Source organism: Bos mutus, chromosome 22 (genome assembly GCF_027580195.1).
Source record: "Bos mutus isolate GX-2022 chromosome 22, NWIPB_WYAK_1.1, whole genome shotgun sequence".
Taxonomy (NCBI): Eukaryota; Metazoa; Chordata; class Mammalia; order Artiodactyla; family Bovidae; genus Bos; species Bos mutus.
In genome coordinates this window covers 26,232,473-26,520,830 of record NC_091638.1, presented here as the reverse complement: position 1 = coordinate 26,520,830, position 288,358 = coordinate 26,232,473, and the positions used below count along the sequence as shown (strand labels likewise).

At 38.6% G+C, this 288,358-nt stretch overlaps 1 protein-coding gene across 3 annotated transcripts; it reads left to right on the top strand.

The window, feature by feature from the left end:
* Positions 1 to 58,847: 58,847 nt before the first annotated feature.
* On the top strand, positions 58,848 to 285,505 carry CHL1 (cell adhesion molecule L1 like). 3 transcript variants are annotated; one of them, XM_070359418.1, is made up of 28 exons: positions 59,200 to 59,347; positions 99,784 to 99,857; positions 188,321 to 188,501; positions 193,536 to 193,641; positions 196,784 to 196,971; positions 212,164 to 212,286; positions 213,301 to 213,471; positions 214,437 to 214,484; positions 216,591 to 216,711; positions 221,714 to 221,898; positions 230,284 to 230,415; positions 239,043 to 239,183; positions 239,802 to 239,913; positions 241,704 to 241,870; positions 246,216 to 246,381; positions 252,960 to 253,084; positions 256,694 to 256,795; positions 256,974 to 257,171; positions 259,076 to 259,146; positions 264,087 to 264,309; positions 265,988 to 266,103; positions 266,342 to 266,546; positions 266,756 to 266,878; positions 271,902 to 272,081; positions 275,288 to 275,449; positions 276,064 to 276,195; positions 278,186 to 278,258; positions 281,890 to 285,505. In XM_070359418.1, the coding sequence occupies exons 3-28, from the start codon at positions 188,411 to 188,413 to the stop codon at positions 282,104 to 282,106; spliced, it is 3,678 nt and encodes a 1,225-aa protein (XP_070215519.1). In that variant the 5' UTR covers positions 59,200 to 59,347; positions 99,784 to 99,857; positions 188,321 to 188,410; the 3' UTR covers positions 282,107 to 285,505. The 3 variants fall into 3 exon arrangements, with proteins under 3 accessions (XP_070215521.1, XP_070215519.1, XP_070215520.1); XM_070359419.1 differs by having other exon boundaries at positions 59,200 to 59,351; XM_070359420.1 differs by lacking the exons at positions 59,200 to 59,347; positions 275,288 to 275,449 and adding an exon at positions 58,848 to 58,970.
* The last annotated feature ends 2,853 nt before the right edge of the window (positions 285,506 to 288,358 follow it).

Here is a 288,358-nt window from a genome sequence, read left to right as displayed (position 1 = left end):
GGCAACCCACTCCAGTACTCTTGCCTGAAAAATTCCATGGATAGAGAAGCCCGGTACGCTCCACTCCATGGGGGTCGCAAAGAGTCAGACACGACTGAGCGTGTATAGGTCTGTGTGTATAATGTATATATATTATACACACACATATATATTTTCACATTTTCATCTATACTTATTTACATGTGCATCATTATATATATACATATATATATATTGAAAACAAATTCATGGCAATACTGCCAATTTCAATCTAAAACTATATATTTTAACCTAATTCTCTTCCTTATTTGAGAATAATCAGCCTTTCTCTGACATTGAGAAACCTGGCTTCTGTTAATTTTTTTTTCTTTTTTTTTTTCTGTTCATTTTATATACTTATTTGATCAGTCCTTCTGTATCTAATAGCCTGTGTTGGCCAGCACACCCTGTTCCATAAAATTCCCTCCTCAACCCACTTGTACTGAGATACCTCCCACTTGGCATCCCTTTAGGTGAGGTCCTCAGATCTCCGCCAGGCCACTCCTCTGCATGGATATCTGTCTCACCCCAGTCAATCTGCAACATGTGTTACAGAGTAGCCCTGCTACATAGACATGCAATTTGCCTTGACACCCTCCACTCACCTCCCCTCCCACTTATGGTGCACATACTTACTTTGTTCTACTCTGTTGAAGTCTTTAAGATGGTTCTAGCAGAGAAAGAAAGAAAACAGGAGTGAAGGAGAGAAATAGAAAAGAAACAGAAAAGAGAAACAGAAAAGAAAAAGTTAAGACATCTTTTAAAGTTCCAACTTATCTCCATTGTTATATATTTTCAAAATACAGTGTCATATTGTATTCACACACCAAACTCATTATGTATAAAATTTCTATAACATTGACTATTTCCATATTTTCCTAAAAAAACGAATATGTATTTTTCTTGAATTTGGGGTATTAATGAATATTCAGCTTGCTCACATTGCTCTTGTTTTGCCAGCTCGTTGTCAAGAAGTCAGTCAGATGGTGGAGATTAAGGTGCATTTTACTAATGTCACGAAAATATATTGAAGGGCACCAGAGTAAGACTAAGCAATTATTCACAGACATGCCAATTTCCACAATTTGTGTTGATATCTATCTTACAAATTTAGGAAAGAAGTCTTCATTTTTCAACATTGGTTTGTAGTCATATGTAAAAATAATAAAGTAATAATAATAATGGACAGATAAAGCCATGATTTACAGCAGTCTGACTTACTTTCAATGCACACTAGCATATTATAAAGCAATTTATCATGTCAAACAAAGCTATAATATTACGGAATGGGTCATTTAATATATTACAGCATTTTTTTATTAGAGCTTTGAAACCATTAAGATACCTTTTTGGCAAGCATTTTTAACTTTTGAAAGAATCTTTGTTTTCCCTTTTTTGCGTTTTCAGTGAAGTAAATCTGTTTCAATAATTAACTTACTAAACATGTAATTGAAAGACAAAAGCTCAAATCCATAACCCTTTTTACTACAGTAATGTTTTCATTCCAATTTAAATTAAGCTACCAAAACATCTATATGTTTTCATAAACAAGGGGAAATAATGACCTCGGATAAGTCTATTGAAAATGTATTTGTAGAACTAAAATACTGACAAGTTTGTCCTCCTTCTCAATCCATGTCTGGGAAGTGTAAAGATTTACCCCTATCATTGAGCGCATTCAGTTATTTATGGCCCTCTTCTGTCCCCTTCACCGCTACCTGGATTACTTTTGGATTCATTAGCCGTATTTCATCATATCCCCCAATAGACCAGCATGTCACTAATGAAGTGGTAAAAAACGCTGGGCAAATGTCAATGTTTCTCTCCAACCCCTGGAACAATAGAGTCTGTATCTGTGCATATGTTTTCTGTACAGTTTCTTGTTATTGTTCCATTTAAAAGTGTTGTCATTTTAAAACTAAAGACTCGTGGGATTTACTGAGTGGTCCGGTGGTTAAGACTTTGTACTTCTATGGCAGGGGAAGTGGATTCTCTCCCCAGATTGATCTGGGAACTAGGATGCCACAAGCTGTGTGGTGTGGCCAAAAAGAGAAAAACAAAAAATTAAAGACTTACAAGACTTACCACCCTCTCCTTCTCTTCAAACCGTCTAAATTCATGCAGAAATTTTAGGCACACCACATATTTCATTTGTGTTTGTGTTATTGGTAGTGTTGGTGCACAAAACATAAAGTACTACCTGAGAAAGTATTTTGTAAAACAGTAGGGCTTTGCTAATCCATAGAAGTGAGTGAGGATTTGAGGTGAGTAAGATTGTGGTGTTCTGTATTCAGTTGACTTAAACTGTTACCACTTCCTGCTGGAACATCCCTAGTCCTGATGCTTCTAGGTTCCCTAGCTACTTTCCCTTCTTCCTATTTCACTGTCCTCACTTAGGACCTAGTAAGGAATTGAAACTTATTTTCCATCTTTCTTGTTTCTTCTGTCATGAACTTGTTGAAATTTACTGGTACCATGACCCATTTTCTTGGAACTCTCTTTTCTAAAGTTACAGTCAGGTATTCCTGATGGTGTTTTAATGGATGGAGGGATGGATGGTACTCTATTGTACGGTGCACAGTGACTCTACCTTAAATATGAAGAGGAACACTAATAGTGATCATTACTGAACACCAGATGGGCTAGAAGGCAAGCATTTATAGAAGGAGATACTTCTGGTAGACTCAAGTTCTCTACTAGTAATGAGAGCCAGGCCAAGTAGAAAATGCTTTTTTTTAAAAAAAAATTTTTTTTAAAGATTTCTTTCTTTTATAATAAAATATACATAACATAAAATTTACTATTTTAACCACTTTACAGTTCATTGGTATTAAGCACATTCTTATTGTGCAAACATGAGCACCATCCATCTTCAGAATCCTTTTCATCTTGCAAATCTGAAACTCAAAACTAAAAATTTTCTTTTTCAACAGCACCTGTGGTTGTGTCTCCAGCTGAGGCAGTAGAGCCAGGATACAAATCCTGGCTCCCCACTTTTGCTAGCTGAATGACTTTGAACAAATTGGTTAATCCTTTTGTTTCTCAATTTCCACACTCACAAGGTGCAGAATCAACAAATAGGAAAAGGAGGTATAAGGATAATGGTAGGAAATATTATTTTTTAGTGGTTCAACTTGTATTTGTTTAACAGTTAAAGGAGGGCATGATGGAGACACTGGAGCAGGACTGCCTAGATCCTAATCCTGGTCCGTCTACTACAGCAGGTGTCCCCAACCTCCAGGATCTAATACCTGATGGAGCTGATGTAATAATATTAGAAATAAAGTGCACAATAAATGTAATATACTTGAATCATCCCAAAACCACCCCCCCACCCGCAGTCCACTGAAAAATTATCTTCCACAGAACTGGTCCCTGATGTCAAAAAGGCTGGGGACTGCTGCTCTACTACATGTAAGGTGTTATTAAAGTTACTTACCTCTTCAGTACTTCAGATTCCTCATTCTTCATCAGTAAAGCTTAGTAGAAGTTAGCAAGAAGGCTGGTGGGCTGTAGTCCATGGGGTCGCTGAGGGTCGGACACGACTGGGCGACTTCACTTTCACTTTTCACTTTCTTGCATTGGAGAAGGAAATGGTAACCCACTCCAGTGTTCTTGCCTGGAGAATCCCAGGGACGGGGGAGCCTGGTAGGCTGCCATCTATGGGGTCGCACAGAGTCGGACACGACTGAAGCGGCTTAGCAGCAGCAGCAGCAGCAAGAAGATTAAGGAAACACCTGAGAACACTTTAACATTATTTGTCCCATTGTGGGCATTCAATAAACATTAGCTAAAACATTAGAAACTCTTATATTCAAATAATAGTAGCATATGCTACAATAATCAATGTATTCAAATCTATATAACAGAGAATGATAATAAATATTTCTACTTAATGCTTTACATATTATCCTTTAGACATACTTTCTACTTTTTAAAATTTTTCTAAAGCAAAGATGAGTCATGTATATAGCTCTTTTTAATGTAAAAGGCATTTACAACAACAGCAATATTGACGAGGAAAAACAAATGTGAATTTGTTCAAAATGCATTAATTTCAGAACTGGTTCTGAGAGGGCTAATGGTAAGTCTTTTTACACATATGTTGTGTTCACAGGTGGGAAATGTGGCTTCAATCAGAAAAGACCACATGCAAAGCACTATGGATTCTCTGCCAGAATGAGTTTGTATAGCCCTAGTAATAGCTACAGCATTACGTTCTGTTAAAGTATTTAAACAAGGAGGCCATTAAGTTGAGGTTGCTCTAATGCCTTGGTAGCCTCTGAAAGCAAACCAAAACCTAAGCCAGAGTCAATGCACTTGAATCTTAGAAAGCAAAACTTAAGAACAACCAATCGCAGTCAACTAGGATTCCCAAATAAGGCAACCACTTAAACTATAACTATAACCAATTCAACACTTCTGTTGCTTTGCTTTGGGGTCTTTTCTATAAAAACTGTGTCCCTAGAACTGAAGCACTGAATACCTCGCCCAAAGGTCCCATGATAGAAAATCAGACAGTCTGTCTTCAGAGCATTCTTCTGTTATTATTACTTGTCTATGTTAAAGTTGGTAAATTTTGAGAAAAGACATTGTCCTTAAGGATTTTTTTTTCCTGCTTCTACCTGGACAAACACACTATACCTTCAAGAGTTATGTGTGTGTGTGTATGAGTAAAATTTATATCTTGAAACAATCATGTTGTCCATTTGCTATTCAATGGTACGTGAAGTCAGCCGACGGTCTTGGTCTAGTAGCTGAGACGTGGGTGCTCATATTACAAATATATAGTGGTACAGACTTAATGGGCATTTAAGTTAGCAGGCAATAGGAAGAAGGGAAGAGAGGTAAATAAAAAACCTTCACCCTTAGCAGAGGTCGCTGTTGTCCGGAGTTATGGGTTAGTGGAATAAGGCTGCTATTCTTTTCGATGTAGAGAGATTGTGTCTGTATTTTTCTTTTTTTTCTTTCTTAACCTTTATTTTTCACAGCATTTTTAGGTTTAAATATAAATTGAGAGGAAGGTACAGAAATCCCCCATATGCCCCCTGGTCCCATACATGCATAGCCTCCTCCATTATCAACATCACTTACGAGAACGGTGCATTCTTTTCTTGCCAGGGATAAATGTACACGGACACATCATGGCGATGGTGGTGGTTTAGTAGCTAAGTCATGTCCGACTCTTGTGACCCCATGGACTGTAGCCCACCAGGCTCCTCTCTCCATGAGATTCTCCAGGCGAGAATACTGGAGTGGGTGGCCATTTCCTTCTCCAGGGGATCTTCCCAACCCAGGAATGGAACTTGGGTCTCCTGCATTGCAGGCAGATTCTTTCCCAACTGACCTATAAGGGAACATCATAATCATTCAAAATCTATAGATTACTTTATGGTTAACTCTTAATGTTTATATTCTATAGATTTGGGTAAATTTATAATGGCATTCAGTTCAGTTCAGTTCAGTCGCTCAGTCGTATCCGACTCTTTGCCACCCCATGAATCACAGCACGCCAGGCCTCCCTGTCCATCACCAACTGCGGGAGTTCACTCAGACTCACGTCCATCGAGTCAGTGATGCCATCCAGCCATCTCATCCTCTGGCGTCCCCTTCTCCTCCTGCCCCCAATCCCTCCCAGCATCAGTCTTTTCCAATGAGTCAACTCTTCGCATGAGGTGGCCAAAGTACTGGAGTCTCAGCTTTAGCATCATTCCTTCCAAAGAAATCCCAGGGCTGATCTCCTTCAGAGTGGACTGGTTGGATCTCCTTGCAGTCCAAGGGACTCTCAAGAGTCTTCTCCAGCACCACAGTTCAAAAGCATCAATTCTTTGGCGCTCAGCCTTCTTCACAGTCCAACTCTCACATCCATACATGACCACAGGAAAAACCATAGCCTTGACTAGATGAACCTTTGTTGGCAAAGTAATGTCTCTGCTTTTGAATATGCTATCTAGGTTGGACATAACTTTCCTTCGAAGGAGTAAGCGTCTTTTAATTTCATGGCTGCATTCACCATCTGCAGTTATTTTGGAGCCCAGAAAAATAAAGTCTGACACTATTTCAACTGTTTCCCCATCTATTTCCCATGAAGTGATGGGACCAGATGCCATGATCTTCGTTTTCTGAATGTTGAGCTTTAAGCCAACTTTTTCACTCTCCACTTTCACTTTCATCAAGAGGCTTTTTAGTTCCTCTTCACTTTCTGCCATAAGGGTGGTGTCATCTGCATATCTGAGGTTATTGATATTTCTCCCAGCAATCTTAATTCCAGCTTGTGTTTCTTCCAGTCCAGTGTTTCTCATGATGTACTCTGCATATAAGTTAAATAAGCAGGGTGACAATATACAGCCTTGATGTACTCCTTTTCCTATTTGGAACCAGTCTGTTGTTCCATGTCCAGTTCTAACTGTTGCTTCCTGATCTGCATACAGATTTCTCAAGAGGCAGGTCAGGTGGTCTGGTATTCCCATCTCTTTCAGAATTTTCCACAGTTTATTGTGATCCACACAGTCAAAGGCTTTGGCATAGTCAATAAAGCAGAAATAGATGTTTTTCTGGAACTCTCTTGCTTTTTGCATGATCAAGCAGATGTTGGCAATTTGATCTCTGGTTCTGCTGCCTTTTCTAAAACCAGCTTGAACATCAGGAAGTTCACGGTTCACGTATTGCTGAAGCCTGGCTTGGAGAATTTTGAGCATTACTTTACTAGCATGTGAGATGAGTGCCATTGTGTGGTAGTTTGAAAATTCTTTGGCATTGCCTTTCTTTGGGATTGGAATGAAAACTGACCTTTAATGGCATTAGCTATTATTATAATGTCATACAAAGTATTTCCACTACCCTAAAAATCTGTGCTCTGCCTATTCACTCTCTCTCCCCAACCCCTCAACTCCTGGCAACCACTGATCATTTTGTTGTCTCCATACTTTTGCTTTTCCAGAATGTCATATAGGTGAAACTGTACATGTGGCCTTTCAAATTGCCTTCTTTCACTTAGCAATATGTATTTAAAGTTCCCCAATGTCGCTAAGAGTCGGACACGACTGAGCGACTTCACTTTCACTTTTCACCTTCATGCATTGGAGAAGAAAATGGCAACCCACTCCAGTATTCTTGCCTGGAGAATCCCAGGGACAGAGGAGCCTGTTGGGCTGCCATCTATGGGGTCACACAGAGTCGGACATGACTGAAGCGACTTAGCAGCAGTAGCAATAGCATGTCCTTTCATGGCTTAGAGATCATTTCTTTTTAGTGCTGTATAATATTCCATCATCTGGATATACCACAGTTTATTTTTCCATTTACCTACTGAAGAGCATCTTGGTTGCTTCCAAGCTTTGGCAATTATGAAAAGGGTGCTATAAATATTCATGTGCAGGCTTTTGAGTGCACATAAGTTTTCAACTCCTTTTGAGTAAATACTAAGGATTATAATTGATCATATGGTAAGAGAATGTTTAATTTTATAAAGAAACATTCAAACTGTCTTCCAATCTCTATTTTTCTTAATATATTTTTAATTGTGCAAAAATATGTGAAACAATTCAGCCAAAAAGTAAACAATCTAGACTGGAAAGAGGGCAGGCGATCTGGACAGATATTTTCTCCAAAGAAGATAAAAAGATGGCCAAAAGGTATATGAAAAGGTCCTCAATGTAAATAATCATCGAGGAAACACAAATCAAAACCAAAATGAGATGTTATTTCACACTTGTTAGAATGGTTATTTTCAAAAAGACAGGAAATAACAAGTGTTGGCAAGGATGTAGAACAAGAAAATTTTGTTGCACTGTTACTGGGAATGTAAATTGTAAATACCAAATGGCATGTTAAAAAGCAGAGACATTACTTTGCCAAAAAAGGTCCATCTAGTCAAGGTTATGGTTTTTGCAGTAGTCATGTATGGATGTGAGAGTTGGTCTATAAAGAAAGCTGAGTGCAGAAGAATTGATGCTTTTGAACTGTGGTGTTGGGAGAGACTCTTGAGAGTCCCTTGGACTGCAAGGAGATCCAACCAGTCCATCCTAAAGGAGATCAGTCCTGAGTGTTCTTCGGAAGGACTGATGTTGAAGCTGAAACTCCAATACTTTGACCACCTGATGCAAAGAACTGACTCATTGGAAAAGACCCTGATGCTGGGAAAGATTGCAGGCGGGAGAAGAAGGGAATGACAGAGGATGAAATGGTTGGATGGCATCACTGACTCAATGAACATAAGTGTAAACTCCAGGAGTTGGTGATGGACAGGGAAGCCTAGCATGCTGCAGTCCATGGGGTCGCAAAGAGTTGGACATGACTGAGCTCCTGAACTGAGCTGAACTGATGGAAAACAGTATGGAGGTTCCTCAAAAAATTAAAAACAGAACCAGCAATTCCACTTTTGAGTGTTTATCTGAAGAAAACAAAAACACTAATTCTAAAAGATATATGTACCCCTACCCATGTTCACTGCAGTGTTATTTATGATAGCTAAATGGAAATAAGTGTCCATCAATGAATGGACAGAAGATTGATATATATACATATGACATATGTATTACAATAAATGTCAAACAGAGAAATCCAAATATTGTATGATCTCATTTACATATGGAATCTAAAGAGCAAACAAACGGAAAATAAGTTCATAGATACAGAGAACATACTGGTAGTTGTGGAACGATGAGGGTAGGGAGTAGGCAAAAGGATTAAGAGTGTTAAAGGTACAAACTTCCTGATATAAACTAAATAAATCATGGGGATATAGCATGCAGCATGGTGACTATATTTAATAGAACTGTTTTGAATATTTGAAAGTTGCTAAGAGAGTAGATCTTAAAAGTCCTTATCAGAAGAAAGAAATGGAAGAAAAAAATTGTGACTACATATGGTGACAGATGTTAACTACACTTATCATGGTGATCATTTCATGATGTACACAAATTATTATTTTGTACACTTGAAACTAATATTACTTGTCGATTGTATCTCACTTAAAATAACAATTGACATAAAGGTATATATTAGGAAACTATGAAATTTTATTAAGGGAGTTAAGTAAGAAAGCACTTTTGTTTTCTTGACTGTGAATTCAAGTATTTGTTTACTTAAAATAATATATGAGTTTAACATATGAAAAATCCCAAATCATTTTTAGTTGAATAAAATTAAAGATATTTAAAGTACAAAAATTTGTCCCTATCTCACAAATTAAAACAAGAGCAAGGTAAAGATGAAGGATAAAATAGTGTCTCTTAGAAACTAGTGTCTAATTAGTCCTTAGCAGAAATATTTGTGAGGTCCACCCCATTGGCGCCTATGCACTTATGGCAATTGGCATGGCTTTGGTGGGTTAAAGAAAACTATTTCTGGGTGACCAGGAAACTGAAGTTGGTGAAGATATACTGGCAAGCTACACTATTTCAACGTGTGGGTTAATTGTAAAACTCTCTCACCATCAATGTAAAATATTTCTTCAATAAATTCCCACATACAAAGAAACAGGAAAGAGAAGGAAACAGCCTTTTTCAGTCAAAGCAATTTGTTAGCATTGCTCAAGTCTGTGTAAGAATGCAAACTAGCACTTTTGTGAAATGTCTTCTCTTATATTCAGATCAGTTCTTCTAAATCCTTATGTTCCCTCTGAGCTCATTTAGTTGCACATTGCTCCTGGGAAAAAATCAGGAGGGTTTGTGAACCACATACATTTCTAATCTGAATGACAGCAATTTAGTGTGAAATGTTTGACAAATATTGGCAGGCTGATTATTTACCAAAAGTTAATACTGCTGTTGGATCAAAAGGGGACAATTTATTAATTAAATTGGAAGACAAAGGCTTCATCACCCTGCTATTATTAAAATATGAGTAACCACCTGTTTTCTTGCATTTTAACCTAATCCAAGATTCTCATTAAGAATAAAAAAAACATTGTAATCAAGCTGCAACAAAATGGGAACCTGGATAGTTCTATACGTGCCCTATTAGTTATCAAATATTTGACTTGATAAAAAGGTGAAAGCTTACTTTGTGATGGCTATTTGCATACTTAAATGTGAGAATTATTAGCTAAAAATATGTAATTTCTTTTTTTTTATTTTATTTCCAAACTTTACATAATTGTATTAGTTTTGCCAAATATCAAAATGAATCCACCACAGGTATACATGTGCTCCCCATCCCGTACCCTCCTCCCTCCTCCCTCCCCATACCATCCCTCTGGGTCGTCCCAGTGCACTAGCCCCAAGCATTCAGTATCGTACATCGAACCTGGACTGGCAACTCGTTTCTTACATGATATTTTACATGTTTCAATGTCATTCTCCCAAATCTTCCCACCCTCTCCCTCTCCCACAGAGTCCATAAGACTGTTCTATACATCAGTGTCTCTTTTGCTGTCTCATACACCGGGTTATTGTTACCATCTTTCTAAATTCCATATATATGCGTTAGTATACTGTATTTATGTTTTTCCTTCTGGCTTACTTCACTCTGTATAATAGGCTCCAGTTTCATCCACCTCATTAGAACTGATTCAAATGTATTCTTTTTAATGGCTGAGTAATACTCCATTGTGTATATGTACCACTGCTTTCTTATCCATTCATCTGCTGATGGACATCTAGGTTGCTTCCATGTCCTGGCTATTATAAACAGTGCTGCGATGAACATTGGGGTACACGTGTCTCTTTCCCTTCTGGTTTCCTCAGTGTGTATGCCCAGCAGTGGGATTGCTGGATCATAAGGCAGTTCTATTTCCAGTTTTTAAGGAATCTCCACACTGTTCTCCATAGTGGCTGTACTAGTTTGCATTCCACCAACAGTGTAAGAGGGTTCCCTTTTCTCCACACCCTCTCCAGCATTTATTATTTGTAGACTTTTGGATCGCAGCCATTCTGACTGGTGTGAAATGGTACCTCATAGTGGTTTTGATTTGCATTTCTCTGATAATGAGTGATGTTGAGCATCTTTTCATGTGTTTGTTAGCCATCTGTATGTCTTCTTTGGAGAAATGTCTATTTAGTTCTTTGGCCCATTTTTTGATTGGGTCATTTATTTTTCTGGAGTTGAGCTGTAGGAGTTGCTTGTATATTTTTGAGATTAGTTGTTTGTCAGTTGCTTCATTTGCTATTATTTTCTCCCATTCTGAAGGCTGTCTTTTCACCTTGCTAATAGTTTCCTTTGATGTGCAGAAGCTTTTAAGTTTAATTAGGTCCCATTTGTTTATTTTTGATTTTATTTCCAATATTCTGGGAGGTGGGTCATAGAGGATCCTGCTGTGATGTATGTCAGAGAGTGGTACTGGCACAAAGACAGAAATATAGATCAATGGAATAAAATAGAAAGCCCAGAGATAAATCCACGCACATATGGACACCTTATCTTTGACAAAGGAGGCAAGAATATACAATGGATTAAAGACAGTCTCTTTAACAAGTGGTGCTGGGAAACCTGGTCAACCACTTGTAAAAGAATGAGACTAGACCATTTTCTAACACCATACACAAAAATAAACTCAAAATGGATTAAAGATCTAAAATAAGACCAGAAACTATAAAACTCCTAGAGAACATAGGTAAAAATATGTAATTTCTAAAAGCCACTATCTGTCCTTACTTTTAATCCATTTTGACTAAATAGTATAATAAAAATAGCTAATATTTATTCCATACATAGGATAGTCATGTTAAAAACTTGGCAGGAATAAATGTATTTAATCTTCAAAACAATTCTATAAGGAGCAGTATTATTATCCTCAGTTTTGCAGATGATGAAACTTAGGCAGTGGTAATTAAGTAAGGTCCCAGGTCACACAGAAGTAATTATCAGAGAAAAAGTTAGAAACATTGCCCATCTAATTCAAAGATTTCACTCTTGACTTCAAATAAAATTTCATTATGCATTTAACAAATATTTAAAGAGTTCAGCTGCTATTTTCTAAACAAGGCGTTGAAAATAAAAGTCGCTCAGTCATGTCCAACTCTTTGCGATCCCATGAACTGTAGCCCACCAGACTCCTCTGTCCATGGGGATTCTTCAGGCAAGAATACTAGAGTGGGTAGCCATTCCCATCTCCAGGAGATCTTTCCAACCCAGGGATGGAACCCAGGTCTCCCACATTGCACGTGGATCCTTTACCATCTGAGCCACCAGAGAAGCCTAAATAGGTATTGCTTCAGGCCAGAATTCTCCATGCCAGAATACTAGAGTGGGTAGCCTATCCCTTCTCCAGCAGATCTTCTTGACCTAAGAATCGAACCCGGGTCTTCTGCATTGCAGGTCTATTCTTTACTGTGTGAGCCAGCAAGGGAACCCATTTTTCAAATATTTTAAAGTACTTCTTAAATGATGCCAAACAGCCCTCTTTCCAGTTTCTACCTGTGGTGAGGATACTCTACTAAGATGGTCTCCATTTTCCTTTCCTCCTAGTATACATATCCTCATGTAATCTCCTCCAGTCAGCATCAGTGGTACCTATAGCTTTACCCAAAAGAAGTCAGATAAAACGTGATGAAACGTCTCTCTGTGGTTCTGTTATGTAGGATTGTAATGTTTGTCTTGTTGTAAGACTTTCTTCCTTACAGGCTTTGAGGAAGCATCCTGCCGGGTTGTGGGTAACCCTATGGCGAAGGCCACACTGTAGCCTTGACCAACAGTTCATGAAATCAGGGTCCTTAGTCCAGCAAGCTAAAAGAAACTGATTTTGCCAACAAACATGATCTTGAAAGCAGATCCTTCCCCTTTGAGCCTTGACTTAAGACCCCAGTCCTGTTCAGTACTTTCATTAGAGTTTGTGAGAGACCCTAAAGCAGAGAGTCCTGTTAAGCTGTGCCCAGATTGCTGACTTACAAAAACTGTGAGATAATAAATGTCTGTTGGTTCAAGCCACTAAATTGGTGGTATAATTGTTATGCAGCAATAGATAACTAATGAACTACCCATCGTGGTTTGAATGTTAATTCCCCTTTTAGAAGCTTCATGAATAATAATTAAATTATATTAGTATTGTTGGTTTTACTACAATAACAATAGAGACTGCCCTTTATAGACCACCTACATGTCCCACATGCTTTCACTTCACTATGTTATTTACACAAATTATCTCATTCATCTTTATAACAACCTTATTAGAAAGGTTTTATTATTTTCAGTTTAAGACTCTCAGGCTCAGAGGATGTAAGTAACTGGCTCAAGGTCACACAGCTAGTGTGTAAGGAAAACACAGTCAAAGCCAAGGTGCACTGCATTTTTCACTGTGCCATCCTGCTTCCTATTTCATGTGGTTTAAAAAGGTAGTTTAATGTTTATTAAATTTATTTATCTATGGCCAAACATGGTTCTAGGAGTCAGATGGCTACTAGCATATCACATCCATGTGACAGCATGATGGATTTGGTTTTGGATGGTTTACTTCACCAGCTTCCCAAGTAGCTCAATGGTAAAGAATCTGCCTGCCAATGCAGGAGATGTAGGTTTGATCTCTGGGTCAGGACAATCCCCTGCAGAAGGAAATGGCCACCCACTCCAGTACTCTTGCCTGGAAAATCCCATGGAAGAAGAGGTGATGGGCTACAGTTTGGGGCATCTCTGAGAGTTGGACGAGACTGAACATGAACAGTTTATTTCTCACGTCTTCCATCCCCTCACCAAGTCTTATCTATTATAGACCAGAATTTTCTGGACTACAACCACTTTTACCATTTCACATATGATGTATTTTTAAGTCATTTCATTTTCTTTTGGCTTCTTCTTAGCATTTTCAAGTTTTTAGAAAAAAATTTTATATCAAAAATATTTATATCCCACTGACAATGTGGTGTCTTTGCAAACACATAAAATTGAAATACTCTCTGTAATGCTAATAGAAATAAAAGAACATTCCCTAATCACAAAGAAAGTCATTTTCCTTTTAAAAATTGACATCCAGCTGACATTGAGTAAAAAACATGAACATGAATAATATAATCAATAAATTTTATAGGATTAATAGGTATATCTAGATATTTTTAAATTTTAAAAGATACATGACACATATTTTTAAACACATGAACCAAAAAATGCTGTGTATTAAGTCAAAAATAAAAACCACAATAGAGTCTCCAAAGCAGAAAATATATAGCTTAAAAAATTGAATCAAGAGATAATGAAGTTAGATGGGTAGGAATTAAAGAAGAGCCAAGCATCACTCCTTCAAAGATTGTAAGAAGCCACACTGGTAAATACGCCTTGAAAAGAGAATATGAAATACAGATATAGATATATCTTCCTCGACTTACAGTGTGGTTCCATCCTGATACACCCCTGGTAAGTCAAAACTAGGCAAATCAAAAGTGTATTTAAATACATTCAACCTGTTGAACATCATACTAACAGCTTAGCCTAACTTAGATTGTTGTTATTATTTAGAAGCTAAGTCATGTTTGACTCTTTTGTGACCCCGTGGACTGTAGCCCGTTAGGCTCCTTTGTCCATGGAATTTTCCGGGCAAGAATACTGGAGTGGGTTGCCATTTCCCTCTTCAGGGGGTTTTCTCAACCCAGGAATTGAACCAGCATCTCCTGCACTGGCAGGATTCTTTACCACTAAGCCAACAGGAAGCCCAGCCTACGGTTCAGATAAAATCATCTAAAATAGAGCCTATTTTATAACAAATTGTTGAATATCTCATGGAATTTGTTAAACGATGTACTGAAAGTGAAAAACTAGAATGGTTGTAAATGAGTGGGTTGTTTCCCCTGGTGATCATATGTCTGACTGGGAAATATGGCTCCCTGCCTCTGTCCAGCATCAAGAGGGAGTCTCATATTGCATATTACTAGCCAGGGAAAGGAGCAAAATTCCAAATACAATTTCTACTGAATTTGTATTGGTTTGCAAGGAGATCCAGCCAGTCCATTCTGAAGGAGATCAGCCCTGGGATTTCTTTGGAAGGAATGATGCTAAAGCTGAAACTCCAGTACTTTGGCCACCTCATGCGAAGAGTTGACTCATTGGAAAAGACGCTGATGCTGGGAGGGATTGGGGGCAGGAGGAGAAGGGGACGCCTGAGGATGAGATGGCTGGATGGCATCACTGACTCGATGGACGTGAGTCTGAGTGAACTCCGGGAGTTGGTGATGGACAGGGAGGCCTGGCGTGCTGTGATTCATGGGTTTGCAAAGAGTCGGACGACAACTGAGTGACTGAACTGAACTGAACTGAAAGTCAAAAAATTGGAAGTTGAACCATTGTAAGCTGGAGACTTCCTTATATTGCAAATGGTTTAGAAATGTGAAGATTTTCTAAAAACTTTATTTTATATTGAAATATAGCTGATGAATGATGCTGTGATAACTTAAGCTTGACAGCAAAGGTACTCAGTCATGCATATACATGTATCCATTTTCCCCCAAATCCCCCTCCCATGTAAGGTGCCACAAAATACTGAACAGAGTTCCCTGTGTGACACAGTAGGTCCTTGTTGGCTATCCATTTTAAATACAAGTCAATCCCAAACTCTGTCTCTTTCCCCCCATGGTTTCCCCTGGCAACCATAAGTTTGTTCTCCAAGTCTGTGAGTCTATTTCTCTTTTGTAAATAAATTAATTTGTATCATTTCTTTTTTGATTCTGCACATAAGGGATGTCATATGATATTTCTCCTTCTCTGTCTGACTTCACTCAGCATGTTGCTGCAAATGGCATTAAGAAATGTGAAGTTTTAAGAACATCACATTGGGCCCTGAAGATTGAAGCCATGGTGACATCAAGAGAAACACTTAAAAACCTAAGAGCAAACACAAATAATAGAAAAAAAATTTAAATAAATGAAGCAAGCATGCAGTTCAAAAAGGTAAAAGAACAACATAGGAAAATCAAATAAATGGGTGTATGTGTTTGCTAAGTCACTTCAGTCGTGTCTGACCCTGTGATCCTATGGACTGTAGCCCTCCAGGCTCCTCTGTCCATGGGATTCTCCAGGCAAGAATACTGGAGTAGATTACCATGCCATGGGATCTTCCTGATCCGGGGATCCAGCTCACATCTCTTATGTTTCCAGCATTGGTAGGTGGGTTCTTTACCACTAGTAGAAGCCCTAAATAAATAGGGGAATGTATTAATAAGCATAAAAGCAGAAATTAATTACACTATGTAAAATGGGTATTTCACAAAGCATCTGCACATTGACAAGGAAAAGATATCAAGTGCCTTCATCCAGCTACTGAATTTGTTGGTGCCATTGGTCAAATTTTCATGAGATTTCAGGATATTGCCGTCTTGTATCTTCTACACAAAAGCAAATATGGTAACCCCTCAACTGATATTTTTTGTCATGTTTTAATATCAGCATATGAGAAAAGCCTAGAAAGCAACTGTTCTGTGTATTAATGACTTTTAAGCCCTGGGGATTTCTGTTGTTAAAGCTCTTTCTTCATTATCAGCCATGAAAATCAGCATTCCAAAAGAAATTTGAAAACCAATTATTAAACTTGATAATTATAAATTGGAAAATGAATTTTTAAAAAATCGTTGATTCAAAGATGCTTCTGTAAAATACACTGGTGATAGTAAATGCTTTTGTGGGTCTATTTCCTTTCTCAAAATATCTTTCTTTGAGCCTTTTTTCCTCTGGAGACATTTCACTTTCATATGGAAGTCTTATTGTATCTCATCTAGAATATTCGCAGATGATTGTCTTCATTTATCAAGAAGCACATATTTAAATAGTTTGCAGCATTTCGGCTTTCTTCGTGAAGCAGAAGTATTCATCATACTAGTTAAGGTTTATATTACCCTGTAGCAAAGCAATTTATCATATCCCTACATCAGCAAATTCTTTGATTATTAAAATTCTCTTGCAGAGGTACACGTAGGAGCATACCAAGCTTCTGTCTAATGAATTTTCTTTATTATTTGACCTGAAGTGCAGGGAAACTAGATATTAAGACGTGTGATTTGAAAACAGTGATAGAAGATTCAAAGCCAGATTTATTTTGTTAGTATCAGGGAATACCTTACCAGAATTTAACACAATGCATATGACATGCAAACAACCCTTAAGAAGCACCAGCATGAATCGTTTTTTCTCCTTTAGAAATGGTGTTTATTTCCCCAATTTAGGCTTCTCTAACATGGTACTTTTGTGAAGCTCTAAAATCATCAGTTCAATCTTCAATAGTAATTATACATTAAATCAGTCAGTTCAGTTGCTCAGTCATGTCCGACTCTTTGCGATCCCATGGACTGCAGCACACCAGGCTTCATCACCAACTCCTGGAGCTTGCTCAAACTCATGTCCATCAAGTCAGTGATCCCTTCCAACCATTTCATCCTCTGTCATCGCCTTCTCCTCCTGCCTTCAATCTTTCTTGAATTATACATTAAGGGGACATGTAATTGACTCAAGTTACTAATGACCACTCTCTTCCAAGTTGTTCAACTATATTTCAGCAAGTATTTATTAAGTATTTGTCTATCTATTTAACACTGTACTGGTTTCCTTTATGGATGTGAAAGAAGTTTATATAGTGCTTCTGGCTTCAAGGAGTTTGCTGTTTAGTTGGAGAGTGAAGACTTCTGTCTAGTTGAATAGCAAAGATTTTCCCATGTAACCTAGGAGATAACCACATAAGGAAGAAAGTAACTGAATGGCAAAATGTAATCTAATGGGAAGTTAAGGAAAGAATGATCCGAGAATGCAAAATATCCATTGCCCACAGGGACATTGGCAAATAACCTAAACAATAAAGCAGAGGCAGTCCTTGGGCATGGAGGGTAGGGCAGGAGAGGGGATGAAGGCCTGAGCTGGGAGGAGGAGAACAGCTATAAACTGAAGACCACAATATCCATCTGAAGGAAATGTCTACAAGTAAGTGATTCTGCTTCATTCAGTTTATTGCCTTTTGAGAATGAGAATCGATGTTGCCATGACTGGGATGTTTCAAGACCCACAGGATCTCCTGATTTTTATAGAAAGTTCTCAATTTTAGTCAGTCAACAAAAAGTGAGTCTATAGACAATAAAAATTGAATAATTTTTTATTTATATGATAACCATGCTGCTGCTAAGTCGCTTCAGTCGTGTCCAACTCTGTTTATTCCAGAAGGGTCAGGATCTATAGATCTATATATAACACTTGTGTAAAAGGGGTGTAAATGTGGTGTGTAGAGGGTTACTTCTTGGCTTAATAGAGCTTTATCTCCTTTTTTGCTATCCTTTGCACTCACAGTGCCTCTAGAATTTATTGTTGTTGTTTAGTCACTAAGTCATGTCCAACTCTTTGCGACCCCATGGATTGCAACATACCAGGCTTCTCTGTCCTTCAAACTCATGTCCATTGAGTCAGTGATGCTATCCAACCAACTCATTCTCTGTCACCCTCTTCTCCTCTTGCCTTCAACCTTTCCCAGTATCAGAGTCTTTCCCAATGAGTCTTTCTCTTTGCATCATGTGGCCAAAATATTGCAGCTTCAGCATCAGTCCTTCTGGTGACTATTCAGGGTTGATTTCCTTTAGGACTGACTAGTTTGATCTCCTTGCTGTCCAAGGAACTCTTAAGAGTCTTCTCCAGCACCACAGTTCAAAAGCATCAATTCTTTGGCGCTTAGTCTTTTTTATGGTCCATCTAACATCTGTACATGACTACTGGAAAAACCATAGCTTTGACTGTATAGAACTTTTTTGGCAAAGTGATGTCTATGGTTTTTGATATGTTCTCTAGGATATCCCACGTCCAAGGTAAGAGAAACCCAAGTAAGACAGTAGGTGTTGCGAGAGGGCATCAAAGGGCAGACACACTGAAACCATAACCACAGAAAACTAGTCAATCTAATCACACGGACCACAGCCTTGTCTAACTCAGTGAAACTAAGCCATGCCATGTGGGGCCACCCAAGAAGGGTGGGTCATGGTGGAAAGGTCTGACAGAATGTGGTCCACTGGAGAAGGGAATGGCAAACCACTTCAGTATTCTTGCCTTGAGAACCCCATGAACAGTATGAAAAGGCAAAATGATAGGATACTGAAAGAGGAACTCCCCAGGTCGGTAGGTGCCCAATATGCTACTGGAGAAGATGGCTGGATGGCATCACCAACTCGATGGACATGGGTTTGAGTGAACTCTGGGAGTTGGTGATGGACAAGGAGGCCTGGCGTGCTGCAATTCATGGGGTCGCAAAGAGTCAGACATGACTGAGCGACTGAATTGAACTGAACTGAACTAGGTCTTTTACAGCTTTTCTTCCAAGGAGCAAGCATCTTTTAATTTTGTGGCTGTAGTCACTGTCCGCAGTGATTTTGGAGCCCATTGAAATAAAATTTGCAAGTTTCCACTTTTTCCCCCATCTATTTGCCCTGAAGTTATGGGACTAGATGTCATGATCTTAGTTTTTTGATTGTTGAGTTTTAAGCCAGATTTTTCATTGTCCTCTTTCACCCTCATCAAGAGGCTCTTTATTTTCTCTTTGCTTTTGGCCATTAGAGTGGTATCATCTGTATATCTAAGGTTGTTGATATTTCTCCTGGCAATTTTGATTCCAACTTGTGGTTCATCCAGCCCGAAATTTCACATGACATACTGTACATAGAAGTTAAACAGGGTGACAATATACAGCCTTTTTATACTCCTTTCCCAATTTGGAACCAGCCCATTGTTCTGTGTCTGGTTCTAACTCTTGCTTATTTATCTTCATACAGGTTTCTCAGGAGACAGGTAAGGTGATCTGGTATTTCCATCTCTAAGAATTTTCCACAGTTTGTTGTGATTCACACAATCAAAGGCTTTAGCATAGTCAGTGAAGCAGAAGAATATGATTTTCTGGAATCCCCTTGCTTTTTCTATGATCCAGGGGATGTTGGCAATTTGATCTCTGGTTCCTCTGCCTTTTCTAAACCCAAATAGATGGTTGCATAAGTGATTCTACGTATCCACATCAACAAAAATATAAGGGCAGTGATCATCAACTTCTGCTGAAAACTAGAATCACCTGGGAAGTTCTAAAAAATGCTGATGACTTGGATATACCTCCAATCAGTTATATCAGACTTTTTTGGGGTGAAGCCCAGCCATGAATATTAAAAGCTTTCCAGATGATTCCAATTACAATAATGTAGAAGAACAGGTGATTTAATATCAGCCACTGCACATAAAAATCATCATTTTAAAACCTCACACCGTGTATCAGCACTAATTGCTACATAACAAATAACCCATCCTCCTGTAGCTTAGCGTCTTAAAAACCATACTTGTTTGCCATTTAAGCTGGGCCCAACCAGCTGGTTCTTCTGCTCTTCTCACCTCTGGTCACTGGTGTAGTCCTCTGGCTGAGTGACTAAATATGCACTCATTGGCATATCTGGCGGTTGGCAAATCATCAGACAAGGGTGCTCATTTCCCTTTCGGCATGCCTAATAGACTCATTTGGGTTTATTCACAATATGATCTCAGGTTTCCAAAAACAGCCAAAAAGAGTAGGCCCTAATGTACATGTCTTTTTAACTCACCTCTTGTGAGTTAAGGGGATGAGTTAACTCATTCTCCTATTAACTGACTGGAAAAACAAGCTACATCATGAAGCCTGGATTTTATGGGTGAAGAAATAAACTCCACCCCGTGATAGGTGGAGTGGTAAGTAGTGTGCACAGGGGCATGGGAGATTAATAAAGCTGTCTTTTAGAACAATCTACGATACCTCTCATTCCAACTTAACCAGATTTTCTGGAGGTAGAACACAGACAGTGACATTTTAAAGAAACACATTAGGTAACTCTGAGGAGCAACCAGGTTGAGGACCAGTGATTTTGACTTGCTAAACTACAGATTTGTGAACCCCACCCCAGAGATATTGATTCAATACCTCTGTTGTGGGGAGGCTGATACTTCGCAGTTTTAACATCCTCCTAGGTGAGGTTGATGCTACAATTTTTGCCTCTACATTTAGAGTATGTTAATATAAGCCACAGTACAAATTTATATTATTAAAATGGTTTCTAATCACTTATTTGGATGTCTCTTCCTAGTTTATCAGTTCCACTACAGATTGGAACAGTTGGACCCTCCCTACTCTACACTCTTACCCAGAGGTGTGGGAAAGAATAAGTTCAAGTTAGTTACTCTAAGCTGAGCATCCTGGAATCCTTGATTCCATTCCTATTATAAGCTCTTGCTTTGTTGCTTATAACTCACTGCACAACCCCGTCCTCTATATCTTACCATGAGGTTCTTTTATTCTTGGTAGAGCTGATCCTTACTCCTTTTTCCAGTGTAGGAGCTGGGATCTTGCCTTGTTCCCCAAGTTCAGTCAAAGAACTAAGCCTTCCATTTACTCTTGAATATTTTTTTAAATTTTATTTTATTTAACTTTACAATATTGTATTGGTTTTGCCATATATCAAAATGAATCTGCCACAGGTATACATGTATTCCCCATCCTGAACCCTCCTCCCTCCTCCCTCCCCATACCATCTTCCTGCTGTCTACTGCACAATTCATGGACACATCCCACCCACTTTATATTGTTCTTGCCCTCTAGGTTTCTTCCCTGCATGTTGATGGTCCCTCCCTATGCTGGCTATTTCCCATTTCCATCCTTAGACTCATACTCCCTCCTTCTCTGCTCTCTGCCTGTTCAGGGAGCGTGATGGCTTGTGCATGGCATTTCCTGGGCTTTCTTGCTAGCTGGCTTCTTGTACGTCTGTGCTTCTCAGAGTAGGGGCCTTATACCAGCCACATCACCATCATGAAAGAAGCGGTGCCACAGGGTTTGGCTGGTGGCAAGCACTGGCTCCCCTGATAGCTCAGTTGATAAAGAATCCACTTGCAACGCAGGAAACCCTGGTTTGATTCCTGGGTTGGGAAGATCTGCTGGAGAAGGGATAGGCTACCCACTCCCATATTACCCACTCCCATATTCTTGTGCTGCCCTTGTTGCACAGCTGATAAAGAATCTGCCTGCAATGCAGGAGACCTGGGTTTGATCCCTGGGTTTGGAAGATCCCCTGGAGAAGGGAAAGGCTACTTACTCCAGTATTCTGGCCTGAAGAATTCCATGGACTGTATAGTCCATGGGGTTGCAAAGAGTTGGACACGCCTGAGCGACTTTCACTTTCAGGCACTGGCAGGAGACCAATACACAGACAGAAAGAGTAGCAGGTTTCTTTTTTCAGTGGTTGCTTCTTCGTCTAGGCTGCATTTTCTGCTAGAGGCTGCATACTGCCATAATTACAGCTCATATACTACTGCATGGTTGTACCTCACTTTTGTCTCCAGCGACATTATTTCCTCCTCCCCTCACCTGGAGCTCAAGTGTGCTAATGGTGTCCTACTGTTGCTAGACTCTAGGCCTGAGCCACCACTGTCATTTCCTTTAACCTGTCTACACATCTGCAGATACTTCCTTACATGATTGGACTCTGCTTCCTACTGGAATCTTTATATAATGTCACCTGTAGATTTCTATTTCCTAGCCATAAAATTAAACGATGCTTACTCCTTGGAAGGAAAGTTATGACCAACCTAGATAGCATATTCAAAAGCAGAGACATTACTTTGCCAACAAAGGTTCGTCTAGTCAAGGCTATGGTTTTTCCTGTGGTCATGTATGGATGTAAGAGTTGGACTGTGAAGAAGGCTGAGCCCCGAAGAATTGATGCTTTTGAACTGTGGTGTTGGAGAAGACTCTTGAGAGTACCTTGGACTGCAAGGAGGTCCAACCAGTCCATTCTGAAGGAGATCAGCCCTGGGATTACTTTGGAAGGAATGATGCTAAAGCTGCAACTCCAGTACTTTGGCCACCTCATGCGAAGAGTTGACTCATTGGAAAAGACTCTGATGCTGGGAGGGATTGGAGGCAGGAGGAGAAGGGGACGCCAGAGGATGAGATGGCTGGATGGCATCACTGATTCGATGGACGTGAATCTGGGTGAACTCCAGAAGTTGGTGATGGACAGGGAGGCCTGGCATGCTGCGATTCATGGGGTCGCAAAGAGTCGGACACAACTGAGCGACTGAACTGAACTGAGCCTTCCTTACCTTGAGCCACTTTACCAAAGACATAGGCCAGACCATGAGGAATAATGGAGTTGGAAGAAATGTGATTTACTTAAATGTATGGGTTCTTACAAAGGCCGTATCAAGAGTAGGAAGGCATTTCAGGTCATGACACCAGGAGGTCAGGGCCCTTCTTGCAATTCTTGAAATCTCAATGTATAGACAACTTCTCTCATAGTGAACACACACTATGTGTATACAAGAGCACCTATATGTATTTGTGAGTGCATGATACATAAGCAGTGGATTGGTGTGTGTGCCAAAAAAAAAAAAAGCAAATGAATAAAAAAGCTCTTTTGGCAAAATGAGAAATGAAACCTTGAAAATTTCTTGGCATCTGCTTTGGATGTCAGAATATATTTGTCAGAGAAACAATAGAATCTGGTTTGAAGAGCTCTTCTGTTTAGGGGGAAAAGTGAGATGAAGCAAGAATGGGAACCAGTTCATTAAACCCAACTGGATGTTAACGCAGATGGTTTGCTTCCAAGTTTAGTGGTCTTGCCTATTCAGCAACATCGTTTGCTAGCTTATTGTTTATGTTTTGGTCCATCTGGGCTGCTGATAGTTTATAAACAATAGCAATTTATGTCTTACAGTCCTGGAGGCTGGAAAGAGTAGATCAGGTGACAGCATGCCAGGTAAGGGCCCTCTTTCAGGTCTCAGACTTATCGTGGTCTAATGTGGTGGAAGGAGGCAGGGAGCTTTCTGGGGCCTCTTTTAAGGGCAGTAATCCCATTCGTGGGGTTTCCCTGGTGGCTCAGCCAGTAAAGAATCCTCTGCCTGCAAAGCCGGAAACCCAGGTTTGATCCCTGCTTCGAGAAGATCCCCTGGAGTAGGAAATGGCTACCCATTCCAGTACTCTTGCCTGGATGATTCCAGGGACAGAGGAGCCTGGCAGGCTACAGTCCATGGCATTGCAAAGAGTTGGAAGCAACTGAGTGACTAAGCAGGCGCACAATCCCATTCATGAGGGCTCCACCTTCAAGACCTAGGCTCCCACTATTACTACCATTGCCCTGGGCATTATGCTTGCAACATACAAGTTTTAGGAGAACACAAACATTACATCTGTAGCAGTTTGTTTCATTTTTAATCTTTTCTGAATGAAACAACACTTACACAGCAAGGTATTTCTCCCAGAGCAGGTCATCAGTGGCGAAAAATGTCCTTGGCACCACGTATAGAGGATAGTCTTGAACATACCCAAATTAACCATTATGTGTGTGTGCTCAGTCATGTCCAATTCTTTGTGACCCCATGGACTGTAGCCCACCAGACTCCTCTGTCCATGGAATTTTCCAGGCAAAAGTACTGGAATGGATTGCCGTTTCCTTCTCTAGGGGATCTTCCTGACTCAGGGATTGAACCTGTGTCTCTTGTGTTGCCTGCGTTAGCATGACTTTAGTTTATGGTCTAAGTAAGGAAGAGCTGTAGGTGCAGGAACATGGTCTTGTAAAGATTCTACAATTAAACAGACAAGACAGTTGTTTTTTTTTTTTTTTTTTTCTAAAAGCATCACAAATACTTACAGTGATAAAGAGCTTTTCTCCTAAGAATATTGGACAAAGTTTTTGCAAGTATAGATCACATTTCATAGATGGAGGATCTGACAGTAGGCAAGGGAAATTCTAGCAGCAAATATGTAGCAGGAAATGAGGAGCAAAAGAAATTACTATTAGCATATCAAGGAATCATAACTCTTATAGCCTTGCATATGTTTTTTTCTAAACAATCTATATGTTTTTGTTTTAATTTACCCGGGTCTTTTGGAGAAGGAAATGGCAAACCACTCCAGTATTCTTGCCTGGAAAATCCAATGGATGGAGGAGCCTGGCAGGCTATAGTCCATGGGGTCGCAAAGAGTCAGACACAACTGAGTAACTTCACTCACTCACCAGGGTCTTTATTTTAGTTTTACTCTGCAAATGTTCTTTATTACAAATTTTTTTTAAGGCTTGTAATTGTTCTAAAAAAGAAAATTTACCATCTTAACCATCTTTAAGTGTACAGTTCAGTAATGATAAGGATATTCACACTGTTGTGCAACCAATCCTTTTAGAACCAATTCATCTTACAAAACTGAAATTCCATACCCACTAAAAAACTATCTCCTCTCTTGGTGTGTTTTTTAAGTGTACATGTTGCACACCTTTTTTATTCACATTTTATGTTATTGAGTGTTTAACTTTATCATGTATTATAAATAACCCATCAGAATTAATGTGAATTTAAAGTAAATATTTCTCTCAACTAAGATACACTTATTTTACAAATATTTTTTAAACTTGAACTCTGTGAGACACTGTGTCTGCAGTGTCGAGCAAAGCAGATGCATTCCTTCTCATGGTAGGGCAGAATCTGTGATGGAGTGAGGATCAAAACATCCAGAATAATGATAATAATTATCCTGACTGACATAACTGTATAAATAATAATAAGAATAACAGCACCATATACCCCAGGGTTTGTTTTCTCAAGGGATGTTAAAATTGTGTCTCTTAAATGCACCCCTAAAATTTATACTGGAACAGATCAAGGATAAACTTTGGCCGTATATTTTAATAGTAGTCCCACCTGTTCTAGAGAGCTGGCCCTACATAACCCCCTGATCCTCCCAGTCATTGGCTTCCTTTGGCAGCTCTGCTTTGCAGAGCTATAGCTACAGAATTTAAATTCTGTCTTGGGCCAGGAGGGGTTGAATTTGCAGACAGACATCAGCTCTGCACAGGCATCTAAAGGAGCCCAAGGATGTCGACACAATCCTGAAATGACTCACCCCTCGAGTGCCCCTGATATCACCAGAGATTGTTATTACATTACTTGTTCAGACCACATTTTATCTGTTGTTGTTGTTGTTCACTCGCTCAGTCATATCAGACTCTTTGTGACCCCGTGGACTGCAGCACGCCAGGCCTCCCTGTCCTTCACCATTTCCTGGAGCTTATCTACCTAATTAGAAAGAAAAACAAACACAATGCAATCAACAACAAAACCTGTCCTTCGAGATGCTTAAGAACATAGATGCTGCAGTGAGGCCTCTGTTTTCCCATTCTGGCTCTCACCATTACTAGTTGTGTGACCTTGGGCAAGTTATTTAACCCCAGTTTACCTCCTCAGCTTAAGCTAGTTAACATACATGAAGATTTTGGAATAATTCTTGGTGCACTGTAAGTCACTGGTACTCTTGTAAGAGTAGCACAAGTATGTGCTACTGGAAGCTCCGTGACTTGATGGACTATATAGCAATTTGTGCTTCCCCAGTGGCTCACATGGTAAAGAGTCTGCCTGCAATGTGGGAGACCCAGTTTTGATCTCTGGGTCCAGAAGATTCCCTGGAGAAGGAAATGGCAACCCACTCCAGTATTCTTGCCTGGGAAATCTCATGGACAGAGGAGCATGGCGGGCTACAGTCCATAGCATCTCAAAGAGTTGGACATGATTGGCCGACGAACACTTTTACTTTCAAGCTTTCATAGCAGTTTGTAGCGGGCGCCAAGATATAAATCATCATATTCCCTAAGTCCATGTCATGCGCATCTACACATCATTCTGGTGTCTAAGTTTATATAGATTTTCATACCACCTAGACAAAACTTCAATGAGTTGAAAGACAAAGCTCTTAGCCAGTAATAATATTCTTGCAACCAAAGAGTTTGAAAGAGACCAGCTGCTATCATAAAGTCAGACTACTGTCATAGGAAGGGCTTTGGAGGAACAACCTCGTTACCAAGTTCACAGACAATGTCTTCCTACAATGGTTTCTAGTTACCCTAGGGGCTGAGCAAGAGGATTCTTGGGCTTTGCCACTCTAAGTCACTTTCTATAACTATGTTCACAGCATGAACACTGTCATCAGACAATTTCATCTGAGTCCAGACATGATTCTCATCTACAAGTGATAATATCCACTATTTCTTCCAATCAAAGTGCCTTTTATTTTAGTAATCCTTCATATAGCAAAAGGCGGTTATGACACCTGTGACTTTCATATGTACATATTACTACTATTCCTGTCTTTAGATCTAAATTTAAAGCTCATTCTTCAGAAAGCCTATGCTAATGCCCCACCCTGATTAGGTCTGGTTAATATCTGTCCCTGTAGCCAGCACCCCATGCCTCTTCACAGTTACAATGAACACATTTGTGTTATTCATTTCACTTATACCTTCTCATTAGACTCTAAGCTTCATGAGGGTATTAAGTTGGCTGCTTTTACTGATCTTTGCTGTGCGCAGGATAATCCTAGTTTTGGTCATATTTGCCAATATCTAAAGCCTATTTTTAACCCCATAAAATGTCAGTATTTTCAAATTTCTTTCAATTAGTTCTTCCTTTGATTTTTATGACTACCTAATGTTCATAACCCTTATTTATAGATTCATTATGATTGTGACTAATTTCATGATGCAATATGAACTGAACAGGAAACTCATAGATTGTTGCCTGAATTGTTGCCTCCAGTGGTTTTGCTATTACTTTGTAATCTAACATCTTACTCTCTATGATGGGAATCTTGCTTTGTCAGGATCCAAACAGAGTGAACATAAATCCTAATACAATGTATTCATGGGACTCATTAGACTCATTAGTCCAGCTCCCTTGCTTCGCTTAAATATATTACACCTGTTAATTCCTACTAGGTCCTTTCAAGCTTTAAAGTACCCATGAATTCTCACCTAAAACTATATATATTGGTTATATACCACCTCCAAAATTCTTCAAGGTTTATGCCCTAGAACATTTTTACAGGGTAATAATTTCTACAGACATGAATTTTAAAAACATTTTATCCTCTCTTTTATGTACTTTCCAGAAACTTAGATATAGAGTTATTATTATTGTTTTCCTTGGAGAGCTAACCATGACATTATATTTTATGTAACTGTTCTTTCGTTTATTAAAAACAAAGATATCAACAATAGCAATAGCAAATAGCATTTACCAAACACTGTTTCGAGTGTTTTTGAGATGTATATTTTTATGTGTAAATTTCATAATAATTCTATAAAGTATTTATTATTACTCTTATTTATACATGAAGAAATTGAACAGCATATAAGCAGATTTATTTAACATGAATAAGTTGGTAAATGAATAAGCATTCAAAACTGTTTCTTTCTGGGTCCACAGTTCACATACTTTCAGTAAGGGCTACATCAAGTATGTAAAAATTATTTAAAGTTAAACAAATCAACTTTGCCTGAATCCTTTGTAAAAATTGATAAACCACAAAACAGTGACTTGTTTACTGAAGACAAAAGTGGGGCCAAGTATCAGTGTGACTTCTGTGGTGTCTTTTCACAGAGTAGAAGGTAAAGGCAGGGTTTTTAAAGCTGTTTTAAGTAGTGCTTGGTATAATCCTATTATATGACATTTATTTCTGTATCTATTTTGAAAGTAGAAGGATAAGAACATTAGCTATGGTTGTTAGGAGAAGGCAATAGGTTTCCTCTTCCTCCCCAAGTTGACATGTTAAAATTAATAATAGGTAAAGAAAATTGATACACTTGTAATGATATATGGCAACAACCAAGATTAAATTCAGCATTTTGCTAAATGCAATGAGAAAAACCAGAATTAGGTTAAGAAATCATGGGTAACAAAATATTTATACAGTTGACATTAGAAGTCATAACAGGAGTCTGTCTGTTCAGCTGAAAGATGCAGAGAAACCAACCAGAAATAGCTTGAAGCAGTTATTCTAAAGTATGGCTGGAATCACCCAGACATTATTTAAAATGATGGCTTCCTGGGCCCCAGCCCTCTCTGTTTCTGATGAAATTGTTCTCTTTCAGGGCCATTGCATAGGGGTATTTTTTAAAAAGCTCCCTCAGGCATTCTAATGGCTGCTTCTGTGTTTTTCTCTAACGCTACATAGTAACTTCAAAATTTAGCAACTAAGAACAACACATGTTTATTATCTCACAGGTAAGGGGAAGGCCTCTAGGTGTAGCTGAGCTGGGACTCTTAGGCATAGGTTCTCTCCCAAGACTAATCAGGTTGTCAGCTGAGATTGCAGTCATCTCGAGCCTCAACTGGGGGAAGATCTGCTCTTGAGCCCACTCATGTGTTGGGTAGTCTCATCCTCTAGCCAGAGACACCACTGTTTTTCCCATGTAAGTCTCTCTAAAGAGCACCCCACATTATGACAGCTGGTTTCTCTTAGAGTAAAGTGATCAAGAGAGCAAGAGAGAGAGCTAAATAGACCTTACGTTGTGTGTAAACTAATCTTGGAAGCAACATTCGGTCACTTATGATGTAGTCTATTCTTGAGAAGCAAGTACTTAGGTCTCCCACATCCTTAAGAGGAGGAGATTACACAAGGAATACCAGGAAGGAGGATCATTGAGGGTCTTCTTAGAGGTAGCCTAAGACAACCAGGAATGAGAACTGGTTTAAAGAAAGAGAGTTTTATCCTCTCACAAAACAAGCAGCCAGAAAGGGGTTCAGTAGTGAAAATGTTCAGGGCTGGCAAGAGAGGAGCAGAATGGTAGTTAGCTGTTGGCATCTGATAGGAAGAGGAGAGAAAAAAAGATATAAGATCTTTGCCAGACCGGCCTTTCCCTTTCATTATTTCATTTCCCATTCATCTTAAGTACCGCTGGAAGATTCTGTTTCGGTATCTTGAACCATAATGGGTCACTTGGTCTATCCTAATTGGAAGTGCAGGTGGGTGGTAGGTGTTTAGCTGCAACTTCAGCATAGGAGCAGCAGGGGAGCTTGGGGCTGACTGTGGAACTGGAGTTCATGTCACTAGTGTGTGTACACAGTGCATACAGTTCTTTGTATCTTACTCTTCACTGTATCTTAATTTACATTTATAAATCACATTATGAGTTCTGCTAGTACGATCAATTTAATATAAAAACTAGATCTCCTCTGGAGAAGGCAATGGCACACCACTCCAGTACTCTTGCCTGGAAAATCCCATGGATGCAGGAGCCTGGTAGGCTGTAGTCCATGGGGTTGCTAGAGTCGGACATGACTGAGCGACTTCACTTTCACTTTTCACTTTCATGCATTGGAGAAGGAAATGGCAACCCACTCCAGTGTTCTTCCCTGGAAAATCCCAGGGACGGAGGAGCCTGGTGGGCTGCCGTCTATGGGGTCGCACAGAGTCTAACACAATTGAAGCGACTTAGCAGCAGCAGCCCGGAGAAGGCAATGGCACCCCACTCCAGTACTCTTGCCTGGAAAATCCCATGGATGGAGGAGCCTGGTGGGCTGTAGTCCATGGGGTCGCTAAGAGTCAGATACGACTGAGCGATTTCACTTTCACTTTTCACTTTCATGCATTGGAGAAGGAAATGGCAACCCACTCCAGTGTTCTTGCCTGGAGAATCCCAGGGACGGAGGAGCCTGGTGGGCTGCTGTCTATGGGGTCGCACAGAGTCGGACACGACTGAAGAGACTTAGCAGCAGCAGCAGCAGCAGATCTCCTCTGGAGACCCTATTTCCCATAACTTCAAACTTATCACAACATACTCATAGACTGAAAAGTAGCAAACAGCTTTGAGTCACTGAAAGAGTTACATTCAAGTTCATGGAGCTAAACTTACAGAAATTCCTCAGATCTTCATTTTCAATTTTATTTATTTCTTTTAAATTCATAGCCATAACAGGATTAATGAATAATTCATTCAACAGCTTGAAAAACACATTTGCCTCAGTTTTTATCCATAGGGTAATCTCAATATTTTAGCATTTCATAAAAGAACTTTTATAATCTGGCCACAGATTGTGGCCTTTGGCCTTGCTCCCCTTTGCTGCTTCTACAAGCTTTTCTCTCCAGCAACTCACATCCTCTTCTCTACATCCCTGCTTCCTCTGCCTGAAATGCCCTTCTCGACTCATCTTTCAAGGTCTACATCATACAATTTCAGATGCCTACAGGGACCAGGGAAATAATGTAAATGAGGGGAAAATGTGCTGGTAGTTGCATATTAAACACATAGAAATAACGCTTGCAACAAGAGATGTGCTTTATTCCATTTTTCTCAACATTTTCTCTATTGTTGATCATTTTTGGTCTTATTTTGATAAAAAATGGAATGATCAGCCTAGGCTCATCACTGCCATGTGGGATATAAATCTAGTATTATCGTATCCTCTATTTCCTTAAAATATTTTTTCCTAGAGTAATTAGAGATCTAGATTTTAATATGAAGTGTGCTATGGTGTGTGTGTATGCTAAGTCGCTTCAGTCGTGTCTGACTCTTTGCGACCCTATGGGCTATAGCCCTCCAGGCTTCTCTGTCCATGGGATTCTCCAGGCAAGAATACTAGAGTGGGTAGTCATGCCCTCCTACAGGGGATCTTCCCATCCCAGAGATCAAATCCCCTGCATCGTCTGCATCACAGACAGATGCTTTATCGCTGAGCCACCCGGGAAGCCCATACTCCTCTGTACTGTGGCCTATATGTAAGTTCTCATCTCTACTGGGATATTTGAGGGTCAAATACATATATTTTGATTATATTCCCAGCATAGCATGTGGAGTACATCTCATAGTTGAAACTCTAAATACTAGTTGCATTAATACATCTTGAATGGAGAAACAAATTTTTTTAAACAGTAGCTGATATGGAGAGGACACGATCTAATTAGAGAATAAATATGCTTTGACTTAGAAACAAAATGCTTGAAAGAGAAATTTCCTGGTTGGACAGCTTGGATAGAAGATTGGATAGTTGAGGTCATGGGAGTAAAGAGACTGATAGAGATCTTGGTTTCCAACCTCTTTTGGTTTCTAAAATGAGATCATGCTTGGCAGAGTCACTGGATCAGAATCTCACCCATCAGCTCAGTCCAAGTACATCTTCTCTACCATCCTTCTAATTTCAGTTCAGCCAATGTGGGAATGGAATTGCCTCACCAAGTGTTTGCACTGCAGACCATGAAACATACTGGGGACTTTCTGATTTTCCCTTATAATCTATTCTCCACTTTGAAGCCAGGGCGATCCTTTCATAATGCAAATCTGATTCTGCCTCTCCTATTTAAAACAGTTTAGTACTTTTCCATTTTATACAGCATAAAACAAAACTCCATGTTATGGCCCAGAGGACTCTTTTGAATCTGGATTCTTCCTGTGATGCTAAAATCTTCTCAATCTGTGCTCCAACAAAGCTGTCCTTTTAGTTCTTTTTATTCAGCAAGCTCCCCTCACATCAGAGGTTTAACCATTCCATTCCTTCTGCCTGGGCTGATTTCTTGCCTTCTTCACCTTGCTAATTTACTCCCTTGTTTCATATTATCACAGTGCTGTGTTACTCCCTCTGGGACAATTTCTCTAGGATCTTTGACCATGGTATATAATCTCCTCTTATGGGCTCTGGCAGCACCTGTTCTCTCCCTCACTGCCTATGTCATTCATGTATTTGTGTGATGTTTTGATTAATGTCTCCTTTTCCAACCCCGCTCCCCGCTAGATTATAAGCTCCTTGCAGGTAGAGACTGTCTGCTTTTCTTCACCATTTAGTCACAGCATTTAGCACAATGTCTAGTGTGTATATTGTGTGTGTGAATGAGTAAATGAACACATAATCTGATTGATTTAAAACATACGTTTTACTCATCTTGTTATTTCTCCTCGTTCAGCAATTTGTATTCTTAGAGGCATGAATAGAGAACAATTGCAAGTGTTGATTGCTGCAAATGTGCTGCTATAGAGTGGGCTACAAAGACAGCCATTTTGTCCTGTCTGGGGATAAACAGGCATAGTTTGAGTAATGGCAATTAGAGCCAGAATTCAGCTAGTGAATCACACTGACCACCATTTGAATAAACCCTTGGGTTGAAATCATGTCTGTTCCTCCTTTGGAAGCCTGGGGCCTAATGCTTTTGTTTGCCTGTGTTTTCTCCCTGGCACAGTCTGTGAGCTCAGAATGAAAAGATTATTATCTTTAACCAGCATCTCATATTCTTTGATTTTTATCAAGCTTTTCACATTTTCGTGTCAAGAAAGCTGAAAATGATTTATATCTAAGATTGACTCGACGATATTTTTGCAATCAGTTGACTTTTAAAAAATTATACACCAGAGCTTAAAGAGAAAGTAAAGTCTTGTGATAATTTCATAACGCATCCATTCTTTCTCTTCCAAAACAAATTGATGCTGTTATGCATATTTTGACTAAACTGATTTTACACACAGTAAGATAAAATATGTTGCCTATAAGAGCTAAAACAAGATTCCACCATAAATCTTAAAACTAAAAATTCTGTCAAAATTTGATTATCCAGTTGAAGAAAGATGTCTTATTTTTAGGCATTCCTCATAAATTCTACCTCTTAATTTTCCTATAAGCAGGCTGGTATATTTCTCTATCAAGCAACTTAAACATATATTTTTATAGGCTCTTGGGTCATTATTCAAACCAGACTAATAAATAGTAGAGGTAGTTGATGCTAACAAACCTTACAGGAATAAATATAAGAACAAAGGGAAAAGAAAGTAATGTGCTTCTGCTGGAAGGAAAGATAGTGGCGAATACTGATTAGGAAAGTGGTCTGGGAGTTGTTGCAGAAAACCTCTAAAGCATGCAGCTTAATGTGCAACCGCAGTGAAAGGGCACAGAGAATGCTAGATCATATGGCTGAGGAAAGACAATATAAATCAGATTTGGCATCATTAATCTAAGCTCGAGTGTTAGTGTCATCTAAACAATTGTTCTCTACTTTGCTCCTGGTCAAGAGAGGCAGAAGAGGAATGCATTTGATGCTGAAATGGCTTAGTAACGAGGCAGCCATAGGAATTTAGTGGTCTGAGGTTGGCAAGTAGGAAAAAAAAGAAGATTCACAGCCCTGCTGGTAAATGGAGACTAAGATGGGTGTCACTGCCCTTTCTTTTCCAATGGGCCTCTGCGAGTTAAATAAACAAGAGATATCATCGAGTTCACATTAAACTGAACCCCAGGCCACTTGGGCCAGACTTGATGAGGCGTCTTCATTTCATAACACCCTCAGATTTCTACCCTATCAGTTTAGCCTATCTTTTCTGAGAAAGATGCCTTTCTTTGCTGCCTCCCTTGACAAGTATTTCTGTAGGTTTGTTGTTAATTCTTTTTTGTCCACCTCTTGAGTTACTGGTTTGCTATGAGACCTAAACAAGGTAATAAATGTAAAATAACCAACACAATTCCTCATCCATATTAAGTTCTCTATTATGTTTTATTACCCAAACGACTACCCATTCTTGATTTTTCCTTTGTTTCATTCTAGTCCATTTTACTCTGACCATTCTTCCAGTGTACTATATTGTAGAAGCGTAGGTTTCTGAGCTGAGAAAAAGCATCTACTGATAACCTTATTTGCAGATGTGGAAATTGAGTCTCAAGGGAAACATAATGAGCCTAGGATTACACAGTTGTGTTTATACAAAGACTTTTCTCTCATTTTCCCCAATGCCCAGATTGAATCCTTAGTTCAGGTTTTGTGTATGGGAGGTAAAGACACGAGGTTCTCCCTGTCCTGTCTTTGAAGCGCCATCCCCATCCCATCGTTCCCATCTGGCCGTCTTATCACAGTCATGCTTGCCTCATTGCCATATCTTCCTAGCTTACTTCCCAGCTTGTCTCTCGGTTCTAATCCATCCTACTCTCTACTGAAGGTCACATTTCTGGAACCATACCATTTCGGCTGTTGCTCAAAGCCTTCATGGATTCCCACTTCTAAATACAAATAAATCTAAACTCCTTGGCCTCTCTTTGAATACTCATTGTTGACTGCCTCTCTTCCTGCTACCACTCTTCAATACATTCCTTAAGTCCAAATGGCACACTGTTCTCAATGTATAATAAACAAACTACCATTGTGGCCATCTACATGGATTTGCTTAAGTGTTCCCACCACTGGATTGTATGTTATATTATATTAATATATTTCTTTCTTATCTAAATTTTGTTCACCATCAATCCAAGATAATTTGGAATTAAAAAACTGTGAAAATGCCAGCAATCTCCAGGAAGTTATATGCATCCATATATACAAGTATCTATATATTAATACTTGTATACAAGCATATAAGCACGTGTGTTGTTTCTTTGAGTTATTCTTGTTCTAAAATTAACCCCTTTCACAATTTTATAGATTAAAAACAATGTGAGTATAGGTTCAAAACAAAAGAAAAATTAAAGCAATTCTTATTTCTAAAATTTTCTTACTTGCAGGGTCAGTTCTTTGATATTAAAACATTGTATTTATTTAGCTTGATTTCTTTTTGATAAATCAGAGTTGGCTGTTCCCAATACCTTGATATCCTATCTCTGCTTGCAAATTGATTTTTTAATGAATTGGTGCAAAGCTCCTTTGAATCCTTCTGATGGCATTACCCTTTTACCTTTGCAAATCTGAGTTGACAGTGCTACAGGATGTGATGTAAAAGATTCCCATATTGGACTGGTTGTCTTGTCCATACACAGACAAATCCATCAACAAGTCAACGTAAATCTTTTTTTCGGGTACTTTTAGCACATAAGCTTTTCCTAGAATCTTCATAACTGTTTATGGTTCACAGATGTTATGCAAAATATCACTATGAAGGATGCATTTGATGTAGTGCATCTAACGTATGTGCTTAGCTGCTCAGTCATATCCGACTCTGCAAGCCTATGGACTGTAGCCTACCATGCTCCTGTGACCGTGGGATTTTCCAGGTGAGAATACCAAAGTGGGTTGCCATTTGCTACTCCATCTAACATGTATAGACAAATCTAAAATTGTCTTTTAAAGTACTGAAAATATTAAAGTTATTGCTGACAGAGAATTTCACTCCATCTGAAAGCAAATTTTAAAGGTAAAATTTAAGTTTACAAACTCCTCAAGTGTTATAAAGTGCACTCTGGAATGGTGGGCTCACATAGCTGATTATAGAGTCTTCTAACCCGAACCAGAACTGATTCTTCAAGTCTACTGCATGTGATACTCCAAGTGCTAACTTGCCAAGTGAATGGGCTTCAACTGTTCTCAGCTCCAGGCTTGTAGAGCAAAAGCCCTAACTGATAACAAATGAATTCTGAGGTGATAAACTGCAAGACACCTCTTTGAAAATTCAAAGTGTGGTTCTTAACATTTTATCTGACATTAGAGGAGGCGTGCCACAATCTAAATGTAGACCTTTTGGTCTTCAAAGAGTAGGTTTGAAATAAGGTATACATTTCATTCCTACCAACTTAGCAAAATGTATTTTTATTTTGATATATGACCACACTCTCTGGGGTTGTATTTCACACTGGACTGTAGCAATATCACTAGGATTTTATTAATGTGTTCATTAATTTGATTTATAGCTAATATTGTTCTGGGCTTATTGCTTTAATTTAAGGTGAAATACTGAAGAAATTCCTTTTCCTTATGGATATAACTTTGCATGGCTCTGTACATTTTCTGGAATTGGAATTCCATATTACAAGTTTGGATTACAAATTTTTAGGACATTATTAAAGAATTATTTAAATATGTAAGATATAAATAATCTTGATAGTTCAGGATGTATTTTTTCATGAATCAAATGTAGTAAATTTTATCCAATTTTAATTTTATTCAGAGATTAGAGCCATCCATGAGAGAGAGCAGTGTAGACTCTGGAATCCAAGCCCAGTAATTTTGTAGCTTTGTTACCTTGGTTGAGTCATGAATTCTCTTTCAGCCTCAGTTTCTTCTTCTGAAAAGTTTGTGAAATCTAAGTATTTGCTACAGTGATTAATTGTGTGCTGCACATAATAGGTTCTCCAAAAATGTGAATTACTAAAATTGTTGTTATTTTTTGGCATGGAATCTCATTCTTTGTTTATCTTTATCTTTTGTTTTTTCCTGGATTTTTAAAATTCAGTGTGTTTTACTTACTATTCTCCTGTGTACTTGTTTAAATCCTCAAACTTAGAGTAAAAGTTATATTCTTGTATTTTATGCTTTCCTTATGATGTCTAAATTATGATAGTGAATGATTACTAAATTCGAAACTTTGAAGTGTATTAATAGAAGTGGATCATAACCTGAGTGCCATATTCCACATATAAAGGATAGATAATTTTAGCACATTTTTTCTCTTCTTTAGAGCATGTCACACACTTTACCTGGTCATAGAGGTAGAATTTGAACAAGGCTGAGCAAACTATTATATAAAAGCTGCCTTAGGTCTAGATTGTAACAGGAAGGGCATTTAGGTGAAACAAATCAATCAGAAATTTCCCAAATTTTCTAATAGAATTAGCAAAAAAAGAGTTTCTCTTCCCTCATCTACAAAATATGAAGAATAATATTTAATAAAATTATGTTGATTGGTAGATGAATACTAAAGAACTTAGAAATGCCCTAGCATAAAGTAAGTTATCAGTGTGTATTATAACTTAATATCAGCTATTATTATTGTTGCTACTATTATCTTCCTTCCAGGATTGCAAAAACAGTTTATAGCTGCAAAGGCCATTTTGCTCGAGGAATATCTAAAGAAAAAATGAAGCAAAAACAAAAAAATTAGGAATGAAGGAAGAGACAGCAGATAAGACATACTGCTTGGATCCATGGATCATCCATGCCTGAAATCCAGTGTATATTATCAGAATTCCCAACACAACAGCTAAATTCCCCTTTAAAAAAAAAAAGGCAAAACAAACAAAAAGCTAAGAGGAGCTTTGTGTTTTCTCTTTTCCATCAAAAGAATACTCAATAATCTTTCCACTATACCATGTAGCAAGCAAGTGAGAAATTTCCTGGCAAATTTAATTAATTAGAAAGATAAACTTGATATTTAAGACTGGATGTCTTTCCCTCTCCCCCTTTCTCCCTCTCTCTCTCTATCTCACACACATGTACACAAACACACACATAAGCATGTGCAAGATTTCTTTTGCCCGATTTATCCATAAAATTTCTTCAGTTAAATAATTGACTCTATCTGTATGGTCATAATGAATTAATAATGGAAATGATGCTGAGATAAAAGAACATTTAGAATCATTACAATTGTTCCATCTAATTAGGAACCCTAGAATGACCAATGAGGAGGGCAGTTACTGTCATCATGACTTGATATAATAGATACCCATACTCAGTGTAAACAAAGCAGAGGAACAGGAGCTTCTTTAAAAAAAAAAATTCAAGCAAACACAATCAAAACAAAACAAAAATCTAAGACTAAGAAACACAGAATTACAAATCTTAATATCTCTGCTTTAAACTTGTGGAAGCAAGTGGTCTTTGGGCATGAAATTGTGATTTGTGTCTTCTGCATATTGCACAGCTTGGATCATTAAACAACTGAAAATAAGCCTTTATTTTCCCTTTTGTTATTTGAAAAGTTCAGAATAAATTAAGCCAAGTAAAGTATGCTCAGAAGTTTCCTACATGAACAATGTTCTTAATAATTTCTACATGAATGTTACTTTATTCTAATCTGAATCTGTGTTGGATTTATGGCCACTCACAGGGTTAAAAAAGGAGAGAGAAATGACTTGCTGTTAAGTAATTTCCATGTTAACAATGCACATTGTTTTGACTGGTATTCATACACTCAATGAATTGTTAATTAGAAGGTAATTTTACTAGTTAAGGAAGGTCCTTAAATAGTAATATTTCTATTCTGTGTTATTTCTCAATAATAATAGTATCTTACTCAACATACATGTAATACCAAAAATTTCTTGTCCAAACACCTCTCTTTATCATACTTGGACAGAGTGTATAATAGCCAATATTTAATATAATCTGCAACAATAATATTCTGTAATAGCCAATACTGTAAAAACCTAATACTTCTCAGAATTTATCAGCTAAATTTTCTCCAAAATTACAAAAAATTTGAAGTTAATATTATAAAATATTAAAAAGTAAGTCTCATGAAGTAAATAAATGAATACCTATTTTCTCCCCAATGATTCTCATTTTATTACCCAAATAGGCATCAGAGCAGCTTGAAAGGTGTTATAAAATACCACCTTGAATTAATTCTTTCACATAACAAATCAACATGAAGAATGTTTCAGATTATTTGTGAAGAACAAGCTTGCATTTAGCTTGCAGATGCCAGGATAGATAGTGTATTTCCTGCAACATGTTGGAGCTTTAGATTTTCCCTGCTTTCTTCCACTGATTCTCCTTTTCAGCTATTTCTTCTCATTGCTGCTTTATTTCCTCTCTCTTTTCCTCTCCTTCTCTATATCATTTTCTCTTAAGACAGTTGGTGGCATTTGAAGATGAGATTTAACTATTAGCACAATCTTGCCTTTGCGTGGCTGTCTTTCCCCCAAGGAACTGGCTTTCCTTTGAAATTGGCTTTAGATCTGACAGGGCCTCGGCAGTTTCACATTACTGCTAGCCCAATAGAGAAAATGAAGCCAAGAAATTTGATCAGGTTATCCTAGGGCAAAGGAAAAGGTTGGTTTGGGGAAATGCCTAATTTCCATGATTCATCAGGGATTTGCAAGCTTGATTCTCCTGAGAAAATCAGAGTCTGGTTTTCCATTTATCCATCCGGCTTTTCCGAATTACCAGCTCTAGGTGGTTTTAAAGATAAGGCATTGGAATGGATTCTGAATGTTGAATTTAATTCCTGATATGAGGTTATCTTAAAACATAGGTCAGAGTAGCAAGCCCCCATGTCCTGTGGCTCCCTCCAACCACCACCACCAAACAATCTGTATCTTTCTGGGGTCTTCACTAGATTTCCTGTTGGAAAAACTTGGAAGAAATTTAAATCTCAGTGAGGGATATTTAACCAAAATTCAGGAGTCAGGCACCTAGTTTAATTAAGGAGGGATTTTCAGAATCTTATATTCTTTTAATTTTTCTGGTTTCAGAGAGGGGGATATTGAACAACAGGCTGTTTCTTTAAGGAATAAGGAACAAATAAATCTGGAAATAAATAAGGAACAAACAAATTCTTTCCTTCATCATTAAATATAGGATGAACTACTGTGCATAGACTCTTGAGGGTTTGTATTGCACAAAGCCTTTGAAAATGACCAATATCCACCACCATGGTTTTTCTGCTCTGTGTTTGTTAATGTTATATGAAAAATGAAAAATAAGAGAGTCAAGAATGTATAATTTAATTTTGTACAGGAATTGGATGTGCTATATTGTAACATAGTTCAGCATTCTTATGACTTTGCAATACAAATATGAGATACTTGTGAAAATTCTAGGCAACATCTTTTTCTTCATTTGCACAGTACAGATTTAAATTGGTCATTCTCATGTCCTCAATGCAGAGAAGAGTTCACCTTTTGAAACTTAGCTTTGTATTACTCAGATAATCAAAGCAAACGTGGGGATGTCACACTAAATGCAGGTGAAGAGGAAGATCCTAATTAGGAACCATCATTCAATGTCATTTCTACATTAGATTAAGAAAAAATCCATTAGAACACTCCATCTTATTTTTCTCAAGAGGTCATGATTCAAGCTACTGACCTCATCAGAAAAAAACAGACATAATTACTCTTTATCCATTTCACCCCAGTTCAAGCTAAATTTAGGTCTCATTTGCCTGTAGCCAACATATTTTCTAAATCCATTGTAAGCATATCTTCATTTTGAAGAACTTCCTACAATAGCCCGCATATATCTTTGCCTGTATGTGTTTTTGTCAAACTGAGACAGTGTATTGGAAATGTAAAGATTCTTTGGGCCCAGAGACTAATTGTCCTTCTATAAACTGCCCAGAGTACACCCAAGGAAAAGAAGGTTTATAAATTGATCCTTTGCATTTGCTAACCTACTGAGAACACAATGGAAAAAGTGAATTTCAGTCTGTGTTTATGCAGATGTAGTTTTGTTGCTTCAACTAAATCGATTTGGATGACCATACTGAGATTTTTTTTGGTAACTGCATTAATCATAAAATTAGTCTTTTGATAGAGTCAACCTCTTAAGCCCATGGCCACTGCCTCATGCGTAATTTCCTTCTGAACTCAGAAAATATATTACTACTTAATGATCTAGACTTAATAGTAATATTGATTTAGAAATAATGCTGTTTCTTCACTAGTAAAGTGAAGTTCAGAGTACAAACAATTAATAGATAATTCAAGAAGGAAAATTACTTGACTGTTTTGTACTAAAATTGATTTGGTCTGAATTATTTGGATTACTATCTCAGTTACTGGGTGTAGATATGATTAAGTCATGGTATTAAAGTGAATGGTCATGATTTTTAAAGTTAATGCCCAATGTTACTTAGCTTAGATAACACCAAATTTCTAATTTTTTGAGAAATGTATTTATACATATATTATCAACCAAACAGAAACAGTTTATATAACTAGTGACTTCCCTGGTGGCTCAGATGATAAAGACTCTGCCTGCAATGTGGAAGAGCCAAGTTTGAACCCTGGGTCAGGAACATCCCCGGGAGAAAGGAGTAGCTACCCACTCCAGTATTCTTGTCTAGAGAATTCCATGGATAGAGGAGCCTGGCAGGCCCCAGTTCAGGAGGTTGTAAAGAGTTGGACTCAACTAAATGACTAACACTCACTTTCATAAGTACCATGAGAAAAAAAAAGTGTTTTTTTTTTAAACCAGAATATATTTTGAAAGCTGTATATGTCTGACATCCTAAGTAAGAGGAGAGAAATGATCCAGAGAAAAAATATAACACAAACTTTGATTTTGTATAGTTCTTCCTTTCCTTTCTCTTTTTGAGTGAGTGAAGTAGTCAGTCGTGTCCTACTCTTTGTGACTCCATGGACTGCAGCCTACCAGGCTTTTCCATCCATGGGATTTTCCAGGCGAGAATACTGGAGTGGGTTGCCATTTCCTTCTCCAGGAGCTCTTCCCAACCCAGGTCTCCTGTATTGTAGGCAGATGCTTTACCATCTGAGCCACCAGGGAAGTCCTTTTCTCTTTTTAATAGATGGTTATCCGTCATGCGTGAGAACCGGGTGATCGTCTTGGTTGAAATAGACAGTTTTCATAATCCCATTTGATTTGTGCATCATTGTTGTAGTATATACATATGCAACATGCCCTAGGTAGTAGACCCTGTGTGTTACAAAGGTGACTAAAATATGAATGATTCTAAAGATGGACTGTCTGTAAGCACAGTGGCAGAGATGAAAGTGACCCTATATCACATGCCATCTGTTGACAGCTGACAGAGCTGATATGCTTCTGTTTTGTAAAATGGTTTTGACTACATCCCCGGAAGTACATTAGTGAAATGCTCACAGATAGAAAAACTTCTGTATAAATATGCAGAGGTAATATACTGTATGTTTAAAATCACTGGAATCAGAGCAGGCAGACTCAGATTCAAGTGTGTGCTCTGCCACTTTTCAGCTGTGTAGCCTTAAGGAAGACATTCAGCACTCTAATATTCATGTTTGCATCTGTAAAATGGGTAAATAATTACAGCTATTAAGGATGAATGGGGACATTAATGAAGTAATATATGTCAAGTATTTTGCATAGGATTTAATATAATTATTACATAATTACATAATTACATTAATACATAATAATTAGTGATAATACAAAATGGAGTTCCACTAGTATAAGTGGAATTCCAGTTGCTATGGAAGCTCAGAGGGGAATTTCTATGAAATAACTTTGGAGATCAGAAGCAGTCTATTGGAGAATAAAAAGGTACATTCAGTTAAGATAGATCAAGATGATAGTACAGGAATTCCAGGAGCAAGAAATAGATAAATGCTCAGTATTAAGAAAACAAGATGTGATTTTGGGGAATAAATGTCAAATTTGAATGAAAGCAAGTATTAGGATAGACAGGTAGAAACATAGTTTGACACACAATTTTCCAGGCTCTTGAATGATAGGTCTAAAAGTATGATCTTTTTTTCATAAAGTAGTTGAAAACCCTTGCTGATTTTTGAGCAGATAGTAGGATGGTTTGGAGATGTAGGAAAGTGGATACAGAAGGACAATTTACTGAAGTTCTGACTAAAAGAAATGAGGTCATGGACAAGGTGGCAGCAGAAATGGGGATGAAGGGACAGAAATGAAAGATAAATTCTGGGATAAACTTAATCGGACTTGGCAAATATATGAGGTGATGCAGGGGGAAGGATCAAGGGTCAAATAATGAATGATTCTTGGTGCCTGCTATAGACTGAATTGTGTCTCTTCTAAAATTCATATGTTGAAGATTTAACCTTCAATATCTCAGGATATGATTATATTTAGAGATAAGGCATTTAAGGAAGTCATTAAATTAACATAAGGCCCTCAGATTGAGCCCTCATCCAATCTTACTAGTGTCCTTATAAGAAAAAGAAAATTAAACACACAGAGACTAGGGATGTGCACTCACAGAAGAAAGATCAGGTGCAGACACGGTGAGAAGTCAGCCATCTGCAAGCTAAGGAGAGAGGTCTCAGAAGAAACCAAACTTATTAACACCTTGTTATTGGAATTCTGGCCTCCAGGCCTATGAGACAATATGTTTCTATTGTTTCAGTGACCCAGTCTGTGATATTTTGTTATGGCAACCCTAGCAAACTAATACAGAGCCATTCACAGAAATAGAGAAAGTAGAAACAGCATTTTTAGATCAATGCAGAAAATTAGTATAAGCAAGGGCATGTTACCATGACTCAGGCTTAGTAAAATATCAATAATAATTATTTTGTAATAATCTGATGGTTATGTTGTAAAGGTTAAAAACTAATGCCATTTTGTGGAAAACATATCTTATGAATGTTATTAGAGCAATTGATGTTTGCTGATATGACAAAATTTTTGTCCCTTTTCCAAAATTCTAGTGACTGTACAGAATGAAATCTGTTCCTCATTCATATACCTTCACTGTAAGTATTCTAGGTTGGATGTCTCTTCTCTTAAAGTTAATCCAGAGAGCCTAGTTTCTTCTCTCTTGAAGCACAGATGTTTCCTCCTTTGCTTCCAGCCACATAGATGAAGAGAGGGAAAACTTGAAAGATTGTTTTATAGCCATCCTTGAAAGTGGTGCATATTTCTTCCATCCGTATTCCATTGACCAGAATTCAGTTGAATGATTCCACCCAGATGAAAGAGATCCTGGGAAAACCAATTCAATTGTATGCAAGGAACAAAAGGGGAATAGAGTACTGATTAACCTTTGTAGTCTCTGCCTTGTGGCCTACCAAACTTCTATTTTGCAGTTATATGAAATGGAAAAGGAAGAAAGGAATAGTTTTGTTATATATTACTATCTGGAGCTTTCCTCATGGCTCAGTGGTAAAGAATCCACTTGCCAAGCAGGAGACTTTGTGTTCAATCCCTGGGTTGGGAACCCGCTCCAGTATTCTTGCCTGAGAAATCCCATGGACAGAGGAGCCTGGCAGGTTACAGTCCATGTACTCACAAAGATGTTTGAATAGAGGAATAATTCAATAGTATCAATTTTTAATATTTATTTTTTTTATTATTTGGCTGCACCAGGTCTTAGTTGCAACACGTGGGATCTTTAGTTGTGAAATGTAGGATTTTTTCCCCAGTTTTTGCATGTGGGATCTCGTTCCCTGACCAAGGATTGAACCCGGGCCCCCTGCATAGGGAACGTGGAGTCTTAGCCACCGGACCACTAGGTAAGTCCTGGGAATCAATGTTTTAAAATAATTTAAAATCTTACAATTGTCCCCTATTCCTGTATACAGGACCCTTATAAAGGTCAATTATATAGTTTATCCCCATTGCATTGCCCCATGTGGAATAAGGGATGAACTGCATATTATTTCAAAGTTTTTATTTTTGGTACATAATAAAGGTGAAGTTGCTCAGTCATGTCCGACTCTTTGCAACTCCATGGACTGTAGCCTACCAGGCTTCTCCGTCCATGGGATTCTCCAGGCAAGAATACTGGAGTGGGTTACCATTTCCTTCTCCAGGGGATCTTCCCAACTCAGGGATCAAACCCGGGTCTCCAGCATTGGAGGCAGACGCTTTAACCTCTGAGCCACCAGGGAAGCCCTTGGTACATAATAGGTATTCAGCAAATACTTGATCATTTATTGAAATATAACTTCTTTGAAGAAAATGCTTTGGGAACATTTGAATCATTTTATTTTATGAAGATAGATTAATTTTGTTATTTTGTCCCTTTAATAGCACTTTCAGTGCTATTAAATCAAGACAAATTTACTGTTAAAAAGGCATGTGGTGCTTTGTCACAAGACAAAAAAGATGATGAACACCAGCTAAGTCATCTCCACTGTTGTAAAATTAGAGATAAAAAACCAACTGATTACAATTCTGAGATACAGTCTTCAGGATGATTAAGAATTTTATTATTCTACTGAATTATGCTTATATATGAGCATCTTCCCTGTTTTTCCCATCATGAGAAAATATCGATTTAGATGGAAACATCTTATTTGGCTCTACTTTGGTGGTTCTGTTGTTTTGATCAAATACTGTGATTGTAAACACCGAGGAGCTATTTTAAATTGTTTACCTCTCAGAATAGAATATATTTGTTTTTAAATTTGGCCAGTTACTATGATAAGCCAGTACTTACCAAGGGCCTTAATGAAATGGCTACTTGGACAAATTGGACTGTAACCACAGTGATTCATGAAGGGAAGACAAGTCAGCCTTAGGGAATGCATTTCACCTGGAATGAGTTCTTTGCCCTTCTAATAGGAAAGATCCCTTTGTTTTTGGAGGCTTGGCATTGGCCTGGCAAAGTGGCGAGGCTCCTGCCTGGGCTTTCCAGCTCGTAGCTGGATGCTCCACTTGTATTCACTTCCTGAGTATCCTGCAAGCAGCACTGCCATCAGAGCTACATTTGAGACGAAAGGAATCCCCATTATAGCAGATACTGAAAATCTCCACAGGATATCACTTGGTAAGGATTAGGCTGTTATGAAGGCAGGGAGTGAAGCCCTCCAAATTTAGATACAGAAAGGAACTATTGCCTCTCTAAGATATTCAATTGCTAAGTCGCTTCAGTCGTGTCCGACTCTGTGCAACCCCATAGATGGCAGCCCACCAGGCTCCCTCGTCCCTGGGATTCTCCAGGCAAGAACACTGGAGTGGGTTGCCATTTCCTTCTCCAAGAAGATATTCAAGGTGGTCTGTGAAACATACTGAAGTTCCATTTATTCCAAAGTATTGGAAAATTAGCTGTTTTTCATGTTTACCATATGCAGATTACATATGTATGTGTTGGATGATAATTCAGTAACTTTATAGGCTTTTTATTTTTCCTAAGATAATTTATATGAACAATGGTATCATTAAACAGTTTTACCATATTCTTCACTTGAAGGGCCTCTGAAATGCTCATAAATTATAAGGTTCACAAATGCATCTGGTTGTCAGTTATGAGCCTGTGTCTAATTTCCAATTCCCTTTTAAACTCTGAATGTTCACTTTACTGCTTTGACCCTAGAATACCACATATTTTATTGATAGGGTTATTTATTTCTCAAGAAATATGAAATAAACTTATTAAATGTGTTTTCTAGGTGAAGCACTTTTAGTATTACTATACGATTTACGTTTTCCCCTTTTCTCTCTCTCTGTTACTCCTGCTTACTTAGGGAAGCAATGTTTGCTCATGTTTAAGGCTCGTTATTTTTCTGACCTTATTATGTACTTGTTTTTCTGACTTTAACATGCACCATAGATACCCCATTTAACAACACTTTCTGTATCCTTTTATTAAAGTCCAGTCTCTGGGGAATCAAAAGCACAAACCAAGTCATCCATCTTCAACAAGTATACAAGATTACATCTACTGATGGAAGTAAGCACAAACTTGGTGATGCGCCCCACAACCAGAATTCCATTTAACTACCAATTCCCAAGGAGGCTAATTCATTTTCCAAAGGATATATGAACAAAACCATAGTCACCGTTTCAGAGAACATCTTTTGTTTTCCCTCTTTGAGATAATTCCAACAAGGGCGTTTTTCACCTTACATTTAAGATCACATGATGGTGAGAAAATTCTATAATGTAAAGGATAGGAGTTTATTACGGTAAGGATAAAATAGAACAAAACAGTTGGGCTTCTACAGCGTTTTACGGGAAACCTCTTCTGACCCCTCTATAAACAATTCCTTTGGTAAAGTCCCCATTTTATGTTGGTTTGCTCTGTCATCAGTATGGAGTTATGGCTTGAATAAATTCTTGTTGAGGGTTGAAGGTTGGCATGGGAATGCCTTTCTTTTCTAGATGTTATAATGGATGTGTGTAATTCGTCAAGTCTGGAACATATGCCTTGCTTTATTCACTAACTTTCAGAGAAGTTAATGACCAGCTATCACCTTCAAAATCTGGCAACAGAATTTGACATTTAAATACTCTGAGTAAGAATCAGTCAGAAAGACTTTGCAATTCATCCCTAGTAAACTTGTTAACTTATTATCAAAATAAAAATATTTCAATAGCATTTTAAGTTTTTCAAAAGACTATCATTACGGTTCAGTAGATATCTTGATGAGCATTTTATATTTTCACTATATCTAAATTTTGGAGTGGGTGCATGAGTTAAAGACATAATTAGGCTGCCAGTTAATATCAGTTTATAGAAACTTTATTTGCAATTTATTTCAGTAGCATTTAGTGGAAAATTGCATTTGGATGTACATTAGATTTATGGTATTTTTATTTGTGTTAAAAATGGTATCCTCCAAATATTTACTTTATAAATAAAAAAGTTTGGGAATATAAAACAAACTTTTATTTATTCTATTGTGTCCTCTTCTTTAACTGGAGTCTTAATACTTACCAGTGCCTTGAAAACTCGAAGTTGCATTATATATGATGCTTTTATAATTTCTGATTTTAGATAATTATGAAAAATTAAAAATATCTTCTGCTCATGATATCCAACTCTTGTATGAAAGAAAAAACATGATAAATACTGGATTAAATATTGAGAGAAATACTTTTCTTTTGTTCAGGATAATTGTATCTGATCCTGGAATAAACATCAGTCTAATTTTGAGAAACAAAAACAAAAGTAGCTCCTAAATGTATTTTTCATTGGATGAAGCAAAGAAAACTTGTTTGGTATCGAAGAATTGTTGTTAATTACCTTGTGTGGAAGATTTTTGTCAATTAATCAGCCCTAGCTGTTTCCACCAAAAGCAGGTCTTCTTTAAGCCTATATAGTACAAAAAACACACTATATTGAGCAGAGAAGTGTTTTATACTTCCTCTTAACCAATTCATTCCAATTTAGATAAATTTTAAGCTCTTTTGTCTGAAAGTGGATTATCTATATATATTCCACTTTGTTTCAAATGCAAATGATTAAGTGTTCTGCATTCTAATCAGTAAACAGCTCTGTGACTAAATCATAATTTAATGATCTCTTCCTAGAGAGATAATGATGCAAAATTTAGATCTGAAAAGAAGATTTTCATTTTTATCTAATTGAGCTGATCTTTCTGTAAAATCTCTGTAGGCTTCTGTAGTTGTGCTAATAATAAATTCTGGATGAAATCTACATTATGAAAGATGCTACATTTTTATTCAGGAAATATAAATACTTGAAACATATCTTTATGTTTGTATATACATGTGCTATGTGCATTTCTCTTGTGTGTGTGTGTGTGTGTGTGTGTGTGCACTATGTGCTCAGCTGTGTCCGATTCTTTGCACCCCTATGGACTGTAGCCTGCAGGCTGGAGTGGGTTGCCATTTCCTTCTCCAGGAGATCTTTCTGACTCAGGGATCAAACCTGTGTCTCTTGTGTCTTCCACGTTGACAGGCAGATTCTTTACCACTGGGCCAAATGGGAAGCCCACCATTTTCTCTTTAGTTGGGAGAACTGTCTCAGTTTTATTGGAAGAGCTAGGGCTTTTAATTAACAGTCACATATACTTTAAGTAAATTGAAAGAAAAAAAAATAGTCTTTTACTTTTACTCACATATTTCCCTTTTCAGATTCTTTATTTCTTCCTAAAGATCTTAGTTTCATCTGTTATCATTTCCCTTCAGCCTTAATAACTACTTTTAACACTTCTTGTAAGGCAGTTCTGAGGGTGACAACTCTCTTTAGTTTTCTTCTATCGGGAACTATCTTTATCTTGCCTTCGTACTGGAAGAACATTTTCACTGGATCTAGAATTCTAGTTTTGTTTTGTTTTTTCTTTAGCATTTTTAATTTGCTATTGTATGTAATATGTTGCTTTTCTCTCTGTCTTCTTTTAAGGTTCTCTTTTAATATTTATTTATTTATTCTAGCAGTTTAATTACTGTGTTACCTAGATGGGGCTTTCTTTGTGCTTATTCTGCTATGGGGCTGAATTTCTTGAATCTATACATTTCTGACTTTTATAATATTTGGCAAACTTTTATTACCATTATTTATTTATTATTACACCCCATCTTTCTCTCTTTTGGAGGGACTCCAATTATACACATATTTAGTATTTTGAAGCTGTATTCATTTTTTCCCCCTCCAACTTTTTCTCTGTCTTTGAGGTTGGAAAATTTCTATTGATGAACTTGAAAAGTTTCTATTATAGTTCATTGACTCCTTATTGTTACCTTCAAACTGTTATTAAGCTAAATGAAAATTGTAAATTTCAGCTATTAAATTTTTTTCAAATCAAGAATTTCCTTTTTGTTCTCTTTTACAAGATTCTATTCCTCTGTTTATATTTCCTAGCTTCATATTCATTTTGAGAATATCTTCTTTTATTTCCTTGAGTATAAATATAAATATAATTGGGTTTTAAATCCGTTGTCCACTAAGTCCAGTGTCTATCATCTCAGGATTGATCTCCATTGTCTTTGAGTAGAGTTCACATATGTTTATCAAATATTCAGTAGCTCTGGATTGTTTTTTGAGCATTGTAGAGATTCTGGATTCTGTATGTTCTCCAAATAATATTGATTTCTATTTTTCTTAGAAGGCAGTAAAATGTGGCTGAGATCAAATGAGAGTTCCTTTTGTGGTAGATGGTTGAAATCTCAGTTCAGTTCTGTTAGCCTTAACAGAGCTGTTTGGAGACTGTCCTACTAATGCATATTTCAGAGGACTGCCAGAGGCTATGAAAGTGAAAGAGGAGAGTGAAAAAGTTGACTTAAAGCTCAACATTCAGAAAACGAAGATCATGGCATCCAGTCCCACCACTTCATGGGAAATAGATGGGGAAACAGTGGAAACAGTGTCAGACTTTATTTTTCTGGGCTCCAAAATCACTGCAGATGGTGACTGCAGCCATGAAATTAAAAGACGCTTACTCCTTGGAAGGAAAGTTATGACCAACCTAGATAGCATATTCAAAAGCAGAGACATTACTTTGCCAACAAAGGTTCGTCTAGTTAAGGCTATGGTTTTTCCAGTGGTCATGTATGGATGTGAGAGTTGGACTGTGAAGAAGGCTGAGTGCCAAAGAATTGATGCCTTTGAACTGTGGTGTTGGAGAAGACTCTTGAGAGTCCCTTGGACTGCAAGGAGATCCAACCAGTCCATTCTGAAGGAGATCAGCCCTGGGATTTCTTTGGAAGGAATGATGCTAAAGCTGAAACTCCAGTACTTTGGCCACCTCATGCAAAGAGTTGACTCATTGGAAAAGACTTTTATGCTGGGAGGGATTGGGGGCAGGAGGAAAAGGGGACGCCAGAGGATGAGATGGCTGGATGGCATCACTGACTCGATAGACATGAGTCTGAGTGAACTCTGGGAGTTGGTGATGGACAGGGAGGCCTGGCGTGCTGCAATTCATGGGGTTGCAAAGAGTCGGACACGACTGAGCGACTGATCTGATCTGATCTGGGCAGTGTTTATACACAGAATTTGGGACTCTCTTCCTTTGACTTTCTCCTTGATGGGTTTTTCCCTTTCATTTTCCAGTCAGTCTGGGTATGCAAAATCTGTCCTCCTTCTTTAAGCCAGTAAGTGTGTAATTTTTCTTTCCTTATTTTATCCACTTAGTATGGACAGACTGAGTCCTTCCCTCTGGTGAAAAGTTATAAAACAGGACACTCATCCAGTGCTGTCTCCTCCCTCCAGTGTCTACCCTTTCCAGTATCTGCCTGTTCTGGAAAACTTTCCAATGCTTTCAGGCATTATGTTTACATTCTATCCATACATTATGGCTTTTATTTATAAGAGGGTTGGTCCTGAAAGGAACCCTAACTAGAATTCCACAACTTTACATTGGAAAGAATTTCTTATATTACAAATATTTAAAAACACAATTTTAGAACACTGTTTAATCATCATAGGGTTGCAGAATAATCTATTAGGTTGAACAACCTGAAATCACCATTGTTGCAGGATTGGCATAGGGACAGTTTCATATGATTCAACCTAGTAACTATGTTCTCCTGATTTATAATTAATTTTATCACTGAGTATTTATGGGCATATTGAGTTACCTGTATTTCAAGTTATTTACATGCTATAGAATCATAGAAGCAGAAGTCCTGGGTCCAAGTTTACGGACATCCTTAAACTTGTTGAGTATAATTGCTGATTTTATTATTTATTAATATAATAATGTGTATGCTAAGTTGCTTCAGTTGTGTCTGACTCTTTGCAACCCCATGGACTACAGCCCACCAGGCTCTTCTGTTCATGGGATTTCCCAGGCAAAAATACAGACTGGTTTGCCATTTCTTTCTCCAGGGGATTTGCAGGACCCAGGGAGCAAAACTGCATTTCCTGCATTGGCAGCCATGTTCTTTACCACTAGCACCATCTGAGACGCCCAATGTAATAACACATAATGAACTATATTTTTCTGAAATGGTTGCATGAATTAATGACCTCTAAAATAGCATCTGTCCTAAAATTGGGTAATGCAATTATATTTAAGCTTTACTTTTTTTGTTTTGTATTGTTTTTTCATTAGCAAAAATATTCTCAAGGGTTTTAACTGGAATTGTGCCTTGTGTTTGTTTGTTATTATCTACATTGCATATATTCATTGTACTTGTCAATTCCTATATATTTTCTCTGGATATTAAACCAGAATATTTTAGGGATCCTGGAATATTTCAGACTTTCATCATCAAATGTATATTTCATCCTTCATGTATATTTGAGATATTAAAATCTACTTAATTTTAGGAAAATTTTAAGATGGCTTCTTTATATGAGATAGGAAAAATTTTAAATGTGTTTCACATTTGTATTAGTGTATAGACTAAGCAATAGGAAAAATAAATAGGTCAGTAAATTTTGCTTGTTTGAAGGGAACACAGGCAATATAAGTTATGTAATACTTTTATGTACTACTCATGCCTATAGTTATGTGTCCTTAAGTGTTCTAGTATGAGCTGGCAAAAAACTACCTGAGTGAGAAAGACAGTAAGTATCCTGTGTTTTAAGTTATTCAAATTGTACAGAGTCATTGAAGTGGAAATCCTGGGTCCAAATTTACGGACATCCTTAAACTTACTGAGTATAATTCTGGTATGTAGCAGAAGATAGAAGAACTAATGCCCATACACTAAGGCAAATCTTTCCTGTCAATACTAACAGGGGATTCAGAATCCTTGCTGTGGGCTTACTGTTCTGTGTGAAATAGAGTTTGGAATGTCTTATTGAGTTTGTCTGTTTATCATGTTCTGAAAACAACACGAAAAAATAGACTGATAAGTCTCATTTAACCCGTGAAAGAAAATAAATCCAATGCAATGACTAAATAATTGCATTATGGTTTGTATTAACACAGTAAAACACATGCTATTAATAGCAGTTTGTGCTTTAGACACATCTCTGCTAATTAATTTGTTTATTTTGCAGGAAAAAAGTCAATTGAAAGTATGAGTTATGGCCCCTAAACACTATATGGGAAGACTAATTGGTCTACGGCTCTCTTTTAAAGAGTGAAAAATATGCCCCCAAAGAATGTACTATTATATCATAATTTTTTTTAAAAAGTAAGGCCTCCATACATCTAGATTTATGTCAAATTTTAAGAATGCCTTAAAACAAGGATGACAAATACCTATGGAACATGAGAATCACTTCGTGTACAATATTAATGTCAGGCATCATTAATAGATCACTTTGTTCTTACCTGCTGAATTCAGATATAGGGTGGAATCCTTTAGACAGAGTATTTCAAGGCATCATTGCCAACCAGATAGGTAATGTCATGGAAAGAAGACTTTTTGCCACGCACATCCCTTTTACTAAACAACTCAGTCAGTCAGTTCAGTCGCTCAGTCGTATCCGACTCTTTGCGACCCCATGAACCACAGCACGCCAGGCCTCCCTGTCCATTACCAACTCCCGGAGTCTACCCAAAGCCATGTCCATTGAGTTGGTGATACCATTCAACCATCTCATCGTCTGTCGTCCCCTTCTCCTCCTGCCCTCAATCTTTCCCAGCATCAGGGTCTTTTCAAATGAGTCAGCTCTTTGCATCAGGTGGCCAAAGTATTGGAGTTTCAGCTTCAGCATCATCCTTCCAATGAATATTCAGGGCTAATTTCCTTTAGGATGAACTGGCTGGATCTCCTTGCAGTCCAAGGAACTCTCAAGAGTCTTCTCCAACACCACAGTTCACAAGCATCAATTCTTCGGCACTCAGCTTTCTTTATAGTCCAACTCTCACATCCATACATGACCACTGGAAAAACCATAACCTTGACTAGACAGACCTTTGTTGACAAAGTAATGTCTCTGCTTTTCAATATGCTGTCTAGGTTGGTCATAACTTTCCTTCCAAGGAATAAGTGTCTTTTAATTTCATGACTGCAATCACCATCTGCAGTGATTTTGGAGCCCAGAAAAATAAATTCAGCCACTGTTTCCCCATCTATTTGCCATGAAGTGATGGGACTGGATGCCATGATCTTCGTTTTCTGAATGTTGAACTTTAAGCCAACTTTTTCACTCTCCTCTTTCACTTTCATCAAGAGGCTCTTTAGTTCTTCTTCACTTTCTGCCATAAGGGTGGTGTCATCTGCATATCTGAGGTTACTTATCCCAAGATAATAATCTTACTTTGGCATTTATAGTGAAAAAAATGATTCTGATCACAAGAAACAGGAAACCAATGCAAATTATTTTATGGAAATTTTTTTTTCCATTTACCTAGCTACAAATTGAGATTTATTCCAGTTTTAGCTTTTAATAAACAGTGAACTTTGAGCTTATTTGAAGATCAAGGTCTTCAAATAAGAATATCAAGTATCTGTCTCTCTCCTTTTCTTTCCCCCATGGTGCTTTCATTCTCAGGCATGCTCTAAGTGTTGATAAGAAGCAGCCTCACTTACATCAGATCTGCTGAGCAATCATCACTTTTTATCCCAGTTGTTCAGAGTAAGTCCAAGATACGTCTCTGATTGACTCATTTTGAATCTGCCTGTCATTGCTCTGAGCAGAGGGATGGAAAATATTGGTTGGTCATGACTGTATAACCTGGACCAGAAGTAGAGAGGAAGCATTGGAATGAGCCTCCAATCAGCCAAATAAACATAGAGGGATTTGTTATTCCCTAGTACTGGTTGAGCCATATTAATGCAGATAAATGCAGGGAAATTAAAAAAAATAGCAGTATCCACTGTACCTCCATTCTTATTTTACTTTACTGCTCTGAAATTGCTCTGATGATTGAGGTAACAGTTGTATTACATAGGAGAAAGGCTAAATAAATATAATACAGAGACCTCAGAAGACATTGGCTCAAAGAAGAGATGATTTACAGAGTCATCAGGAGCTCAGGTTCCTAGATGCTCTTTTGTCATCTTCAATGTAAGACTTTAACCATTGCAGGTTAGCTAGAAGGAAAAAGAGCTAAAAGAATCTAGATTATTTTTAAGTCGATGACCTGGAAATTGCCAACTACATTTCTCTTCATGTCCCTTTAGTGAGAATCTAGTCTTCGGTTTACACTTTGTCATGAGGGAAACTGGGAAATACAGTCTTTTAGTAGGTGGCCATGTGCCCAGGAATTAAAAAAAAAAAAACAAGAACAGATTTGAGGGGTGAGACAGGAGGAGAGAGGGGAATAAACCTCCTGCCATACATAATGTCTTATATTAAGAAGACCCACTAGTTCTCTCCTTTTTCTCTAACATGGTTACGTTATACAGACAGCAGTAAGATGTATTGGCCCAAACCAACAGGACAGAATAGATGAAAAAGATAAACTAAGTCCTTTACTTCAGCTGAACTATGTTTTCTGTAATGATCAGTCCTTATTCTTGTGCATCACTCACTGTCTCACTATTTAGCATACATTTTGTTTGCTGTAGCAAAATTGGAATAAATTATCTTCCAGAATGGCAGTGGCTCGTCACGTTCTAAAATGATACAAGATTAAAAATGAGGAGATTTAAAAAAATATTTTCTAGGCCACGAACTAGTTGTACCACCTGGAGAAAATTTCTGAACCTTACCTACCTCAAGTATAAAAAGAAGCTGTAGGAGAATATGTTAGCTGAGGTCCTTACCAGATTGAAAAGATTTTATACTTTGTTTGGAGTACAGATTCAGATGAAATTCTCATCTTCCCCAAATATCAGGCTTTTCCCCCAATAAATGTGAATAAAACTTGGTTGCCTAGGACTTTGGAACGAATCACCAATATGAAAGTAAGCCAGCCATAATTGACAGTTAGGTGTTTCTAATTGGAGGACAGGAAATCTTTCTGATCTCCACAAGAAATCAACAAATGCCTTGAAGCCTGAAATTTGACAAAATATAAGCAATGTTTTAGCTATATAAGTATAGTGTTATTAATGACCATAAAATTCCTTAGTCCTATTAAAATCCAGGGAAAGTATCTGGTTCCATGACCTCCTGAGGGTGAATCACACATATTAATGATCCACAGTGTGAAATATAAGATTTTACCTTTTTATTTGTTCCAGAATTATTGCCCTTTGATTTTTAATACATGTCCTTTTGTTCTCACATTAAAGGACAAGTTAAAGGAGTATCAACTCTGTCATTTTAACTCCTCAGAGTTAATGTGGTCCTCTTTTGCTTTATTAATATCTAAGCTGAAGGTGGCTGCTTTGTACTTCCAAGGTTGCCTTTGAGGGTTTATCCCTCAGTGGAAAGATCCTGCTTTCCTTTATTACAGCAGTTGGCTGGAAAACCTCTGTCGATCTGTGACTATTCTGAACTGCTAGACTGAAATGCCGTTTCCAAAACTATAGCTCTTCTGCTAAACAATTTTTCTAGGAATGATGCCATATCACTAGCTACTAGCCTTTGCCAAGAGCCAATATTCCTTCAATGGCCCTACTCTGGGAATGATACCAAATGATGGTTCAGGCCGAGGGTAGGTAGTAAATCAGCAGTAAAAGCTGAAAAATACCCCAGCTTTTAATATCCTTTCTCTTTTTTTTCCAGATGACCAGCATATCTCTCTCACCTTCTGCTTCTATTCATGAAAGAACTCCTTTTCTCCCTTGCATTTGTGATTTGATAGCTGAAATTTTATTTTCCACGATCTTCCTCAATTGTGAGCAAGAAATTCACACCTTTCAAGGCTAAGGCAATCACATTTTCATGTGACATAAGTATCCAGTCTTTCTCCAGAACCCACATGCAAAGGTGTGACGGCTGATAGATAAGGATTGTTTGTAGAGTGAGAAATGTGCTGAATAGAGTGTCAGACCGGAGAATGGGAGCCAAGAGAGGATTTCAGAGCAGCAGCAGAAGGTATCTTCAGCAAACATCCATTCAGGCTGAAGGCTGCCTTCTGGTGTCAGGTTCCAGTCTTTCTAGAAGCAGAGGCAATAGATCTGTAAGTTTCTTGGGATGGGAAAACCTGAATTGGTTGCCTGTCCTTGACGATGTATTAAAAATATGAAATTATCCTTGGAGGTAATAACTATGAAGTGTTTCTTGGATGTGGAAGTTTAAGTCACTGCCTCCATTTTGAATTCCTTAAAAAACAAACTTCCTTTAGTTGGATAAAATACTTTCTTTCTCTCAAATTCTATTTTCCTTTCTTGGTTAATCATTTGTCTGTCTTCCTTCCTCCCTCCTTTCCTTCCTTTTCCCTAGCCTACCTTTTCCCTCTGTCCCTCGCTTCTTTCTTAAAATGTACTTGCCTGGGGTAAAGTTTTTAGTGTACATGAGGACTTAATGTTTGTCCTTAAGCCATAGGTTTACTCTTGGGCTATTTCCTGATTTACACGCAGAATCATGTTTTTTCCCCTTTCAAGAAAAACTCATGTATAAGAACTGACTTATCATCTTCTTGATTCCGGTATCATGCCTTGCTATTCTCTTATATATCTTTGGGTAGTTAATTTAAAAACAAGTAACTAGCCTTGCCTGTTGAATTTTCCACTGTACCCTGGCTCCTAGAACAATGACTGATAATTAGTAGGTGCTGAACAAACATTTGTTTTTTAAAATAGGGATCCAAATGTCAAGCAAACATACCATAAAGCAAAGAAGAGCAAAAGGTTTCAGTACACTGTTGGTTTGGCCAGGATGGAGTTCTGAGTCTTCTGCTCAGCAGATGCTTACAAGAAGGTGATATACTCAGGAGATCAACTTAGCTTTGTGTCTTCTTGACCTCTGAAATGTTTTCTTACAGATAACAGTACTTTCCCTTTTGGAATTTTATTCAATATTCTATCTTTGTTTCTACTTTAGAAAACATGCCATGTGAATAATGATGCCTCAGGCAAAGAAATTACTCCAGCAGTTCAGTTTAAACTCAGGATATATCCTGCCCTCACTTGCATTCGCAATTTGCCACACAGTCAGTAAGAGCCATGCCCACACATGAACTGACAGAATTGGGGCTCCAAGGTTAGCAATTATTAAAATTTAAAAGTCCATTTGTTCATTTTCAAAATATTTTATTCAGTTGCTTCTGAAGCAGAATCCTGAGTTGCCTTCCCGGTGCTGCTCACTATAGCGGCATCCAACTCTGAGGGGGGCTCACATCTCTAAATGCCCTCATTGTTCAATGGACAAAACCAGACTGTAAGGTCAATCTCACTGCCTTAGTAGAGTAAAACTTAGAAGTCAATGATTCTCTAACCATCAAAGAGAACTTAAATTCAACAAAATTTTTTAAAAAATGGAACTGTGTGAAATTTTTGGAAAATATGATTATGGTGAGGGAAAAAATGAAACGGGTATAAAAATCACTTTATACTGCAAAGATTGTAACTTTCCCAGATTAATTTTGGAATCTTCAAATAAAAATTGCATTTTTGGGGGGAATTGCTAAGGCAACAGAAGTGGCCTTTTGTAGTGGAAATAAGCACCCAAGACTTTTTTCTATTTTATAATTGATTAATTCATTAGTGAATTAATACAGAATAAGTAGGAAAAAATGTTAGGGAACAATATGATAAAATTATTGATCATAAGTCAATAGGACGATTAAAAAATGATAATAGAAGAAGGTGCATACATTCAAATACCAATAATTTGCCAGTTTGCGGAAGTAGCATCATTTGTGAATTAAATAGCAAGCCTCATCACGCCTCTAAATGAGTAATGAGAGCAAAAAGGAAAACAAACAAACAAAAAAATTAAATAGGTCCATGGCACCACACCCCTCCAACATGCAGCTCTGGGAGAAAACCAGACTGGCGACCTGTGTCTGGAATACGTACGGAGTGGAGCTATCAGGAGGCAGACGGACTTTAAAATTTCTCTTTTGTAGATAAAAGGGGCAACGATCCTACCTCTTTTAACCATAGACGTAGAAAATGGCGAACAAAGTTTGGGCTTCGTCCCTTGCTTTTCACCGTGAAATAAAAGTCTTAAGCCTGTAACTCTCGCTGTCCCAAGGGATCGAGGAAAGGGAGGGGGAATAAGCGGCGTGGGTGTGGGGTGGGTGGGCAGAACCACCGCAGAGAGGAGCTGCGCGAGCCTCCCTCTGCGGGGAGGGTGTGGATCCGAGAGCAAGCCAGAACAGGTCCGCGTCCTCGCGGCCACTGCCGGCGGTGGGAGGGGCGCGGCGGCCTCTCCGCGGGCAGACCCGCGTGCAGATCGGCTGGGAGCTGCCGGCGAGAAACTCCCGTGCATCCGCCGGAGCTGCTGGACTTCCACGCCCTTCTCCCGCTCCAAGCCAGCTTGAAGGAGCGGTTTCCTCGAAGGAAGGTACAGAAAGGATCTGGTACTGGGGGCGACTCAGGTGTGCCGGGGGTAGGGGGTGGGGGCAGTGGTTAATGTGCTTATGTCTTGTTAGCCCCGGGGAGTTCCCCAACTCTGAGCGAGACCGAAGGAGGATAATGGGTTTGCTCCAGCGGGGAGGGAGTCAACCCATGGTGGGTCGGTGATGGTGCGTAGTCAGGGCTCCGTCATTGCACAAAGTAGGGTGGTCCGAGGTTCCCTCAGCCTTCGGCCAGTTAGAGACACCCCCTTTCCCAGCCCCGCCCCCTGGTGGCTGAGGCTGGATTCAGGAGGTTCTGGTCGGTCGGACGGAGTAAAGCGGCTCCTCGAATCCTCCAGCTCCCACTTTCTCCTCCTGGTCATGGGTAGGTAGGTTGACTCTGTCTTTTCTCCAGCCTCCCTTACCTGCATCTCTTGCTTCTCTCTGGAGGGGATTCCAGACCCTCCTGGAGATTCCAGCCTCACCCGGGTGGGGGCTGCTAAGTCCAGGTGGGTTTGAAGGTTAGTCCTGGCATGACTCCTTCCTGCCCCCTACCATCTCTTGGGTCGTAGGGCTCAGTTCTCTTTCGCCAACACAGCCGCCCCTCTGTCTTGCTCCCACTCTCAGGGGATGATTACACATGCCAGTGAGGTTTGATACGCGCCGTCAGCTTGAAAAGGGAGATTTTGGACACCTGGGTTGGTGGGGCGGGGGTGGGGGACGAGAAAACCGGGACGTTTAGGGGCTCCACCTCCCCAGACCACCGAGGGGATGAGGGGGCAGGTCGGGGGCGTGGTTGCCATGGCTCCCTGGTAGCGGAGCTGGGGGAGCTAGAGATGCCAGTCACGGATGGTCCCTTCTTCCTCTTTGTGCCTCTCTCCCTCCCTTCTTTTTTTGAGTGAGAGTGTGCGTGGGGGTTGGGGGGAGCAGGGAGAAAGTGATTAATCTGGAGAGCAAGGACTGGAGCCGGGAGGCTGGGGAACGCCAGCCAGCCCCTTCATTCCCACTCCTCTTGCTCACTGCGAGCCTCACTTTCTCATCCGGGAGCAGGACTGAGGAATTCCTGCCAAAAGCCAGGGGCTGAAGAAGCCGCCACCGCGAGGGCTCAGGTACCCACACCCCGAGTCGCATCCTGGGGCGAGCGCGGGGTTGGGTGGTCAGGCTGTCAGCCGAAGGGCGGGCGGCGAAGGGGTAGGAGGTGAGCTCCTGAAGGCAGGTGTGTAGTGACACAGCAGGGCGACAAGGCGCGGAGGAAGACTCAGGTTCAGCCAAACGCGAGTGGCGCCGGAGTTAGCTCCGCCGGGGTGGGTGGGGGGCTCCCAAAGAGCCCCCAGAGCTGGCAAGTGGTGCCAGGGCATGCGCGTGCGCGATGGCGCGCTCACGGAACGCCCGAGGTGGGGGGGCACGTATGCGCGTGCGCGCGGAGGTGGGCAACTGGTGAGCCACCTGGGCTCGTGCAAGGCAGAGTCTCTCGCCGCGCTTACGTGGGTTCATAGGTCTGAGATGTGTGGTTTTGGACGAGTCGTTTACCCCATGCCTCAGTTTCCCCTTTTAAATAATAGGGATAGTATCAATACCTTCCTTTTCTGGTTTTTGAGCAAGTGGAGTAAGATAATTCCAGTAAACAGTTTAGCTCAGCGTCTGCTGTGTAATCAACACTAAAGTTATGGTTGCTGACCCCGTTTCTGTTACTATAAATTAATCCTCAATTTAAGTAGATAGGGCGTCTTCTCTTTTCTCTGCGTTTTTACTGAAGGCAAAATACTGATTTCTAATTTTGGAGACCGTCGATTGACATTAGTATTACTGTCCAGTTCATCTTCTACAAAGCTTTGATTTCCAGAAGATTGGAAGACATAAATTAACCAACCGGGTCGGAGAAAGAAGCTTAGAAAGCTATTTAGGGAAACTTTTAGTAATAAGAGAACAAAAGATTGTTGACTTTACTGCTTTTTGTGTAAAAATGTTTCCTCTCTCATCTGCTAATGTTGCAGTTGGCTTTGTCTTAATTTCATTATTTTTAGGATGGATCACCCTGTGACTTTCAAAATTTAACTTGGTTAATGGAGATTTCTATTTTATGGCCTTAAAAGTACTGCTGTGGATGTCCCTCCAGTAATGGCAGAGCACATAGTGTATAACCATTTCTCACGAACTCTTGAATATTGTCAGTGAATAAATGGAAACAAATAGTTATTTCTGGGCAAGTAAGAATACTGGCTAGGACAGTTCATTAAAATCTCTTTCCAGGCATGTTTCTACTCTTCACTGCAGAAGTTTGGGACTGTGATGATTAATGTATGTTTTCCAGATTGTTCTCTGTTGCACCTTATGGGTCCTTTCCTTTAAAGAAAAGGCTATGGATGTTTATTACTGCTCTTGGTTGTACAGGTGCTCCAACATATCCAGTAATGAGCAAGTTATATATCCCCTTTACCTAATTACAGGTCTGCTAGAATTTGATATTGCGCATAATATATTTATTACCTTAAAGTGAATTCATGTCATTAAATGAACTAGTATTAAATTCATTTAAAAATTACTTGCTTTTTAGAATATTGACATATTTTGATGGCTCTGAAGCAAGTGAAACCAGACAGATGTCACCATCATAAAGCTCCTTATGACATTTACAAAATAGACCTCACCTAGGAAAATATTTGCTGGATTGGAGCTTGGTTTTTATAATTAGCTTCTGAAATCTTTGAAGACTGAAGGTTGTTTGACCCAAATTTGCTTTTCAAAATATTTTAGACAGACTCATTTTTTATGGGGAAATCTAAGTAAAAGTAATGATTTAAGGCAGATTTGAGATTCTACCAATTTTTATCTCATAAAAGAAAATTAAGTAATAGAGGGTGGCTAATGGCATCAGATTTGAAGAAATGAATGTCAGGAAGCCCTGTATCAGTTCATATAGTAGAGTATTGCTTCAAGTTTGACTTTTGCAAGACAACCAATGCCCCCTTCTTCACAGTGAATATGTCATCTTTAAAGGGTACCTTGAGGAATTACTGTGACAGCTTGCCTGAAATTCATGTGATCATTTACATATTCTTTCCCAGGAGCATTGGCATTAAATGTTCCATTTATTGGAAATTATTTTGCCCTTTGATTTATGACAGCCAGCAGTGCCATAGAGTCTAATACGTTTTAGAAACAAAATTTAGCTTTTTACTATTTATATTTTCCCTAAAAAAAAATCTAAAATCTAAAAAGTCAATCTTAGATTTTGCACATGGAAAGCTGAAGTTAGGCTGAAGACAAAGGGTAACAGTAAAAAACCATGACAAATCCAGATTTGGGGAGCTAATTGACATGCTAAGGTATAATCTAGAGAAACAATGTATCTCTATACCAAGGCTATTTTCAGTGATGTACTGTATTATTTGATTCAATCAGTGTTCCTTGTTATTTTTTCAAAACGAGACCAAGAATACTATATTTTCAATTATGAACATTTTGATTACAGCTTCATTCTAACTAACTAATTCAGTCTGAAGAGAATGCAATTATTATGGTGATTTACATACAATATGCTAAGTTAACACAGCTAATGAGTGAAAGCATAATATTCTTTCTATTCATTCCTGGAAAAATATTGTGCTAAGCATTCTTTCAAAGAAAAGATTACATTATTCTCCAGCATTTATGTCTACCTACAGGTAAATTTTGGCACTGAGCCATTTTCTCTGCTTTTAAAATGAAATCTCTCACATTTTGGCGATCCTGTGCCTCTCCCACTTTTGGGGAGGAGATGGGGTAGGGAATGGAAACAATTCTCAGTTTAATTAGCTGTGGTGATTTCTCTTTTCTCTGCATCTTTATTGGGGGAAAGATTCTGTATTTTCTAATTTTGGAGGCTGGTTAACACCTTAAACATTACTAATTACTGCAGTTTATTTTATGTGCATTGCAATAGTGTAGTTGGTTAATTATAGCTTTCTCATTAGCACCATGTAGAGAGTAATGAATTAACACATCCCTTTGATCAAAAGAACATCTAAGTTTATCTTCTGAGAATAAAAGTGTTATTGTGTTACTGAAAGTCACTATAATTTTCCCAAGAAACAAATTGGTTGGAATTCTCTAGCACTGGGATAAGAAGCTTGATGAATGAGGGAGTAGAGCAGCGGTTGCTTGGCAACCTAACATTATTCTGCAATTTCTCCTGGTATATTTATCCAGTAAACTAGAAAATTCTGTTTTGTTAACGAATGTTTTTAGTCAGTGCACAAATAGACCATAACTAATTGAGATTATATGTATTGTGGATAAAAAAATGGTCTTGCTTACATTCCCATTGTGTTTAGATAATACAAGTACAAAGAGAAAGAATATTCTGTTTTCAGTTATTAAAATTTTTCTAAAAATTTTTACTTAATTTTCACATGAGTTTATTACTACCAAAAATTGCAACTTGTTTACCTCTTTGGAAATCACATTAAGAGAGTGTGTGTGTGTGTGTGTGTGTGTGTACATGTGTGTTACAGTTGGGTTTGTGTACAATTTTTCAGTAAGAATCAGAAATAAATTTTGAACTGTGGTGAATTCTTCAAAAGTTGTGGTTTGCTGGTTGAGATGATAATTTGGTAAATTTAGAGAGGCATAAACATTCAATCCAAGTGATACCAGGAGGTGATAATAATAAATGTGCTGAATGGCTAATATATAAATGCAGTCTGTTCTTTGACCAGGTGTTTTTTTTGCCTGGTGGTCTTATTACATTCTCTCTTCGGATGTCTGAGTACATCTCATTTCCTCTATAGTTGTGAAGTAGAAGCTTAGTAAAGCCAGGCATTGCCCATTTTCCAATCCACCTCTCCCTCATTCCAGGGACGATAGTGTACTATTTTCCTGTTTAACCTGTGAAGTTTAGTCTGCATCACAATTCCCCTATCAGATGGCAGAATCTTTTTGAGGCCACATGCTTCATTTCACTTATCTTTTAAACACTACAGGTTCTGTCACAGTGGGAAGCAAACAGGGTGTGGTAGTTATTACATAAATATCATGACTGTAAGAGTCAGGCTGCCAGGGTTCCCAGTCCAGTTCTGTTAATTCCTCAATGCATGGTCCTGAGTAAGTCATTTTAACCTCCGTAAAACTGATTTCGTCTATGGAGATGTGGAGCACTATCCATACCCAAACCAGTCAGTCCTAAAGGAAATCAACTCTGAATATTCATTAAACTCCAATATTTTGGCCACATGATGTGAAGGGCCAACTCATTGGAAAGACCGTGATGCTGGGAAGGCAAAAAGAAAAGGGAGTGGCAGAGAATGAGATGGTAGATGGCATCACTGACTCAGTGGACATGAAACTGAACAAACTCAGGAGATAGTGGAGGACAGAGGAGCCTGGCATGCTGCAGTTCATGAGGTTGCACAGATTTGGACACGGCTTAGTGACTGAGTGTTATATGCAGCAATCTAGGTAGCCAACTTACTAGAATGCATTAAGCACTCAATAAATTCTGGCTTCTTATTATAATAATTTTTATTCCATGCTCAGTGTGTGAATGGATAAAAGATAGACACAAGTGTGTATATGTATATGAATAAGTGTGAACTTATTGGTGGCTCAGCTGATTGGGAAGATGCCCTGGAAGAGGGCATGGCAACCCACTCTAGTATTCTTGCCTGGAGAATCCCCATGGACAGAGGAGCCTGGCGGGCAAAGAAACAGACACAACTGCGCTATCAGCACAGCATGGCACAGCACATTATGTTACTATTAAAATCTTGGAACTTTGTTGATTACATCAATTAGATGTATATATGCAGATAGTGATCGTTTCACGTTTGAAAAATCCTGGGTAGTAGTTTTCAGGCTTGACTGAAATGAGAATCATCTAGAGAACTTTTTAAAAACTGCCAAGCCAGATAAATTCAGTAAGAATTCTTGGAAGTGGTGACCAGGCATGTGGATTTTTGAAAAACTCCGGTGAAATAGTAATGCTGGAGTTGAGAACCACCGCCTTAGATTTGGAGACGTCTTCTGTAACATTGCGCTGGCCTGCGGCGTTGACTTACAGTTACCTTGGCATCATGAAATGTGGTTGGAAAAGAAGAAAAGCTCTGACTAACCTCTGAGGTTTTTCTTAGTAATCCCTTTGGTTTATACAGCACTTTATTCTCTGAAGAGCTTAAATGTGCTTTTCATTTACTATGTATTATTTCATTTTTCAGCCGAATGTCCCTGTGAAGATGGTAGGGAAAAAGTCATTATCCTGATTTTGCAGATGAATGGAGAGAGCCATGCAGAAACTATGTGATTTGATTAGATTCATACATTTAGAACAATCCTAGATATCAAGATTCTTGTCACTTTTGGGTTCCAGATAGTTCTGTTTTTGCTATGAAATTTCAAATGAGGGAGAGAAAGTTATTGTTTTTAGATTAATTAATTGTGTAGGAAAGAGCTGTATAGATGATAATTTCTATGTTTCTTGATATAATTTTGCATTATAACGAAAAGCAGATTTTTTTTTTTTAAGAGGCACCATAGTCTATTTAAGATCCAGCCCTATGTCCCTTGGACTGAACCCAGCCTACATATGTGTTTTCTTTGGCCTAAGACATATTTAGAAAATACTTAAGTCAATATTTTAAAACCAGGGATTTCACATAAAATTCATATTTCTGACTCATCTTGAGAAACGTGACGATCTTGCAGTACTGGACTTGAATGCTCTGGTGGCAGAGTGCCGTCCACAGGAACAGGGTAGCGTGTTCTCTTGGCAGTGTTAAAGGACCCAGAGTTTTTTTAATCTCCTCTGCGTAAAAGTTGGCACTCTCTTGCTTTCACTTGATTTTTTTTCCCCTTGTATGTAAGTGGTACTCATATGGGACAATTGAAGGGAATTTAAAGAAGAAACCAACCACATCTTTTGGGGCAGAGTTGAGGGAAGCCAACAAGGAAAGGCTGCTGAGGCAACCCTGGGCTATTACTGCCCTTAGTCTAGAGGGAAGACAGGAGAAAGAAGTTACTGAAAGATGGGAGCCATAGCTCTGGGGAAGGTTGCAGACAGAACCTGTGGTTTTATAGAAACAGCCATTGTCAAGTTGCAGGACACCGGTCTCCTCCTACCCCAAGATCTCTTGCTTCTTCCTCCCAGTGGCTGTACCCATCAGCAGTCAGAGGACGAAGGAGCCTGGTCCAAGTGATCTGCTGCAGTTGGTTACCTCTGCACAGAGCAGCCTGGAGGAAGGTGGAGAGTAAATATAAATCTGGAGAGCTACTGAGGAATATCCAGCACACCCTGAAGACTTCACAATTATAGAACTTGTATAAGGGGGAAGAAGAAAACCCAAACTGCCAAAAGCTGGACAAAAGGGAGAATCCTGAAATTTGCATTCGAGGCCATCATTTTCCCTTCCCCTTTGTTATTCCTTCCTCTGATCCTCTTTCATTGCCCCAGGTGGGCATGTTCATGGCCAGAAGTGGGTTTCAGTTGAAGCTTCAAACTTCAAAACAAACTTGCCCTTTCCCTTGAATTATCTCTGCCTTCCAAGAGAAAGCTGTAAAGCACAGTGAATAAGGCAAACAATGGATTCTAGCTTCTTTGGTAACAGGTTTGCATTTTTAGCAGAGGTTCCTCCCTAATAGAAGCTTTTGCTGTAAGTGGTGATTTTAACTCTAGGAATTATAGATGTGCCCAAGAAGTGGAGATACCCTCAGATAATACTCTGATAGCCTAAAGTCATTGTGACCTGGATATTTGGATCTCTGAAGGGCTCCCCCTCTGTGATGCAGTGTTATCAGGATAAAGAGGATGAGAAACTAAATCAGGGATATATTGGTAGCATCCTGATACGAGAAATTTGTATTTACCCTGGCTAAGGAACATAGTTTCCAAAGTAATAGAAAGTAAATTGGTGAGAAATTTTTGGAGATTTTTAATGATTTGTTGCTATTAGAGCTGACTGTGAATTTAGTTTGTTACTGTGTTGAAGACCACTAAACAAAGTGATGTGACAGGATATCAGCTTACTATGGGATGTCTTACATATTGATGTGTTCAAAGAAAAATACATCTCCTGTGCAAAGGTTCAAGGGGAAGACAAGTATTGACCTTTTCTGAGACCCTTGACATTCAAAACTTGGAAGGAAAGTTATGACCAACCTAGATAGCATATTCAAAAGCAGAGATCTTACTTTGCCAACAAAGGTCCGTCTAGTCAGGCTATGGTTTTTCCAGTGGTCACGTATAGATGTGAGATTTGGACTGTGAAGAAAGCTGAGCGCTGAAGAATTGATGCTTTTGAACTGTGGTATTGGAGAAGACTCTTGAGAGTCCCTTGGACTGCAAGGAGATCCAACCAGTCCATTCTAAAGGAGATCAGTCCTGGGTGTTCATTGGAAGGACTGATGCTGAGGCTGAAACTCCAGTACTTTGGCCACCTCATGTGAAGAGTTGACTCATTGGAAAAGACTCTGATGCTGGGAGGGACTGGGGGCAGGAGGAGAAGGGGATGACAGAGGATGAGATGGCTGGATGGCATCACCGATTCCATGCACATGAGTTTGGGTGAACTCTGGGAGTTGGTGATGGACAGGGAGGCCTGGCGTGCTGCGATTCATGGGATGCAGAGTCTGACACGACTGAGCGACTGAACTGAACTGAACTGAACTGACATTCAACACAGCATTTACATTCATTTAGAAGATTACTGCTGAATATTTCTGTTTAAAAAAATCATTATTTGAGTACTTTAAGGTTTTTACAGAATTTTCCCATATCTAATTTGACTTTTTCAACAACAGGGCAGACAAAACGGAATAAGTTGTTAGCTTATTTTGTAGAGGAAAAATACTGAAGTAAGGTTGAATAGTGGGCTGGGCAGTGGTGAAGCCAGAAAGAAAGTGCACATACCATCATATGTAACTCAGTTCATAATACACTCTACAGCTTTTAAATTTCCTTCTTTGAAAGAAAAGAGAAATATTGTATAACTTATTTGTTTTAAAAAAGCAAATTAAGAATTAACATATAAGCTGAGGGAATGCAATGAGTCTAGGGGAAATACTGAAAAATTCACCAGTTTCCTGTCCAAGGTTGAATATCAGTTCAGTTCAGTCAGTTCAGTCGCTCAGTTGTGTCCGACTCTTTGCAACCCCACGAATTGCAGCACGCCAGGCCTCCCTGTCCATCACCTACTCCCCCTACTCCCGGAGTTCACTCAGACTCATGTCCATTGAGTCGGTGATGCCATCCAGCCATCTCATCCTCTGTCATCCCCTTCTCCTCCTGCCCCCAATCCCTCCCAGCATCAGAGTCTTTTCCAATGAGTCAACTCTTCGCATGAGGTGGCCAAAGTACTGGAGTTTCAGCCTCAGCATCAGTCCTTCCAATGAACACCCAGGACTGATCTCCTTTAGAATGGTCTGGTTGGATCTCCTTGCAGCCCAAGGGACTCTCAAGAGTCTTCTCCAACACCACAGTTCAAGAACATCAATTCTTTGGCTCTCAGCTTTCTTCACAGTCCAACTCTCACATCCATACATGAGAACTGGACATGAAACAACAGACTGGTTCCAAATAGGAAAAGGAGTACATCAAGGCTGTATATTGTCACCCTGCTTATTTAACTTCTATGCAGAGTACATCATGAGAAATGCTGGGCTGGAAGAAGCACAAGCTGGAATCAAGATTGCCAGGAGAAATATCAATAACCTCAGATATGCAGATGATACCATCCCTTATGCCAGAAAGTGAAGAGGAACTAAAAAGCCTCTTGAGGAGACTGAAAAAGTTGGCTTAATGCTCAACATTCAGAAAACTAAGATCATGGCATCTGGTCCCATCACTTCATGGGAAATAGATGGGGAAGTGTCAGACATTTTTTGGGGCTCCAAAATCACTGCAGATGGTGATTGCAGCCATGAAATTAAAAGACGCTTACTCCTTGGAAAGAAAGTTATGACCAACCTAGATAGCATATTCAAAAGCAGAGACATTACTTTGCCGACAAAGGTCCGTCTAGTCAAGGCTATGGTTTTTCCAGTGGTCATGTATGGATGTGAGAGTTGGACTGTGAAGGTTGAATATAACCCTGTGCAAATATAAGGAGATTCGACTTTTTTTATAGGTTCCTTAATTCCATTATACATTGACTGATTAAATGATTGATTTATTGAATGTGCTATGAGACGGTGACAGTGACTAATCATTAAAGGCTTTTATTGAGTAACTGCTTTGTGCTAGAGACAGAATTGAGGCTATGCCAGGCAAACAGTTAAATTACCTGTCCATTACTAAATGTTAATGATGTATTTTATAATCTCTGCATCAGTGTTTTGAGGAAAGTACTGTTATGCTAATATTCGTTTAATGCGGAGTGTCACAGACAATAGGTGTCCTTGTCCAAGGTCACACAGTATGACTTGGAAGTGGCCAAGCCAGTAGTATTCCAGCTCAAAAGTATCTAATCTCCAGCCTCAAGCTCTTTTACTCTTGACACTGTGCTGCCTTTGAGTCCAGCAGACCCCTAAACACCCCATCTTAGTCAAGACTACTGTAACAAAGTATCACAGAACGGGAGGTTTATAAACAATAGAAATTTGTTTGTCACAGTTCTGGGGACTGGAAGCCTGACATCAGGATTCCAGCATAGTCTGGTTCTTAAGAAAGCCTTCTGATTTGCAGACTGCTGACTTCTCTTTATACCTTTCTGGTGAGAATGACAAAAAGAGTTCAAGAGTTCTCCAGTATTGTTTTATAAGGCTACTGATCACATTCATGAAGGCACCACTCTCATGATCCAATTCCCTTGCAAATGCTACACCTCCAAATAGCTTTTCATTGAGATTAGGGTTTCAACATATGAATTTGGAAGAGACACACATTCAGTTCATTACATACCCATTCTCTTCACTCTTGGACTTCATTCCCCACCTGGGCAATGTCCATAGTACCGGCACCCCGGGATTAGCAGGATTCTCTAACTATGGTCTTTGTCAAGGACCATCCAGATTTGCCTCTTCTATGTATTATTTTGTCATATGGAAAGTAGATATTTAAGGGCTCCTCCTTAAGTATTAAATGATATTGAATGCTAATCCTCGGAGTGGTGGCATTTAAAAAGAGGATTTAAAATTCTTGTTGCAAAGATTTGCTGTGAGACACTCCCATGTGGGTGAGACACTCCCGTGTGGGAGGTACATTGGCAAAGAAAGACATTTGTGTTTTCTGCAAAATCATGTCATAAAAGTGTCTGATGTCTGAGTCCTCCTGAACTCTGTCCTGGGCACCAATATATGTAAAAATCAACCTTCACCCTCACCAAACGTTTTGGTTGCCTTCATTACCATCTTTTATTTCTTGGTGGAAATGTTTCTGATACTCTGTAATCTCAATATGCATAGATTTCCCTCATATCCGGGTATTATATGTAACCAATTGCATTACACGGTTGGCATTTCCACAAAGGTGTATCTGCCACTCCAGATTAAGATAGACATAGTTGGCAACGGCAGATGCCATATCCCAGGCTGGCTGTTTTTGAAAATGACACCCATCATAATGGTGGCACTGTCTTTATTAGCAGCTGTCAATTAAGATAAGGCTTTGGAGGGAAAAATCAACCCTCTTGTAGGCATGGTCAATATATGTGGGAATTTTGAGAGGTATTTGATTTTGGGGGTATGTAGTATTTAGAAAAATGTTAATTTTTTAATATGCAAAATATAAATAGCATTCTCGAACACTGACTCCAGAAGACTTTTTTATGTAATAGATAGTGGCAGAAATGTGTTTGCTTTCTGCTTAGTCTAGACAGTAGATCCCATTTCCTTGGACTATATGGAGTGAATTTGCTATAAGGCTTTTGTTTGATCCATGCCTGCTTCTTTAGAGTATAGCACTTGGCTCCTTAACAAATGCGTTTATTTTTGTATTATAAATTCAGAGAATTTGTAAACTTGTTGTCTACATTGCATCTAATGACACAGTGGGGAAATGATTTATTCAGTTAAAATACTTAAGGCATTGTACAATGGCAAAGAATTGAAAACATCGTCCTTGGTGACAAGTAAAGAAAGAAAACCCATAATAATTTTACCATCTACAGACTACACCAGAAGGGTTAATAGACTGTTTGGGTCGTTCATTATTGTTCACTAATTTAAGACATATAGTATATTCTGGAAAGGAGATCTGAGTGAATGGTTAAAAATAGAAAGCCAGAATAAAGGTGTTTAAATTTGACCTTGAACCTCTTTCACATTGTGATCTCCAGCAACTCTCAGTGGAGCTAAATTTCAAAGGGTCTCAAGAGACCTTTTTCCATGCATACAAGTTTCTGCATGTAATTGATTTGGGCTGAATAGATTCTGAACACAATTGATTTGCTTGAAATAGTGCTAAAGGACCAGGAATGAGCAATTCAGGTGTATCTCATGTGAATCAAGTTCAAATAAATTGGATTTGACCTTAATTACTATCCCCTCAAAAAAGGAATGACAGTCGTCAGAGTGAATACCATTCAATTGTATATAAAAATTGATATGAGTTGTTTGAATTGGAAATTGACCTCCATACACAAAACCTCCTTTTGAAAACTTGGTTTCTACCTTCTATTTTCCTGTCTCACCAGCTGTAAACTGAGGATAAAAACATTAACGCACCCTCCCAGTGGCAGTTAGAGGATTAATGAGCTAATATTTGTAAAGTGCTTTGAAGATAAAAGTGCCAGCTATTATTATTACTAATAAACCATTTTTCTCCAGTGTAACTTTGGACAGCAGCCATTAAAAACCCATTACTGTATTTAACAGTAAGACAGTCTCCTACAGCCTAGTATTTACTGCCCCAATTGAGCATGTGTTCCACTTCCTTTGCCCCTCCAAATTCTGAACTGATGAGGAGGGACAGGAAGGTGTGTGTCGTCATTTCCCAAGTTCATTTCAATAATGGGATTTAACAGACTGGATGCTTCTGGGGTAGACTCCTTTGATTTTCTCCTACAAAAATGAGAATGTGACCTTAATGGGAAGATAATTTGGCTGCACATTTGGTTCTGTGTCCTATGAAAGGAACGGAAGACCTATTCTTGATTTTTATTCAGCTGGATTTGCAATGCTTTTAGTATGTTTGAAGATTGCGTTCCAATTTGTTCTTGGTTATTTAAAACTAGTTCTATAAATGAAACAAGATTATGTGGATGGCTGTAAGTGTATACGTGCATGGGGTGGGCAGAAGGGTGTGCACTGTTCACAACTCAGTCTAAAACTGAGGTGGAAGGAAGACTGAAGTAATTATGCAGCTACTCCAAGTACATACATATTTAAAAGATAAAATTGGAGACCTTGAATTATACAGAGTAATTTATTATTCTGCAATTAATGTATGCTATTAAATCCTTTCAATCCCAGTTTATTTTGACCTGTGTAGATGTCCTAAAATACTGAATGATACATTCAGTATTTAATGATATTAAACACTCATTTTATCCATACTGTTTTACTACTGTAAATAAGACTGAAAATGGAGATCAATGACTATAATGACAGGTATTCATTTGGAGTTTACTCATAGCTACTTCCAGTATTTAAATCCTAGGCTAGTATCTAAGAACTGAAAAAAAAAAAAAAATCATAGCAACCTAAATCTTATCTCTGCAAAAATTCACCAACTGCAAACATTTTATTATGGAAATACCTGCCTCATTCAGTGACTGTTTACTTTTAATTTAGAACCATCTCAATAAGTTCAATTGTGTTATTTTAGTGGATGAGGAAGTGTAAATTGCAGGTTAGAACAGATGAAGGAAATGTTGCAGATTCATTCACAGACAAAAGAATTCACAGCTAACATCTCTTCAGCAGGGGAGAAGGATAGAAAGATTAGAAAACGACAACTCAGAGATCATGGGGATATGGCTGGTCCTGAGTCAGTAAGAAACCACGATACAGTTTAAGATAAAACAAAGAAACATTTTTATGTATCACCTATAGGAGTACAGATCGTTTATCTGAAAATCATCCAAAACCCTCTTAACTAGTGATACAGCTGCTTAAGAATGTTAAATACAAATACAAAACAGCGATGATAAAACCGCCAAACCTTTTACAAGATATCCTTCTAGAAGCAATGCACTGGTAACTATCCAAGGTACTGTTGTTTGCAGATGAGATTTCGTATCACCCTCTGCAAGGGAATCATGGTGCATTTTTGTATACTATTACTATCACTTAGGGAAACTGTGATTTTTAAGTACCATCACCATTCCATTGACTTCTGAAATTCAGTTCATGTTATTTTCATCATTTCTTTTTTGAATTGTGTACGGGGAATTCACCATATGTTTAAGAACTCAGTAGATATGTGTTTTGCATATGAGATTATTGGGGAAATATACAAGCTGCTTATTGTTTGGAAGAAAAATACCTGGAGGCTTATGTGTAGCTAAGAAGGGCAATGATGAAAGGTGATCCAGAAATGTGATCATGTATTAATAACAGTTTGTAAAATGTGAAGGGGCATTGTCCGATTTATCTACTGCTACATAGTAAACTAAGCCATAACTTAAACAAGTTAAAATTCCATTCTATGAAATCTCATTATTTTGTGAGTGATTTCTTCAGCTCTACCGCGTGACAACTGAGGTCACATGGTGATTTTCAGATGGTGGCTAAGCTGGACAGGTGGCCCCAAGATGGCTTCGCTTGCATGTCTCCTGATTTGGCCAGTTGCATTGAGCTCAGCTGGTCTCCTTTTCCTTTTCATGTAGTCACATGGCCTTTTCACCGGTCTCTCCAACAGGTTGTTGGACTTTACATGATGGCTCAGGGCTCCAAGAGCTCAACTTAGAAAACTATCAGTTTTGTTAAAGTCCAGCCCTGGAGCAACGCTTCCACTGTAATCCATTGGTCCAAGCTATCAAAGACCAACCCCTTTTCAAAGGGAAGACTCCTCTAACTACATTGCTGGAGGATTCTAGTAGACAGTTTAGGAAGAAATTTTGTAAAAAGCCATGCTCATAACAGAATTATCAATCCAACTGTGACACTGTTTACTCCATACATGATTGATTTGAAAGTGGAAGAAAATGAGGAACGAACAAGTAGAACCATTCTCTGTCCCAAGTGGACACTCCTTTCTCTTCCCCACTTCCTAAATATCTTGTCTTCCTAAATATCTAAATATCTTCCTAAATATCTTAAGCTCAGGAAGAAACCTGACTTTGAGAAGGGAGTGTGACATGAGGATGAACGTGGGCTCCATGAAAGTACCCACGGTTTTGTCTGGGGAGACAGGCTAGAGCTGAGAGAAAAGAGGTGTGAGTTGGCCAAGAATAGTTTTGGCCAAAGATTCTTTAGTGGGATCTGGTGCTTGTGTCCTCTGATGCGCTTATGTTTATCCTTACCCTTTTCCTTTTACCTTAGAAGTGGTTTGGGCTTGGGAGAACCAGGAGGCTCTTCATCAGAGTCATAAGGGCCAAGGTGAAACTGGAATGCCAGGAATCAAGGAGACTACTTAGATTGTGCAAACCTCCAGACTTGAGGAGGGAAAGAAAAGAGCTGCTCCATTTCCTTCTATTTGTCTATTACAGCCACAGATGGAAAAGGAAGCAGGCTTCTTGGCCTGAAATGATGATTATACATTTGGCTGCAAGCCTCCTTTACCTGTAAATTTCAGAAGCATGACTGTAATGGGAAGATGCTAATGGGTAGCGAGGACCATTATTCTTATGTCTTCTGTGCTCAGAACAAGAAGCAGGTGAAGAAGATACAGCAGGGGAGCTTTCTCGGGATATTTCTTTCTCTTCAGATGTTCACCAAGAGAAGCTAAAGAACAACTACCGCCATGCCTGATGCAGGTTCAATTTGTGTTCTCAATGCTTCTCTATTTTCTCAAAACGTTCCATCATATTCTCCCTTCTATAGCATGGCGTTTTTCTGTAAGTGCTTGGAAACCACGCATGCCATTTTTCTTGTACCTGTGAATCCCACCCTTCTGATAAAAGTGAGTCGATGTGTTTCTCCTGCAGTCTTGCTGAAAGGTATTGCACCATATTTTTCATATTTCAAAAAGTATTTCAACAGGCAATGTGCAGTGTACATAACCCTAAAATGCTGTGCTATGGTGAATTTAATTCTGTCCTGGTAATGCTGTGTATTGTCTTTGAATGAAAGACACTGTATAGGTACATCATTTAATTTGATACTCATAACAGCTAGTTATTTACACAAGGTACGTACTCATCCTGTTCAGAAAGTGAAGGAAACTCTTAAACTCATATGTGTGAATGCAGAACTTGGACTCAGGTCATCTGATTTTGTCTTAAAGGTCTTTTAATGACAAATCATTTGTGACTGATTAAAGGTTTCCTTATTTAAGAAATACAAGTTTTCTGAACAGGTTTCGTTTTTCGATGATATAACCTGAAGCCTTATAAATGTTTAAATTCTGCTCTCTTGGATTTGAGGGAAAAAAATGAAACACATGGCAGAAAGTCGTGGTAGTTTAAGCTGAGGTTTCTATAATGAGTTTCTATTTTAAAAAACGATTGGAACTACTGAAACACAAGCCTCCTAGGTTTCCCTGTGGTTTCTTTTGATATAGCAAAATATATTTTTACTGTAGCTGAGAGCATCTTTTCTCTCATCTCCTTTTAGCAGTTTGCCATTCTCTGTCCTCTGTATTCTTTGTCTGCTTTAAACAACCATAAAACTCGCTTCAGCTTTCTTCTTGACACACTAAGATTTATTTCTCATGAGCCATTCCGGAAAATTCCTTGTTCAGTCTTCTAATCACTAGACCACTGCAACCTTTCTCTCACAGGATTTCTGCCTTTTATTGTCACCATTCTCCACTAAGACCTAAATGTCACAGTTAAAATCCCCTTTCTCGCTTGTCACTTTGACCACTATGTCACTTACTTCCTAAAAACTCCCCCTGGCTCCCCACTGCTTTGACCGCCAAGTAACTGTCACACTTGCTTTCCACAGCCAGCCGGACTCGGCCTTCATGATTCCCTCTACTTTCTTGTATCCTTAGAGACCCTCTCCTGTTACTGAACAGCTCGCTGCTCCTGTCTGTCTGCTCAATACATTTCCTGCTCTCCTTTCTTCTGAAAGTTACAGGTCACTCAATAATCTCCAGCTCTAAGACTGTACTCGCTGAAAGGTAACCATCGTCACAGTTTTTGTCCTATCTTTGTGCCATCTACCATAATTCACGTAAATTTTTAGCTAGCTCATTATAGAGACAATGACTTAAAATGGAAGTTTTATTTCATTGCTATCAATGAAGCACCACCAGGGGAAATAATGAAAGGTGCATACAAACGTGAATACAGTGAAAACAGCCCAAGGTCACTACATTCTAGCAAGATCCTATTGCCTGCTGAAGTCCTCGGGCTTCAGTCCTGTTCCTTCTTTATGAAATAGATTGGTAAGGTTAAAGTGCCGGTAATGATGTATTAGGACCTACTTGAGCCTTTCAGGTTTCTGTAGTCAGAAGGATTAAAAGACAAAGGATGGTCACTTACATCATGCCCAAAGCCACCTTCTAAGATCCTCTCAGTACTGAGAGTACTATTCTAGGACATGCAGCCGAACTCCAAGAGGGTAAAAATATCCCTAAGAAAAATTCATCACAGTCCTATTCTCTCTTCCGTTTCTACATTTAGTGTTTATGTGAAAATTTAGGAAGTTCTTACTGTGTGGAAATTACAACATTGGATAGACAGATTCCAAGATGAGTTAGACACAAGTGGTGGCCTGAAGATGCTTACAGTTTCTACTGAATGCATGCCCATAAAATGTTATTAATATGAGTATATATGCATTTTCTAGTGTCTTGCATTCCTGAAATGATATGAACCTCCAATCCAGTTAAAGAGCTGGGACATGTACATAAATAAGTGCACTGCAAAATAAAGGATCATAAATGCCGATGTATGTATTGGAATGCAATGGACCTATTGCATTGTATTGGAATGTATTGACGATGTGTGGTCGAAACAGAGAAAGATTACTTCCAGCTTCAGTCAGTCAGTTCAGTCGCTCAGTCGTGTCCGACTCTTTGTGACCCCATGAATCGCAGCATGCCAGGCCTCCCTGTCCATCACCAACTCCCAGAGTTTACTCAAACTCATGTCCATCGAGTCGGTGATGCCATCCAGCCATCTCATCCTCTGTTGTCCCCTTCTCCTCCTGCCCCTAATCCCTCCCATCATCAGGGTCTTTTCCAATGAGTCAACTTTTCGCATGAGGTGGCCAAAGTATTGGAGTTTCAGCTTTAGCATCATTCCTTCCAAAGAAATCCCAGGGCTGATCTCTTTCAGAATGGACTGGTTGGATCTCCTTGCACTACTAAAAGATGTCAGAGAAGAGGCAGATCTTGAAAGGTGAAGAAGAAGTTCCATTGCAATTCTAATTTCTCTGAAATAAAAAAATGTTCAAACCCCATTTAATGAGCATTTGATTTTTAGCAGTGTTTATCAGTGTAACATCAAGACATACCTCAGCATAGTGTAATCTAGTGCTGTTTGAGAAAACCTGATGTGATAAAGTACGATTTGCATGCTTTTCTCAAGTTCTGGAAGGCCTTCCCACCCTAATTTGGAGTAGGGTTAGAGCATAGTTGGAAGCATAGTTGGAAGATGGTGACTTCACAGCATCTGTGTTTAGGGAGCCAGCCAGATGCCTTCTTGATTGGCAGAGAGGTCAAGGGTATGGGCATTCTGAGCTATTATAGGGCTATTTGGTGCCAGTGACCTTGTGATGTGGCCAGAGAACCAATAGAAAGACAGCACTGTCATTTTTTTTTCCATTTGGGTTAATATCTTCTCTGTGTTTCAGAGTACTGCTATTTCTAGGACCTCATTCTTAGGCAAGCTCCGATACTGCAGATATGGCCATTCTGTGGTCAGTTTTCTATACATAATATGCATGTGAAATGAAAAAGAGAGGAAAGGAAATTAATGATAATGAATTCCAATATTAGGATCTGACTAGGAACTCTAACGATTCTCTAAATTCTTGTTTATATTTTTGTGTAAACTTACAACTTTAAGGAATTTTACTTTAAGGAAAAATACAAAAGTAAACACCCACAGTATTGGTTCGTAATGATATTCTTCCTTCTGACAGCTCTTTGAATGATACACCCTGTATTAATTGCTATGAGTTTTTCATCCATACCTAGAAATACACAAAACTTCAGAGTTCTATTTGAAGAAGTGCTTCCATTAGTAGAGCTTATAAAGTAATAGTTACAGTGATGTGAAAGATTCTAACTCTTCTGAAGGAACTTCTTATAAAGATTAATTACACGCATCTAATCAGTAACAGTGGCAAGGCATAATTTAAAGACTAAAAGTTGAAAATTTAAACACATTTAAGTACATGCACACACACAAACATATGTGTATATAATTGATTCTTTGTATATCTACAAAACCTCACTTATGTTGCATTCACTCTCTTAGGCTGTGCTTTCTCATAAAGCATTCATCAGCAAAGTGAAAACCTCTTAAAGTTGTCAGTGGATTCGCCTTTGCCACTGCATGTTTATTGAGGGCAAAAAGTGACATCTATTTCTTGGCCACATACTAGGTGATTAATTATAAAACTGTTCTGTGCATTGAAGCATCTCTCAAAAGCTTTACAACTTGACTTTGACAAAGGTGTCATTGACATCTATTGAATGATTCAATGGTGAAATTTACTTCTGAGTTTGCCATTTTATGATTTCTGAATTTGTTTGACTTTCAATGTTTCCATTCATTTTTCATTTATTGACTCCATGAATCAGTCATTTTAATCAAATTTGTCAGCTTCCAGCCTAAACCTTTGAAAATGGGTATAATGCATGTTCTGAGTGGGAATATATGTAGTTGACATATTTTAAACCTAAGAACGTAGGATCTGAGACCTAGTTGCCAGAATATGTGAACAAAATATGAGGTTTAAAAAGCACTGCTGTATTTTAGAGGAACACTACTGATCAAATGATATTTAAAAACTGTGTCGAATGGTACAGCTTTAGACTGAAGTACTGTGAGAGAAATCACATTACTGGTATTTTACGTTTGACCCAATGAGGGTGAAATACATTTTTGCAAGTGTATGGCACAATAATTCAAAATACTGCAGTTTTATTTTTCTTTTTGATGTCCCATAATTTCAGTTTGACTTTCCTATATGGCAGTTGGAAAAGTCTCCTTGCTTTTTGTATTATTTTCAGTGTTGTTAGGAGAAGAGTTTATTCTTGTTCATAAAGTTCATAAGAGTTGTTTATGAAATAATATACTGGAGAATGCTCTTATGAATAAAATAATGACCTCTGAACCCTAGAATAGTCAGTATATGCTGCTGTTTAGTTGCTAAGTAGTGTCTGACTCTTTCTGACCCCAAGGACTATACCCTGCCAGCTCCTCTGTCCATGGGATTTCCCAGGCAAGAACACTGGAGTGTGTTGCCATTTCCTTCTCCAGGGATTGAACCCGTGTCTCCTGCATTGCAGGTGGGTTCTTTACCACTGAGCCACCTAGGAGCTCCAGGTAGTGTATACCAGACTTGTTTATAAAAAACAAAAACAAAACAGAAAACTTTGTGCTTATAGATGCCGTTAGTAAGATGTGACTTTGCCAGAAGAATCTTAACGTTGTATTTATCTTAACAAAACTAATTGTCTATGAGTATTGACAATATATTTGGGAGACTATTTCCTCCACAGACATGTGCCATTGACCACTCAAGAAACATTGCTGGACGTGACTTTGAAACGGACCAAGTGGACTATACATTTTTGGAAAGTTCTTCTAAATATTCATACCCAGATAACTAGCATTTGCCCATTTTCTAGCATTTTCCCAAGTTGGCAGTGGTTTCTGGATGCCACACCCAGACTTCCTTTCTTCAGCAGTGTTGATTAATGGAAATGCCTTGATAGAGGCTCCAAAGCTAACACCGAATTCAGCAGTGCAGAAAGACTCCAAATCATATTCTTCTTCTGTGTCAATATTTTCACTAGGGCAGTGTAAGATATTAAATCACCTGAAATTAGTTATGTGCCATTTCAGCAACACTTTGAGCTCAATCTGCTACAAGCTGCTTGTGCTGATTAGCAGTTTAAAAGTCTGCAGAGGAAGGGAATTTTTAGTAGCTTGATTTTTTTTTCCTTTCATTCCTATGTGTATCGAGGGAGGAATTACCTTCTGTACAACTCCTGAATAATATGATCTGACCAGATTGATGTTGGAAAGTAATAGTATCAGAAAACTTTACCTGTGGGGGTATAGCTATGCTACCAGGTAGAAAACAGAAGAAATGATGTCTTCAAGCAAAGTGTGTGTGTGTGTGTGTGTGTGTAATTTTGATTTCAAGGAGTCATTCATTCATTCATTCATCAAATATTCATCGAGCTGTTTATAAATCGCAGGCACTGCGCTAAGCATTAAGATGAAGACAGATTCCCTGCCTCCCAGAATTTGCCATTACTGAAAATGTCAGCCAGTAAATAAGTAAACAATGAAATCATTACAGGGAAGAAACAAGGACTGTGATAGAGAAAAAACGAGAGGAGGAACCTACTTTAGAAAGGGCTCTCTGAGAAGGTGACTTTCAAACCGAGCCTGAAAGGGAAGAAGGCAAATAGAAGAGCCAGAAGAGCAGAGTTCCAGGCAGAGGGGCAGGGAGCGGAAAGGCAGGGTAGAAGTCATGAATTTGGCGTCATCTGGAACTGACAGAAGGCTGGGATCAGGAGTACAGTGAGCATGGGAGAACTTGGCACAGGTGAGGTTAGGGCAGACCATATAAGGCCTTGTAGGTTGTGTGTGAGCATATGGATTTTAAATGCAATATAGGAACTTCAAAGGAGTCCAGCCAGTTAAGCAAATTAAAATTTTTATTAATTAAAAAAAGTTTATATCATTTTTAAAGGTTAATTTCCATTCCTAGCTATTATGAAATATTAGTTATGTTTCCTGTGTTGTACAAACATTTTTGAGCCTGTTTTATACCGAAGAGCTTGTACCACCCACTCCCCTGTGCCATTCCGCCCCGCCTCCACAAAAACACACACACTGGTAACCACTAGTTTATTCTCTGGATCTGTGAGTCTGCTTCTTTTGTGTTAAATTCGCTAGTTGGTTGTATTTTTTAGATTCCACATGTGAGTGATATCATACAGGATTTGTCTTTTCACGTCTGACTTAACTTCATTTAGCATAATATCCACCAAGACTATCCATGTTGCTGCACATGCAAAACTTTTTTTTTATGGATGAGGAGTATTACGTTGCGTATATATACCACATCTTCTTTATCTACTCATCTGTTGATGAACACTTAGGTTGCTTCCATATCTTGGCGGTTGTAGATAATGCTGCTATGAATATTGGGGTGCATGTATGTTTTGAATTAGTGTTTGTTTTTTTTTTTCAGATATGTACCCAGGAATGGAATTGTAGGGTCAAATGGACTTTCTGTCTGTAGTGTTTTGAGAAACTGTCATACTATTTTCCACAATGGCTGCACCAATTTACACTCCCACCAGCAAGATACGAGGGTTCTATTTTGTCCTCCACCCTTAACCAGCATGTGTTTTTTGTGTCCTTTTTTAATGACAGCCATTCTGATAGGTGTGTGGTGATGCCTCATTGTGGTTTTGATTTGCATTTCCTTGATGATTAGTGATGTTGAAAATCTTTTCATGTACCTATGGGCATCTGCATTTCCTCCTTGGGGAAAAAAATGTCTATTCAGTTTTTCAGGCAGATTAAACAACTTGATCTGATTTATGTTTGTAAAAAGAAATTGCTATTTTGTGAAGAGCAGAAATTGGTCCTCTAAAATGTGAGTTATCTACACATTTGTATATTACACAACCTGTATTAGTTTTCTATTGTTGCTCTAAAGAGTTACTACCAGTTTTGTTGTTGTTGTTCAGTCACCAAGTCATGTCCAACTGTTTGCAACCCCATGGACTGCAGCATGCCAGGCTTCCCTCTCCATCACCAACTCCCAGAGTTTGCTCAAACTCATGTCCTTCGAGTCAATGATGCCATATAACCATCTCATCCTCTGTCATCCCCTTCTTCTCCTGCCTTCAATCTTTCCCAGCATCAAGGTCTTTTCCCGTGAGTCAGCTCTTTGCATCAGGTGGCCAAAGTACTGAAGTTCCAGCTTCAGCATCAGTCCTTCCAATGAATATTCAGGACTGATTTCCTTTAGGATTGACTGGTTTGGTCTCCTTGCAGTCCAAGGGACTCTCAAGAGTCTTTTCCAGCACCACAGTTGGAAAGGATCAGTTTTTCAGTGCTCTACCTTCTTTATGGTCCAAGTCTCACATTCGTACATGACTACTGGAAAAGACCATAGCCTTGACTATATGAACCTTTGTTGACAAAGTGATGTCTTTGCTTTTTAATACACTGTCTAGGTTTGTCATAGCTTTCCTGCCAAGAAGTGATCATCTTCTAATTTCTGGCTGCAGTCACCATCCACAATGATTTTAGAACCGAAAAAGAGGAAATCTGGCACCGCTTCCACCTTTTCCCCCCTGTTTGCCATGAAGTGATGTGACTGGATACCATGATCTTAGTTTGTTTTTTAATACTGAGTTTTAAGCCAGCTTTTTCACTCTCCTGTTTTGCCCTCATCAAGAGGCTCTTTAGTTCCTCTTTGCTTTCTGCCATTAAAGCCACCACTTAAGTGGCTTTAAATTTCTTTTCTCACCGTTCTGGAGGCCTGTTGTTCTTTAGACTACAGGTCCTAAAATCAAAATGTCAGTAATGCTGTGTCCCTCTAGAGCCCCTACAGGAGAATCTGTTTCTTACATTTTTTGTGTTAAGGTTTCTGTGAAGATGGTTTCGATGTTACTAAATGAATTACTCTTTTAAAAACTGTTAGAACAGTGACTGGCATGAAGCATTTGCCAAAAATGTATTTGCTGCAATTGTGAACATTATTAGATTTAGTAAAGAATCAAAACCCATGTTGCTGCTGCTGCTGCTAAGTCATGTCAGTTGTGTCCGACTCTGTGCGACCCCATAGACAGCAGCCCACCAGGCTCCCCCGTCCCTGGGATTCTCCAGGCAAGAGTACTGGAGTGGGTCGCCAATGCCTTCTCCAAACCCATGTTGGCTACATGCAAAGTTCGGTGGAGAGAAAAGTGCAAGAAATCTGTTGAAAAAACTGAAAAGGACTGCGTTAGGTACTAATTGGGGGGTTAAGTTTTTAAACCTTTTATTCATTCTGAATTTAATTTGGGCTCTGAGTGTGTACTAAGTTCTGTGTTAAGTTCAGGAATAATAATGAGCAACTGGATGGGTACTGACAGTCAGAGAGACTGCAGTCTAGCTCAGGAGATACACAATTAATAGATCAATAATAAGTGCTGTGATGGAAGCTGCACAGGGTATCAGACTGTCTCTTATTTGATCTTTAAGTTAAACCAAATTTAATATCTTTGAAGCCTGATAATGAATATAAATTAGAGAACCATCCAGTAAAGTGGAGCCTGAATTGATTCTCAAAGGATTTTTTTTTCTTTTAAGGCAGCACGTAAACCAAAAGTGAAAGCTGGCTCAAACACAAAATGATGGCATTTCATTTGCACCTGCACACATGCTCATACTCACACTCACGAACACATACACACAACACCACAGTCTAAGAACTAAACAATGATTATACTCGTCTAATATCTAAAATCTGGAGAAGGCAATGGCACCCCACTCCAGTACTCTTGCCTGGAGAATCCCATGGACAGAGGAGCCTGGTAGGCTGCAGTCCATGGGGTCGCTAGGAGTCGGACACGACTGAGTGACCTCACTTTGACTTTGCACTTTCATGCATTGGAGAAGGAAATGGCAACCCACTCCAGTGTTCTTGCCTGGAGAATCCCAGGGACGGGGGAGCCTGGTGGGCCGCCGTCTATGGGGTCGCACAGAGTCGGACAGGACTGAAGCGACTTAGCAGCAGCAGCAGCAATATCTAAAATAGAGAGCAATACTTAAGAATGTATAATGAGGGAGTCAGTGCTTTTCTGTCTTCTTTTAAAAATGGAGATATTTCTGTGACTTCTCAGAGAAAATTTTTACCCTGTGGTGCTTATGATTTATGTCTTTCCCTTCATTTTCCACAGTTCTTCTTCCTTTCCCCAGGATTTAACAGAAAATTCAGTAAAGAAAAATAACTTTCTGAGTAGACTTCACATGGGAGAGTTTTGAAAACAGCGTAAGAAGCCTGTCTTAGTCCTTGTCAAAATATTGTCTTGCTGAAAATTAAAAAATTTTTATGAAAACTGGAATGCATATCAGGTTAATTCATGTCTATTATTTCAGGTAAATACTTTCACTAGGAGTCTTCAGAGGTAAAATTAATATTTATATCATACAAGCAAGTAGCAGGTGCAGATATTCCCAGGATCTATAGGGAATATGAATGTTAGCCATCTCCTCTCTACTCCATGTTCATCTTACTTTTTATTCAATAGCCACTTGTGAATGCCCATCTATTAAAACCAACCAGGGAGCTGTCTTGTAAATCCTTTTTAATATTTTCTGCCTGTTTTTAGAAACACTATGTTTTTAGAAAAGCCATATGAGAAGTAACACGAGACAGGAAGTGATATATTAGCCCTAAGAAGCTAGATCTGAGGTTGGGATCTAGAGTAGTGCAGGTATGTGTGCTCCGTTAGTGATGCTGCTGAGCTGTCCGTACTAATTCCTTGGACCAGATAGGAGAGCACTGTGCTTCTGAGCTAAATGAGAATAAAAAGAGCAAACCAAACCTCTGTCTTTTCTCTTACTATTTTTGATTCTCATTGTATGAAAATAAGAGTCCAAAGACTCATATCATCTTGAAAGACAATAGGTGATGCGTGTCATGGTGCTACATGTGTGGGTCCTTGCTGCAGTTTCATGACGCCATGTCACTGCAGAAATGTCATCTGACTTCATTGCCTCGGAGGCTTCCAGCATTTCAGGCAAATGGCTCTCCTTAGCTCACCTACATTCTTTTCTCCTCCTGGATTTCCCTCTTTTTGTCTCTCCCCACTTTTCCCCATCTTTCTACTCCTTAAAATACGCGGTACTCATTGCTCCAGCCTCCTGCTGACAATTTTTGTTGTGATATTTGGACTCTCCTCTGTTTGCTTCCAGCAGTGGAGGCAAAGGGGAGAAAACCAGCTGATACTTGTGAGTTTTCAGGTGGGGCTTTCCGGGATGTCCACATGGGCTCCAGGAAAATGGTTGACAGCATTTCTTTTTTTCTTGCTTTTGCTTATTGCAATTAAGTGCCCTTGTGTATTTATCGATGTGCAGATGAATAGACAGACTGATCCATCCATACATCTGTTTATTTTGGCATGCAGTTAGGGGTAGAGGTGGACAATGCCTAACTGAGTTTCATCTATGATTAGATTGTTGTCAGGATTACAGAATCAAGACTCAGAAGTCAAGACCAAATTTAATGAAGTTATTGGAATATTTAACAACAATACATCTGTGTTGTGTTATGCTTAGTCATGTCCAACTCTGTGACGCCAGGGACTATAGCCCACAGGCTCCTCTGTCCATGGGGATTCTCCAGGCAAGAATACTGGAGTGGGTTGCCATGCCCTCCTCCAGATGATCTTCCCAACCCAGGGATTGAACCTGGGTCTCCGGCATTGCAGGCAGATTCTTTACCATGAGAATTTCAGTTTACCTGAGTATGTAATGGAGGCACGGGGAGAGCTTGAAGAATCACTTTGCCTCTATCTAAGTGGTGGATAAATGGAATTACAGTCAATCCTAAGAGTTGAATAAAGTCCCTAAAAGCCTTACCCCAATCATCAAAAGTTTTTTGAACCATTTTTCTGATTAAACCGTGCAGACTTGTCTATTTATATGTTAAATATTCAGAAGAGTACCCTCACATGAATGTAAGCCTCATTACTTGTACTGTTATGTAAGTGTAAGTACATGTGTAACAGTGGCAATATCTTTAAAACGATTATACCTAAGTGGTTTCTTTATTTCTAGTTGTTTTTGAGGTAAAATAAACCAGATTATAATTTACATAAATTGAATGCCCCACGGGACTACATGTCTCTGTGTGGTATATCTTGTGGTAATACAATTTTGTAATAGCTCATTAGCCCCTGTGAGAGCCCACTGACATAGGATAGCAGTATATTACTATCAAATCTAAGAATATAAGTGACATCTTTTTCATGTAGATTTCTAAATCCTCTTATTACATTGATATCAGCTTAATAGCATATTGTAGACTGAAGATAGGCTGTCCTCTGGTTCCTGGTACTTGATTTAATGGTGGATTTGACCATATGTGTATCAGATATGGAAAGTAATGTCCGTTAAGTGGAGTAAAAATGTTCTTTTAGGGAGGGAAAAAACATGATTTAAATCATTAGGTTCTCATGGGATCTCATTAAAGTTCTCTTTCTTTAATACATTGTGCAGCCTAATAGTTATCAGGAATCCTGCAGAGTGCATTGCTGATAGGTTAGTTTACACAGGATTAATTGTGTAATTTTGCAGGCATCCAGCACAGTGAACATTGATTTTTGTATTAGCCCTGTGTGTTGTTTCTAAGGAGATTCTGCTTTCTGTTTTAGAATGGTGTTACATTTCATTGTTTATTAATTATAATTTCTGCCAACATGGTTTGTGTCTGATACAATTTATTAAAAGTCTGTCCTAATCTTTTTTTCTAATTGTTACTTCCTTCAGAAACTTCATTAATTTTGAGCACTGATGTGTAAAAATGACAGAAAAAAGCATAATTCCCAAAATGTTCACTGACCAGGTCCTTTCCCCTTGTGTCCATTGAAATCTTGCCCTAGAACACAGAAGCAATTCAGTGGCATCCACTCCAGGTATACCCAGTGAGTAATCATGCAAGAAATAACCTGTAAATATTACATTTCTCAAACCAAAAGAAGATGAAGGTCCAAAGTGGAATTGGCTATTCTGAAATTGGTCCATTTTTTAGAATGTATAGGTCTCTAGAGCCTAGTATTTCCTAAAATATTTGTGAATATGGAAGGATTAGAGGAAAGGATGTTTTGCTTGAATTTTCCAGATAGTTAGCTCTCAGCTACTCCTTTCTTCACTCTTTTGGAATTATAAAATGACTCGAGATTTCTGTGGGATCCTTATAGCTGGGTTCAGATTATACCTTGTAATCTTGTATGTGGCTTTGAGAAAACAGAAAATAATGTTGATTGCTGTGATTTTAACCTTAATCTGTTTTGTCTTGAACTTGCCAGTTAGTTACCTGCCTGTGTCCCTCCTCAGTCCACCATCCTTGCTTTCCTTAGATAAAATCTCCTGTCTCCATTTCACCGAGGGCTCACTAAGGGAAGGAGTTGAACCCTTCTTAGTGTTTGCTGCTTCTGTTTTGTTTTGCTTTGAATGGATCCTCCCTCTGCCCCCTACCCCGAATTTCTGCAGTATTATACAGCCCTAATAAGGAGCTATACAAAGTAAGTACTTAAAATGTTTGCTGAGTGACCCACTGGCCCCTCTTGGAGGAGACCTCTTGAACACTATGTTTCCAGGGCTTCAAAAAGAAGCTTGTTTCTGAAGGATCAAAGGGTCTCTTGTATAATAAATTCAGAGCATTTGGTATATAATGAAGAGAATGAAACTTGTCTTTTAAGTTCCTGTATGATGCCTAGATTATGTGAAGAGACTAAGGAAGTGGTGCTTCTCTCGACTTTTGTGTTATCACGTTAAACAGAAATAGATAAAAGCAAACACTTAAAGCTGACAAAATCCCAAGTAGGAAGCTATGGTCCACAGCTTGTTCACTGGTTCATAACAAACCACCAGCTGATGATTTGGAAAAAAAAAAAGAAATAGTTTTCCTTTCACAGGAAAAGATTGAGTTTGTTTTGTGCTATTTTAAACTGTGTAACTTCACAAAGTAAAAACCACTTAAAAAAAAACATATAAACTAGGTTATGACATTGTCGAGAAAGGACTGGAATTGGAATCACAATGTGGTGTTGTACACGACCTTTGTCACTTGCTGTGTGTGACATTAAAGAAGTAACTTAGCTCAATGGATTGTATTTTTCCTGATTTAGAAAGGAACCTAATAAAACTAACACACAGAATTACTTCTAGGATTAGATTAAAAAAATCATATAGTGCTATAAAATAATGTAAGGTGTCATATTGTTAAGATAGGTAATTTGCAATAAAATTTGATTAAATAATTATGACACATTTTAGTTCCCTATTTTAAGGCTGAAAAATCCTCTTTTTATGTTGAACTTTATCTTGAATAGTTTGAATGACCCAGATCAGAGGGGTCATTGAGACTGTTGTGCATATGTGCTAAGTCGCTTTAGTTGTGTCCAACTCTTTGTGACCCCATGGACTGTAGCCCACCAGGCTCCTCTGTCCATGGGACTCTCCAGGCAAGAATACTTGAGAGGGTTGCCATTTCCTCCTCCAGGGGATCTTCCCAATCTAGGGATCTCCTGTGGTTCCTGTGTTGCAGGCAGGTTCTTTACAGCTGAGCCACCAGGGGAGCCCTTGAGACTGTTGTCATTGTGTTCAGTATATTTAATGCATGAATATGTGTCTGTATTTCTAAAGAGTCAGCTTTCTCCAGATTTTCAAATATGTCTGTGATTCTAATGGTGTTAAAAATCTCTTAACTGCATAAAAATCACTAATTTTCATTTCACCTTAATGGTAGTCCTCCTGCTATAGGATTAGATATCTGAAAAGTGATTTTAATATATTAGTTTATATTTTCTCAGAGTTTTTTTCTAACTGAAATTGTGCTTATTATACTATCTCCTTTTTTTTCAGATTCCTGGGGATAAAATCAATGCAGATTGGAGATCCAAATAACTTTCCCCAATATTTATAAAAAGTAAAAAAAAAAAAAAAAAAAAAAAAAACTTACCTTGGAGATTTCCCATAATTAAGGCAAATTTTTTTCTTTCCTTCCTTCTTTCCTTCTCTTCTTTAAAAAAAACACCACCATCACTACCACGATTGCTGTGTTTTCTTCATTTTGCTTTAAATGTCTTATGTCATTGCAGATGCACACTTTCCTAGAGAACTGAAACAGGCCTAACCCTAGGTGAACAAAGCTTGAAATTTTGCAAAAATTTTGCAAAAAATAGGTTTGCATTAAATTTTTTTCTGAATGTTTATTTTTAATATCTTAAAAAGTTAATGTTAATTGAAATTTTCAACCAAAAGTGTATCTTTCGACTTTATTTCTTATTCTCTATCACCCCAAATGTATCTCACCCTCAATGTACTAGACTGATCCTCAACTATACTTTCACCTTACTTAACCCAATATAAATTTTGTTTTAATGAATATTTTTAAAAGAATCACTAATGACTTTCTATCTCTTTATGTCAGAAATCTCTTATATTTCTGATTGATTTGCTGATCAGTTTTTGGCAGGAGTGGAAGTCATGGCAATCATTGCTGGTTGACCAGAAAGTTATATTGAAAATTCACGTATTCATCTCTTTAACTCAGAGATTTTGACATCTCCTGTGTACTGAGCTCAATGTAAAGGGGCACCGGGGAATCAGGGTCTAGGTCTGCATACTGGTGTGGTTGTTACAAATTATTAATTTGGTCTTTTGGGTGACACAGTTATGTTTGTATATTATAATGCTTGTACACAGTTCCCTGGAGCCCTTCATACAGAATTATTTTGAGTTGGTCCCCATTACAAGCATTGTGAGAGTTGCCATTGAATTTGCATAGTTTTTCTGCATTACAGTTAACTACGATTAGTATTTTATTATAGAAAATTAGTAGGTCGATAGTTCAAATACCATTTAAAGTCTATCAATAAATGATAGCATATTTTATTCTTTGAACATCTTATGACATCTCTTTGTAGCAGTTTTAGATTTTTTTTCAGTTATTAGAATAATTTTTCCATGCTCTGCTACTTATTTATTTCATAGTTTTAGAAGTTAGGTCTTTGCTCTTTGACTTATTTTGCAGAACAAAGTTTCCATTTGCCAATCAGTGTATATAAAACAAGATCATCATGTTAGAGATTATCTCTGTTTTTTAATTGAAATATAACTTTATTTTCCTGCTTTATTGAGGTATAAATGACAAACAAAAATTGTTTATATTTAAAGTGTACAACTTAAGGCTTGATATACATATATACTGTGAAATGATTACATTGTTTTAGTCTCATCTCTTTTTTATCTTTTCTCTGTCTTTGTCTTCAGCTTCCCCAGACTTCATGTATCTTCCTGACTTTGCCCTGGTTCCTTAGACTACTTCTCAGCTGCCTCTTTTGCTTTCCCATACCCACCCTATGCCCTAAAACTGGAATGCAGTTCCTTTCTTTTCAGCTTGATAAATTGGGCCATTTACTTACCTAGTTCAAATAACTATGCAGCCTTTGGGAGAGAAGTATTTTCATTTCTTATCATGTTTATTTTGATACAAAAAATAATTTATGACTATTAAAAATATGTCTATTCAATTGGATCATCTTTAATCTCTCCCTGCCCCTGTCCCCCCCAACAAAAGCAATGCTCATAATGTGTTTTTTCCAATGTTATTCCCCAGGTAGCTATAGATACATATCAGTTTTTAGTAAAATCGAGCTCAAACTCTATAAAATTTTGTTGGTTTCACCAATGTTATGACATAAGAAGTTTCTCCAGCATTCAATATTCTTTGAAAATACATTTGAAAAATACACAAGCTAGATTTCCAGTTATTGAATATTGGCCCAAACATATGAACATAAGAGGATGTTAGGTTATTCAATAAAGCAAAATGTTCTTAATGTTATGTTTAGCTAAACAGTTTATGGTTTTTAGATGTTCACTAGTATATAAACATAGATGTGTATGCATATATTTGTGTGTGTAGCTATATCACTATTTGAATATTGATATATATTTTAAAAGTAATTTTTATTTATTAATTTATTTTATTGTGCTCCGTCTTCGTTGCTGTGTGCAGACTTTCTCAAGTTGTGGCAAGTGGGGGCTCTTCTTCATTGTGGTGCGTGGGCTTCTCATTGCAGTGGCTTCTCTTGTGGAGTACAGACTCTAAGGTGCGTGGTCTTCAGTAGTGGCAGCACATGGGCTCACTAGTTGTGGCTCGTTGGCCTTAGAGTATCGGCTCAAGAGCTGTGGTGCATGGGCTTAGTTTCTCCACAACATGTGAAATCTTGCCAGATCAGAGATCAAACCCATGTGCCCTACATTGGCAGGTGAATTCTTATCCACTGTACCACCAGGGAAGTCCTTGAATATTGATATATTAACTAGGGAAAGGAATGCACTAAATGTTAATAGTATTTATGTTTGATAGGTGATATCTTTTTAATATGTATGTATATATGCATATACACACATGTATACGTATATATGTATATGCATACACATACATATACACACACATACACATTAGTATTTTACCAAAAATCTCTACAGTGAACATTTATTACATTCATAATAAAGCAAAAAGCCCTACACAGTTATCCAGTTAAACCAACTGTCATTTCCTAAAAAGCCTTTCTAAAATTAAATTCCTGGATGAAAATGAGTTTTTCATGGATGGAGTAGTGAAACCACTTGAAAGCTCACTGGTTCACTGCGGTGGACTGAAATACATAGCATACTGAAAATATCTGGGAAAGGTGGACAGAGGATTGACTCTTCATCTTATTTCACAGGGGGTTAGAGAGTATAGCATTGGGTGTTCTTTGAGGAAGCTGAGAAGGAAGTGGACAGTCTGAGATCCACAAGCCAGTGGTGTGAGAACAGTGAAGGCCAGTCTAGGCTTGAAAGCCAGGTGAGCAAATACTCTGACCAAAGCAGCAGGTGGAGTGTGGCTCATGCAGGAAATTGGGAATAGCATCCTGGGATCGGATTTGTTTGGACAAGTTCCTTTTGGGGGGACATAGGGCTCCCATTCATGGGCGTGACTTAGCACAGTGCAGGACACAGGCAAGTAGTAAATACTTGAATGAATAAACAAAGACCCGTTGTACAATGCTTTGGGACAGAAAGTCCTAATAATAGCTGTGTTAACTTCCTGTCCTACCTAAATGTGCCTGAAAGACTCTCAAGCAGTTTTAATTCATTTTTCAGTGTGTCTTTGAATGGTTTGTAATTCCTTTCTTTAATCATGATTTGAAATGTTTGTGTCACTAAGCTTGCAGCTCTAAACAACAAGAGTCTGTTTTAAAAGCATTCTGATGCTATAGTAATGTCTTTGGCAGTATTAAAGCCTATCAAAATTACAAAGCTACATTCTGGAGAAACGGTTCTGTAACCCTACGAATTATGTAAATTTTTGTGCCTTAGTTCCTCTGGAACGAGGACCTTAAAAACAAAAAAAAAGTGTCTACCTCATAAAGTTGTAAGGATGAAATTAATTCATAAAATATAAAGTAGAACAGTGCCTGGTTTACAGCATGCCCCACATAAACATATCCTATTATCATCTCTAAATGGGCCTTACTCTTGCTATTCACTTGCCCATGGTCAACTGATTTTCTCAGGCTTTTGTCAAAGGAGCTTTGCTTCTCTGATATCTGAGGTTGAGCTTCCCTGGTGGCTCAGACCATAAAGAATCAGCCTGCAATGCAGGAGACCCAGGTTTGATCCCTGGGTCGTGAAGATCGCCTGGAGAAGGGAATGGCAACACACTTCATTATTCTTTCTTGGAGAATCCCATGGCCAGAGGAGCTTGGTGGGCAACAGTCCATGGGGTCGCACAGAGTTGGACACGACTGGGAGACTTACACTTTTTATGTGAGATTATTGTTACATGCATTTTGGAGCATATATAAAAGCAAAGTGCTCCTCAATCAATCGTTTTCAGAATTGCTACTGCCAATTTGTAATGGACATTTCCTACTTCCTGGGAAGACAATCTCCAATTGCCTTAGAAAGTATAAAATCAGATCTAGATCCTCTTTGAGATCTAAAAGATGATCGATTTGATTTATTCTTAAAACGTTGACATTTTTGTTTATTGCTTTCAAAACCATTTCAAACATGTTTTCCATTAATATTTGCATGCATTTGACATATTGAGAAGACAGGGGAATGTGTCTGACCATCACACTCTAAGGTGATAAACAGAAGAACCAGCAGGTCCAGAAGAGAGACTCTGACCTCTGGGAGGTGGGACTTTTAATTCATATTATTTAGAAAAGCTCCAGCTCTTCCTCTGGTGTCATATGGGGCTTGGGTTCAAGCTTTGTGCTGTAACTACAGAACGTAGTTAAATGTGGTTGTTTTGCCACGTTGGTGTTCATGGTTGGAAGAGCACAGAGGGAGTGATGAGGGATCTGTGCCTTATGGATGCACTCTGAGCCTCAGGTCATGTTCTTCCACCTCAGGGTTCTGCTACAACAAACTGCCTATAGCTGCTTAGCTGGGAGTTTTATCAGAAAATTTCACCTTTTTGAATTTTTCCTACTGTTTAATAATGTTGATTCTCCTCAGGTCGTCAACAGAAGAAATCACAGCCACGTTTGATTGTAGAGAAGACAGGAGTTAAGTAGTTTCCTCAAGGTGACACAGCCCTTAAGTGGCAGAGCTCATTCATTCAGACACTTATTTATTAATTACTTTCTGTGTGTTACCTACTAGCATTGAATCAAATGCCAAAGTACCTGAGTGTAATTAATATCATTGGTCAAATCCAGACCCTTCTAGACCAGCCATCCACAAGGGATTCTTGAGAGGGTTTATTGGTGCTCCATGATGTTCTCAAATACTGAGATATAAACCCTCCTTTCTGTGAATAAACTATGAGTGCACTTGCCCAAAATATGTCTTGACCTTTTTGGAAACTATTTCTTTAACATACATGACCTGTTGTAGTAGTAGAATTCTACTGTGTATGAATTGCTTCCCAACTCATTTCTGAGGGATTGTCCTTCTTGTAAGTTTTAACAATCCAAGATTGTAGAAAAGATATTATGTTGACTTTCCTGTATTCTCAAGGTTTTATGTATTTTGATCTGTATGTTCTGTGTATTCATCTTTACCTGCAAAAGCTTTTTAGTTTTCCTCTTTATGAGTCTCATGATCTCAGCCTCTTCAACATTTTAATTGTCCTTCTGTGTACCTCCTTCAGCTCCATTACTGGAGAAATTTTTTCTTGTAATTATTGACTTTTGAGGCAAAGAGAGTCTCATAATCACTGTTGACACTGTCATGTTGTAGATGAAGATACTGAGCCCCAAAATGGTTAAGAAACTTTCTATTTATAGGCAATGCTAGTAACAGAGGCTAGGAATAATATTTATTAGGTAGCCCTGGAATATTCTTTGCTGATTTCATCATATTATGCTATTAACCTCTTTAAGAATGTATATCTCAAAATGCGGCAGAACATAGATAAATAATTACTATGGAGTCTTTTTATCAAACTCATGGCGCTTGATGTGAATGATGTGGTAGGAAAAGTAGGCTAGTGGAGAAAGTAGGCCTTGGAGAAAGACTGGTTGCACATCTTGACTCTGCCACTCATTCTCATTGTGTGTTTGTACAGACTAACCTATATGAATTTGTTTCATCATCTATAAAATTATGGTCAATGGTACCTAACTTAGAGGGCACTCTGTTATGTGGGGTAATACATAAACTGCTTATCACAACATCCAGCACCAAAGTATGTTGTCAACTGATGTTAGAAAAAATTCACATATGATCCTCAGTAGGAGGTCAATAATTGTTCTTAGTTAACAAATACTAAAGCTAGTGGTCAAGAATAGAAACTCTTCTTTTTGAGCATTCTTTCAGAAGTGTTTGTAGGAAGAAATCCAGCATTTCTATATTGCTTGTTTAAGTTTTTGCTTGTAAAGAACTTCCAAAAGCAAACATTTACTGTTTGTTTTTATTTTCATTTTATTATGCATATTGAAGAATTTCCATTGGGTGTTTATTCTTATTGTACCACCAACTACTGTCTATTTCCTAGAGAATATTATATCACTTCCTTTTAAAAAGATACAGTTAAACAAAATTGAACCAAGCATCTTGGCACAGATTTTTGAGGGCATAGAACTCCATGATTTGAATCAAGAGCTCATTTATTCAAGTAAATGTCTCATTTATTCAAGTAAATACGTCTTTCTGTTGATAACAGAAAGACGTATTTTCAATCCCAGTGTCTTAAGAATATGGACCCAAATATTGACTAAAAGCTGAAGTGCTCTTAGTCTATTTTTTAAGTCACTAGAAATTCTCCAGTGGTTAAAGATTGGAATCGGGCACATTTTAAAAGGAAAAGGAACATCAATGACAGTTCCAAATGCATATACTGCCCCCCCCACATACATGCATACATAGAATATGTGTTTTCATTCAGTGTATATTTAATATGCAACCAATTTTTGATAATTTGACAGCCATTGCACTTGAGTATTAGGGAAGCAAAAATTAATAAAACAAGTGTTTTTCTTGGCCTTAAGGAACTCACAAACTTGTGAAAACACACACACACACGTTGTACAGAAATCCTCTTCTGTCTCATGAGAATAATGTATGTACCTGCCCACACAGGTGGCTTATACAACAGTTGTCAAGGTTCCTCTGCTGCCTTTTAAGATAACATGTGGTTTCCACCTGTTGACTGAGTTTGAGTTGGGGACACTGATCAGGTGTCCTTCCCGATTCCTTTGCCTCTCTCCTGGTGATGATGGAGATCTAAGCTGCCCCTGTGGTCACTGAACATTTTCCAGGTCCCATCCCTGAGCTCGGTGTTTTGTCCATGTCAGTCCTATCCCTCAACACTGTACTGCAAGGTAGATACCTTTATCCCTTATTTACCAACAGGACAATTGGAGTTCTGAAAGTTTCTGTGACTAGCCTAAGATCACACAGTAAGTGCACGCTCACCTTTTTGTTTCTTTCATGGTCACTTTACTTTTAGCTCCTTGGGCCCTTTTTCCTTATGCTCCTGTGTCCCTTTTGTCAGATACACTGGTTAATGTGCTCCCTGTTCTATCAGAGTGACATTCATACCTAGGACTGTCGGGTTAAAGAACTGAAGTAACACTAATTTTTGATACATGTAACTTTTATACATTCAATCACTAATTCTTCCAAAATTTATTTTTTAAGTTTCATTACATTGCCAATCAGTGGTACTGGGATTACAGCAATAATCAAGATTTGCCATTTTGGAACTCAAGATTCACTGTATTAAATATAGAGTAGAAGCTATCAGAAATATTTAGGATAGCCATTGATCTCGTTCATTTTATCTAAAACATATGATTTGTTATAAATTCAGTGGGTATGGAGAATTCACCTTAAAAATAACCTAGGATGGTGTCATGTAGAAGCATTGCATATTATTAAGTAATTTTTTTCCTCCAGCATTGGAAGAAATCACTATTTCTTTTGCTGCGTAACTATGAAGTCATAGGTTTGCTTGTAAAGGCCATATTGTGTGAAAAATACTATTTTCATAATCTAAATAACCTCAGGGCAGCAAAGTGTTCATATCAGGAAGGCATGTAAACCTGAGTTCAGCTGATTCAGAGCTCCTGTTTTACACTTGTCATGGGTTTGCTCTTCGCCAGGTGGACCCTGGTCCATTTTTTTAAGTGCCTCTTACTTTGAGAAAGTTCTGTTTCTGCCTCCGGTGGGCTTTGTTATTTTTTCCACAAGTGAGTAGAGTTTAACTAGTTTGATTTGCCTACACTATAGCTTCTTTGTCATCCTTTTTTTTTTTTTTTTTTTTGAGAGTAAAGCAAACCACCAAGAAGGGCTCGAATGCCTGTATTGATTTAATATGCTTCTAAATTCTTCAGATTCCCTATCAGTCTTCCTCATTCCTCCCATGACATTTGGTTGGTGTGGTTATTCATATCTCATAAGTAGAAAAACAGGGATTTTGAAAAATAATCAACTTACCTCTAAGTGTGGAAAAGAAGATACAAGTATCTGTATCACTGGTGATAGGAGGAATGGTAAAGGCTTTAAACAAATTCAAAAGATTATATATCCTGCTAAATATAATAAAAGTAGGATGAGAAAGACCCCTTAGACTGCATAGTGTAGTATGTGTGTGTATGTGCATGCATGCATGGTCAGTCACTCAGTCGTGTCCAGCTCTTTGTGACTCCAGGGACCGTAGCCCACCTGGTTCCTCTTTCCCTGGCATTTCCCAGGCAAGAATACTGGAATGGATTGCCATTTTCCTTTGCCAGGGGATTTTCCTGACCCAGGGATTGAACCCGTGTCTCCTGTATCTCCTGTATTGGCAGGCTGGTTCTTACCACTGAACCACCTGGGAAGCCCATGTATGTGCATACCCTTATAAAATAATATTTAAGCCTATACCTCCCACCTATGTATATCTCAGATTTGTGCAGATTCATGGTGTGCTAATATTTACAATAAGGAAACAAAAAATCAGACAAATTTAAAAGAATTAGATACAATGAGATAAAAATAGCATATATGCTCATATTTTATTATCAGCATATATGCCTTAATATATGTATTTAATATGAATTATATGTATATAATATGCATATATATGTTCTAATATTGTTGCATTCTGAAGAATTGTCCTCATATGCCTTTTTGGAGATCATATACCCACAACATGAAGGAATGAAAGGAGACCTAATAACACAGAAATAACCCTTTATATACACCAGTACCAAACAGACACACACACACACTCACACACAGTGATTGGATTAGCAGCACAGAACTTAAATCCATGATTAATGTGAGTGCCTTCTCAACCAAAGTTGAATGAAGCAGATGAGAGCTCAGCAGGCATATGCTGCTGCTGTGAGCATACAAATCAGTTTGATCAGTAGCTACAGTCTTCATGCCTAATGCCAAGACACTCTTTTGAAATTGCTAAGTGAAAGTGTGGATAACTTCAGCATGGTCACTGATCCCTATTGTCTTGGGTGTGACTCATGGAGGTAAAAAGGTGAGTCCCATTGGGAAGAGCTACCTACAGGAGCTGTATGAGATGGGTGGATTTTGAAGAGATGTCTTAAACAGACTTAATGTGGGAATCTGGCTGTAGAATATATCCAATTTATCACTGGCATGTATAGAGGATATCATTTAACTTTAGTCTCAGTAAATGAGGTACCTGCTGCTGCTGCTGCTGCTAAATCACTTCAGTCGTGTCCGACTCTGTGCGACCCCTTAGATGGCAGCCTACCAGGCTCCCCCATCCCTGGGATTCTCCAGGCAAGAACACTAGAGTGGGTTGCCATTTCCTTCTCCAATGCATGAAAGTGAAAAGTGAAAGTGAAGTCGCTCAGTCGTGTCTGACTCTTAGCAACCCCATGGACTGCAGCCTACCAGGCTCCTCCGTCCAGGCAAGAGTACTGGAGTGGGGTGCCAAATGAGGTAGGGCAATCAGCAAATCTCATTTGGAATCCACACGTGAAAACATTTCATTTTTTCTTTTCCCGACTAGGTGACTATGGAAACACAGAGCACGCTGGATACAACAAATGATGGCCTGTTTTTATATTCCTGTATTTAGGGGAAAAGTTTCTATTAGCCTGCAGACCTCTATAAATACAGTTATACTCTAGCTATGTATACCATGAACCCACTGGTTAGGGGCCATGTTCAATGTTGTTTTGGGCTTTGTGAGCCATTCATAAATAGTTCTTTTTGTTATAATGAAAATTATAACAGTAACAGTGTCAGAAGTCAGCTGAAAGGAACTAAAATGAGGCCACTAAACAAAAGTATACAGGGCACAGTCTGTGCAGTGTGTCACTTGGTCAGTTGGAAAGCAGTGAGGACTATTCTCATTCTTGCCAGGCTGGAATTTTTCTTTTCAGTGTATCGGTGTCAGTTTTTCTCCGGAGGCATTGCAATCTGCTTATAGCATTTTGGCAACAGCTTTTGGAATAAGGCCAAAAAGATCGTCAAATAATGCACAGAAACGAAGTGTATTGCTTGGATATCTTAGCCATCTTTCTTCTAAGGGCAAAACATATTGTAATTTTATAAAGTCTTTAATTAGTAGTTTCCACTGGAATGAGTTAAAATTACTAAATGGAATTTATCTCTTTAGAATGATGCTCATTAAGTTAAGACAACTGGTATGACAAAAATCTTTGACTCATTTTGACCGTCCTTATGTTCAGCGGAAAAATCTTATTTTTTCAAAGATGTACTCTTGGGAAGGCATTTGGAAAAGGCTTATAAATAATCTTTTAGAGGTTAGGAGCCAATCCACAAATCATTCAGGAGTTAACAATAAAAAGAGCATGTGTACTGGTTGAAACAGCTCCTTCATTTCACATGTTGGTTTTTTAAAAGATGGGAGACTTGCTGGGAACACACCTGGGTGAGAGATGGCCTCTTGAACGGAAGGTTTATGTTAACTCTAATTCATAGAGTTCTGATCTCAGAGAGTGCTTCCTGATAGAGCTCTCATCATTTCAGTCTGTACAGTTTTGTATTGATAGATGGGTCACAGCCTCAGACAAAAGCAAGTGGCTATTGGGAAAAACAGTCCATGGAGGACTGCCAAGAAGAAATTCACGCAAATTGTGGTCTGTTGCAAAATACGTGAGTTTGCGAAAGAAGACACCATCAATAATTCTATCAATAAGAAGAGTAATTTTGTGGCTGTTTTTTCCATCTCTGTTTCATTTATTCATAGATAGAAATCTGGAGGCTGTATTTTATCCTCATCAACAGAGCAATGCTGTTGTTTTGGTATCTGGGAATTTTTTCAAGGGTTAGTGAGGAAGAAAAAATAAATCACCTTAAACATGGAAAAGGTAAAAAATTACTTAAAAATAGTTTCTTAGATGGGGATTATCTCTAAAATTACAATTTTCTAATCTATCTCTAGGTGGTGTAAACTACAATGACCCTGTGTTAATACCACAGACATCATAGTGGAACTGAAGGGAACTTAATTTACTGGTAAGAATATTGTCTTTAATCAGGTGCCTTATGCATTTTCAAAGCATCGGTCACACAGAGCTTACCCCTTCATGATCTGAAGGGCTTTCAGCTTTAGTAACTGTCCCTTGGATTTGGATCAATGTGGAATCTGACCTGAGTCCTCCTTTGGAGCTTGTTCAAACTCTTTGTGCAATACCAGGCTGAATTGTAACAAATTTCAAAGGGTTTGGAAGAGTAAGAAAAAGTCTTTTAAGCGCCAGATACACATAGATCTGGTTATGGGGAAGTTACTTAACTCTTTTAAACTTCTATTTCCTGGTTCATAAAATTAGAATAATAGTTGTAATTTCCTGTAGGTGTGGGTTAAATCAGATTATTTTGGTAATGCATATTAGCACTGTGTTGAGTCCATATATTATTCAGTTAATTTTAACCCTTACTATCATTATAAGTTTTTAAAGACAAAATGATTTGAGAAAAAAATAGCATTTTTATTGAAGTATGGTTTATAGTTGATATATAGTATTATATAAATATAGTGATTATTTATATAATATAAATAATATATTATATAATAATATAATATATTATTGTAATTATAGTGATTCCCACTTCTTAAAGGTTATACAGGTTATACTACATTTCTAGTTATTATGAAGTACTTACTATATTCCCCGTGTTTTATAATATATCCTTTTAGCTTATTTTATACCTAACAATTTGTTCATCTTAATCCTGTGTTCCTTTATTGCCTCTGACCCTGTTTTCTCCCCACTGGTAACCACTAGTTTGTTCTCTGTATCTGTGAGTCTGCTCCTTTTTTATTGTTGTTGTATTCACTAGTTTGTTGTATGAGGAAAAAAAAGTATTTTTTTTCAATAAAGAATAATACTCTTTTTACTTTTTCAAGAGCACATTTTGTAACCAAGAAAATATGCACTCCTGTAGAATTATTTTTGGGTGCATGCGAAATCTTTCTACATACTGGTTATATATGGGGACCTTAGTAACTATAAGGAAGACAGTGTGGAAAGAGAGGGACTCCTTGAGTTTTTGAGTCATTGCTCCTTACCTACTTCCTGGTAACCAGGAGGGGCCTTCTAAATGAATGTAGGGCTATTCCAAGAAGAGGTCTATGAGGAAACTGTGTGTGTGTGTTTTGAATAGCCTGTGCCATCTGTCTCATTCAGGTGAGTGATTTTACCCCTCTACTGTAGTAGATCATTGGAACTCTGTGCAGTCTTTCTAACTCCAGTGAATCTACTAGTCTATTAGAAGATTAAAAAGCATGTGAGATATATTCCTAGAGAAAACTCTTCTTTAAATCTGATGAATAATTAAATCCTTTGATGATGAATGGTTATTAGGAGTACATTTATTATGTTAAAACACTTTTATGATTTTATCCTATTGAATTTCTAGATCCTAAGAAACCTAGGTAAATCTTTTCAGAAATTAAAGGAGGAAATACAATGTCTCTTGTATTAAAAAAAAAACAAGATGTTAGCATGCTGCCATGAGGAACCTTAGCTGTGGTTGTGTCATGATAATATATTAATAATTGCGTCTTTTGACATCATGGAAAAAGATGGCAACTTACAAAACAACTGCTCACTCATGAGATACATTCTTAACTTCATTTTATTGTTATGTTTGTTTTCTTGTGTTCCTCTTGATGATCAATCAAATCATTATTTAATTCTACAAAATAAGTTCCCTTGCCGTCCATCCGTTTAAGTGCTTGAGAAATTTAACTATGCAGCTTCCAGGAAGTGCTTAGGGAATCATAGTCCCTAAGTATACACACACAGACACAAGCATATGCAAACACACTTTAGTGTTAATTTTCTTTTGAGAATCTTTGATTTAGAGAGCCCCTCACAATCTCCCAAGAATTAAAAATATGGGGTGAAATAATCCCCAAGACACTGATAGACTATAATATATGAATACTAATTTTGCCATTATATTATTCAACACTAAAATGTGTCTGAACTTGTTCACAGCACAGTCTACACGTTTTAAGTGTATAAAAAAAAATTGAGCTTGAGTTTGTGCATAGCCCATTAACATAGTTTTATTTATATGTCTCAATCATTGCCAATCCTATGTATAATTTATCCAGAGATGATGCTATCTTTATGTCTTAACAGAAGGATTAAGTAGTTGAATGATAGAGTCTGTATTTTTGTGGAAGGTCACAGTAAAATATGTACTCTGATAACATGATGTGTCACACTGGGTCATGTGCTGAGACTGGTTGCTGGTGCTTATCTCTACACACGGCTCCTCCTACTGATTTATGGATTTGAGTGAATTTTTCTTTTTTTTTAATCAGACTCTAGGCTGCATGTCCTGAGAAGAGGTAAGACAGAGTAGTATATTCCTTTGCGTCTCGGTATCATGCTGTTACTATCTAAGAGAAGATTATAGCCAACCTCCCTTGCTGGTCTGTGAGGCTGTCATGAAGGTATAGATTATGTTCCAGTGAAATTCGTGTCTACTCTCAGCATTTCACATGCTCAGTTATGTCAGGGCTTGACTCCCGTACTCTGGGGAGGACAAGTTATATCTGTCCTTTCGGAAATATTCTCTGTGCAGTGTGATGCATATACTCCATGTGGTGGTTAATTTTAAATGTAAGTGTGACCAGGCTAAGGTATTCCCAGATAGCCGATGAAACATTATTTCTAGGTTTGTCTGTGAGGGTATTTCCAGAGATTAGCATTTGTGTTAGTGGACCGAATAAAGAAGACTGCCCTTACCAACTTGAGTGGGTATCGTCCAGTTCACTGAGGGCGAGAATAAAACAAAGACAGAGGAGAGTGGACTTGTTCTCTGTTCGAGCTGAGATACCCATCTTCTGCCCTTGGGCATCAGCATTCTTGGTTCTTGGGCCTTTGAAAAGAAAAATAGTGAAGTCGCTCAGTTGTGTCCGACTCTTTGCGACCCCATGGACTGTAGTCCATCAGGCTCCTCCATCCATGGAATTTTCCAGGCAAGAATACTGGAATTCTTGGAATCCCCATCTCCTTCTCTAGGGGATCTTCCTGACCCAGGGATCGAACCTGGGTCTCCTACATTGCAGGCAGATGCTTTACCTTCTGAGCCACCAGGGAAGCAGGGACCTTTGAAATCATACTGAATTATTCCACCAGCATTGCTGGTTCTTCAGTTTGCAGAGAACAGGTCATGGGATTTCTCATCCTCCTTAATCTTGTGAGATAATTCCGATAGTACCTCTCTCTTTATTCCTGTATATATGCTACTGGTTCTGTTTCTCTGGAGATCTCTGGTGAATACACTGCACAGATGCAACTTGTTTGGCTGATCCTGCATCTGTCTTATTCTAAGTCTGTTTTAGGCCTTACACTCAGTTTCAATAAGTTGTGTACATATTTGTCTCCGTAATAGGTCTTTGAGGGCAGAGTACAGTTCAGATACATATTTGCTTTGTTACCACTGAGCATAGAACGTAGCACACACTAGATGCTTTATAAAGATGGGGCATGGGGAAAAGGAAAGGAAGAACAGCAGGAGGAAAAGAGTCTCCTGATAGTTCACTCCTTGGACACCTTCTGAGCTAAATTTAAATTCTCGGATTGCTTTTCTGCATCCTCTAATGTAGGCAATCATGCTGGTAGTTTCTAGTCTCACCAAAACTTGATTTCTGATGAATTCTCATGTCCCCTTAACTCTCCTTTCTCTAACATCCCCAACTGGCTAAGAGACGCAGGGCTTGTTGGCATTGCCTGTGTCTAATTCACTTCAGGACCATTCTGAAATAACATTGTGAAGAATTGTTGAATGAGTCTTACCCAAAATGAAAGTCTCTCCTCAAAAGATTTGAAGTTGAAACTGAGTAAAACTGATATCCTGAGAAAGAAGTTCCTCTATTTTGAATAAAGGGCTAATTTTTCAATATCTTTTAAAATGGAGGCATTCTGAGATGGTAAGATTCCATTGGATGCTAAAATATTTTGCATGAGGAATGAGCATTGCATATTTTAAAAGGATGATACTAAGAAGTATCCTTTTTCTTTTTTCCTTCCCATGATATAAGAACACCAAAACTAGCTCCATGCTCTTGTCCCAGAATTAATCATTCCTATCCGTATTTGATGTTTACACCTTTTCAATATTTATGGGCTGTTTTGTTCCTTTATTGTTGTTTAGGTACTCTTGAGACATTCAGAAGCCCTGCATTTCTTCCTTAGCCAAGCACTCCATTCCCTTCATCATTCTTGTGGCTGTTTTTTGGATCGTCTCCAGTTTGCATACATAATTTTGGTATCGAGGTGCCAAAAATATGTTTGTTTCAATGGGAGTCTTACTGAAGTTGCTTTTACTCAAATCACACACACAAATAAATGTGGTCTCTAAAGCATGAAAACTCAGTGAGGGCTCCAAAGGGAAACTGAGATATACAAATATGTTGTTAAAATGCTACAGGTAGATTCTAAGTCACTAGAGAAATGGCATCTCAAAATAAAAAAAAAAAATTGTAGAATGAGCATCATGTGAAGAATTTTCTTTTAAGGCCAAGATTTGTGATCATTTTGCAGGTTTTGTTGTTACTGCCAGTCCACTGGCTTGTAAGATTTTAACAGGGTTGGGTTTAGTCTTCTTAGCCATTTTCTAATCATTTACTTATTTTTTCTGTCTTTGTACTTTCAGAAGACAGAGTCTCTTTTCAGTGGGGAAAAAAGTTTCTATTGCTTTTCAGAGAAAAGACCAAAGCAAAATGTCTATAAAAATATTAAAGACAAAGAGACACTGAAACCCACCAAAACATGGGTAATCTTTTAAGTTAATAAATAGACATTGTGAATCTTCTGTTGTCATTTAAAAAGGCTTTTAGCACAACATACTGCATGAATAAAATGTCCGTGGACATAAGTAGAACAAGCAAACAGATGATTCAGAGTAAAATCCAATGAATAGAGAAAATTGTGTTCTCAACAAAATGCCATTTTTGCCCTAAGGCGATCCATGTTGGGGAAAAATACCATGTATAACATTGACACAAATCATAGGCATCTCCCCTAAACAGCAGATTATATTGAACTGCAGATGTGTGAAAATATTTCAGGCCTTGGAGAGGAAGCAAACCAATGAAATACATCATTGCTATCACTATCTGAACTGGGAAGGGCTATGGAGCAGGCTCTTCTGAGAGCCTGGTGATGAAGCAGGGAATTAGGAAGTAAATCAAAGCCTCTTATCACAGGCTAATATAGCCCGTCATAAATGATCCTGCTGTGGAAGGAAGCCTTATGCACAGAGATCAAAGATTGGAGCCTGCATAGAAACCACAACATTCCCTGCCCAAAAAACAGCAAGAAAAGGAGTGAAAAGGAGAAATGCATTGAAGCTCTCTAAGAACCCTGTACAGTATAATCTCCTTTTCTTAAGGGCAGCATTCACTGTTAGAAAAGTGAAAATGAATATTTTTAATAGTATGATTGAGGTCTGCTTTTGAGATAGTGAGTAGCTGGTGCTGTTGTCTTGAGTAACTTTCTTGCAGACAGACTCTAAGAAGTGCTTTCTTATATTTGTGATCCTTCCATGCCTATTTTAGTGTTTTCTTCACAACTACAAACAGCAGGTATGTTATATTTTATATTTGAGTGACTATTGTGTACTGACCTTGGGTTTGGTCAAAGATATCCGTCCATGCTAATTGTTAATTTCTTGTTAACCAGTCAATCAACCCTTATGTGATTTTGGAATTTCATTCCACATTGTGAATATAGGAAGTTCCTTAACTGTATACGATATCTCTATACATCATACTCTCCTGTCATCATATTTTACATATTTTATAATACTTTAAACTTGTGCATGTGTAAGATGACTGTAAAAGAAAATGAATCTTATAAATCAGTTTACATTTGTCTAATACAGTATTCTTCATTCATTTGTAGGGAGCAAACATTTTTTAAAAAATTCATTCATTCAACAGTTATTTTTGTTTAGCTATTAGGAGAACTTGGCTGAAGATACACCAGAAAACAAACAGGCAGTTTTTACCCTCATAAATCTTATCTCTATTATGGTAGACACATATTCATTTGATTATCATGCAAACAACTATGAAATTGCCCCTCTGATAAATGCTAGTTAGAAGAGTTAAATGAGGATTTGACTTATGGGAGGTCAGAGAAAGCCTCTCTGAGAAACTGAGGCCTAATCAGAGATAGGAAATAAACTGGGCAAGAGGGAAATACGAAGGATCCATTTGATTAGAGAATTTTATCACGATGGATTTATTTTTCTTGGAAGGGGAGTGGTGGTGGAAAATGAGTCCAGGTACAAGGCAGATAACCAACCCCCTCCAGTATTCCTGCCTGTAGAATTCCATGGAGGAGGAGGCTGGTGGGCTGCAGTCCATGGGGTTGCAGAGTTGAACATGACTGAAGCGACTTTACACATGCACAGGCGGAGAATGGTGCAGTAGATAGTAAACTGATGAAGAGCGTATGTTTGGCTAATTAGCCAACCTCTCGGAACCTCAGGCCTCTGATCATCATCTTTACGTTATGAAACTGTCTCAGTGAGCGCTTGCTGTCATCATCATCATCACCACCATCTTCATCTTGGGTTCTAGCATTGATTTGTAGTTTGATTTTAGGCATATTATTTCATTACTTTGCGTTTCAACTTCATACTTCTATAAAATGGGAGTGTTGGATTAAGATTGCAAGCTTCCTCCTTGCTCCAACTTTCCATGACTTTTTGAGCAAATCTAAAGCTGGAAATTTCATGCCAGATATGGGAAGTTTGTATGCTGACAGGTTGGGGAAAGTGTTGTTTTGGGGAAGTAAATTTTGAAAAGAAGCACAGTTTCACCTTTTAGCAACTTATATTTCTATAAGTCACATTTTAGGAGTTTCTATTATCTTAGATTAAATTTTATAGCACAGATTTCTTCTGCTAAAAAGCCTTTAAAGTATTTTGGTGGGACATTTAATTTCCCATTACGGTTGGTTTCTCAAATCATTCCCTTTGTAATTGTCACATTTTTACAGTCCTGTTTAAAATGAATTTAGTTCTCCAACTAAAAATACCAAGCTGAGTTGGAAATGGAAATTCTAGGACTGTAAAATAAAATGATAAAAAAATGAGGCTTCAGGCCAAAATTTTCAACCACCGTAACATCTAGAAATACCTCCAGAATACTGTTTTCGTATTTCTTATAAAATGCATAGGAATAAGTATAAGATTCTTTTGGTCTAAGCAAAATTCTACATTTCTAAATCTAGAGGATGACTTATTTTATATATTTGTATTTAAGTATTAATACAGAAATATTTGGTTTGATTGGAGCATCTTCTTCACTCTGTTTATGTTTCACTTAAATTACTTTTCTTTTAGCTTTAAAAAGTTTACTTTCAACTTTATTATATCAAACATTTAACCTTTTTTCTAGTGCTACAGGTATAAGAAAACGCATATGTTTTTTCCTACTTGGTATTTTAACAACTCACTCAGATGTTTTGTGTGATAAATACGCTAAGTGCTTATGTATATTTCCTCTTAACCTTTAGGGGATACATATTAAACATAGTAAATAGGCCAGGGACTATTGTCCCTAAATTCTGGGTTAAAAAACTGGGATGTTGACTCATTCAAAGTCAAATGCAGGAACTTTCCTGGCAGTCCAGTAGTTAAGAATTCGCCTTCCAATACAGGGGGTGTGAGTTCCATTCCTGGTCAAAGAGCTAAGATCCCACATGCCTCAGAGTCAAAAAAACAAAAACAAAACAGAAAACAGAAGCAGTGTTGTAACAAATTAAATAAAGACTTTAAAATGGTCCACATCAAAAAAATCTTAAAAAAAAGTCAAATGCATATTTACTGAATAAGAATTAGATTTTATATCTCCTAGCTTCTAGACTAGTGTACATTTTACAGTTCCTCCCTGATTTTCCAATGTAATAAAGACTCCTCCCAACTTAATAGAAGCATGCAAACCCCAACATGAATTAGATATGGTTAAATTGGCCAATCATTGTCTGATTGGCCTCAATGATTATAGCATTAAATGATATTTCATGTTGATTTCTTCTGCTGTTTTTTTCTTGTGCTATTTCCCGTTTTATTGGCCTTGGTATGGTTATGCTTTTCATTTGTGAATGTCCAATTATCACGCCTTCATGTTGGATGGAAGACTGATCAGCATGGATTAATTAAGGTAGTGAAATAATTACATTTATTATGATATAACTATATAGTAACCAACATTAGCACGGCCTAATTATCTAGTGGTTATGAGCATGTGCTTAGATTTGATTGAAGTGAGTTTGAATTTGACCTTCAGTACTTACTAATAATGCTTGCTTTTGTATGTTAACTTAATCTCTTTGAGCCTTAGTTTTTTTTATTTAGTAAAAGGAGATAATAGTACTTACAGAATTTATTTTTTATTAGATACAATTATATAAATGCATTGTATTTTATACATGGCAAAGCCTTGATAATTATTAACAACATTACTTTTATTGCTTTGACTATAAGACTGTGTACATATTGAATTATGACCCAGTCATCCTCCCTTAGCACCATGGTCTTATACAATGGGATCAGATCAGATCAGATCAGATCAGTCGCTCAGTCGTGTCCGACTCTTTGCGACCCCATGAATCGCAGCACGCCAGGCCTCCCTGTCCGTCACCAACTCCCGGAGTACGATGGGGTAGGTAGTGCCAGTTTGATGATATTCAACATCCTTCACTAGGGATTTATTGTACTCAAGCTGGAATAATAGAGCTAGTATCAGAGAGTAATCCTGCAAACAAGCAAGAGAAAAGTATGAATAAGCAAGATGGCTTAATGGTGTTTGGGTTTCAGAATTCAGAGGCTCCTGGTGCTGCTTCTCCCTCTGCTTTTTATATATGTTTTTGTTTGTAGGATGATAAATTCCCTTAATTAAGTTAGTTTGATTTGGGTTTATGTGACTCATTAATGAGTCCAATAATACAATTTCTTAAACATGTTTCTTCATCCTTCAGTTAATGTTTATTACTCTTTTGTTGTCGTTCAGTCACTTGGTTGTGTCTGACTATTGTGACCCCCTGGTCACACGGCAGGCCTCTTTGTACCTCACTTACTCCTGGAGCTTGTCCAAGATCATGCCCATTGAGTTGGTGATACTATCTAACCATCTCATCCTCTGCTGCCCTCTTCTCCTTTTGCCTTCAATCTTTTCCACATCAGGGTCTTTTCACTGTTTGCATCAGGTTGCCAAAATACTGGAGTTCCAGCTTCAGCATCAGTCCTTCAAATGAATATTCACACTTGATTTCCTTTAGGATTGACTGGTTTGATCTCCTTGTTGTCCAAGGGACTCTCAAGAGTCTTCTCCAGCACAAAGTTCAAAAGCATCAATTTTTCGGTGCTCAGCCTTCTGTATGGTCCAACTTTCATAGCCATACACGACTACTGGAAAGACCATAGCTTTGACTATACAGACTTTTGCCAGCAAAGTGATGTCTCTGCTTTTTCATACGCTGTCTAGGTTTGTCATAGCTTTCCTTCCAAGAAGCAAGCATCTTCTATTTTCATGGCTGCGGTCACCATCTGCAGTGATTTTTGGAGCCCAAGAAGAGAAAAATCTGTCACTGCTTCCACTTTTCCCCCTTTTATTTGTTATGAAGTGATGGGACCGGATGCCATGATCTTTTTTTTAATGTTTAGCCTTAAGCCATTCGCACTCCTCTTCCACCTTCATCAAGAGGCTCTTTAGTTCCTCTTTGCTTTCTGCCATTAGAGTAGTATCATCTGCATATCTGAGATTTCTTATTACTATTAACAGTTTCTATTACCTTTTTATTTACATGGTTATTTTCCTTCTTCCTGTTACTAAAAATTTTACCAGGTGGTGCTAGTGGTAAAGACTCACCTGCCAATGAAGGAGACTAAGGTCAATCCTGGGTGGGGAAGATCCCCTGGAGGAGGAAATGGCAACCCACTCCAGTATTTTTGCCTGGGAAATCCCATGGACAGGAGCCAGGCAGGCTATAGTCCACGGCGTCTCAAAGAGTTGGACACAACTGAAGCAACTTAGCATGCACGTGTTACTAAAAAGTAAATTCCTTTTGGACAAGAACATTCAACCCTCTTTCCTCAGGTATTGAAAAATCCCTAATACCTAGTAGATACTTGGGTAATATTGGTTGAGTCAATGGATAAAGAGAGAAAGGAGGGAATTTTGAAAAAATGCTCTCTAATCAAAAGTGCATCCACATTTTTTTCCTGAATAGAGCTGGTAAAGATGCATATTCAGCATTTATTGAGAACTTAACATTGAGCTTAGTCATCATGGAAGATGTTGGACATCTTTTGAGATTGTTAGTGTCATCTTCATTTTACAAATGAGGAAATCGAGGAACAGTGAGATAAACTTACGGTGGTAGATTCTGTAATCTACCCAGATCAGCCTTTGAGAACCAGCTATACCTCCTGTTGGGCTTCCCTGATAGTTCAGTTGGTAAAGAATCCACCTGCAATACAGGAGACCTTGGTTCGATCCCTGGGTTGGGAAGATCCCCTGGAGAAGGGAAAAGCTAGCCACTCGAGTATTCTGGCCTGGAGTCCGTTATTCTGGACTATATTGTCCGTGGGGTCACAAAGAGTTGGACACAGATGGGTGACTTTCACTTATTTCCAGTTCTGTACCTTCTGTTGTTTGGGGTGCTTCGAACAATCAGTACTCAGGGTCAGAGTTGCCTCAGATGAAGAGAGTACCCCTTTGTGCAAGGTCGTGTCTCCTTTCCAGGGGGACATCTACTATCTAATGTAGAGGGATGAAGACCCAGCATGCTTGTGCAAATTAGGACAGCTCTAAGGATCATCCCTGGAGAAGGCAATGGCACCCCACTCCAGTACTCTTGCCTGGAAAATCCCATGGACGGAGGAGCCTGGTAGGCTGCAGACCATGGGGTCGTGAACAGTCGGATACGACTGAGCGACTTCACTTTCACTTTTACCTTTCATGCATTGGAGAAGGAAATGGCAACCCATTCCAGTGTTCTTGCCTGGAGAATCCCAGGGATGGGGGAGCCTGGTGGGCTGCCGTCTATGGGGTTGCACAGAGTCGGACACGACTGAAGCGACTTGGCAGCAGCAGGGATCATGCCCACTTCAGAACTCCTTTAGGGTAGTCAGAGAGTTCCCTTTAAGCTGTATCCCAGCTCAGCTTTTCCCTTTGGGTGTTTCAGCTTCCTTCCTGTCTCTTCCCCATGCATTGATCTCAGATAGCTCATTCATAGACCAGAGTGAGCTTTCCAGGGAAACCAACCTGCTATGGTAACTTCTGAAGATCCCTCCCCAGTAGAGAAGAGGCCTCTCTGAGGAGGTAGAGCTGGATTAAACCTTCAGGCTTGGGAGAAGTATAGCTCTTAAGTCTGAGCAGAGAAAGAGTTAGATTTTTTTCCCTAGGGTCTTAAAAATGATTGTTGCAGCTGGAAAACAAGGAGCTGGGAGGAGAGAGTCTTGAGAGGGTTGTGGGCCCCAGACTGTGCATGGCCTTGTAAGTCATAGAAAGAAGCTAGACTCGTATTTTCCATTGTTTCTACCCTTCTTTATGCTTTTGCACCAGCATTCTCCTCCCCCTGTCTCTGGCTGTTCTGCCTGGTAGAGCCCATTTCTGTCCTATGAAATTGTACTTGAATTTGTGTTTTCTTTCAGAATGCTACTTTTAGATAGATCCTTTCATTCTTACCCTTCTCACTGGCTTCCTACTGTAATTATAGTCCCAAAAAGCAGTTATTTTCTGGGAAAAGGATGTTTTGAGCTATTATTTGTGACTTAGTCAATTGTGTGTAGTTTAAGAAATGTCTTTCTTTACCCACTAAAAAGGCTAGACTTCCAGTTGCTATGATTCGAAGGCAATGGGGGATATTCCCTAGAGTTTTGTGTGATTATAAAAAGCTTCTTAGACATTTTTAATGATTATAGTTTATACCACATTGATTTATGATTGGGAGGTCATTCAAATGACCTCTAGAATTCAGTAACTTCTAGGTCATGAAGAGGCACAGATGGGCTTTATGCCATCTTTGTATCTGATAACTGGCAGGTATGTGTGCGTGTGTTTGCACTCTCTGGATAAAAGTGTAAATGCTAAAGGTTTTCGTTTATTTTGGGCAAGTGTCATTCCTTGATGGGAGAAACTTAGTATCTGAAATCTCAAATGTAGAAAATGCAGAGATAAGTGATTCATATGTATGCTGCAGGCTTTATTTTCTTGTCTTGTTTTCCCCAGTATTTCCTGACACCCTAGAACAGTAGTTCGCACCGTTTAGTGCCCATAGTAATTACTTGTGGCACTCTTTAGATTGAAGGCTCTCTGGGCAGCTATTCTAACTTTGTAGGTGAAGCTCAGATAGCTGTTTTTTTGTTGTGGTGGTTGCTGCTTTCAACTTCTACTCATGATTTTATTGACAAGCAGGGTTGAGAAGCACTGGTCTGTTAAAATACCTAACAAGAAGGTATCTGGGAAGTGAGGGTATTTCTTCTTTTGTCTGGTGTCACAGTCTCAGCTTTAAAAAAATTTTCTGGGATCTTTGTTCTCGTTTCCAAAAGGACATTGAATTACCTAGAATTTACAGCAGCATTCATCAATTAATGTTTTTGCTTCTTCACTTTCTTTGGGCTTCTGCTTAGAACTAATCATATGTTAGACAAAGTAAGAGTTCCATGCCGCAGTTTGTGTATGTGTGTGCATGACAGAGAGAAGAAATGAGAAAAGAGAAGCAATATTCATGAATGCAGTTTGAAAAAAATGGTAGAACTTTGCTAAGTATTCTATGTCTTTTATTAAATCTCTAAATTCATGGCTCCTCTGTCCATAGGATTTTCCAGTCAAGACTACTAGAGTGGGTAGCCATTCCTTTCTCTAGGAGTCTTCCTAACCCAGGCATTGAACCCGGGTCTCCTGCCTTGAAGGCAGATTCTTTACCGTCCAAGCTACCAGGGAAGCCCAATGCGTATCACCAGAGCATGTAATTTCACCCATTACACAGTAAAGCAGCAGAGCTTCTCATTTTGAGGGATGTACATTTGTTACACAGTGTTAAGGAAGAAATTCACATAGAATACAACTGAATGGTGTTCCTTGAAGTTGTGCAAGGCGGCACTCTTGCTTTGCGTGTAGGGAAGAAGGACTTAGAGCAGTGGTTTTCAACCAGGGGTAGTTTTGTCCTTCAGGGGACATCTAGTAATATCTGGAAACATTTTTACATTTTTGGTTTTTACCTTTGGCACAGGGGTAGAGAATGGGGCTGCCACTAAACATTCTGCAACACACAGAACAACCTCCTATAAAAAAGGAATTATTCTGTCCAAAATGTCATTCACACTGAGGTGGATAAACTCTGACAGAAATGTAGCTATGCTGCATCCACAAATTTCCCATGTAAATTTGGAGGTGAGGGCAGGAATCTTATGCATCAAGTGCTGTATTCTCAGTGCCTAGCAGAGCAGTTGGCATACAGCAGTTGCCCAGTTATCTTGGGGATTACTGAATGAGTCAACAGTTTGGACTGGATAACCTTGTATTGCCAGACCTGGAATCTAGGCAAAAGGATTACAAGCAAGAACTGAGTCCTGCCTGTGTCTGTGGTTGTCCTTACATGGAAACTACAGTTCAAGGGAGACTCACTACGTAGGTGATTAAAGATATTTCCATGGATTTTCCATGGTGCCTGGCATTCTCTAATTCAGTATTCCTTAAAGTTTTGTCTACCTGGGCTGCTTTAGGGATTAAGGCTTCATTTCTCCTCTAACATGGGGATATTAGTTTTAATTAGTTATGGGGTGAGTACCACTGATGGAGTATAAAATAATCATAGGTAATTTAAGATTAAGTAGCAGACATATACATCAAACATTTTTCGTTTTTAATTCTCTTTCGGTACTTCAGATTAAGTTAAAAAAAAAAAAAAAACACCTAGATTTGTGCTTGTATGAGTTTATAAATTTTAACTTTCTGTTATTTCTTTCTTATAAAAAGAGACCAGACTTCATAACCCAAGATTCAGCTGGTTAAAATGTCTGTGTAGAACTTAATTGTTGAGGTTTCAATGTATTTATTTTTTAATGGAATGTGGTACTTAGTTCCCATTTTATAGTAGTGAGAGAACATATTATCTTGAAATACTTTGAGTTGAAAAGTCAGTTAAAAATAAGTGCAAGTAATGCATGCATATGAAAAAAATCATGAACATATCACTTGAATGACTTGAAAAACTTTGAATTTGTTTTTTGTTCATTTGGTATCTCCCCTTGAGGAAGATGGACTCTTGAGAACACCAGGCTGGGTGGTTCTGACAGAGGCAGCATGTTCTGGGGATGTGTTTATGTGTCTGTGGGACCACGTGGGAGAAGATGATGGAGGCTGGGAAAGGGCACCCCCCAAAAGAGTGAGCAAGCCTTGGAAGGACACACTGTCCTTTTAAAGGCCAACTGCATCAACTTCAAACGTTCAGTTCTTCCCACGTGGCTGTCTGTCGGGGCAGCACCAACATGCCTCCTGGTTTGAGAGGCCTGGAAGAGTAAGAGGGGCTATTGTTTCATGGGGCAGTCAGTCCTGCTGTTTTGAGTCATGGAATTCTGAGTCATGCGTCATAGATTCTCTTAGTCAGCAGGACCTCAGCTGTCCTTTAATTCAACCATTCCTTTGGGCTTGAAGGCATTTGCAGTCCCATTGCCATAAGTGGTCATTGACCCCTACTTCACCTCCTCTGACACGGGGGCTCCTTCCTGAGGCTTCCAGGCCCATGTCTGTGTAACTCCAAACCTAGAGCTACGTTTGTATAAGCCTCAAATATCTCTCCCAGGAATTTTCTTTTGTTTCTTCCAGCTCTGCTCTTTGGACCCCCCAAAACAAAGTCTTATTCCTTTTCTATGACACTCTTATGTTTGAAGAGAAGATTTATATCTCACTTGAGTCATCTTTTTTTCACAGGAAAACATCCCCAGGTCCTTCAACTCTTCTTCCCATGGGATGCTGTCTGTCCCACCTCCCATCTTGGGAGCTCACTTCTGAATGAGCTGTTGGTATGAATCCATTTTAAACTGAAGCACCTAGACCTGTATAAAAATTTCCAAGTGTCTCTTGGGGGAGAAAAGTAAAGCGTGACAATCGCATTCTTTATTCTAGATCCCCCTTTTTTTTTTTTACTATGTTCTAGGACTGCCAACTTTTGGGCAGTTTTATCATATCATTCTTGAACAGTCTTTTTAAAGAAAAAGAATATAACTGTGCCACGCTGTCTTCATTTTAAACATTTTTTAAATAAAAATATGTGTGATTTGTGTTATGTGCATGTAGGAGGACATAGGAATTGCAGGGAAGTAAGAGTAAACTGTTAAGTACCAAGAGAAATTAGAAATTTGAAGACATATGAGATATCTGACATCATGTGCAAGCTGAGAAGCAAGACATAAGTTTTATTTTTCCTTAGCCTGTTTTTAAAATTATACATAAATATGCACACACACATACATATACATATATGCATACATGCTCAGTCACTTCAGTTATGTCCGACTCTTTGCAACCCTATGGACTGTAGCCTGCTAGGCTCCTTTGTTCATGGGATTATCTAGGCAGAAATACTGGAGTGAGTTGTCATGCCCTCCTCCAGGGGATCTTCCCAACCCAGGGATCAAACCTGCATCTCCTGCATTGTAGATTACCACTGAGCCACTAGGGAAGCCCTATATGCGTGTGTGTGTGTGTGTGTGTGTGTGTAGTGGTTTAGTTGATAAGTGGTGTCCAACTCTTTGTGACCCAATGAACTGTAGCCTGCCAGGCTCCTCTGTTCTGGGATTTCCCAGGCAAGAATACTGGAATGGTTTGCCATTTCCTTCACCAGGGAAGCACATATATATGTGTGTGTGTGTGTTATAGGAATAGGAAGTGGCAACCTGCCACACACATACACACACACACACACACACACACATACATATATATATATAAAATAGGAGCATAATTGCTTTACAATGTTGTGTGTATACATAGCTATATGTATACTATATCCCCATCTTTAGCCTGTTTAAAGGGAGTATGTCCTCCAACTTTGGTCCTTGAACCACTTACATTAGCAATATCTTATCAGGGAGGTTTTGCCTGAATATCCCATTTTGCTGTCTCATCTATCATTCCCTGCTATTGCTTTTCCCTATTTTATTTCTATTCCTGGCTCTTACTGCTTCCAAGCATTTTATTTATACATTAAACCAATGGATTAAAGCAGGGACTTTGTTTTTCACCAGTGTATCCACAGAACTAAGCACACAGCATAATATCTGTCACAATAAGATTTTGTTAATGAATAATTGAAAAAATGAGTGAAATAATTCTTGGGATGTTAATTACATATGTAGATTCCTGGGCTCCACTCTGGACCTGCTGAATTAGAATTTCTGGCTGTGGGGCACAGGATTCTAATAATTAATCTGTGTTCTAAAATTTTAGCAGAACTATTTTTGAATAAGTGCACACAATGTTCAGTACACCAAAAACTGAAACTAAAATACAAGAAGCGAATTTTTGGAATGTCAGAAAATGGTTCTTCTCTTTTACATTCTTAAAAGACATGAATCCGTACCAAGCCATTAGAAACAACTGTTTCCATATTATGTTTTAAGTCATTTGCATATTGCTGACCAATTTGGGATCACTACCTCCCAAACCATAACATATGCTATAAAGTATGCTTGTCATTTAAAGAGGTAAAAAGGACTTAATAAAACCTGTTTTGCTGTATAACTTAGTGCGCTCAGCCTGGTGCTCTGTGATGACCTAATGGGATGGGATGGGATTGCAGTGGGAGGGAGATTAAAGAGGGAGGGCCTATGTGTATACTCATGGCTGATTCATGCTACTGTATGGCAGAAACCAACACAATATTACGAAGCAATTATCCTCCAATTACCAAAAAAAGAAAAAAAAATCCCTTTTTGACTACAATGCCACTATAGCTTGAGGAGTCCCTCTTACTTCCTAAATCACATTCTCATGCTATTATGATAACAAAGATCTATACATATATGGGAACTTGTAGGCTACTGTAACTTACCAGACAGACAGATGGGAAGATCATTTTTAAAAGTTAACTCATTGCCACTGGGGTATAGTTTGTGAAACTTGTTCAAGATGCTGACCTCAAAAATCAATGCATTGGATGGTAGAAATAAAAGAGCTACCTAAAAGCTTCCTATGGAAGGAGACACTCTTATTTTCCTATAAACTTCATTGCTAATAAAATAAGGGGGAAAAGCAGTAAGAAACAAACAAGATTAGGAAACCCAAAATGGTTTTTAAATGAAATTATTTTTCCCAGACATTTCCATGAAGTCTCAGCAGCTTTGCAACTACCAGCTTGTTGGAAATCAGCCTGGTTTTTGACAGTTTGAGAAACCATTCTGTCTGCCCCCTTTTCTACTTATTAAATTAATTGTACTGTTTGTTTTTCAGAAATAAATGAGAACTATCTGAAGGATGAGCTAAGCTGTTAAATCCCATGGTGGTTTGGTCACTTAATTCTGCCTCCCAGGTCTCTGGACTGGACAAAACCCCTGTTTTTACCCTTGATCATTGTACAAAAAGAAGGTCTGGCATTGAGTAATACAAGCAGAGTGAAACAAAATCGCATACAAAAATTACTCAATGCTGCGATTCACCGAAATATTATCTATTTAGCATGATGTTTACTTAATTTTTACCTCCAATTAAACTGCTGGGTCTTTAAAAAAGGTAGAAAGAAAAAGGTGGTGGGGGGGGGGGAGAGGAAGAAAGGAGAAAGAGAGGGAGGGAGGTAAGGGAGAGGAGACAGCATGCAGGCTCCTCTGTCCTTCACCATTTCCTGGAGATTGCTCAGATTGGTGTCCGTTGAGTCAATGATGCTATCTGTCTCATCCTCGGTTGCCCTTTTCTCCTTTTGCCTTCATTTTCCCCCAGCATCAGGGTCTTTTCCAGTTGAGTAGGCTTTTCACACCAGCTGGCCAAAGTCCTTAATGACAATCCTTAGTGACAGTTTTATATAATCTCATTTAGATATTTCAAGACTATTCCTCCCCATAGTTCAGAATGGTCCTGAAATATGAGGACTGAATAGTGTTTAGTCCAAAACATGGTGCAAAGTGAGGGAAATTTGGAAAGTAGATTCTTCTGTCAGTTTCCCTGCTAAATGCTTTGCATGCAAGTAGAATCCAGATGCCCAAGCAGCTAAGCTTCTCAGAAACAGGATTGAGCTGCCCCATCGACCCGCTTCTGTCCACTCTAGTGCCCTGAGACTTGCAGTGATTCATCAAATGAACTCCTTGCCATCTGAAAGAGCTAATTTAGTGTCATCCCCAGGGTGGTGGTATTGATGCATTAAGAGGTTATAGCTCTTGGAGTAGTTAATGAAAAAAAAAAAAAGAACGCAACGGACATTTAACTGAAAATTTGTCATGCATCCTATGGTTCTGAATTTCAGCAACTTCTTCATTGTACCACTGTGACATGTTTCTTGTTTGTTCTTTTGTTTTCTTTTAAGAAGGAATAATGTTAGAGAAAGGAGATGAGTATTTGTTACCAGAAGCTTCCAGTGATGAAATGTGCTAGACAAGATGTAAGAGGTCCCTTGTTTCCACTTTCATTTGTCACTGCTCCAGATCGCTCCCTCTAGCTAAGATTTATTCACATAATTGATTTATTGAGTCAGCTTCTTAAAGACAACAATTACGTTATTTTTATTTATACATATACTTGCTTTTATGTCTTACTTTCAGATTTTTACAGACCTTGGGACGTAAAGAACATTCACCCCATCTGTGTTGGGTTAGTGGGTATTGAAAGGGTAATTTTAAGGATGCCAGTTTTTGCTTTGTCCTTAGCTGCATACACGTGCATAAGCTGCTTTGATTATATCCATGTGCAGTCACACGGTGGTAGTGCAAAGGGCTAACAGTGATTTGAAAAGAATGACCTTTTCCTGTGTGTTCCTGCCCAGTGGTCGGCTTTTCTAAGATGGATCGTGTCCATAGGCTGCACTCTCACTGTAGATGGATTTACAGAAATGCCCTGCAGTTTTTTGTTCTAGTTTCTTTCTCTATTGGGTGCTTCACTCTGGTGCTGTCATTCAGACCTCACTCTAAGGATAACCAATGAGCAGTTAAATGAGTTGAATGATTCCTTTTTATGTACTCTATTTAAATGACACTAACCTCATTGCCACATGAATAGGACAGGTGAATTATTTCTTTATGCACTTAAAAAAAGTCCAAGCAGTAAATGATACTGTTCATAACCTCAGCCTTTATTGCTCTGTTTCCTACACCAGGGAATCATTTTGAAAATGAACTTGTAGAGGTCCTATGTGTATTCCAATGGAAATGAGAACTTAGTAATATCAATAGTAAAATTGCATAGGCTTTCGAATAAACAGATCATGCAGAAAGGGAGAAGTAGTTTTGAAAACAACACTATAAAAGATCAATGATGAGAATACTGGCAGTTTGCACCTTTGATAACTCAGGACTGTCACACTTTCACAATGTCCCTGACCTGTATCATTTATATATACTATGAAAGTATGTTGTAGACCTACTGTGTGCCATACATGAAGCCTGCAGAGGCAAATATTCACTTCCTGTCTTTGAGATATTCTGAATTGGGGGTTTGGGGACTGCTCATTATCTAACTCAGAATGAATGATCCTTGCTCTTTTAACAAAGGGCATTCTGACTAATAAAATAGTCTTGGGCTTGTAGGGAAAATGTGTCATTCTGTTATACAAAGACCTTCTTTCTTTTTTCATAATGGATTATTTGCATAAAAGGCCAGAATGCTAAGTGAAGTAGACATCTACAACTCTGAGTAAACATTTCTTTCCAGTCCTTGCTTCCTGGTTTATGATTCCAAGCATTTTTGAAAGAACTTTGGCTTGGACATTGGGAAAGGACTACAAGTGAGATACAGACTTTCATCTATTTTTAAAATGAGATATAGATACTTTGTAAATTTACTCTTGTGATACTTTTATATCACTTACTGCTTTCCATAACCTAAAGAAAAGGGCTTTTTCTGTATCCTCATTTTATAGGTAAGGAATTGAGGTTCACACTGAGTTTCTTTTAGTCAAAAGCTACTGAGTTTCTGAGTTGAAATACAAATCTGATTGATGTGATCCCCAAGACCACGAGAAGCATGACATTATGGAAGGAAGGAAGAGGGTAGCTCCTACTCAGAATGTTTCTCAAATTTCTATACAGTAATATATTTTCCCTACATTCTTTTAAAACCTGTGTGAGAAAGGTGTGGGAAATACAGTGGCAGGGACTTTTAAATATGCACAACGAAGCAGAGGGTTTAATGAGGTGGAATGTTAAGGTTTTTAAACTTGATGGTTGCTATAAGGTGGGAGTGCAATGGAAAATGAGGTGGTAAATTTGGATAAACATTCCAGGAATCTTCTGGAATAAAAGAGGTTTCTCCTCAGTATTCAAAGTTCTTGAAATCTCTGGTGCCTGGTCAAAATAACAAGCCTGCTAAGAAAAATAAATAAAAACGAGTAAGTCATTCCATGCAGAGAAATAAATGGTACCAGCAGGTATTTAAAGGGGGTGACAGTTCTGGGTCTCTGCACCTCATCCACTCGGAGCAGATCAGTTTCTCAGTGGCAGTTGCGAAAAGATCTATAAAATGTGATAAGGTTAGTAACCGTGGCCAACTTTGTTATACAGCATCCTCGGTTAAACATAAATGCCTGGAAAAAGAGCCTTCTTTCTTGCATTTTGAAAAATTAGTTGGCTTAGTTGGCACATGTTACCAGCAGCTGTGGCAACAACAGCAATCTGGTGAGGAGCCGGGTAGGCACTGACCATGAAGCTCTATCTTCATGACAAGCAGACTATTTTTACTCAGATTGTAGGTTCCTTTGGGATGTCTTGGAGTTATGGAACTTATGGAAGAATTAGTCCCTTTCCTTGATATGCAGGCTGGCACAACCCCTCTTTATTTGTAAAAATGTTAAGCTCTGGCTTTGGCACCAGTAACATTAGGAGAGATGGTTGCTTTCTGATGGGGTGCAAAACTTCTCCTTCCTTCTCTTCTGGGTTCTTTGGTTGGTCTAATAATTAAATTAACATGAGACAGGCTACAGAAGAAAAACAAACTTAATTTTGGATTCAGGGAGCTCCATAAAAAAGAAAAGAAAGAAAGAAAGAAAAATAGGAGATTCAAGGTCAGTCAGTCACTTGTGGCGTATATACCATCTTGAGTTAAGGAGATGGGGGTAGGAGACTTGGGCTTCAAAAATGTAGAAGCCAATCCATAGGCAGGTGAGAAGAGCATGTTTGGTAATCCGATGTTTGCCCTGCCATGCAGATATGTCTCCCAGATATAAATATTATCTCTGATAATAGCTCTCTTCTAGGTACAGACCCTCTATCTAAATTTTTATAGGCAGTGAAAGTGAAAGTGAAGTTGCTCAGTTGTGTCCGACTCTTTGCGACCCCATGGACTGTAGCCTATCAGGATCCTCCCTCCGTGGAATTTTCCAGGCAAGAGTACTGGAGTGGGTTGCCATTTAGGCAAAAAGCTTTACCTGAGTCTGCTGGGTCTTAATTGGCTTCAGCTGGAAGAAATCCACAAGGTGAAATGGCACACTCGGGGGTGGTGGTGTATGTGGCTCCCTCCTCAGCGGCAACCTATCTCAGAGAAATTGTGAAGGTTTCATGCATTGAGAAGTTAGGATGAGAGAGTGTGATTTTCATTTAGAACAAATAAGCTAACAGCAAATGGGATAGTCCCAGAACACCTGTGAGCACAGTGCGGCTCCCTGAAGCTCTCAGGTGGGGAGGGAGGTTCTTAAATCAGTGAAGCATCACTTCAGGGCACTACTCTAGGGCCCTCCAAGACACAGTTGTTTACCATTCATATGATCACAACAGTAGTTCTTAAAACAATAGTTATTAACCAAAGCTGTTCCCTGATCTTAGGGTCCGGTGCTATAGAATGAGAATATTTGTGACTCCTTGAACATTGCTAAGTTGAAGCTGAATCTCCAGCGAGATGGTGTTTGGAGGTGGGGCTTTGGGAGGCTATTAGAACTTGAGGGTGGAGCCTTCAGGAATGGTATTAGAGCCTCTCTAAAAGAGTCCCACAGAGCCCTTCACCCCTTCCGCCCTGAGAGCCCAGCTAGAAGACCACCGCCTGTGACTCTGAAGAGCATTCTTACCAGGCGCTGAATCTGCCAGCGCCTTCATCTTGGACTACTGCCCAGCCTCCAGAACTGTGAGAAATAAATTTCTGTTGTTTATAAGCCACACAGTTTACGGTACTGCTATGACAGACTGAACAGACTAAGACATCCAGGAAATCATCTCACTTCCCCCTTACTTGAAATGCTAGGAACTAAGTCTTCGGGAAGATGGTTGGTGACTTAATCACGGGTCTACACCTCCATAGCTTTTACCAGCATAATTTGTCCTCATTATTTTTCATATTGGTGAGTGTGCTTCCTTGCCTTCATCTGCTATTTGCGATATGTTTTTCATATTTCACAGTGGTAAGGATCCTATGCTTTTGTTAGTTTGTGCCCCTTCCCTGTATACATCAGGCTTTAAACAAATACCTATAAAACAACTGAAAAAAATAAGTGATACCATTTTTAAGGCAGATTTACTTGGTAGCAAGATCTCTTCTCAAAATTACGCTAAGAAGCTTCATGCTATCATTTCCCTCATAATTCGTGGCTCCAAATATAATGAGAATTTGTTTCTCTGGCCTGGTAGCAACTTCCTTTGCGTAAAATCCTAATTAACCACTATGAGGAGATTTAGGCCTTAGGTTGGAATTATTCATTTTCTTCTACTTTATGTTCATATTTTAGTTTTTATTTACTTCTCCTTAAAATGGTATTCACTTCCTAAGAACTTTTAGTGTTTTGAAGTTTCCAGTGGCTGATATTACCTTAAATTATGAGAATTTAAATTTTTTTATTTTGCCAAAAGAAAATTTAAATATATCCCATCTGTAAAGTTTCCTCTCTTGAGATTCTAAAATCACGTTATACATATTATACTCATGATCTTCAGTGATTTAACATTAACACTTAGTTAAGTTCTACTGTGCATCTCAAAGGCAAGGCCAGATTCATGTTGATTTTCTCCACTGAGTTGTATAAAACTCAAGAAAAACGCTAAATATAATATCATTTGCTGGTAACTTCTGATTTAAGAGATACTTTGTTAAGAAAATTTAAAGTATGAAATAATTCTGATAAAACAATAAAAGCAAATTGAACACACTTTCATAGGAAGTTCTAACGATTTTCATAGAAATGCTTTTGTCAGTATTCTCAACTGACCATGAGTTTGGTCAGTTGCGCTGGTGATCGTCAATTTTAAAATGGTATATCTTTACTATGGCAAAAACTTGTTTGGTTTTTAATCACAGCTGGTAGTTTATTCAATTCATATTTGTTGACATTGTCACGTTTTTTGTTTGTGCTTGCTCTAAATGTGTTTTGTCCCAACACCTGTTCAATAGATTTAATTGTTTGCATGCAGATCTTCAGTATATTCCACAAGCATCTATGTTTTGTTTTATCTCAAACAGTGAGTCAAACACTAATTTCACAAAAATAAAGTATAAGATTTTCTAGAAGCCATAGCAGTGATATGAAAAAGTATTTTCAATGATGACTAGTTGGTGCTTTGGATTCAATTTCATAATTACTGGAATTGTTTATACATGTTCCTTTCCCTTTACCCAAGATTGTTATACATGCCATAAATATATGTTGCAAAGTTTAATAATTATTCAGACGCAGCTATGAATCTTAATTTTATTTAGCACACTGAAAACAACTAAAAAATAATATTTGGAGTTAGGCAGGTTTGGATTTAGATGCTGTGTTCATTAGTAGGACTCAGTTTTAGGAAACAATTCACTCTGCTCCTCTTGAAATGTTATAGAACATAGGGTTTAAAGACAAAAGCGATTAAGGTGATGGCCAAAAATTAACCTAATTTAGACTTCTCTGCTAATGAGTCTTAAAGGAGTATTGAGTTAGATGTTGTGTTTTTCTTTTTTTTGCTGTGGTTGCTCTCAAATTGGTAGGTAGAACTCACAGCCCAAATCAGAGATGAGCCTAGCGTTGCTGAAACTTGGCCTTTGTTCACTGGTGCCTGATAGAAACGTGGAGAGAGTTTTGGGTGGAGTAGGAAAGAACAGCTTTATTGCTGTGCCAAGCAAAGGGGGTCACAGCAACCTAAAGCCCTCCTAAATGTGTGCCCCACCCTGGAGAGGGTAGTGAGGAGTCTGACAGTATTCACAGAGCAGGGTGAGATCAGCTCATGGACATGCTTCTGATTGGCTGGTGGTGAGGGACATGGGAGTCAGCATCATTAATCATCAACCTTCTGCATCCAGCTGGTCTGGGGTCTGCGTGCTTGTGAGCAGCATACAGTTAACTTCTTCCACCTGTTCTGGGTTTCGGTATCTGCAAAACAGCTAAAGCACGTGGCTCAGAATATTGTCTATAGTCCTTGAGGAAGAACTAAAAGTCTTCACCTTTGTTTAATGGCTGAAGTATTTTGTCTTGCTTGACTGTTTTCCTTTCTTTCTGCATTTTCTCACTTCTCGGATTGAATTTATTCTTTGGCTAAAGTTTTTTTTTTTTTTTAAACAGACAAAAGGCAGGTGGAGGACATGGGTGGGGAGTCTATTCTGGGATGGCCTCACAGGGTCCTGCTTGGTCACACTAGGATACCACTCAGGGGTTTCTCAAGAGTTCAAAGAAGCCAGATTACCCCAACCATTACCTTAGCTGCCCAGTTTCTTCTACACAGAAAGAATTGGGGCCAGGAAGGTGAGAGTGGCTCTTTGAAATGTTTTGGCTTTGTGCCATATTCATTGTTGGTGATAAGAGGGGATTCTCTTTTCCCTTTGCAATGTCAGGGAAGGAGTCCAGTGAAACATTAGCACAGATTGATGTGCCTGAAAGATGGGAAACTGGCAGTTTGTTCTCTGTTTACCTGAATCAGTGATGACTTCTTATGCTGATGTGAGCAGGGCAGAAGAAAAGTGGAAGGAGAAAGTAGTGTTGGCCAGTAGAGCAGCCCGGACTCTCACCATTGTGCCCAGCAGGAGTGCCTGAAATGTCCTGTCTATCAAGCAGACCTGGTATTAAGTATCTGGGCTCCAGCTGTCTTGCTGGTACCTCACCTAGGGGTTTTCTCAGAGCAGCAACAACAGGAGCAAGATGCCCTGGGCCCTGCAGTTATGGGTGGAAGCTGGGTAGAGGTGAGAGCTGGGGACTGCACAGGAGCTGATCCAGCTGAAGATCCAGGCTGTACGAGTGGGTTCTAATTCCAGGATGCTAGAGAGATAAGTGGATAAAAGAAGTGATGACATTGCTCTCCTCATTCCAACTCCTTTCAGCATAGTTATGGCCAAAAATAGTGAGGAAGGGAGTATTTTAAATCAGCCTGATACTTAGTGATAAACAGTGACTTGAGTCTTATGGAATAAAATAGCGTAGAATGGTGGGAATGGAGGATTTGGCAAAACCAAGTTGAAAGCAACATTTGAAGGAAAAAAATAAAATCACTTCAGGCTAATGTTCCAACTGAGGTAAGAATCCTTGATCAACCAGTCACAACTAGTCTAGAGAGCTCCATGAGGCCTCCTCTATTTTATTTTCCCTGCATGTAGACCCCTTGTGCGCACTAATTTTCTTTTTCCTAGTAATAGGCAGAGTGGTTGACGGGGCGATTATGGAAGACTGCTTACCAAGGAGAAATTGCCATGAGATGAAATACAAGGAATTTGTGAGGGTGGAGAAACTGTTACAGTTTTAAATTTTGAATGGACATTGCCATAAATAGAAATCGAGAGATGCAGAGCTGCAAAGGCTGGTATTTTCATTCCACTGTGGAAATCAGGAAATGTATGATAATGTTATCTGACAAAGAGATTCAGAGGAGCAATGGAGACAGGAAAGGGAAATCAAAGTGAACATTGATGAATGTGGTTGAGAGTATTGGGTGTTGGGTATGCACCATGGTTCTTCCTTTCATACATATGCTGGGTTCGAAGCACTCTTATGAAAAGTCATCTTTCATGTTAAATGAAGATCATGTTTTTGTGACATATCTATTTGGTAGTCATATCTCAAGCTATTAAAAATCACATTGTGATAAAATACTGTTTTGATATGTGCTCACTGTGAAATCGTATATAGACAGTTTCTGCAACATAGCAAAATTTCAACAGAATTGGGTAAGTGAAATTTCTATATTTGTAAATAATATAGACATAAATAATTTTACCAGTTTCCATAAAAACATTAAATTCTTATACCTATTAATTACTATAAAATTGTCATTTTGTTAACTTTACCATAATATTGCTACTGTTATTTAAAACATATTATTTTACAAGAATGTATAGCAATGCCAAAAATATTGGGGAAATTTATTCTTTTCAAAGCATCAGAATGTATTTATTTGTTGCTATAGGTGTTTTATTTCTCTGATAACCTTGTTTTTCTGTGAAATTTGTGAGTACTCTTGTACTATTCCAAACTCTAGGGGTAGTGATAAATGTAGTTCCAACTCATAAGTTTGTTTTTACCCCTATCGATATAGACTTTATGGTCTTCTTCAAAGTCTTAGGTATAGTAAGGGATGTATTTTTAATTCATAAATTTCAAGCCTTCTTTCATTTTCCCATGGCACTTTTCCTCTCAGAAACATTTCAAGAAGACAAGCTCCTTTCATTACAAGACACTGTGTTTTGGATGTGTGGACATAGAAAGATGAGTTAGACACTGATTCTTCCCTCAGGTAGCTAATGTCGGAAGTTAGTGGTTTAACCATGACACTTTAAATTGCAAGAAGCCTAAGGCAAGGGAAACTTTTCATGCTCATAACTAGAAAGGCTGTGGAGTTGTTCACATTGTGGCAAAGACATTGCAAAATCAGGCAAGAGTTTTCTGAACTAGTTCAAAGTAGCAGTCGGCACATTTTGTGATAAACGTTACAAAGATGACTGACTGCTGGATTCGTACTGTGACTTGATTCATCCTCCCATTCATTCACTCATTCATTCACCCAGTACTTACTGAACTCCTATGACTGCCTGACTGTTGGTACTGGGGATACAGAGATGAATAAGACAAATTTCTCCCTTTATGTGAGTTATAGTCTAAGCTAGGGAAAAAACTAACAGCCAAACCAGTGAAGAGATGAAGTGTCGGATGGTGATATTTCTTTTTATGAGAAGTAAAAGCAGGGATGTGGGCCACTATTATATTCTTGTGTAGTCTGGGGAGGCCGCTCTGAAGGGGTTACATCAGATTAGAGATGGGAAGGAAGTGTAGCTATGTGAGTATCTGGGAAGGAGCCATTGAAGTGAGAGGAAGAACATCTGCAAAGACTCTAGAAAAGAGTTTGGCATGTATCCTAGGAACAGTGAGGAGATCATAGTAAATCAAATGCTTCATGGAAGTCCTGTGCTTTTTTTCAGTCTCTTTGGTATCATTCAGCGTACCAAGCTGGAATTTGCTTAGCGGCTTTTTCATGGCCAATAAGAGATTGCTTCTCTTGTGACCCCATTCAGAATTCCTCATCCAAGAACCTGAATTAATATGTTTTAGTTTGGCAGCCTTTTTTTCACAAGTATTTAAACTTTTGAATTTCTTGGAGGTAGTGATCACTCCCAAACTTCATTATTTTCTCCTTAGCCCCCATCATCTCCTTTAATCTTGTTCAGGAGCTGGGTCTTCTCTGGACCTTTACTGTTTTGCCATTAAGCCTCAGCAATACTTGTTGGGACTAAATTCAGCACATTCACATTATTCCCTGTTGCTTCTCTCTGCTGTTGTCTCTGTGGATGGATGAAATTGTGTATGTTAGGAAATTATCATCTTCATGAGTTTGATATTAGGTTTATGTTTTCTATTATAATATCCTTCAAAAATTTAGCTAAGCATACTAGCTAAAGGTTTCATACTTAAACAGTTAAATTTTTGAATGCTTCTTATGTTTAAATTATAGTCTGCCTGCCTATATTTAAACTTGAGGTGGCAGGTGGCAGATGATAATATGCACCGATGTGTCTGCTAACTACTCCTATCTAGTCTTGCCCATATGGTAGTTTTTCATACTCTACCCAGAGATTCTTTCTGAAATAGAAATTTGATCGTACCATCTTTCTGCTTAAAATTACTTTCTGTTCCTTAAGATTGCTTCCGATTATCTTGGATGAAGACCAGCTCTTTACACAGTTTACAAAGTTTCAGTCATGTCAACCTAACTAACTTGCAGGCTCAACTGGGAACACAGTACCACCCCCCGCCCCCACCCTTCACCAACTCCCATTCACTGACCTTTACCCTCATTTTCTCCAGGCCTTCCTGACCACAGAGCCTTTGCACGTGCTCATCTACCTGTGCCCTGTACACGATCTTGCCTCTTTGCACAGCTGCACATTCCCCCTGATCTCAATTCAGTTGTCACTTCATCAGTCATTTTTGCTGGGTGCATCCATCTCCTCCCTCTAAATAGCACTCCTTCCCTCCTTCTTTGCACTTAGCATATTTTCAATCTTGTCTTTATTCGTGTGATTTGTTAATGTCTTTCACCCTGTATGAATGTAAGCTCCATGGTAACTTGGACAATATCTTTATTTGCTTATCACTGTGTCCCATGGCTTAGCCCTGGGCTAGGTATATGGTAGGTACTTGATCAACATTTGTGGTATGAAGAATCAAAAATGAATGGGCAAGAAATAATGGACAGATGAAAATACGTGAATGTCCATAGCAGATCTGCTCAATAGAACTTTCTTCAGTGATAGAAATGTTCTATATCTGCCTGATCCAATATGTTAGCCTGAAACCACATGTGGCTGTCGAGTACTTGAAGTGTGACTAGTGTGACTGAGAAACTAAATATTTAATTCTATTTCAGTGTAATTAATGTAAATGCAAATCACAGCATGTGGCTAGCAACTGCCATTTTGGAACAAACAAATCTGGACAGAGTACTGTCTCACGTGGCATTTCTGATCCCTATAAAACATGTACACATACACATACATTTTGGGTACTATTCAGATATATTACTATCCCAATGTAAATGAGTTTGCCTAGGTTAAAACATACTCAAAGTAATACGCAAAACTATTAAGACAACTAAAGCTGTCTTTAGCCTAGCAGAATAAATAAAGCCACTATTCAAATATGGGACTTCCCAGGTGGCTTATTTTCTCTAGGCCTTCCTGGCTCAGTGGTGAAGAATATGCCTGCCAGTGCAGGAGATGCCAGAGATGTGGGTTCAATTCCTGGATCAGGAATATCCCATGGAGGAGGAAATGACAACCCACTCTGGTATTATTGCCTGGAAAATTCCATGGACAGAGGAGCCTGGTGGGCTACAGTCCATGGGGTCATAAAGAGTTGGACACCACTGAGCACGCATGCACCATCGGATGCATTATTCAATTAAATGAGGAAAGAACTGATTTTAAAGTTCAACAACTCACAATCTTCTAAATCCAGGCACTGGAAAAAAAATTTCTGGTGAAATTTATTATTATTATTATTTTTACTCTAGTGTAAGGTAGGCTGACATACTCACTACCAATAGCTCCCTTTTACTGTAAACAGCTCATTACTTAGTTTTAGATTCACCTTTACCATGGGTTTCAAATTTTAAATAGAATATTTGTGGCCATTTTAAAGAGTATCCACCCCACTCCAGTACTCTTTTCTGGAAAATCCCATGGACTGAGGAGCCTGGCAGGCTGCAGTCCATGGGGTCGCTGGGAGTTGGACAGAACTGAACGACTTCACTTTCACTTTTCACTTGCATGCATTGGAGAAGGAAATGGCAACCCACTCCAGTGTTCTTGCCTGGAGAATCCCAGGGACGGGGGAGCCTGGTGGGCTGCCATCTATGGGGTCGCACAGAGTCGGACACGACTGACGTGACTTAGCAGCAGCAGCAGCAAGACATTTGTAATTTAAAAAAATCTTCTCCCAGTATGGGACATTACAAGCTATATTGTGCTTCAGTCAATGCACAGTTTTTCCTCTGCGTTTCTTTCATTTATATGAGGATTTATCCAGTTGCTAATGTGCAAGAAATATTGATATTTATTTTCTTATGTTTTCTGTATAAACCACTGTGATCCTTGTAGCATCTTCATTTATCATTCTAGTGAACCATATAACTTTTCATTGATATTGTAATGAGACAAGCAATATCTCCAGTTTCTAACTAAGCAATTTAGATAGTACCTTCTGTTAAAATGGGCTCCAGGCTGGTTTTGCTCACCGTTGTATCTTAAGTGTCTAGCATGGCACTATGCACACAGTGGGTGCTGGGTGGGGTCATTCCACATATTGCTAATAATTAAACTGCCTCTTTCTGGGAGAGCAGGCAGGATAGGGCTTCCCTGGTAGCTCAGCTGGTAAAGAATCTGCCTGCAATGCCAGAGACCTGGTTTCAATCCCTGGGTTGGGAAGATAACCCTGGAGAAGTGAACGACTACCCAATCCAGAATTCTGGCCTGGAGAATTCCATGAACTATTCCATAGAGTCTCAGAGTTGGATACAACTGAACGACTTTCACTTTCAGACAGGATCAGTGAGCCCAAGGTTACTTACCTATTGATTGGCCGGTGCCTGGTTCTTGCTCACTGCATGACTGATTATGTAATATCACATTAATATCCTAAGAATATATTCTGCTATCTTAAAAGAATTTGTTATTTAAACTTACTATTCATTGGTCAGATTGAGAACATAAATCTGTCATTGGAGAACAGAAACAAATCTCCTATGTTGTGAGTGCTTTTAACTTCCACAATATTACTTTATTTCTGTTAATGTGTATTAAAGGCAAGAGTGGGTCCAGATTTGCTTCATCTCCATCATAAGAAACATATCTTATGAATTGCTATAGTTGCTGTGTAGAATTAGTATCTGCAGAGAGCACAGATGGCTTACATGATGTCATAACCAGGGAACAGTAGACACCTGGAGACTATCTGTGTTGCCTTTTTTCCCAATAGTCTATTTTTTTCTGTATTCATAAGACTGTTGAATGGGGCATTTAATAAACTTAATGTTTTATAATGAGAAAACTGTATTTCCTGAAGTTGAAAAAAGGCCATTTCTACTATTCAAACAGGTAGTTCTTAGTCTGAAAGGAACACTTGTATAAAGACAAGCTTATATAAAAGGATGTGTGTGAAATTTAAACATTAGCAATGATATAAAGATACTGTTAATTGAATATACATATTGTGTGCCTAGCCATTTTCAAAGAATTTTATATTGCATCTCACTTAACCTTTTAAATTACTCCCTTTTTATAGTGAAAAGAAACTGAATTTGAAAGTTCAAGAAAGTAATTCAAGTTCTAAAAACTAGTAGTCAGAATTGAAGACCTACTAGACTCTGAACTTGAGTCTGGATTCTGCCCACTACTGAGCATCTACCTTGAGAAAACCACAATTCCTAAAGATGCCTGTTTCCCAGTATTCATTGAAGCATTATATACAATAGCTAGGACATGGAGGCAACCTACATGTTCATCAAACGATGATATATGTGGTACATGTATGCAATGGAGTATTAACTCAGCCTTAAATGAACGAATTTGAGTCAGTTCTAGTGATGTGGATGAACCTAGAGCCTGTTATACAGAGTGAAGTAAGTCAAGAGACAAATATTGTATATTAACACATATATATGGAATATAGACAAATGGTACTGAGAACCAGTTTGAAGGGCAGCAACAGGAATGCAGACGTAGAGAACAGACTTGCAGACAAAGCAGGGGAAGAAGAGAGTGCGATCAATTAAGAGAGAGTAGCATTGACACATATACGTTATTGTTTGTAAATGAGATAGCCAATGGGGATTTGCTTTATAACACAGGGAGCTCGACCTGGTGCTCTGTCACAAGCTAGAGAGGTGGGATAGGGTGGGGAGTAGGAGGGAGAATCCAGAGGCTGATTCAAACTGTTGCATGGCAGAAATCAACACAACATTGTTACACAGTTACCTTGCAATTACAACATTTTTTTTTTAAAGTCTAGATTTTGGTTCAGTTGTAGAGCATTCTGGAGATTAACTGTAGACATGTTTTTGTTTTTTTTTATTTATCTTTGCTTGCACTGGGTCTTTGTTGCTGCCTAGGGTTTCTCTTGTTGTGGTCAGTGGGGGCTACGCTGTAGTTGTGTTGTACAGGCTTTTCATTGCAGTGCTTCCCTTGTTGCAGAGTGTGGGCTCAGTAGCTATGGCACGCGGGCTCAGTTGCTCTGCCGCATGTAGGCTCTTCCTGGACCAGGGAGTGAACTCATGCCCTGCGCGTTGGCAGGTGGATTCTTGACCACTGGGCCACCAGGGAGGTCCCTAGACATGTTTTACATGACTTACTCTGCTTCCATGATAACCTCATCCAAAAGTTGGAAATAATAATAATGCATACCTCACTGGATTGTTGTATTAAGATTAAATGAATTTCTTATAAAGTTCTTAGAATAGTCCCGAGCACATAGTATGTATTATATAGTGTTTGTTACATATATAGCCATTCAAGGAAATTGTTTGTAAGGGGTTACATTTTTATTTCTTAAAATGTATTAAACATCTGCTTAGAAATTGAAGGTTATTATTTGATACTTAAGGTATTTTCCCAGTCCTAGAATTAAATGGTAATGTCCACATGCTAGGATCAAAAAGTAATTCTGAGGAAAATTTAGATTTAAAAAGTATAAATGAATAAATAGGAATTAATAACTAGTGCCCAGATTGTGAAACCAGATTTTAATGGTCTCTATTTGTACACACACATTGTATTGATACACTTAATTTGCCTGTTGGCCAAAGAACATAGCATTCAATCCCATGTAATTTCTCACTGTCTACTACATTGGCATTCATGCATTCCTTTTATGCTTTTAAGACCAAACATTGCTTGCATTTCAAACAACAGTTACTGTGCCTATGGTTTTGTTTGTTTAAAAAATACTATCAACATTATGCAAAAAGTGTTGTTTTGTATTGGAAATTCAAAGAAAATAAATACTGTGTTTAGATGGCTGTATTTCTAAATGCTGAATTTGCTTACTCTTCTTACTCCATATTTGCCCATTTCCACCTGTTATCTTTGATATGACATTTGAAATTGATGTAGGAAAGGGAATTAACGCAGAAGTCAGAAGAGTAAAGCTGTGACACATTCATTTATTACATAATGCATGTGTTTCACTTTGTTCTTTTAGCATCTTTATTTTCTGTAACAAAGTTTTACTCCTACTGTCTAGAGATTTTACTTCTGCACATAAAATTACGAAAGTTCCAGTGTCAGCATTTATGTTTTACTCCATGTGGCAGAGAAGTGTGTTTCTGTGTATGTTCATTTGCACACTTGTGGGGTGTTGGGAGGAAGCGTGGTCACTTCAGTACTTCCTCAACTCATGACTGAATCTCTTGTTCTAATTCAAGGAAGAAATAAAGAGCTCTTCAAAATTATGATACTGAGTACTTTATCTATCTTTGTGAAAATTAGTCCAGAAAGCAAATTGAAATTATGAGGCTGTCCCAGACAGAGTTACTTTGCTTAACTTAATGTATTTGCCCACTGCCTTCTATGATTTTAACCTTTCTAGACATTCTCTCTGGGGATGTTTCTTCTTAAGGCTCACAGGGGACTCCACTGAAATCATTTACTAGATGTCGAAGTTCCTCCTTCAGTCCCCACTGCGCTAACTGGATACTGATCTGGGAGCTGTCATGTTTGGAAAATAGCATGATGCCACGAGTTAATTTCACACCCGTCATGAGATCTTTGCATGAGATCCCAGGGGGCCATTCTGCGTGTCACAGTACTGCAAGCCATTCGTTAGTTGCTTTCAAAGCAATGACCCATGGCCAGGAGATCTTGTCGCAACATATGGCAACACCTGTCACCAGGTTTCGTGATTGGCATAAAATTAACCTGTTTTCCTTTTTGATTTGCTGCTTTTTTTTTTTAAACCATATCTATAAAAAGGATGAGTAGAAATCGCATTTGAAAGCAATTTTATGTCAATTCAAGAATTATAATGGTAGATTTGGGATACTGGACCTGAGGAATAGACCATTTGCTTGCAGAGGTACACACACAGTTACTCGATAAAAGGGGGTATTTTACAATGTTATAAATAGCAGTCTGCAAATCTCAGACAGAAAGTAATGTTTTAGTATCTGAACTCTATCAAGGATAGGAACAAAGAAAGAAAGGTTAGTTTGAGTCTTGTTAAGGAAGAAAAGGCAGGGTGTTTGGTTTCCAGGTAGAAGTTTGCCTTTTAAATGATTTTAAGCTTGGAATTACTCTGACTTCTCTGTGTATCTCTTATGCCCAGATCTTCGTATTCTTAAGGGGACATGCATAAAATAGACCTATACAATAACAACATTCAGAATTATGATGAGTATCGGAGAAAAAGATAGATTAATGATGTTTGACCTTTAGATCCTTAGCAACTTTTCAGTTACTTTTATGGATGAGGACAGGGAAGAAAATAGCCAATCACTTACCTGTGACTTTCCACTTTAGTGAAGAAAAAAAAAAAAACAGATTTTTCAGTGGAGATTATACCTGGTTCCCTTCATCATCCTACTGTTTTTCTTTTTTAATCTTACATATATTTTGCATACATTTAGCTTCTTAAAATGTTTATTTTCATTGAAGGGGGGCTATTTACTATAGCTGGTCTCTTTCCTGATTAACTGTGAGTTTTGATATTCAAATACAATAAATAACAAAGATAAATTTAGTCATCTTTTTCCATTTTTCCCTCTCCAGTTGGGGCTGGTTGCTCTAAATCCTGGAGTGATCCATTTTTTCCTGACATTTCTTAAACAATCTTCATTACTTAGTGAATTCCCTTTGAAAGTATAAATGTTAGTCCTTGTATGGTTTTGGAAATTGATGGCTGCTGTGCTGAAAGGATGGAGAATTGGGATGATGGAAGGAGTAGGGTGAAGAGCTGAGGTAAAACAATAGAGAAAGAGGAAGACACTGATAGAGACAAAGGGAGAAGAGGACAGCAGTTGTGAAATAATCTTAAGTAGGGATTGGGGATTTAAGGCTCTTAGACTTGATTAATAGATGCCGTAAAAATGAAATGCTGAGCCAGGGGGAAAAAATTGAACTTGAGAAGTCCCTTGAAAATGTGTTAATGCCTTTACTTGGCAAATAGTTTTTTTTTTTTTTTTCCCCTACTGAGTATAAAACCATTGCATAAAAATAGTCTTTTTTTTCCCCACATAGTCCACTTTTTTTCCTAAACTGCTGATTATGCTCAGGTTGGGATAAAATCAGATTTCCACTGAACAAAAAAGAGAAATGACAATAGGACTATACTGGTCTATATGCCACACATAGACTAAGATATTTATTTTAATTTCAGCAATAGTGAAGACATTTTGTACGTAAAAGAATGGGATATTTTCCAGTATTTTTTTCAACAGAATGTTGTGTTGACATGGATGATACATAAACTGTTTTCTAACAAAATTTATCTAGAAAATTGAAAATCAGTCTTAGAAAATAATTTATGGCAAATCATTTTATCATTAATGGCAAACTGGAGAACCTCCAAAATAGATAAGAAATGTTGACAGTATTTTCATTACTGGTAAAGCTGGTTGACAACTGCTTTTGGTATATTTACTACATGCAAGCAGAATCTGAGAAATACAACTTTAAGCTGTCAAAAGGCAAGCATACAAGAATGGCACAAGAGGCTAGAGTTAGAGGGTAATAAAAACGATCACCTTGATATTTGGCAAAACTAATACAATTTGTAAAGTTTAAAAATAAAATAAAAAAAAAAAAAAAAACTATCACCTTGACTATAAATGACTAAATTATAACTATAAAATAGTCTAAACTATAACTATAAAATCATCAACTAAATGACTATTTCTTTGCGGGATCAGGGAACGATAAAGAAATGAACTACAAGAACTTTCAGGTGTTAGATGGTTAGTGTAATACTTACTGTTTTCTCATGTGTTACAGATGGTAGTCTTTTTTCTCCCTGGTTTTAGGAGTTAACTATTAGCAAGTGTAGACTTCCCAAGTGGCTCAGTGGTAAAGAATCTGCCTGTCAAGCAGGAGATGTGGGTTCAATCCCTGTGTCAGGAAGATCCCCTTGAGTAGGAAATGGCAACCCACTCCAGTATTCTTACCGGGAGAATCCCATGGACAGAGGAACCTGGTGGGCTACAGTCCATGGGGTTGCAAAAGAGTCAGAAACAACTTAGCGACTGCTAAGTCATTTCAGTCGTGTCCGACTCTGTGCGACCCCATAGATGGCAGCCCACCAGGCTCCCCCGTCCCTGGGATTCTCCAGGCAAAAACACTGGAGTGGGTTGCCATTTCCTTCTCCAATGCATGAAAGTGAAAAGTGAAAGGGAAGTTGCTCAGTCGTGTCCGACCCTCAGCGACCCCATGGACTGCAGCCTACCAGGCTCCTCCGTCCATGGGATTTTCCAGGCAAAAGTACTGGAGTGGGGTGCCATTGCCTTCTCCGACTTAGCGACTGAACAATAACAATTAGTTAGTGTCTCTCCTCCCCGTCACTCATACATGCATGCACACACATACATGCAAAGATGAACAGGTGTACACAGAGATGTATACACACAGATTTCAGAGACATACACAGATGTATACAGACACAGAGACATACACAGAGATGGTAGACATATGCACACATGTACACAGATACACACACTTTATGTAAAACTGTTGGCCAGAAAATTTTCCAGTTAAGAATATCACCTTCTTTAACCTAGTGGTTCTCATCTGGAGTGATTTTGCCTATCAGGGAGCATCTGACAATGTCTGGAGAGATGGTTGATTGTCACATTTTGGGAGAAGAGGAAAGGTGTTACTGGTCTTGTGGTTCAGATGTCAACGATTCTCCTCAATATTTTAGAATGAGCAGGGCATCTTTCCACAGCAAGGAAATATCCATCCAAAATTTCAGTAGTGTTCAGGCTATAAAAACTTAATTGTTTTGAGTAACTTAGTCACCTTATTAATTGTTCAGTATTTTGGAGTCAGTCCTGTTAGAACTTCTCCTCTCCAAGAAATTGCCAAGGAGCCTGGGAATTTACATGACTCCATGAGTGCATTTAAAGGGCTCACACCACAGAGCACGGAGTAGAGTTCCCTGAGCTATAGAGTATGTTCTCATTAGCTATCTTTTATATTCATAGCACTAGTGTATATGTGTCAATTCAATCTCCCAATGTGAACCAATTTCTCAAAATAAATATATATACCTATATGTTGATGAAAGTGAAAGAGGAGAGTGAAAAAGTTGGCTTAAAGCTCAACATTCAGAAAACGAAGATCATGGCATCTGGTCCCATCACTTCATGGCAGATAGATGGGGAAACAGTGTCAGACTTTATTTTTCTGGGCTCCAAAATCACTGCAGATGGTGATTGCAGCCATGAAATTAAAAAACACTTACTCCTTGGAAGAAAACTTATGACCAACCTAGATAGCCTATTGAAAAGCAGAGATATTACTTTGCCAAAAAAGGTCCATCTAGTCAAGGCTATGGTTTTTCCTGTGGTCATGTATGGATGTGAGAGTTGGACTGTGAAGAAAGCTGAGCCCCGAAGAATTGATGCTTTTGAACTGTGGTGTTGGAGAAGACTCTTGAGAGTCCCTTGGACTGCAAGGAAAGCCAACCAGTCCATCCTAAAGGAGATCAGTCCTGGGTGTTCACTGGAAGGACTGATGCTGAAACTGAAACTCTAGTACTTTGGCCACCTCATGCGAAGAGGTGACTCATTGGAAAAGACCCTGATGCTGGGAGGGATTAGGGGCAGGAGGAGAAGGGGACGGCAGAGGATGAGATGGCTGGATTGCATCACCGACTTGATGGACGTGAGTCTGAGTGAACTCTGGGAGTTGGTGATAGACAGGAAGGCTTGGCGTGCTGCAATTCATGGGGTCACAAAGAGTCGGACACGACTGAGCAACTGAACTGAACTGATGCATATATACATATCTTTTTGCTTCTGTTTTTCTGAAAAACTGTTGCTAATATATACAGGTTTGTTCCATTTTAGAAGAATGGTACTGATGTCTTATGGTTCCTTTCTTGGTTTTACCATCCTGCCCCGTGACTAGTATTTAATATCTAAATCACACAGTCATGACCAACATTCCAGCATCTTGTAAATTATGAAGCTGGTAAACTGTGATTCTACTGGTTATTTTGCATTGTGAGGGACCAGAAATCCTCTGATTTTGATTGTCCACCTTAAGTCTCGTCAAGTGGTGTGTTGGAGAACACTGGGAACAAAAAGTGCCCACCAAACTGGGCATGTCTGGTGAGACTGAATAATGAGGCACTCAGTTATTATAGGGTAATTTAGGCACAGGGTGGGATTGGCGGACAAAGATCTGGAAGCATTGGCAGCTGCATTCCACACTGCCTTGAGGCCACTGGGCCAATTTGATTGTTAACCTAGGGTATAAGAATAGGTGCTAGAAAACAGGACATGCTTTCTTAAGTCTAGATTTATGAATGGATAGCTATTTTTGTGGATGGGGAGAATAGTCAGTGAAAATTGTTATAATTGTGTGGAAACTAATAGGACTAACCAGCATAGAAGCTACCTGGTCCTAATGATTATTAAACCATATCTATTAACTACAAAGCCCTTGATAACAGAAGTGAATTACTGCCCAGTACAGTCACATGTATGCAGAGTCCTAGGTAGGTTCTATGCAAGGACACGAAAAAATGTAAGGGCCCAAAATGACATCAGCTATGCCAACAGCCATATGTGGTGCTGGGCCCCTCTGAGACTTAGCCACCTTATCTATCTTATCATTGGAGCCTGTAGTGGTTAATTTTATGTGACAACGTGGCTAAGCACAGTGCCTAGATATTTGGTCAAACATTATTGTAGGTGTTTCTGTGAAGATACTTTTTTGGATGTATCATACATGCTCAGTCACTCAGTCATGTCTGACTCTTTGCACCCCTATGGACTGTAACCCACCAGGTGCTCTGTCCATGGGATTTCTCAGACAAGAATACTGGAGAGGGTTGCCATTTTCTTCTCCAGGGGATCTTCCCGACACGAGCGTTGAACCCACATCTCCTGCATTGCAGGCGGATTCTTTACCCCTGAGCCATCTGGAAGCCTTTTTGGATTAGATTAGCATTTAAATTGGAGACACTGACTAAAGCAGGTTGGCTTCTGTGATGTGGGTGGGCCTCATGCAGTCAGTTGAAGTTTTTTACAGAATAGAGTCTACCTTATCTAATGCCAAGAAGGAAGTCTGCCAGCAAGTCTTCCTGTAGACTCAACTGCAACTCTTTGCTGAGTGTCCAGCCTCTTAGCTTGCTCTGCACATACTAGATTGAAGAAACCCTGCAACTGTGTGAACCAATTCCTCAAAATAAATTTCTGTATCTACAACTCTACACATATATGCGTATCTTGTTGGTTTTGCTTCTCTGGAAAGCTCTTAGTAATATATAGGTCTGTTCTGTCTTGGTATAGTGGCTCTGTAGTTTTCTGCTCAGCCATTTCTGTGTCCTCAAACAAAAGCCCATGGAAACTTCTGATTCTTTCATTTCCTTGTTTATCTTCTGCTTAGTTGTTTTATCCATTATTGAAAATGAAGTATTGAAATTTTCAGCTATTATCGAACTCTCTATTTCTCTCTTCATTGCATCCATTTTTAATCTTGAGTATTTGAGAATCTTGCCTGGAAAATCCCATGGATAGAGGAGCCTGGTAGGCTGCAGTCCATTGGGTCACTAAGAGTTGGGCACGACTGAGCGACTTCACTTTCACTTTTCACTTTCATGCATTGGAGAAGGAAATGGCAACCCACTCCAGTGTTCTTGCCTGGAGAATCCCAGGGACAGGGGAGCCTGGTGGGCTTCCGTCTATGGGGTCACATAGAGTTGGACACGACTGAAGCGACTTAGCAGCAGCAGCAAGGTACATTTATGTTCATAATTGTTATGTCTTCTGATGGGTTGGCTTGCTGGCATTGTATTTTAAAAAAGTCCCTCTTTGTCTTTAAAGTAACAATGTTTTCCTTGAAGTCTATTTTGCCTAATGGTAGTATAGCTACCTAAGATCTATTTTGGTTACCTTTTCCAAGGTATTTACTTTTCCTTTTCTTTTCAGCCTATGAACATCTTTGAATCTGAAGTTACGCACTTCTGAACACCATAGTTGGAAAATTTTTTTTAAACTCTATTGCCAGTCTCTGCTTTGAAATTAGTGTTCAACCACATACATCTAATGTAATAACTGATACAGTAGAATTGACATCTAGCATTTTGCTAGACATCTAGCTAGACATCTAGATGTCTATTATTTTTGTTTTTATCCCTCCCTTAATAACTTATGTTAAATAATTGGCAGTGTACCATTTTACTTCCCTTGTTCTACTTTCTGATTTTAAGTTTTATTTTCTCAGTGGTTGCCTTGAGGATTACAGTTAGCATCTGACATAAAACAACTTATCGGATTAATACTAACTTAAGAATTAAAGATCCCGATGCATTCCTGTTATTTATTTCTTCTTTTTTTAAAAGTAGTACCATCTTTTATTTTTTATTTTTTTATGAAGTATAGTAGCTTTATAATGTTAGTTCCTACTATACAGCAAAGTGAATCACCTACATGTATAGATATATCCCCTCTTTTTTAGATTTTCTTCCCATATAGGTCAACACAGAGCACTGAGTAGAGTTCATGTGCTGTATAGTAGGTTCTCATTCAGTTCAGTTCAGTGGCTCAGTCATGTCTGACTGTTTGCAACCCTATGGACTGCAGCACATCAGGCTTCCCTCTCCATCGCCAACTCCTGGAGTTCATTCAAACCCATGTCCATTGTGTCAGTGATGCCATCCAACCATCTCATACTCTATCATCCTCTTCTCCTCCTGCCCTCAATCTTTCCCAGCATCAGAGTCTTTTCCAATGAGTCAGTTCTTCGCATCAGGTGGCCAAAGTATTGGAGTTTCAGCTTCAACATCAGTCATTCCAATGAACAGCCAGGACTGATTTCCTTTATGATGGACTGGTTGGATCTCCTTGCAGTCCAAGGGACTCTCAAGAGTCTTCTCCAACACCACAGTTCAAAAGCATCAATTCTTTGGCGCTCAGCCTTCTTCACAGTCCAACTCTCACATCCATACATGACCACTGGAAAAACCATAGCCTTGACTAGACAGATCTTTGTTGGCAAAGTAATGTCTCTGCTTTTGAATATGCTATCTAGGTTGGTCATAACTTTCCTTCCAAGGAGTAAGCATCTTTTAATTTCATGGCTGCAGTCACCATCTGCAGTGATTTTGGAGCCCAGAAAAATAAAGTCTGACACTGTTTCCTCTGTTTCCCCATCTATTTGTCATAAAGTGATGGAACTGGATGCCGTGATCTTCGTTTTCTGAATGTTGAGCTTTAAGTCAACTTTTTCACTCTCCACTTTCACTTTCATCAAGAGGCTTTTTAGTTCCTCTTCACTTTCTGCCATAAGGGTGGTATCATCTGCATATCTGAGGTTATTGATATTTCTCCTGACAATCTTGATTCCAGCTTGTGCTTCTTCCAGCCCAGCATTTCTCATGATGTACTCTGCATGTAAGTTAAATAAGCAGGGTGACCATATACAGCCTTGACATATTTCTTTCCCGATTTGGAACTGGTCTGTTGTTCCATGTCCACTTCTAACTGTTACTTCTTAACCTACATACAGATTTCTCAAGAGGCAGATCAGGTGGTCTGGTATTCCCATCTCTTTCAGAATTTTCCATAGTTTATTGTGATCCACACAGTCACAGGCTTTGGCATAGTCAATAAAGCAGAAGTAGATGTTTTTTCTGGAACTCTCTTGCTTTTCCAGTTATCCGGTGGATGTTGGCAACTTGATCTCTGGTTTCTGTGCCTTTTCTAAAACCAGCTCAAACACCTGGAAGTTCAGGGTTCACGTACTGTTGAAATATGGCTTAGAGAATTTTGAGCATTACTTTGCTAGTGTGTGAGATGAGTGCAACTGTGCAGTAATTTGAGCATTCTTTGGCATTGCCTTTCATTGGGATTGGAATGAAAAGTGACCTTTTCCGGTCCTGTGGCCACTGCTGAGTTTTCCAAATTTCCTGACGTATTGAGTGCAGCACTTTCACAGCATCATCTTTTAGGATTTGAAATAGCTCACCTGAAATTCCATCACCTTCACTCGCTTTGTTGGTAGTAATGCTTCCTAAGGCCTACTTGACTTCACATTCCAGGATGTCTGGCTCTAGGTGAGTGATCACACTATCATGATTATCTTTTTTGTATAGTAGTTCTGTGTATTCTTGCCACCTTTTCTTAATATCTTCTGCTTCTTAGGTCCCTACCATTTCTGTTCTTTATTGAGCCCATGTTTGCATGAAATGTTTCCTTGGTATCGCTCATTTTCTTGAAGAGATCTCTAGTCTTTCCCATTCTGTTGTTTCCCTCTGTTTCTTTGCATTGATCACTGAGGAAGGCTTTCTAATCTCTTCTTGCTATTCCTTGGAATTCTGCATTCAAATACATATATCTTTCCTTTTCTTCTTTGATTTTCGCTTCTCTTCTTTTCACAGCTATTTGTAAGGCCTCCCCAGACAACCATTTTGCTGTTTTGCATTTCTTCTTCTTGGGGATGGTCTTGATCTCTGTCTCCTGTACAATGTCACAAACCTCTGTCCATAGTTCTTCAGGCACTCTGTCCATCAGATCTAATCCCTTGAATCCATTTTTCACTTCCACTGTATAATCGTAAGGGATTTGATTTAGGTCGTACCTGAATGGTCTAGTGATTTTCCCTACTTTCTTCAATTTCAGTCAGAATTTGCCAATAAGGAGTTCATGATCTGAGTCACAGTCAGCTCCTGGTCTTCTTTTTGCTGACTGTATAGAGCTTCTCCATCTCTGGCTGCAAAGAATATAATCAGTCTGATTTTGGTGTTGACCATCTGGTGATGTCCATGTGTAGAGTCTTCTCTTGTGTTGTTAGAAGAGGGTGTTTGCTATGACCAATGTGTTCTCTTAGCAAAACTCTATTAGCCTTTGCCTTTCTGCATTCTCTACTCCAAAGCTAAATTCGCCCATTACTCCAGGTGTTTCTTGACTTCCTACTTTTGCATTCCAGTCCCCTATAATGAAAAGGACATCTTTTGGGGGTGTTAGTTCTAGAAGGTCTTGTAGGTCTTCATAGAACCGTTCAACTTCAGCTTCTTCTTCTGGAAATGAACAGAGATCATTCTGTCGTTTTTGAGATTGCATCCAAATACTGCATTTCGGACTCTGTTTTTGACCATTATAGCTACTCCATTTCTTCTAAGGGATTCCTTCCCACAGTAGTAGATATAATGGTCATCTGAGTTAAATTCACCCATTCCAGGCCATTTTAATTCGCAGATTCCTAAAATGTCAGCGTTCACTCTTGCCATCTCCTGTTTGACCATTTCTTATTTGCCTTGATTCACGGACCTAACATTCCAGGTTCCTATGCAATATTGCTCTTTACAGCATCGGACTTTGCTTTTATGACTAGTCAGTTTGCTTCTATCACCAGTCACATCCACAACTGGGTGGTGTTTCTCCCTAGTTATCCATTTTATATTTAGTAGCAATAGTATGTATACATCAATCCCAATCTCCCAATTTATCCTATCCCCCTTTCCACCCTTGGTGTCCATACATTTATTCTCTATTTCTGTGTCTCTATTTCTGCTTTTCAAATAAGATCATCTGTACCATTTTCCAAGATTCCACATATGCACTATTTAAAAAAATTTTTAATGTGCAATATTTTAAAGTTTTAATTATTTTTAATGTGCAATATTTGTTTTTCTCTTCCTGATTAATTTCACTCTGTATGATAGTCTAGGTCCATCTGCATGTCTACAAATGACCGAATTTTGTTCCTTTTTATAGCTGAGTAATGTTCCATTGTATATATGTACACACTGTCTTTATCCATTCGTCTGTTGATGGACATTTAGGTTTCTTCAGTGTCCTGGCTCTTGTTAAATAATGTTGGATAGAACATTGGGGTTCATGTGTCTTTTTTGCTCTTGGTTTTCTCTTGGTATATGCCCAGTGGTGGGATTGCTGGGTCATATGGTCATTCTATTTTAAGTTTTTAAAGTAACCTCCATTCTGTTCTTCAGAATGGAGAACAGTGGCTATATCAATTTACGTTCCCTCCAACAGTGCAAGAGGGTTCCCTTTCCTCCACACCCTCTCTAGCATTTATTGTTTGCAGATTTTTAATGATGACAATTCTGGTGGGTGAGAGGTGATACCTTATTGTGTTTTTTATTTGCATTTCTCTAATAATTAGCGGTGGTGAGCATCTTTTCATGTGTTTGCTAGCCATCTGTATGTCTTCTTTGGAGAAATGTCTATTTAGGTCTTCTGCCCAAATTTAGGGGAAGCCAATGGCATCCCACTCCAGTACTCCTGCCTGGAAAATCCCATGGACGGAGGAGCCTGGTAGGCTGCAGTCCATGGGGTCGCTGGGAGTTGGGCATGACTGAGCGACTTCACTCTCACTTTTCCCTTTCATGCATTGGAGAAGGCAATGGCAACCCACTCCAGTGTTCTTGCCTGGAGAATCCCAGGGACAGGGGAGCCTGGTGGGCTGCCGTCTCTGGGGTCGCACAGAGTGGGACACGACTGAAGTGACTTAGCAGCAGCCCAAATTTAAATTTTTTTTTTTAATTTTAAAAATGTATTTACTTTTGGTTATGCTGGATCTTTGTTGTCGCATGAGCTTTTCTCTAGTTGCGGCAAGCAGGGGCCACTCTCTAGTAGTGGTGGGATCTTTGAGATCAATAATTGAACCCGTGTCTGCTGCATTGGCAGGCAGATTCTTTACCACTGAGCTACCAATGAATCCCCCTCTTATTTTTTTGGTATTGAGCTGCATGAGATGTTTGCGTGTTTTGGAGATTGATCCTTTGGCAGTTGCAAATATTTTCTCTGGTCCTGAAAGTTGTCTTTTCATCTAGTTTATGGTTTTCTTTGCATGAAAAAGCTTTTAAATTTAATTAGATCCCTCTTGTTAATCTTTGTTGTTATTTTCATTACTCTTGGGTCAAAGAAAATTCTGCAATTTGTCATAGAGAGTTCTACTGGTATTTTCCTCTAAGAGTTTTATAGTCTCTGGCGTTACACTCAAGTCTTTAATCCATCTTGAGTTCCTCTTCTCTGTGCTGTTATTGTCATACAAATTACATCTTTATACAATGTAAGGTCACCATTATACAGTTTTATAATTATTGTTTTATGCCATTATCTTTTCATCAAGAGAAAAAGGTTTACAAAAATACATACGATGTCTTACATATTTTCTTTTACTGGTGTTCTTTATTTCCTTGTGTAAATTCAAGTTAACATCTAGTGTCATTTCATTTCAGTTAGTAGGAATTACAGTAATATGTCTTGTAGGACATGTATGCTAGCAACAAATCAGTCTTTGTTTACCTGGGAATGTCTTAATTTCTCCTCAGTTTGCAGAATTGTTTTGAGTGACTTAGACTTTTTGGTTGACCATTAGCACTTTGCATATGTCATCCCACTGTAAATTTGCATGTTATCTGTATCCAGGGGCCATGGTCATCTCTGTGTTGTTTTAGTTTGTGTGCTTCCAAAGCATACACTGTGGATCCCTGCATACTACAGTGCAAATGAGGGAGACTTGGTGGAAGCTACTTCTACTCCTTGTTTTTTTCATAAATCCTGCCTTTGCTACTTACAATCTGATCTTTGGGCTATGCTATGTAAAATGTAGGACCTCCAGCAAAATAAAATTTTTATTTTCTGTTCAGGGATCTAAGTATAATTCCTACTATTTGAGCCTCTGTTTTCAAAAAGCCTCTGCTCACACTCTTTTCCTACATTCCAGTTTGATACCTCCTTATATGCAGAACGGTTCCATCTACATAGTTAATGGATTTCTCACTTGTCACAGTGATTCTCACTTTTGGGAAAGAGACACATGCCTTTCATTTGAAGAAGGCATTATTATATTTATTTCATGAGGCACTTAACTAAAATCTGGTAATTAGTTCTCACAGCAAATCTATCCACAAATATCATTACCATTTAAGGCCAAAATGATCATACAGTCTCTCCCCAAATTCATGAGTAGCTTTCTATTCAGTCCAGTATTTTATTGTTAAAAAAAACAAGTTCTGTGGAGATGCAGTAAGATGAATAACAAGAATTTAAATGTCCTGAAATTAGCAATTACATGTGGTTTATTTAACTCCTACCCAGAGCATTATGACTGCTGTAGTTTGAAATAAAGTATCCATTCACCCATCTATACCCCTTCATCCATCCATCTGGCAAGTCAACTATCTATTAATCAATCCACTTGTAATTCATCTATAATGTCTTTTTATTCATAAGAAATCAATTTGATACTAGCATATGGTAGTTATCTAATAAATATGTGTCACCTTGAATCCTTACAAGGAATAGAGAATAGTGTACAACATTGTAATTCGTAGCAGTTGGGACTGGGTAATTCCTTTCTGTAGGGGACAATCTCTTGCAGTGTTGGATGCTTAGCATCAGTATCCCTGGCCTTCCAGTAGATGCCAGTACTACCCTGCGAGTTGTGATAAGTCAAAACACCTTCAGATACTGTGACATGTTCTCCCCCCTCTCCACTCAGGTGAGAACCACTGGTATAAAACACATTATTTCATTTATCATAATATACATGTTCTTTAAAATCAGTATTTAACAATGCCTAAAGATTGGGGTCTTCCATGGTGGCTCAGAGGGTAAGGAATCCACCTGCAATGCAGGAGACTCAGGTTTGATCCCTGGGTTAGGAAGATCTGCTGGAGAAGGGAATGGAAACCCATTCCAGTATTCTTGCCTGGAGAATCCCATGGACAGAGGAGCCTGGTGGGCTACAGTCCATGGGGTTGCAAAAAGTCAGACACAACTGAAGCACTAACACACTGAGCAACTAACACACTTAGGGTGAGTTTGGTGCCCTCAAGAGGCCAGGGTGGGAAGGTGGCAAAATGCTTTCAGGATTAAGCCATGCGCTCAGAAAATGTGCATCAAAAAGATGGGGTATTTATTGGATGCATGAATGGATTTCTGTGTTTCTCAGGTTTACATTCTCTCACACATTGATTCATCTACTCACATATCATTCCACAAGCATTTATTGGTTACCTTTTATGTGCCACGTACTTTAAGTACTGGGGATACATTAGTGAAATATAAGTCTCTGTTCCTATGGTGCTTTGCTGGCTTTGGTTAGAATCGGGGGGAAAAATGTCTAAACAAAAGATATTGCTGCTAAGTGTTCTGTGGATCAAAGCAGAAGGTTGTGAGAGAATGACGGGGTTACATTAGTGAACTAAGAAGGTCTTGGAGGTGCCATTTAATGTGAGACCTGAGTATTACAGGACAGCAAAGCAAAGATGTGAATGAAATATTCATTCATGTTGACTTATTTCTATCCACGCAGGTTTATGTTAGTGTAAAGAGATGATCATTTGCTGGCATGTTGACTTACATGTGTAAACAACACTAGAATGTTTGTATGGAAATTTTCATAAACTCTTCCAAATGAATTGAAGTCTGGCTCATTTCTAAATGAAACTGTGTAGCCCTACCAGTGAAAAGATAGTCACTCTCATAGCAATGCCATGAACACTGGACCATTAAAAAGCAAATGTGAGATATTCAGATTTTAAAACATCCTGTGAAAGAGCTGGAAATTATTCAGAGAACATGATAAATATGGCTTCTGCCTTCATGTTAATGTATATAACTGGGGAGACAGGAGTGACTAGAGAAAACTGCTAAAAGAAAATCCTGCTCTGATAGATTCATAAGAAAGCAGAAAATAATATTTATCTTGAATGGCTTCTCTCTTCATTCAGTTCAGTTCAGTCACTCAGTCATGTCCGACTCTTTGGGACCCCATGAATCGCAGCATGCCAGGCCTCCCTGTCCATCACCAACTCCCGGAGTTCACTGAGACTCACGTCCATCGAGTCAGTGATGCCATCCAGCCATCTCATCCTCTCTCGTCCCCTTCTCCTCCTGCCCCCAACCCCTCCCAGCATCAGGGTCTTTTCCAGTGAGTCAACTCTGCATCAGGTGGCCAAAGTACTGGAGTTTCAGCTTTAGCATCATTCCTTCCAAAGAAATCCCAGGGCTGATCTCCTTCAGAATGGACTGGTTGGATCTCCTTGCAGTCCAAGGGACTCTCAAGAGTCTTCTCCAACACCACAGTTCAAAAGCATCAATTCTTCAGTGCTCAGCTTTCTTCACAGTCCAACTCTCACATCCATACGTGACCACTGGAAAAACCATAGCCTTGACTAGACAAACCTTTGTTGACAAAGTAATGTCTCTGCTTTTGAATATGCTATCTAGGTTGGTCATAACTTTCCTTCCAAGGGTTAAGCATCTTTTAATTTCATGACTGCAGTCACCATATGCAGTGATTTTACTTCATTCGCCCCTCCCTAATGTTTCTTTAAATTTGGATTGGACTGAGATACCCATTTTAATATAGGCATAACTGAATAAGCTGATTGTATTTGAGATAATTATATGTACTTGTGGTAATAGAAAACTGTGGACCTGTATGTGGATCCATTTATAATTCCATTGGTGTATGTAATGAAATTAAGTATAAAATATTGTAGAATCCGTTGTCATTCTTTGACCAGTCACAATAACGTAGTCTGGTTTTTATGGTCCTGTTTCCTGTTTGAAGAAAAATCCTTGATAAATCTTTTAGGGTATACTTGCCTTTTAGAAACAGGTGTATCTATTGAAAGTAAAAGGTTGTTTGCAGACATGATTGAAATATTAATTAGAATAATGAGTTCGTTACCACATCTTTACCTCTTACACTAAATATTAAATCAAGTCAAAACTGCAGCTGCCAGTCAAACATCTTGAGGAAATGTGGAATTCTTTGCAAAAATACAAATGACAAGATAGTTCTTATTTGAGGAAGATATGGTTACAGCTGGGTGATTGGGCATTTCAAAGAAACCTGAAGTCCCTCCACTGTTTTCTCTACAAGTATCATTGGCATGTAAAAGTTGTGTCACCAGAGAAGCCAAAGTCTATTTTTATACTGCAATTAAGTAATTGAGTACAAAATTCAGTATAGTCACTGGGAACATGCACTGGATGAATAAGAGAAAGCCAGAGAGAAGATAATCATTTCAATTCTTAATTTTGGTTTCTACCCTAGTACTTAAAAATCACAGTCTTGACAGGTCCAACTGTGCTTCAAAGTACAACCCGACTCCTCCACAGCTGTGTAATCGCAGACAAATTATTTTGACTCTGTGCTAGTTTACTGAACTGCAAAAAGAAGTTAATAACACTTACCTTCTTGATTTGTGAGGATTAAATGAAGTATTATACATAATAGCATGCATATAAAATAACCAAGGCTTAGTAAATAAAAGCTTCATTGTTAGCAATTTCCTGCAGAAGTGACAACAGGAACCACAGAAACCCTGGGATTTATTGTTCCCCTTGCTTTTGTGGTCACTGTTAATCATGAACCCGTGTGACTCTGCATTGGCCCTTGAGGTAGGGAAGAAAGAGGTTGCAGTGAGAGGAAGCGGTGTTTCCAGACTTGCGATGTTTTTTATTTAGTTTCCCTCATTATGTTTTGCTCTGGCAAGTTTTTCTCCTCGCACTTTTATAATTGAACATAATTATAATAATGAGCAACACAGGCAAAAAATTCACAATGAACATAATTCATAAAACTCATTACCCTGCTTTTCACAATTCTGGTCCAAGATAAATATCCCAAGGGAGACCTCCTTTAAGCCCACTAAGATGTCCATGCCCACCCTGTTCTCAGTTACATCACCCAGTTTGTCTCTTGCATGGCACTTACTGTGACCATTACTTTCATATATATTTCTTTTTGCCAGCATTAAAATATGAATTCTAATAGATCAGTGAGCAAATCTGTCTTCGTTATCATTGTATCTCTGGATGCTAGCTCTGTCCCTGGCTCTCATAGACACTCAGTATGTTCAGTTCAGTTCAGTTCAGTCACCCAGTTGTGTCCGACTCTTTGCAACCCCATGAATCACAGCACTCCAGGCCTCCCTGTCCATCACCAACTCCCGGAGCTTACCCAAACTCATGTCCATTGAGTCGGTGATGCCATCTAACCATCTCATCCTCTGTCGTCTCCTTCTCTTCCTGCCCCCAATCCCTCCCAGGATCAGGGTCTTTTCAAATGAGTCAACTGTTTGCATGAGGTGGCCAAAGTAATGGAGTTTCAGCTTCAACATCAGTCCTTCCAATGAATACTCAGGACTGATATCCTTTAGGATGGACTGGTTGGATCTGCTTGCATTTCGAGGAACTCTCAAGGATCTTCTATTAGGGGTTAAAGATCTTTGCTTTTCCTTCAAACCATATTTGCCACTTGGCAGACTTATATCTTGGATTATTTTATTACCTTCTCTTATATAAACTTGAACAGAGATATTAAAAAAGCATGTGCCTTTGTAATTATTGTTGTAATATATTACAATAAAACTCTGCTTTGGGGAAGAAGAGGGAGACCTCTCTTTGTAATCTAGAATCTTTTCTAAAGTTTCTTCTGTAGAGATTTATAAATGCTACTCTCTAATTTGATATAATTAGTACTTTGGTAATATTTCAATGCATGGTACTAATTGGGCTTAATAAGAAATTGTTTAATTTACTTACAGCACTCTTATATTGTGATGTGCCTCCAAATGCCAGATAAATTAAAAAGTTTTGTTCTTGTAGAACAACATGATATCTTGTATTTTACTGATATCATTTCTCTAGCTTCATTTTACTTTGACTCAGATTGAATTACCTCTTCTTCAGAATACAGAACAAAGCTAAATTAAGATGATTAAGTCAATATGCTTTGTACAGTTAGTATATTTTCCACCAGAAACTTCATCACTACTTTAAGATTTAATCCTTGTTTTCCATTAGAGGGTGTTGGTTAATCTAGTATCTTGTCTCCCTAACTTAAATCATATTAAATCCTTGCAAATTTTAGGTGCCAAACACATACCAAGTGTGTGCAAGTTTACACACACACACGATTTATATACAAACATACACAATTTACATACACACGTTATCAGTTTACAATGTAACCATAAGGTAATTAGCAATTGGTTACTGTTTACTGCTAATGAGGTCAGGGTTACAGATTTAGTGTTCCTCTGAGTCTATTTTTTGGCCCAGTTCCATTGCCACAGATTTTACCCTGACCCCCGGGCTGCTGTTTCGCAAATGCTGTTTGTCACCAGAGGGGACCATGTTGGAGATGTGAGCAGTTCCCTGCCAACCCTCCACCTCTACTAGTCAAGGCTCTCACCATTTTCCTGACAAATGGCATGTGGGCACCAGGGAGTGGGCGAGGGACGGGATTGTCTTCATCTTTGCATTTTCTATATGTCAGGTTTTGTTCATAGGAATGCCCCTTAAAGATTTTTTTTTTTAATCAACAGGACCATGAACACCATCTTTATATGGAGAAGACAGGTTATTAAAAAGAGCTAGGGATAAGCTCAGTTGTGAAACAGAGCAGTATTTTAGAACACCTACATTTCCCTATTCCATGCTTTTGAATACCTTTAATCAATCTCTCTTCCATTGTAACACAGATCAAATGATACTGAAGTGCAATCTAGGGGAAATAAGTGAACTGAAAGTCTAGAAATCAGGTCTCTCTCTCTCTCTCTCTCTCTCTCTCTCTCTATATATATATATATATATATATGTACACACAGGCATCATTTATTTTGCATTAATTTTGTGGTCTGAGACATTTTTTTTCATTTAAGAAGGTTATAAAACACATGTTTATATGATACTTTGAAGATTAAAAATTCACTGCTGCAAAGTTCATTTCTTTTTACCTTAAAGATACGAAAACTTGGTATAGATAGTACTGTGAATTAAACCATGGAAAATAGGTTACTAAGTCCTTGGATTTTTTTGGTTTAATCTTTCATTATGGATTAGGATTATTATGAAACTAAATCAAATATGAGAGATGGTATAAAATCTAACTAAAGCAGTAACATTTACAACTGATTTTAATTATTTAAGGTAGTTATATCCTGTAAAGTTGCCACAAATACTGAGTGAATATGAACCATTGTTCCTAAGGGGAACCACAGGGTTAGGTTTCTTAGAGCTTCTGACTACAAATTTTTCATTAACTAATCAATACATAACTTCGCTGTATGTATGTTTCTGTTCAAAGACTTTGTTGTTGTTCAGTCACTAAATCATGTCCTACTCTTTGTGACCCCATAGCCTACAGCATGCCAGGCTCTCCTGTCCTTGACTGTCTCCCAGAGTGCTCAGATTCATGTCCATTGAGTTCCTGATGCTATATGACCATTTCATCCTCCCCCACCCCCTTCTTCTTTTGCCCTCAATCTTTCCCAGCATCAGGGTCTTTTCCAATGAGCTGGCTCTTCGAATCAGGTGGCCAAAGTATTGGACCTTCAGCATCAGTCCTTCCAATGAATATTCAGGGTTGATTTCTTTAGGATTGACTGGTTTGATCTCCTTGATCCTTGGATCTCCTGTCCAAAGGACTCTCAAGAGTCTTCTCAAGAACCACAATTCAAAAGCATCAGTTCTTTGGTGCTCAGCCATCTTTATGGTCTAACTCTCATATTTGTACATGACCACTGAAAAACCATAGCGTTGACTACAAGCGGTTTTGTCAGCCAGAGAAGGCAACGGCACCCCACTCCAGTACTCTTGCCTGGAAAATCCCATGGATGGAGAAGCCTGGTGGGCTGCAGTCCATGGGGTCGCTAAGAGCCGGGCACGACTGAGCGACTTCACTTTCACTTTTCACTTTCATGCATTGTAGAAGGAAATGGCAACCCACTCCAGTATTCTTGCCTGGAGAATCCCAGGGACAGAGGAGCCTAGTGGGGTGCCATCTCTGGGGTCGTACAGAGTTGGACACGACTGAAGCGACTTAGCAGCAGCAATTTTGTCAGCAAAGTGATGCTCTGCATTTTAATAAGCTGTGTAGGTTTGTCATAGCTTTCCTTCCAAGGAGCAAGCATTTTTAAATTTCATGGCTACACACACTGTCTGCAGTGATTTTGGAGCCCAAGAAAATAAGATCTGTCACTATTTCCATTGTTTCCCCATCTGTTTGCCATGAAGTGATGGGACCGGGTGCCATGATCTTAATTATTTTGAATGAGTATTTTAAGCCAAATTTTTCACTCTACTCTTTCACCCTCATCAAGAAGCTCTATAGTTCCTCTTCACTTTCTACTTTTAGAATGGTATCATCTGCATATCTGAGGTTGTTGATATTTCCCCCAGCAATCTTGATTCCAGCTTGTGATTCATCAAGCTTGGCATTTTGCATGATGTACTCTGCATGTAAATTAAATAAGCAGGGTGACAGTATACAGCCTTGATGTACTTCTTTCCCAATTTTGAACCAGTCATTTGTTCAATGTCTGGCTCTAATTGTTGCTTCTTGACTTCTCATACAAGTTTCTCAGGAGGCAGGTAAGGTGGTCTGGTATTTGCATCTCTTTAAGAATTTCCCACAGTTTGTTTTGATCCACACAGTCAAAGACTTAAGCACAGTCAGTGAAACAGTAGTAGATGTTTTTTCTGAAATTCCCCTGCTATTTCTTAGAATATATAGTTTATTGATTAACATTGATCTCAGGATCAACAGCACTGTAACTTATTCCTAAATGAAACTTACCTAATACATCTGTTTTCCCTGCAAAGCTTATCACAGCCTTTTTGAATTTAGGATTGGTAGACAGTACACTTTCAAATACATGCTCAGTCACTTCAGTTATGTCTGAGTCTTTGTGATCCTCTGGACTGTAGCCCTCCAGACTCCTCTGTCCATAGGATTCTCCAGGCAAGGATACTGGAATGGGTTGGTATTTCCTCCTCTAGGGGATCTTTCGACCCAGTTTACTGGAGTATCCTATACCACCTGGATTGCAGGCAGATTCGTTACCACCAGTCCACTGGGGAAGCCCCACACTTTTAAATAGTGAACCATTTTATATAGTGAAAACATAAAAATGAGGCAGTTCCCTAGTGGTCCAGTGGTTAGGACTCTGCTTTCACTGCCAAGGACACGAGTTTAGTCTTTAGTTGGAAAACTAAGATCCAGCAAGCAAGCTGCATGGCACAGCCAAAAAAAAAAAAAAGCCACAAACAAAAGGTATAAAAATGAGAAAAACTAAATACTGTGGAAAGGACACTCCAGTATGAAAACTGCAACAAGAAGGCAGAGCAGCTCATTCAAGGCAGCTAGAAACAAGTGTATCAAGCAACTCAAATCCTTCCCTGCTTTGTATATGTTTGTGAATGACTGCAAAAGTACTGTGTTGATTTGGGGGCTATGTTAATTTGCAGATAGAGTCTGCCAATAATGAGGGCCACCTGCATATGCTTGTTAGGTTAGAAAAGAGAACATTAGTTCCCTCAGTCATTTAATGAGCCCCTGAAATACTTTGGTTTAGTATTTCCATCTCTTGGTTCTTTTTGCTTAATTGAGTGACAAATTCTAACTTGCCATCCTTGATAATAGAATTTTGGAAGGAGCCGTGTGTTCATCACTTTTTCCTTCCCAATGCATGGCCCTGTTTCTGGAGTATGCTGTGCTGTGCTTAGTCACTCAGTCGTGTCCAACTCTTTGCCACCCCATAGACTGTAGCCCACCAGGCTCCTCTGTCCATGGGGATTCTCCACACAAGAATACTGGAGTGGATTGCCATCCCCTCCTCCAGGGGATCTTCCCAACCTAGGAATTGAACCTAGGTCTCCTGAATTACAGACGGATTCTTTACCAGCTGAGCTAGCAGGGAAGCCCAAAAGTTGGCTTAAAACTCAACCTTCAGAAAACGAAGATTATGGCATCCGGTCCCATCACTTCAGGGCAAATAGATGGGGAAACAATGGAAACAGTGGCAGACTTTATTTTCTTGGGCTCCAAAATCACTGCAGATGGTGACTGCAACCATGAAATTAAAAGATACTTGCTCCTTGAAAGAAAAGCTATGACCAACCTAGACAGCATATTAAAAAGCAAAGGCATTACTTTGCTGACAGAGGTCTGTATAGTCAAAGCTATGGTTTTTCCAGTAGTCATGTATGGATGCAAGAGTTTGACCATAAAGAAGGCTGAGGGACAAAGAACTGATGTTTTCAAACGGTGGTGTTGGAGAAGGCTCTTGAGAGTCCCTTCAACCAGTCCATCCTAAAGGAAATCAACAATAAATATTCACTGAAAGGACTGATGCTGAAGCTCCAGTACTTGGCGACCTGATGTGAAGAACTGACTTATTGCAAAGGACCCTGATACTGGGATAGGTTGAAGACAGGAGGAGAATGGGACAACAGAGGACAAGATGGTTGGATGGCATCATTGACTCAATGGACGTGAGTTTAATCAAGCTCTGGGAGATGGTAATGGAAAGACAGGATCGCTTGGTATGCTGTAGTCCATGGGGTCACAAAGAGTCAGATGTGACTGAGCCACTGAACAACAACAAATCCCCTGAAACTGTAAATGTAAACTTATAACGGTATCATATGCATCAGCCTAATTCTGTTTCTCTGGCTTTTAAAAATATATTCTGCCTGCATCTTTTTATTTTTGAGTTCCTTACAAGTTGAACAAATAAGCTATGTAATTTTCTTCATGCTGAATTTGGTTTCATTTTTGTTTGTTTGTTTTCTTCCTCAGAGGGAATTAAGTATTCTTGCTTTGGAAAGATGGCCCTATCATTCTGGCTGTCCACTTGGCTTTCTTATAACAGTGTTTAAGGCCACTGATATAAATTTATAGAATAATTAATTGGTTTACTTTTGCTGTCAAGTAAGACATTATTTTGAATATTGATATTTTCAATTAATAATCATTCTTCAAATTGGAGATTTTTAAAGGACACCTTTTGTTTCTTTTTTGAAATGATGACTGCTTTGTATTTGCATTGGCTGCCTCAGAAGGGTTTGACCCATGCTTTTTCAAAATGATTGTTAACCAGTGTAATGAGCCTTGGACCAGTTACCAGTCCAGTAGCTTGGTCAACATAGGTCTGCAGAAGGAGTCTTACCATCCTACTGACTGTTGGGCTGTTAGCTGGTCCTGTTGAGCCCCCCAGCAGGAAAATTGTCTCTTGCACCTTGGCTTATGAAGCCTTTATGTTTGGAAGTAGTCCTTCTGAGGCAGGACTTATACTTAGCTTTGAATAAAAGTTATGTTAATATCAGTGTTAAACACAGAAGAAAGAAAGGCTCACGATGATTCATCTTGCATTTTTCATAAATGTTAAAACTGTTATTTGTATGTAACTCTTTATTGCATTTTTTGCTGTGTACAAGCTCTGAAGTGATAAAGGTGTTTCTTACAAATTCAAAATCCCGAAATGTTGACTCCATGTTAAGTCTCATAAACCTATCTATGTCACAGACATGGATAGGTTTCATTACAGATGCTTTTAAGTCAGGACTGTAAAAGCTTGTATTGTTTCTGCAGGCAGGAAAAATGTTGCTTGAATGAGTGCTAATAATTTTAGGCGCTGAGGGGTGGTGATATGTGTACTTATTTAATTACAAAGCTTTGCTTGCCTCTACTGCATCACTTCATGGCAAATAGATGGGGAAACAGTGGAAGAATGGCAGACTTTATTTTTCTGGGCTCCACAATCACTGCAGATGGTGACTGCAGCCATGAAATTAAAAGACGCTTACTCCTTGGAAGGAACGTTATGACCAACCTAGATGGCATATTCAAAAGCAGAGACATTACTTTGCCAACAAAGGTCCGTCTAGTCAAGGCTGTGGTTTTTCCAGTGGTCATGTATGGATGTGAGAGTTGGACCGTGAAGAAAGCTGAGCGCCGAAGAATTGATGCTTTTGAACTGTGGTGTTGGAGAAGACTCTTGAGAGTTCCTTGGACTGCAAGAAGATCCAACCAGTCCATCCTAAAGGAGATCAGCCCTGGGATTTCTTTGGAGGGAATGATGCTAAAGCTGAAACTCCAGTACTTTGGCCACCTGATGCGAAGAGTTGACTCATTGGAAAAGACTCTGATGCTGGGAGGGATTGGGGGCAGGAGGAGAAGGGGACAACAGAGGATGAGATGGCTGGATGGAGTTGGTGGTGGACAGGGAGGCCCGGCATGCTGCTATTCATGGGGTTGCAAAGATTTGGACATGACTGAGCGACTGAACTGAACTGTACTGTATACTTGGGCTTCCCTGGTGGCTTAGTCCATAAAGAATCCTCTTGCAATGCAGGAGAGCCGGGTTCAGTCACTGGGTCTGGAATATCCCCTGGAGAAGGAAATGGCAACCGACTCCAGTATTTGTGCCTGGAAAATCCCATGGACAGAGGAGCCTGGTGGGCTGTAGACGATGAGGACACAGCCTCAGAACTGGACACAGCTTAGCCACTAAACCGTCACCATAATTTACTTACATATTGCTATTTTACTTACAGAAATAGTCATCTTTTTGTTATTAATTTGGTGCATCTTTTTAAAATAATTCTTTTCTAAATATAACATTTTTATATTAGAAATATTGCCTACAGTACTGTAATAGAAATTAATGCAGTGAACATAATTAGTAAGTTTGATTCACTATGCCCCAGGAGATAAATCTTCTTGGGGGAAAAAATTGATATTCTGGTATGAAATACCAGTGCTTTTTAATGATTTGTATCAGCCTGACTTATGGGTGTATGGTAAAACTTGAAAAATATTTATTGATTGGTTGTGTGGATATAAAAATATAGGTACAGCATAGTGCTTTAGGTTGGTTTATAAAACAAATGCTTTAAATAATGAGCAGTTGATTCATTATTAAAATTTAGAAATGCTGAGGTAGAAACTGGTAAAGGAAACTCTTTTTAGCTGGAAGAGAAATGGATATATAACTGGCTGGCTCTTCCCCCTGTTTTTCTGAAGAAAGAAAAAGTAACAAATGTAAAATACAAGTCAGTAAATACTGGATATTTATTTAGAAACAAGAGGTTAAGCAAGATATGTTCTCATGTGTGAGATACTGGCCAATCCTCTTCATCTTTCTCCTATGCACTCCTGTCAAAGATTCCAAATGAGGATTCTGACTTAAAGATATCATTGAATATATCATTCATGTGTGTGTGCTTTCTAATGTTGTTAGGCGAAAGGCTACACACAATTTTTAATAATAAGCACAGAATCCAGGAAGTCATTTTTGAATCCACTGACTTCAATTAGAAAAAGAAATGTATCAGAATTCACATTACTCATGTAATATTCCATAACTACATATGCTTAGAATAGCAAACTAGGATTATATTTTTTGACTGATACTCTAAAAACAGTGACCAAAACCAACTGAAACCAAGATTCTTCTTGATAGATTTGGCATCTAAAAGAGAAGCTCTTCTGTTTTCTTTTGTTTTTTCTTCTTCATGTTCACTATTGTATGTTTAAAATAAAATATGTAAATAATAATATTGTTTAAAAAATCAATGTATCGAAACTTAACCCCCCCAAAAAAAAACAGTTTACCAATTTCCCCATATTCTCCATATCTATCAGCTTATTTTTAAAATTCCACCCATGAGAGACTACACAGTAGTTGTCTTTTCCAATCTGAATTATTTCATTTAGCAGTATTCTCTTGAAGTCCATCTATGTTGTCACAAAAAACAAGATTTCATTTCTTTGTAGGTTGAATAATACTGCATTGTGTGTATATACAGATATGTGTGTGTGTGTATATATATATGTACGTGTGTGTGTGTATATATGTGTGTGTGTATATATATGTGTATGTGTGTATATGTGTGTGTGTGTATATATGTGTGTGTGTGTGTGTGTAGATAGATACACACAAATTTTATCCATTCATCCTTTGATGAACCTTTAGATAGTTTCCATATCGTGCTTAATATAAGTAATACTGCAGTGAACCTGGGGATGTGAATACTCTTTCTTTCTAAATAAAGATTTAATAATAATAGTACACCAAATAGAAACTAAAGTCAGCATACTTAATAAGTTCAATTCACCACATTCCAGGATGGAACACATCTTGACTGTTAGAAGTGAAGTTGACCAGAATTCAGCTTGCAAACTACTCGTGGTGGAAATGCATGACCATATATGTCTAAAGGGGAGGGAGTCGCCATAGATTTATTCTTTTTTGTTGATTTCATAGTTATTTATGGGATGCTTACTGTGTGCCAGACTGTAGTTCTGTTCTATGATATTTTAGGTTACTTATTATAATTCTACTTACTAAAATGATACTATATAGATAGATGAAGCTTTGACTTTTTTTCCTTCCTTCCTTTTTAACTTGAAAATTCAACTGAGTAAATTTTTAAGATCTATTTAGCTTTAATGAATGATTCATGAATCAGTCAGTATCCCATGTAGTCTATAGAGAAGAGCTACATACTACACAAAGGAAACTGTTTTTAAAGGCAAGACAGAGAATCAGTTCAGTTCAGTCGCTTAGTCATGTCCAACTCTTTGCGACCCCATGAATCACAGCACGCCAGCCTTCCCTGTGCATCACCAGTTCCCAGAGTTTACTCAAACTCATGTCCATCAAGTCGGTGATGCCATCCAGCTATCTCATCCTCTGTCGTCCCCTTCTCCTGCTGTCCCCAACCCCTCCCAGCATCAGAGTCTTTTCCAATGAGTCAACTCTTCGCATGAGGTGGCCAAAGTACTGGAGTTTCAGCTTTAGCATCAGTCCTTCCAATGAACACCCAGGACTGATCTCCTTCAGAATGGACTGGTTGGATCTCCTTGCAGTCGAAGGGACTCTCAAGGGTCTTCTCCAACACCATAGCTCAAAAGCATCAATTCTTTGGTGCTAAGCTTTCTTCATGGTCCAACTCTCACATCCATACATGACCACTGGAAAAACCAAGCCTTGACTAGACGGACCTTTGTTGGCAAAGTAATGTCTCTGCTTTTGAATATGCTATCTAGGTTGGTCATAACTTTCCTTCTAAGGAGTAAGCGTCTTTTAATTTCATGGCTGCAGTCACCATCTGCAGTGATTTTGGAGCCCCCAAAAAATAAAGTCTGACACTGTTTCCACTGTTTCCCCATCTATTTCCCATGAAGTGATGGGACCAGATGCCATGATCTTCGTTTTCTGAATGTTGAGCTTTAAGCCAACTTTTTCACTCTCGTCTTTCACTTTCATCAAGAGGCTTTTTAGTTCCTCTTAACTTTCTTATAAGGGTGGTGTCATCTGCGTATCTGGGGTTATTATGTTTATCCCGGCAGTCTTGATTCCAGCTTGTGCTTCTTCCAGCCCAGCATTTCTCATGATGTACTCTGCATAGAAGTTAAATAAGCAGGGTGACTATATACAGCCTTGACGTACTCCTTTTCCTCTTTGGAACCAGTCTGTTTTTCCATGTCCAGTTCTAACTGTTGCTTCCTGACCCTCATATAGGTTTCTCAAGAGGCAGGTCAGGTGGTCTGGTATTCCCATCTCTTGAAGCATTTTCCACAGTTTATTGTGATCCACACAGTCAAAGGCTTTGGCATAGTCAATAAAGCAGAAATAGATGTTTTTCTGAAACTGTCTTGCTTTTTCCATGATCCAGAGGATGTTGGCAAATTGATCTCTGGTTTCTCTGCCTTTTCTAAAACCAGCTTGAACATCAGGAAGTTCACGGTTCACGTATTGCTGAAGCCTGGCTTGGAGAATTTTGAGCATTACTTTACCAGCGTGTGAGATGAGTGCAATTGTGCAGTAGTTTGAACATTCTTTGGCATTGCCTTTCTTTGGGATTGAAATGAAAACTGACCTTTTCCAGTCCTGTGGCCACTGCTGAGTTTTTGAAATTTGCTTGCATATTGATTGCAGCACTTTCACAGCATCATCCTTTAGGATTTGAAATAGCTCAACTGGAATTCCATCACCTCCACTACCTTTGTTGGTAGTCATACTTTCTAAGGCCTACTTGACTTCACATTCCAGGATGTCTGGCTCTAGGTGAGTGATCACACTATTGTGATTATCTTGGTTGTGAAGATCTTTTTTGTACAGTTCTTCTGTGTATTCTTGCCACCTCTTCTTAATATATTCTGCTTCTGTTAGGTCCATACCATCTCTATCCTTTATCGAGTCCATCTTTGCATGAAATGTTCCCTTGGTATCTCTAATTTTCTTGAAGAGATCTCTAGTCTTTCCCATTCTATTGTTTTCCTCTGTTTTTTTGCATTGATTGCTGAGGAAGGCTTTCTTATCTCTCCTTGCTATTCTTTAGAACTCTGCATTCAGATGCTTATATCTTTCCTTTTCTCCTTTGGTTTATGCTTCTATTCTTTTCACAGCTGTTTGTAAGACCTCTCCAGACAGCCATTTTGCTTTTTTGCATTTCTTTTCCATGGGGATTGTCTTGATCCCTGTCTCCTGTACAGTGTCACAAACTTCCGTCCATAGTTCATCAGGCACTCTGTCTATCAGATCTAGGCCCTTAAATCTATTTCTTACTTCCACTGTATAATCATAAGGGATTTGATTTAGGTCATACGTGAATGGTCTAGTGATTTTCCCTACTTTCTTCAATTTCAGTCAGAATTTGGCAATAAGGAGTTCATGGTCTGAGCCACAGTCAGCTCCTGGTCTTGTTTTTGCTGACTGTATAGAGCTTCTCCATCTTTGGCTGCAAAGAATATAATCAGTCTGATTTCAGTGTTGAGCATCTGGTGATGTCCATATGTTGAGTCTTCTCTTGTGTTGTTGGAAGAGGATGTTTTCTATGACCAGCGCATTCTCTTGGCAAAACTCTATTAGCCTTTGCCCTGCTTCATTCTGTATTCCAAGGACAAATTTGCTTTTTACCCCAGGTGTTTCTTGACTTCCTACTTTTGCATTCCAGTCCCCTATAACGGAAGAGGGCGATGGCGCCCCACTCCAGTGCTCTTGCCTAGAGAATCCCATGGACGGAGGAGCCTGGTGGGCTGCAGTCCATGGGTTCGCTGGGAGTCGGGCACAACTGAGTGACTTTACTTTTACTTTTCACTTTCATGCATTGGGGAAAGAGATGGCAACCCACTCCAGTGTTCTTGCCTGGAGAATCCCAGGGACGGGGGAGCCTGGTGGGCTGCCGTCTATGGGGTCACACAGAGTCGGACACAACTGAAGCGATGCAGCAGCAGCAGCCCCTATAATGAAAAGGACATCTTTTTTGGGTTTTAGTTCTAAAAGGTCTTGTAGGTCTTCATAGAACCATTCAACTTCAGCTTCTTTAGTGTTACTGGTTGGGGCATAGGCTTGGCTTTCCGTGATATTGAATGGTTTGCCTTGGAAATGAATAGACATCATTCTGTCATTTTTGAGATTGCATCCAAGTACTGCATTTCAGACTCTTTTGTTGACCATGATGGCTACTCCATTTTTTCTAAGGGATTCCTGCCCACAGTAGTAGGTATAATGGTCATCTGAGTTAAATGCACCCATTCCAGTCCATTTTAGTTTGCTTATTCCTAGAATGTCAACATTCATTCTTGCCATCTCTTGTTTGACCACTTCCAGTTTGCCTTGATTCATGGTCCTAGCATCCAGGTTCCTATGCAATATTGCTCTTTACAGCATTGGACCTTGCTTCTATCACCAGTCACATCCACAGCTGGGTATTGTTTTTGCTTTGGCTCCATCCCTTCATTCTTTCTGGAGTCATTTCTCCACTGATCTCTAGTAGCATATTGGGCACCTACTGACCTGGGGAGTTCCTCTTGCAGTATCCTATCATTTTGCCTTTTCATACTATTCATGGGGTTCTCAAGGCAAGAATACTGAAGTGGTTTGCCATTCCCTTCTCCAGGGGACCACATGCTGTCAGACCTCTCCACCATGACCCGCCCGTCTTGGGTGGCCCCACGGGCATGGCTTAGTTCATTGAGTTAGACAAGGCTGTGGTCCTAGTGTGATTAGATTGACTAGTTTTCTGTGATTATGGTTTCAGTGTGTCTGCCCTCTGATGCCCTCTTGCAACACCTACCGTCTTACTTGGGTTTCTCTTACCTTTCACGTGGGGTACCTCTTCATGGCTGCTCCAGCAAAGTGCTGCCACTGCTTCTTACCTTGGACGAGGGGTATCTCCTCACGGCAGGCCCTCCTGACCTTGAACGTGGAGTAGCTCCTCTCAGCCCTCCTGCACCCGCAGCCAACAAAAAGATTCTTTCAGGCTTTGGTAACCTACCTATGGGCTTCCCAGGTGGTGCAGTTGGTAAGAACTTCCTGCCAATGCACCCGAGGCAAGTTTGATCCCTGGCTTGGGAAGATTCCCTGGAGGAAGAAATGGCAACCCACTCCAGTGTTTTTGTCTGGAGAATCCCACGGACTGAGGAGCCTGGCGGGCTACAGTCCATGGGGTTGTAGAGTTGGACACAATTGACCACACATGTACACATATTTCCTGTATATATGGCAGATATCCAGGAAAACGGAATAACTCTCCAAAGTGGCCCAAGTGATTATCTTAAAAACATTATTCATCAAAGACAAAAGAAAGATATGTGGTGACAGGAAAGGAGGCCAATGAAGGAAGTTTGTCAAGAAAAATCACAGTGAACAAGAGTAAGGTTATCACGTTTATTTAAATCGTTGCCTTCTCCATGACTAAGAGTTTCGAGAGATTTAGAGTCATCTTTCTCTTCCTGGTATGGAGAGGGAGACACCCTTAGAAATGGAGATTAGCCTCGTAGGTGTAAACAGTGTAAACATCTCTCACAGATGAGTAACTTCTCAGTTTTCAGAACTTTTCCTGTATCTGCTAGTTCTTAAAAATAATCATCCTAAAATAATCTTTATTCCAGAGAGCCATATTTGGGGCTGGCAAATTCTCCCCTTCAAAAGGAAGTTTTTTTTTTTTTTTTTCTTTTGTTCTGAATTATCCATCTCTACCAGAGTTCCTGAATAAAAAATAAATAAAAGTGTTAGCTCTATTCTAAGATAATGAGTCACGTCTTTGCATGAGGTGGCCAAAGTACCGGAGTTTCAGCTTTAGTATCAGTCCTTCTAAAGAACACCCAGGACTGATCTTTAGAATGGACTGGTTGGATCTCCTTGCGGTCCAAGGGACTCTCAAGGGTCTTCTCCAATACCACAGTTCAAAAGTATCAATTCTTTGGCACTCAGCTTTCTTCACAGTCCAACTCTCACATCCATACATGACCACAGGAAAAACCATAGCCTTGACTAGACGGACCTTAGTTGGCAAAGTAGTGTCTCTGCTTTTGAGTATGCTATCTAGGTTGGTCATAACTTTCCTTCCAAGGAGTAAGCGTCTTTTAATTTCATGGCTGCAGTCACCATCTGCAGTGATTGTGGAGCCCAAAAAAATAAAGTCTGACACTGTTTCCCCATCTATTTCCCATTAAGTGATGGGACCAGATGCCATGATCTTCGTTTTCTGAATGTTGAGCTTTAAGCCAACTTTTTCACTCTCCTCTTTCACCTTCCTCAAGAGACTTTTTAGTTCCTCTTAACTTTCTTATAAGGGTGGTGTCATCCGCATATCTGAGGTTATTGATATTTCTCCCGGCAATCTTGATTCCAGCTTGTGCTTCTTCCAGTCCAGCGTTTCTCATGATGTACTCTGCATAGAAGTTAAATAAGCAGGGTGACAGTATACAGCCTTGACGTACTCCTTTTCCTATTTGGAAGCAGTCTGTTGTTCCATGTCCAGTTCTAACTGTTGCTTCCTGACCTGCATATAGGTTTCTCAAGAGGCAGGTCAGGTGGTCTGGTATTCCCACCTCTTGAAGCATTTTCCACAGTTTATTGTGATCCACATAGTCAAAGGCTTTGGCATAGTCAATAAAGCAGAAGTAGATGTTTTTCTGGAACTGTTTTGCTTTTTCCATGATCCAGAGCATGTTGGCAAATTGATCTCTGGTTTCTCTGGCTTTTCTAAAACCAGCTTGGGAGGGATTGGGGGCAGGAGGAGAGGGGGACGACAGAGGATGAGATGGCTGGATGGCATCACTGACTCGATGGACGTGAGTCTGAGTGAACTCCGGGAGTTGGTGATGGACAGGGAGGCCTGGCGTGCTGCAATTCATGGGGTCACAGAGTCGGACACGACTGAGCGACTGAATTGAACTGAAGACAATGAGGGGGGAAAATCAGTTTTCTGCTTCTGGATATCCAGTATTCTTGCCCAGAAAATTCTAGGAACAGAGGAGCCTGGTGGGCTACAGTCCCTGGGGTCCAAAGAGTGAGCTGTGACTGAACACATAGAGTCTGGTAAAAGTAGTTAGATAAGAACATGAAAAAGGCCTTAAAGCAAAGCAACGATGGTAGCTTTTCTTTTATGTTTATTGTGTGTATGTGTTCATTCGTGGAAAGTTGTGTATTTACTAGTAAGTATTTGCTGTTCCAGGTGGCACTAGTGGTAAAGCATCTGCCTGCCAATGCACGAGACACATTGGTGTGCTACAGTTCATGGGGCCACAAAGAATTGGACACACTTGAGAGTGTGCGCGCATCGTGCACACGCACACGCACACACACACACACACATTTGCTGTTTATCAAATGGCAGATTGCCTATCTAGTGAAGAGGTATGCTCTGTTCTACTGATTGAGACTTAGGTTTTAATGGTGACTGGAAGTCTATTTGCACAATCACCTGCCAACTCTAATTCTTCCTCATTTGGTTTGAGTTGAGAAGATGGAACCATAGCATGTTTCCTACCTGGAGGAGAATGGAAATTGAAATCACTGCCCAAGTCTTTTCAGAGAAATAATTTCTAATTTCCATCAAGCTCTCAATCTTTGTCTTTGATGTCATGAGGAGGTTAGGCCCCTTCTTAGTAAATGCTATACTTTATCATATTGTTTGGAATATATTTCTAGAATCTCTTGGCAACTGAAATTCCTATTTTAGCAATTCTTTATGCATTTACTTACTTACTTGGTGAATACTTACTTAGTTTTTCTCCAGACTGGAAATTACGTGTGTCCTCTCACTGAATTCAGATCTATACTCCAATATATAGATTTACATATTTTTATAGATAAATTGCAAGTGGCAAAAACTGAGTTCACATCGTTCTTGCTTAGTTGCTAAGTCATGTTTGACTCTTTGTAACCCCATGGACTGTAGCCCGTCAGGCCCTCTGTCCATGGGATTTTCCAGAATACAGGAGTAAGTTATTATTTTCTTCTACACGGGATATTTCCAACCCAGTGATCAAAGACGTGTTTCCTGCATTGGCAGGTGGATTCTTTACCACAGAGCCACCAGGGAAGCCCAAACTCACATTAGTTGATGTAAAATAAGAAATTTATTATTTCATATGTGAAAACATGGATGGATCTGGCCTCACAGATACTGGAACAAAGACTCGAATGCTCTCATGTCTCTCATATCTGTCTATATTTCTCTTTGTATTTATGTTTCATTTTTTTCTTTAAATCACTTTTTCCATGAATTTATTACCATGATCACTGTTTTTGACCCATGCTTTAATAAATTCATAACTACAGAGAAAGAGAGGCTTTGGACATTCTCAGGCTATTGTTTTTATTACTCACTCTTGGGTCACACATTTCATGTATCACAGTGACCTGGAGAGGTTAGATGTTGGGGATGCCCCACCTTAGACCATGAGCCCATACCTGGGACAAAATGGGTGGGAAGTAATTTAAAATAAAAAAGAAAGGTGGGATGCAGACACATGGTAGCTATTTATCATATCGTGAACAAAAAAACCCCGTAAGAGGGGCTTGTAGACTTTAGAGCAGAATAGTTAAGCTAACGTATATAACATTTTGTAGGTTGAAACATACATGCATAATGACATCCCTAAAGTGCATGGTGAAGTCAGGGGGGCAGGGTGAATGATAGGAAGCATGGGGAGGAGAAAATGTGCATTGGGGAAGAACAGAAAGAGGTGTGAGGAGTCCTAAAGTCAATGAGTGAGGAGGGCAAAGATGGGAGAGGTACCAACTGCAAGGACTAGGACAGAGAGCTAGTTAGAGGATGGAGAGAGAAATATGAGGGAGAAAGACCAAGATAATGAGAGAAAAGGACTAAAGATTGACATAGGGGAAGAGAAGAGGTCCTAAGAGCATGATTTGTGGTTAAGGAAATTAGTGATATCATCTTTGTATTTGCTCTTTTTTTGCTAAGTAGAACATTTCAGCATTATTAGGCATATTATACTTAGGGAATTGTGGGTAACATTGATTTCATACTTGTAAAATGCCTTTCAGTATGATATGAACCAATGTAATGACAGTTCTCAAATAGTGGTACTTTTAATCAATGGGAGATAGAACACTATATTTTTAAATTGTACAGTACTTCAGACACTGAAGAGAGAACAAAACTGTACCCAGTCATGCATGAATGGTATATATTATAGCAATACTCATTCTGACAGAACATTGCAAATACCATTTGGCTGTTATTTCTCCCTGGGTTTGCTTTGTAGCCCATGGAGATGATCTGACCTTAAGCATTTGTTAGCTTCAAAGAGAGATCCTTTCTTGCCTCATCTCTGCAGGACTGAAGAAACGGACCCTTGGTTAACAACAGGAAACTGCATTGATTTTAATATTGTGAATTCTTTACTCTGATGCAGGAAATGTTTCTGGACCATCACAGTGGGCTAGTGGTTATGGAGCTGAATGAATTTCAAATTAGATCTGAATTTCAAAATATAAACCAACTCTGTAGGTCTTGTATAGTTGTAAGGTACAGAGGTAGTGTATTAGCTGGCTGACTTGAAAATCATCTGTGATTATGTTAATGGGCTCCTGAGTGGACTTATTTCCATCTAAGTGTATAAAACCAAACTTCTTGACTGTTTTCTGTGCTTATAACTCCCCAGAATGAAACAATATGTCAGCATATGTGTGTTGGTTGGATAAATCCAATAAGATCTCAGAATTTCAGTCCCATTATGCTCAATAGACATAAAGATATGTTCTTTTAGGAGATAAACCTATTGGAGGTTGAGATAATACAGAGGATCAAACAGATAATCACAGATCTCGCCCAATATAGCTTGACTAATAGTTGCAGTCCATGGGGTCGCAAAGAGTTGGACACGACTGAAGTGACTTAGCACAGTGAGAGGAATACAAGACTAACATCACAGATAATGAATCTAAAACCCTAAATGTGGCACATGGCATCGAATACAGTCTCTCCATAGATTGGAGAATTTTAAAATTACAGATAGTATGAACAGTGCAGTGATGAAGTGCGACAACATAGTTGAGTACTATGAGAAGGGTAAGGTTTTAGTGCATAATGCATTTGGTACATGTTTCAGGTTTACTCATTCTGCTGACATTTATTGAGTAATTTCCTATGTGCCAGACACTATATGAGGGTAAATGAGACAGAATTCCTGGTTCCTGTGAGCTTTCAGTTTTGGAGGGAATATGGCCTGGTAAATAAATAACACGTTGTGGCATTACACGAAGTAAGACAAAAGCAAATGCTATTCTTACTTAAATGAGTATATTCTCACCTATCTGTGAACCTAAGAAAGCTGAACTCACAGAAACAAAGAGTAGAAGAGGGGCTGAGGTGTGGGTACAATGGGGAGATGCTGGTCAAAGGGCACAAACTTCCAGTGAAAGGTGAGTAAGCTCTGGGGATCTCATGTAAAGCATGGTGACTATAGTTACCAATACTGTATAATATACTTGCAAGTTAAGAGATTAGATGTTAACTGTTAACACCCCACAAAAATTTGGTAATTATGTGAGGTGAAGGGGGTGTTAAAAAATACGCATACATTATGATATGTGTGCTTAAGCTTTCAGGAAAGCAACAAAGTTAGTCTCTAGAAATGTAAAATCAATATATATAAGTTAAAATCTTGAGACATGAGTAAGCCATTACTGGCTAAAGTAGGAAGATAGAGCTTTTCAGGGAGAGCGAGTTAGATGGGCAAAGCATGAGGGAACACAGTGGGCCCAAGGAGTTGTAAATATTTGTAAATACCACTGGTTCCTTTTTGAGTAATGAGGGGACAAAAGGTGGTAGGATACGAGTAAATCACAACAAAAAACCCACCATTGCTACCAATTTTAAGAACTTGTGATGTTCCAGGTACAATATTAGGTAGAAATGTTGCCTCACTGAATTCTTATACCATATTTGGAGGATGTAATATCTTGACTTTATAAATATCAATCTAGTTATTTATAAAATATGTAGATCTTTTTTATGAAAACCCATTCTCCTTCCATGAGTTTGCACAAGGAGAAAAGATGGGTTTGTATATTATGTTCCCATAGGCTTGGAGGTTTGCACATTATACTAACCTGATGGGGAAGCAATGAAACCACATCAGCACTTACGCGTGGCTTCAGGACAATTAGTCCCCAGCTATAGTTTGCATCTGTGTGTGTCTACAAACAGGGTAACACAGATACCTATGAAGAGTGAGCTTGCTTGGAAATACCATATAAAAAACTCCACTTCCCTTTTCCTTCTATCCAGGTTGCAGATCCTGGCCCCACTTTAACAATAAGTATTTAACCACTTCTACCTGATTTCAGTATGGGAAGAACAAGATCATTACTGGGTTTCAGAACGATAAACTGGTCAAGAATTTGAAGAAAGAAATGAAAACTTAGAGAAATGGTTAGAGAAAAATTTTAGAAGCCTGCTGTAATATGACACCAAGTGAAATAATGAGAGAATCTAGAGGCAATCATAGATTGAATGACAGAACAAAAATGAATAAGATTTGTTGAGGACACTGAGGGGACCCAAGCTTTTAGCTCTGATCATGGTGGGTGGTGTGTTTGTCGGGGGGGTGATGGTGCTGAGATGAAAATTACCGTAAGAGGAAAATGAATGCACCTCTGGATTTGCTGTTTGCTGCTGCTGCTGCTAAGTCGCTTTAGTCGTGTCTGACTCTGTGCGACCCCATAGATGGTAGTCCACCAGGCTCCCCTGTCCCTGGGATTCTCCAGGCAAGAACACTGGAGTGGGTTGCCATTTCCTTCTCCAATGCATGAAAGTGAAAAGTGAAAGTAAAGTCGCTCCGTTGTGTCCAACTCTTAGTGACCCCATGGACTGCATGCAGCCTACCAGGCTCCTCTGTCCATGGGATTTTCCGGGCAAGAGTACTGGAGTGGGTTGCCATTTCCTTCTCCAGGATTTGCTGTTTAAGGAGTCTAAATGTTGAGGTTTGAGTCTTTCTGATAGAGATAGCTTATAGGTCAGCAGGAATATGATCTGAAGCAGAGTCAGCAGGGGCTTCCCTGATAGCCCAGCTGGTAAAGAATCATCCTGTGATGCAGGAGACCCTGGTTGATACCTAGGTCAGGAAGGGAGAAGGGATAGGCTACTCACTCCAGTGTTCATGGGCTTCCCTGGTGGCTCAGATGGTAAAGCATCTGCCTACAATGTGGCAGACCCAGGTTCAATCCCTGGATTGGGAAGATGTCCTGGAGAAGGAAATGGCAACCCACTCCAGTATTCTTGCCTGGAAAATCCCACGGACGGAGGAGCCTGGTAGGCTACAGTCCATGGGGTCTAAAAGAGTCGGACATGACTGAGCAACTTCACTTTCCTTCAGTATATTCCAATTGTTGATTGAGAAAAAGTGTACAATGTAAGGGTTAAGTTTTATTTGGAGCAAAAAGAGGACAACGGCCTGGGAGACAAGATATTAGTTCTGAGAAATTGCTCTGAAGAGTTCAAGGGGAAGTTCAGTATATGTATGTGATTTTGGTGAAGATGGTACATGCAATCAAGTCCACATTTTTGCAGAAGGTTATTGCTACTCACGAAAAGCAGATGTCACCATTTATCATCTTAGTGCTTTTTTAGATATGAAGGGATGCAAAAGTTGGGCTCATAAGATCTCCTGAAAGTGTCTAACTATCTGAAGTCCTATTCTGCCAGTTTTTCCCAGAGCACAGAGTGCCTCATTTCTGATCTCTCCACTGAGGTGGCAAGCAGGGTGTGTTGGAGGTCAGTGGTCACAGCGGCTTGTGATTAATCCTTGTAGAGGCAGAAGGCAAGTACCAATTTTAAGTTGGCACAATGCATATAGTATTGTCTTTGGAGTCACAAAATAATATAATATGAAAGAAAATTTCTATAGTAGAATGTTCTTTGTACTTGGAAATATCCAACAAATGAATTAATGTTGGGAATGTTGATGAACTTAAAAACATTCATAAAACTGGCAGCAACACAGGTCCTAAGTATAATTTTTAGCCAGAGAGGTTTAAAATCTTTCAATTTTTTCTTAAACAGAAATGAGCAGGAAGAAATGTCTTGCCCAGGAAAAGCCTCATGGTCTTTAGTTGTTAGTTCTATAAATAGGACTTTATGATTTTGTTGCCTTAAAGACGCACAAGATAAGACTCTTGGATTTAAGTTTTATTCAGAGACCTTACTGAGGATGATAGCCCTTAGGCAGCCACTCACTTAGCTATGAGAAAACTTCTCTGAAGAGGTAGAGAATAAGCAATCTCTCTCTCTCTCTCTCTCTCTCTCTCTCTCTCTCTCTCTCTCTCTATATATATATATAGTGTGCACACAATTTCAGTTGTGTCTGACTCTTTGCAACTGCATGGACTGTAGTCTGCCAGGCTCTTCTGCCCACCGGATTTCTCAGGCAAGCATACCAGGATGGGTTACCATTTGCTTCTTCAGGGCATCTTCTCAACCCAGGGATTGAAACTGCGTCTCCTGTATTGGCAGGTGGATTCTTTACCACTGTGCCACTTGGGAAGCCCATGCATCTGACTATCTAAGGGCCCGTCTATCCAAAACACAGAGTGCCTCATCCTGTTTTCCATCCTGAATTCCTTTTGGTTGCACAGCAGGTGGGCAAAGGCAGGGGGACATGACTCAAACCTTGTGGAACTGGTTGGTAAACCCACATTCTTTGGTTCTTCTTTGTTCACAGCTTGCCTTTTCACTCAACAGAATATCACAGATACATGATAGCATTTGTGTAAAAATAGATAAATTATATATTATTATATAATACGTGTTGCCATAGAAAAATATCTGGAAGTGGTCATACCTTAAGTGTTGGCTAGGTGAGGAAGAAGAGACATGTGTAATCTTTTCATCTAATTATTATAATTACATGTTAATTATTTAAATATGTATCATATTTAATTTTCTATAAGAATTTCATAAGGGTATATTTTTGTTATAAAAAGGCAAAAAACAAAAACTTTAAAATGGTATATGATAATACCCACTAAATACAGTTTAAAAAGTATTAATATTAGAATCAAACGGCGTAAGATTATTTCACATTGTTAACTTATGTGTTACGGAAGCCATATAACTCTACCACAGAAAGTTGTATCTAACTAGTTATAGTACAGATAAACAAGGTAATCAGTTCTGAATGATGTATAAGGTGATGATGTTTTATTGTTCGTGGAAAGCAAGTACAAAATAATAAGGGGTTAGAGATCTAGGTCATCAGCCCAGGATGCTGCATTAATTCTTCTCATAGGAATACAAAGGATTATCAGTCAACTTTGTCAGCTCTAATCCCATCTAATTCTTATACTGCATAATAAGAGTAATTGATAAACCAAAGGACATTGCAGGCTTTTTATAAATTTCTCTTAAGTACCTCGGAATCACACTTTGAATTTTATGACTTGAAGAATAGGATTGCTTTTTAGAACTTGTTTAGTGACCAGCTTTAAATTTCTAACATAACTAGGCATTTGTACATCTATTAGACTCTTAAAAAAATACTTATACCTTTTTATAAACTTGAATAGAGAAATCCCACTTTGGCAACCCCTACACTGTGATGAGGCATAAATATTATTTCCTTACTGTGTCCCAGAACTCACTGATCATAGCTAATTTGCTTCATTATATTGCTCCTAAAAGTTTTGAATTGCCAAGAAGAATACTTTATGAACTACAAATTTAAAGAGAAAGTAAGTTGAAAGTTACACTATTACTATATGGTCTTTAACATTTTTATCCAATAAATTGCCTTGGATGCTTTTGCCTCAGAGAATGGAAAAAGAAATGTGGGAGCAAAACTGAAAAGATGGAAACAATTAACAAGCGCTTGTGAGGTGGTTGGATGGCATCAGCAACTCAATGGACATGAGTTTGAGTAAGCTCCAGGAGTTGGTAATGGGCAGGGAGGCCTGGCATACTGCAGTCCATGGGGTTGCAAAGAGTCAGACATGACTGAGTGAATGAACTGAGATGAACTGAACTGTGAAATAGTATAGAAAGAAAATCAGAAGCAAGATACCCCAAATTGTGGTCTTCATCATCCAATCTGTCCTCCCTGAATGACTTAGTAATGACTTGTTCATGTGCTTGATAGTCATTATCAATTGTTAACAGCGATGACCCTCACAGTCAGTATAAGAACCTTAAGTGCTTTTTGAATATTAAAGGAAAAATAAGATCATACTCAAGTGCCAGTGGTTGGAATGTATTCTTTATACCTTTGAAAGAAGCCAAGGTTAAGGTTAATGGTATATAACTTCTTCAGATTTATAAATATCTTTGTTGAAAGTGCCTCCGCATAGGAAGTTCATATCATATAATAATTTATTGATGTTTGCATCTTGACCCAATCCATTTTTTCATCATTTTTGTAGATACTGATAGTTTCCAGGACTTAAAAGAAGATGAGGGTTTTCATTCTTCTCTCTCACAACGTGGTTATCAGGTGCTTTGGGACATGGACAGTCTTAGGTGGAAGTTTCCCAGGGAAATAAATATTTATTAAGCATTAAATGTACACATGTGCTCATATATGTGTGCTCACAAGCATGCACACCACATTCAGTTATACCCTCTACTCTGTCAGCTTAGTGGAGTCCTGGGCACTAAATCTTCAAGGCATTGTGTTAGAATTCTGCAGGAAGGGTCCATAGAGGTGTTGAGTTGCTGTTCTAGTTGCTGTATTCAGCTCTTCTTTAAACTGGAAAGAGGAAAACACTGTCAGTGCAGGAACGAGTAGGATTCTTAGCCAAGAGTACAGTGGAATTGTAGGCTGTAGGGCTTGCTTGATTTTTATATCCTATTTATGTAGGGGTGCTTGTTTCTGGACAAATATTTCAAGATAGTCCTTCTATATCTTGAACACTATTTGTTTTACCATGGAACATTCTTGTAACATTTTTCCTGGTGATGAACAAGCCATCTGATACTTAAAAAAATAAAGATAGCTGAAGCACTTGTAATAGCCAATTTTACATTTGATTAGAAATTGAGAAGAGTTTTGATTAAAACCTTTCAAATATTACCTAAACTATGCATGCATGCGTGTTTAGTCGGTAAGTTGTATCCGACTCTTTGTGACCCCTAGCCCGCCAGGCTTCTCGGTCCATGAAATTTGCCAGGCAAGAATATTGGAGTGGGTTGCCATTTCCTTCTCCAAGGGCTCTTCCTGACCCAGGGATTGAAACTGCACCTCCTGCATTGTAGGCAGATTCTTTATCACTGAGCCATCTGGGAAGATTATGGGTTAGAGGTGGCACTATGGTAAAGAACCCACCTGCCAGGGCAGGAGTCAGGAGAGACTCCAGTTCAATCCCTGGGTCGGGAAGATCCCTTGGAAGGAGGGCATGGCAACCCACTCCAGTCTTCTTGCCTGGAGCATCCCGTGGACAGAGGAACCTGGCAGGCTACAGCTTATGGGACTGCAAAGAGTCAGATACGACTGAAGCAAATTAGCACACACACACACACATCATATCTGTGCAACTCTAACATCGTTTATGTTGAAGTATTCTAAAGTAAATTTTATAAAATGTACTTCACTTCTGTTGGCAATTGTCAGAACCACTAAAAGCTATATAAATAGTTGGCCTCAAATAAACGCTGATAAAAATTAATCATATTCATTGAAAGTTCTACTTATGTTAGCAGTTGTTATTGAAACAAGCCTAGCAATGTTTACATCAATGTTTTACATATACAATCCTTGCTTAGTTTAATGACTAGGAAAATTTAATTTCTGAGTTGTCTTTGAACGAACAACAAAAAAGATGTATTTAGAGTTTTATCAACATTGTACATTTATGCAGAATATATTCTTTTGTGAATGAGTGTATGAAATTCATTCATTCATTTATTTATAAAGGTTTATTGAGTGTCTCCTATGGTTTTGACATGCAGAATAAGGGTGGATAGGATGTGGCATGTGCCCCGAGGAGTATAAAATCTCTTACAAATATGCTCATGAAGCAAGTGCAAAAAATAACTTGAGAGCCCTTATTTTAGTTTTATAAGTAGAGCATGTACATGAGAAACATTTGACTAATACAGAAAAGTAAAAAAGGCATATTAAAACCATCTAAAAGCTATGTATGTTTTAAATAAATTTTCTTTTAAAAAATATTGTTATATTTAATATAATATTGTATATAATTCTTTAAAAATTATAAATAAAAATTATAATTATACATGTCCCCCACCCCACATAACCCGGATGCCACCCTCATTTGGATGCCGTAGACTAGAGGAACACAAACTGGTTTGCTCTCCTATGAACTGGGCATCTGGAGTCCCTCCAGGAAGGAAGCTAATATAATGCTTTGTATCACTAGAACTCCTTAAACGGTTTGAAAAGTGGTGACACAAATGTATACATATGCAAAAATTCACTGAGCTGTATACCTAAGTTTTGTGTACTTTAGAACATCTGTGTTATTCCTCAATTTTTAAAAAGTTCACGAGGTGATTATCACTGTGTAAGAGTTTTGTGAGAAATGACTCAGTACGTGACTTACATGTGGGGATGTAAGATAGATCATTTTCTCCATCACTGTAGTCAAGTGACCTTGAGATCTGGTTCTTTTCTCTTTCTCCATTTTGAAAGGATTTGAATTAGATATTGTCTCAGAATACTGCTTGGTAAGAATTTGGGATCTATAGGTAAATAAAGGGAAAACAGACAGACAAAAAACTGTTAGATGTAGTTTATTCCTGTCAGTGTTCAAGCTCAGTATTTTGCTATTTAATCAAACAAATGATAATATATTAATGATATTAGTTTATCCAACATAATTATTAATTAATGGTGACATTTTCCCAATAAAATCAATTGGCTCATAGTAAAAATCTACATTTATTTCATCTCCTGCAGGGAGGGTGAATTATAACTCCAAACAATTCTTTTGTCTTGTCATTTCAGTGACATGAAACAGTTTGAATGGATTTAGCTGTAATGTACAATATTTCCTTTGTTTTCAGAGCAAAAAGCCCATTAACAGTTATTTCAGGATTACTGTGTTTATGACACTTGTAAATTGATTTATGGTATTAGCCAAGCATGTGAGTGAACAAAAGCCTTTTCATTTTCTTTGTGTTTATCCTTTCCCAGTTTCAAGGTGTTGAGTGATTCAGATCACACTTTAGGCTTATGGAAATATGCTGGACTTCCTCCCTATAAGACCTAATTTTGGAATGAAGGGAATCGTTTAGCTTGATAAGCACATAAAATGGAGTTGTGTAAAGGGGCACGTGAGGTCCCAGGGAAGTGAGGGTGACATCCACCCCATCCTGAAAATGTCAGATGGCTTTGTATAAGACATTTTGTGTTACAAAGTGTCACTAATTCTCAAGCCCTTATTTTTGAAAATAAAATGCAATTTACATAATTCTATGATATGACACCAAGCCAGACTATTACACAGATCCATTGAGTTATTTTTAAAGCTGCAATTTGGATACCAATGTCATAATATATCTCTTCCTGCTGATTATAATAAAAGCTGCTGATCTATTTCAAGCTTCTTAGTTGAAAAATGTTATTTAATGATTTAGCATGCATGAAGTTAATTCCGACCCCCAGAAATCATGGTGGCAGCAGCAACTTCATGCTGTTTCTCAGTAAAGAGGAATGTCAACACAGCACTTTTGGGGGCTGATTACCTTCTATGCCTTCTTTAGAAATGGCAGATGGACAGCCGCTGACATGGCTGCTTTGTGTAGCTGTTGCAGTAGATATAAGGCTTTTAGAAACAGTGATCATGAGAGGTTTTTTTTTTCTTTTGAAGCTGATTTATTATATTTTCTCTTTAGAAATTTGACCTGAGCATGTTTGTGAAAAATTATTATTAACAGAAAATAGCAAGAATGTGGAAAATACCACCAAGATAAATTTTAGTATCTTGAACTAGCTGCCTTCTAAGCTGTTTTTGATCAGTTACCTCACTGGTCAGATTCTGGTTCATTTTAAAAGGAAGTAGGAATGTCCATATTTTGAGATTAAATTATATGAATTTGCATTACATTATTTCCTTCAAGGAAGAAAGCATTTATAATTCAGTAGGACCTTTGGAGAACAATAGTGTCAGAGGGTTTTGAGTAAACATGACACCATTACTGTTAAGTGTAAAAAACAAGTGGCTGTTAGGAATGATTATTATGCAGAATATATTAACAAAAGCAACAAGACATTTAATTTTAAAACACTTGTGTTTCTCTTCAATTTAGAAAGGTAGCATATAATAGTTCAGTGTGAAAATGTAATCTTGATTTATTCTATTCCTTTTTGCCTTTTTTATATTTTAGTAATGGAATTTAAAGCAGACTCCAATAGAAACAGTGCAAAATCAGTGAGTTAAGACTCAAAGCATGAAAGAAATACCAGAAGGCATCAAGTATTCTACTAACAGCTACCCAGATTAAAATAATTACTATATTTTGGGTTTATATTTTCTTTAGTTCGACCATGACATTACAAAATCATAAAGCAATAAGAAACAAGCATTGTGTTACATTATATAATTGTTGTTCAGGATGTGTGGACCAGAGATACACTTACGCTCAAAGGGATTCAGTATGAATCTAGTTCAAACAGAAGAGGTCTGGATAGCATGGTAGCCTTAAAGAAACCTTTCTTCCTATTTTCTTTTGTTCTACAAGTAAGCTAGTGGAAGTTCTCAAGACTTTGTTTTGCCTTAAGGAATCTCCTTACTGCTATTGGAATACTTCAGGATAATCTCTGATTTCCATTGATTGAATAAACATTAAAAATGTCTTTATTATGGAAATATTAAAATATACCTCAAAATAAAGAATTTCCATATATATCTATTCCATAGCTTCAGCATTTATCAACACTGTATCAATTCTTTTATGCTTTCTGCACTATATCAGTTAGCCCTTCCTGCATTGCAACCATGCTAAAACAGATTGATTTCATAAAAGACACATTTGTTATTGTTGGTTAGTCTACCATTTGTTCCGGTATATAGAGGATGAAATATAAATATATATATTTTCCCTTCTACTCTTCTGCTCCTCTTGAGTGGGTCTCTGAAACAAAAGGCATATTAAATAAAGTTGCATGTTTGTTAATCTAAGTTTTATGTGATATGGGAGCCCTCATAAAGAAATAAGCCACTCCAGTGTTCTTGCCTGGAGAATCCCAGGGATGGGGGAAGCCTGATGGGCTGCCGTCTGTGGGGTTGCACAGAGTCGGGCACAACTGACATGACTCAGCAGCATAAGGAAATAAAGACCTGAACAAGTGGTTATTCATGCTACACTTGAGAAAGAGCAGAAAGTTGTAGAAATGCAGTAGGAAAAAAGGCATCTGAGCTGAGTGTAGTGACCTGCAGGAAACTTGGCAAGGTCTGTTTGTTTGGATTCTTGGCAGCATCCCTCCATCTTCAGAGATAAGGATGTTCCTTTTCCTCATGGTAGAGGAGGGCAGCTCTTACATGAAGGTTTTATGAATTTGCTTCAGGAGAAGGTCAAAGAGTCCTTCAGGCCTTCCCATTCCTAAAATTCCTTCAGCTTAAAATACTCAATATGTCAAAGTGCATGTTTGGGGGTAGGGTGTCCTGAACCCCAGGCAGGACACAAGCAGTTCTGCTGATCTTAACCAGTCTTGGATGGATACTGATCAGGCTGCTCTTAGATGTGTGTCCAACTGGCAGGTCATCTGGGGCTGGCTCATGTAGGGTGGCTCTCCTTCCACATTGGTGGCTGGCTGGCTGTTGGCCAGGATTATAGAGGGTGATGCGAAGATGTCGCTCATCTTCCGGTAGGCTAGTGCAGTCTATACTGAGCAGAGTTCCAAAAGAGAGAATAAAACATGCATGAGTTCTTGAAGCCCCAACTCAGAACTTACACTGTTGGTCAAAGCCGACCAGATTGAAGAAGTGAGGAAATACATGTAAAGTCATCTGGCAAAGCATGTGGATGCATGAGAATGGAAGACTTTTTGTTATCAATCTAACATGGTCCACCCACACCTTAAAAAAAAAAAAAACAACTCTATTTAGTAGAGTGTTTAAAATCTATTAATAGCATTTCACCAGTAAATACAGTCAGCAAAAACAAGACTGGGAACTGACTGTGGCTCAGATCATGAACTCCTTATTACAAAATTCAGATTTAAATTGAAGAAAGTAGGGGAAACTACTAGACCATTCAGGAATGACCTAAATTAAACCCCTTACAATTATACAGTAGAAGTGACAAATAGATTCAAGGGATTAGATCTGATAGACAGAGTGCCTGAAGAACTGTGGACAGAGGTTTGTGACACTGTACAGGAGGCAGGGATCAAGACAATCACCAAGAAAAATAAATGCAAAAAAGCAAAATGGTTGTCTGAGGAGGCCTTACAAATAGCTGTGAAAAGAGAAGAGAAAGGCATAGGAGAAAAGGAAAGATACACCCGTTTGAATGCAGAGTTCCAAAGAATAGCAAGGAGAGATAGAAAGCCTTTCTCAGTGATCAGTGCAAAGAAATGGAGGAAAACAATAGAATGGGAAAGACTGGAGATCTCTGCAAGAAAATTAGAGATACCAAGGGAACATTTCAGGCAAAGATGGGCACAAAAAAGGACAGAAATGGTATGGACCTAACAGAAGCAGAAGATATTAAGAGGAGGTGGCAAAAATACACAGAAGAACTATATAAAAAAGACTTTCATGACCCAGATAATCACGATGGTGTGATCGCTCACCTAGAGTCAGACATCCTGGAATGTGAAGTCAAGTGGGCCTTAGGAAGCATCACTATGAACAAAGCTAGTGGAGGTGATGGAATTCCAGTTGAGCTATTTCAAATCCTAAAAGATGATGCTGTGAAAGTGCTACACTCAATATGCCAGCCAATTTGGAAAACTCAGCAGTGGCCACAGGACTGGAAAAAGTCAGTTTTCATTCCAATGCCAAAGAATGCTCAAACTACCACACGATTGCACTTATCTCACACATTAGCAAAGTAATGCTCAAAATTCTCCAAGCCAGACTTCAACAGTATGTGAACCTTGAACTTCCAGGTGTTCGAGCTGGTTTTAGAATAGGCAGAGAAAGCAGAGATCAAGTTGCCAACATCTGTTGGATCACTGGAAAAGCAAGAGAGTTCCAGAAAAACATCTGCTTCTGCTTTATTGACTATGCCAAAGCCTTTGACTGTGTGGATCACAGCAAACTGGGAAATTATTAAAGAGGAATACCAGATCACCTGATGTGCCTCCTGAGAAATCTGTATGCAGGTCAAGAAGCAACAGTTAGAACTGGACATGGAACAACAGACTGGTTCCAAAATCAGGAAAGGAGTATGTCAAGGCTGTGTATTGTCACCCTGCTTATTTAACTTCTATGCAGAGTACATCATGTGAAATACCAGGCTGGATGAAGCCCAAGCTGGGATCAAATTGCTGGAAGACGTATCAATAACCTCAGATATGCAGATGGCAGCACTTTTATGGCAGAAAATGAAGAAGAACTAAAGAGCCTCTTGATGAAAATGAAAGAGGAAAATGAAAAAGTTGGCTTAAAACTCAACATTCAGAAAACTAAGATCATGGCATCTTGTCCCATGACTTCATGGCAAATGGATGGGGAAACAATGGAAACAGTGAGAGACTATTTTTTGGGCTCCAAAATCACTGCAGATGGTGACTACAGCCATGAAATTAAAAGACATTTGCTCCTTGGATGGAAAGCCATGATCAGCATACTAAAAAAGCAGAGACATTACTTTGCCTACAAATGTTAGTCTAGCCAAAGCTATGATTTTTCCAGTAGTCATTTATGGATGTGAGAGTTGGACTATAAAGAAAGCTGAGTGCTAAAGAATTGATGCTTTTGATCTGTGGTGTTGGAGAAGACTCTTGAGAGTCCCTTGGACTGCAAGGAGATCCAACCAGTCCATCCTAAAGGAGATCAGTCCTGGGTGTTCATTGGAGGGACTGATGTTGAAGCTGAAACTCCAATACTTCGGCCACCTGATGCGGAGAGCTGACTCATTTGAAAAGACTCTGATGCTGGGAAGGATTGTGGGCAGGAGGAGAAGGGGAAGACAGAGGATGAGATGGCTGGATGGCATCACCAACTCAATGGACATGAGTTTGAGTAAGCTCTAGGAGTTGGTGATGGAGAAGGGAAGCCTGGGGTGCTGCAGACCATGGGGTCACTCAGAGTTGGACATTACTGAGCGACTGAACTGAACTAGATAGTGTAGTGAAAAGTGTTTTAAGTCATTATGATTTTATTACTCTAATAGAAGCCCTACAGGTTATCTATACTCTTTGAATCAAAATATTATTACCAGAGGCTATATCCTAGTTACCACTAACAACGAAGTTACCGTCAGTGTCACTAGTAGTAAATTGCATTTATTATCCTGTCATGTATGCTAGGGCTTCCCTCATAGCTCATTTGGTAAAGAATCCGCCTGCAATGCAGGCGACCTGGTTCGATTCCTGGATCCGCTGGAGAAGGGATAGGCTGCCTACTCCAGTATTCTTGGGCTTCACTTGTGGCTCAGCTGGTAAAGACTCTGCCTGCAATGTGGCAGACCTGGGTTCGATCTCTGGGTTGGGAACATCCCCTGGAGAAGGGAAAGGCTACCCACTCCAGTATTCTGGCCTGGAGAATTCCATGGACTGTATAGTCCATTGGGTCACAAAGAGTCGGACACGACTGAGCTACTTTCTCTCACTCACTCACTCACTCACTCATGTATGCTAAACATATATTACCTCACTTAACACTCGCTAAGTATGCTTACAGGGTGGCAACTCTTATATTCGTTTATAGACGTGAATGGTAAAGGTTAAATGAAGTGCCCACGGCTACATAATTAGTGAGTGATTGCTTTGAAGTCACGATAAACTGACTCCATTCTCCATATTCTTATTTACTACATATTTTTCTCTTTTGTGGCTGGTCAGCAGTCTGCAGTATCTTGACATTTACTTACGGAGGCCAGGTGGAATGGAAAGGCTAAGCCACCTCTCCTCCAGTTCCTAAAGCAGAAAATGAATAAGTTAAGAGAGTAATTTGTTCAGATTTACCACAGTGAAGCTGTGTTAAGAACATGATACAGATCTATGGGTTCACTTTGTAATGTTGTTGATGCGTGTATGTTAGAGGCTGCTGTTTTGGAGAAACAAAGACCTTCATTTTCTTATTGCTGTATTAGAAGCGTCTCGTGTGGTATGCATGCCTATCCATGTTTCTGTTTCTGTTGAAACCAATGTTTTCCTAGTTTTTGTCACGCTAGTCATTCTGGAAAAGTTAAGTCAGGAAGGGTCAATTTAATAACAGTGAGACATCCATTTCCTTTTGAGTGAGATGTCATGAATATTTTGTTTGTTTCTGAGCAGGATCTAGCATGGCAGGAAGATGTAACCCAGTTGGTCCAGATTCATAAAAATTCATTGGTTCTTTTTTGGATCTGAGTTAATGTCATTTAATCAGCTTTATGTAACTATGCCTCAAAAATAGTTTAGTATATATTTTTTTTATTGTCTTAGTGTCAGCACCATCCTGAGTTCCAATAATGACTTTTATCTTGAGTTTTGATATAAAGCGTTAAATTAATATTCTTTCAAAAAAAATTTTGTTTTTAAATTTATGGCTGTGCTGGGTTTTTGTTGCTGCGTAGGCATTTCTCTAGATGCAGAGAGCCAGGGCTCCTCTCTGGTTGCAGTGTTCAGGCTTCTCATTGCGGTGGCTTCTCTCGGGCAGGCTTCTGGTTGCGGTGGCGCACAGGCTCTAGGGCACGCAGGCTTCAGTAGCTGCAGCAGGTGGGCTCAGCAGTTGTGGCTCCGGGCTCTTGCATGGCTTAGTTGCTCTGGGGCAAGTGGGATCTTCCCGGATCACAGATCAAACCTGTGTCTTCTTCACTGACAGGCGGATTCTTTACCATTGAGCCACCACGGATTCTCTAAATTTGTATTCTTTGAACAAAGATAAATGAGAATGTGCTTTTATTGTTATTGTACTGTTGTAAAACCTAATTACTAATAGTATGCCCTTTTATGCCTTCTGACGGTGAGATTATGACTGACATTCCCTTTTCAGTATGAAAGCTGTTTGGGGCTGTCGTCATCACCACCTAATGGAGTGTTGCTTGCAGGGGGTCATATTTTAACTTCCAGTTACTTTTATGTAACAGCCTCTTAACTATAAGTCTCAGGTAAATTGAAGCTAATCCCTGCAGGTGATAAGGTCAGATATAAAACTAACTGTTACCCCTATTCTGGAAACTAAGGATGTCATCATTGTTTGTTATGGGGCTGAATTTATATCCTTATATTAAGCCAGGGCTTCAATGTGGCATGCTTTTATGGGAGAGAATTTCTTGGATCAAGACCATGTGGTTAAAATCATTAAAATTACAAAAGTCATACTGTCACTGTAGAACAATTCATATCTATGAGATATTTTACTATGGCAGTTAGAGACAGTTGAGCTCACTAACCTAAATCAGTAATTAATTGAAATTAAAGCCTGTTCTCACTTATTTGACTGTCTAGTATTTTTATTCTCTATTTCAGGGTAGGATGACAGATTAATCTGGAAATTTGGTCTCTTAATAGCATTTGAAAGCCTTACTCCCTACAGATAGAGGACTGCTCAAATGCATAAAACACCTTTAAATCAGCATTGACTATTAATGGAACAGAATGTTAAGTAATAAATTGCAGGTAAATGTTTATATATAACTATAAACAATGAATTTAGATTATTATCATGGTATATTATCACAGTATTTCAAGAGAAGGAAAAGGAAAATTCAAAGGTCAAGGAATTAACATTTTCATCTTACATTTTTACCTTAGAAGTAGCTAAATGATTCATTCTCTCTCTACAAATAATGTAGAACTGAGTTTTTTGTCTTCAGGCAATGTTCTGCTTTTTATAATGAAATCAATTTTTTTCACATTTTATTTTGTTGACTGGGATAATTCATTTCACCAGGAAAATGGTGTCATTTAACATAATAACCTTTTTGAAAATACTTTTAATTACCAGCGTAAGTTATTTTTCATTTTAGGAAATATTCTGAACCACGCAAGGGTAGTTTGTTGTTTTTTTTTTTTCCAATTTCCATTTTACACATGGGTCAAATTAGATCAGACAAAGTAAAATTGACATTACTCTAAGAACAAAGATTCATAACATTTTGTGAATGTCGTGGAGGGAGTTGGGAGTATTTTCCTTCATGATCAATATAACTGTAGTCAAAATATAAATGTGTTGTTGTCTTTTTAGACTTTCTATTTTATAACAGTAACACAGTAGCATTAGTTACTACTTTGGATTTTACCTACTTGCATAACTGTATGAAAAGCTCTACTGCATAATATCTTGAGGTACAACTTGATAGAAATTTTAAAAACTCAGGATATTTGGAGTTAAATATAAATTAAATTGCTTATCTGACTCTACTTACATTAATTTTTCTACTAGTTATAATGAATGAATAAATTCTTTTTACAGAAAAAAAAGTAAATACCTGGAAAAAATAATTATCACATTTTAAAGCAAATTCATTTTTAGGGTTACATTATATCATTTGCAAGTTTCCTCTCCCATTTAATAGATTGCCTTTTCATTGTGTCAGTGGTTTCCTTTGCTGTGTAAAAGCTTTTAAATTTAATTAGGTCCCATTTGTTTAATTTTGCTTTTGTTTCCTTTCAAGAGACAGATCCAAAAAATTATTTTAACAATTTATGTCAGATAATATTCTGCTGATGTTTCATTTTAGGAATTACATAGTATCTGGTCTTACATTTAAGTCTTTAAACCATTTTGAGTTTTTTTTTTTTTTTAATATATGAAAAAAATTTAATAAATTCATTGTTTTACACATAGGTGTCCAATTTTCCCAGGACCACTTATTGAGTATTCTTGCCTGCTTATCATATATTTTTGCCTTCTTTGTTGTAGATTAATTGACCTTAAGTGAGTGGGTTTATTCTGGGCTTTCTATTCTGTTTCAGTGATCAATGTGATTGTTTTTGTTCCAGTACCATACTGCTTTGGTTACTGTAGCTTTGTAGTATACTCTAAAGTCAGGGAGTGTGATCCCTCCAACTCTCTTCTTCTTTATCAAGATTGCTTTGGCTATTTGTGGTGTTTGTGTTTCTATACAAATTTTAAAATTATTCATTCTAGTTCTGCAAAAAAGGCACTTGGTATTTTGATAGAGATTGCATTGAATCTGTATATAGCCTTGGGTACTATGGTCATTTTAACAATATTAATTCTCCTAATTCAAGAACACAATATAGCTTTCCATTCGTTTGTTTCATCTTTAATGTCTTTCATCAGTGTCTTAGTTTTCTGAGTAAGGTCTTTCACCTCCTGTTGTTGTTCAGTCTCCCAGTTATGTCCAACTCTTTGCTTCCTCATGGACTATAGCCTGCCAGGATCCTCTGTCCATGGAATTCTCCAAGCAATAATACTGGAGTGGGTAGTCATCCCTTCCCCAGGTGATCTTCCCAACTTAGGGATTGAACAAGGATCTCCTGCATTGCAGACATACTCTTTACCATCTGGGCCACCAGGGAAGACCATGGGATGGTCATATATGGCTTTTATTATGTCAGAATGTCTATCACCAAAAAATAACACAAATAACATATATTGACAAGGATGTGGAAAAAGGGGAACCCTCATATACTGTTGGTAGGAATATAAATTGGTGCAACCACTGTGGAAAACAGTATGAAGAGTTCTCAAAGAAATAAAAATAGAACTAGCATATGACCCAGCTTTCTGCTCCTGGGTATATATCTTTGAAAACCCCAAAAGACTAATTTGAAAAGACACATGCACTCCCAACTTTCATTGCGGCATTGTTTACAATTGCCAGGGTATGGAAGCAACCTAAGTATCCACCAACAAATGAATGGATAAAGATGTGGTACACTCACATATACATACATACATACTCACACACACACAATGGACTACTACTCAGTCATAAAAAGAATGACATTATGCCTTTTGCAGTAACATTGATGGAGGGCATTAAAATGACAAATACTGTATGATATCACTGATACCTGGAATCTAAAAAACCCACAACTTGTGAATAAAGCAAAAGAAGCAAGAAGCAAACACAGATATAGAGAACAAACTTACCGTATCAGTGGATAGAGGAAAGTGGGGGAAATGGCAATCTAGGGGTAGGAGGATAAAAGGGTTATTAAGGGATTATATGAAATCATGTGTGTAAAACTTTTAAAATTTTGGAATCACTGTTGAAGTTAAAGAATCATTCATTCCATAAAGCAGTTCAGGTCAGTTCAGTTGCTCAGTCACATCCAACTATTTGCGACCCCATGGACTACAGCAGTTCAGGCCTCCCTGTCCATCACCAACTCCTGGAGCATATTCAAACTCATGTTCATTGAGTCAGTGATGCCATCCAGCCATCTCATCCTCTGTCATCCCCTTCTCCTCCTGCCCTCAATCCCTCCCAGCATCAGAGTCTTTTCCAATGAGTCAACTCTTCACATGAGGTGGCCAAAGTACTGGAGTTTCAGCTTTAGCATCATTACTTCCAAAGAACACCCAGGACTGATCTCCTTTAGAATGGACTGGTTGGATCTCCTTGCAGTCCAAGGGACTCTCAAGAGTCTTCTCCAACACCACAGTTCAAAAGCATCAATTCTTCGGCACTTAGCTTTCTTTGTAGTCCAACTCTCACATCCATACATGACTACTCGTAAAACCATAGCCTTGACTAGATGGACCTTTGTTGGCAAAGTAATGTCTCTGCTTTTTAATATGCTGTCCAAGTTGGTCATAACTTTTCTTTCAAGGAGCAAGAGTCTTTTAAATTCATGGCTGCAGTCACCATCTGCAGTGATTTTGGAGCCCCCCCAAAATAAAGTCTGTCACTGTTTCCACTGTTTTCCCATCTATTTGCCATGAAGTGATCATAAGGGACATAAGGGATTTGATTTAGGTCATCCCTGAATGGTCTAGTGGTATCATAAAATAGTACATTATTATAAACTATTAAATAATAATATATATATATTATAAATATTATATAATAAAATAATATAGAACAGTAAAATACAATAAAACAGTACATGATAATTAATGTTTGAATATCTATTATCATGTCAGAATAAAACAAAATCACAAGAGAAAGTAAGGAGAAATTTATATTTTAACCCTTAATATATTTCTGTCAACAATGGAATGAATAAACTTTCTGCCAAAGTGGAAATTAACTGATGCTCTTATGTTTTTATTGAGGCAAGTCTAGATTCATGAATTTTAGTTGTAGTGGCTGGTCTTAACCATTCATTCTTCCTATTCCCTTCCCTGTATCCTGCTATTTACTTTCTGTTAGTGTGATAATTTTGAATATGAACAGTTCTTTTGCCAGGGAAATAAAATATTAAATTTCTGACAGTGAACAACTCAAATGAGGTTCAATGCTTAAAATAAAGATTGAAAATGAGTCACCTTTTGAATGAAATTACTTAACTGAAGTTACTCTCAAAGCCACTGACATTTATTAGAATGTACTAGAGTACATTCCCGGAGAAGGCAATGGCAACCCACTCCAGTACTCTTGCCTGGAAAATCCCATGGACGGAGGAGCCTGGTGGGCAGCAGTCCATGGGGTCGCTAAGAGTCGGACACGACTGGGTGACTTCACTTTCACTTTTCACTTTCATGCATTGGAGGAGGAAACGGCAACCCACTCCAGTGTTCTTGCCTGGAGAATCCCAGGGACGGGGGGGCCTGGTGGGCTGCCGTCTATGGGGTCGCATAGAGTCGGACACGACTGAAGCGACTTAGTGGCAGCAGCAGCAGAGTACATTCCAAGTAAAAATTCCTCTGATCAAAAAAAAAAAAATTATGGGAGTAGTTTATGGTTTACCATATCAACTGTCCTTTATTTTAAATACAAAGAGGAAAAACTTAATTTGTATGAATTTATTTGAGAACAGTTTGATAAAGAGGAAATTATTGCCAACAGAAAAATATATTCAACTTCTGTTATGTTGACCATTTACAGTACATGAACTTAAAGTATGTGTTACTCTTTTGTTTGTTTGTTTCCAGGTTTGTTTGTTTGTAACCAGCTTCTGATCAAAAGTAAGAAAAGACATTACGATTTTCATTCTTTCTGGGCTGCCTCCTTCCTGAAGAGCAATGGAGGTGTTGTTAAGTGGAAGAGGATTAATCACATCTCTAATTTTCTTCCTGTTAAAATTCTCAACAGCTATTGATATACCACTTTCAGGTAAAGTGACAATATTCAATACCTACTTTGGAAGTCCATATTTACATTTTGATTTTCAAGTTGAATAATTATATATTGAACATGTGATTTTTCTGCCATATTTCTACCAGTCTTACAGCAATCTACATGGAATTCATGTTCTCCTTTTAAATTTTTCAGAAGGCTTATACTTGGCTGCTTGCGATAATTAATTATTTTGCAGCTCAGGCTTTTATACTTTTAGGCAAACTTGGCACATAACAAGAAATACAACCTATAGATCGGGTGGTATTTTACCATGTAAGGTAATCTGCAATATTAGCAACAGTTATTTCTTTTATGTATTTGATTAGTTTGTTTTAGAGAGAGTTGTGACTCAGAAGTTAATGGCATTCAACCAATCAGGACAAAAGAGGAGCTGAATGAACTTTGTTTTTCACAATAATTATCTATTCAAGAATGAAAATAATTAGAAAAATATTGAAAATGCATTTTCATAGTACACAACTAAAAGTATAATATAACACCTCTGCAAATTTAAAGCATTCTATGGGGTGAAGTCATATCAAAATGTTAGTCATTTTGGGGGTATATGTATCTTAGCATATGTTGGTATCAGTAAAAATGGATGTAAATCTTTAACCATTATAAATCAACTTGAACAAGTTATAGTAACTAGAAGTTGAAAAATAGTATACCTGGAAACACAATTTATGTAATAATATGTGAAGTATTTAAAGTACAGTTTAGGAGAATTTCCTGTTTATAAGCACTTGGGATTATTTACATATTTTTATCCATACAGTTCAAGTATTGATCCCTACTATCTCTTTTATACCTAATTTGGAGAGTCATAATATAAGATACATTGATCATTATAATCTTAGCATTGAAAATATTCTTTGCAGATCATCTAAACTTCAAAGGATTAGTATTGACCTCAGACCTATTGTACAGATGTACAAATTTAAAGTTCTGTTTTATTCAAAGTGAAAATCTGTTCGCCTACACATCTTATATATTGGCCTATATGTACAAACACTGGTTGAAAACCTGAAATGATACATCTTTAGTTGATTCTTTGGGTTTGAATATGCAGTGCAAAAATTAAGAGCAAGGTTCTTAGCAATCCTTATGGAAAAGAGTTTAATAATTACATTTTCTTCCCAGTAGTGCCAAAGATGTACTGGGATTCCTGATTCAGATTTCTGAGCAGAGACTATACATTTTCTTTCCATCTTTTCTCATTTAGTTCATCAGTGATGGTAGGAAGTTTTGTATTAGTACATAAGACACGTTTTTTTTTTTTTTTAAATTTCTGGTTGTCTCAGTTACTTAATGCATTTTCATGCTGTAATGTCCTTAGACAACAATTGTTATAAAATATTAATGACATGTTTTCAGAACATCTGAAAATTACCCATTTATTTCAGTACTCCAGAGCTCTAACTGGCAAATGAAGTAAGGCAGGTATTCACTTTGAATGTCAACGAGTCTGGTGTCTCTGTAATTGGCCTAATTATGGAGGAAAAGATTTATAATGTAGAATATATATTCTTATAAACACCCAAAGGTTATTAGCTTCATTCCCTGAATAATTAGTTATGGCTGAGACTTTACAACCTTTGCAAATTTAACAAAGAATAATGTTCTAATAAACAAGTTGTTCACAAGTTACTAGCTGATATCTTAGGGACCGTTGCTATTGTGCATCACCCCTCATCATTTATAACTGTAATAACATTTAAATAATATGAATTTGCAATATGCTCAAGACCTGCTCTACACAGAAAGAGGTGGTAGTCAGAACCAAGTAAATGTCAATGAAGATATGAATGTTTTCCACGTGTTATTAAAGTGTTTATAAATGTCCAGTTGGATAAAGCCTGAACTTGGGCTAATGCCACTAAACTGGTAAAATTCAATTATCAGATTCATTAGGCAAAAGTAAAGAATTTTAGAATTGGAAATGGCTGAGTTGTCACACTAGGCTGGCCATTGGTGTTCAAAATGTGATTCATGGACCACTCAGAGTCACAGACATTTGTTCAAGCAGTCCATTTGATCAAATGTTTCATAATAATACCAAGATGTCACTTTTTACTTTTACACCATGTTGATGTTCCACTATGCACTGATGTTGCCAAAGCAATGGTGCTAAAAAGGCACTTGCCCAGCACAGATCAAGGCGTTGGCACCAAACTTATGGAATTCCCAGGACCATATACTTACACTAAAATAACAACAACAAAACATCTTAAAAAAAAAAAAAAGTAAAGTTTTGCTTAAGACTGTCCTCATTGAAACAGTTAAGCATTATTGATTTTATTAAATCTTCATCCTTGAGTACATTCTTCTTAATATTCTGTAGGATGAATTTGGAAATAAATATAAAATAATTCTGCTATGTAACGAATATTCTTCTTAATATTCTGTAGGATGAATTTGGAAATACATGTAAAATAATTCTATGTAATAGGATGAATTTGGAAATAAATATAAAATAATTCTGCTATGACAGTCTGTCTTCCTTGATTGTGTCATTATGTGAGTGCCAAGCCAGATATCATTTTTACTGATAGACAAAATTGCATTACTTTGATGGATATTTTCCCCAAAATGAATCATGGGAGCCTGTCACTTCAACAGAAATAACTGATAATATATATTGTCAATGATAAAATATGAGTGTTTAGGCACATATTAGAATTGTGGAAAGCTTGTATCCTCTACTGTGAGACTGACAGCATCTCCACATTTAAGGCATTTCTAAGATCAGCGATATTAACAAATGTGAAATTTTAATATTGTGTAATGACATGTGTCAGTATTTGGAAGATTTATTTAACTCAGGTAACTGATAGTTTTTCCAGATGGATATTACATGTCACAAAATCATGCGTGATTTAAAAAGCACCCGTGGATAAAACATTTTAATATGACAGAATATGAAAATATATCCATAAGGTTTCTGATTTCATATTGCAAGAAACCTTTAAGAAACTATGCTTGATGAGTTTTGGGGTACTATCCAAAAACAGTGTCCACAAAAATCAGACAGTGAAAGTTGCTCAGTCATGTCTGACTCTGAGGTACCATGGGATGTAGTCCGTGGAATTCTCCAGGCCAGAATACTGGAGTGGGTAACCTTTCCCTTCTCGATGGGATCTTCCCAACTCAGGGATCGAAGCCCAGTCTCCTGCATTGCAGGCGGATTCTTTACCAGCCGAGCCACAAGGGAAGCCCACAAAAATCAGAAAGAACTATAAAATATTTCAGCCTTTTTTTAGGTACACATCTGTGTAAGGTTGGCTCTTCTTCATTTATTGCAACAAAACATAACATATGGAATACAGAGGTAGATAGGAGAATCCAGCCATTGTCCATTAACATATCAGAGATTTGTAATAATGTAAAACAATGCCACTTTTCTCACTATATTCAGTATTTTTGATAAAATGTTATTTACTTTAATGAGTAATAGGATTGTTTTAAGTGAATAAATATTTAGAAGATTTTTCACTTTTAATTCTAATATGGTAAATATTGTTAAATACAACCTACCTTTACAAAACCACTTGAAGATATAATATTTAAGAATGCAAAGGGATCCAGTGACCAAAAAGTCTGTTTACTTGGTTTGAGTCTCTAATTTTACAAATGAGAAAAGTAGAGTGTGGCTCTGGGCCTGGCTTAGGGTCACAGGGTTTGGGGCCTCTTTGTATCCACTGTGGAATACCACCCGTGTGTGTCACACTCAGAAAATGCTTTCTTAGAGCCTATTTGCCAAAGTCAGATTTCAGCTACGGAACCATTTATACTTTCTTAGGAATTCAATCCTGTTTTCTTACAGAGCTTGTTACAAATGTACTAAAATTGTACTGTCTTCCTTTGAAAGCTATTGAATGTTCCATGACAGATTTTTAATGTACATCATGATTGGTGTCCTGTTTTAAAACTTAATCCAAGTTTGAGTCTTCAGCATTAGAACATTTATTTTATGGTCATAATTCTCAAAATGCCATCCCTCTGCTTGAATTGGTGAAATACAAAGCTATCCTCTACTTTTTAAATTTGTCTGGAAGGTATTTAACATGTCAAAAAGAAAAAAAAAATTATCAACAAGATAAAGGAATTTCTGAATTTGAGGAATCGTCTTTAAAGAAACTATTATATATTAGCTATTATTTTTATCCTAACAATCATTAGTGTTAAATTCTATAAGGAGGAGAATACCCTCAAGCTCCCAAGGTGGCAAAATATATTAAAAAATTTATAAATGAGAAGTGACAAATAAAAATCAAGCTCAGGGGAAATATAACAAAATCAATAAATGGAAATAAAAATAAAGAGGAAGGGGGTTATTTTTTGGTAATGATTAGGAGAATCCCAGGGACAGGGGAGCCCGGTGGGCTGCCGTCTCTGGGGTCGCACAGTCAGACACGACTGAAGTGACTTAGCAGCAGCAGCAAAATGCTTCATCATTTTAAAAATGCTGTTATTCATTCGTGGCATGACTGTGGGAAACCACTATACTCATAGGTTGTTTGTGGTAAATATCCTTAGACATGTTTACATTTATCCAGGGTCATTACCATTTGTATCCATGCCTAGAAATTTATCACAGGTAACTAATTCAATAAAGGAAAAAATCTATACACTTAAGGAATGAAGATATAGCCCAATTTCCAAAAATAAAATTATTAGGTAAGTTATCAAATATGGTCAGTGACCAAATATTGTCCGTTGTCAATGACCAAACCAAGTATAAATGCATAAACACATCAACATAGATGAAATGCCAATATAAACTTGGGTGTTTTAAAATTACATTGTTACATTACTGTGGGTTTATAAAAATATATGACAACATAAATGGATGCAGTGAAGTATATTCCCTAGAGCTAACTACATTTTGCAAAGAGGAAGTCAGATTTGTTTTCTAGTTGTACTTACTAATACAGAAAGTGTGTTTAAATTATTTTTGTCGTAGCTAGACTAACTTCAACCAGTTTTTGGAGGGCACATTATTTAAATACTTATTTTAATATTTAGTTCAACAGGTTCCAACAATCGTGAAGCAGTCAACAGTGCAAGTTGCCTTTCCTTTTGATGAGTATTTTCAAATTGAATGTGTAGCTAAAGGAAATCCAGAACCAAAGTGAGTATTGTTTTCAAACTAAGTAGTTGTTTAAAAGTATACAATCCTTTACACTAAATTTTACTCTATCTTTATAAGCTTATTGGACTATAAATCTGCACATTATTGAAGGTAAAAATTTCCAAGTGAATGATAGCTATGTCTATAAAAACAAAGCTTGGTTATTCTATGCATGTTCTTTTGCCAGTTAAAATTATTTTTATCATAAATCATCTTATGTTAAATATTTAGCATAGGCTTTGGCATTGTGGAAACATGCACCGATTGTTTATGAGTGAACAAGCTAGATAGATAACAGAAAATACTTTATTCTATTTATTGAAAGGTGGCATTTATTAAGCCAAAGTTAATATATTTATAAATGTTATTCTATACATATTTATTATTGCATGTCTTAACTGTGACACATATATTCAGTGAATAGGTTGTTACTTGATATTTTTAACTTTGTTATAGAGATGTTAACTCAGATGGCAAAATAAAAATGAAATGGTATATTTTATCTAGTATTTTATTATTAATGAAAAAATTGTTACTATAGGTAATAATAATCTCAGAAAGTTTTTTCTAAGTACATACTAGTTTGGAGAGAAAGAACTGTGAGAGTACTGAAATTAAAGAGGAAAAAGATATGAAGAGAATTCAAGAGTTTAAAGTTCTAAATGATTCTAGAATGAGAAGCAAACCTACAGACTTTCATTGATTTACCTGATCATTTTACATCCACTAAGGATGAAAGAATGGAAATTAATTATTTTAAATTGTGTTGTGAATAACATTTTTATTTCCTGATAATTTGATATTTTAAAAATTATTGGCATTCTTAATTGTCATTTTTCTGTCTTTTACCAAAAATTATTGGCATTCTTAATTGTCACTTTTCTGTCTTTTACCAACTATAATATAATTCATATATGTGAATATGGATAAATTATAATGGAATGAAGGAGAATGTATTAATTACTGCAAATATGGATCAATCAATACTATTATATATAAATATTGGTTAACTTGATTATATCAAGAGATGCACCATACAATCATGGGGGATGATTAATGATGAGTTATATTTATCATGTCAATATCCAGTATCAAGTTTAATTATGAAGTACTAATTCGGAATCATGAATAGAGTATCTGCTATTAGCACTATTTATTCTTCTCAAGTCATATCTAATACAGTTGTCTAAGAATTTTTAATGACTATAGATACTGAAAGAATATTTAATACTATATTATTATTATCTTTATTAGATAATTGATATTCTATCTGAAAACTCAATAAAATTCAATGGACAAAAGAAAATTTTATACATATGAAATTGGTTAATTTTTTTTTTTTAAAGGTGTAATTACATACCTTATTATATAAAATAGAAAATAATTAGAAAACAAAGAAAAAAATCCCATCATAATAGTCAAAGGAACAAATCCAGAAATTCCATTTGTTAGTAACAGCAATATCATCACCAAGAGTGATAGCAAAAACTATGTAGCATCAATTATGTAGCATGTATACTGGGTAGGAGGAGTAAAGAAAACCTTGAATGAATGAAAAGATACAGCATGGCACAAGTTGGAAATGTTTAATTTTGAATATACACAGTTATCCCAGTTCAAGGTATTAGAATTTTAAAGAAAAGATTCTATATGTTATTTGCACCTAAAACCAAAAAAATATGAAAGATGCAGAGAGAAAAGAAGTAAGAGAAGTTGTCAGGAGACAGGCATGCTCCTAAGAAAATTGTGTCTCATAAGATTTTGCTACTCTTTTTGAACAAGCGTCAGGTTATATAAGACTATGTCATCCTGGAGCATATTCACATTGGTGTGCATTATTAATATATAAAATAAAATCTAATTGGGAAGTCACTATATACCTATTAGATTTTTAAAGATTAGAAAAAAAACAAAAAACTTTTTATAACCATGTCCATAGAACGGACACTGTTACATATGGAAGTGGGAATTAAATTGTCTATGTTTTTTCTGGAATATAATTCTTCAGTGCTTATCAAAAGTGATGAAATATTTCTTATGGGTTTATCAATCTCACTTTTAAGGAATTACCATAATAAAATATTTGGGAAATTACCACCCAAAATAAATATGTAGAATTTTTGTAACAATATTGTTCATAAAAGAGAAAAAGTGAAAATGGTTAGGGAAATTAATTAGGAGCCATAAGTCAGAAGATAATGTAGTCATAAAATCTATCTTTAGAGCATTGTAATAATTGGAAAAACTTAAATGGAAAAATTATACATTCATTATGGTCTCAATTATGTTACAAATATGTCTAAAAATATTGATAGACTATATAACCCAATTTGATAATAATTGGCTTGTGTGTTTTTGAATTTTGAGTGAGCTCTTCTCAAATACACACACACACAGACACACACACACGGACATATTATATATTTATATTTTTTAGTCTCCAAATACTGTAATGTCTGAAATATTAGTAAAGATCCTACATTATCTTTTCAACTGGATAAGTTTTAAAATATATCTTTAATTTTAAAAGAACAGAATGAAACTTATCTTTTTTTCCCCTTCCAATTGTCACAGCTTTTTCATGGCTTGTGTCTCAGTCAGTTCTGGCTGCTACAATAAAAATACCACAGACTGAATGGCTTAAACAACAGACACACATTTCTCACAGCTCTGGTGGTGAGAAGACCAAGACCAAGTCACTGACGGATTTAGTATCACCGGCAGCTTTGGTGTCTGGTGATGACCTGCTTGGTGTTCACAGCCAGTCATCTTCTTGTAACCTCACGTGGCAGAAGGGAGCAAGAATGGGATCTCTTTTATAAGGACCACAATCCCATTTGTGAGGACTTCACCCTCATGACATAAACACCTCTCCAAGGCCCTACCCTCAAATACTATTACAATACATTGGGAAATAGACTTCAACATACGAATTTTAGGGAGACATAAACATTAAGTCTATAGCAGTTTATAAGATTTCTCAGATTATTTTAGATACCTTTTTTGTATTGTTATATTCAGTTAAATAGATGTATTATATACTTTTTATTTTAAAATGTCTCGGTTTTCTTATTTCTGTATATTTGTTTGTAAATAAGTTATGATTTTTTTCAGGGTTGCTAACTTTAGTTTTATCTTACAGATTCTTGTGGAATAAGGATGACAAGCCTTTTAATCTCTCTGACCCTCGGATAATTGTATCTAACAATGGGGGGACTTTCAGGATACCAAATGATGGGCACATATCTCACTTTCAAGGAAAATACCGCTGCTTTGCTTCTAATAAGCTGGGGATTGCTATGTCAGAAGAAATCGAGTTTATAGTTCCTAGTAAGTATTGCGGTGCTTCCCAGGTGGCTCAGTGGTAAAGAATCTGCTTGCCAATGCAGGAGACGTGGGTTCAATCCCTGGTTGGGGAAGATCCCCTAGAGAAGGAAATGGCAACCCACTCCAGTATTCTTGTCTGGAGAATTCCATGGAAAGAGGAATCTGTCTGGGCTACAGTCCATGGGGTTGCAAAAGAGTCCTACACAGCTTAGCATCTCAGCAGCAGCAGCAACAGTAAGTATTAGAGAGGAGATTTCATTTAATATTTCAGTGAAGTTTAGTAGGAGTTATCGGAGAAGGCAATGGCACCCTGCCGGGGTCCAGCCCCGGTGGATCCAGGGAATTGGAAGCGGGGACGGCGTCGGCGAGGATCAGGAAACAACTGCTTAATTAAACGTTAATTAAGGATATAAAGAGTAATAGAAGAAGGATAGCTCAGTGAGGAAATTCAGTGGAGAAAAGAAGCTGAATAATTCAGCCAGAAGGTAAGAGAAAGAACGACATGGGGAGACCAAGTTTCGGTGAACAAGGCCCGCACTTTATTTTCCAAAGTAGTTTTTATACCTTAAGTTATGCGTAGAGGATAATGGGGGAAGGGTAGAGTCATGCAGCAAGCCAGGCTTTCTTCCTGCAAACTTATCATATGCAAAAGTTTAGGTGATTTGCATCATCTTCTGGCCCAGAGGCCTGTTAACATTTTAAGACCCTTTCTTCAGAAAACTTATTTTTCTCTAAAGGTGATAAGCGCCACCCTTCAAAAGCATTAGATAAAGTTGCATTCCTACAGAGCAAAGGTGTAGTGAGCTATAACAAGAAAAAGAATTAACTCAAGGGTCCCAGGTTACAAACATTAAAGCTACTATTTACACCAATTATATTAATCAATACACTGCCAGGGACACAGCAGGTAAGGGATATGGAGACTTAGCAGCAAACATTGGCCCAACAAGTGAAAAACCCTTCACCAATACAATTTCTAATCAATCTTTTAACTGCTCAGAGGAATCTGTATTTAGACAGTTTAGAACATCTCATGCCTCTCACAGTTGGGAGGCTCTGAGCAATCACATGTGGCCGGAAAAACCTATTCAGGCAGGCTAGAGGACTTCCAAAGGAGTTTGTAGGTTGAAACACTGTCACACCCAGGAATTATTAACTGGAGCTGTAAGCTAACTCTTTTTTCAGAGAGAGGTAGTGGGGGACAGCCCCCCGTAAAGTCAGAGGTGTAGGTGAAAGCACAAAGCAGAAAGTAGGCAGACTCTGGTTTTGGGGGTAGATGCTCGAGAATTTCCAGGGAGACTCCTGAGGCTTGATCCCGCCTTTGCGTATGCCAAGCCTCCTTCCTCATGACCTTTGCCACGGGCAGAGCTCGCTCCCCGCAGCACCCCACTCCAGTACTCTTGCCTGGAAAATCTATGGATGGAGGAGCCTGGTAGGCTGCAGTCCATGGGGTCGCTAAGAGTCAGACACGACTGAGCGACTTGACTTTCACATTTTACTTTCATGCATTGGGGAAGGAAATGGCAACCCACTCCAGTATTCTTGCCTGGAGAATCTCAGGGGCAGAGGAGACTAATGGGCTGCTGTATATGGGGTCACACAGAGTCGGACACGACTGAAGCGACTTAGCAGCAGCAGCAGTAGGAGTTATACTAGGCTGCAATGAAATAAGATTATTAATTTAATCATCTTATAATTGCCTTATATTTTATTTATAGGGGAAATTATCTTCCAGGTTTTGATATTTAGAAGTTGATGACCATGAAAGCAACATACTCTCGCTGTGTCACTAATAATACATGTAACATGAGGAAAAATAGTATTTGTTTTGCTTCATCCAGTGAAGTTAAATATATTAGTTAGATTTGGCTAGGTTATGCTGCAGTCACAAGTAATCCCCAAGCCTTTGTGTTAATACAGGGTTGTTCCTTGATGAGGCAGTTTGCTGTAGTTCTGGCAGCTCTTCAGAGCAACTGTTCTCCATGTAGCTTTTCAGAGATGCTAACTGATGGATATACCATCATCCTATCTCTGCACCATGTGAGACTTGGACCATCTGGGTCAGAGTGTGGGGGTATAGAACACTGCTTCCCACAAGAAGTCACACAGGCAGCTTCTACTCACCTTGTTGGGGGGGCAAAACAAACGGCGTAGCCCCACCTAACCTCAGTATGAGTGCTCAGTGATATTAGTATAGGTTAGTGATATCTTCCATAGATCATAACCATGGAAAACTACAAGCTCCCTTACCATTAAAGCTGTTATTTATCAATAATTACCCCCAAGAGTAAGCAACTTCTTTATTACCAGATCTGATTTCTGTAGCATGGGATCTCTGATGACTGACTTTCACATTTGGTCATTTATTTTCCTGAATTTTAAGGTATCCAACACTACTTGATTCTAACCAAAGGCTTTAAAGAAAAAAATTCTTAGATATAAAACTGCCAAGAGGTTCTATTGTGCAATTTCTTCTTGCAGAGTTCTAGACCTTTCAGGATATGGACACCTTATGCTGGGGGATTAGAATGTACACAAACCTGGGGAGAACAAATAATTAAAAACGTGTGTGTTATCCTTAAAGTTGGAACAGGAAACTGGGTTTAAATTTTTTTAAGTTTTCTGTATTGTTCTAGAGGAGAGACTATAACTCAAATTTAAAACCTTAACAAGTATTTGTCTTAAAATATATAGAATAGTTACAGTATACATATAGAACAAAATATGAGTGATTTTCACACTCTGGTATCAAGAAGAAAAAGAAAAAGGCAAGAGAGAAGAGAAAAAAACTTAGAAATAAATCTAAACTTCAGTTCAGTTCAGTCACTCAGTCATGTCGGAATCTTTGCAACCCCGTGAATCGCAGCACGCCAGGCCTCCCTGTCCATCACCAACTTCCGGAGTTCACCCAGACTCACGTCCATCGAGTCAGTGAGGCCATCCAGCCATCTCATCCTCTGTCCCCTTCTCCTCCTGCCCCCAATCCCTTCCAGCATCAGACCATTTTCCAATTGGTCAACTCTTCGCATGAGGTGGCCAAAGTACTGGAGTTTCAGCTTTAGCATCATTCCTTCCAAAGAAATCCCAGGGCTGATCTCCTTCAGAATAGACTGGTTGGATCTCCTTGCAGTCCAAGGGACTCTCAAGAGCCTTCTCCAACACCACAGTTCAAAAGCATCCATTCTTTGGCGCTCAGCTTTCTTCACAGTCCAACTCTCACATCCATACATGACCACTGGAAAAACCATAGCCTTGACTAGACAGACCTTTGTTGGCAAAGTAATGTCTCTGCTTTTCAATGTGCTGTCTAGGTTGGTCATAACGTTCCTTCCGCGGAGTAATTTTGCAAATTACTGCAAATTCTGCAGTGATTTTGGAGCCCCAAAAAGTAAAGTCTGACACTGTTTCCACTGTTTGCCCATCTATTTCTTTTTTTTTTTTTTTTTAATCATTTATTTATTTTAATTTGGCTGCACTGGGTCTTAGTTGCTGCATGTGGGATCTAGCTCCCTGTCCAGGGATTGAACCCAGGCCCCCTGCATTGGGAGCGCAGAGTCTTAGCCACTGGACCACCAGGGAAGTCCCCCCCATCTATTTCCCATGAAGTGGTGGGACCAGATGCCATGATCTTTGTTTTCTGAATGTTGAGCTTTAAGCCAACTTTTTCACTCTCCACTTTCACTTTCATCAAAGGCTTTTTAGTTCCTCTTCACTTTCTGCCATAAGGGTGGTGTCATCTGCATATCTGAGGTTATTGATATTTCTCCCTCCAATCTTTTTTTTAATTTAATTTTATTTTTAAACTTTACAATATTGTATTGGTTCTGCCATACATCGAAATGAATCCGCCACAGGCATACATGTGTTCCCCATCCTGAATCCTCCTCCCTCCCCATACCATCCCTCTGGGTCATCCCAGTGCACCAGCCCCAAGCATCCAGTATCGTGCATCGAACCTGGACTGGCGACTCTTTTCATATATGATATTGTACATATATCAGTGCCATTCTCCCAAATCATCCCACCCTCTCCCTCTCCCACAGAGTCCAAAAGACTGTTCTATACATCAGTGTCTCTTTTTTTTTTTATTGCATAATTTCATCTGTAACTATTAACAATGTATATCTGTAAAAGAAAAAGGATAAAAATCCACAAAATGTTCATAATACATCTAAATTAATGTCTTTTTTTTACATACACATGGAAATTTATTTTAATTATGTAAAACATTATATAGTAGCAGACTCATTCACTTAAATATAAACTTTTTTGATTTCACAGTCATAAGTATATCACACCACTGGCACAATTAATATACTATAGGAAATAGTTATACAGAAATATATACGTTGTCAATGCTCTTTGGAAAACTACATAGTACAATACATATGGTCTTTTTTTTTTTTTTTCTCCCAAATCTTCCCACCCTCTCCCTCTCCCACAGAGTCCATAAGCCTGTTCTATACATCAGTGTCTCTTTTGCTGTCTCGTATACAGGGTTATCGTTACCATCTTTCTAAATTCCATATATATGCGTTAGTATACTGTATTGGTGTTTTTCCTTCTGGCTTACTTCACTCTGTATAATAGGCTCAAGTTTCATCCACCTCATTAGAACTGATTCAAATGTATTCTTTTTAATGGCTGAGTAATACTCCATTGTGTATATGTACTGTCTCATATACAGGGTTATTGTTACCATCTTTCTAAATTCCATATATATGCGTTGGTATACTGTATTGGTGTTTTTCTTTCTGGCTTACTTCACTCTGTAGAATAGGCTCCAGTTTCATCCACCTCATTAGAACTGATTCAAATGTATTCTTTTTAATGGCTGAGTAATACTCCATTGTGTATATGTACCACAGCTTTCTTATCCATTCATCTGCTGATGGACATCTAGGCTGCTTCCATGTCCTGGCTATTATAAACAGTGCTGCGATGAACATTGGGGTACACGTGTCTCTTTCCCTTCTGGTTTCCTTAGTGTGTATGCCCACAGTGGGATTGCTGGATCATAAGGCAGTTCTATTTCCAGTTTTTAAAGGAATCTCCACACTGTTCTCCATAATGGCTGTACTAGTTTGCATTCCCACCAACAGTGTAAGAGGGTTCCCTTTTCTCCACATCCTCTCCAGCATTTATTACTTGTAGACTTTTGGATCGCAGCCATTCTGACTGGCGTGAAATGGTACCCCCCAATCTTGATTCCAGCTTGTGCTTCTCCCAGCCCAGCATTTCTCATGATGTACTTTGCATAGAAGTTAAATAAGCAGGGTAATAATATACAGCCTTGACGTACTCCTTTTCCTATTTGGAACCAGTCTGTTGTTCCATGTCCAGTTCTAACTGTTGCTTCCTGACCTGCATACAGGTTTCTCAAGGGGCAGGTCAGGTGGTCTCCCATCTCTTTCAGAATTTTCCACAGTTTATTGTGATCCACACAGTCAAAAGCTTTGGCATAGTCAATAAAGCAGAAATAGATGTTTTTCTGGAACTCTCTTGCTTTTTCCATGATCTAGTGGATGTTGGCAATTGATCTCTGGTTCCTCTGCCTTTTCTAATCTAAATATATAATTAACTAAAGATGAAAGTAAATAAACTAAGTGCTCCAAAATTTAAAAAGTTATAAGCTATTTACCACATTACACATCTAAATCATGAGAAAATAGAATTGTTGAAACTACAAGGGGGAAAAGATATTCCATCTTTTTAATAGATAAATAGATATCTTGAATAAATACTGTTCAAAAGAAAAGTACATATGGCTCTCTTATCAATCAAAATAGACTTGATTTTATAAAGGCTCCCTGGAGATTAATGTACCAGGCATATGTAATAGAAAGGTGTATGGAGAATTTAAAGAACCCAATCACAAGCTCTAGCTAATCAGCGTGTATAGAGCATTATACCTGAAACTGCAGAGTGTTTTTCAGTATTTGATGATACATTAGCTATGAAGTGAATATGACCAAAATACAGTTGAGAAATGGGTATTAAAAAAATCCAAAAAGAAAACATTACCAATGAATATAACTGAAGATGATATTAATGTGTTTATAAATAATTTTACAGATCTCTAAGTTGGAGAAAAGACCCTGATGCTGGGAAGGATTGAGGGCAGGAGAAGGGGATGACAGAGGATGACCTGGTTGGATAGTGTCACAGACTTGATGGACATGGGTTTGGGTGGACTCCAGGAGTTGGTGATGGACAGGGAGGCTTGGAGTGCTGCAGTTCATGGGGTTGCAAAGAGTCGGACACGACTGAGCGACTGAACCGAAGTTGGAGAAGGAAATGGCAACCCAGTCCAGTATTCTTGCCTGGAGAATCCCATGGACAGAGGAGCCTGGCAGGCTATCGTCCATGGGGTCGCAAAGAGTCAGACACAACTTAGCGACTAAACCACCACCACCAAGTGAAGAGCAAAAAAGGAAGTGGCAAAAGATATAAACTTGCACCTCAGATTGCAATGGGCAATACAAATATAAAAATATGCTTCATTAGTAATCAGAAATAGATCTATGGTAACCTAAATAATAAAAGCATTTGATTCCTGCAAATTGGGAAATACAACAGAGTCTGAAAGTAGCAGTTTTAGGTGGGACTTTGCGGCCGGCATAACAGGTATCCACTGTGGAGAGTCCAGTTTACTGCTTGGACTGTGGAGGATGTTGGTCACTGCCTACTTAGTTAAAGATACTCTCACCAGTGACCCAGAAATTCCTCCTCTCTGCTCATGTGCACGTGCCCCTTACCTGTGAGCACCAGGAATAGCTGTGGCAGCATTGCTTGTGTTTTAGAAATATACTGACAAAAAACACAAGTTCATTTGTGATATAATGAAATAATTGTGGCATATTCGTACAAAAATTACTCAGCAGTGAAGACTGATGAACCTTAGAGATGTGTTGAACAATGAAAGCAAATCTCTAAGAGAAACATAAAGTGTGATTTCATTTATATAAGGTCACTATATGTAAAAATGAATATTGTTTAGGATTATCATTTCATGTGGTAAAATCATAGTGTAGAACAAGAGAATGTTGAAAACAAAATTTAGGATGGTAGTTACCTCTAACGGGATGTGGAATAGGTAGGATCTACACCGGATAGAAAGGTGACGGTGCTTTTATGTTTCTCTTACGATGGGTGGTGGGTAAAGAGTGTTGCATTTCTTTCTTTTTATTCTTTACATTTATTTTATGTGGTCTTTATATATACAAAATTAATTAGTATGTAGCATACTGATTTGTCTTAGACATACTGAATTATTAAGTGTGATGTTAGAGCATAGTAGTGGGCAGAGTAGTGACATCCAGACTTGAAAATTTGCCTCTGGAGTTTGGGTTTAAAATGACGGTAGGGAATGTTCATGAATTCTGGGTCAGAAAACTAATTGAGAATCATAAAATCACATAGTATAACTATACAGCTATAGTTATAGTTCTATATTACACATTATATTATTATAAACTATAATATAGTGTATAATATAGATAAATATATAATTAACTGAAATAAGATGAGGAACTAGGAGACAGGGAGAGGAAAGGAAGATATAAAAAAATCATTGTACAAGACAAGGCATTAGGGTGATTCCTAACCTGAATTCTAGTGGTTGCTATGGAGACACAAAGGAACAGGCAGTTGCTAGACCTATAGCAGAGAAATGGCACATTTTAGTATAAGGTTCTGCAATTAAAGGATTTTGAAAAGAAAATGTTTTCTGTCATTATCAAAGCAGACCAAGTGAAAGCATGAACAATGTAAGGGTACCGGAATTGGCTAGTATTGAAATTAAGAGATGAGAGTTGAGTCTGAGCTATGTAGTGGATAATTGCGCCATTTTTTCTGCTGCTGTAGAAAAGAGGAAAGTAAATCAGGTTTCTCATGCATCATTTCCAGCTCCTCCTAAAATTACTTCATCATCTAACACCTTTCTGCAATTATTTATATGTTGAATAGGACCATCAGCCCAGTTCTTAGGAGTTTATAATTCAGAGACCATTTAAGGCTTCCTACAAGTTTTATCAATTGATTCTTCTCTTAAGGTGTAGAGAATTGATTCTTCATTTATATTACACTCTGTGATATGAGTTTTAAAGTTTGTAAAACTTTAAAGTTTTAACTCTCATTTCTTAAACTTTTCTTTAGAACAAACTTAAAGGCTAGATTGTAAGTTTTAAACATAGGTACAGTAGCTGAAAATCTGGTCATTACCCCTTACAGACAGAAAAATTTATACACTGTGTTTAGTTATCTACTTTTAACAAAATTGCAGTTGACTTTGCCAGGAAAAGAAAGCATAAAAAAAAAAGCAAACAACCAAATACAATGTACTCTTTTCAAATATGGAGAAAATCATTCAACTGAATGGATTTTCCAAGATATGGCATGGTAAGTTAGGCTGTGAATTATTCAACAGATCTTCATTAAACTCCCTTCATGTGTCAGACACTTTTCTAGTAATTTGAGATACAGCAGTGAACAAAGGAAAGACTGTAGCCAAGAAACCGAAATCCTGTGGGTGTGGTCAGTGAGTCTGGAGAGAAGGTACGCTATTTTGTTGCCTTCATTATGACAGATATCAGTGAAGTTAGAATGAAGCTGTGAATAATTCCGTTTTGGCAGTTCAGTTTTATTTATCCTTGAGGGCACAGATCAGCCTTCTCCACTTAACATTCTTAGTCTATCTTCAGTTCAGTTCAGTTGCTCAGCCCTGTCCAGCTCTTTGCGACCCCATGAATTGCAGCACGCCAGGCCTGCCTGTCCATCACCAACTCCTGGAGTTCACTCAAACTCATGTCCATCGAGTTGGTGATGCCATCCAGCCATCTCATCCTCTCTCATCCCCTTCTCCTCCTGCCCCCAATCCCTCCCAGTATCAGGGTCTTTTCCAGTGAGTCAACTCTTTGCATGAGATGGCCAAAATATTGGAGTTTCGGCTTCAGCATCAGTCCTTTCAATGAATATTTAGGACAGATTTCCTTTAGGATGGACTGGTTGGATCTCCTTGCAGTCCAAGGGACTTTCAAGAGTCTTCTCCAACACCACAGTTCAAAAGCATCAATTCTTCGGTGCTCAGCTTTCTTCACAGTCCAAATCTCACATCCATACATGACCACTGGAAAAACCATAGCTTTGACTAGACGGGCCTTTGTTGGCAAAGTAATGTCTTTGCTTTTCAATATGCTATCTAGGTTGGTCATAACTTTAGCCTATACTAATTTTTCTTATAGATTCTGTGTATTATTTACACATCATAAATTTTACCAGCTTATGTACACAGTGGTTCCTTTTATCATAAAAATTTTCAGTTCAACTATCATTAGAAGCCAGTATTAGAGCGTTTCCCTCATCCCTGAAAGATTAGGTGCTCTCTGTCCCCATGCCCAGGTGGTCGCCAGTCTGATGCTTGCCTCTTGAAATGTTTTTTTCTGAATATTTCATGTAAATGAAATCATACAATATGTGATCTTTTCCATCTAGCTTCTTTCCACTTAGCCTGATTTTGTGATTCATTCATGTTATAGGATAAATCAGTAGTTGGTTCATTTTTATTGCTGAATAATATTCATATAATAATGATACAGATATACCACATTTTGTTTGTCCATTCACCAGTTGATGTCCCTTTGGATTGTTTCTAACTTTATTACTAATTTTTCTTTTTATAATAGTCAATCAGTAATGTTAGGAACATCCATGTGTAAATTCTGTGGAATTTTAAAAGCATTTTTTTGTTGTTTGGAAGAGACTTTGACTGTCAAATATATTGATCAGGATATTAAAGGTGAGAATGATATCATCCTGTCCTATTCTTTGTTCTCTGTATTGTCTTATAAATGCTGTGTGAATTCTTATTATCAGTGATTGATTTACTGGCTAAAGATTAAAAGAATGAATAAAGGTAAAAATGCAGTATGCATTACTCGTAAAGTAATGCAGGGAATAGCAGGTTTAGGGGTGAAATCATCTGTATATTGTTTCAATAGAAACTACCTAGAATTTCTAGTGTGCTGGGTTTCTACATTTGTATGAATTCCTCAGGTCAGTTTCCTTAAGGCATATCTTGGCTATTTACTGCTCTAATTTGGGAAGGGTAGAATAGCAAAAGTAGGGGTCCGGTGGTATATGCTAGTTTCTTCTACTAATATATGCAAACTAACCTTAGGAGCATCAATTTGTTCAGTAGAGAGTGCAACTTAGAGTTTTAAAGGTTTAATTAAGGCTGAGGATTTTGCTCTCATGTGTCCCAGTATGTGAATGACTAGAATGAAATGGACTGCATTGGTTGTCCTTCCTTAGTGTGAATTCATTACCAGTTCATAGACTGAAAGGCAGTGCTATTTCTCTGTACTTCTAAGTGGGTTAATAGGGTACTCTACAGGAAATGGGAATCAATTAAATCTCTTTGCAGACAGAAACTGGAGTTCAGGGTGATACAGCATGTGAGCTCAGTGGCTTGCATTCATGATAATGATGCCAGACTGTCAGCAATTTGCTGAGCACATTCAAGGGAAAAGGAAAGCACTCAAAAGCTCCCCAGGCCAGTCCTGTAAACAAAGTGAGAAGTCAAAATAGATAAAGCTCTTTGGCATAGGAAGGGGGACAGAATAATTCATTAAACAAACCATAGGTTCTTATAAGATACAGTCTTTCATCCCTCAGGCACCCTCCCTACTTTCTTTGATAACGTTAATTCCAAATAGTTGAATAAAATGTAGAAGTTGTTATGATATAGGCTACATGAAAGATCAGAAACAATAGCAAAGGAAAGCTCTTTGTCTCTTTGCCCATCTCTATACAATGTGACTGGGTTTACCATGTAAAGTGAAAATATTTGAACAAGAGCCAACATACTGAGTGATTTTTAAGTGCCTGACACTATGTTAATTGATTTATATGAAATAGTTTATTTAAACTTTGCCACAAATCAATGAATTAGGTGTCATGTCAAATTCCATTTTATGAATAAAGAAACTGAAGCACATTAAGTAATAGGCTCAGGTCACATGGTAAGGGATGAAGCCAGGATTCAGCCCTAAGCAGCTGGCTCCAGAGCACATGTTTATAATCTGATGTTCCACAGTGTTGCCTATGCTTTGATCATTCTGTTAACACATCCTCTGGATGAGCTAAAAAGCATTATCCTTCTTTGTTGAAAATAACCTTGGCAATAGGTTTTCAGACTCAGAGAAAGATAGAGAATATACGGAGAGTTGATTTTATTCTTTGGGTATCAGAGAAAGATACTCCGTAGGTAACAAAGATAATAACTTGGTAATGGTTAAGTCACCAGTACCTTTTCATTGACGTGGTTAGTCAGAATTACTTGTATTTCATTAAATTTCTCTGATGACATTTCATTACCAGTTCTTTACTGTTAAGTTGGTTGCCATGTGGGACTGTGCAACATGTCCTTAAGACAAGCCTCTGAGGGAGGCTTTTGAGGAGCCCAGAGAGATGAACTGAAAGGATTCTAAGATGCCAGAGAAAAGTAAAAAGGGGGCACAGAAAGTAAGGATAGTGGTCTGAAGCAAAAGAACCAGTAAGTTTTAGTGTCCAGGCCAGAGCCGTTTATAGGCTAGTCTGTAGATAAAAAAATTGTTTTTCACAAGTCTGCTATATTTCAAGTACAAGATGTTATTTTTTTTTTAGTATATTAGTTGAAAGAGTTAAGATGATGGGTTTCAAAACTAATTGTCAGTACCGCAAGTATCGAGCCCCTAGAGAGTTTGTATTTGCAGGTTTGCTGTGTGTTGATAGCTTCAGTAGGAAGACTAGCATGTAGCTAATTTGTCTCTCCAAAAGGCTTTTCATGCCAGGTGGGTTTTTAGGGAATTGGGTCCCTGGAGTTGTTCCTAGAAGTTTGTCTGCTACACTGAATAATGAATGTGGAAGCCTATTGAAAAGTAGTAAAGGGATGGGTGCTATGCTTTGCTTGATTTTCTGATGAGGTAGACTGATAGGGACTAAATGTTTATGGCTTCATCTAGACTTGATATTATGGGATTTCCAAACATTCTTCAAATCCTACTTAGGTAGATGCTAATGTAGAAGTGGATGCTGATCCCTTTGCAAAGACACCATTCCATGGTCAAGTCTAGTCAGAATTAGTTCAGTTCAGTTCAGTTGCTCAGTCGTGTCCAACTCTTTGCAACCCCATGAACCGCAGCACGCCAGGCCTCTCTGTCCATCACCAACTCCCAGAGTCCACCCAAACCCATGTTCATAGTCACAATTAAGTGATACACAATTAAGTGACTTTGTTTTTGGTGTTAATAGAGCACTCATTTGAAATGTGTTGGTGAGCTCCAGCAGTGTAGTTGCCTCACACAAAAGAAAAATGACTGTTTACGATTCATGTTTTTAAAGTATTGCATCTGTTCAAACTCAACAATGCTAATGTTTATCATCAGAGAAATACAATTAGCAAAATTCATTGGGAGTCATTTTTAAATAGAGTCATTTTTTAAAATGAATTGAGGTAGACATCATGCTTGCAGTTGTTATAATAATTAAATTTCACATTTATCTGTAAATGTTATAATATTCAATTTTTTGCTTTGCATCAAATTTACTATATAGTTTGAAAGTCAAAGAGTAAGATCTAAAAAAAAATGACAAATTTTTATCCTTTACAGTGTTTACTCTTGGGCCGTAAATTATTAAATATATAAATATTCTTCCCAGTTTCCAGGTATTAATTTCATCTTTGGTTAAAGCTGTTCCAGATTTATGGTATGTGATAAAGGCTTTGGTAGACTTCTAAATCTTATTTTATCTTTTTTATTAAGAATGCCTTGGAAGCCAGTTGAATAACATAGTTATACTTTTGTAATTAGAATTTTATAATCTAGATTTAATTAATACAAGGATGATAGTTCTTCACTGGTGATACTATCTGTTTGAATTATTAAATTTTTTCTAAAGAGGCAGCTCTCCAATTAGGGCTTTATACAACTTAATTAGCGACTTTACAATAGATACCACCCAGGGAACTGTGTATTCATACTTGGCACTGTAAAGTTTGCTAGTTGCAAAACAGGATTACATGCGTCTTTCATTTCCTAATCTGTTTCTCTTCGTCTTTTGCTTCTATTATCTGAGTATAAACAGATAAATAGATTCAATAACTACCAAACAACACTGCTAACTTCAATAACAATAAATACTGAGCTTTAGTTAGAGCGAGTTTTGCTAAACAAGTGATTTGAATTTGAAGCTTAGGGTACATACTAGTTCTGTAAATTACTGCACTTTACTTGCATAAAGTATATTTCTGCAAAATGACTTGTATAACATTTGCTGTCAAATGTTTGGTAAAGCTAAGGCTTTACCAAATAGGTGGTATTGATAATTTATCAACAAGGTACATGTAGGGGATATACTCAGATGTTTTTCTATCTTTTGTTGGAAGTTTCATTCTGCTGCTTTTGCTGCTGCTAAGTCGCTTCAGTTGTGTCTGACTCTGTGCGACCCCTTAGACGGCAGCCCACCAGGCTCCCCTGTCCTTGGGATTCTCCAGGCAAGAACACTGGTGTGGGTTGCCATTTCCTTCTCCAATGCATGAAAGTGAAAAGTGAAAGGGAAGTCACTCAGTCGTGTCCAGCTCACCAGGCTCCTCCATCCATGGGATTCTCCAGTTTTATTCTACCTAGAGCAAAAGCACGATTCCGAGATAGCTCAGTTCAGTCACTCAGTCATGTCCCACTCTTTGCAACACCATGGTCTGCAGCACGCCAGGCTTCCCTGTCCAACACCAACTCTGGGAGCTTGCTCAAACTCATGTCTATCGAGCCTTAGCTTTGACTGACAGCAAATGTTATACAAGTCATTTTGCAGAAAATATACTAAATTCATGTCCAAGATGGTTCCCGTCTCAAATTTTATTTCCAGACTTGCCAGGAGAAATCTTAGAATGAGTAGACCACGAGGGAATCCACTGTGGACTGTCACACACCAGCGCCTGTCTTTTGAACTGGCAAAGGCAGTGTAATAAAGACACTGCCTCCTGCGATGTTAAGCCGTGAAAGGTCCTTGAATTTAGACAAAAAGCAATTCACTGTAGCTGGTGCATCGATAAGAAATGTCAGCAAGTTCCCTCAATCACTGGGGCGTTAGAGTAGGAGGTGGGGGTGAGGAGCAAGGGAACGGCACAAAGCTTCTCAAGAGGAAAATTGACGGTAAATGAATATATTTTTAGACTCTCAGGAATAATAATAATCTTTTGTGAGCCATATTTTAAGAATGAAATATAGAGATGGAAAACTGCTAATAAATTCTATCAGGTCAGGAAGGCTATAAATACCTCATATAAGACTTTTCTCATTTATCAAACCCTAAGTAATTCTATAGCGCAGATGTACAAATAATGTTGAAGTGGAATATATTTTGAATATTCTTAAAACTATTTTATAAATAACTTCATAAAATATCAAACTTCGGTATTGTATTTCAAATTCTGCACTGTTGTGACTTACATTCTCAGTAATTGAATTGACCTTTTTTAGGACATTGATTCCAGCATGGGAAAGAAACAGTATTTTGAAATACTGCAAAGTCTCCTGTCCTACATCCATTTCATTTCACTTAAAATTTTATTTACTGGGAGTGATTCCAATGTGGATGGCTCTCTTTGCAACTTCTAGTGGTCATGTTTGGCTTTTCATTGTATTCATACCATTTTTTCCCCATGTGGGCTTTGAATTGTGTATTTCGTTTGATTATGATCTGAATGGAATATTTGCCAGTTACATTCAAGGGCTTCAGAATAAAGCAAAAGACAGAAAATAAGTATCTGCCTAGAAATAAAGCACAATGTTTGGAAAAAATGATACCAAATCTATGAAAACTTAAAACGAGCAACTCCTATGACTCAGAGCTTATACCTCTTCACTGAGAAATATGCACAAGCATATTGTTGCCTTATTGATGTCAAAGCAAAATTATTTGTTATCTATAGTTACAGAATGCAGAAATATTTTTAAAGTTGTATAACGATGCAGCACAGATTGTTAACAGTATTTTCCTCTGCAGGTCATAGACAAGAAGATTTAGGGTGTTGAATTTACTAAAAATGTTCCAATTTCTACAAGAAGAATGCTTTAAGATAATACTTGTAACATTAAGCATTACTTGTAATATTAAAATTTTTAAACGGTGTCTTTAAATGATTTTTTATATCAGATGCTCCAAAATTTCCCAAAGAAAAAATCGACCCTCTTGAAGTGGAGGAAGGTGATCCAATTGTCCTTCCATGCAACCCTCCCAAAGGCCTGCCACCTTTACACATTTATTGGATGAATATTGGTAAGTAATGTTCTAGGGGACATTTTAATTTCACTCATTGTGTCAAATGACATACGGAAATGAAGGATACAAAATCAATATGAACTTATGATGTGAAATCAAGTATAGTTTAAAAACTATTTCCATCTATAGTCTGCTCTGAGTTCTGAATATACATGAAAGCACTAGAAAGCCACTGAATATGTCTTGATTTTGTCATATCTGGAAAGAGTAGAGTCTGTTAATACGATACAGTATGTCAAGTTGAGAATGGCTTGTATCTGTGTTGCTGGCTTTATATTTCTCTTTTACTATGTTGCACTTACTTAATACAGTGATGCACAAATTATTAGTAGTATTAGAAATTAGTATGAACTTCTGTGTTTAATTTTCCAAAAGCTATCATCAGCTCTTGCACTGGGATTCTAGCTTCTTGTAAGCCCTACTTCTGGCATGTGCCTTAGCAGGTCTATCTAAATCTCTTCTCATTGTGACCCATAGAGAAAAGTAATAATCGTACAGGATTTGGAAGAAAGCAAAAGAAGCTACTCTTGGTTGTAGCCAGAGTTCCAGATTGCATCCATCCTAGAAGCTAACTAGGCTGCATCATGGCAGAGGGATTAATATCTCAAACACAATTTTGTGAAAATCTGTTTTTAACAAATATGATCCTAATATAATAAAAGTAATAATTAGGCCATTATCTGTTTGGACTAGTTTTCAAATAAGTCAGTGCAGACCCATAGAACAGAAGTGGAATCCTAAATGGTCAGGAGAGGTCGAATGCCCAGACTAGTTGTCCATCAGTGTACTTCAGTTAATGGTGATAAGCGCTCTCTCAATGATTTTCTTGTTGTTTTTTTGTGTTTTACTTCTTACTCACTAATAACTTCTATAATAAGACCAGACTTGGGAGGAATAGGAAGAGCCTACATGAAAAATAAAATAATATGAAAGGAAGGATAATGAAAAAAAGGCGACAAGGCATAATAAAGGACAGTTGCCCCTTTTAATGAAAAGATATTTCTCTTCCAGAATTAGAACACATTGAGCAAGATGAGAGAGTATACATGAGCCAAAAGGGAGATCTGTACTTCGCAAATGTGGAGGAAAAGGACAGTCGGAACGATTACTGTTGCTTTGCTGCATTCCCGAGATTGAGGACTATTGTGCAGAAAATGCCTATGAAGCTAACAGTTAACAGTTGTAAGTTGAAATAATTTATTGTGCCAGCATGAATGTGGAAGACAAATGTGTCTGTAATTTTATTCTGGTTGAAGCCAGTTAAAGCTGGGTTGATATTTTCCAGCATTGTTTAGTTTAACTCTAGAGACTCCTTCCAGATGAAAGAGACATCTGCAGCTGCACATCAACAGTAGCTCTGTCTCCTGCAGCCAGAAAATCAAATCTCAATTCACAGGACAAGTGTATTTCATTTGATGACTAGAGAGTCGAGTCATTTTCCTTGTATGAAATACACAACAAAATTCCAGGGTTTTCTCAGCAAGTCTCAGGCTCAGAATCTCTGTGATTTCAGATAAACTGGCAAGGCTGAAAATGTAGGAGAAAAGAACAGAGTCAAAAATAACAAGAAGTAATATTATCATTTTTATCACATCAAACTTTTCTATATTTCCCCAGTTGGCAAAGTTATTTGAATTGCTTCTCTTTTCCTACTTGATTCTGCAGATGGCATTCTGGGTTCTTAAATTTGAAAACTGTCATTATTAGTCAAAGAAATAACCAAGATTCAAAGGGCAGAGATAATCTCCAGAAATTCATTGACTGAATAACTGGCTCTGGTAGAGTGAAAAGTTGGCATGACCATTCCATTGTCTAACGTGGTTCATAATTTTTTCATAACTTGGTTCATCAATTTGTTGTGTGTTGATTCTCTGTGCCAGGGCTTCACTATAGCATCCTTCAGCAACTTTAGTTGTCTTTAATGGAGCTCTAATTTGTGTGCTTTCCACTCGGATTTCATCTATGGTAGCTCAAGATTAAGCTCTTTATAAATATTATTCAACTATGTTCCCAAAGGTGCTGTTCTAGTGAAGTATGCTTATACCTCATTTTGTAATTTTTGTAGGAGAAAACTATGGCTTTTCATTGTTTTGATGTCAGCATCTACCATTATGTTTGTGAGTTTTTTCTTCCATTTTTTATTTCAGTAAAGCATGTTAATGACTCGAGTTCATCCACAGAAATTATTTCCAAGGGTAAGTTGATGACATGTAGCATGTTGACATTTATTTTCACCTGTGGTCGCTCATTGTCATCTCAGAATTTGAACTTTAATACCTTCTGAGTTTATTAATATACTGATACTCTTAGTAAGGAAAAGGTTAACATAGAGGGTTCTATTTTCTCCCATCCCCATTAAATGTATGTAAAAGGGGGTAATATTTATGAATGCAGAACTATATAAATACACCTATATACTTAATGATATAATTACCATAAGTAAATAAATATACATATATAACATTATGTTTTTCATGGAGTAATTATTATGGATCTCCCAAAATGCCTCTTATGGTTAATCAGCAGTTTGGCAGAGAGCTGTTACATAAAGAAAGGAAAAAGCAATGGTTGAGTGTAACAGAAGTAGAGAAAGCGTTGAGTGTAAGAAAGTCAAATGGTTCTTTTCCTTTCTAGACCTCTTGAAGTACTTACTATACAACTGTCCATTGTGATTCAGTGAGAAAGAATATAAGTTGCAGCATTTTCCAAGCTCACTTGTCTATGAAATGGTTTTTATTATTTAAAAAAATTTTTTTGCCCATAGAACATTTAACCAAATTATATAGTAAGTAGTTTTTCTACAGAGAAAAGAATCACTTGTCTGAATGCAACAAATATGTCTTTTATAACTGGCACCAGCAATGAACCCTCCATGATAACTTTGGTAATCTAATATACTGATAACGTCACCAGGGCTGGATGAGGGCTCTCCTTGCTGTGCCCTCAGTTTGAAAATGGACTGATTAGGTGTATATAGGCAACATCGTTTCCTTTGAGGTCAATAACAGAAACATATATTGTATCTTTTCAGCACTCAATAAAATCATTACACATGGATGGGAGGGGAGTTTGGGGGAGAATGGATACATGTTTATGTATGGCTGAGTCCCTTTGCTGTGTATCTGAACCTACCGCACAATTGTTAATAGGCTGTGCTCCAATATAAAAGTGTAAAAAAAAATCACACCATATAATACATGTTCATATTTTTCAGAAAACAAACACTTGTAAGGAAGCTATGGCAAGGTACACACTGCTGTCAGTACCTTTCATTCCTCTACTCTGATAGCAGCCCTCACCTCTACACTACACATATCACATCAAATCACATTGACATTGGATGTGAAACATAATTTGTGTGAACACTTGGAATGGAAATCTGAATCTGCATTGAAAATGGAAGCTTCCCCATTTTCCATTGTATTTGAAAGGCTTCTTAGGAAAAAAGGGGCTTCTCCAGTGGCTCAGACAGTAAAGAATCTGCCTGCAATGCGGGAGACCTGGGTTCGATCCCTGGATTGGGAAGATCCCCTGGAGAAGGGAACAGCTACCCACGCCAGTATTCTGGCCTGGAGAATTCCATGGACTGTATAGTCCATGGGATTGCAAAGAGTCGGACAGGACTGAGTGACTTTCACTTTAGGAAAATAAGAAATGGAACATTTCCTCACCAGTTACTGAGATGGCTTGTAAATCTTTTTGTACAGCAGTGTTTGTCTTTGAGGATATAAGACTGAAAGTAGAGTCACCTCATTGATAAATTCATAGATGCCTGGTATGCACTACAGGCTTCTTGAATCAGAGTTTCCTGGGTGTAGGGACCAGGAAACTGTATTATAAGAGGAATCCTGTCAGATACTTAGGCACATTCAATTCAAGAAAAATACACAAGGCCATCAAACATGACCAAGTATGATTAAAATGTGGAATATAAAGCTATTGACTGTCAGTGAACTTAAGGCTTTCATCAAGAAACTAATTATCTTGAACACTGTTTGAACTTCTGAATTTGAAGATGTGGTTTGAATCGTAACCTTTATAAATCTTGATGCAGCACCTAGGTAATGTATCTGAAGGGCAACCCATGCTTCCTGCTAAGAGTGGAATCTATTTAAATAGGAATATATTAAAATGTGTGAAATATATGTGAAATAAATGTGTGAAAATAAATTAAAATCTGTGTGTAAATATACACACACACACACAGGTCCATATGGTTAAATATGTTTTAGCAAGGATTGAGTGCCAACGGAGTTTCTTAGTTTGAACAAAATCTGAGTCTTTTCTGTTCTGTTCTGTAGCAAATTCAATCAAGCAGAGAAAACCCCGACTATTGTTGCCTCCTCCTGAAAGTGGCAGTGAGTCTTTTGTCACCATCCTTAAAGGGGACACCCTGCTGCTCGAGTGTTTTGCTGAAGGCCTGTGAGTAACTTGACCCTGTTCGTGACTTTTTCCATTCTGTTCTGTAAAGAATAAGGTAGAAGTGAAGAGTGTGCATGCATGCATCTTTAAGAAATGATTTCTTTAGAAGAGGAAATCCTGTTACTACATTTCTGGGGAAAGTAATTTGCACTTCTCTCTGCAGATTTCAGGCTGTGACCGAGATTGATTTATAATTAGATAGCTCTGTCAGTTGGTGAAGGTGTGAATGGAGGCGGCAGTGACAGTGCCCTCCTTACCTCGGTCAACAGCGGGTGCATCCTTAGAGCACGAGGTTGTGAAGAGTCAGCCCGTCACTGTTGTGCCAGGTTTATGTCTTTCTGCTGTATTGTTTGTCCTGCTTCTGCTTGTTATGTTTCCCCAGGTTCTGTGGATCTCTTATTTTACCCACCTGTCCTTTGCACACAAACAGATCTAGATCATGCAATTTAAATTAAAGGTTTTTTTGTCTGCACTGGGTCTTTGTTGCTGTGCACAGGCTTTCTCTAGCTACCATGTGTGGGCAGTGGCTTCTCCTGCGGCAGAGCATGGGCTCCAGGCACACGGGCTTCAGTAGTGACACATGTGGGCCCAGCAGTTGTGGTTGCCGGGCTCTCGAGCACAGGCTCAATAGTTGTGACACATGAGTGTAATTGTCCTGTGACATTGTGAAATATTTCTGGACCAGGGATCAAACCAATGTCTCCTGCATTGGCAGGCAGGTTCTCAACCACTGGATCACCAGAGAAGTCCCAGATCATGCAATTTAAGAGAGTTTCACATCAGAACCAATGACCCAAACTTTTTTTCACACCTAAAGTACAGTTTTGCAAATCCTCCAAGAAAAGACGTCACTTGGTCACCTCTTGAAATTGTGATGCTTATTGAGTAGCTATCATAAGTCTGTGTAAACAAGGATCATCTTATTTAATACCTGATCATACAAGATTGTCTCTTTGCTATCATCACCTTGCTTTACCACCACATACCAATCCCTGCCATTGGGAATACTGTGGGAAAATACATCCCACCTTCCTAGCACCTGAGTTTATGTACTCAGTTTGTAAACTAAGGGCTTTTTATAGCTGGTCATCTGGTTCATGGACTAGAATTTGAAATTCATACTCATTCATTGTTCAGTGTATATTCTGAATGAGTGGTTTTAAATTGGACTGTGAACAAAAGAGCAGATTTTAATGGTTTTATAACCCCTAAGCTTTGTAAATTTCTCTTTCCATCCTGCAAAATATTCAGGTTGCTTATCTGTCTTAAACTGCCCAAGTATATTGCCATAGAGTAATTAGATGTGCAATGACATGGCCTCTGTTCAGGACTTTTATCTCTATATTATGTGAGGAGATGAAAGCATCAGGTTCATTTGGATCATGTTGGTAACTGCCTGCATTTTTGCTCTTATTCATATGCGTTTATAGTGGTAGAAATTGCATTCTTCCAAGGTTCATCACTATTCTTGGTTGACTCTTTGGGCAGGGAGAACATGTCAGCAACTATTTTCTCCTGTTTCCCACAAATGCCATAACTTATCTCTTGAGTGGGCTGCCAACTGCATGGATGGTCTTCAATAAAATAGACTCTGTGCATTCAGAAAATGCAGCGTCATGAACCAACAGAGAAAAAGTGAGCACTGGCAAGTGTTGTCTTTGGGACTTGAGGATTCCTAAGGCCTTGTCAGAGAAGCTCATCTGAAGGGTTTTCTTCATAGTCATCATGGATTTGGATTGAGAATCCTATCTGGTCTAGTTCTGTTCCAGGTGAATGTGATACATTGTAAAATTTTTTAGAGTACTTGAAAAAAAATGTATTCTAAGAAGTTTTATTTGAAAATTTATGTAATTATTTCCTTTTGACAGCACTAGGTCTTCATTGCTCCATGGACTTTTTCTCTAGTTGTGGCGAGTAAGGGCTGCTCTCTAGTTGCGGTGTGCAGGCTTCTCATTGCAGTGACTTCTCTTGCTGTGGATCTCAGGCTTTAGGAGTTGTACTTCCTGGGCTCTGGAACACCGGTTCAATAGTTGTGGTGCTCGGGCTTAATTGCTCTTTGGCATGTGGGATCTTCCCAGACCAGGGAAGATGTCTTGAACCCATGTCTTCTGCGTTGGCAGGCAAATTCTTTACTGCTGAACTACCAGGGAGGCCCTTTAAGAAGTTTTAACCCACGAACCTTCTACTGTAATAGGCGTAATGAAAATATCGTCCTCTTTATCATGTGTCAGGCACTGCGCCTTGCCCTTTACGTACATTAGCTCATTTTCTCCTTGCCACACACATCTCATGACTCATTCCTGTCGTCGGTTAGGCAAGTGCAGGCCAGAGAGTGGACTTCACCTCTCTACACTTAGTACGCAGTGGAGGCTGGGATTACATCCTGTCTGCCTCCAGAACCCTAAACCACCTCTAAATTTAACTTCTTCAGCATATTTCAACCGAATGAACTGTTCTGTTCAGTTAAAGGCAGGGTGGACAGAGGATGGCACTGTGCCTGAGTCTAAAGGAGTGGGATATAGTAGGTGTTTCAGAAAATGGCTAGTAATAATGAAAATGTGGATACTATTAAGTAAAACAGGAAAGCTTTCAGAGGGAAAGGTTGAGGGGTTCAGATTCTGCAAGGTGGAAACTAAGAACAGCTAAAAAACATTGTGAATTTCATTCAGAAAAGTGTTCACTCCCCAAAAGGAGTGCAGACGGTGAGTCCCTTGGTGGAAAGAGCACATTCATGGACCAGTTCACACTCACTCACATCCTGTGAAAGCTTCGTTAGACTTAAAGGCAAATTCCCTCTGCTGACTGCTGGGCTCTAATTTTCTGTCTTTTCTCTGTTTTGTGAATTCATGGGTTGAAGCTAGATACAATTCTCTTGCAAACAAAGGAAGTTTCAGAATTAAAGTTGGCTGGGCAAGGACCTAAAGAAAACATCGAGATGATGGTATGGTGTGGATTTATGTATAAAAATGGATTAAGCAGTACATTTTCCTTCGAAACTTTATTGTTCAAGTGCTGTTAGTTAATGTTTACTAAATTTTTGAAAAAGGAAAGAAAAACATTACCAAGACAATAGCTGGATGTTCTTGCAGTGGTACAGATGTGTTCCCAGATGAATTTGTCTCATAGTCATATGATACTTATTAGATAATCATTTTATCCTATTCTTTCAAAGAATAGGTATTAGAAGATTAGGCTGGTTTCCAAGGACTGGCAAAAAAAAAGATTTTACAGCAGGTGAGATGCTTGTAACATTAAAGTATGAGCTTACAAAAATCCCCTGATTTGGAGGAACTAAGGTCCAGAGCAGCCTGCACTTTGGCAAATTGCCGTTTTGACAGATGGAGTGCAAAGCAAGCAGTTAGGAGGGATGGGTTAAGCATCCTGTTGGGTGGTGTGCTCAGGAAGCCAACAGCTAATACACTGTCATAGCCACCTATCTGAGCATCCTTACTGTTTCCTATAGGAGTCAGTACTGTGTCCTGTATTTTAAGCCTGGTGACATGAACGGTAGTGGTGGTTCCAAACAAGTACTTACGCAATGAGGGAAGAGAGTAGATGTGTGTAAAAATCATCATTTTTACCTCTTTTTTTTTGCATAATAACTGAATTATTTTAACCATTGCCTAACAATACAATTTAAGAAAATGATGCAAACAGTATGAATTGTTCACATATTAACTAGAAACTAATTAATTTGCCTCTAAGCATATATTCTCAGAACTCATGGTTAGGAAGGGGAAAAAAAAGAATGGGGAAAGCACAAATAAAATAGAAGACACTGATCAAAAGAACAAGTTTAGTCAATCAATTTCAAGTTCTAACGTGTCATTTATTACCCCAGTGACTTTAAGCAAATTAACTTCTTGAACTTTAGAATCCTCACTGGTAAAATGATGATAATGATGCTCCCATTTAGAACATACTCAATAACTTTCAGGTATTAATGATAAAAAGAAATGTAGTGAGAAAAAACAAGTCATCAGTAAAAACAGCAAAAATACTTCTTCCACTCAGTCATACAGCTCAAGTGAAGAGGAAAAAAAAGAAAAAATCATCCATCAGTTAAAATCTGGCATCACTGTTCTTCATATCATTTTTAAATCACAAAAGTCATAGAGCGTCCCACTTCTCACTTGTCTGGTTTGCATTCAAAAATTTTCATTTCAAAAATCCCAACAGATGGGATTTTTCTGTTTTAAACCTAGCTGGCTTGATTCCTCATTCTTGTTTTCCACCCAGATAAGGTGGAAAATGTCACTGTGTTGGTGTATGACAAGTTATCAATTTGGGATTTGTTTTGTTCTTGCTTTTATCATTTGTTGTTTATATTGGGCGATCTAATTTTTCTAATCAAGAGAGATTTGGTTCATTCCTTCATTCCTGTATTCTCTACTAGGGTGACAGTCTGCTTGGGTGACCCAGTCTATGCCTCAGAGCCCACCTTGGCCCAAAATGAGCTATTTCCCGGTCCAGCCAGTACACTGGGCACGCACATTTGAGTCTTATTCTGCAATAGCAGCCTCATAAGGATTAAGAGGGGTGTCACGGCTACCCTCTGCTGAGTGCTGGGTCTTAGTTTATGGTGTTTTTCAAACTCGTGGGGAAGACGGCTGTTATTTCTGGCCCCTTCAAAACCACCCACAGGGAGATAGCACACTTGAAAAAAAATCTTGTACATTTCTATGGGTCCAGTCATGCATCCTTCATCTAACCATCCATATTCAGCACTTCCATGGAGCTAGCCCTCTGAGTAGAGGAAACAGAAGATTTCTGAAGACGTAGCCCATTAAAGGAGCTTGCAGTGAGGGAGACATGATCCAGCCCTGGTCTTCACCACGGATGGTGGGTGGTGGTGTGCAGGTCTGTGCACTGGGAAGGCTGATGTTTCGGTGGAACCCTTGAGTGCAGACCTGAAAGTAGCACAGTGAGGGAGGTACCCTGTGCATTTCTTTATATTTTATTTTTCACTTAAAATGTTTACCATGTGTGTATTGTTTCACAGACCAACTCCACAAGTTGATTGGAACAAAATGGGAGGTGATTTACCAAAGGGAAGAGAAACAAAAGAGAATTATGGCAAAACTTTGAAGATAGAGAATGTCTCCTCTCAGGACAAAGGAACCTATCGCTGCACAGCCAGCAATGTCTTGGGATCAGCCACTCATGATTTTCAAGTTACAGTAGAAGGTACATTTCCCGTGTTGATTTATTTTTCTGTTTAAAACAAGGTGAATTCATATGTGTAGTCAACCTCAAATGCATATATATATAAATGAGTATGCTGTTTCAGCATTTAATTGTAGCGTGAGCAATGGAATACATTAGACTTCAATTAATCAGGTTTGTCATTTACCCCCTGAAACCACATAGAAGGGACAAATGACAAGAAAAGATCTCAGGTTAGGGGCTGAACACAGATGACTTTGACTATTTGAATGGTCACTAAACCTAATCTTTTATACCATATTATTATGAGAAAACACTTACTGTAATATGTGTATAGCACTGCATAATATGAAACCTTAAAAGAAGAAAACATTACCATCATAGAAAGTATTACGATAGGCCTGAGATAAGCTTGGAGTTTCCCAGTCCTGGCATTAACTTCCTGGGTCCTTGCCCAATTTACTTCACCTTTCTGTATCTCCATTTCTTACCAGTGAAATGAGGGAGTCAGACAGATTACTATCTTAACTGTTTCCTACTTGGGGGAGATCTATCTCTTGGGTTCAGATGATATTTAGTATGTTACTGATGGGGAAAGAAAAATAGATAGTATGATGTAACCATTATTTCTCTACCAAAAGGTGCAAAAAACATGTTATATTCATGTCTTCTTTCTGTAAACTCAAGCTTTTTGATCAATAGAACCTGGTGTATTGTTTGTTGTATTCACAGAAATAAGTAGGCAGTGATGTCACCATTGAAAAAGAAGGTGAGCCACAGTATCAGTTATCAGGGCTCTGGCTGCTGGGCACATGTAAAGGTTACCTAGTCATCCTGTGAATATGATTGATGCAGACCTATTTCTGTGGTCCTGATAACACTGCAGGTTTTATATATGATTTGGTTGACTGTATTGATCAAATTAATGGGATGATTACTGCATTTGTGCTTTTTTAGTGCTGTGCAGGCTTTACTATTGAAAGAAATGATCTCTGTCAGGTTTCTATTTAGTGAACTGGTGCTCTAAGGCTTTCATTTATATTCCAATGAAGTTCCCCTCTTAAAGCTTCATTCTGCACAAGGAATACCTAAGTAAAGGCCCACTGTTTTAATTAATGGAAAAAAGAAAGGCTCAGGTGCAAGTTATATTAACAAGTAACTCTTAATCATGTTGTTGTTTGGAATAGCGGCATATTTCCAAAACCCGTCTCTCAGGTGGGCTTCCCAAGTGGCACTAGTGATAAAGAATTCGCCTGCCAATGCAGGAGATGCAAGAGACTCCAGTTCAATGCCTGGGTTGGGAAGATCTCCTGGAGAAGGAAATGCAACCCACTCCAGTATTCCTGCCTGGAGAATCCCATGGACAGAGGAGCCTGGCAGGCTACAGTCCATGGGGTCACAAAGAGTTGGGCAGGACTGAAGCGACTTAGCGCATCTTACAATGTGTGTGATTAGTTAAGATAGGAAGAATGGAAATCCAAAAATGAGAGTATCATTTCCCTTAGTTCAACAAAAGCAAAACCTGTTATGAGGGAAAGCCTGTTGTTATGCATAAATATCAACAGTTGCCAATAGTGACATATTCCTCTGACATTATTCACCAAGGAATTCAGAGATGAAGAGTTTGAGAGATTTTTTCCATAATTTTAGTCAGTGTTTGATGCCTCTGCATAATACAGCTATACCACACAGCAGGGATGTTTTTCTGTAACCCTCTGCCCGCCTCCCCCATCCCAGCACCAACACATACCCACGAACACGACAGGTCTAATTGTTAGCTGCTCTTACTCCAAGTTGCTGACTATTAGAAATCCTTCCAGATGGCTGGAACATCGCTACGGTAGCTGAATATTTTAACAATCTGGCCACGGGTTTCTTGACTGTGAGACTGAAGCTTTCAGAAGAACTGCAAAGGTTGCAAAAAGAAAAAAATAAATCAAGGATGTAAAATTAATTATGCAATTTAAAATGTTGACTATAGGGCTCCAAAGGAATATAGGTTTCCTGAACAAATTGTCTTTGCTATTCATAAAACAGCTATTAGCAGTATTGAGATGTAAATAATGTTTTTATGGGGGACATTTAATCCTTTATCCTTAATGAGAAACTACTAAACGTGCCCTCAGTTGTATGTTCTAGGAGTTTTTCTTCACACATGCAAGTGAAAAGCAAGCCCAGCTGAAGAAGTCTTTCTTTTTTTTAAAGTGTGAAGGCAGTGAATATATCCTTCATTAATCATATGGATGGATAAGTTCACTTTCACTCAATTTTATTCCGCCTTCCTGCACTTCCTTCTTTCCCTTACTTTGTCTTTTGCTTGGAAACTAATTAAATAACAGGATTAGTCATATGAGAAAAGAGCAATGTTACTATAAACTTTGACAATGTAGCCCATTCTGAAAACATCCAGTGTGCTTAAACAAAAGCATGTATTTTACTGAATTCTCTATATCTGTGATATTTATTCTTTATTAATGTAATAAACACAACTAAAATCTGTCATCGCTAGTTGGGGAACTAAAATCTCACAAGCCCACCACACTGCTCTGTCCATGGAATTTTCCAGGCAAGAATACTGGAGTGGGTCCCAGTGGGTCACTGACCCAGGAGTCCAACTGGCATCTCTTTCCTCTCCTGCATTGGCAGGCAAATTCTTTACTGTGCCACCAAGGAAACCAAAATGGCCTCTAGAATTTTCTAAATACAAAAATCAAATTATGATCACAGATATGTTTCAACTGCATCCAACTAAGTGTTTGTGTTATAAACTTTTGCATCATATAGGGCTTTTGAAATTTAATAAGTGTAATAGGCAAGTATTTATACATAATTTTATAACCATAATTGTGGTGCATTTTAAAAAGATGTCATGAATTCAAACACAATTCAGTAATCGACCTATTTGAGAAAGTCTCATTTTCAAGTAACAAATCTACTTCTAAAAAGTTGTAGTGAAATCTAAATTTGCTGAACCTAATAATTTTTGATCTGTTAGAATATAGATACTTAATAGAAATCTGTTACTAAGAAAATAACCTCTGTGTTGTGTATTTCATAGGTACCAAGTTTTCTGTTTTGTTTTCCTTCTAGTGATAAACATCTCTAATTAGCTTGCTTATTACATTGTAAACATTCAGACATTTGCATCTCAGTTTTGATCATCGTGAGAGAAATTTATCATCTTATTTTTTTGTTTACAATTATGACTAAATGAGTAAAATTTCAACATAAGTCATTTTCATCAGTTACCAGAGATTTATGGATAATAGATGAAAGACTGGGATTCAGTGATGATGCTTTCTCTCAGAAATTTCCATTTTAATCATTCTTTCTTCTCTCTTAAGCCTTTTTCCCCCTATCCTTTCAAATAGGTCTTACTTGTCAGGAATACAGTTGCATGTTCCAACCTTTGAAAAAATCTGTTCTGGTGTTCTTGCATGCCCATAGCCTCATTGCAACCACCAGATATTTTCTGTCCCCTAGCCAATGTCCTCAGGCTCACTGTGGTACCTACTGAGTCATTTCAGTTCAACTTAAAATTACACCGCACACATCTGTTCTCCTTTGTGCCAGTGTCAGGGAGAAAGAAATTTTCCTTTTTCTCCTGGCTCATCTAAAAATTAAATTGGCATGAAACAGATGAACAGTAGAAAAACAAAAGGGTAGTAACATGTATACATGGGAGCAAGCCAGGAGAACTGAGTAACTGACCAAAAGGGCCAGAGCTTAAACACCATCTTCAGCTAAAGACTAAAGAGCATACTTGGGGCTTCAGAGGAGAGGACGGCATCTCCAAGAAAGACTGGAGATGGAAGAGCCAATGTTGGATTTGTCTGTGTTTGCATGGCCAGGCAGACAGGGGGACATAGAGTGGATTCTAATGTCTAGGCCCTGCAGTTTCCCCCACCAAACTCGAATTGTCCAGGCAAGAATACTGGAGACAGTTGCCATTCCCTTCGCCAGGGGATCTTCCTGACCCAGGGATCAAACCTGGGTCTCCTGCATTGCAGGCAGATTCTTTACCATCTGATCCACTATGCTAGCCGTTCTTGGTACTTATTTCTGCAATAGCTGTATTCCAGAAACAGGCCTTCTTACTAAACTATTTTATGCAGTTAGTGGCGAGATCAGAGTTTCTTCCTGAATCTTTTGGGCCTTGATTATTTTCAGCTCAAAATAATCTGCATGCCAAAGAGATGTTTTGGGGTGGCAAATTTTTTCTCCCCTATACTAAGCAGAGGACACATCAGAAAGAGAGCAATTCTGCCCTGGCTTTTCACAGATCCTTAACCTAAGTGATATAGTCTAGGTGCTCTCACTGCAGATGCCAGGTGTGAAAATCTCAGCCTGGGCAGGTATTGAGAGCAGTGTCACAACAGACCCAGGAAGAATGTTCTTCTAAGAAGAACAGTGGTCATGTATGGATGTGAGAGTTGGACTGTGAAGAAAGCTGAGCACCGAAGAATTGATGCTTTTGAACTGTGGTGTTGGAGAACACTCTTGAAAGTCCATTGGACAGCAAGGAGATCCAACCAGTCCATTCTGAAGGAGATCAGTGCTGGGTGTTCATGGGAAGGACTGATGCTAAAGCTGAAAATCCAATACTTTGGCCACCTCATGCGAAGAGTTGACTCATTGGAAAAGACTGTGATGCTGGGAGGGATTGGGGGCAGGAGGAGAAGGGGACGCCAGAGGATGAGATGGCTGGATGGCATCACCGACTCGATGGACATGAGTTTGAATGAACTCCGGGATTTGGTGATGGACAGGGAGGCCTGGCGTGTTGCAATTCATGGAGTCACAAAGAGTCGTACACGACTGAGCAACTGAACTGAAGAACAGGCCTAAAGTCCCTTTCAAATCGCATGACCAAACATACCTTTGCTCAGGACTAGCTTACTTCTCCAGGAGAAACAGGGATGAGAAGCATAAAAACAAATGTCTAAGCATTTATAAAGAAAGCTTATCAGAAAGAGTTCAGATGAAGTTTAGTTGGGGCTTCCCAAGTAGCTCAGCCATAAAGAATCTGCCTGCCTGTGCAGGAGATGTGTGTTCAATCCTTGAGTTGGGAAGATTCCTGGAGAAGGAAAGTGGCCACTGACTCCAGTATTCTTGCCTGGAGAATTCCATGGATAGAAAAGTCTGGTGGGCTGCAGTACATGGGGTCACAAAAGAGTCAGACACGACTGAGCAACTAAACAACAAGAACAAAGTTGATTGATGATTTGTAGTGAGTGTGCACAGATGATAAATGTTGGAGAGCTTGGATCCGGAAGTGCAAAATGAAAGTTGGTACAACTATTTGGGCGTTGTTCCTGTGATCCAAATTAATGAAATAGTAATGAGTTAGAAATAACACCACAGTCACTTGGGGGTCTCAGTGCTTCTCACTTAGCAGGTCTGCTGGTCCATGGAATGGCAAGAACAGAAAGTGAGGCTTCTTTTACTGGTGACCCTGGGCAAGTTGAATGACTTCTCCAGAGCTCAGTTCTCCATCTGTAAGGTTGAAGGGTTGATTAAGATGGTCATTTAAGCACCTTTTACCTAAGATCTGGCTGTGTGTGTGTGTGTGCGCGCGCACTGGCGCGCGCATGCAGACGCAGTCACTGGGTACTGTCTGACTCTTGCGACCCCATAGACTGTAGCCCACCAGGCTCTTCTGTCCATGGCATTTCCCAGGCAAGATTACTGGAGTGGGTTGCCATTTCCTTCTCCAGGGGATCTTCCTGACCCAGGGACTGAACGTGCATCTTCTGCATCGGCAGGAGTTTTCTTTACCACCGCATCAGCTGGGAAGCAATATCTAACAGTAGTGTATCTTAATGCTGGTACCAAAGGATTAATGAAATTTGTAGGATGAGAATAGACATAGAAATCTTGATTTTATTACTCAGATGTAGAGAAGGGTCATCATTGCATGATACCCTTTATTGTTTTTATTGAGATATATAATTGACATATTACATCATTAGTTTCAGTCATCCAATATAATGATTCAATATTGGCATGTATTGTAAAGCAGTCACCACACATAGTGTAGTTTACATCCATCAGTACATAGTTACACTCTTTTTCTGATGAGAACTTTTCAGATACATTCTTAGCAACTTGCAAATAGGTAATACAGTATTATTCATAAATTATAGCCATCATGTTGTATATTGCATGGCCATGATTTCTTTTATTTTTACATGTTCTAAAAGCAGTAGTCTTAGTTTTCTATTGTAAATAAGAAATCTTTCATGGTTTTTCTGTAACTCAAGTGTTTTATTTTACAATGTATATGAAAAGATCAGAAGAAAGTAACAATGATGTAAAAATGTAGACATACACACTGAAGTAAAACTCTTCACCTTGAAAGCTCATAGGCAGTTTATAATTTGGACTGCTGCATTTTAAACTATATGAATAAATATTTACATAATGTAGATTATGAACACACATATTTAACTTGGAACTTAACAAGTCTGTATCCGGTCGAATAATTACAAAGACATGTCTCTTGCTCAGACTTGAACTTGCCAGGGATATTTGTAGTTCTTTGTTTTTCCTGGTACTTTTATAGACATTTTTCCCCACATAATCCTCCTTTTCCTCCTTTGTTTTGTAACAAATTCTTCAAATGACACTTTTGTTTTACACATATATATATATCTTAAAGAGTTTCCTTTTTGACTAAAAATGTAAATCCAAAACTGTCTTGGGAGAAATAACCAAGCAACACTTGATGGGAATTACTACCTGCAGGTATTGTGCAATTTTCTCTGAAATCAAATTATCCAAACCATCCATACTTTAATATGAATCTTTTATTCGCTCCTGACACAGTAATATACTTAAGGTGACAAAACATGACAGTGATGTTTGCGCTTAAAGAAAAATGTCTCCTTCTCTACTGAAATACGACTTAGCATTATAATATTGGCGTATTAGGACATGGAAAGATGCAAGTAATTTGAGTATATCTTTTCCTCCATTGTTTTGAGGGCAAAATGGTAAATGTTGCTTTTAGGATTCCTTCTCCTACCCCTCCTTGCAAAAAGAATTTGTTTAGGAAATAATGTTTTCCAAATTCCTAAGATGGACTTTGGGATATGGACATATAAAATGCTATAAAGTCATTAATTGAGAAATATTTAAAATAATGGCTGAATGTTTTAATTTCATTAAAAATTTTTCAAAATATGTTACTTGAAAATCAGCCATTTTGGATGCCTTGCTTCAGCCTGAAATAAGCTGTGGTCAGCACTCAGTAAACTTCACCCTTCCTTCATTTTTCTGTAGTGAGATAGATACTGTGGTGTAGCTAGGTAAAATTGAATGTAGATAACTCTTTTTAGTGTGTTGATTTTACTATACATGCTAAGAGTCCAAATTACAACACACACACTCATAAAAACGCATGCCCACTCTCAAACCCCATTCCAGGCAAATAACAATGCCTATCTTACCTTAGAGAAGACTTACTGGGAAACACTTTGTTGTGTCTGCCATCTGCTGGTGCATAATGGAAATGCAACCCTTAACATTTCTCAGTTCAGTTCAGTCGCTCAGTCCTGTCCAACTCTTTGCAACCCCATGACTTGCAGCACGCTAAGCCTCCCTGTCCATTACCAACACCCAGAGTTCACCCAAACTCATGTCCATCGAGTCGGTGATGCCATCCAGCCATCTCATCCTCTGTCATCCCCTTCTCCTCATGCCCCCAATCCCTCCCAGCATCAGAGTCTTTTCCAATGAGTCAACTCTTCGCATGATGTGGCCAAAGTATTGGAGTTTCAGCTTTAGCGTCAGTCCTTCCAAAGAACACCCAGGATTGATCTCCTTTAGCATTATTCCTTCCAAAGAAATCCCAGGGCGGATCTCCTTGCAGTCCAAAGGACTCTTAAGAGTCTTCTCCAACACCACAGATCAAAAGCATCAATTCTTCTGCGCTCAGCCTTCTTCACAGTCCAACTCTCACATCCATACATGACCACTGGAAAAACATAGCCTTGACTAGACGGACCTTTGTTGGCAAAGTAATGTCTCTGCTTTTGAATATGCTATCTAGTTTGGTCATAACTTTCCTTCCAAGGAGTAAGCATCTTTTAATTTCATGGCTGCAGTCACCATCTGTAGTGATTTTGGAGCCCATAAAAATAAAGTCGGACACTGTTTCCACTGTTTCCCCATCTATTTCCCATGAAGTGATGAGACCAGATGCCATGATCTTCGTTTTCTGAATGCTGAGCTTTAAGCCGACTTTTTCACTCTCTACTTTCACTATCATCAAGAGGCTTTTTAGTTCCTCTTCACTTCGTGCCATAAGGGTGGTGTCATCTGCATATCTGAGGTTATTGATATAACATTTCTGGATCTTCTGAAATAGATAAAACACTGATGAGCTCTTCCCTTTATTTCCAGAGCCCCCTCACTGGACCAAGAAACCTCAGAGTGGTGTATATAGCACTGGCAGCAGTGGCATCCTGTTGTGTGAGGCTGAAGGAGAGCCTGAACCCACGATCAAGTGGAGGGTCAATGGCTTACCAATTGAGAGTAAGTGAAAACCCCAATTATGAGGTGATGCTGAAGGCAGTGTTTGGCTGGGACACTTAATGATTAGACACCCTTGTTATGGCTAAAGTGAAGTTGGTAAGTGGTCCTTACTGTCAGACAGATCTAACCAGAGAATCCAGAATTGCATCTTTCAAAGTAATTCTATTTATGCTTACATTTATGGAAAAGCCATAAATACTATTTGTTTGGCCATTATATTAGTTATAAATAAGACAATTGAATGACACAGAGGATGTATCCAAGGAGGAAAGTTTCTCTGCCTGAGAAGGAACAGGAACAGGGACCCAGTGGTCGAGGGTGCAGCTGAAATTCAGGACTTGCCTTGGATCCAGGCAACAGTAACTCCTCACTGGGTTCTGCTCTTAACAAGGACCCGTTCTGGCACACGTGTCTCCATAATATGAGAAATCCACAGGGCCAGAGAGACATGGAAAGCCTGAACCTGGCTCACTTCAGGTTCTCAACCAAGCTTGAGTCCCCAAGACCAGAAGAATCCCCTGTGCAGTCAGTCAGCTCTGAGCCCTTCCCAGGTGGGCTTGGCGTGGAAAAGCAGAGATGGGCCTAATCTCCCCACTCTACCATGTTCTAGCCTAGGTCTCCAAGAAGTCCCAAATCCTCAATTTGAACCTAGATCTCTGGTCATTTTGAATGTCTTTGTAAAGGTTGGATAACAGAACAAGTGTTGTTTGTCAGTTGATTAGCTTAATTTAGAGCATTTACAATATTGAGACATGTGTGTGATGCCTTTGTTCGTTCCTTTTGCCTTTGACCCACTCATATCAGGGTGGGCATCCTAGTGACGTGTGGATCTGGGGTCCCAACCAGGCTGTGCACTCAGGCTTGGGGAGATTGATCAGGCAACTCCAATACATCTCCTGAAACTTAAGTTTTTAATTACAAAATAGTGCTGATGGTAGTTGATTGTAATTGCGTGAGATCAACATAGTCTACCACCTAGGATAATGCTTATCTGTAGAATATTGTGACAGTCTATAAACTGTGGATCCAGAGGGTCTGTGTGTGCATTCAGGCTCTGGCACTTACTGTCTGTATGATTTGGTGTGTTACTGTGCTCCACAGCCACTTCCCACCAGCTATCCATTTCACACATGGTAGTGTGTGTGTAGTGTATTCTCTCAGTTCATCCCACTATTACTGACCCTCTTTACACTTGTTTCACCATCAGTAAAATGAAGATGAAAACAGCACTGACCACTGGGGTGTTATATAGATTAAAGGAGGCACACATAGAGAACGCTTATCCCAGGGGCTACCACACAAAGAATACTCCCAAAATACTGTTTAGTATGTTTTCACATAGCGAATAGTCAGGAAACTTTAGTGCTTATTGCTATTATTTTTGAGAAGTGCATCTGTTTTCTTTTTCTTTGTATGATCATAAGTACAGTGTCAGTGACAAGCAGATAAATTGACTGAACACGTTTGATAGTGAGATTGAAAATTATAATAATTATTTTAAAATACCTATTACATAGGCTTGACTATTAATCTAGAATTGCTCAAATAACAGTATGGCCATATCTACTCTTTCAGAAAGTAACTAAACAAAATTGCTTTCAATTCTGAAATTGTTACAGCTTTCAGTGTGCCTACTTATTTAAAATACAAATACTTTGGCAAAAGACTGAACAGTTCTGAAAGTTATTTTTTCTTTCCTTTTTATATTGAGGTATGCTTTATATTAAATTGAGGTGTACAGCATCATAGTTTGATATTTATATACATTCCATAATGATCACGCAATAAATCTAGTTAACCTCTGTTATCTTACAGAGTTTTTCTTACAGAATTCTCTTACAGAATTTTTCTTCTTGAGATGAGAACTTTCATGATCTACTCTCTTAGCATCTTTTTAAAAAATTTTGGCCATGCTATGTGGCTTGTGAGATTTAATTCCCCAACCAGGGATCGAACCTGGACCCTTGGCAGTGAGAGGTTGGAGATGTAACCACCAGACTTCTAGGAAATCCCCTATTAGCAACTATCTACTGGACCACTAGGAAATTCCACCTTCAGTTCAGTTGATCACTCATGTTAGACTCTTTGTGACTCCGTGGACTTCACACATGTCAGGCTTACCTGTCCATCACCAGCTCTCAGAGTTTACTCAAAGTAATGTCCATTGAGTCAGTGATGCCATCCAACCATCTCAACCTCTGTCTCCCCTTCTTCTCCTGCCTTCAATCTTTCCAGGATCAGGGTTTTTTCCAATGAGTTGGTTCTTTGCATCAGGTGGCCAAAGTATTGGAGTTTCAGCTTCAGCATCAGTCCTTCCAATGAATATTCAGGACTGATTCCCTTTAGGATTGACATTTTGGATTTCCTTGCAGTCCAAGGGACTCTCCAGAGTCTTCTCCAACACCACAGTTCAAAACCATCAATTCTTTGGTGCTCTGCTATCTTTATAGTCCAACTCTCACATCTATCAGTTCAGTTCAGTTCAGTCGCTCAGTCGTGTCCGACTCTTTGCGACAGCATGAATCGCAGCATGCCAGGCCTCCCTGTCCATCACCAACTCCCGGAGTTCACCCAGACTCACATCCATCGAGTCAGTGATGCCATCCAGCCATCTCATCCTCTGTCGTCCCCTTCTCCTCCTGCTCCCAATCCCTCCCAGCATCAGAGTCTTTTCCACTGAGTCAACTCTTCACATGAGGTGGCCAAAGTACTGGAGTTTCAGCTTTAGCATCATTCCTTCCAAAGAAATCCCAGGGCTGATCTCCTTCAGAATGGACTGGTTGGATCTCCTTGCAGTCCAAGGGACTCTCAAGAGTCTTCTCCAACACCACAGTTCAAAACCATCAATTCTTTGGCGCTCAGCCTTCTTCATAGTCCAACTCTCACATCCATACATGACCACAGGAAAAACCATAGCCTTGACTAGACGAACCTTTGTTGGCAAAGTAATGTCTCTGCTTTTGAATATGCTATCTAGGTTGGTCATAACTTTCCTTCCAAGGAGTAAGCGTCATTTAATTTCATGGCTGCAGTCACCATCTGCAGTGATTTTGGAGCCCAAAAAAATAAAGTCTGACACTGTTTCCACTGTTTCCCCATCTATTTCACATCTATACATTACTACTAAAAAACCATAGCTTTGACTAGACGGACCTCTGTTGGCAAAGTAATGTCTCTGCTTTTTAATACATTGTCTAGACTGGTCATAACTTTTAATCCAAGGAGGAAGCATCTTTTAATTTCATGGCTGCAGTTACCATCTGCAGTGATTTTGGAGCCCCCAAAATAAAGTCTGTCACGGTTTCCATTGTTTCCCCATCTATTTGCCATGAAGTGATGGGATGCCATCATCTTAGTTTTCTGAATGTTGAGCTGTAAGCCAACTTTTTCACTCTCCTCTAGAGGCTCTTTAATTCTTCTTCACTTTCTGCTGTAAGAGTGGTGTCATCTGCATATCTGAGATTATTGATATTTCTCCTGGCAATCTTGATTCCAGATTGGGCTTCACCAGCCCGGCATGTCACATGATGTACTCTGAATATAAGTTAAATAAGGGTGACAATATACAGCCTTGACATACTCCTTTCCCGATTTGGAACCAGTCTGTTGTTCCATGTCCAGTTCTAACTGTTGCTTCCTGACCTGCTTACAGATTTCTCAGGAGGCAGGTCAGGTGGTCTGGTATTCCCATCTCTTGAAGCATTTTCCACAGTTTGTTGTGATTCACAAAGTCAAAGGCTTTGGAGTAGTCAATAAAGTAGAAGTAGATGTTTTTCTGGAACTCTCTTGCTTTTTCGATGATCCAACAGATGTTGGCAATTTGATCTCTGGTTCCTCTGCCTTTTCTAAAACCAGCTTGAACATCTGAAAGTTCATGGTTCACACTGTTGAAGCCTGACTTGGAGAATTTCAAGCATTACTTTGCTAGTGTGGGAGATGAGTGCAGTTGCGTGGTAGTTTGAACATTCTTCGACATTGCCTTTTTTGGGGATTGGCATGAAAACTAACCTTTTGCAGTCCCGTGGCCACTGCTAAGTTTTCCAAATTTGCTGGCATGTTGAGTGCAGCACTTTCACAGCATCATCATTTAGGATTTGAAATAGCTCAACTGGAATTCCATCACCTCCACTAGCTTTGTTCATAGTGATGCCTCCTAAGGCCCACTTGACTTCACATTCCAGGATGTCTGGCTCTAGGTCAGTGATCACACCATCGTGATTATCTGGGTTGTGAAGATCTTTTTTGTACAGTTCTTCTGTGTATTCTTGCCACCTCTTCTTAATATCTTCTTCTGTTAGGTCCATACCTTTTCTGTCCTTTATTGTGCCCATCTTTGCATGAAATGTTCCCTTGATCTCTAGTTTTCTTGAAGAGATCTCTAGTCTTTCCCATTCTGTTGTGTTCCTCTATTTCTTTGCATTGATCACTGAGGAAGGCTCTCTTATCTCTTCTTGTTATTCTTTGGAACTCTGCATTCAAATGGGTATATCTTTCCTTTTCTCCTTTGCCTTTAGCTTCTCTTCTTTTCTCAGCTATTTGTAAGGGCTCCTCAGACAACCATTTTGCCTTTTTGCATTTCTTTTTCTTGGGGATGGTCTTCATCCTTGCCTCCTGTACAATGTCACGAACCTCTATCCATAGTTCATCAGGCACTCTATCAGATCTAGTCCTTAAAATCTATTTCTCACTTCCACTATATAATCATAAGGGTTTTGATTTAGGTCATACCTGAATGGTCTAGTGGTTTTCCCTACTTTCTTCAATTTAAGTCTGAATTTGGCAATAAGGAGTTCATGATCTGAGCCACAAGGGAGTGGGTGTAAGAGAAGTCCAGAACCTAGAGTTGCTATCAGATTTTAGGATAATATCAATAAGACCCTTGTGGTTATTTACTTTTGAGTAGAGATTTGAAAGAGGTGAGTGATGTTGACCTGCCAGTACCAGTGAAAGAGCTTCCAGGGTGGAGAAGTCAGTACGTGTAGAGACCCGAGATGTGTTTGGTGTGTTGAGGAAAAGCAGGGACCGCAGTGTGGCTAGGATGAGTGAGTGAGGAGGCCATGCTGAGAGAGTCTAGTCTGGAGGTGCTGGGGCCATGTCGCATGTAAAGGGGAAGGTCCCAAAGGGACTTGGAATATTATTGTGAATCAGATATGCAGCTCTTGAAGTATTTAGAACAGAATAGTGACAGGCTCTAATTTATTAACAAAGACTTTGTCTGGACTCTATATGGAGAAGCAGTTGTAGGACTCCAAGTAAAAGCTGCCTTGAAGATACTGGGCCCCTGGGCTAGGTTGGTGGTAGTAATGGTTAGGTTATGGATTTATATCCACAGTTTGGCTAACAGGTTTGTTGGTGGATGACCGCGTGATCACTGAAAATAAACTAACACGAGAGAGCATGGCTGAGAAAGGGCAGAGCTGGAACCAAAGCCTCAACCTCATCCTTGGAGCCCATGCTCCGTGTTCCTTACACAGCTTTCCTTGTTCCCCTGCCAACTGGTCATAACCATTTTTAACTGGGATGTCTGATGACTGTGGGATTACTGAAGGGTTTGGAATCTCTGTAAGCATCTATTTTTAGCAATTCCTTATCCTTTATATGTAATGTTTTTAAATCAAGTCAAAATGATTACTATTATTGATTGCAAGCCTAACCTTCTTCAAACGCTTTGCATCCAATATTTCTGGCCCTGAAAGAGAGATTTTTTTAAATTTTATTCTCCAGTTTGTACACATGTCAAATGAGGCCCAGAGAGATTGCATTACGTACTTGAGGACACACCCCAAATGAATTTAGAGCCATAAATGGAACTGAAATGAAAAAGTCCAGAGCTGAAGCTTCTCCCCCTATATTGCATTTTTGCCCTTTGAACTGATGAAAGACAACCTGAGTCAGGAAGAGTGGTTTTTATGTGATAAATAATTTGAGTTTTTACAATTCTGGGAGCTGCCGGTAGCCTGTTTGCCACAAGTACTCTACAGTTTCCTTACCTATCCCAGAAGGCAGCTTTGAGCAGAGTTTGTCACTCAAACATGAGGCCAGAGTTTCATTTCTTCTTTTTGTAGCACAGTGTAGACAGGATTTACCATGGGGCAGATGGTATAAGGAGAACTGAACAGGCTGAAGCTTTTAAAACTTGATGTAGAGTGTGAGGCTGCAGAATGAGATCAGAGACTTGATTCTGTGTAGCCTTGAAAACTTAGAAGCGCTGCTCATCCTGATGATTCTTGAGAGATACACTGTCCTACAGGACTCTATCAAATTTCTATTGTTGCTATAACAAATGACCACAATTTTAGTAGCTTAAAACAGTATACTTTTTTAAAAGTTTTATTTAATTGGAGGATAATTTACAATGTTGAGATGGCCTCCGCCGTCCAGCAACATGAGTTGGCCACAGGCATATGTGTGTCCCCTCCCTCCTGAACCCTTCTTCCACCTCCCTCCCCACCCTTCCTCCAGGTTGTCACAGAGCACTGGATTTGGGTTCCCCGTGTCATACATCAAACAGCAGTAGACACTTACTACTTCACAATCCTGTTTGTTGGAAGCCCAATGCGAGTCTCCCTCGGCTAAAACCAAGGTGTGCTCGGTGCTGTGGTTCTTTCTGCGGGCAAGGGGAAACTCTTTTCTTGTCTTTTCCAGCTCTTAGGTGGTACCTACTTTCCTTCAGTCACAGCTGCCTTCCTCCAAACTTCTAATCAGCAATGCTACATCTCTCCAATCATTTTTTCATAGTCACTTCTCCTTTTGGTTGGTCACAGCTGGGAAAGGTTCTCTGACTATAAAGAGCCATGTCATTCCATTGGGCCCCTTGGAGAATCCAGGATAACTGTCCAATCTCGAGTGCTTGACCTTAGGCACATGTGCAAAGTTCCTTTTGCCACAAAAAGGAAACTGTTCACAAGTTGTAGAGATGAGTCTGTGGCCATCTTTCAGGGGCTCATTATTCTGCCTACCCCAGGAACCTTCCAGGGATAAAATGCCATACAACAAAACTGTTTTTCAGTCTTCCCAAAAAGTGTTCACCGACTGTATCCTCCACGATGGCTACTTTTCAGGCACCAGGGACATAGTGATTGAAAGTCTAGGGCACACAAGATCTTGCTCCCACAGAGCTCACAGTCAAGTGTAAAAATATATTCCATTCTCACTTCCAGAGGGACAAATGATGCCTAAGAAAAAGCTTCTATTTTATTATTCAGTGTTTTCTATAACCCCATATTTAGTATAGTGAGACTATTTTCTATAATGGAGACACCATGAAAAAAGAAAAAAAAGTACTGGAATGTAACTGCTTGACAATGCTGTGTTGATTGCTGTACAGTGAAGGGAGTCAGCCATGTGCATACATGTATCTCATCCTTCTTGGACCTCTCCCACCCGTCTCACCCCCTAGGTCATCATAGAGCACTGAGCTGAGCTTCCTCTGCTTTATGGCAGCTTCCCGCTAGCTATCTATTTTACACATGGTGCTGTATATATGTCAGTCCCAATCTACCAGTCTGGCCCACCCTTCTCATCCCTCCCCGTGTCCACATGTATTACTTCTCTACAGCTAAATCTGTATTTCCGTCTTGGAAATAAGTTCGTCTGTACCATTTTTCTAGATTCCACATATATGCATTAGTATATGGTACTAGCTTTAAAAATTAATTAGATATATTACTAACTTTGTAATGTCATTTAAATGAAAAATTTTACCGTGTGTACTCCTCATTCAACATTCCTACCTAATATATTTTTTTCTTCCCACTGCTTCTTTCAAGTGTCCGAGCAAGACATGTGATTTGGTACATGGCCAGTTGTTGTGGTATTTTCTGAAATACAGTCCCTCTGGCCTGCTCAGCAGCCATGTTGGTGCTGATCTAGCAGGTTCTGAGCAGAGTTAATGAGATAGCACGTGGAATATCCAGCAGAGTTCCTTGGCCCTTAATTAAAGTAGCATAAATGTTAGATCTTCTCATTTCCAAAAGATATTTCCAGAATTATACTTGGATCACCAAGTATAATTGGGATAGGCATTTATTGCCAAGAAAGGAGAAAAAAGCTGGCCTGTGCTCTCAAGAAGAATTTAGTCTTCTGGGAAAGTGAAATACGTGAACTATTTGTTTGAAGTGGTTAAATAGCAAAGGAAGGCAATTGAAACCAATGGTGTAGATCGGGAAATTGCAGAAGGGCAGGAAAGTGAAACAAAGGAACAACATGCAAAGGGGGAAAACAGCAGCCAATATTGGTGGATTGGGGGATCCCGCTGTGTTGATCATCTGGTTATGCGGGGCAGTAGCTGGACCTCAATTTATAAGAGTAAGTGAGCTTCAGTTCCCAGTGGGATTTCAGTGCTAAACAGAAAATCTGGAATCTTGTAGGTATGGAGAGACTTTGAGCTAGAAATCAACAGATACGTTGGCCATAAATACTCATTTGGAGGAAGACTGAAACTGCAGAAGGGCTTGAAAGAAAACTCCATGGTTCATGTTAAGAAATTCTAAAGAATTGGCTTTGATGAACTATTCACCCTAAACTGGTCTTAAAATATAAATACTGTGTGACACGTTTAATGAACGGCATATAAATATTTCAGGTTCTATTTTTTATCAAGCTGACATTTTTTTCATCTCTTGTAGGAAATCCATATTCTGGTGATGTCATGTCTCCCGGGGAAATCAGTTTTACCAACGTACAACCGAATCACACCGCTGTGTACCAGTGTGAAGCTTCGAATGTCCATGGCACTATCCTTGCCAATGCCAACATCGATGTTTTAGGTAAGCATGCGTGCTCAGTCACGAGTCATGTCCTACTCTTTGCGACCCTGTGGACTGTGGGAAAGCATACACGGGAGCTAGCTAGCTGTCTGCTCTTACCTTCAGGAAAATGTTCAAGGTCATACTCACAAGTCGACTGAATTCTCAGCACATGGAAACATGGTGGAGGGAGTTCCCTGGTGGTCCAGTGTTGGGACTCAGGACCTTCACTGCCATGACCCCCAGTTCAATTCTTAGTCAAGGAACCAAGATCCTACAAACCATGCAGCATAGCCAAAAAAAAAAAAGGGGGTGGTGGAGGGGATCAAAGTACCTTTTGCCTTACATTTGAGTATTAGACCCCATATCAAACTTCCAGAAAGGTACTGCATTGGGATACTTCCTAATTCAGGAATGTATGCTGTGATTGGAGAAGGAAATGGCAACCCACTCCAGTATTCTTGCCTGGAAAATCCCACAGACAGGGGCACAAAGAATCAGACACAATAGTGACGAAACAACAATGCTGTGCTACTCGGCTGTTTCCATTTTTATTAATATGACTAGGATAGTGAAAAAAATTAACTTTCTTGTATTATTTCTTACACAGAAGTTTAAAATTGTATTATTTTCACATAGATGTCCGTCCATTGATACAAACGGCAGATGAAGAAAATTATGCTACGGTGGTTGGATACAGTGCTTTCTTACACTGTGAGTTCTTTGCTTCACCCGAGGCAATAGTGTCCTGGTAAGCTGTTACACGGTTTTCTTAAGAGAACATCAGTTGTAAATTTCCCATGTTCCTCCATCCGCCGTTTGACAGGCTGCACTGCGTCAGTGTTATTACATGTAGCAAGTGCCTCTGAGAAATAAAGTAGCAAACTTACTTTCCTACCTCTCCTGGAACTATTGACTAGATCTGGATTCTCCCACATGGGGGAATATGGAGAGCCATTTTTGCTTACAAAGGAAAGCAAAGCATTGAAGCAATGATGAAGACAATTTTACAAGTAGATTTAGGTTTTCATTATGAGTGCATCTAAGTCATGCGTTGTTGTTTTGTTTTGGATATTATCTACATTATTATTAAGCCTGCATTTCATTACAAATGCCTGTGTTTAAAACATTTTCAACGTGTATTTTGAATTTTAGTTTCAGTTTATAGGTTGGGATAGTAACTCCAGACACATCGTTGTGTTGATCTACCACATTTGTTCCTTCTCTAGGAAAGCTTGCTTAAATGGATCTTAAATATTCCCCCAGTGCTCTGTGGGGCTGAGATTAGAGTGAGGTGAGCAGGGCAATGTCATACAATTTATAGGACCAGATTCTGTCTTTATTTAAAAGGTAGCTATTTTGTTCATCGTGGATAATTTTTTTGCGTTATTTTTGATTTGTGCAAATACCTCATTAAAATATTACGTATCTTGGGAATTCCCTGGTGGTCCAGTGGTTTTTCCAAAGACAGGGAATCCCTGTCCCAGGACGGGGTGCAGATTCGATCTGTGGTCGGGGAAACAAAATGCCACATGCCCTGCAGCCAAAAAACCAAAACATTAAACAGAAGCGATATTGTAACAAATTCAATTAAGACTTTAGAAATGGTCCACATCAAAAACAAAAGGAAAAATACTTTGAAAAAAATATTTATCTAGATTACTGAGATTTGGGGTGGGGGTGGGGGCAACCCTTAAATTTTGTCTCTTAAGCAAGTGCCTCCCTTGCCTTACCCTAGTCCCAACCCTCTAACGTCTCATCTGAGCAGCAGCCAGAATTTGTCCTTTGGCTGTTTTCTCTCCAGCAGCCTCTTATTGTGAAATGTAGAAGGTGAATCAAGTTGTGGCAGAAAAAAGCTTGGAAAATGGATGAATGTTGGAGAAAATGACTTTGGGTTGATAAGGGTAAATGTAATCCATGTCCACAAGACAGGGATGTCTTCCTGGCCTATAATATTTCTGAATGACCAATGTTCCCTCTGGACAGGCAGAGGTTCAGAAGGTTCATTATCTCTTTCAATTACTAGCTTTCCCATTTAGTACCCTACAGCAATGATTAACTAAAGAGTTCACCATCAATAAGGCAGAAACAATTTATTAAACTCTGAGGACAGATGCAAAGTGGTACTGAGAGCTATTATAAATACATCAGAGGCACGGAGCTCAGACTCAAATTTCCTCCAGTTACAGTCTATTTGGGCAGGTAAGATATACACTTATCACCTATTACCAAAAAAAAAAAAAAAAAATTGTAAGGACTTGCCTGGTGGTCCAGTGGTTGAGATCTGTGCTCCCAATGCAGGGGGCCCAGGTTCAATGCCTGGTCAGGGAACTAGATCCCACGTGCCACAACTAAGACCCAGCAACCCAGTATAACCAAATACGTAATATTTTAAAGAATTGTTAAGTATAATGGAAAATTCTGTAAGGTTTGCCAAGTTTGTGAAGAAGGGATAAGATTGAATGACACCAGTGGCCAGTTTGGAAAAATAGATACAATTCAATCATAGCCCGAATTAATTCATGCTTTCTATGTCCATAGGCAGAAAGTGGAAGAAGCAAAACCTCTTGACGGCAGAAGGTATCATGTCCATGAGAATGGCACATTACAGATCACTGAGACCACAGAAGAAGATGCTGGTTCCTACTCTTGTTGGGTAGAAAATGCTAAAGGAAAAACAGCAGTCACAGCCAATCTGGATATCAGAAGTAATTTTATTTTGATTTTACTTTGCATAAACTGTCACGTGGCTTCAGTTTTCCATTTTCCCTAGATCAGATTTCATCTAAAAGACCATCACAAGAATTAGAGGCTATGTCAGTGATGTGTCCATAGCTTTATACAATTATAAGAGAGAGCTAGGTGTTCTTGGTGATGGATGACCAGCAACACTTTAAAATCCCCTATTTTGGTATATTTCTGTAACTGTTTTTTTCAATAACCAACTCAATGAAATGTCATCAGTATTCAACTCTTAGAACTAAAAATTTCACAAATAAATTCATAAGGGATCCATTTTGTAAAGACTAGGGCATGACAGGAGAAGGCAATGGCACCCCACTCCAGTACTCTTGCCTGGAAAATCCCATGGACAGGGGAACCTGGTAGGCTGTGGTCCATGGGGTCACTGAGAGTTGGACATGACTGAGCGACTTCACTTTCACTTTTCACTTTCATGCATTGGAGAAGGAAATGGCAACCCACTCCAGTGTTCTTGCCTGGAGAATCCCGGGGACTGGGGACCCTGGTGGGCTGCCATCTATGGGGTCGCACAGAGTCGGACACGACTGAAGCGACTTAGCAGCAGCAGCAGGGCATGACAGAATGGCAAAGGTTTTCGTCCTGTTTTTAAATCATAAAAGCTTTGTGTTTTTTCTCTTGTCCAAGCAGCCCTATTTTATTTCTAAGTGCTCACAAAAGTTAAGTATGTGCCAAAATATATCAGTGTCCCAAAGAGGAGCATCTCTGCACCTAGACTCAGGCTAATTGGAACCCAGACCCACAGGCATCATCAACATTTTGATTTTAAAATTGCTCAGAGAACCCTTTTCAGGAAAACACAGAGAACAGTGGCTCAATGGTAAAGAATCTGCCTGCCAGTGGAGGAGACACAGGAGACGTGGGTTTGATCCCTGAGTTGGGAAGATCCCCTGGAGGTGGAAATGGCAAACCACTACAGTATTCTTGGCTGGAGAATTCCATGGACAGAGGAACCTGGCAGGCTACAATCCATGGGGTCACAGTCAGTCAGACACGACTGAGCTCGCACATACGTGTGTATAGTAAATGTAGGGAGGGCTTGTGTTTCTTGTGGCAGCTCACTGTCATGACCAGCTACTACCTCTACTTAGGTGACAGGGTGCATATTTGTGTAATCATCTGTGTTAAGTGTTACCTTAGCATTTTTCTCTCTCACACACACACACACTCCTTTCCTTCTGTTATTCTGTCTTTGCTTCTTTGCTGTCTTATATTTTCTTACCTTTTCAGTTTGTATTTTGTTTTCTATTTATTATAGCGAATTAACAAACAATGTTGTTATAATTTCAGATGAATAGTGGAGGGAGTAAGCCATACATATACATGTATCCATTCTCCTCCAAATTCCCTCCCATCTAGACTGCCATATAACATTGAGCAGAGTTCCCTGTGCTATACAGTCGGTCCTTGTTGATTACCCATTTTAAATATAGCAGTGTGTACATGTCCACCCCAAATTCCATAACTATGCCCCCATCCTTCCCGCCGGCAGCCATAGACTCATTCTCTAAGTCTGTGAATCTGTTTCTGTTTTGTAAGTTCCTTTGTGTCATTTGTTTTTAGATTCCACATATAAGGGGTGTCACAAGATACTTCTCCTTCTCTGTCTGACTGGTTTCACTTAGTATGACACTCTCGGTCCATCCGTATCTTATATTCTTTTATTCTTTCCTTGTATTTTTTTTTCTGTACCCCAAATTACCCAACCTGCCAACCCCATGGACTATATTTTTAAGAAACATTAATATTCTGTGATGTCAACTTATATTGGGTGTCTCTCTGCATTTTCAAATGATACATGTAATTTTTAAAATACTCTGATAATGTCAATGAAGATGATTCTTTTTATACTTTATTTGTTGTTGTTGTTTAGTCACTAAGTTGTGTCCAATTCTTTTGCAGTCCCATGGACTGTAGCCTGCCCAGGTCCTCTGTCCATGGGATTTCCCAAGCAAGGATACGGGAGTGGGTAACCATTTCCTCCTCTAGGAGATCTTCCCAACTGACGGATCAAACCTGCATCTCCTGCATTGCAGGCAGATTCTTTACCACTGAATCTGGGAAGCCCTTTATACATTATAAAACCAACATGAATCAAAGTTGAGCAGCCCTGCCAGGTGAAAGGTAATGAGAGTGAAGTCTGGAATCCAAATAAACCTTGACCTCCCTACTGCCCAACACAGTGCTTGGCCCAAAGTGGACCTCGAAACTGCTAGTGGCCAGAGAGAAGGCCAAGTTCATAAACTTTTGATCTGCTCTAACGTCCATTGTATATGTAAGAGGTATATAGGAACCATATCCATGAGAGTTAAGGGCATATTTTTTTTAACCCAACAACAATTTAAAAGCATCATGATAAAGTGGGCTTTATCCCAGGGACACACGATTCTTCAATATAAGCAAGTCAGTCAGTGTAATACACCACATTAAGGGTGTAATTGTTACAAATGAAAAAAGAATGTCAGGAATGGAGTTGATTAAGAGGCTATACAGCAGAGTGATTAAAAGCATGAGGGTTTTTTTTTTTTTTTCTCCTATTCTCAATTCATCCCACCTTCATCTTCTCCCACACAGTCCAAAAGTCTGTTCTTCACATCTTTGTCTCTTTTGATGCCTCTCATGTTACCATCTTTGTAAATTCCATATATATGTGTTAATATACTATATTGTTTCTCTTTCTGACTTACTTCACTCTGTATAATAGACTCCAGTTTCATCCACCTCGTTATAAGATTCCATTGTGTATATGTATAGCTTCCTTATCCATTCGTCTGCCGATGGACATATAGGTTGCTTCCATGTCCTAGCTATTGTAAATGGTGCTGCAATGAACATTGGGGTACATGTGTCTCTTTCAATTCTGGTTTCCTTGGTGTGTATGCCCAGCATTGGATTGCTGGGTCATATGTCAGTTCAATTTCCCTTTTTTAAAGGAATCTCCACACTGTTCTCCATAGTGGCTGTACCAGTTTGCATTCCCACCTGCAGTGTAAGAGGGTTCCCTTTTCTCCACACCCTACCCAGCATTTATGGTTTGTAGACTTTTTGATGGTGGCCATCCTGACCGGCATGAGATGATACCTCATTGTGATTTTGAATTGTATTTCTCTAATAATGATTTTAATCAGCTTTTTGAGTAACATATAGATAGCAAATACTAGGGCACGATAGTGAAATTGGAAGTCAACTTCTGAGAAGCTTAGCAAGTACCACATTCTGGTAAAATATATCTGTCTTATTATGGTCCTCACGAGTAAGGATTATATGTTTGAAACAATTATAATAAAACATTTTTCAATATAGCCATGGTACCCATGTTTGAGCTTTATAGTATTGATATTACTAGTTTATTTTCAAAATGTGACTCACTGTAACTCATACACAAATACATATTGAGTACCTACTGTATACAGGCTCCCTTCTGGGTTCTATGAACACTTGAATGTAGTAACAAATTAGACACAGCCTCTGCCTTCATGGGGCTTATGTTCACATTCCACACCTTCATGTAATTAGTTCATCTGTGCATAGGCTGCACCATTTAACCTCAGGTTTGAGCTAATAATAAGCATGATAACAGGAAATTATTTGATTTTTTTCTTTTATTTATAGTATTTTTATCACATATCCAGAGCACTAGAAGGAGAATTTATATTATTTTCAACATCTAGATGCATTTGCTTCTTTGCTTTCTTCTTATTCCCTTTGTCTAGGAAGTAGAAAGGGATAGTGCTATTAATTAATACTTCCACCGAGGTGCCCTGGCCGGGATGGAACAAAATTAGTAATGATATGTGATGTTAAGAAATGACAGTGTGATAAATAGTGCTTGAAGATTTGACAATAATTGTTGACCATTTTGGTTGATTAAATGACAGGCACTTGACAGTAATCCCACTGCTGCCAACTTGTTGATAAGTGTTCACTAAGAGTTCAGTTGGTAAAGAATCCCCCTGCAATACAGGAGACCCTGGTTCAATTCCCGGGTCAGGAAGATCCCTGGAGAAGGGAGAGGCTGCCCACTCCAGTTTTCTTGGGCTTCCCTTGTGGCTCACCTGGTGAAGAATCTGCCTACAATGCGGGAGACCTGGGTTCAATCCCTGAGTTGGGAAGATCCCCTGGAGAAGGGAAAGGCTACCCACTCCAGTATTCTGGCCTAGAGAATTCCATGGACTCTACAGTCCATGGGGTCGCAAAGAGTCAGACATGACTGTGAGCAACTTTTACTTTCACTTTGACAATAAAGTAAGCTGTTCTGTACTTCTGACTGGTATCTTTGTTTTATAAAAACAGATGCTACAAACCTTAGAGTTTCTCCCAAGAATCCTCGGGTCCCCAAATCACATACACTGGAATTACACTGTGAGAGCAAATGTGACTCACATCTGAAATACAGTTTGAAGTTGTCCTGGAGTAAAGATGGAGAAGCCTTTGAGATGAACGGCACCGAGGATGGCAGGTAGGTAAACCATTACTATATCTCATGATATTGGCTTGGGATTAAACCTTGAGTTTTAAAGAAAATTAGTGGTAAAAGAATTTACACTGCATTGATATAAAAACTGATTATTACATTTCAGTCTTTAAGGTAGTATTTAAAAGGTCATATAATGTACTTCTTTCACTTTGCCCTCAATTATTGGTCTTTTCATTTTTGCTAGCTGTTTTTCATATAAGAGATTCCCTGGTGGCTCAGACGGTAAAGCATCTGTCTACACTGTGGGAGACCTGGGTTCAGTCCCTGGGTCTGGAAGATCTGGAGAAGGAAATGGCAACCCCTCCAGTGTTCTTGCCTGGAAAATCCCATGGATGGAGGAGCCTCGTAGGCTACAGTCCATGGGGTTGCAAGGAATTACACATGACTGAGCGACTTCACTTTCATATAATGTGTACCATTCTGTAAGGGCAGGAAACAAGTATTCCTGTTATTTGAGGAATACTTGTGCACGGGCTTGGGTGCTCACCAAGCCACGGCAAGACTGGAGGAGTTAGGCCTAAGGGCGCTGCTTCCTGAGCTTTTGGTTCTCAGCGGTGTGGTACTGCAGCTGCAGTTCACATGGCTGATACTGCTGCTGCCTTCACTGCCCCCTCAGCCCATTGGTGCTCCTGGTGACTCCAACACCGACAGTTCTGACATGGGCCAGAGTCTCTGTCTGCTCACAGGGCCCTGGTAGCTCAGACAGCAAAGAATCTGCCTGCGATGCAGGAGACCTGGGTTCGATCCCTGGATCAGGAAGATTCCCCTGAGAAGGGAAGGGAATGGCAACCCACTCCAGTATTCTTGTCTGGAGAATCCCATGGACAGAGGAGTCTGATGGACTGCAATCCATGGGGTTGAAAAGAATCGGACACAACTGAGTGGCTCACACGGCCCCAGAGGAGGAGCTGGTGTCCTTTCCCTTCTCCCTCCCAGTTTCACAGGAGTCTATCTCATGGGCAGAACCTAAATCATATCTTGAACTCTTCCCATTAGTTAAGTATGGACAAGTACATTTTTGAGCCATCCACTTTCTTTGTAGAGAATATATAAAAATAGAGAAGAGAATATAGACTAATGTATGAATAGATGCTGACTAGTTCTAAACATTATTAAGTACATCAAAGAAAATATTATTTACTGAATACATATGCTGTCTTTTGAAAGCAGAGGACAATTCTCCTTTCTTTTGCATTGTTGCTGAGTTAGGTATTAAACAGTGACCATGTTTGATCCAGGGCTCTGGAGCCCAGAGGCCTGGCTTGGAATCCCAGCATTGTCACTTACTGGGTTTGTGACCTTAGACAAAGTGCCTAACTTTTTCTATATTTTTAAAATTTTTATCGAAGTAAAATTTCTACAGCGTTATTTTCTGCTATACAGCAAAGCGAATCAGCCATCCAATTACATATATCCCATTTTTACTTTTTATTTCCTTCCCATTAGGTCACCACAGAGCAGTAAGTAGAGTTCCCGGTGCTGTACAGCAGGTTCTCATTAGTTATCTGTTTTACATATAGTACTGTATACACATCGGCCCCAATTCCCCAGTTCATCCCACCACCATGCCACCTTTGTATGCATACATTTGTTCTCTACACCTGTCTCTATTTCTGCTTTGCAAATAGGTTCATCTATACCAATTTTTTCTATATTCCACATACATGTGTTAGTATTTCTGACTTACTTTACTCTGTATGAGAGTCTCTAGGTTCATCCACATCTCTGCAAATAGCACCGTTTCATTCCTATTTATGGCTGAGTTTATTCCACTGTGAACATGTGGCACATTTTCTGCATCCATTCCTCTGTCGGTGAACATTAAGCTTGCTTCCATGTCCTAGCTGTTGTAAATAGTGCTGCAGTGAACATTGGGGTTCATGGAATATCTTTTGGAATTATGCTTTTCTCCGGGTTGCCTAACTTTTCTGTGCCTTAGTTTTATATTCTATAACATAGTTTAGTTCAAAAAAGTTTTTAAGGGTGAGTTCATCATAGGATTATTGTGCATTAACACCAAGTACTAGAATATACTCACTGCTCAGTCCAATTTAGCTGTGATGATTCATTCTACTCATTTCTCCAGTACTCTTGTCTCCTGTTACCTGGTTGCTCTCCTTTGGTATTTGTGAGTGTGTGTGCCACCTCTCTCTAAAGGTATTGATTGGCCTTAGCCTAGGTACTTAATTTATTCTATCGCATCTCTTCTGTAAATGTAATGTTTGTGGAAAGACAGCATACATACCGCAACCAGTTGTCAGGGGAATAAAAGGAGAATAGCAATGATACCTTAAAGGCTACACATTGCAGCAGAGATCTTCAGCCTTTGGTTAGGTGTCAGTCGATTCATCAGCTGCTCAGATATCCTCAGATTCCCCCTCTGTTTTCACTACTAGTTATCTGGGATCCTCCATACAATCTCTGGGTTATAGCTGAGAAGGAAATCAGACTGACGGCTGGTTGGTGATGTTACCTGCATATTTAGGCCCTGAATCCAGACATTCGAAACAGCCTCTTTCTGTGACTCAGTTTTACAGCTTCTACAGGATGCTGGCTCTGGCTATCTGGTCACCTAAGTAATGCAGATATTCTAGTTTTATTTAAATATGGGTATGGGGAAGGACAATAACCTTAACATAGAAGGGATATGGGATATCTGGGGTGGGAAGGGCTGGGAGTGACTGTTGATGGCTAGTCTTGACTGGAGCCAGGAGCAGGCCTTAAATTTTAGCAGGAAGTTGAGATCACAGGTGTTTGCTAAATTTCTGTAGAACCATTAGTAGGCTCCTCTGTCTCACCTTCTGCTGGGGTGCCTTTTCGTCATTAGGCTGGAAGCCAGAGCTTTTTACCTAGAAAGTGGTTAAATTTCTGATCCAAAGGCGCATAGAGGGGGAAAAAAGAAGTGAAAATACGTGCTTCTCTTCCTTCCTGTCTCCTGTCACCTACAGGGGTGTGATGAGTGTTGAAAACTGCCACCCTGGGCCTTTATACCTGCCGGATACCTTATGTTATTTTAGTGCCTCTCATCCTTGCTTTCTCTTGATTATCCTCACAGCAAACCTGTTAGGAAGGCTGGAATGATCTCAAGGGATTTTCTGTGGATTTCTATCCTGCAGGAGGCTCTAGACAATACAATGTTGTTAACATCGAAAAATGAAATGGAAAATGACATCAAACCATTTGTAAAATTTTGACTGTGCTTAACAAATGTAATGCAGACTATTATGACGACAGAGTGAAGGACTGTCCTGCAGGGGAGATCACAGTGGGGTTTGGGATGTGTCTGTATGTCTGTGAACAGGAGGATGAGAGGGAACAGGTGTCAGGAGCACAAGTGGGAAGGCTTTATCTTGGCATCATGGAAAGGGTGCTTTTCCCCCTCAAAAATCACAGTAAATGAATGGGGTAGAACTTAGGGGTGGAAGATACGGATCCAGAGCTATAAGGCATTAAATTAGGCGGCAATTATAAGGATAGAATGGCCCCTTCCTAAGAAATGAAGAACTAAGGTAGTTTGTTCAAGCACAAAGGCAGAAGGAAGGGGAGTTGGGGACATTAAGAAATGTGATGAGTTATGAACCAACAATGAATTGAATCAATTTGATGAATATTATTAGTAACACTCTCTGAGCAGGTACTAAGCCAGGCTCTGTACACCAATCATTTTGTGTGTTTTTCCCTCATTTACTTCTCCTGAAGAGAAATAAAATATTGTTATACCCATTTCCTAGATAACATGAATTAGGCTCCAAGTTTTGTTCAGGATTACACAGTCATAGTTGGAGCCTCAAACATAGGTCCCCAAAGAGAGAACCATGTTTTCATGTTGTCTGGAGTGAAGTTTGGCTGTTACACAGACAGAATGGAGCAAGAAAACAGTGGAGGTTAACATGGGTTGGGGCCTAGCAAGCTAGATGTTTCAGATGAGGGAGGTGAGACTTTGCAGGTGATGGCAGGGTTCTCAAGGAAGATAATTAAACAGGTAAAAACGGGGGGAAAGACTAGGAGGGACAGAGATGAAGATGCAACCAGAGAGCAGGTTCTATAAGTAGAGTAGAATCCATATTTTAAATGTATAATATGCTTAACAAATGTAATGCAAGGACTTCTTCAAGTAGAATACAGTTGACCTCTGATGGAAACATAATATAAGAGAGACCTAAAGGGTTGTGTTCTTACGCACTGAGAAATTGGAGCTATTTATTTCTGCACAGCAGAGTGCATCCTTGCTAACACATAGTCAAATTTTGATGTGAGCGAGAAGTACCTAGTTACCTTGTTTAAATGCAGGGGCCCTTGCCCTGTTCCTAATTCTGATTCAGAACCTGGACTGAGGCCAATGCATGGAATTTTAATAACTTCCCTTGGTACATCATAGCTACCACATTTCAAGAAGCAGTGGATCATTCTACCTTGATTAAAAAGAGGCACATTTCTGAGTTCTTAAAACACAGAGCATTACAGAAAAGTTGCCCTTTCTTTCTGGCCTGAAGCAGCTGTGCACCAGGGGATAAATCCTGGCAAGAAGATCATAGGCTATATTTCAGCTTCTCTGGGCCCTCGTGGATGTGCAGGGCTCAAACAGCCCTCCTGAAGAGATCTTTAAATCATATTTCTTCATCTAAGCAGGTAAACTTTTCAAGGTTGTTCAGTTGAGTCGCTCAGTCGTGTCCGACTCTTCGCGACCCCATGAATCACAGCACGCCAGGCCTCCCTGTCCATGACCAACTCCCAGAGTTCACTCAAACTCACATCCATCAAGTCAGTGATGCCATCCAGCCATCTCATCCTCTGTCGTTCCCTTCTCCTGCCCCCAATCCCTCCCAGCATCAGAGTCTTTTCCAATGAGTCAACTCTTTGCATGAGGTGGCCAAAGTACTGGAGTTTCAGCTTCAGCATCATTCCTTCCAAAGAAATCCCAGGGCTGATCTCTTTCAGAATGGACTGGTTGGATCTCCTTGCAGTCCAAGGGACTCTCAAGAGGCTTCTCCAACACCACAGTTCAAAAGCATCAATTCTTCGGCGCTCAGCTTTCTTCACAGTCCAACTCTCACATCCATACATGACCACAGGAAAAACCATAGTCTTGACTAGACGGACCTTTGTTGGCAAAGTAATGTCTCTGCTTTTGAATATACTCTCTAGGTTGGTCGTAACTTTCCTTCCAAGGAGTAAGCGTCTTTTAATTTCATGGCTGCAGTCACCATCTGTAGTGATTTTGGAGCCCAGAAAAATAAAGTCTGACACTGTTTCCACTGTTTCTCCATCTATTTCCCATGAAGTGATGGGACCAGATGCCATGATCTTCATTTTCTGAATGTTGAGTTTTAAGCCAACTTTTTCACTCTCCTCTTTCACTTTCATCAAGAGGCTTTTTAGTTCCTCCTCACTTTCTGCCATAAGGGTGGTGTCATCTGCATATCTGAGGTTATTGATATTTCTCCAGGCAATCTTGATAAGTGTATGTAATATTCTGATACTTGTACCAAATGGACACATAGCTAACATGAACTGAGAAACTGATTTATGTCAAAGCTTCTTCATTAGAATTATAGTGAGTTTCTTGACTAGCAATAACAGGTAGTATCAACTGGCAAATCGTTCAGTTATTGGCATAAAGCTAAGGGGCTGACTTTGTCTATCATCAAAGGGAAGAACCATATTTAACTTTACTACACTTTTAGATGGCTTCTTTTAACTCAGAATTTTTAACAGTTTATATGTTTTATATTAAAAAAAAAATGATGTAAGATTTTCTCTCCTTCTCCACAAGGAAGACATTGTTTATTTCAATCAAATAACAAACTGCTATGAACATATCTCAAATTTAATGGAACTTTATTTTTTAAAAAATCACTTGAATAATTAGGCTAATAATATATAGGCATAGAATAAAAGGTATAATTTATGTAAAAAATCATGTAAACTCAATTAAATATTGGCAAATAATAAAGCATCAAATAATTTCCAAAAAGAAGTCCTACTCTGCCATCTAGTGTTCAAATGAGTCACAGTTTAATTTGTATCAGATCTTAATGCACATTCTATGTGGGAGGTTGGAAGGACGGAGAAAATAGGTTGTCAAAGACAGATTACCACACTTCAACTGAGATATCCTGGCTCTGTAGAACTGAGGTGTGATTCAGGAATCCGTCTTTGTAAGAAGCACCCTAGTTGATCCTGTGTAGGTGGTTTCCCAAACGTGTATTAAGAATTATTCAAATGTATCCTAATTATTGTACAGTCTTTAGACATACCAGGCAAGACAGTTTCATCACTGACCCATGAATCACAGATGGTTGGATTTCATAAATTAAAAACAGACTTGATCCCTTTCATGACTTGTGCGTTTTAATAATGTTTTTGTGCGTTTTAATAATGTTTTATCCCCAGTTTTCAACTATTGAATTCTCCAATAAAATGCATTATGTGACAGGCTTTTAGACAAAGAATTCTTCCTTGAAATATTGTCCATGGGGAATATTTATTTTTGACAGGAGTACATTTCTTTTGTTTCTATTATTTTCATCCTCACCACAGCCTCACTTTTTTCCTGGTAGGATAATTATTGATGGAGCTAATCTGACGATATCTAATGTCACCATGGAAGATGAAGGTATATACTCATGTTCTGCTCACACTGCTCTGGATAGCGTTGCTGATATGACGCAAGTAACTGTCCTTGGTAAGTGCACTAACTAGTGGAGAAATCTTTGTCCTTTTTTTCCTCTATTACTGATTAAATTCCACTGTTCTTGGCAATTAAGCCAATGATTATTTAAGCCTGTGCATGTTTGTTAGTTTAAATTTTTCAATTAGTTACCCTACTTTCAAATGGTTTTACCTCTTCTTATTCTAAAGAAGTTAATTAATGCTTAATTTCTTTTTTCTGCTTGGGTAATGTTGCCAGAAGCAGTGGGAGGTAGGTGATGCTATCAGCAGAAAGAAAACTGAAGTACGCTTGAGTTCCCAGGACCCTTAAGCTGTACACAGAGAAATGTGGCTGAGGGCTAGAAATGGGCTAGTGTGGAGAGGTGAGGGTGGGGTCCAGTGGTGATTAAACAGTGGTCCTGATCTAAACTAGAGGCCGGACCGAGCTCAATTCCCAGGGCCCCATTTGGAAGGAGAGGGAGGGACTTGAAGGGCTCTTACGCAGAGAAAGTCTTCTGATTTTTTTTTAAATAATAATTCTAATTAGAAAGCAATGTGCATGCCCCTTTGGCATAATCAGTGCAATTATGCTTGCAGTCATCCATGTTTACAGCTTGTCGACTGCTGGATAGCTCTCCTAGTTTCCCTTCCGGATTCAGTCTCACCTGCTCTCTGAATCTGGAAAACGGTGGGCATCGATAAACAGCTTACCCTCAAGGTTTCGTTTGCTTTGGCCAGTGGGGAGCCATGGCAGGAGAGGTGGTGGGTGGAGGGTGTGTTCTCCGGATGCTGCCTCCCTGCAGGCTGGCTGTGTGCCTCTGCCATAGTCATCTATGCTCTCAGAGAGGCTTTGTCCACACAGCTCTCCCTGACGGAATTCTAGTAACTGCCCGCGCCTCACCCCAGATATACTGCTCATATCTTTTGAGTCTTTATTACAAACTCATTGAATCACCTTGTGTGAACTGTTTACTTTTTGCTGGGAGCCTGACAAAGACATTTTTAGCTTTCTATTATTACTGTATTTCAGTGGGTAGCACTTAGTTTTTCTTTAGCTTGCTGACAGTCCTTAAAAGTGGTTTGGTGAGAGAAAGTGTTAATCACTCCGTCATGTCCAACTCTTCGCGACCCCATAGACCGTAGCCCGCCAGGATCCTCTGTCCATGGAATTCTCCAGGCAAGAATACTGGAGTGGGTTGCCATTCCGTTCTCCAGGGGATCTTACCGACCCAGGGATCAAACTCACGTCTCCTGAATTGCAGGCAGGTTTTTTAGTGTCTTAACCCACCAGGGAAGTATCTTAAATGCCTTGACCATGTATCTAGATAAATCCTTACTATTAATGGGCATTTGTATCCTTAGCACTCTGGTCACTGGGATTCACAGGGAGGTTGCCTCCCCTGGGTAAGAATTCAGTCCCTCTTGAGGTAGGCTGGTGGAAAATGAGTAAAGAGGCTGGATCTTTACTAGTGAAGCCAATGACCACTGTATTTCAAGTGAGATAAATGACCACCATGTTTCAAGTGAAACTAATGACCACTTAAAAATACCCCAAAATGTTCAGTTTTACCTATCAGATGATAGGTGGTATGGACTTGGTTCAAAAGAAACCTTTTTAGGAGATGTATTTCAGCTACTTCAGGGAACTAAAAGTAGAAAGGTTCAGTCCTTAGTAATCATTCCAGTAAGTGATTCACCAGATAAAATGGTTAAAATTCAGGTAGATTGGAATTTGTCCCAGGTATAATTTTAAATGTCAATGTCAGGATCCACGGGCTTTGCCCTCAAGTATTTTGAGCAATGGCAAGGAGACTGCCTTCCCTACCACCTGATACATGCCACGTAAATTTTCTTGTGAAATTTGATATGTCAGTCTTGTAATTAGGCTGCCATCTTCTAGAACTATTAAAAGTTTGATAATTTTAAATAGTGACTATGAGTATATGCGGAGAAAGCAATGGCACCCCACTCCAGTACTCTTGCTTGGAAAATCCCATGGATGGAGGAGCCTGTTAGGCTGCAATCCATGGGGTCGCTAAGAGTCGGACACAACTGAGTGACTTCACTTTCACTTTTCACTTTCATGCATTGGAGAAGGAAATGGCAACCCACTTCACTGTTCTTGCCTGGAGAATCCCAGGGACGGGGGAGCCTGGTGGGCTGCCATCTATGGGGTTGCACAGAGTCAGACACAACTGAAGTGACTTAGCATAGCATAGCATGAGTATATGTACTATTTATTGATGAAGCAATTGCCAAATGTTTTTAGAATGAAAATAAAATAATGAATGTTTAATGAGATAGGGGGCATCCTCTTACCACTTCTTGGAGTTTATACCCTATTTTTTCAGGTCAGTCTCTGATTTTAAGAAGCATATCCCCATAACTGAGAGCAACAAATGTCAAATCCATGTATAGTTTCTAAAAGACTCTTTTTCCTGGAAAGTAGTTTTTTAAAGCATATGGTTGACCCTTTTCAATCAGAAGTTACTTTCAAAAGCCCTGCCAGAAGCAGCCTTTAAGAGCAGCATTCTTTTAGGTCTCAATTGCAGTCCATCTATCGTAGTTCCACGTGATTCTCAGAAAGAGCAGATTTTAATGTCATACAAAACAGGCTGCACTGGTTGTTCAAAGAAATTTGAGAAATAGTAGACTTAGTAAGTGCCAAAGACAAGCTTAAATTCTCTGAGTTCAAATATCCTCAAGCCTGTGGAGGAAATAAATTCTTATTTAGGGCTCCTACAGTAAATTATCATTTAGGATTCTACAGTGTGAACATAGTCACGGACCATATTTTAAAAATAAACATGCTGTCTCCTGAAGTGAAAACAATGTTTATCAGTATAAATTCCCAACAGTTGTTAAATACAGGGATAATGGATGTTTTTTCCCACTTGGAGAAGAAAGCTCACCTAAGAAGGTGTCATCAGATATGACTTTGATTGTCTCCTCTGAAAAAATGTGTCCTTTTACTGTTCCTTTTATATTTAAAGTACCAGAAATTTCCGTGTACTTTAACACACTTAAAATTTGTCATTGCCTACTCAGGTTTCTAATCTCTGTCACAACATTTATCAGCTCAATATCTTCTTCCAATATAAATCCCTTTCCTACTCTTCTTTAGAACTCCAGGTATGATATACTGATAATTAATTGTTGTAAATGAAAAATCCAAAGCATGTAGAAAAGAAAGCCTAAATTCATGTTCTTATTTTCCTGTACTTATAGGACCTAAGTTTATGATTCTAATATGATAATTACATGCATGATTTAAGTGATAATACACTGTTTACTTAGTCACAAAACATTTATGTGCAAGGCACTGGGCATGTAAAGATGAATAAAGTATGGTTACTACTCTGGAAGATCTGTTTCGTCCCATATAAGAGATGAACCAAGCATATAAATAAGTGTATGAGCTATATTAGTCACAGTAAAGGGAGGTAATACTTACAGTTGGGAACAGAGGTGGATGAACCTGCATTTGAAATAGAACCAGAAGGTCAGGTGAGATTTGGCAGGTCAGAGTGGAGGCAGGGGCATGTAGGGGAAGCAGGGGATTGCAGGGTACCTTAGTGAGGAAATGGGATTGACAAGCCAATGATCTGCCATCTCCTTACCTTTATTTTTCATTATTAATCAGATGTTCCGGATCCACCAGAAAACCTTCATTTGTCGGAAAGACAGAACAGAAGTGTTCGACTGACGTGGGAGGCTGGAGATGACCACAACAGCAATATCAGCGGTAGGGAAGACTTGGGGTAGCTGTGTTCTCCAGAGTTAAAATTAATATTAAAGCCATTGGTGCATGAGTGGATTATCCATAAAACATCCTTTAAAACATTTAATATTATATATAAACCTTAGTATAACTTAAACATTCTCAGTCTTTTCTAATGTGTTTTTTGTGTTCCCACTGCCAGAGTATATTGTAGAATTTGAAGGAAACAAAGAGGAGCCTGGAAGGTGGGAAGAACTGACTCGAGTCCAAGGAAAGGAAACAACAGTTGTGCTGTCTTTGGCTCCATATGTGAGATACCAGTTCAGGGTCATAGCCATGAATGAAGTCGGGAGAAGCCAGCCTAGCCACCCATCAGGCCATCATGAAACACCCCCAGCAGGTATGGACGCTCACACCTCAAGTTTCTAACAAAATATTATAGTTTGCCGCATCCTTGAACATCTTTAATAAAAAAGGATTGATGCCATGGTGTAGGATTTTAGATTTCCTCCAGTACAGAACTAACAACATGGAAAATAGTCAAAGGACATCAGTCTTCTAAGTTGTATATAAATGTTTGAGGAACATGAACAAGCATTATTCTGAGCAATTTCTGATAGCTGAGTATTATGTTAAAATCAGATACCATAAATAAGTTGTAAACTAAAGTTCAATGTATATTAAAGTCAACTTTCTCTTTATTTTTCTCCTCATTTCAACTTGCTGAAGTAAAACTCTTGATATGTTATAGATAGTGCATTCAATTTTTACTGCATGTAATGCCCTTTTATGCATTTAGTGTATTTTTTGTATCTCAATAGCTAAATAGATATCTAATATCTACCTAAAATCTCAAGATGCTTTAAAAAAATTCTCAACAACCAACATGCTGTAGTATATACAGAATTCAAAATATAATATTGTAAATGTGAGCCTTATATAATATTATAAACCAATAAAGCAAAATATTGATAGTGCTGAAATTTGTATTACTGAATTGGAAATGATTAAAAATGTGGTCATAGCATGGTATTTGTTCCCTCTCTGTCTGAAATAAATATACAAGGATATAATTCCCTTTGGGGATTGAGACAATATAAGCAGAGATAATAATCAGGTACTTGTATGATTTTAGTATAAGTTCATCTTGGCACTAAACTGTATACTTAACCCTTCTTATAAAATCAGTTCAGTTCAGTTCAGTCGCTCAGTTGTGTCTGACTCTTTGCGACCCCATGAATTGCAGCATGCCAGGCCTCCCTGTCTATCACCAACTCCCAGAGTTCACTCAAACTCACATCCATCGAGTCAGTGATGCCATCCAGCCATCTCATCCTCTGTCATCCCCTTCTCCTCCGGCCCCCGATCCCTCCCAGCATCAGAGGCTTTGCCAGTGAGTCAACTCTTCGCATGAGGTGGCCAAAGTACTGGAGTTTCAGCCTTAGCATCATTCCTTCCAAAGAAATCCCAGGGCTGATCTCCTTCAGAATGGACTGGTTGGATCTCCTTGCAGTCCAAGGGACTCTCAAGAGTCTTCTTCAACACCACAGTTCAAAAGCATCAATTCTTTGGCGCTCAGCTTTCTTCACAGTCCAACTCTCACATCCATACATGACCACTGGAAAAACCATAGCCTTGACTAGATGGACTTTTGTTGGCAGAGTAATGTCTCTGCTTTTGAATATGCTATCTAGGTTGGTCATAACTTTCCTTCCAAGGAGTATATAATAGATTCATCCAAATATATTTCATGGGGACATTACCTGCTGTTTCCTATTTGATGCCCCTAAAACTTAGCTGTTGATATTAATATATGACCTTTAATTTTATTCACGTTGAGGCAAACATTCATATCACATTTCTAACAGTAATTCTAAAAGAAAAAGCAGATTTAAAACTAAAATGTATATTTAAATAGTGTGTTTAGAATTTCAAGAGCAGGTTTAAAATTAAGACAGGTAAAGTAAATCTATTTCTGATGAATAATAAGTATATCACTCCATGAATATGATTTTACTCCTATATATATATTTTATATATATATATATATATGATGCTTTATGTGAGGTGAGATGTGTTAACTAACTATTGTGATCATTTCATAATATGTATAAATATAATATGTGAAGTGTATACATTCTAAAATAATTATATAAAAGTGCTGTGAATCTTTTTACAAACTGGGTCAGATATAAGTAAATATAATCAAAGTTATGTAAAAATCTGTTTTTTATGGGCAGAGGGATGATATATTTGTAGATAATACAATGGGGAAAAGTAATTTTCATATTTATAATTTTTCAGCTCCAGACAAGAATCCACAAAACATAAGAGTTCAAGCTTCTCAACCCAAGGAAATGATTATCAAATGGGAGGTGAGGATTCTTTATGTTTTACTTATTACCGTTGTGTTCTTTTTACTTTTTTAGGTCCACATGCTAAGTATAATGATAGAACAATCTCTTTTAAGAACAGAAGAAAACTACTTACATATTTTATAAATATATTTTATTTATATATTTTAAAAAGTCATCACGATTAGAAGGTTGTAAAATAGAGTTTAACTGTGGTAGATAATTTAAGAAAGTTTTTACAGGCTGATTTCATTGCAATCCATTCTCCAAAATTTATGATTCCTAATATTGTTATTACCAATATTCTTAATCCTCTCCCATTTAAAAAAAAAAAAAGAAAACTACTGATAATCTTTCACTGTCTTTTGGTACATGGCCAATAAAGATTAAGCATATCAAAAGTATGACCCCTAAGGAACAGTCACCACTTACTAAGCACTATTAGGCATTCTGTGTACTCATATCAAACTCTGAGACCAATGTTGTCAAGACAGCATCATTAATACTGTGTCCTAGATATAGAAACGGATCCATGGATAGACTGGGCCATCACCATACAATTAGAAATCAACAAAACTAGGATTTCCACATGAGTATCTTTGAACTTCAAACTCTACTCATTTTTTCTCTATATATATATATATATATAAAATGTTAAAAGTTACTAAAATAGACTTTCCTCTTTGAATTTTGCACAAAAGTTTGTATCTGCTCAGATGACTTTAATTTTTTTTAATGCCATTTCTAAATTTCTTCTGTAACTTTTTCTCTCCTCTATTTTGACATGTTTCATGAACAAGTATTTTACCTTACTTGAAAGTAGGTTACCATTTAGCAAGTCTAAGTAATAACAGATTTCTGATATTGAAGTCACTGAATTTTACAAGCATTTTTTAATGTATGCTGGAATATATTAATTTATTTCCACAACTCATTCCAGATGTGATTTTTGGAAGAATTTTAGAAGGTACAAAGTTTGATTTCCTTTTTTCTTCATCATTGATTGGTCTTATATGATAACATTGCCCATACCTACAAAATATGTAGTCAATATTTTTATGTAAAACTAAGCCTTTATTCCCATTTCAGTGAGAGTAAGCTTTTTGCAAACTTAAAATTTGAAAAATAATTGGCAATATACAGAAGTTAAATATAGTCAAGAATAGTATTATTTTCTTGAATATATGGCCACAAATAGCTACTACCACATTTAAAATTATGTTAGGATCTTATCCTTTTAGAGTATCTATTGTCTTTTAAGTTCCATAGAAATTTCTATTAGATAGATGATATAACTGGATTAGATGACAATAATAGTGTATAATTATCAGGTCACTTCCTCCGAGAAGTGCACCATTTTCCACTAACATTAGTTCATTAATTGTCACGACTCCTCTGGGAGGGCTATAGTAGCTCCATGCTGTCAGCATCACATTCAGTACAGAGAAGCTGGGGCTCCAGTTTTGTGATCTTACCCAGATGCATGCCCTGAGTCAGTAATGAAAAGAGAGCTGGGATCTGCAGTCCTTCCTCCTGATCATCCTATTCATTAATCACTCTGTCCCCACCCCCAAAGATACACAAGACTAATTACTAGTGCTCTCTTCTTGGAAGAATGGGATTAAACTATGAAAGTGTTTACAGTTTGTCTTTGAAAAGTAAATGACATGTAATTTAGTAATTAACTGACCAGAGGAAGGAAATAGAGATTTGGAACTAAGCTGACAATTACCTTCATAATTTATTCCATTGTGTTTCATGTCATTTTGAAATGTCAGAGGCCTAATAACTATAAGCATAACCAGTGAAGTTTAAGAACATTTACTCATCAGTTATTCTTTTGCATGAATTATCTTGTAAACTGGAGTTAAATGCCAGCTATTTCCCCAGGTTGACAAGCACACAGTATAAATTGATTACCAGATCCCCTCCAAAGATTGACTTACAAATAATTCCTATCTACAAGATAATGATCAGAGAGGAGCAATTTGTCTGAAAAAAAAAAGGAAGAAACATTGATCTTTCACAAAAGGATTAAATAGGAACAGACTGGTTGTCCCTAATTCTCTTTTGGTTTATGTTTTCTTTTTAGCATTAACTATGAATAAAAGTATTATGAGGTCCTTGGTTTATATATGGCAGTCAAAAATAGTCTTTGTTTTCCTGAGTGTATAATCTAGTTGGAGGGACAGACAATAGGCAAATACAGGAGAAATAAAGTAATATCATTATGAAACATTCAATGGAGAAAAATAATATACAAACTTTTATTTGTAACTTATTAGTGAATGTGCATTTACTCATTGATAGGTGAACCTTATTTTACAGTAAAAATGGATTTCAGTTATCTTATTTAACTCATGTTCTATTGTATATACATTATCTTTATAAATTTGGCACATTAAATATTAAGGACTCACTTTTTTTTAAAAGTGACATTGAATTTTAACTTAATGATAAAACTACTCTTTTTAGTTAACATTATCTTCTAAGATAATGATGAGTTTATACTTTATTCTTAAGTATAAATGTATTTATGTTACATTTGAACTTCAATAAAATAGCAAATATGTAATCTCACAGATTCCAGAAAATGATCAAAACAAACAAAAACCCATTTCATTAATGTTTGGGAAACAGCAACTTCTCCAATTACCTGGTTATATGATCACAGCCAAGTGGTTTAAGCCCTCTAAAGGATGTAGGACTTATTATTTCTACTACAATTGTAATCAGAAAACCACTAGCCTTAAAATGAACTTAGGCAATACAAATGGAGAAGGCAATGGCACCCTACTCCAGTGTTCTTGCCTGGAAAATCCCGTGGGCGGAGGAGCCTCGTGGGCTGCAGTCCATGGGATCTCGAAGAGTCGGACACGACCGAGCGACTTGACTTTCACTTTTCACTTTCACGCATTGGAGAAGGAAATGGCAACCCACTCAAGTGTTCTTGCCTGGAATCCCAGGGACGGAGGAGCCTGGTTGGCTGTCGGACATGACTGAAGCGACTTAGCAGCAGCAGGCAATACAAAAAAATCTGTCCAGTTTCTAGTCAGTATAACCTTGCTTTGTTGATAGATCTCTCTGAAAATTCAATAGAAGTACAGTTTTGTTCTACAAAATCAGACATAGAAAGTTTTACTAGCAGTTCTGTGTATTTTCAGATCCTTTGAAGGGCATCCACGGACCCCATCTAGAGATGCCCAGACATCAAATTAAGAGCCTCTTTTATAGAGATGCCTTTCTTATGAGCAGCTGCATGAGGGGAAGGAATGCTGGTGATCTTCCCTCACCCCCAACCCCACACCCCTGGTTACTATGGTTTGTTATCTTTGTTTGGGATCTATTTGTGAATTTGAGGTTTTGTTGTCCACTGTCTAAAAGCCAAATACAAAGTATTCCTGCAGTTTCTTTGGGAGTCTAGGCACCAAGGAGGCTGGCGATTTAGGTAAGGTTTTTTCCTTAACAGTGTTACCTAGGGTGGCACAGTTTGTTTTAAAATTTTTCAGAGAGCTTTATCAAATGCAACTATTTTTCTTGAAGCAAAACATGCATAAACTGAATAATAGTATTTGTACATATTTATTGTCAGTTGGGACTGAAGGTAATTGTAATTCAAGATTGTAGAATGGAACTAAAAGCTTGTGGCCTGACTTACCTGGGCAATGTGACAGCCTCTTGTAAGTTTATCTATATGAGAGTAGGAAATATCTTGGAACAAAAGTTTGAAGGCAAAACATAAACAGTGACTGTGAAAATCTCAGAAAGCTTTTGATTTCATATTTTTTCCTCTTAGAGAATTTAACTATTAACCCTAGAATAAGCACCAGACTTGAAATTATTGTGCTGATATACTACTGTTCTTTCAACTTTATTCCATCCAATCCCTCTATTAAGTACTTATAAATTAATCCGAGTCAAGAAGTATTGCAAATTCTATAAAAGCGTTATGTATGGTTATTGAATCACTTGAATATACAGACAAAATTATTAGTTATATAAGTGACCCTTATAAATCTATGTCTAAAATCAGATTTTTATGTATTGTATATAATTGATTCATTTAAACGCATATTACCATTTTTTGTGATATTAAACAGATGGTTTAAATCACATGTTTTTTAATTGAAGTATTATTTAATTAAAAGCTAGAGTGGAAATAACCAATCTCCTATTCGAGAAATTCCTCCAGTAAATATTTCTATACAGAAAATTAAACTGGAGGATGGGGAGTGCTTTCTCATAAAAGAGAGAATGGGCAAGGAGCTGGGAACTATTGTATTATAAAAAGGAGCTACATCTTCTGGGTACTAGTGCACACAAAGACATATTATACAAAAATATTTACTTGTTCTCTCTCTTCTCTTGGAAGGAAGATGGGGGATAATGGATGGAGTCAGATGGAAAGAGTTTTGACTGAAAAGCCATGAAAAAAATCCCATTTATATTTAGGGATCCTGGAGTAGGAAATGGCAACCCACTCCAGTATTCCTTGCCTGGGGAACTCCATGGACAGAGGAGCCTGGCAGGCTACAGTCCCTGGGGTTGCAAAGAGCGACTAACACTATACTTAGGGAACTCTTAGCCATGTCCTTTTCATCTCTGAAGTTCTTTAGGAGTGAAAAAATTAGAATATAGAAGAAAGTGTGAAGAAAAGCTAAAACCTTCTATGGAATTTCTTAGTAAGTTCTTTCATATATGAACAGTTAGAATTAACCACAAGGGCATAATCCAGACATCTAAATTGTGGGATTCTTTCTACTTGGGGAGGGGAAGGAGCAACTCTCAAGCTTAAATGAACAGAATGACAAAACTTTTCACAAGCATTTCCAAACCAAAGAGGGGGATTAAAGATCTCACCAAAAATGATCGCTTTTTGGCCACATTGCTTGTACCACTTAGGGTGGCTTCTCTATCCCCTGACTCAGCATGTCTGTGATCACGCCGACCTTCTGTTTTAGCCTTTGAAAGCTATGGAGCAGAATGGACCTGGACTGGAATACAGAGTGACCTGGAAGCCACAGGGAGCCCCGGTGGAGTGGGAGGAAGAGACAGTCACTAACCACACCCTGCGGGTGATGACACCTGCTGTCTATGCGCCGTACGATGTCCAGGTTCAAGCCATCAATCACCTGGGCTCCGGCCCTGAGCCACAGTCAGTGATTCTGTATTCTGGAGAAGATTGTAAGTGATGCAGCTGACACCCACCACTTCTAGAATAGCTTCTCTCAAGTAGATTGCACCCCTGTCGAGGAGCATTTTTAAGCGAGTAGTGCATGCAAAGAGGCTGTACTTACAGTGGGAGATAAAAAGAAATTGAACACATGGTTTCTACTTTAGAGCTGACTGCGGGAGAGTTGTCAGAGGGGTGGTGAGGAAGAACATTGAAAGGTTTAATTTTATTCAGTTTCCCAAAAAAAAAACTACTTCCATAATGAACATCAAAGACCTGGAACCATCAGTGCACACAGCTCAGCAGCATGACTCTTAGGTGTCCAATCATATGTGCCCTTACTTGTCAAGGACCTCCTAACAGCTGCCTGCTGCCACACCCCTGGCCTCAGCGCTGGAGCCTTCCTAAGGAAGGTGAGGTGCAGACCCAGATTTCCATATAGAAGCACTTATACGCAGAATGTTGAGGTACTAATGACATAATTTTATTATTAGGTATTTATACCATAAGAACTGCTGCAAATAAATGTTTGGAAAAAGGAAAGACACTGCATTACAAATAACTAGATAGTAGGCATTATTCTCATTGTTCTTACAGTATCCAAAGTAATATTTTGATCCAAGAGTAGAAAAAGGGCAGGAATGTGAAATGACTAGCTCCTTATTTACCTGCTACCTGTGTTCTCACTAAGACTTACCTGGTGGCTCAGACGGTAAAGCGTCTGCCTACAATGTGGGAGACCTGGGTTCAATCCCTGGGTCAGGAAGATCCTCTGGAGAAGGAAATGGCAACCCACTCCAGTGCTCTTGCCTGGAAAATCCCATGGACAGAGGAGCATAGTAGGCTCCTACAGCCCATGGGGTCGCAAACTACTTCTCTGTAGTTGGCTCCCCTGTAGAATGGGGATAATAATAATACCATTTTATGGGACTGTTCTAAGGATTATGTGAGCCAATCCAGGATAGGCTCTCAGAACAGTGTATGACACACAGAATATGCTCAATTACTGTTGAACACTAATATGCTCAATTAATGTTATTCATATTCACCAAACTCCCAAATCATTTGAGTTATATTAGTCTGGTTCACATGTTTCCAAGGCAAGATGCCCACAGAGGATTTCATTGTCCACTGTTTTCAGTTATCTTGCTCACACCATATCCATCTGGACAAGGGCTTTTCTCAGTACAGTGTGGTACAGGCCCTCCTCTTTTCTGCTCCTGCTGCTAAGTTGCTTCAGTCGTGTCCGACTCTGTGCGACCCCATAGACAGCAGCCCGCCAGGCTGCCCCGTGTCTGGGATTCTCCAGGCAAGAACACTGGAGTGGGTTGCCATTTCCTTCTCCAGTGCATGAAAGTGAAAAGTGAAAGGGAAGTTGCTCAGTCGTGTCCCACTTTTAGCGACCCCATGGACTGCAGCCTACCAGACTCCTCCGTCCATGGGATTTTCCAGGCAAGAGTACTGGAGTGGGGTGCCATTGCTCTTCTCTAGAAACCTATTAATATTGGGGCACTGAAACTCTTCTTTAATGAGAAACTCTCTTCATTCCACTTGAAACTGATTTGAGAAAAGTGCTTTCCTTTTCTCAAAAAAAAAAAAAAAAAAAAAATGAAGGATCACCTTTAGAAAAGGATCCTAATAATCGTGTTTGGATTATTTGAAAGCTAATCCTTCTTATGTGCCCAACAGATCCTGATGCAGCTCCAGTGATCCAAGGGGTGGATGTTATAAACAGCACATTAGTTAAAGTTACCTGGTCAACAATTCCAAAGGAAAGAGTACACGGACATCTGAAAGGATATCAGGTTTTTATCATAGCTTTTCTTCTTCTAATTGTTAAATTAATATATTTCCTGTGAATAAGACTGATTTCAGAAGCTTAAAGAGAAATCTGCTATCGCCGGTGATACGCTGTTCTTCAGTTTCTGAGTCGTGTCCAACTCTTTGCTACCCCATGGACTACAGCATGCCAGGCTTCTCTGTCCTTCACATTCATGTCCATTGAGTTGGTGATATGTTAAAGGGTTCCTATTGTCATTGCAGGTAAACTGGTGGAAGACAAAAAGCCTATTGGATGGAAGGACACATCCCAAAGAAGTGAACATTCTGAGATTTTCAGGACAAAGAGACTATGGAATGGTTCCTTCTCTGGATGCCTTTAGTGAATTTCACTTAACAGTCTTAGCCTATAATTCCAAAGGGGCTGGTCCAGAGAGTGAGCCTTTTATATTTCAAACACCAGAAGGAGGTGAGACAGTTCAGGATTATATCTAGTTTATAAATAACAATTTAAAATAACAAATATCCCAATGGTCAAAACATTTCCTCCCTTAGTAGTAGTAAAGTTGTACATATGTCATATGAGTTAGCTCCTCAATTTGATAAAAAGAAAAAAACTATAATTTTTTAAAGAAATTTACCAATTGGAGTGTCTATTGTTGGTTTTGTGTTTTCCAGTACCTGAACAACCAACTTTTCTCAAAGTCATCAAAGTTGATAAAGACACTGCCACTTTGTCCTGGGGGCTACCCAAGAAATTGAATGGAAACTTAACTGGATATCTATTGCAGTACCAGATAAGTGAGTACATATTTGAATTAGATTTGCCTATTAACGTTTCATTTTTTTTTTTTTGGTTGAGTATTTGGTTTCCCATGCTGAGAATCTAATTCATGGTTTGTAGGCTGGCATACTTATAGCACAGGGGTTTGTAAACTGGCTTAGAGATCAAATCGAGCCTGCTGCCTGTTCTTACAAGTTTTATTGCAACATGGCCATGTCCACTAACTTATATTTGTCTATATCTGCTTTCTTACATAGTGGCAGAGCTAAGTAGTTGCAACAGAGATCACATAGCCCACGAAGGCTAAAATATTTACAATCTTGTCCTTAACAGAAAGGTTTGCCAATTCTTGTTTTGAGGGGAAAAAAGCAGTAAGTTAATAGACACCAGAAAATATGCATTTTAATATGTATATAGGTATTCTCAGGTGGATCAGTGATAATGCAGGAGATGTAGGAAACACAAGTTTGATCCCTGGGTTGGGTAGATCCCCTGGAGAAGGAAATGACAACCCACTCTAGTATTGTTGCCTGGAGAATCCTATGGACAGAGGAGCATGGCGGGCTTTAGTCCATAGGATCACAAAGTGTCAGACACGACTGAGCACGCACACACTCATATATATAAGATACCTTGAGAATTAGGAAATATGCAAAGAAAAAAGTTAGTAAATGATGTCATGGATACAGAATAGGTTGGTGATGGTGGTGGTAGCCCCAGACTTGAAAGTTGGGGAGGGGTAGGAGAAATGGGTGAATAGCTTGTTTCTATTTTTAAGTAAATTAAATTTAAAAATTGGAAACAGAAAAAGAAATGATGTAGTGGAGATGCAGAGCACACTGACTTCCACCCTCCCCTGCCTCTTCTGTCTCTGAGGCATGTTTCCAGTCTCAACTCTGCATATATTGTATTTGTAGAATCCTGCTTCTGTAGCCCACTGCTGCAGTCATGTCACACTGAGAGAACTAGAGCTGTCTTTCGACCACCACACAGGCTCTCCCCATATGCTGTTGTGCCATTCAGTTAAAAACAACATGTCTGGATGAAAGCGTGTTGTTTAGATTATTTTAATCATAGCACCACCCATCTGTTACAGTCCTCAAATCTAAGTATCAGCTCAACATGGAGATTAGGGGACTGAGCTCATAAGAAAATGTTAAACTTAGAAGGCATAAATTCCTAAACAGCAGAAACATCAGGTCTATGGAAGCCCAGTCTACACTGCTTGCATAGGTCAACTGGATCATAACCCTGAACTGCCATCAATCCCTTCAACGCTTGCAGCTGTTCGGGTCAGCTATCAGCTTTAGCTTCTGTTCTGCTTTGAGTACCTGTGATTAAACAGGTACAGGCATAACCCTAATAGAGGCAGCGGTTTAGCATTTTTGAGTATTGGCTAGTTAGCAGGATCAGTAAAAATTGAGTACTCTCCCTTTATTTTTCATGAAAACAGGAAGTCTATGAAGTATGTACCGTCACTGCTTTATGGATGAGAAGTACACAGAGTTCACTTACAAAGAGTCATGCAGTAAAATAAGTGTTACGAAAACATCGAAACCCAGCTCAGTCATTCTAGATGCTGAGCTCGTGAAAGTGAAAGTTGCTCAGTCATGTCTGATTCTTTGCAACCCCATGGAATAGTCCAAGGAATTCTCCAGGTCAGAATACTGGAGTGAGTAGCTATTTCCTTCACCATGAGATCTTCCAACCCAGGGATCAAACCCCGGTCTCCCATATTGCAGGCAGATTCTTTACCAGCTGAGCTACCAGGGAAGACTTTAAGTCTCTTAATTCCATGAACTGTATTTCAAACATGTAGGAAGCACTGAAGAAATACTCGAGAACTTTTCAATGTCAACTTTATTTGGTAAAGATACATATTATCTTTAATAATAGAAAAACTGAATATTAAATAAATTCCTACCTTCATGTTGATCTGTATATAATATCTAAACTTATTTTAAAAACAACTGCTTAGAATATATATAGAAAAAGCTGAAATATTAAAATCACTGTGGTTACTCTACTACTTGATATGTGGACTTTCAATAAAATAACAACTTTATATTTACTTCAGTCGCTCAGTCATGTCCAACTCTTTGGACCTGATGCACTGCAGCACGCCAGGCCTCCCTGTCCATCACCAACTCCCAGAGTTTACTCAAACTCATGTCCATTGAGTCAGTGATGCCATCCAACCATCTCATCCTCTGTCGTCCCCTTCTCCTCCCACCTTTAATCTTTCCCAGCATCAGGGTTTTTCCAGTGAGTCAGTTCTTTGGATCAGGTGGCCAAAGTATTAGAATTTCGACTTCAGCATAAGTTCTTCCAATGAATATTCAGGACTGATTTCTTTTAGGATGGACTGGTTGGATCTTCTTGCAGTCCAAGGGAATCTTAGGAGTCTTCTCCAACACCAGAGTTCAAAAGCATCAATTATTTGGTACTCAGCTTTCTTTATAGTCCAAATCTTACATCCATACATGACTACTGGCAAAACCATAGCTTTGACTAGATGGACCTTTGTTGGCCAAGTAATATCTCTGCTTTTTAATGTGCTGTCTAGGTTGGTCATAGCTTTTTTCCCAAGGAGCAGGCGTCTTTTAATTTCATAGCTATAGTCACTATCTGCAGTGATTTTGGAGCCAAAAAATAAAGTCTGTCACTGTTTTCACTGTTTCCCCATCTATTTCCCATGAAGTGATGGGACCAGATGCCATGATCTTAGTTGACTGAATGTTGAGCTTTAAGCCAGCATTTCCCTCTACTCTCTTACTTTCATCAATAGGCTCTTTAGTTCTTCGCGTTCTGCTATAAGGGTGGTGTCATCTGCATATCTGAGGTTATTGATATTTTTCCTGGCAATCTTGATTCCAGTTTGTGCTTCATCCATCCCAGAGTTTCTCATGATGTACTCTGCAAATAGGTTAAATAAGCAGGGTAACAATTTACAGCCTTGACGTGCTCCTTTCCTGATTTGGAATTAGTCTGTTGTTCCATGTCCAGTTCTAACTGTTGCTTCCTGACCTGCATACAGATTTCTCAAGAGGCAGGTCAGGTGGTCTGGTATTCCAATTTCTTTCAGAATTTTCCACAGTTTGTTGTGGTCCATACAGTCAAAGGCTTTGGCATAGTCAATAAAGCAGAAGTAGATATTTTTCTGGAACTCTCTTGCTTTTTCGATGATCCAATGGATGTTGGCAATTTGATCTCTGGTTCGTCTGCCTCTTCTAAACCCAGCTTGAACATCTGGAAGTTCAAAGTTCACATACTGTTGAAGCCTGGCTTGGAGAATTTTGAGCATTATGTTACTAGCATGTGAAATGAGTGCAATTATGCGGTAGTTTGAGCATTCTTTGGTATTCCTTTGGATTGGAATGAAAACTGACTTTTTCCAGTCCTGGGGCCACTGTTGAATTTTCCAAACTTGCTGGCATATTGAGTTCAGCACTTTCACAGCATCATCTTTTAGGATTTGAAATAGCTCAATGGGAATTCCATCACCTCCACTAGCTTTGTTCGTTGTGATGCTTCTAAGGCCCACTTGACTTGGCATTCCAGGATGTTGGGCTGAGCACACCATTGTGATTATCTGGGTCGTGAAGATCTTTTTTGTACGGTTCTTCTGTATATTCTTGCCACTTCTTCTTAATATCTTCTGCTTCTGTTAGGTCCATACAATTTCTATCCTTTATTGAGCCCATCTTGGCATGAAATGTTCCCTTGGTGTCTCTCATTTTCTTAAAGAGATCTCTAGTCTTATATCTATACTTATTTAGCTATCTACTAAGTGATTGAAATATTCTTAGATGGCTTATCTATTTTTGTGGCTATATGTTCTAAATAGTCGTTGAGTGTGTATATGAGAGCTCTCTATGTACTCTGCTGAATTCTTACATTGATTGTGGTAGTTTTTCAATTGACTTGGTGCTATTTACAGGAGTGCTCTCAAGTAATTGACCAAGAGTGATTATTTTATTTCTTTCCTATGTTTGGATTAGTAATTTTTCATTTCCATTTATCTCACTGCATTGTATCTACAATGAAGGCATTTTAAGTTAAAGAGTAAATATATTTTTAGGGTCTCTTGGACCAAGTGTCAAGAGTGTTTATTCTAGCCCTTTTCTTGCCACTAATGGTTGCACAACCTTGAACATACCATTTCATCTCGGATTATTCTTTCAGTAGTCTTAGAGCACTTTGAGCTCTTGCACAAATATCAAGATCTTGCTATGCTGCAGGTTCTTTGAAAGGCACTATCTAAATCATATTTTTCTATACAGCACTTTACATAGTGCTAAGTATACAGTAGACATTTTAAAATACATTAATTTATCAGTTTCTTGAGTCCTTGAATACTTGTTCAGTGCTACATAGTAAACCAGAAACTATAGAAGACTCTGGTAAATCACTGTTCAAATTTTTACAATAAAAGATTAAAAAGTACTTAGCTCAGATGGTAGGGAATCTGCCTGCAATGCAGGAGATCCGTGCTTGATCACTGGGTCAGAAAGATCCTCTGAAGGAGGAAATGGCAACCCACCCCATGGGTTCTTGCCTGGGACATCCCATGGGCAGAAGAGTCTGGAGGGCGAAACTCCATGGGGTCACAAACAGTCAGACACGACTAAGTGACTAATACACAGACACACACACACACACGTCAAGGATACAATGAAAATATGTCAGTGGGGGAGCTCATCATTGTTAATAGGTATGGTAAAGCTGCAGAGGCTGTCCAGTGTAGCACAGTGATTAGGAGCATGGGCTTCGGAGTTAAAAGGCTGTGGTTTAGATTCAAATCCAGGTTTGCCAGTTAGTGGCTCTAGATCTAGGCAGTGTGTTTATTCTTGCCAGATCTTAAATTACCCCTGGATAATATGTCATAATAATTGTATCTACCTCATAGAATTGAGTTGATAGAGACTATGAATAATTAAGATGGCAGGCCACAAGCATGAATAGAAGCAGAAATAAGGCATAATTGAATGGCTAAGACTACAAAATCCGAGGTGTTGATGTTCATGTTTCTTTCTTCAGTAAATGACACTGATGAAATTGGAGAGCTAAATGATATCAACATTACAACTCCATCAAAGCCCAGCTGGCGTCTTTTGAACCTCAGTGCAACTACCAAGTACAAATTCTACTTGAGGGCTTGCACTTCAAAGGGCTGTGGAAAACCAATCACCGAGGAGAGTGCTACATTAGGAGAGGGGAGTAAGTACCGGAGGTTTATGCATGCTCCGTTTTAAACTGCTCTGAAAGGAAGGCACCATGGTAGTCACTATAAATCAGAAGTGATTGTGCTCTCAATCTGTCTGACCTTCTGTTTTCCACTGATGTACAGAATTTATTTTTCTTGTTTCTAAAGTTCACATTGACTCAATTTATGGATTTCTGCACAACAGTAATCAAACTATAGCCTCAGTGTATATAAGGTCAGGAACTATAATTTTAATTAAAATAGGGGGCTATAAGGTCACAAAGTTAGTCATAAGGTTAGTAGAGCGGGTATTTTTCTTTTGGAAATGTTTCCACCCAGAAAAATGTTTGCCTCTTGCACTGGTAGACATTTTGCACCACTGATCTAACACATTTCACCTCCATGTCATGACTCATCTATACAGTGATTCATAAACCAATTTTATTTTACTGTCTACTGGATGATGCCAAGTAATTAGCTTGAAACTGGCTCATAACACTATCGTTTCATTTGTATAGTTCGCCTAATTCAATTTTACTTTTCTATTTTTTTTCCAACTCAGCCCATTTCCCTTCCAAAATTATTTCTCCAATTATGATTTTAGAAGTATTTTTACTAAGCTTTCTATGTTATCAACAGGGCATTAGGAGATAAAATAAGAAGGTAAAGCAAGAAAGGGAAGTGGATTGGGGGAAAGGATAGACATACTTTTAAGCTTAAAAAAGAGGGCCTTGCCTAGAATTCAAGTTGGTGAGACCTAGAGGGGTATTGGAGGCAGGCAAAAGGAACTGGGAGAGAGCAAGAAGGGAAAAATAAACAAGTCATTTATGTATCATGTACTACGCATCCACTGTTCTGGATGCTTTCCCAAATTTTAGATTAAATGAAAGGTAGAATCCATGGGAAAAAAGAGAAAATAGTAACAAAGAAACGTGAACAGTCTGTCATTTATATAAGACATATATTACAATGTGTTTCAGTTCATGAATCACTATGAAATGAATGTGTAAATGGTTATGCTGTGACCTTGGTCAGTTTGTTTCTTCCTCTCATTTTGTTCCTACTCAATGTAAATACTGAAGAGCTTATGTTTTCCTAAGAGTTCCTATATACTCAAAACTTTCTTTTATGGGGGAATGTGTATATATACATATGTATATATACACACACACATATCCAAAATAGTTTCTCTCAAAAACTCAAATTGTTCCCAAGGATGTATTGGACACCAAGTGAATTGAAGAACTTATTTACCTACTTTTAATGGTGACTGAAAACACTCCAGTAACTAAAAGGTTCTTGTTCCTCTAGAGTTCAAATGGTTAACAAGTGTCTGACACCAAGAAAATAAGTCAGTATAGTGGTAATCTAAATATGCAACTGTAGTATTTTCTAAAACAGAGTTTAAGGCCTGGGGAGGGTTACTTTTATTTAAGGACCAACAGTATATCAGAAACGCTAGTCCCATTCCTGGCGATTAGCAGCATGTAAGAAAAAAAAAATCACAAAATTGTCTTACAATAGTCATGCATTCTTGTATATATAGAAATATTGGCAAATGTGGGCTTGGTTGCATTGACAAGTTGTTTTCAGAGGGTGGGAAATGCTGTTTATGTGGCTATATAAATGATGCTATTCTCTTCTGCAAATTCAAACTATAACTAATGTACTTGAGCATCTTATAGCATATTTCTTCATTCCCATGTGTCATGATTTGAAAGTGTTTCTTACTAGTATGTTTGTGCTCTTTTTCAGGATTCTGCAATGTCAGCTACTGTCCCCTTCCCCTGTTGACACTGAATTTTCTTCTATAGGCCTATATTGCCATATTTACAGAAAAAACAACTAGTCTTTTCCACTTGATTTCAGCATGATCTTTGGGGGAAAAATGAAAAAAATTTATCTTTCTATTGAGAATATCATCTTGCTATCACTAAATACTCTAAAAATGTTAACTTTTGTGCAAATTGGAATCTGTTTCTGAATCTTTCTTTTCTTTGCTCTGCCTGGATGGTCCATTTTAAGGTCATCTGGCATTAAATCAGAGAATGGGATTTGATACACAAGCATTTTTTTCCCCATCATTTTCTGGTTGTCACTCTGATTTTCAGGTGGCTTACATTCCATAATCTAAAAGGGGGGGAAATCGAGTTAATCAGAAATATTCTTTTTTGTGTTATTACTGGTTGCAATAAAATCCGTGCTTTGCTCTATTTTTCAAAAGCTTGTGCTATTTAATGGAACACTAAATTTCTGTTTTTCAAAGGCAAAATTAATTGTGTTTTGTTTCAAGTGTTCAATCTTGAAGGCTTTCTTCAACTAATATAACTGGTCTTATTTTTCTCACGGTGCCATTTTTAATGATGTCTTTGTGTTATCAGTAACTATATAATCAATTTTTACTCTGTGTTGAAAAGTTATACCTAAATTTTAACATGTGACACATTCTCATTTAAAGCCTTTAAACATTGTTAATTTTATTGAGTTAATTCTTAGCAACATTATGGATCAACAGCAAAATTATTTTAGATATTTTGTTTTAATTTCTGATATTATATGTATATTTTAATTATACTTGTCATATTTTTATCTGCTATAATATTCTACAATTAATATATTGACATACATTTATTTTGAATTGTAAAGTTCTCAAACACTTCAAAAATTTCAATACATTTCATTTCAAAGTACCTATAAACCTGCACTTTTATGTAGCCTAAGTTTCTAGAAATTTCAAACAAACATTTAATATATGAACATATTATGCTATTCTATCAATACTTATGAAAATGACCAAGGCAAGGAAGTAATGTAGATTAAAGGTTTTAATGCCATATGCTTTCAATTCTAAGCCAAAATCTCCAAATCTGGTTCCTATGAGGTTTGTGAAAGTCCAAATTGCACAAAGTGACATTGTACAGTTTTTTGAAGTCTGTGTTTGGTTTTAAACCATTCATATGACCACGCAAATTTATAGCATCACTTCATCAACAAGTGTATCATTTTTAAAGGACATGAATTAAGTTCATATACTCCATCTCAGCACATTAAAAAAGAAAATCTTGAAATGTTGATTTTCTTCATCTTCTGATAATTCAGAACTGAGAAAAAAATGCTACAAATGGCTCTCATTCATCTCAAATAACAGTACTTTTTTGCTTTTCATGTCCTACTTTTCAGTGATTACAATTCATATGAATTAACTGTGTACATTTCTTAGGTAAAAGTGTCGGGAAGATATCAGAAGGAGTAAATCTTACTCAAAAGATTCACCCAGTAGAGGCATTTGAGCCGGGAGCTGAACATGTAGTTCGCCTTTTGACTAAGAATTGGGTTGATAACAATAGCATTTTTGAAGATGTAATTGAGACAAGAGGGAGAGGTGAGAAATGAGATTCTGTTTGGAGCCATCTTAGACAATACATCTATGCTCTGTAGATTATTTACTTTTACATACTTCCTATGTTGAAAATATGAAGTACATTGGCTGTAAAAACTATAGTGTCAATTTGTTTTGGCATAGCGTTTTAAAAGTATCGAAATGAACAATGTCTCACCAACATCCAGACTTACCTCTTAATTGTTTTTACCAGAGTAGTTGCGTAAAAATGTCTGCGGCTAATTAACATGTGTTAATAACAAAAACTAAAAGCAAACCCCCAGAATCTCCTTGGCAATCTGCATGTAACCAAGGCAGCTTGTGCTTTTGCCTGCTTGCTGCTGCTACTGTGTTCATCTTGATCTGTCTCTACTGTTTCTCTGGTTTTCATCCTAAGAGTCAAATGCAGTTTGAGAGGGCCCTTTCTGAACAATGAATTAACGATTTATCAGGATTCTCCTGATGAACTGTACTTCAAATCACATACCCTCTAGGGGCACTCCAAGGACAAAAGTGATGCTATTTTGTTTATTTAAAAATGATGTTTAATGTTCCCCAAAGGGGCTTAATGTCAAAGACTGTTTCCAGGACTCAGTGTGCTTCTCTTTGTACAACAGAATATGCTGGTCTGTACGATGACATCTCCACTCAAGGCTGGTTTATTGGACTGATGTGTGCAATTGCTCTACTCACACTAATATTGTTAACTGTTTGCTTTGTGAAGAGGAACAAAGGCGGAAAGTACTCAGGTAAAGCTGTTTCTTACTATGACTTTAAATTTTACCAAGTAAATTCTACTTACCTGTTTAGGACATCCCAGGTAGCTTAGATGGTACAGAATCTGCCTGGAATGCAGGAGACCTGGGTTTAATTCCAGGGTTGGGAAGATCCCCTGGTGGAGAAAATGGCAACCCACTCCAGTATTCTTGCCTGGAGAATACCATGGACCAAGGAGCCTGGCAGGTTACAGTCCATGGGGTCGCAAAGAATCAGACATGACTGAGCAATTAACTTTCACATTTTACATTTAATTTCTAGGAGACCTTCGTAAGAGACATCTTCAATTGTTTTAATTACACATTAAAGTCTATTTATATTAGTACATTAGTTAATATACTGTACTGAGAGGAAAAGAAAATTCCTCTAATAACTAACCAAAGGGTGTATGTATGATCAACAGAATTATTTCTAGGTAGTTACTTGTTTTATGAATGAAAGTATTTCACTTTTTAAAAATGAAATATTCATTTCTAGTATATCAAGTGTGGAGAAGGCAATGGCACCCCACTCCAGTTCTCTTGCCTGGAGAATCCCATGGACGGAGGAGCCTGGTAGGCTGAAGTCGATGGGGTCACTAAGAGTCGGGCACGACAGAGCGACTTCATTTTGACTTTTCACTTTCATGCATAGGAGAAGGAAATGGCAATCCACTCCAGTGTTCTTGCCTGGAGAATCCCAGGGCCAGGGGAGCCTGGTGGGCTGCCGTCTCTGGGGTCACACAGAGTCGGACATGACTGAAGCGACTTAGCAGCAGCAGTATATAAAATAGGCTCTAGAGAGGCATATAATACTTCCATGCTTCTATTTTCTATCTGTAAAATATCACAGATGTTAGGGAGACTTGTTAGTAAATCACACACATATATTTTAACAGTATGCCTCTCTATAAATTCATGACCCAGAGATATTTTGCACTAGTACATTCTAATAGTACTGGGTTTACTAGTTAGCTGTGTTAACTTAACCATTGCTGGGAATGCATCCCTTATTCCTCTGATATATATCAGGTTTAATACCTCTTGAATTAATGGTACATAAAATATAAATAAAAATCATCCTAGTTAATACTTTAACTTCATTCAATTTGTAAAGAGACATAGCATTTCCCTTTGAGTATATGCCCAACAAATTGTCCTTTGTGAAGTGTTACCTTATCCAGATTCTGAAGGAGTTTCTTCAAACTGTGCTCTTAAACACAAGTCAGCATTTCACACTGCAGGAAAACCAAGAGAAATTCTCATCTCTCTGCAAGTAAGTAGTAAAAGGTGCCATGACAGGGGATTTTAGTTCGAATTTTCTGAGCACAAGGAGGCAACAATCTTCATGTTCTATATCCCACTGTTTAGAATAAATCTCATTTAACCTATGGTATTATAGACTTTAATATTCTGATTATTGAGGCAGTTTGGAGTAAGAAGAGAACAACGCAATGATAGACTTTTTAGTCCTGTAGTTTAACAACATCGATCTGATATCAGCCAATGACATTTTCAGGAAGTTTAGCATAGTAAATTGCTCAGTCGTGTCCGACTTTTTGCGACCCCATGGACTGTAGCCCACCAGGCTCCTCAGTCCATGGGATTTTCCAGGCAGGAATACTGGAGTGGGTTGCCATTTCCTTCTCCAGGGGAACTTCCTGACCCAGGGATAGAACCCGGGTCTCCCACATTGTAGGCAGACGCTTTACCGTCTGAGCCACAAGGGAAGCACAGTGAAATGTACATGCAGTAATTTGGTCTTCATTGAGCGACTGTAACTACGTTTGACTCTTTCATTAAGACATGTTGCCCACATAATACTGAATTCATGTATAACTGCACCAGGCTGTAACGCTGGTAACAAAGAGGTGAAAGATGAGTGAATAGGTACAGACATCAAACACTTGACTTATTAACAGTGCTTTGAAGATATATGTCTTTAAAAGTGACTCGTATTACTCCTCTACCTGTGTGTGTTTAGTGAAAGAAAAGGAGGATCTTCACCCAGACCCTGAAGTTCAGTCAGCGAAAGATGAAACCTTTGGAGAATACAGGTAAACATTACACTCCATTTAAAAATGCATCAAAGCATATATCCATCAGGTTAAATAAACTTTAAAATATGTAAAAAAAAAAGCATTTCTACTTAAAGCTTACAGGACTACATTTTAACACCCTTATAAAGAATAGTAATACAAGTGATTGATAGCAACTAGATGTCTGTGTGAAGAGGTGTAACTGCTATCTAGGTAGACTCTGTGTGCTTGGACAATTTCCTTGAAAGGTGTTATTCACAGGACAGTATTGTTATTTAGAGATTATCTATATAAAATAGATAAAATATCTTGTAGTCACTCCTCACCGTAGCCACTGTGAACTCAGGTTGTATTCAGTGTATACGCATAAACGTGTATTTTGTGTACCTGCGGTGTGGACCTACAAAGGTGTGTAAGTCACAAAACATGTCCTCAAGATGAACCTAGTCTGTGGGGAGGGGGGGAATTATCTATGCAAATGATTGCAATTAATTAAAGAGAATAAGAACAAAAAAGGGAGCAACTATTGCTGTCTAAGATGAGCTCTGGTAAGAGTTCATCCAAAGAAGGTTGAGACAGTCTTTAAAGGATGAAAAAGATTGTGTCAGTCTTAACCCCTGGACCAAACTTACACAAGTGTGCCAAAATGGGAGAAACTGCAGGAAATCTGGTAGGAGGTAAGTACCTCTTGAGGGTGTGTTACCCTTCTCACTCTCTTGTTGTCAGTGTGCATCTTCACCTTCCCATCACCCTCTTCTTGACTTACCTGTTCCTGTTGAGGACTCTGTTGTTTTCAGTCAGGTGCTCTGTATACTGCAGCCAAGGGAGCTGTTGCAGTTTCCAAGCATATACGACCATTAGCACACACGACCAGGATCCATATTACAGAGCAGACTCAGTTGGCTCTGACTGGCCCCTGCCCTGGATCCATCATTATAAACAGAGATGTGGAATATTCTCATTAGCTCTCCTGCATTAACTTATGTGGGCTTCCCAGGTTGCTCAGATGGTAAAGAATCTTCCTGCCAATGCAGGAGATGTGGGTTCAGTCCCTGGGTTGGGAGGATCCCTGGAGAAGGAAATGACAACCCATTCCAGTATTCTTGCCTAGCCCGGTAAGCTACAGTCCATGGGGTTGCAAAAGAATCAGACACGACTGAGAGACTAAGCACACGCGCGCGCGCGCGCGCGCACACACACACACACACACACACACACACACACACTAACCAATGTACATCTGAACCTCATGGTAAGCTCTCCTTGCCTCTATGCTTATTTTTCTTTCCTCCATTTAGTAAACACTCTTTTACTTTGATTCAGTTCAGTTCAGTCACTCAGTCGTGTCCGACTCTCTGCGACCCCATGAATCGCAGCACACCAGGCCTCCCTGTCCATCACCAACTCCCAGAGTTCACTCAGACTCACGTCCATCGAGCCAGTGATGCCATCCAGCCATCTCATCGTCTGTCGTCCCCTTCTCCTCCTGCCCCCAATCCCTCCCAGCATCCGGGTCTTTTCCAATGAGTCAGCTCTTCGCATGAGGTGGCCAAAGTACTGGAGTTTCAGCTTCAGCATCATTCTTTCCAGTGAACACCCAGGACTGATCTCCTTTAGAATGGACTGGTTGGATCTCCTTGCAGTCCAAGGGACTCTCAAGAGTCTTCTCCAACACCACAGTTCAAAAGCATCAATTCTTCGGCACTCAACCTTCTTCACAGTCCAACTCTCACATTCATACACGACCACTGGAAAAACAGACCTTTGTTGGCAAAATAATGTCTCTGCTTTTGAATATGCTATCTGGGTTGGTCATAACTTTCCCTCCAAGGAGTAAGTGTCTTTTAATTTCATGGCTGCAATCACCATCTGTGGTGATTTTGGAGCCCAAAAGTCTGCCACTGTTTCCACTGTTTCCCCATCTATTTCCCATGAAGTGATGGGACCAGATGCCATGATCTTCGTTTTCTGAGTGCTGAGCTTTAAGCCAACTTTTTCACTCTCCTCTTTCACTTTCATCAACAGGCTTTTGAGTTCCTCTTCACTTTCTGCCATAAGGGTGGTGTCATCTGCATATCTGAGGTTCTTGATATTTCTCCCCACAATCTTGATTCCAGCTTGTGCTTCTTCCAGCCCAGGATTTCTCATGATGTACTCTGCATAGAAGTTAAATAAGCAGGGTGCCAATATACAGCCTTGACGTAGTCCTTTTCCTATTTGGAACCAGTCTGTTGTTCCATGTCCAGTTCTAACTGTTGCTTCCTGACCTGCATATAGGTTTCTCAAGAGGCAAGTCAGGTGGTCTGGTATTCCCACCTCTTTCAGAATTTTCCACAGTTTATTGTGATCCACACAGTCAAAGGCTTTGGCATAGTCAATAAAGCAGGAATAGATGTTTTTCTGGAACTGTCTCACTTTTTGGATGATCTAGCGGATGTTGGCAATTTGATCTCTGGTTCCTCTGCCTTTTCTAAAACCAGCTTGAACATCTGGAAGTTCATAGTTCACGTACTGCTGACGTCTGGCTTGGAGAATTTCGAGCATTACTTTACTAGCGTGTGAGATGAGTGCAATTGTGTGGTAGTTATGCTGCTAGTGAAAACAACTCCAGATATTTTTCTCTCAAGTTGTGTGTCCACATGCCTGTGTCCACCATAGATGGCTCTGGCCATCCTGGTCCTTAGGAACAACTGGCTGGTAGGTGAGTATGCAGGTCACCACAGCAGTGAACCGGAATATGGCACAGGGAGCACTAACTCTAAAGTGACACTGTCATTCCTGCTCACTTTTCTTTGGCCAAAGCAAATCATATGGCACTGCCTAACACAGAGGGAAGTGAAGTACCATCCTGCCCTGCTTCTAGAAAAACTGAGCAAAATGGAACAATTTGATGGACACCACCAGCTACTACCCCATTCTATAAAGTACTCATCATGTGCTAATTACCTTTTACCCCAATTTTTCCTTTTTAGAATTTTATAAAATCTTCTCATTTGGTATACAGCTTTATAGTGTGAAAGATGTTGGTATTAAAAAAAAAATCCTCAGCTAGAAATGAAGAAAACTGTATCATATGAAAGACATTTTACTAACTCAGAGTTGGATTTGTTAAAGAATAAAACTCAGAGCATAAATGCAGGATACTTGTAACATTCCTATTCTAAAAATACCAGCTATTCTTTTTCTAATTTAACAACCCTGAATTTATAAACTGTATTGAAGTTCTTTGGTTACAAGAAACAGAATTTAATTGATTAACCTGGATAAGAGAGACATTTTTGGAAGGATCTGGAAAAATACGGAGGATCAAAGGTGAAGACAGAAGATCAAGCTTTGATGACCAGGAGTTCTGAAAGTGTAGGAAATAACATTTGTTTTCTATGTACATAAGCAGATTGAATATCTGTGTGTCTCAGTTTTAAAGGGAAGCAGGAGTGTTGTGAATGGCAGAAAAGTTTCTCAGTTACTCAGCATAACACAAATTGGTAATGACTTTCTAAACATTTCTTTATGAAAGGGTCATTTAGAATCTGTCTTCAGTGCTAACATGATTATCTGGAAATTTTTAAAACCTATTAGCACTTTGGCATGAGTCTTGCTTTCCAGGAATATTTCAGATTTTGTCAAACTATTCTTTTTGATTTTCTAGTGACAGTGACGAAAAACCTCTCAAAGGAAGCCTTCGGTCCCTTAACAGGGATATGCAGGCCACAGAGAGTGCCGACAGCTTAGTGGAGTACGGAGAAGGTGACCACGGTCTCTTCAACGAGGATGGCTCTTTTATCGGTGCCTATGCTGGGTCTAAGGAGAAGGGATCTGTGGAAAGCAATGGGAGTTCCACAGCAACGTTTCCACTCCGGGCATAAACAGAGCACGTAGCACCAAACCAGTGGTTCACACCAACCTTCCAGATTTAACTGTTCAAGGGAGCAAGAACTTTCATATAGAATAGAAACATTCTGGCAGAAGCTTTCACCCAGAATTCAAACATCCTGCAACTCTGTTCAGAAAAAGAGCACTGCCTTGAAAAAGTGAAAATACCTAGCACTATAGGCCTGGAGTTTTTTTTTTTTCAGGTGCTCAAAATGCAAACCACAAAAACAGATCCTGTATTTAGGTTCACCTCAACTGAATCCAAAGTCTCTCTCCGCTGAAATCATCCCTGCCTGGCTCCACTCTTCACTGTGTTTGCATAGATGTTGCTGCCTTGTGGGTTTTCTGCGTGTGCACACGTGTACTCAAGTCTCGGAGAACTGTCTCAGTGACTTCACTTCATAACAGGTTAAAAGATGGTAAGCCACCTGGTTATTTAAGCTGTAAAGAGGAATATGAATGTCTTATTAAATAACACTTCATTGAATATATATAGTCTGAATTTATTATTTAAAATGTTACTAGCAGAAGTCTTAGGTGAACAATCAATTAGTATTTATTGAGCTCCTAACTCTTTGCCCTGAGATGGTCTTGCTTAAACAGAATTCTTTCAGTTTCAACATGAACTTAGTTTCTATCAGTTATGACACCTAAAAACACTTTTGTTTGTTTTTCTTGGACTCAATTCAGCTGCAATAGAAGCAGTGGTCAGAAGGTGATCTTACGAAAGAACAGGCAAGAGAGGTGTCTGTGATGCTGGGGTCTGACAACTGTATCTATTTGATATCTCCATTTCTAAATTGACTGCTTTTACCTATGTTTGTATAATGGTATGTTCCATATATTTCGTGAATGCATTGTACATATTATGTTAATATTTACACAATTTAAAATAGAGATTGTTTTATTTTGAAGTGAGAAGAACATTAACAGGCATGTCTGTACAGCTAGAGTATATAGTAATATACCATTTTTCATCAATCCACAGCTATGACCAATAACATGAGGTTCCCAAACTCTGAAGACTTTGTACAAAGCATTTGGATTTTGTTCTTATATGCTTTTCCAACAATCTCAAAATAAAATATCATATAAATATTGAGGGGAATGTTTTCATATTTTTCAAAGTAAATTTTTGTTGACTGTACTCCTACCCCAGCCCGCCAAGAAAAACCGTTTACAGCATAAATTCCTATATATATGTTTGCCTATATCACATTTTAAGAATCTTCAGGGTGGGATATTTTTCTGTGTTCTCCTTCTGTCAAAGCTAGTACAAATTCAGAGAATTTATTTCCTGGCCTGTGAACTACTGGTCCTTCTCAAATTGTACATGAGAGAAGTTTAGAAATACTATGAAGGACTGTGCATATGTGTCAGTAAAATTCAGTGTTGAGCTTCTCATTTTATGGAAATATTTCTTAACCTTACCATTAAATCCTTAAGTATATTTCTGAATTATGTTTACGTGAAACCAACTCGCAGGTTTTACTTTCATTTTTGAACTCTACCCATGGGTACAGATTGTTCAAGCCTTGACTTTTATTCATGTAGCCCACTCTCTCTCTTGTGGACCAAAATGAGGGATTGTGTATAACAGTCAAGCAGTAATCCACACTGAATATCTAATTACCATTTTAAACCTTGTGTGTCCTCCCAAATGGATAGGCAGCAGAAAAGAATGTCTTTCTTACAACAATACTTGGTGGGTCAGGACTTGACCACACTTCTGATGGAAGGATTTCCAAAGTGGGAAGGCACTGTGGTCCTCAAGCTGGGAATGAGGAGCCACACACCCCTCCAGCACCTTGAGCTTGATCCCCACCTAATTTTAAGGCAGAGCTTGTCTCGAGGAAGAGTCATCATGTTTGGACTTACCTGGGGGGAATTTCTGGTACTCAGCTATCAGTGAGGCCAAGGTTAGGACTTCTGAGCTTACTTCTTCCAGTATCCCGGTTCCTCATCTTTGTCATCAGCTGAAAAGGTTTCTGCAGGTTGGACATAGTCTCAAAAATGCATTAGGATTAATATAAATTTAATCACCTTTCAATTAGAAGTTAACACAAATAATGTTTTATTTTCCTGGATCACAGCGTTCTTTAACTTGTGAGCAATAAGCATGTTCCTGCTCATATTTTCTGACTGTCCCAAACATATGGATTTGAAAAACGAGATTGCTTGAAGATTGCCTTTAGCTATGACTCTTCATTACCCTGTTTCAATAGCATTTGGTTTCTACTGGGAATCTGCACAGAAGGAATAGGTCTATGACTAACTTTCTCTAGCCTACAGCCAATATTATTTCAATGTAATAGATTGTATATAATCTCCAGGATTGATGGTGGGAATCAGTTCCTAGGGAGCTGTTCGAGGGTTAGGAAAATGCAAGTTCTCTTCCTGGTTCCAGCACTGACGTTGTACGTAAACCTTAGGCAAGTTGCGTGACCCCTTTGCTTCAAACTGTCTCGACTTTAAAGTGCTAACGATGATCTCAGTTACCTTATCTCTGTCACAGGGTGTTCTTTTGTATGAAGAAAAATTTGAAAATGATAAAAGCTAAGATGCCTTCTAACTTCATAAACAAACCTCTAATCTAATGATACGTCAAAAAGTCACTCCACACATACCAACTTTTTTCCTGTGAACACATAAATATATTTTTATAGAAGAACAAGTCTACAGGAAATAAATCTACTGTTCAATGAGCAGTATGGTTTGCACATGCCATCCAAAATTATTAATCAGAAGGAAATTAAGCAGGGTCTTTGCTATACAAAAGTGTCTTTCACTAATTTTGCATGTGTTTATAAGAAAATGTGAATTTGGTGGATTTATTGTTGGTAAAAAGGCATCTGATATTTTAGATGTATCCATATTTATAAAAGTGTAAAGCACAATGGAATTATGCTGGAAGTCTCAAATAATATTTTTCCTACTTTATATTCATGGAAGAGATGAGCTAAAGAGAGAACAATAATGAGAAATGGTGGTGTGTTTTTCTAAGCATTTAAGACATAATTGCCAACTGAAACCCTAAAAATGTTTACATGTCATTAAGGTTTGCTTCTTGTAACAATTTTAAATTGATTATGAAGGGATTGGGTTTGTAATCTGTGGTAGTATGTATCCTAGTTCCCATAGTGACGTAAGTAGGGTTGTGCCAAAGCTTACTTTGTTTATATCTTAAATTGTTGGATTACATCATCAAAGCAGATAAAAGATACGCAGAACTGGTTTACCTGATTTTCTTTTGGCTAGAATTAATATTCATAGTAGAACCTTATTAAAATGTGTTTGTATTGTAGGTGGTGTTTGTATTATGCTTATGAATATGTATGGTTTAAAAATATTTTCAGTATACAAGAAATTCAACTTTCCCAATAAACGTTCAACTTCACGTACTCTAAAAATGTTTGCCTTTTTTCTATCCACATAAGGAGAGTCAGGATTTACGTATCAACCTTACCTTCAGTTGCCTCTGATCCTGGGATATCTGTAAATGAAGTATAAATTAGTAGAGCATAAAGGTGTAAGTAAGGTATTTTGAGCTGAATGATAATTTTTACAAATAGACCATTTAATATCATCTACAAACTGTAATATGCCAATAAACTCTCTAGTTACGATAAATGTAAAATTAAGATGAACATATATTCCTCTGATTGGTTTTAGAACAATGTGTAAGTGTTCCTTTGCAAGGAAACATCCGATAGGCTGTACTTTCCACCAAGGCTAGTGGGTCATCGGAACACCTGATCCGGCTCAGCAGAAAATCTACTGAAAATTGTGATTTCTAAAAAGCATTTTCTGTGTACTAAGCAGTTTACATACAGTATATATACTTTTTTATTCCCTCACTCCTCTTAGAAACACTTTAGAAAGGTGGGTTGTAGTTTAAAGTTGACTTATTCATGGTTAGAAACTTCTTGGTTTTAATATAGTATGGTCAGAACGTATACTAGGGGAAAACAGGCAAAACTGTGTCTATAAAAGAGTTCAGTGTATACAACCTAAAAAGCAGTCATTTTTGTAGGTAAATCTGCTACAATGCAATTCTCCAGGAAGAAAATATGGTATCCACGCTTACTGGATCCTCAAGTTCCTGGCAGACTCAATCCTAAGTCTCTTTCCCACGCTATCGTCTCCCTGAAGTATCTCATACTTCCAAGAGTTTGATTGTCACGTGCAGATTGCCAACTTTGAAGAATTTCTATTCCAAAATCCGTACATCTGAAGTTTTTCATAGATGACTCCTTACTTGATGTCTGCCCTCTGATGACAGGAGGAAAGTGGATGTATAATTTTCCCCTGCTAAAGCTGTTCAACTCCCACCCCCTACCACAACTGTGCAGCTCAGTGATTTTAAGCAACAGTAAGTACTCAAGCCATAAACCATCCTCCTTCATACTCAGTCTTCTCCTTCCCCACATTCAACCTGTCACTAAATTCTGTTGATGTTATTGCTTGTGTATGTCCTGGACTGGCCCAGGAACACTTCAGCTAAACCAACTTCATCCTTACTCTGCTCGCCCCACGTGACTTTCCATTGTTCTTAAGAGACAGCAAAAAGTCTTTAATTGCTCCTCATTATCCAGCATGGTCAGATTCCTCCTCAGGTCCTGAATCCCATGGTTTACCATCGTTCCCTTCCTTCCTTCCTTCCTGTTACAGCGATTGTATCAAATGCTTCTTAAGCCGTACTTTGGATTCTTGAGTTGCTGTCAGTCTTGTACCGGCCGCAGTTGGAGTGAGTGGCTCTCCAGGAATGACAGACTAAATCCAGGTGGAAATGAAGGGGAGTGCTCATGATGAAACTCTTCCAGAAAGCCCTTCCCTTGCCACTATGGCATGAGATGCCATGGAATCCTGCCTGGTCCCTATTTCTGCTCATGGAGGAATTAAGACCCCACAGAGTAAGGGTTTTACAGTGATACAGGGATACTGGTAGGTAAATTCCAACCTTCTTTCTTGTCTCATGCCCCTTCCCACATCCCTTATACAGGATCGTCCCAAGGATTAGATCAGTCATTTGCATTTAACAGGGGCCAATTGAATAGAATCTATTAATTGTTTTTTTTTTTTTTTTCCTGCTTCATTCTCCCTTTCCCTTGTGCCTAATACTAGTTTATGGGGACTGCACTCCCTAATAAATTAGTAGTCCATATACTGACTGCTCCAGGCTCTTTTAAGGAATTCAGGCTAAGACTCAGCTTTTATCAGTTCTGAGTATTTGGTCAATTTCTTCCTGTCGTGACCATTTTAAACTTACTTCTTCACAAAATCACTTATCTGTTTCAAAGTTTAATGTCATTTCTTTAGAGAAACCTCCCCAAACTTTCATAACTCGGTCAAATCACATTTTTTTAGTGTATCCGATGATTACTTACCTCTCAATATTTGTACTAGTCACTGTTGCATTTTTATAGTAATTACCATGTCTATTACTCTGATTAGTCCAGAAATTCTATAAGGGCATCTTCTTTTTTATGAAACATCAACTGTCTAGCATAATCTCTGGCATCTGAGGGACATTTTTAAAATATTTGTTAAATAGTCACAGGAGATATTCCAAATAACGAATGCATTTGAGAAGATGCTAGTCCAGATACATGAAACAATCTCCACTAGCACCTCTAAACTGTTCTTTCTCTGGGTTCTCCATCTTAATACATGACCCTATTATCCACTATGTCATTCAAACCCAGAGCCGGAAAGGCATTCCTGGACCCACTGTTCCTCCGTGTTTCACATCATCTATCAATTGTAACTCTAAAATACTTTTAAACTCAGAGTTTACCGCTATTGCTACCACTCTAAACCAAGACATCTATTTCTTAGGGCTGGTCTTCTTGCTTCATTTCTGTGGTCCTCTGAAATCTGTCAAACAATCCCAGAAAGCCTTACAAAGTATACATCAGATTATATTAATGGTTTCTCAGTGAATTCAGCCAAGATTCTAAACTCTTAACCACATGACCATATGTGAGGTACTTTACCGACCTGCCTACTGTTTTTCTGTCTGAAATGTCCCCCCAAATCTTCTATAAACGGGCTTATAGTCTATTTAAAGCTCACTTATATGGAGATGTTTCTGATTATTAACTCTGAAGTAGTCAGGGACTGTTACATTACTCCTTATTTCTTCAAAGCAGTCATTACTAATTGATATCCTTATTTAATTTTTGTCTTCTCTGCACCTACTACAATGTGAACATGCTTTTTTCCATGAGAAAAGCAACTTTGCC

Bases quoted from the DNA above. Each gene is read 5' to 3' on its own strand.
- CHL1 (XM_070359418.1), top strand. From the start codon at position 188,411: ATGGAGGTGTTGTTAAGTGGAAGAGGATTAATCACATCTCTAATTTTC. The intron at 216,712-221,713 runs GTGAGTAACTTG...ATTGTTTCACAG, and splicing joins GAGTGTTTTGCTGAAGGCCT to ACCAACTCCACAAGTTGATT. The intron at 276,196-278,185 runs GTAAAGCTGTTT...GTGTGTGTTTAG, and splicing joins CAAAGGCGGAAAGTACTCAG to TGAAAGAAAAGGAGGATCTT.